Here is a 288,358-nt window from a genome sequence, read left to right as displayed (position 1 = left end):
TTCCCAACAGCGGGCCTAGACGAGCCATCCTTCCCGCGATCCTGGAAGGGTTGATGCGCCAGGCTCTACCGGCACCGGGGGTTCTTGTGCCCCCGGTGCCTTTGATGGAGGCGCCGGTGGGCTCTGGCCCGATGATGAGGCCACAGACGCCGCTTGCGGCACCGGTGTCGACTGCCACTCAGGTGGAGTCAACATCGATAGAGGGAGCTTCGTCCCCACCGGCGTGGGAGTCCACCGCTCGACCCCATCATCGAGGACGTGGTTCCTCGCAGTCGAGACGGGCCCAGTTGCAGTCTGAGCTGAGAGAACTCATGTCCAACACCGAGGAGGAGGCCTCGTGGGGGGAGGAGGAAGTGCTATCAGTGCAGGGGGCCCGGCACGGAGGGGGGAGGGAGCGGTGGCGAGGATGGGGGGGGGGGGAGGGTGGAGGTTGGTGCGCGCGATGTTCGTTTCCAGGCTCACAACAAGGTTCAAAAGATAAACCTTGAATTCTCTACCTCGCCACCTCTCCCCTCCACTAGTCCGTTCCCCTCTCTCTCCTTCCCCTCATTCCTTTTCCTCATTTCCTGAAGTTATTATAGAGGAAACTACACTTCTCCTTTCTTCCTCAAAATGTACCACCTGTTCCTCTGATCCCATTCCCACCCACCTTCTTAATGCCATCTCACCTGCTCTTATTCCTTTTATCTGTCACATTCTCAACCTCTCACTTTCCACTGCAATTGTTCCTACTGCCTTTAAACATGCTGTGGTCACACCTCTCCTTAAGAAGCCTTCAATCGACCCTACTTGTCCGTCTAATTACCAACCCATCTCCCTCCTCCCTTTTCTCTCCAAATTATTTGGGCGTGCTGTTCACCACGGCTGCCTTGATTTTCTCTCCTCACATGCTATTCTTGACCCACTACAATCTGGTTTTTGCTCTCTCCACTCAACCGAAACTGTGCTTACTAAAGTCTCCAATGACCTATTACTGGCTAAATCCAGAGGTCTCTATTCCATCCTCATTCTTCTTGATCTTTCCGCTGCTGACACTGTCGATCACAGCATACTCCTCGATACCCTGTCCTCACTTGGATTCCAGGGCTCTGTCCTTTCCTGGTTCTCTTCCTACCTCTCTCTCCGCACCTTCAGTGTTCACTCTGGTGGATCCTCTTCTACTTCTATCCCTCTGCCTGTCGGCGTACCTCAGGGTTCTGTTCTTGGTCCCTCCTCTTTTCTATCTACACTTCGTCCCTTGGTTCATTAATCTCATCCCATGGCTTTTTCTACCATCTCTATGCTGATGACTCCCAAATCTACCTTTCTACCCCTGATATCTCACCTTGCATCCAAACCAAAGTTTCAGCGTGCTTGTCTGACATTGCTGTCTGGATGTCTCAACGCCACCTGAAATTAAATATGACCAAAACCGAGCTTCTCATTTTCCCCCCCCAAACCCACCTCCCCGCTCCCCCCGTTTTCTATTTCTGTTGATGGCTCTCTCATTCTCCCTGTCTCCTCAGCTCGAAACCTTGGGGTCATCTTTGACTCTTCTTTCTCCTTCTCTGCTCATATCCAGCATTGCCAAGACCTGTCGTTTCTTTCTTTACAACATCCGTAAAATCCGCCCCTTTCTTTCCGAGCACTCTACCAAAACCCTCATCCACACCCTTGTCACCTCTCGTTTAGAATACTGCAATCTGCTTCTTGCTGGCCTCCCACTTAGTCACCTCTCCCCCCTCCAGTCGGTTCAAAACTCTGCTGCCCGTCTCGTCTTGCGCCAGGGTCGCTTTACTCATACTACCCCTCTCCTCAAGTCGCTTCACTGGCTCCCTATCCGTTTTCGCATCCTGTTCAAACTTCTTCTACTAACCTATAAATGTACTCACTCTGCTGCTCCCCAGTATCTCTCCACACTCATCCTTCCCTACACCCCTTCCCTTGCACTCCGCTCCATGGATAAATCCTTCTTATGTGTTCCCTTCTCCACTACTGCCAACTCCAGCCTTCGCGCCTTCTGTCTCGCTGCACCCTACGCCTGGAATAAACTTCCTGAGCCCCTATGTCTTGCCCCATCCTTGGCCACCTTTAAATCTAGACTGAAAGCCCACCTCTTTGACATTGCTTTTGACTCGTAACCACTTGTAACCACTCACCTCCATCTACCCGCCTCTCCTCCTTCCTGTACACATTAATTGAATTGGTTTGCTTACTTTATTTTTTGTCTATTAGATTGTAAGCTCTTTGAGCAGGGACTGTCTTTCTTCTATGCTTGTGCAGCGCTGCATACGCCTTGTAGCGCTATAGAAATGCTAAATAGTAGTAGTAGTAGTAGTAGAGGAGGGTAGCTGGACATGGGGGGAGGCCAGGGGGGAGAGGGCATGGTTGCTGTACTTGGGGTGAGAGCAGGGTAAAGAGGAGGGCTGCTGAACATGGGGGGGGGGAGGCAGGGGAGAGAGAGGATGGTTGCTGGACATGGATCGGGGGAGGGGAGGGCAGGGTTGGTGGATGGGGGAGGCCAAGGGAAAGAGAAGGGTTGCTGGATATGGGGGGTGGGGGAGGATCAGTGGACGGGGTGAGGCCAGTGGAGAGAGGAGGGCTGCTGGACATGGGGGGAGGGTAGGGGAGAGAGAGGATGGTTGCTGGATGGGGGGGGGGGGGAAGGCCAGGGGATACAGGACGCCTGCTGGACATGGGGGGAGGGCAGGGGAGAGAGCAGGGTTGCTGCACATGGATGGATGGAGGTGAGAATTATTACATTTTGCAAAACACAAATCTCACCTGTTTTAACGGGCTTAACGGCTAGTAATAAATAAATCTGCTTGTGTAGCTGGTTCTCATGCCACAGAGCATGCTTAGGATTACAAGATCATTCAAAGTTGTTTAATTACATGTGGACTGTGAGAAACTGCAGGAGGACCTTTGAAGACTAGGCACCCAAATGAGAGATGAAAATTTACTGCACACAAGTGATGCCCAAAGAGAGTAACAAATCAAATTATAGCTATATGATGCTAGGATCCACTTTAGGAGTCACCACTGAGGAAAACATGTTGAAATCTTCTGCTCAGTATGTGACAGTGGCAGCTGAGAAAGCAAACATTAGGAATTATTAGGAAAGAATTAGAGAAAATACCATTAATGCCTCTGTATTGCTCAATGGTGCAACCACACCTCCAATAATACTGTGATTTCAGAAAAGGAGGCAGGGGTTGGAGCGTTGAGAGAACGGACTAAGGGAAGGAGAGGTGGAGGTGACCTGGTTGAGAACTCGTTTAATCTTGTGAACCTTATCATGAAAGAACTCAGCCAGAGTCGGGGGGGGGGGGGGGGGGGGGGGGGTGAAGTGAAGGGGGGGTTGGAGGTGAAGGCATTTTGAGGAGAGAGTTCAGCGTGGCAAAGAGACGACGAGGGTTTGAGCCAAGAGAATTTGTCAACTGGATGTAATAGTCCTGTTTGGCAAGAAAAAGAGCAGACTGGAAGGAGGTCAGCAAGAATTTGAAATGTATGAAGTCAGCATGGGCACGGGATTTCAGCCAAAGGCATTCGGCAAAGCAGGCACAGGAACGTAGGTAGCGGATTCTAGAGGTCAGCCAAGGTTGGGGTTTGGTACGTTTTACAGAACGGGGAATGAGAGTAGCGAGAGTATCCAGAGCAGAGGAGAGAATAGTATTATAGGAAGAGACAGCCTCATTGACAGACTTGGATAATATAGTGGTTGAGAAGAGATTTGAAACATTGGAGGACAGAGTAGAAGGGTCAATAGCCTGAAGATTCCTAAATGTATTGGTTAAGATTGGAGGGACTGGGGAGGAGGGTGTTTAAGTGTGAAAGTTATCAGATGATGGTCAGAGAGGGGAAGAGTTGAGGCACAGAAACTGGAGAGTGAGCAGTTTGAGGACAGGATAAGATCAAGACAGTAGCCATTCTGGTGAGTGGGGGCAGTGGAGTACAGTTGAAGATTGAAAGAGGATGTTAAAGCAAGAAACTGCAAAGCATAAGAGTCAGAGGGATCATTAGCATGAATGTTAAAATCCCCAAGAATGAGCGAAGGAGATGAAGGTTCAAGAAAGAAGGAAAGCCAAGCATCAAAGTCAGTGAGAAAGGAAGAAAGGGACTTATCAGGGGGTCGATAAATGACTGCTACTCGGAGAGGCAGAGGAGCAAATAGACTGCCTTTAAAGTCATATCCTTCTCCGAAGCCCGCCGCAGCGGCTCAAAGGGCGAACCCTGCAGGGCCTTCAATACCAGCACTAGGTTCCAAGCTGGACAAGGTGCCTGCATGGGAGAATGGAGCTGAAGCACCCCTTTAAGAAACCGCTGCAATGTCGGAGCGCAGGGTTTCCATATGGAAATGCCGTACTTTGAGTGACTCTGACTTTCTTCAAGTCGAGAATGGGCCGAAAAGACCCGCCTTTTCGCAGCACCACAAAATAAATGGAGTAACGACCGCAGCCGTGTTCAGCGGGAGGCACGGGGATCACCGCTCCCAGGTGCAACAAGCCTGGCAAGGTCTCCTCTACCGCCACCCGTTTGACGGCAGTGCCGCATTGGGATTCCAAAAACATGTCTCTCACCGGGGCAGTAAATTCCAATCTGTAGCCGTCTCTGATCAGGTCCAAAACCCACTGATCTGAGGTAATCTTGACCCATTCCTTAAGAAAGAGGGAAAGACGTCCTTCAACTGCAGGAATCGAGGAGTGGGCCGGCGCACCATCATTGAGAGGGTCTCCCATGAACTCCAGGCCTTGAACCGGCCACTGCGGAGCGTTTGTCCGAGTGAAAGGAGCTCCTCTGCTGAAAACGGGCAGGCGAAGTAAACCCAGCAGAACACCCCGGGCGGTACCGTCTAGCTTCACGGAAGCGAGGTCTGGAAGAGGGAACTGCCTGACCCTTGGAAGAAGGCCGCGGCCTATCCTCGGGTAACCGCTGGGGTTTAGCATCCCCCAGGCCCTTGACAATTTTCTCCAACTCCTCACCAAATAGAAGAAGGCCCTGGAAGGGCAACTTCACCAACCTTAGCTTAGAGGCCATGTCAGCCGCTCAATGCCGTAGCCATAGAAGGCGGCAAGCGGCCACCGCCACAGCCATCTGTTTAGCCGAGGCTCTGACCAGATCATAAAGGGCGTCAGCCAAAAATGACAAGGCCGACTCCATCCGCGGTGCCACCTCCGCAAGGGGCTCCGCTCCATCCCCGGGCTGTTCCACTGCCTGTTGCAACCAAGCGAGGCAGGCTCGAGCAGCATAACAACTGCAAACGCCTGTAAGGCTAGGCCTGAAATTTCAAAGGACCGTTTCATTGCTGATTCCAGCCGTCGGTCCTGCATGTCCTTCAGGGCAACCTCTCCCTCTACTGGGAGGGTAGTCTTCTTCGTCACAGCTGTGACTAGGGCATCTACCTTAGGCACGGCCAAGCGTGCCAAGTGCCCCATTGCCCTGGCAACTTTCAAAGGCCCCTCGGGGTCAGCCCATTGAGCCGAAAAGCTCTTGGATGGAGTCATGCAAAGGAAAGGCTCGAGCAGGCTTCTTAGTACTTGCCATCCTCAGATTACCAGAGGAGGCCTCGCCAAGCGCAGGATCTTCAATAGAGAGAGCCTGCAAGACGTCAGAAACAAGCGCTGGCAGATCCTCACGGTGGAAAATCCTAACAGCGGTGGGATCATCTGGATCCAGTGGCAATCCGGCACCTTCCTCTGGCTCCTCAGACCACGAAGGCCTGCCAGACCCCTCAGAATCCTCACAGCCCGACCACGGGGGGGGGGGGGGGGGGGGGGGGGGGGGGGGAAGAGGAGTGCCACTCTCTGAAGGGGAATTTACCCTTCTATGCTTGTCATGCGGCCAACTGTCTGGGGAAAGAACGCCTGATGGCAATCCCGGGCCGGCCTCCACCGGAGGGAACCAGGTAACAACGCAGAGTCAAACACCTGCGGCAGAGCCCTCTTTAACATGAACGCTTTATGTAAAAGCAACACAAACTCAGGGGAGAAAGGCTCACCCTGGTCTCCCGGTTCCAATCTGGGGCAAACAGCTTCTTTGGTAGCCTCCCTCCGAGACTCCCCTCCGGCCTCAGACCCCTCTGCTCCTGCGGGGGTCGAGCCATGAGGCGCATCCAAGATGGTGCCCGCTGCCAGCTCCACCGAGCGGGAAGAAACATCGCTCGCCATGCTCGTGCCGGCCCTGACTTCTGAAGAGCACGATTTACAGAGCCCCGCTGCTGATCTGCGCTTGCCACAATGTGAACAGCGCTTAAGCTCCGCAGCCATCTCCAAAAACGGCGGAAAATTTCAAAATGGCAGATTCGTGCCAAAAACACCCCGATTGCGGGCCCTCCCCGGAGGAGCTACAAGACGCTTTTATCTCAACAGACCGAGTCCCAGAGCTACGGTCACGCTGCACAGACAGAAGATAGCCTCAGAATCGCAGCGCTAACAAGCGTTTTTTTTTTAAACGCTGTGAGGAAAGTTAGAGGCAACAGCTAAAGAGGCAATCCGGAGGTCCAGGAGAGTGGGAAAGGCAGGGAAAGGATGAACCAATGTGCCTGCATCCACATAGAAGAGAGTGGGAAAGGCAGGGAAAGGATGAACCAATGTGCCTGCATCCACATAGAAGAGAGTGGGAAAGGCAGAGATAGGGCAAACCTATATGCCTGCATCCATATAGTGGGAAGGGTAAGGCAGGGAAAGGGCTAACCTATGTGCCTTTAAAGTGGAGCTGCAATAGCCACAACACCCCTGCTACAACTGGCAAAAGCACAGGAGTCACCCCAGGCAGATTCTTGAAGGAGCTGAATAAGCTGCATCCAACCCTGCTGGGAGATAGAGAATACTGAGAGGCAGATGGAGCTAGCCGTCCAGGAGGCACTATGGTTTTCAGTGTTCTCTATCTCCCCCTGCTGGTAGGTGGACACAACCCATTTTTAATGGATTCATCTGCTGCTGATGACAAGGAATGCTAAGTTTACATAAGTATTGCCACACTGCAACAGACCAAAGATCTATCAAGCCCAGCATCCTGTTTCCAACAGCGGCCAATCCAGGTTACAAGTACCTGGCAAGATCCCAAAAAGTTCAATACATTTTATGCTGCTTATCCCAGAAATAAGCAGTGGATTTTCCCCAAGTCAATTTAATAATGGTCTTTGGACCTTTCCTTGAGGAAGCTGTCTAGACCTTTTTTAAACCGCCTTTACCACATTGTCTGGCAATAAATTCCAGAGTTTAATTACACGTTGAGTGAAGAAAATTTTTCTATGATTCGTATTAAATTTACTACTTTGTAGCTTCATTGCATGCCCGAGTCCTAGTATTTTTGGAAAGAGTAAACAAACGTTCCACTCCACACAATATTTTATAGACCTCTATCATATCTACTACTACTACTAAACATTTCTACAGCGCTACTAGGGTTACGCAGCGCTGTACAGTTTAACAAAGAGGGACAGTCCCTGCTCAAAGGAGCTTACAATCTAAAGGACGAAATGTCCAGTTGGGCAGTCTAGCTTTCCTGAATAGAGGTATAGTGTTTAGGTGCCGAAGGCGACATTGAAGAGGTGGGCTTTGAGCAAGGATTTGAAGATGGGCAGGGAGGGGGCCTGGCGTATGGGCTCAGGGAGTTTATTCCAGGCATAGGGTGAAGCGAGGCAGAATGGGCGGAGCCTGGAGTTGGCGGTGGTGGAGAAGGGTACTGAAAGGAGGGATTTGTCTTGAGAGCGGAGGTTATGGGTAGGAACGTAAGGGGAGATGAGGGTAGAGAGGTAAGGAGGGGCTGCAGATCGAGTGCCTTTGCAGGTTAGTAGGAGAAGCTTGAACTGTATGCGGTACTTGATCGGGAGCCAGTGAAGTGACTTGAGGAGAGGGGTGATATGAGTATATCGGTCCAGGCGGAAGATAAGACGTGCAGCAGACTTCTGAACGGACTGAAGGGGGGATAGATGGCTAAGTGGGAGGCCAGTGAGTAGGTTGCAGTAGTCAAGGCGAGAGATAATGAGAGAGTGGATGAGAGTTCGGGTGGTGTGCTCAGAGAGGAAAGGGTGAATTTTGCTAATGTTATAGAGAAAGAAGCGACAGATCTTGGTTATCTGCTGGATATGCGCAGAGAAGGAGAGGGAGGAGTCGAAGATGACTCCGAGGTTGCGGGCAGATGAGACGGGGACGATGAGGGTGCCATCAACTGAGACAGAGAGTGGAGGGAGAGGAGAAGTGGGTTTGGGTGGGAAGACAAAAAGCTCGGTCTTGGCCATGTTCAGTTTCAGGTGGTGGTTGGACATCCAGGCAGCAATGTCGGATACGCAGGCCGATACTCTGGCCTGGGTTTCCGCAGTGATGTCTGGTGTGGAGAGATAAAGCTGGGTGTCGTCAGCATAAAGATGATATTGGAAGCCATGAGATGAGATCAGGGAAGAGGTGTACATTGAAAAAAGAAGCGGTCCAAGGACAGATCCCTGAGGAACTCTAACAGAGAGCGGGATGGGGATGGAGGAAGAACCATGAGAATGTACTCTGAAGGTACGGTGGGAGAGATAAGAGGAGAACCAGGAGAGGACAGAGCCCTGGAATCCAAATGAGGACAGTGTGGCAAGAAGTAAATTGTGATTGACAGTGTCAAAAGAGGCGGATAGGTCGAGAAGGATGAGGATGGAGTAGTGGCCTTTGGATTTGGCAAGGAACAGGTCATTGCAGACTAGATAGCGCCGTTTCTGTCGAGTGTAAGGGGCAAAAGCCAGATTGAAGCGGATCGAGGATGGCATGAGAGGAGAGAAAATCAAGGCAATGGCTGTGAACGACGCGTTCAAGTATCTTGGAAAAGAAGGGTAGGAGGGAAATGGGGCGGTAGTTGGAGGGACAGGTAGGGTCAAGTGAAGGTTTTTTGAGGAGTGGTGTGACTACAGCATGCTTGAAGGTGTCAGGGACAGTTGCAGTGGAGAGAGGGAGGTTGAGGATATGACAGATGGGGGGGGGGGGGGGGTGACAGTAGGAGAGTTGTGTTAAGTAAGTTGGTGGAGATGGGGTCAGAGGAACAAGTGGTGCATTTCGAGGAGGAAAGAAGATGGGCGGTTTCCTCTTCGGTGATATCAGGAAACGAGGAGGCGGCCTGGGTTGGTTGGTTGAGGGAGTGGGTTTCTCCAAGCTGAAGAGCCCTTCCTCATAGGGAAGTCGTCCCATTCCCTTTATCATTTTCGTCACCCTTCTCTGTACCTTTTCTAATTCCACTATATGTTTTTTGAGATACTTATTTGCTGTTTGAAACTTACATAATAAATCTTTACTTGCATGGGAATGTTTCTTATCAGCATACTTATTTCCAGTAAACAGAGTGAGCGAGATCAGAGACTGATTTAACTAATTCCCTAGCTACTATTACACAGCCCTTCATAAGTGGGTTCTCACCCAGGGATAGCAATAATCCTGCCTATATAATTGGGGCCATGTCTGAGATAATGCACAACTCCCTATATTCCCTTAGCCAGCTACATTTGTGAGGGGGTTAACTTGTTAACAGAATTTATTCAGGTAAAAAAAAAAGGGGGGGGGGGGCTGGTAGGGGCATCTCCAGGGCAGGTTTTTAAATTTTAACCCAGTACTGTAATATTCAGTGCCACTTGGATATATTTGTGCATACAACTTCTGCATGATATCTCTCCTAGATCTACAGGCACCAGATTTGTGCAGGTAGATTCTGCTGTACATTCAGCTGAATTGTTTGATGGATAATGCTGTTAAACACCCATATTAAGGAAATCAGATACATTTGTTATTTTCTTACCCATTCAACAACTTTTTAATAATGGCCTCAGAATGATCTTCCTCATTTCTTTCTTTTGGGGTGAATAAAGTCTTAAAAGCATGCCTAGCATTCAATGAGAAACAACAGTGGACCCTTTGCCTCTAAAGGTTGCACACACCTGAAATGCAGTGCCAGGTGCCACAGTGGATGGGGACAAATAGGAAGACTGTTACAATGGAAAACATGTCAGCAGGAAATCATCTACCATAAGGTATTCAAAAACACTCATAAAAAGTACAAGAAAGGCTTTCAGAAGTATCTCAAATACAAGATAATAAAAACTGTCCATCTGTGTTTTCACTCTCTTAGGAAAGGCAATTTTCAAAGGCATGTCCGAGTAAATAGCATGTCTGAAATTTGCCTACCCTTTTTCCCCAGGTAAAGGTACAGAGGAATCAAAACCAACAGGAAATATAGACATCCTCAGCAACATTTTAAGAATTGTATGCTTTGTTTTTGAGGGAAAAACCATGTGCTAATTCTGTGGGAATTTTCACCTGGCAACTTTTTAAGGCTGACGTACATGTATACTTCATTCTGAGAACTGGTGCATACAGATAAAAATAACTGTGGATTTTGCAACTAACCACATAATTTGTCTGCCCTCTCACTGACCTAGAACAGGTTACCAATTACATTTGCCTGACAGTCCCTTGCTTAACTTAGCTCTCACTGCTGCTGGAAAAGTCAAAGAATAAAACAATTCCTAAAAACTGACATCTACAATTTATTAGAACTGACACATTAATTGCGTGCTACAACTTCTAATGCTCGAGTAAAAAAAAAAACAAAAAACACAAACAAAATAAACTTTAGAAACTGCCACTGGTTCATGGTAATGTAGCTTACAGAGGGCAAAGTTTATAAAGAGGCTATTGTGTTTTGGTCCTTTTAATGATATTTTCCTTACTGGCTTCTGCTGTTGGGAGGCACGGTCCTTTGTGCATTTTCCAGAGTTTTCAACATATTCTTTATGTGCCACAAACAGGCCAACTAATAATTCAATATGCAAAATAAATGTTTTAATGTAAAAAAAAAAATAAAGAAAACAACCCCCCCCTCACAAAGGTTGTATATGGCAACACAACTAGAGGACTGTGGTACAGCACATCACAGAAACAGACAACACTGGAGGAGGTGACAGAAGAACACTTGATGGGTAAAAAACCATGTGATCCTCTAAATTATATATAACACTAGCTAAGGATGTTGCTGAAGAAAGTCTTTAATGGGCCTCAAGGTTTCATTTGCCATTATCAAATATTCATTTATGCAAATTATTAACATTTTATACATCTCTATATATCTATATAGATATATAGATGTATAGATATATAGATATATGTATTTATATATGTAGATGGGGAGACGTATGTAAAAATGAAATACTGTGAAATCCCCAAAATACTATTTCATTTGAAACTGAAAAGTATAAGCTATGTCCAATGTGGAATGTACTTAAAGCATTTTTTAAAATCAGGACTCTACAAATTCTTCAATAATAATTAATAATAATAATGACAGTAATAATAATAATAATAAAAACCACCATTTGACCTGCCACACAAAATTGAAGTTGTATATTGCGCTTGCCAAGGACAAATCTGTAAGCCTCTTTGAGAAGCTATAGGTTTCACTATTTCAGTGAAAGCCTCAATCTGTCCCACTGCAAAATGCCAGTCTATTTGAAAAAAGGCAGAAAGGTAGCAGTGTCTGAAGAGCCCTAAATCCTTATGAAGGAAGGGAGTTAGCTGTTAAATTTCAAAGGGTACCCAATGGCTTTTTCCAGGCACTCAACTAAAGATCCAGCAGTGAGAAAATCCCTCTCTACTTCCACAAACTTTATGTAGATGGTCTTCGGTGACACTCCAGGCTCCACCAAGCAGTTCTCGGCTAGAAACCCATTGATACCCTCCCAGTCTTTGTTGTGAAATTTGAGAGTAGCTTGAAAGTGTAAAAACAGACACTGCTGGAGATTTCTACACTCTGCGATACCCAGATAAACATAGATAATCCTGGTGGACTCTACCTGAGTGGCTTGTCCTGATGGATGATCAGTGTCACCTTTACCCTCAGTCACAAGCTCCTGACTGCCACTCTCTGCAAGTGTCAAACAAGCTTTGTCATTGATATCTTCGTAACCAATGGCATAAAGTCCTGGACTTTTTGGAATACCTCCTGGTAATAAATACTGAACAATATTTCCTCCTGTCGGTTTGGAGTGAGCAATCGGTATCCAATCAACAGCCATGTGCAGTTCGAGGCATCTTGCCTCACTAATTGTTATCTCCAAATATTTGTAGTAAACATTTTTCCAGTTCATTTTTTGAACTCTGGTCATTACTATCCTTCCTTCTGGTTTCTCAGGATTGAAATATTCCCGAAGTCGTTTGCCAAGTGGTACCTGGGAGCTTATTTCTGCATAGTGGTAGCGAATGTCCTCCTTCCATCTGGTATTATATCCAATACCAAAAATGGCCAGTTTATTGGAGAGGTGAAGCCTGGAGAAATCTGTCCAACTTTGGAAGAGCTCCCACTTCAACTGTACTGACTCCAAAATGTGTGTAACAGTCTGCAGAAGCTCTTGTTTCCTGAAAAAAAAAAATTGGAAAATTTGGTAAACCAAATACTACTATACTATAAATCAAACGTGCATAAATTATATTCTTTCAGAAAACTGGAAGAAAATCCAGTTCTTCCCATCCTTATTTTCAGTATTTCTCAGACTGACAGAGATGGCAGTTCAAACTATTCCAAATGAGTCCAAGTGACAAAGACAGCCCAAGTGTCTTTTTTTTCCCCAACGTGCAAGTCAGGAGTGAGGGGGAGGTATTCAAAGCACTTATTCTGTTCCAATCAACTGACAATTATAACACAAACCTTTATTCTGTGACCTTCTTAACACAGGGTTTTGCTCATATAGAAGGCAATTACAATGCCACAACTTTAAAGTAACACGCTATATGGTTTGGGCTCTGAAACTACACATCTCACATTTATTTCTTTAAAACGTTCCTTCCTGACACTGCTACTTTACTCCTTCCCTGTTGGTGTACTGTTGCCTGGTGCTGATCACCACCTGTCACACAATTTCCATTCTGACACAGAAATAGCAAAAACAAGGGGCCCTTGTCAAGTATGCTTGGTGCACTGGTTAGAGATACCCCGGGACTTTGTGGAATCCTGAAGATAAGTTTGGTATTGATTTTGCGATGGATGGGATTTATAGTCCGCTTGCTTTTTTAAAACTTTGAACTACTTCATGATATCCATCTTGTCTACACTCATAGTCTGTGGCATCCTTTTTATGCCTTTCAGCTTTTTTCTCTCTATACATATAGTGCTTTGGGGGCGCTTATGATGGCTGTAGCTCTACACAGGAGCTGGATTTTCTGGGTTGAGGTGTTTACAGTAGCTGTGTGTTACCAGTCTGAGGCCCAGATGCACAAAACCTAACAAGCCAGCAATGGGAAAATTAGGTTCTTACCGTGATAATTTTCTTTCCTTTAGTCATAGCAGATGCAGCCATTACAGATGGGTTGTGTCCATCAACCAGCAGAGGGAGATAGAGAGCACACTTTTTTCAGTGCCTCATACCAGCTTGCTCCACTGCCTCTCTTCAGTATTTGAAGCTTCCAAAGCAGTATGGCAAACCGCAATGGGAATAACATGACCTTTCCTCACAGCGAACGATGGCCCTACAACAAAGGGCATTAACTCAGAATGGAAGGAATGAAACATCCTCCCGAAGGGCATAAACTCATCCTCCACTGAGATATAACTGGAGGGAATAAACTCATCCTCCCGGAGGGAATAAACTCATCCTCCAAAACATGATACTGGAGGGAATTAAGTCATCCTCCTTTAATTGAACAAGAATCCTGAAGACTGTTTTCCGACTTTCTCCCAAGGATGGAATCTCCAGGAAACATGAACAGAACCTGAAATAGATTTACAGCAGATAGCAATCAGACAGGGAGGGATCAAGGCTGCATCTGCTATGACTAAAGGAAAGAAAATTATCACGGTAAGAACCTAATTTTCCCTTCCTTGTCATCAAGCAGATGCAGCCATTACAGATGGGGTGTATCAAAGCAATCCCTAGATAGGGTGGGAACAAGCCACACCACGTGCCAGCACTTGCGCTCCAAAATGTGCGTCCCTCCTGGCAGCCACATCCAGCCTGTAATGTCGGGCAAAAGAGACCTTAGAAGCCCATGTTGCTGCACTACAAATCTCTTGAAGAGAGAGTACTCCAGTTTCAGCCCAAGAAGAGGAAATTCCTCTAGTGGAATGCGCCTTAAAGGCATCAGGCGGAGGCCGGCCGGCAAGCAAATAAGCTGAAAAGATAGATTCTTTAAGCCAGCGGGCAGTAGTGGCTTTAGACGCTGGAGACCCTCTGCGAGGACCTGATAGCAAAACAAACAGATGATCAGAGGTCCTGAAAGAGTAACTCGCAGATACTGCAGCAGAGTCCTGTGCACGTCCAACAGGTGCAATTGCCCGAAAGATTCTGGAAACTCCTCCTTGACAAAGGAGGGCAATAAAATAGGTTGGTTTAGGTGAAACGCTGAAACCACCTTAGGCAAGAAGGAAGGCACGGTCCGAACCGTGACCCCGGACTCTGAAAACTGCAGAAAAGGGTCTCTACAGGACAGCGCCTGGAGCGCTGACACCCGTCTCGCCGAAGTAATGGCCGCTAAAAAGACGGCCTTCAGTCTCAAATCTTTCTCTGAAGCACGCCGAAGCGGTTCAAAGGGAGCATCCTGAAGGGCCTTCAGCACTAGCCCCAGGTTCCAAGCTGGACAAGGTGCACGCACGGGAGGACAGAGCCGAAGCACCCCCTCTAAGAAACCGTGCCACATCCGGATGAGCAGCTAAAGACACGCCTTTAACCTTGCCACATAGGGAGGCCAACGCTGCCACTTTCACCTGCAGGGAATTATAGGCCAAGCCTTTTTGTACACCATCCTGCAAAAAGTCCAGAATCGGCGAGACAGGAGCCCGCAGGGGTGTGATCTCTTTGGAAGCACACCAGACTTCAAACTGGCGCCAAATCCTAGCATAAGCCACGGAAGTGGAACGCTTGCGGGCTTGCAGGAGAGTGGTAATTACTTTATTGGAATAGCCTCTGCCTCTCAATTGCGCCCTCTCAATCGCCAGGCCATAAGACCAAATCGGCCGGTGTCCTCCATGGTCACCGGACCCTGTGACAACAGGTTGGGAACCAGAGGTAACTGAAGGGGATCCTGTACGAGCATCTGTCGGAGGTCCGCATACCAAGGCCTCCTGGGCCAATCCGGGGCGACGAGAACCACTTCTCCTGGATGCAGCCGAATCCGCAGGAGCACTCGCCCTATCAAGGGCCACGGAGGGAACACATACAGTAGGCCCAGAGGCCAGGGTTGAGCCAAGGCATCCAACCCCGCCGCGCGAGGATCTCTCCGTCTGCTGAAGAAGCACGGGACTTTGGCATTGGTGCTTGTCGCCATTAGATCCATCACGGGCTTGCCCCACTTGGCACATATCTGCAGGAACACTTCGTCTGCAAGTTCCCACTCCGCTGGATCGATCTGATGCCTGCTTAGATAATCGGCTTGCACGTTGCTCTGACCTGCAATGTGAGCTGCCGACAGAAACTGTAGATGCAGCTCAGCCCAGTGGCAAATTTGTTCGGCCTGCGCGGCTAGAGCTCTGCACTGAGTGCCGCCTTGTCGATTTATGTAGGCCACTGCTGTCGTGTTGTCCGACAACACTCTGACAGCCAATCCTTCCAGGGTCACTTGAAAGGCCAGAAGCGCCCGAAACACCGCTTTCAACTCTAGGCGGTTGATGGACCACTCCGATCCTCGGGTGTCCATAGACCCTGGGCATGCTTCCCCTTGCAATGTGCGCCCCAGTCTTTCAGACTGGCATCTGTCACCACTAGGCACCAATCGGGGAGCGCCAGCGGCATTCCTCGCCGCAGCATGCTGTCTGAGAGCCACCACTCCATGCTGAGTCGGGCCGCAGGGAGCCAAGAGAGTCTGCATTGATAATCCTGAGATACTGGAGACCATCTTTGGAGTAGAGCATACTGTAAAGGTCTCAGGTGCGCTCTCGCCCAAGGCACCAGTTCCATGGTGGCCGTCATCGATCCAAGCAGCTGGACAATGTCCCAAGCTCGCGGGCGGGGCATCCTCAGGAGCAGACGGACCTGATTCTGAAGCTTGCACCGCCTTTGCTCAGGTAGGTACACATACCCCGAGGCTGTGTCGAACCTGGCCCCCAAATATGCTAGAGACTGCGAGGGGGTCAGGTGACTTTTGGCCAAATTGACGACCCAGCCCAGAGATTGAAGTACTGAGACCACTCTGGCTGTTACATGCTGACTTCTCTGCAGCAGAGTTTGCTCGAATGAGCCAGTCGTCCAGGTACGGGTGAACCCGAATACCCTCTCGCCTTAGAAAGGCAGCTATTACCACCATAACCTTCGAAAAGGTGTGGGGAGCTGTGGCGAGGCCAAAAGGCAAGGCCTAGAACTGGAAATGCTTTCCCATCACCGCAAACCTCAGAAACTTCTGGTGCGGGGGCCAAATTGGAATGTGCAAGTAAGCTTCTTTCAGGTCCAGAGACGTGAGAAACTCTCCTGGCTGTACCGCAGCAATGACGGAGCGCAGGGTTTCCATGTGAAAATGCCGCACTCTCAGGGCCTTGTTTAATTCTTTTAAGTCCAGAATAGGGCGAAAAGACCCTCCTTTTCGCGGTGCCACAAAGTAGATGGAGTAGCGGCCGCAGCCATGTTCGGCGGGAGGTACCGGGGACACGGCCCCTATCTGAATCAGACCTTGTAAAGTCTCCTCTACCGCCGCCCGTTTGGCGGCAGAACCACATCGGGACTCCACAAACACATCTCTTACAGGGGCGTCGAATTCTATTCTGTAACCGTCTCTGATCAGGTCCAAGACCCACTGATCTGAGGAAATGTTGGCCCACTCCTCGACAAAGACGTCCTCCAATAACAGGACTTGAGGAGAGGGCCGGCGCACCATCATTGAGAGGGTCGCCCCGGAACTCCAGGCCTTGAGCCAGTGGCTGTGGAACGTTTGTCCGAGTGAAAGGAGTTCCTCTGCTGAAAACGGGCACGAGAAGTGAACCCAGCAGAACGCCCCGGACGGTACCTTCGAGCTTCACGGAAGCGAGGTCTGTAAGAGGAGTGGACCGCCGCACCATTAGAGGAAGGCTGAGGCCTATCTTCGGGCAAGCGCTGGGGTTTAGCCTCACCCAGGCCCTTCACAATTTTCTCCAACTCCTCACCAAACAGGAGAAGGCCTTGAAAGGGCAACTTCACCAACCTTTGCTTAGAGGCCATGTCCGCCGCCCAATGCCGTAGCCAAAGAAGACGGCGAGCCACCACTGCTACTGCCATGTGTTTAGCCGAAGCTCTGACAATATATTTTTTTTGTTACATTTGTACCCCGCGCTTTCCCACTCAGGGCGTCAGCAAAAAAGGACAAGGCCGACCCCATCCGCGGAGCTACATCTGAAAAGGGCTCCACTCCATCACCGGGCTGTTCCACTGCCTGTTGCAACCAAGCCAGGCAGGCTCTAGCAGCATAACAACTGCATGCAGACGCCCGAATAGTGAGACCTGCAATTTCAAATGACCGTTTAAGTGCTGATTCCAGTCTACGGTCTTGAATATCCTTCAGGGCAACACCTCCTTCAACAGGGAGGGTAGTTCTCTTTGTCACAGCTGTGACTAGGGCATCCACTTTAGGCATAGCAAAGCGAGCCATATGCTCCTCACTCAGACGGTATAATTGCCCCATAGCCCTGGAAACTTTCAAAGGTCCCTCGGGGCCAGCTCATTGAGCCGAAATAAGCTCTTGGATGGAGTCATGCAAAGGAAAGGCTCGAGCAGGCTTTTTGGTACTAGCCATCCTAGGATTCACAGAGGAGGCTGTGCCACTGACAGGGTCCTCAATAGAGAGAGCCTGCAGGGCATCAGAAATAAGCGCTGGCAGCTCATCACGGTGGAAAATCCTCACCGCGGAGGGATCGTCCAGATCCTGAGTCACTTCTGCACCAGACTGGCTCCTCAGACCATGAAGGCCTGCCAGAGTCCTCCGAATCCTCGCAGCCCGACCACGGGGGGGGGGGGGGGGGGGGGGGGGGGAATGGAGGTGCAGCACTCTCTGAAGGTGAATGAGCCCTTCTGTGCTTCATATTCTGCCAATTATCAGGGAATAACGCCTCAGAGGGCATACCCAGGCTAGAATCCACCGGGGGGGGGGGGAGGGGGCATTAGAAGAGGCCCATGCCGGGCTTTGTGGGAGATCTCTTTTAAGCCTGTATGCTTTATGCATTAATAAGACAAAATCAGGGGAGAAAAACTCACCCTGGGCACCCGGATCTCTGCCGGGGGTAGTAGCTCCCATATCAGCCTCACTCCGAGGCCTCCCCCCGGGCTCAGGACTCTCCGTCTCAGCGGAGGTCGCGCCATGTGGTAAATTCAAAATGGCGTCCACTGCCAGCTCAGAGCGCGAAGAATCGCCATGCTCGGGCCGGCTCTAACGTCTATACAGCACGATTTACAGAGCCCCGCTGCTGATCTGCGCTTGTCACACTTGGAACAGCGCTTTACTGTCTCCACAGCCATCGCCGAAAACGGCGGTAAAATTCAAAATGGCGGTTTGCGCCAAAATCGCCCCAATCGCGGGCCCACCCCCGAGGAGTCAGAAAACACTCTTACCTCACTGGACTGAGTATCACAGCTCCGGTCCCATAGAAAAAGGCAAGGAAAAACATCTGTTCCAGCGACTAAGCGCCAAAGCGCGACACGACTTTTTTTTTTTTTTTTTTTTAACGCTGTGAGGAAAGCAGAGGTAAATAGAACTCCGGAGGCTCAGGTGAACGGGAAAGGCAGGGAAAGGGCGAACCTATGTGCCTGCATCCACTGTTGGTGGGGAAGGACAGGGAAAGCTAAGCAATGTGTCCACATCCACGGAAGTATGGGTATGTGCCTTTAAAGTGAAGCTGCTATAGCCTCCAACACCCCTGCTAACAACTGGCAAAAGAACAGGAGCAACCTCCAGGCAGATTTTAGATGGAGCTCGAAGAAGCTGCAGCCACTCTGCTAGGGGAGATAGAGAATACTGAAGAGAGGCAGTGGAGCAAGCTGGTATGAGGCACTGAAAAAAGTGTGCTCTCTATCTCCCTCTGCTGGTTGATGGACACAACCCATCTGTAATGGCTGCATCTGCTTGATGACAAGGAAGTGGGTTTTACACTGGTTCTAGTCCGTTTAGCGAGCATAGAGTTCAGCCAGAAATGCACAAAGGGGTTCTGCGAGCTCTTTTCCTATCAAGGTAGCAGCTAATGAAAACTGTATGCATTATGAGCTAATTACTTTACAAATGTGCATGCAAAGGGATGCACAGAAGCAGCCCCTACCTTTACCGTGGAAAATTTAACGGGAGGTCTTTAGCTGTCAGTCCTGATAGACCTTGGCTACAATAAAGAACAGCAATTCTAAGAAGGAAGACTCCATCAAACAACTTTTCCATCTGTCTGCTTTTAAATACGTGCAGTCCTCTCTCCCCACCACTACCTTCTGGGTAAATTAAAGCCAAAGCTCTTTAAATCCTGCTGCTTTAATGTTAAGCTTTAAAGTATGCATTTGAAAAAAAAAAAAATCTTGAAGCCTGACCCCCCCCCCCCCCCCCCCCCCGGAGGCAGATTCAAGCCCACTGTGGTGAGGAAAGCTTGCAGGGTCCATGCTACCTGCTCTCACCTAGGAGCTGCAGTTAGAAGCCGTTCATCAGCAGCCAGTGCAAGCCACCAACTCTAATGTGTGATCAACACCAATCACCATCGCCAGGCACGATCCATCACCAACTGCAGCAGCTCCAGGGCTCCAAAAGGGACAGGGTGCTAAACACATCAAGGGGGGGGGGCACCCAAGTTACAGTAGCACTGATCAGCCCCCCAATGGACCGGGCAAGCAGTTTCCTCCGATTTGTAAAAAAAAAAAAAAAAAACCCAAACAAAAACACAGCTAAGCCGGCTTTCATACATCGATTGGCTATACTGTGCATGCTCAGCTGGTCGACTGGCTTTCTCCCTATCACATGCAAATGAGTTAATTTTTACCAAGGTGGAATTACAGAGCGATTCTTTACCAGGGCCTTTGTGCATCTGGGTCTGAGTTTATTATGCTATAAGTGAGTTTTTTCTTAGCTTTTGTTTGTTTTGCACCCTCCGTGAAGATGTTTTCCTTAGGACATTCCTTTCTGATCCATCAAGCCAAACCACTCAACAATCTATCTTTTGGAGAGAGTGGGATAAGAGGAACAGGGAACATATATCCTCATTTATCCCAAACCAGCCAGGTCTTTATCTGTCAAGGCTTTCAAGCCGCATACAGCTGCAGGTTGAACTGAGTCCAGATATTCATTGCCAGGCCGTGTCCAGGCACCGGCACTAAATATCCAGGTTATAGAAGTCACCCAAAAATTAACCGAATACTAATCAATCCTGCTCAGAAGGAAGGGATCCCCAGAAGCTTAGCCGGTGGTGGGAGGTGGAGATAGTGCTGGGCAGACTTATACGGTCTGTGCCAGAACCGGTGGTGGGAGGCGGGGCTGGTGGTTGGGAGGCAGGGATAGTGCTGGGCAGACTTATACGATCTGTGCCCTGAAAAAGACAGGTACAAATCAAGGTAAGGTATACACAAAAAATGGCACATGTGAGTTTATCTTGTTGGGCAGACTGGGTGGACCGTGCAGGTCTTTTTCTGCCGTCATCTACTATGTTACTATGTAATCAGAGTGGTGCATAGTTAGCATGGCAGATAAAGTCAGGACAACTTTTTTGAAATGCTGCTGAAATATAAAACCAACAACAAAGTACCCAACTCAAATCCACACTATTTTAATTTGATAGAAATAGCATCTCAATACCATGCTTGGCTCAAAACCTGAACTGGAACAAATCCATAATATTTTTTGTATCAACATATACCTGTAATTGAGTAAAAACTACTTTTTCAAATCACTTTGGATAAAAAGGATAAAGAGGAAACTGGTCTATAATTATTAGGATTGCACGGATCAACATCTTTACCTTTTGAGACTGGTCACAAAGAAGCTAATTTGAGAATTCGGGGACATTGCTGGAAAATAGAGATTTATTATAACAGACACAAGTTTGGCAAGACCTTTATTTAAGGACTTCAAAATGGATGTATAACAACTAGTCAGCAGGCTAGTGGAGTTATTCAAGCTCACAATAACCAATTCTACATGGCTAGAAATAACCGAGGTAAAATGATCCCATTTAACCTCTGAAATAGTTGCACCCAGTAAAAAAGATACCTTAGATGAAAATATACATGTACATATATCTGAAACTTTTCTTTGAAAAGCATTAGCAAAGCAGTTAGGCTCTTTACTATGCTGAAGAGTGCTCCAGGTACTGAAATCCTTTAATCATTTTATCATATGTCTCCTTCACAGATAACACTTTAGTTCTACAGATCTGCAAAGCATTTTCATAAGATTCTTTGGTAAAGACATCAGATGTTTTTCACATTTTTGCTCTAAATTCTTAAGACCCCCCCCCCCCCCCCTTTGTGGCTTTCAATTCTGTGGATTTCAAGGGGCTGCATGCTGTCAGTTAGACTTTTCCTGTAAAGGTGCCAAAAACTCAAGACAGTCCTCTGAAGATGTCTCCCCGAGCTTAATTGCTCCATCTCTCTCCAGATCTGAAATACTGTAGTGTAGTAACCCAAAGTGCTTTTAATCATGCAAAGAATAAGGCTTCCTGCTTCCTAGAAAAATAATTACTCTGCGGTAACTTAGCATTTGCTAATTCCACTGACCACTGGACTTGTACATAGTAAATTCCACGAGTCTGTTTTACGCATGAAAATTTGTTAAAGAAAATGATCTAATGTATTGACCTGCCCAATGCATAGGGCCTGTTAATATTCAGCATAAACTAATAGAATTCATAACATCTAAAAATTCTCCATCATCAATCTGTTGAGATGTAGCTAAAATTGGTAAACCGAGGTCCCCTAATACAATCAGACTTTGTAAACGTCCCTTAATAGAGACAATGGCGTCTATCACTGGGGAAAAATCATGTGCAAGTACACCAGGTGGGCAATAAACCAGACAGTCGCCACAACCCATGTCAGTCACAAATAGTTAATACGGTAAAACTATCATGAAATCATCCGCCACAACCCTTGTCTGTCACAACATGAGATTATTTTTAAACAGAATCTGGTTTATTGTTGACAAGGTAATCATAAATTATTTCTGTTTTATTTCTTTGAACATTCAGCAGGCAACACAAGGAAAAAAATGTACTCCCCCTCTCAGAGATACAAGCAATGGGGGAAGAGAAGAGGTGGGTTTAGTACAAACTTCCCATTGCCTGGATGCTGCATAGAAGGGGGGAGGACTGGAGAGCTATAAAGGGCTAAACTCTGAAAAATATTCATATACCCTAGTTATCCTTCAAGCTTAGAGACAAGTACTTTACAAATCCTTAGAAGACTAAAAAAATCCAGACAGTTGGCAATCCTAAGCTCTGAGTCCTCTTGGGTCTTAGGTACATAACTAAGTTGCCTATGCCTTAATCTGGTTCTGAGAAGTAGGTATTTTTCTTTCCGAATATACTTCAATATTTGTGTTGCTTTGCAAAAATTTGGTACAGATTTCTTAAAACTGGGTCACAATGTGAAAGTACTTAGCAAGTTGAGGAGTAGACCAATGGTTAGTGTTACAGGCTTTGATCCTGGTGACCTGGGTTCGATTCTCACTGCAGCTCTTGGTGACTTTGGGTAAGTCCCTTAACCCTCCCACTGCCCCAGGTACAAAACCTTAAGATTGTGAATCCACTAGGGACAGAGAAAATACCTGCATATAATGTGTACAGTGCTACATACTTGTAGTAGTGCTGGTTTTTTGTTGTGTTCCCCTTTGACCTCTTATGCTGTGCTTCAATTTGATCCCTGTAGTATCAGTTTGTGCTTGTTCATATTAAATTTCATTTACCGTTTAGATGCTCAATTGACAGGTGTGGCAAGGTCCTTCTGCAGTGTCTCACAGTCTGTTTTCACTACTGTGGAACATTTTTGAAGCACCTGCAAACTGGAACAATTCACTCATTGCTTCCTTATCCAGACTATTAATGAATAATGTACACACTGGCCCCAGTACAGATCCTTGAAGCACTCTACTATTTATGTCGCTCCACTGAAAAAACTGACCATTTAGTCCTACTCTCTGCTTCCCAGTAAGACATGACTTTTACCATAACAATTTCCTGAGAGTTTTTCATGAAGGACTTTGTCAAATTTCTTAATTTAGGTACACTATTTCATATTTTTATCATACCTTCAAAGAATTCCAATACAGTAATAAGGCACAATCTCCTTTTGCTAGATCCATGCTAGCTCTTTCTCCTTTAAGCCAGGCTTATCCACATGCCTAGTAAGCAGTCCTTTTACTAAGATGCGCTGAAAAATGGCCTCTGGTAGTGCAGGCGTGGGTTTTGGGCACATGCAGAATCATTTTTCAGAGCACCTGTAAAAAAGGCCTTTGAAAATTGCCGCGCATCCATTTTGGGTCGGAGACCTTACCACCAGCCATTGACCTAGTGGTAAAGACTCACACGGTAACCAGGCGGTAATGACCTACGCGTGTCAAATGCCACTTGGCACACATAGTTGACCGTGCGCCAGAAAATAAAAAATATCTTGTGGACGCGCACCAAAAATGAAACTACCGCAAGGGCCACACGGTAGCTGGGCGGTAACTCGGAATTGGCATACGTTGGGCGCACGCAGGCACTTAACGCAGCTTAGTAAAAGGGCCCTTAATTTTGTTCCGTGCAACAGTATGACCTATTTTACCTGGAATAGATGTGAGGGACACCATTCTGTATGACAAACAGCTTTTACAATGGATATCCTTAGAATAATAAATTACAAGTACTAGGTTTTCAGTATTGTATTTGAGTTACTTAAGAATACTGAGGTGAATACCATCAAGCCCCAGTAATTTGTTACTTAGTTTGTCTCAATTTGCTCCTACTGAGCTGAAATTTAAAACAAATAAAAAGCATGAACTACACAGATTAAAAGAAGATCTCAGATTCATATAAAAACATTTTAACTGCCATCCTAGCTGAAAAAGGCTGCTCAAGGCAATGTAAACAGAGTTAGCATGTCACAAAACTCAGAGGAAAGGTATCACAGTCCAGAATATTCGCAGGAGATTCCTCAGGCTACTTACTGTATGTCTTCTGAAGATTCTGGTTTTGTCTTTGTTGGTTTCTTCAGAGCAGCTACTTCATCTAAAATAAATGTTTTAATTAAATACAATTAATATACATCAGAGAATTGGCCATGAATTTCCAGGAAAAATAGGAAATGCAAAAAGGGACCTTTTTTTTTTTTTTTTTAAGCTGTGGTCATCCTTTGTTCTGTCCTGTGAAAATTCTTTTCCCTCTGACTTGTTTTTTGCCTTTCAGTTTAAAAGCTAAACAAGAAAGTGGTAGCATAACAATACAGGATTTACAGTACCTAGCTACCAGGACTGACAGCGGTCATTCTCTGTTGCCTGCCTGAATCAGAATTATTTTATTTTTGTTACATTTGTACCCTGCGCTTTCCCACTCATGGCAGGCTCAATGCGGCTTACATGGGGCAATGGAGGATTAAGTGACTTGCCCAGAGTCACAAGGAGCTGCCTGTGCCTGAAGTGGTAATTGAACTCAGTTCCTCAGGACCAAAGTCCACCACCCTAACCACTAGGCCACTCCTCCAATCAGAATTTACTGCCAACAGGCAGGATGATGTTAGTTCTGCTGGGTGAGCTCAGAGCTAGGGAAGTTCAAGTTTATTAATTAGTTTTACTATCCCGCCCTATGGGGGACCTTCAGAGTGGCGAACAATCTAAAAGTATAAAAAGAAATGGTGGTGAAAAAGACTAAACGAAGATAACATGAGAGGCAAGGGTAGGAGGGGTGAAACTACAATCTCAGACAGGACAGTAGGTAAGGAAACACAAAAAGCATCAGTAAGTACATTATTCTTAAGATCCATCCCAGGAAGTTTGCAGACGAAGGTAGACCAGGAGAGAATTTAGGAACTCATTGAGGGCTGCTAGACTATTACAGCAAAAAGAAACATTTGTACAGACATAGCTTCTAAATTAAAGTAGACCACTGTAAAGGTTAATAAATAAAAACAAAATGGAAAATTAGGTGAAGACCTTTTTATTGAAACCAAAAGCTAAGTATCAGGAAACCAAAAATCAGAAGGTGACAAACAGAAGTTCATGATTTATAACAACTACCCAGTTATTTGTTAAGTCCTTTTTCATTAGTTGCAAAGTATCTTTTATCATTTTAGCATCAAACGTTTTACATTCCTGGATTGTTTTTTAAAATTTCCTCTTAGTATTCTGATCATAAGGTCATTGACACAGTGCTCTGGCCTAGAGGAGAACAGTTTTCAGGACCAGAGCACCGTATCAAAGACCTTATGGTCAGAATAGTAAGAGGAAATTTTTAATTGAACAGATTTGAAATTACAACTTATATGCCATAGGATTCCATCTAGTGGTTCAATGCGATTTACAAAAAAGATTAACCAAGTAAAAGATACTGGGAAGATTACAAATGCAAAGTGAAATTATTGTAATATTATTCTGGTAAATATTTGTGAAACAAATAAGTTTTTAGTTTTTTCCTGAATTTTTCATAGTTGATTTCCCATTTAATATCCATTGGTAATGGATTCCAGACCCACTTGATATGAAAATGAAATTGAAGGGAGCTGGCAGGATCTCTGTGAACCACCCAGCCCTTACCCTTTATTGCAGATTAATGATGGGGAAAAAGAGGGCGTCTCCTGACCTCCTCCATCCTACCATACAGCACTGGTGGCTGTGAGACCGTTGGTGAGGCTGCCACTGGGAGACCAACTGCTGAGAGGCGACGCCTCTCCAGGCTTCTGTGATACCTTTAACCCTCAAAGAATGCAGAGACCTGCTCCAGGAGAAGGGCATGGTACAAGTGGCGTTCTGCAGTATGAATCATATTAGGCGCCTGGAACTTCAATGGCATCTCCTTCCAGTTTGCTCCAGAAAGACCAACAACTATCTGATACGATGCCTGTTAAGTACTTTGGAAATATCTATTTTACATGAAAGTAGTCTCTCTATTACAATAGTCTTTGCTTTCTGTGCTTAAGCCCAAAGTGGTGACTCCTGAAACTTTTTGGCTGGAATGCCAGTTAAGTAATCCTTTTTCAGCGAAGTTGCTTTAAATATTAATTGCCTATTTGGTGCAAAAAGTTTCAAGAAAATGGTTGCTAAAAAAATTCAAAGAAAAAAATTTAAATACTTCAAATAAAAGAGTAGATGAGGTTTTGAGATGTATGAAGTCTTTTCCACCTGCCCGTAGAAAAATTTAGGACTCAATCTTTTATACATAAACTTGTATAGATATTAGTGTGATTTTTTTCAACCACAAGTTTACAGCCGGTAGTGTTATTAGTTTGGAACTTTTACTTATGTTCTAACAGATATACTCTGCTGGGCTCAACAAAGTTTCTTAGGATCTAGGAGCCAACCCATGAATCTAGGAGCCACACTTGTAACGACTAGAATTTTTATTCATTTATGCACATTTATAAATTGCAGATTCATAATGTGCTCAAGATGATGCACAGGGATAGAGCGAATGCTACATACCTGTAGAAGGTATTCTCCGAGGACAGCAGGCTGATTGTTCTCACTGATGGGTGACGTCCGCGGCAGCCCCTCCAATCGGAATCTTCACTAGCAAAAGCCTTTGCTAGCCCTCGCGCGCCGCGCATGCGCGGCCGTCTTCCCGCCCGAAACCGGCTTGAGCCGGCCAGTCTCATGTGTAGCAAGACAAAGACAAGGGAAGACACAACTCCAAAGGGGAGGTGGGCGGGTTTGTGAGAACAAGCAGCCTGCTGTCCTCGGACAATACCTTCTACAGGTATGTAGCATTCGCTTTCTCCGAGGACAAGCAGGCTGCTTGTTCTCACTGATGGGGTATCCCTAGCCCCCAGGCTCACTCAAAACAACAAACATGGTCAATTGGGCCTCGCAATGGCGAGGACATAACTGAGATTGACCTAAAAAATTTACCAACTAACTGAGAGTGGAGCCTGGAACAGAACAAACATGGCCCTCGGGGGGTGGAGTTGGATCCTAAAGCCCAAACAGGTTCTGAAGAACTGACTGCCCGAACCGACTGTCGCGTCGGGTATCCTGCTGCAGGCAGTAATGAGATGTGAATGTGTGGACAGATGACCACGTCGCAGCTTTGCAAATTTCTTCAATAGAGGCTGACTTCAAGTGGGCTACCGACGCAGCCATGGCTCTAACATTATGAGCCGTGACATGACCCTCAAGAGCCAGCCCAGCCTGGGCGAAAGTGAAGGAAATGCAATCTGCTAGCCAATTGGATATGGTGCGTTTCCCCACAGCCACTCCCCTCCTGTTGGGATCAAAAGAAACAAACAATTGGGCGGACTGTCTGTTGGGCTGTGTCCGCTCCAGATAGAAGGCCAATGCTCTCTTGCAGTCCAATGTGTGCAGCTGACGTTCAGCAGGGCAGGAATGAGGACGGGGAAAGAAAGTTGGCAAGACAATTGACTGGTTCAGATGGAACTCCGACACAACCTTTGGCAGGAACTTAGGGTGAGTGCGGAGGACTACTCTGTTATGATGAAATTTGGTGTAAGGGGCCTGGGCTACCAGGGCCTGAAGCTCACTGACTCTACGAGCTGAAGTAACTGCCACCAAGAAAATGACCTTCCAGGTCAAGTACTTCAGATGGCAGGAGTTCAGTGGCTCAAAAGGAGGTTTCATCAGCTGGGTGAGAACGACATTGAGATCCCATGACACTGTAGGAGGCTTGACAGGGGGCTTTGACAAAAGCAAACCTCTCATGAAGCGAACAACTAAAGGCTGTCCTGAGATCGGCTTACCTTCCACATGGTAATGGTATGCACTGATTGCACTAAGGTGAACCCTTACAGAGTTGGTCTTGAGACCAGACTCAGACAAGTGCAGAAGGTATTCAAGCAGGGTCTGTGTAGGACAAGAGCGAGGATCTAGGGCCTTGCTGTCACACCAGACGGCAAACCTCCTCCATAGAAAGAAATAACTCCTCTTAGTGGAATCTTTCCTGGAAGCAAGCAAGATGCGGGAGACACCCTCTGACAGACCCAAAGAGGCAAAGTCTACGCTCTCAACATCCAGGCCGTGAGAGCCAGGGACCGGAGGCTGGGATGCAGAAGCGCCCCTTCGTCCTGCGTGATGAGGGTCGGAAAACACTCCAATCTCCAGGGTTCTTCGGAGGACAACTCCAGAAGAAGAGGGAACCAGATCTGACGCGGCCAAAAAGGAGCAATCAGAATCATGGTGCCTCGGTCTTGCTTGAGTTTCAACAAAGTCTTCCCCACCAGAGGAATGGGAGGATAAGCATACAGCAGACCCTCCCCCCAATCCAGGAGGAAGGCATCCGATGCCAGTCTGCCGTGGGCCTGAAACCTGGAACAGAACTGAGGGACTTTGTGGTTGGCTCGAGATGCGAAAAGATCCACCAAGGGGGTGCCCCACGCTTGGAAGATCTGGCGCACCACTCGGGAGTTGAGCGACCACTCGTGAGGTTGCATAATCCTGCTCAGTCTGTCGGCCAGACTGTTTACGCCTGCCAGATATGTGGCTTGGAGCACCATGCCGTGCCGGCGAGCCCAGAGCCACATGCTGACGGCTTCCTGACACAGGGGGCGAGATCCGGTGCCCCCCTGCTTGTTGACGTAGTACATGGCAACCTGGTTGTCTGTCTGAATTTGGATAATTTGGTGGGACAGCCGATCTCTGAAAGCCTTCAGAGCGTTCCAGATCGCTCGTAACTCCAGAAGATTGATCTGTAGATCGCGTTCCTGGAGGGACCAGCTTCCTTGGGTGTGAAGCCCATCGACATGAGCTCCCCATTCCAGGAGAGACGCATCCGTGGTCAGCACTTTTTGTGGCTGAGGAATTTGGAAAGGACGTCCCAGAGTCAAATTGGACCAAATCGTCCACCAATACAGGGATTCGAGAAAACTCGTGGACAGGTGGATCACGTCTTCTAGATCCCCAGCAGCCTGAAACCACTGGGAAGCTAGGGTCCATTGAGCAGATCTCATGTGAAGGCGGGCCATGGGAGTCACATGAACTGTGGAGGCCATGTGGCCCAGCAATCTCAACATCTGCCGAGCTGTGATCTGCTGGGACGCTCGCACCCGCGAGACGAGGGACAACAAGTTGTTGGCTCTCGCCTCTGGGAGATAGGCGCGAGCCGTCCGAGAATCCAGCAGAGCTCCTATGAATTCGAGTCTCTGCGCCGGGAGAAGATGGGACTTTGGGTAATTTATCACAAACCCCAGTAGCTCCAGGAGGCGAATAGTCATCTGCATGGACTGCAGGGCTCCTGCCTCGGACGTGTTCTTCACCAGCCAATCGTCGAGATATGGGAACACGTGCACCCCCAGCCTGCGAAGTGCTGCTGCTACTACAGCCAAGCACTTTGTGAACACCCTGGGCGCAGAGGCGAGCCCAAAGGATAGCACACAGTACTGGAAGTGACGTGTGCCCAGCTAAAATCGCAGATACTGTCTGTGAGCTGGCAGTATCGGGATGTGTGTGTAGGCATCCTTCAAGTCCAGAGAGCATAGCCAATCGTTTTCCTGAATCATGGGAAGTAGGGTGCCCAGGGAAAGCATCCTGAACTTTTCTTTGACCAGATATTTGTTCAGGGCCCTTTAGGTCTAGGATGGGACGCATCCCCCCTGTTTTCTTTTCCACAAGGAAGTACCTGGAATAGAATCCCAGCCCTTCTTGCCCGGATGGCACGGGCTCGACCGCATTGGCGCTGAGAAGGGCGGAGAGTTCCTCTGCAAGTACCTGCTTGTGCTGGAAGCTGTAAGACTGAGCTCCCGGTGGACAATTTGGAGGTTTCGAGGTCAAATTGAGGGTGTATCCTTGCTGGACTATTTGAAGAACCCACTGATCGGAGGTTATGAGAGGCCACCTTTGGTGAAAAGCTTTCAACCTCCCTCCGACTGGCAGGTCGCCCGGCACTGACACTTGGATGTCGGCTATGCTCTGCTGGAGCCAGTCAAAAGCTCGCCCCTTGCTTTTGCTGGGGAGCCGAGGGGCCTTGCTGAGTCGCACGCTGCTGACGAGAGCGAGCGCGCTGGGGCTTAGCCTGGGCCGCAGGCTGTCGAGAAGGAGGATTGTACCTATGCTTGCCAGAAGAGTAGAGAACAGTCTTCCTTCCCCAAAAAAATCTTCTACCTGTGGAGGTAGAGGCTGAAGGCTGCCGGCGGGAGAACTTGTCGAATGCGGTGTCCCGCTGGTGGAGCTGCTCTACCACCTGTTCGACTTTCTCTCCAAAAATGTTATCCGCACGGCATGCAGCCATGAGAGCCTGCGCATCACCACACCTTGAGCAGCGGCCCTGGACGCAACATCAAAGGTGTCATACACCCCTCTGGCCAGGAATTTTCTGCACGCCTTCAGCTGCCTGACCACCTCCTGAAACGGCTTGGCTTGCTCAGGGGGGAGCGCATCAACCAAGCCCGCCAACTGCCGCACATTGTTCCGCATGTGTATGCTCGTGTAGAGCTGGTAAGACTGAATTTTGGCCACGAGCATAGACGAATGGTAGGCCTTCCTCCCAAAGGAGTCTAAGGTTCTAGAGTCCTTGCCCGGGGGCGCCGAAGCATGCTCCCTAGAACTCTTAGCCTTCTTTAGGGCCAGATCCACAACTCCAGAATCATGAGGCAACTGAGTGCGCATCAGATCTGGGTCCCCATGGATCCGGTACTGGGACTCGATCTTCTTGGGGATGTGGGGATTAGTTAAAGGTTTTGTCCAGTTCGCAAGCAATGTCTTTTTTAGGACATGGTGCAAGGGAACAGTGGACGCTTCCTTAGGTGGAGAAGGATAGTCCAGGAGCTCAAACATTTCAGCCCTGGGCTCGTCCTCCACAACCACCGGGAAGGGGATGGCCGTAGACATCTCCCGGACAAAGGAAGCGAAAGACAGACTCTCAGGAGGAGAAAGCTGTCTTTCAGGAGAGGGAGTGGGATCGGAAGAAAGACCCTCAGACTCCTCATCAGAGAAATATCTGGGGTCTTCTTCCTCTTCCCACGAGGCCTCACCCTCGGTGTCAGACACAAGTTCACGGACCTGTGTCTGCAACCGTGCCCGACTCGACTCCGTGGAGCCACGTCCATGATGGGGGCGTCGAGAGGTAGACTCCCTCGCCCGCATCGGCGAAGCTCCCTCCGCCGACGTAGTCGGGGAGCCTTCCTGGGAGGCGACGGCAGCCGGCACCGCACGCGGCACCGACGCCGGAGACCTCACCTCGGGCGATGGGCCAGCCGGCGCCACGCTCGACGGTACCGGTGGCGCAAGCACCACCGGTACCGGAGGGGTAGGGCGCAACAGCTCTCCCAGAATCTCTGGGAGGACGGCCCGGAGGCTCTCGTTCAGAGCGGCTGCAGAGAAAGGCATGGAGGTCGATGCAGGCGTCGACATCAGAACCTGTTCCGGGCGTGGAGGCTGTTCCGGGCTGTCCAGAGTGGAGCGCATCGACACCTCCTGAACAGAGGGTGAGCGGTCCTCTCGGCGCAGGTGCCTGCTGGGTGCCGACTCCTTCGGCGACCCAGAGCTCTCGGTACCGACATGGGAAGGGGACCGGTGACGATGCTTCTTCGACTTCTTGGGACGAAGCATGTCACCGGAGCTTCCCGGTACCGACGAGGAGGACGTAGAATCCAGCCGTCGCTTCCTCAGGGCCGAGACCGAAGAGGGTCGGTCTCGGGGGGGCTGTACCGCAGGAGCCCTCAGGGTAGGGGGAGACCCACCCGAAGGCTCACCGCCACCAGCAGGGGAATGGACAGCCCTCACCTGCACTCCAGACGAAGCACCACCGTCCGACGACATCAGCAGACGAGGTCCCGGTACCACCGACGTCGATGCAGCTATCCGATGTCTCGGCGCCGATGCAGAGGGCCGATGCCTCGATGCACTCGATGCACTGGCCGCCGAGGTTGAAGGTCTGGACGCTGAAGACGTCGATGCACTCGATACCCCCGGTGCCGATGCCGACGAAGAGCCCGAGAACAAAATGTTCCACTGGGCTAACCTCGCTACCTGAGTCCGCCTTTGCAAAAGGGAACACAGACTACAGGCCTGATGGCGGTGCCCAGCCCCCAGACACTGAAGACACGACGCGTGCCTGTCAGTGAGCGAGATTACCCGGGCGCACTGGGTGCACTTCTTGAAGCCGCTGGAAGGCTTCGATGTCATGGGCGGAAAAATCACGCCGGCGAAATCGAAAGACGAAATGGCGAAATTTGGCACAGAAAAAAGGGAAATTTCGACCGGGGCCTAAGTAAGGCCTACCCCGACGACGAAAGAAAACTTTCCGGGGCGAAAAAACTCGAAGTAAAGGAAGGAAAAACCGAAAGTGGCTAATCCAAATGATTTCTGGATTTCTCACAGAAAAATGTCGAAAACGACGCGCGAGGTCGACTTTCCGGGGCACGAACGGTATAACACAACTGTACCGAGCGCGGAGAAAAGAAGACTGGCCGGCTCAAGCCGGTTTCGGGCGGGAAGACGGCCGCGCATGCGCGGTGCGCATCGGCGCGCGAGGGCTAGCAAAGGCTTTTGCTAGTGAAGATTCCGATTGGAGGGGCTGCCGCGGACGTCACCCATCAGTGAGAACAAGCAGCCTGCTTGTCCTCGGAGAACAATAGTTCTCCCTACAGAATTCAGGCTATGTCCAATGAGTGCATTACACCCAGTGGTGTGCTGGAGCCGGCTCACACCCGCTCGCAAGAGCCGGTTGTTAAATTTTCTTCCGACTTGTGAGCCGGTTGTTAAAACGCAACGAGCCAGCTCTGGCTCTCGTCCCTCCCTCCGGATCCGGTCTCTCACCGACTCCTTAACTTCGAATTCTTCGGGGCAGGCAGTCTTGCCTGCCCGCTGCCAGCGCTGATTCTCCCCCGCTACCGGTTCGTGCTTTAAAAATGGTCACCGATACTTCCAGAGGTGGCTTCGCGAGATTGAAGCACGATCCGGCAGCGGGGGAGAGTCAGTGCTGGCAGCGGGCAGGCAAGACTGCCTGCCCCGAAGAATTCGAAGGACAAGGAGTCAGTGAGGGACCGGATCTGGAGGGAGGGAGAATTCGCTGAACAACTCGGGAGGGGGTGGCATGGGAAAGAAGGGAGTCGCTGGGCATGGATGGATGGAGGGGAGAGAAGGGTCGCTGGGTGCATGCAGGGCAGGGGGAGAGAAGGGTCGCTGGACATGGGTGGATGGAGGGCAGGGGGAGAGAAGGAGAGAGAGAAGAAATGCTGGACATGGATGGAGGGGATGGAAGAGTGAGGAAGGAGATGAGATGAGGGAAAAGGAAGAGAGGAGAAAAACTGCACATGGATGAAGAAAATAGGCAGAAGCTGAGGACCAGAAATGAAGAAGGAGGAAAGGAAAGAAATAAATGGAAAGGAAGCCCTGGAAACGGAGTTAAGAGGACAGATAGCAGCAGAATCGGATACTGGGCCAGCATGATCAGAAAAACAGTCACCAGACAACAAAGATAGAAAAAAAACATTTTATTTTCATTATAGTGTTTGGAATATGTTCACTTTGAGAATCAGGTGCTCAACATTAAAAGTTTATATTTATTTACTTATTTATGGCATTTTATCGCACATTAAACATGAATTAGATTGGAACCTGGGGGTCATTTAATTTTTTTCCCTGGAGTAATGCATTGCCACCCCCCCCAGGCTCTCTCCCCGGCTTTAGCCAGCTCTGCAATTTGGGGGGGGGGGGGGCGCAGAGGGGGACCGGGGAGACAGCCTGTTGTTAAACATTTACCAGCACACCACTGATTACACCCCACAACCTAAAGGGAAGACCCACCCTATGCAGGCAAGATACATCTCCTGCAAGAATTATGGGTTTAGAAAGAAGGAAGGTCCCCTCATTAAAGTCACCACAAGGGCCCCTACTCTGCCAGCAAAGCAGGACACTCCCACAGTTCTGATAACTGTTGCTGCTGAGGTCCATGCCACACGGGATACATATGGTCTTCCTCCAAATAGCTATTGCATACAGACTATGCGTGTGATGAGTAGTGCTGCTTCAACCAGCTCCAAAAAGGCACAGACTGGAAAAGACTCTCAGAAATTGATGGAGCTGTGTTTCCATTGCAAGTGAGACAAAAGGAGCTGGCCATGCTGTTAACACGCTAAGTCCCACAGGCTTCACAATTACAGTCATGATAGGGCATACGGTAGAAGCCTCTCTGCTCCCTCAATCAGGCAATCACTACAAAGGTTCCCCTTTTCTCCATCTGGAAAACCAAAGGTCCCTGAGATTCTATTTACTCCACTGCCCTTGACTGTTCACTGACTTTTTTTTTTAATTTAAATTTTTACCCCCAGAGAGGCATCACTGAACTCTTGGGAGGGGGGTGGGGGGAAGACCAGCCACTGAACTCCCTTCTCTACAAGGATCTAAGGGACCATTGTCAGGGAACACCATGTCTCACCAACACATAAAGCCCTGGGATTTTGTTTTTTGTTTTGGGGGGGGGGGGGGGGGGGGGGTAAAGGACTGCAGACTGATCCCTGATAGCTTCCACAGACCTTGCAGGACCTTGAGGCCACAGGCCGTAAACTACACCCTAGAAAGTCAGGCAAAGAAAACTAAATCCTGTTGCATCAGTATAAACTACAACCATCTACTGGAGGCACAGAATATGGCAAGTTCTGGGACTATACTATTCCTTATACTGCTGGTGATGTCAATGAAAAACCCAGGTTCTCTGCTGCTGTCTGCTAGTAGGGTGGCATAACCCATCAATAAAGACTAATCTTGCAGACTAAGGAAGTTAAATTTTTATCAAAAACTTGTCTTAATTGAAATTGTCATTATCTCTCAAGCCAGCATTTTAAACAGAACCATCTCTATGCAGACTGGATTATAAATGCAAATTTTCACTTTATTTCCTCCCCCCCTCCATAGCCCACAACTCTGAACACCCTATGAATTAGTCAATTCTGTCTTCCTTGTTCCCTTAACACACACTTATCAAGAAATCTCTATCTTCAAATCTTACTTTATGACTTTCAGGCTCCCACAACTACGTTTTACAATATTCAAATAAAGGCTATGAAGTCTTGATGTTAATAAACTCAAAAAGGGGGTCCCAAATATGGGAAACTTATTTCTCACCCTTTCCCCTGCTCGAAACACATGAAGTAACATTTTATAGCAAGCTTCCAAGTAACCTAATTTTTGGTCACATGCCCTTTATCAATGGAAGAGCATTATAACAGAAAGTCTGAGTAAAACAAGACTCACTCCTTACCCAACACTTGGTCGACCGCATGAGCACTCAGCAATTCCTGACTGTGGCTACCCCAGTCCTCCTGGGAGTAATCCTCCATGGTGCTACCATCTGACTCCATCTCCTGATACAGTCCACTGCTATTAATAAGCACAGGCTGGAACGGCTGGAAGGACTGGAAGGGTTGGTAGGACTTGAAGGGTTGAAAAGGCTGTGCGTCCCAGCCCCCCTGACCAAACACCTGCTCCAACTGTTCAAATGTGTAACTGCTCTTCCTCTTTCCAATACCGTGTTCTTTCACTCGACTATAGCACCTGCGAAGAGTCTAAAAAATAAAGAACATCACACATTTCTATAAATTTTAAATACACTTGTGTGCATACCTATAAATGCAATCATAGTTACAAGCAATTTCTGTGGATTTATGTTTCTACTGTTTGTTTACCCTCAGAATGATGATTATTGTCCAGCTATATTCTAAACACTCTCCAGAATATAGGGAACATTCTTCACTTGTCAATAACCAAGAGTTGTTTCCTTCCTAGTTCTCAGATTCACAATAAATAGCCATCACCAAAAACTGAAATTGCAACAATATTTGCTAGCTACCTTCCATTTCCTGAATTTATCCCGATATCAACATTTTCTCCAAAATAATATAAAGGGAACGATCACTCTGTTCTTTATTACATTTCATTCCTTGTCAGCTCTTTCTTGCATCCACCTATTGCCATACCACCGCTGCTACCTTCAGAACTCATCTGGTCTGAAAGCACAGCAAGAAAGAAGAAAATGGACATATCAGACGGCTACAGGTAAGGTAAACTGCACTACTGGCTATCCACATTAATCCTCTCCCATTTAGTAGCAGTACTGAAATGATAATCTGAACAGGAAGCACAAGGTAAAATTATGTATCATACCTGATAATTTTCTTTCCATTAATCATAGCTGATCAATCCATAGCCTGGTGGGTTGTGTCCATCTACCAGCAGGTGGAGATAGAGAGCAAACTCTTGCCTCCCTATATGTGGTCATGTGCTGCAGGAAACTCCTCAGTATGTCGATATCAAAGCTCCATCCGCAGGACTCAGCACTTAGAGAATTACACCCACAAAGGGACACTCTGCCCAGCTCACCACCGCCGAAACGGGGGAGGGGAATTAACCCAGCTCATCCCCAAACAAGTGGGGGAGGGGAATCCGTCCAGCTCATCCCCGCGGAGCGGGGGAGGGACACCACCCCGCCGATGCGGGGGGATCTGGCTTATCCTGCAACCGCAACAGGAGCTGACTGACCCTAACACCGCCGAAGCGGGAGGGGTACAAAGCTGCCCTACAGCCGCACGAAGCGGGAGGGAGTGCCGGCAGAATTTAAGTCTCAATCCAGCCCCGTAAAACGGAGGGGAGAGGAATGCAGCAGCTCACTGTAACACAAACTCGTCTCAACTCTTGAAGAATCCAAGTGAAAAAACTTGAACACGAAGTCCTTCTGAAGTAACTGAAGACTAAACTTGAACCTAAAATTCAACCAGAATATAAACAGTACAGATATCTGGGAGGGGCTATGGATTGATCAGCTATGATTAATGGAAAGAAAATAATCAGGTATGATACATAATTTTACCTTCCATATCATCAAGCTGATCAATCCATAGACTGGTGGGATGTACCGAAGCAGTACTCACCCAGGGCGGGACATTGAAATCCCTGACCTCAACACTGAAGCTCCAAACCGGGCCTCCGCCCGAGCAGCCAGAGTCAAGCGGTAATGCTTGGAGAATGTATGGACCGATGCCCAAGTTGCCGCCTTGCATATCTCTGCCAAGGAGACGGACCCGGCCTCTGCCATCGAGGCCGCCTGAGCTCTAGTGGAGTGAGCCTTCAGCTGGATAGGCGGCACCTTCCCCGCGGCCACATAAGCCGCTGCAATGGCTTCCTTGACCCATCTTGCCACTGTAGGCTTAGCAGCCTGCAGACCCTTACGAGGACCTGCAAACAGGACAAACAGATGATCCGATTTCCGGAAATCATTGGTCACTTCCAAGTATCTGATGATAACTCGTCTCACATCCAGATATTTGAGAGCAGAGAATTCCTCTGGGTAGTCCTCCCTACGAAAGGAAGGGAGACAGAGCTGCTGATTCACATGGAAGCGAGAAACAATCTTGGGCAGGAAGGAAGGCACTGTGCGAATAGTCACTCCTGCCTCAGTGAACTGCAGAAAAGGCTCTCGACATGAGAGTGCCTGGAGCTCGGAAACTCTTCTGGCTGAAGTGATAGCCACCAAAAAGACTGCTTTCAACGTCAGGTCTTTCAGAGATGCCCTCGACAAGGGTTCAAAAGGCGGCTTCTGCAATGCTCTTAGCACCAGGTTGAGATTCCACGCAGGCACCACTGAGTGCAGAGGAGGGCGCAGGTGATTAACTCCCTTGAGAAAGCGCACCACATCTGGCTGCGAAGCCAGGGAAACACCCTTCAGGCGGCCCCTGAAGCAAGCCAGAGCCGCTACCTGGACTTTAAGGGAACTGAGCGACAGGCCTCTCTCCAGACCTTCTTGCAGGAACGCCAACACTGAAGAAATTGGAGCAGTGAAGGGAGAAAGTGAGCCTGCTTCACACCACACTGCAAAGATACGCCAAACCCTGGCGTAAGCAGTAGAAGTAGAGCGCTTCCTCGCTCTCAGCATAGTGGCGATGACCTTGTCTGAGAAGCCCTTCTTTCTCAGACGCTGCCGCTCAATAGCCAGGCTGTAAGACCAAAGGGGGAGGGATCCTCCATCACCACGGGACCCTGGTGTAACAGGCCCTGCTCCACTGGCAGCCGCAGAGGATCGTCGACTGAGAGCCTGATCAAGTCCGCATACCAGGGACGTCTGGGCCAATCCGGACCCACCAGGATTATCCGGCCTGGATGCTTTGCCACCCGGTCTAGCACCCTGCCCAACATGGGCCAGGGCGGGAACACATAGAGAAGCTCTTGTGTCGGCCACTGTTGGAGAAGAGCATCTACTCCCAGGGATCGAGGGTCCCGTCCTCTGCTGAAAAAGCGCGGCACTTGGCAATTGGCCGATGACGCCATCAGATCTAGGCTCGGCTGGCCCCAGCGCTTCGTGATGTCCAAGAACGCCTGAGCAGATAGCTGCCACTCTCCGGGCTCCAAGGTATGGCGACTGAGAAAGTCCGCCTTGACATTCATGACTCCGGCAATGTGGGCCGCTGATAGCTGTTCCAGGTTCGCTTCCGCCCACTGGCATAGATTCATGGCCTCCTTGGCTAGAGGGGCGCTCTTGGTACCTCCCTGGCGGTTGACATAGGCCACAGCAGTGGCATTGTCCGACAGGACCCGTACTGGCTTCAACGCCAGTACCGGGATGAACTCCACAAGCGCCAACCGAATGGCTCTGAGTTCCAGGAGGTTGATAGACCACTTTGCCTCTGCAGGAGACCAGAGCCCCTGCGCTGTCCTTCCCAAGCAGTGGGCTCCCCAGCCCGACAAAGAAGCGTCCGTCGTGACAACAATCCACTCCGGGGTCACCAGAGGCATTCCTGCAGACAACTTGTCTGTCTGCGTCCACCAGCTCAGCGCCTTGCGCACTGCTGGGTCCAAGGGAAGGCGCACAGCATAATCCTCTGACATCGGAGTCCAGCGCTGCAGCAGAGAGTGTTGTAGTGGTCTCATATGAGCCCTGGCCCAGGGCACTACTTCCATCGTGGCCGTCATAGAGCCCAACAGCTGCACATAGTCCCAAGCCCGAAGAGGAGAGGCTAGTAGGAACTGGTCCACCTGAGCCTGAAGCTTGACAATCTGATTGTCTGGCAGGAACACTCTGCCCACTTGGGTGTCGAATCGAACTCGCAGATACTCCAGGGACTGAGTTGGGCGCAGCTGGCTTTTCTCCCAGTTGATGATCCACCCCAGGGAGCTCAAAAGAGCAACCACCCGGTTCACAGCTTTGCCGCACTCTGCATAAGAGGGGGCTCGGATCAACCAGTCGTCCAGATAAGGATGGACTTGTACTCCTTCCTTCCTCAGGAAGGCCGCGATGACCACCATTACTTTGGAGAAGGTCCGCGGAGCAGTAGCCAACCCGAACGGGAGGGCTCTGAACTGGAAGTGTCGGCCCAGGACTGCAAAACGCAGAAAGCGTTGATGAGGAGGCCAGATGGGAATATGCAAGTACACTTCCTTGATGTCCAAGGATGCCAGGTACTCCCCTGCCTTCACTGCCGCTATAACAGAGCGGAGAGTCTCCATGCGAAAGTGCCGAACTTTCAAGGCCCGATTGACCCCTTTGAGGTCGAGGATAGGCCGTACAGAACCTCCTTTCTTTGGTACCACAAAGTAAATGGAGTAACACCCCTTGCCAAGCTGATTTTCTGGCACCGGAACGACCACACCCAGGCGGATCAGATTGTCCAAGGTCTGCTGCACTGCCACAGCTTTGACCGGAGACTTGCAGGGAGAGAGTACAAACCCGTCTCTTAAGGGTCGGCAGAACTCTAGCTTGCAGCCGTCTCTGATGACTTCCAGCACCCAAGCGTCTGAAGTTATTGTGGTCCACTCGCCCAGAAACGAGGACAGCCGTCCTCCAATCTGCACTGGGGCGTGGACCAAGGCCCCGTCATTGGGTACGAGACCCTGGGGGAGGACCGGAGGGAGCACCTCCGGGACGGCGGTCTCTGCGAAAGGAATGCTGCTTGGGGGAGAAGTTCCTCTTGAAGGAAGAGGGGGCAGAGGAGCCCGACCTGCCCGGGCGGTACCGACGGGCTTCCTGAAACCGTCCTCTGGAGGTACCGGGGCGAGTACTAGCCCGAGCCCTGACCTCTGGTAACTTCTTGCCCTTAGACGTGCCGAGATCGGTCACGATTTTGTCCAGCTTGACCCCAAAGAGCAGCTTGCCTTTAAAAGGCAACCTAGCCAGGCGGGATTTAGAGGCGTGGTCAGCAGACCAATGCTTCAGCCAAAGCCACCGCCGCGCAGAGATTGTCTGAGCCATGCCTTTAGCTGAGGCCCTCAAGTCATCATACAGCAAGTCTGCCAAATAGGCTAAGCCCGATTCCAGGGCCGGCCAATCAGCCCTCAAGGAATGATCCGAGGGGGAAGCCCGCTGCACCATAGTCAGGCACGCCCTGGCCACATAGGAGCCGCAAACTGAGGCCTGCAAACTTAAAGCAGCCGCCTCAAAGGACGACCTTAAGGCCGCCTCCAATCTTCTGTCTTGGGCGTCCTTTAGGGCCGTGCCACCTTCCACCGGCAACGCCGTTTTCTTAGTCACCGCAGTGATTAAAGAATCCACGGTAGGCCACAGATAGGCCTCACGTTCACTTTCAGGCAAAGGATAGAGGCGGGACATAGCCCTAGCCACTTTAAGGCTCGCTTCCGGGACATCCCATTGAGCCGAAATTAAGGTGTGCATGGCATCATGCACGTGGAAGGTTCTAGGCGGGCGCTTCGTCCCCAGCATAATGGCAGAGCCAACAGGGGCTGAAGGAGAGACGTCCTCCGGAGAGGAAATCTTCAAAATGCCCATGGCCACTAACAGGTTGGGCAAATCCTCTGAGCTAAAGAGCCGCGCTGCAGAGGGGTCATCCGCTCCATCTGAGCGGGGATCCGTCTCCTCCAAGGAATCCGCAAAGGACCGTTGGGAGAACTCAGATACGCTGCCCTCATCTACATCGGAGGAGACAAAGTCCTCCAAGGCCTGGGAATCAACCCGAGGGCGTTTACCTCCAGGGGCCTCAACCTCTTTACCAGACGAGGGAGCAGGGGCAGCGTTTTGCATAAGGAAGGCCTGATGCAGCAGCAAAACAAACTCGGGGGAGAAACCCCCCAGACTGTGCACTTCCGCAGCCTGGGCTACAGCCCTAGACGCACCCTCAACCGGCGCTCGCAAGAGCGGGGGACAGACATGCTGTGCATCCAAGATGGCGTCCGGCGCGACACTCCGCGAAGGAGCCGCGCGGGAAGAACGGCGCTTAACTTTAGCCGCTTTTGTGCCGTCGCCCAAATTAAGGGCGTTCATGGCATTAATGTCTCCTACCTCAAGGGCGGCTCAAGAAGAAGCCGTCCGAGCCGCGTGGCAGGCCAAGATGGCGGAGGCGAGCAGCGGGGGATGGGCGTTTATGGCGGGAAAAACCGCCACACCGGAGGAAGGACCGGGACACTCATCGGTCACGAAACTGTCACCCAACAAGGGCGAATCAGACTTTAAGACCCCCGCATCCCCTCTAGAAGCGCCCAAGCGATCCGGGGAGCGACTCTTTGCGCCCTCGCCCTCCGACGCCATATGCCACGTGGAGATCAATCGGGGAACCCCCTGCCCGCTATAAAAAGGTAAAAATTACCTGCTTTCCGCTCCGAGCTGTAACGACCTGGTGTCCCAGTGAGTAGCTGCAATAAACGTTTAAATAAACGTCGAAATAAACGCCTTTAAGGACGTTCAAAATTTTTTTTTTTTTTTTAACGGAGCCAGCGGGAGGGGGGAGAAAAGGAGGGACCTGGCGCCACCAGGTTTGCACTTGCTCAAGAAGAGCCCTCAACCCCAGGCACTCAACAAAACCTAAAAATTAGGCTTGGAGGCCTAGCCAGAGCTGCTGCTGTGTGTGACCACCACCTGCTGAGATAGAGAACATACAGAGGAGTTTCCGGCAGCACATGACCACATATAGGGAGGCAAAAGTTTGCTCTCTATCTCCACCTGCTGGTAGATGGACACAACCCACCAGTCTATGGATTGATCAGCTTGATGATATGGAACATTCAGTTCTCTCAGCAGCTCTGGGATAAAGAGTCAAATTAAGGCATTAGAAAACTAGGCACATGACTAGGGCTCAAATGTTTAAAGAGGCGTTGTGAGATGTGCGCCGTTCAGGAGGTTGGGGTTGCCAACTGTCTTTTTATTTATTTTTTTTTTAACTGTACATGTTCACAGATTTTTGCACCAATATATTTAAGACAGAAGGATGGCTAAATAATCTGAACATGTTTCAGTTTAGACCTCTATAGCCCTCCAGTCTTCCCAACCTGTGTGAATAGGCTTGAGCTGCCTACTTCTAGTGTTACTAGCGGCAGAGACTAAGGTTAAGAACTATCCAGTAGGAAAGGGAGGAGATGATCCAAAGGGAAACTCCTGCACTGTACAACCAACTTGATATACCGCCCATCGCACCTTGGTGCTGCTAAGTGGTTTACAATAATAAAACTTATATAGAGAGGATAGATTAAAAAAAAAAAAAAAGGAGAGAGGTCTTTTAGACAAGATTAACCGGACAGTGGGTCAGAGGAAGTAGAAGGTATTGAGTGGTGACCAAGTTAAATAGCCAGGTCTTAATTCAATTTTTAAGTTTGCCAAAGGAGGGTTCTGTTTTACTGTCAAGTAGTAGAGCATTCCATAATTGAGGTCTTACATAATAGATGCCACATGCCAGACTGCATTCAAAGTGAAGCTGTATGTGGGAAGGAAGATATAAAATTATTTGCTGGGGAAAGCACAGGACTCGTAAAGGGGTATAAGGAATTATGAGATTTGAGAGATAGCTGGGGGCTGATCATGACAATCTGTTGAACACTAGGAGTTACAATTTTGAACTTAATACTTACAGAAATAGGAGGCCAATGTTCAAACACAAGGAGGTATAACAATCAAAACAGGAAGCACTGTGGAGGAGTTTAACTGCAGTAGATTGGAACAAGTTGCAGACACTTGAGAGTAGAGAGGCAGCTTACAGTACATAATTACAATAGTCAAGAATTGAGAAGACCAGATCTATGATAAATAAATGACGTGAAAGAGGCAGATAAGATCTGATTGGATAGATTTGGTATAGGATAGTGGCTCCCAAAACCTGGTCCTGGAGGTGCCCCAGCCAATCACGTTTTCGGGATATCCACAATGAATATTCATGAGAGAGGTCTGCATGCAGTGGAGGCAGTGCATAAAAATCTCTCTCATGAATATTCATTGTGGATATCCTGAAAACCAAACTGGCTGGAGTCCTCCAGGACCAGGTTTGGGAGCCACTGGTAGGGCAAAAAAAAAAAAAAAAAGGAGCGAATAATAGCATCTACCTGATTTTTGAAGGACAGCCTGGAGTCAAAGACCGCACCCAGAATTTCAATGAATCCTAAAAGACAATGATTTGACCTGAGATAGAGGTCAGATGAGTTTGGCAGAACAAAGATTTGGAAAATATATAGCTTTGCACTTTGACACGATGACAAATAATAGAAGCTGTTTTTGAAGCCAAATAGAGACTAATAGTGGGCAGATCTCTAGACATCAATGAATATATGAACCGGTACCGGAGGGGAAGGGCGCAACAGCTCTCCCAGGCTCTCTGGGAGAACGGCCCGGAGACTCTCGTGCAGGGCGGCTGTGGAGAAAGACATGGAAGCCGATGCAGGCATCAAAGTCAGAGTCTGTTCCGGGCGTGGAGGCTGTTCCGGGCTGTCCAAGGTGGAGCGCATCGACACCTCCTGAACAGAGGGTGAGCGGTCCTCCCGGTGCCGATGCCTACTGGGTGCCGACTCCCTCGGCGACCCAGAGCTCTCGGTACCGACGCGGGAAGGAGACCGGTGTCGATGCTTCTTTGACTTTTTCAAACTAAGCATGTCACCGGAACTTCCCGGTACCGACAAGGAGGACGTAGAATCCAACCGTCGCGTCCTCGGGGTCGAGGCCGAAGGTCGGTCTCGGGGGGGGGGGGGGGGGGGGCTGTACCGCAGGAGCCCTCAGGGTAGGGGGAGACCCACCCGAAGGCTCACCGCCACCAGCAGGGGAATGGACAGCCCTCACCTGCACTCCAGTCGAAGCACCACCGCCCGACGACATCAGCACTAGTGGACGTCCCGGTACCACTGACACCGCCTTCCGATGTCTCGGTACCAACGATGCAGAGGGTCGATGCCTCGATGCAATCGATACAGTCGCCGCCGAGGTCAGAGGTCTTGACGCTGTCGATGCACTCGATACTCCCGGTGCTGTTGCCGACGAAGAGCCCGAGAACAACACGTTCCACTGGGCCAATCTCGCTACCTGAGTCCTTTTTTGTAATAGGGAGCAAAGACTACAGGCCTGCGGGCGGTGCCCAGCCCCCAGACACTGAAGACATGACGCGTGCCTATCAGTGAGCGAGATTACCCGGGCGCACTGGGTGCACTTCTTGAAACCGCTGGGAGACTTCGATGACATGGGCGGAAAAATCACACCGGCGAAATCAAAACTCGTAATTGCGGTAAGGCACCAAAAAGAGGGGGAGAAAAAACTCGACCCGAGGCCTCAAAAGGGCTACCCCGAAAACGAAAGAAAACTTAATGGGGCAAAAAACTGGAAATACGGGAAGGGGAAAAAGACCAAAAGGCCTTTCTCCGAAATCCCTTTTTTTTTTTTTTCTTCTAAGAAGCGAAAAGTCAAAAAGACGCGCGAGGGTCAACTTAAGGGGCGCGAACAGCGCAAACACGACCATACCGAGCGCGGACAAAAGAAGACTGACGAACACGAGCCGGTTCGGGCGGGAAGACGGCTGCGCATGCGCGGTGCGCATGGGCGCGCGAAGACTAGCAAAGGCCTTTGCTAGTGAAGTTTCTGATTGGAGGGGCTGCCGTGGACGTCACCCATCAGTGAGAACAAGCAGCCTGCTTGTCCTCGGAGAAACAAGGATTGCGCGAATTATATTTAAAATGTATTTTAAATAGACGGAGCAAGTACCCACCTCCCGCTATGACGTAGCGTATATGAAACAGAAAAGCAAAATACAACAAAATCCTTGTTAGAAGGGGTGGAACAGGACGCTAAATTAAGAGCAAAGGAAAAAGAAATGGAAGGTGTAAAAATTGAAAAAACTAACCTGAAATGCCTGAAACACGATTTGGTCCGTGTGACGAACCGAACGTAAAGTGATTGGCTATATTACAAAAGTGGTCTGCAAAAAAAAAAAAAAAAAAAAAAAAAAATATATATATATATATATATATATATATATAAAAAGCAGCATTAATGAAAATTGGAGGGGAAAGAAAAGGAAAAGGGGCTAAAAAAACTCTTTAAATACAGCGAAGCATGAGAACCAAATGAATAACAAGGAAAACTATGAAATACCTTGAAAAAGAACTTTCGTGGTAAGTTTGTCCGTAGTGGGTCACTAGGAGCGCAGCATGGAACGTGAAAAAAATTTTCAGACTGATAGTGTGTTTTAAAAAGGAAAAAATGGCACCAAAAAGGAAATGACATCAGAAGTCAAAGGGCAAGAACGAAAAAGTTTGTAAACAATGCTTGAAACCTACACAAATAATATATAAACAAAAAGGAACCTGAGTCTCTACGCTCAAGAGAAACCTTATTGAAACACTAGATGAATAGGTGAAGTACTTCCTAGGTGAAATGTCAATCCCAGAGAAAAGGGCTGATAGTGGGGTTCCTCGGGGGTCTGTGCAGGGACCACTGCTTTTTAACATATCTATAAATGATTAAGAGATGGGAGTAACTAGTGAGGTAATTAAATTTGCTGACGACACAAAGTTATTCAAAGTTGTTAAATCGCGAGAGGATTGTGAAAAATTACAAGAGGACCTTACAAGACTGAGCGTCTAAATGGCAGATGACGTTTAATGTGAGCAAGTGCAAAGTGATGCATATGGGAAAGAGGAACCCAAACTATAGCTACATAATGCAAGGTTCCACTTTAGGAGTCACCGACCAAGAAAGGGATCTAGGTGTCGTTGTTGATGATACGCTGAAATGCTCTGCTCGGTGTGCTACGGCGGCTAAGAAAGCAAATAGAATGTTAGGTATTATTAGGAAAGTAATGGAAAACAAAAGTGAGGACGTTATAATGCCTTTGTATTGGTCCATGGTGTGACTGCACCTCGAATATTGTGTTCAATTCTAGTCGCCACATCTCAAAAAAAGAAATAGTGGAATTAGAATAGGTACAGAGAAGGGCAATGAAAATGATAAAGGGGATGGAACAACTTCCCTGTGAGGAAAGGCTGAAATGTCTAGGGCTCTTAAGCTTGGAGAAGAGACGGCTGAGGGGGGATATGATAGAGGTCTATAAAATAATGAGTGGAGTGGAACGGGTTAGACGTGAATCGTTTGTTTACTCTTTCCAAAAATACTAGGACACATGCGATGAAGCTGCAAAGTAGTAAATTTAATACGCATCGGAGAAATTTTTTCTTCACTCAACGTGTAATTAAACTCTGGAATTCAATGCCAGAGAATGTGGTAAAGACGGTTAACTTAGCGGGGTTTAAAAAGGGTCTGGACGGCTTCCTAAAGGAAAAGTCCATAGACCATTATTAAATTGATTTGGGAAAACCCACTGCTTATTTCTGGGATAAGCAGGATAAAAAGAGCTTGTCTGGGATCTTGCCAGGTATTTGTGACCTGGATTGGCCACTGTTGGAAACAGGATACTGGGCTTGATGCCCAGTGTGGCAATACTTATATGTACAAACTTATGAGACAGGGCTTTGTTGCTCCTCAAAATGGAGGGTGGAGGAAACTGAGGAGATGAGTTCTTATGAAAGATCCAGACCACCGACGGATTTTCTCCTGGAGGCAAGGGGTCTGCACCGGTCTCTGAAGGGTCTTGGTCCTCCCACGGTCTCTCTGCCAGTCCCTCCTCCTCCTCTTCCAGGGAGGGCATCTCCAACTCTGGTTCCAAAGCTAAGTCCTCTTCTGGATCCCAGCAGACTCGAGCCCTTTTTACAGGAGCTAAGGGTCTAGAGGAGGAATCTCCCACCGCCCCTGCTCCAACACCTGCCTTCTTCAGCAAGAAAGTCTGGTACATCTGGAGGACAAACTCAGAGGAAAAACCACCCTCCTGAGAACCTCCAAACTGTACAAGGGACACTGCCACCGCCTAACCTGAAGGCTGAGAGCAGACCTGATCTGCAGGACCTGCTGCTGCTGACAAGATGGCAGGCTTCCCACCAAAACCAAAGGGCCAGCCTCCTCCGTGGAACGGGAGGGTGCTGAGGAAGGGGAGGGCACTGAGGAAAGCGCGGCCACTGAAGTGACTGGAAGAGGTGCCGCTGTCATATCAAGCACCGTGCAGAATTTTCAGGTCCCGAGCACGCCCACTCCCCGACACAGGCAGACGCTATATTTTTTAAAAAACTTTTCAGCCATAGCATTGCGGAACCGCTCTCTCCGCGCCCTTTTTTTTTTTTAAACAGCCGCTCCAACGCGGGAGGAACCAGGGAAGGCAGAGAGAAAAAAAACCCACGACGGATCAGCTTGCTCATTCGTGCCCCAGGGAACTTTTTTTTTTTTTTTTAAATAGCTGCTCGGAGGCAGGAGGGACTGAGGAAGCCAGAAACAAACAACTAGACCACGACGGAGCTGCTTGCTCGTTCATGCCTCGGGGAGAGGTTTTTTATTTTTTAGAAATAGAACTAGAATGTGGCTGCCTCTACCAAAAGCTACACACCTTTCCTCCGAAAGGGTGAGCTCTTCCCTGCACAGCAAAGGGAGATGGGGAGGAAGGGGAGAGGGACCCGGGGACCCCCAAGTGTAGCACCCCAGAAGCTGGACAGTAAAGACTCCTACCTACTTTCGCCTCTAGAAATATAATCCCCGGGTACAAAAGGTTTTTTTTTTTTAACTAAAGAAATAGAGAGACAGGCTCACCTCCTTCCACCTGCTGGAGACTGAGAATACTGAGTCTAGGGTCACATGGCCAGGGCTCTTATTGGCTTTCTAGAGTCAGAAGTTCTCAGTCCACCTGCTGGAAGGAGTGCACAACCCATCAGTTCAATCCTGGGCCGGTCCAGAGGGATGCTAAGGAATCGCAAATGCTACTGTGAAAGGATGAAAAGGTCAAAAAGGATACATAATAGGCAGAGTGGATGATGGGGGCAGAGGCTGGAAGAGAAATAGACATACAGTGGGGGAAATAAGTATTTGATCCCTTGCTGATTTTGTAAGTTTGCCCACTGACAAAGACATGAGCAGCCCATAATTGAAGGGTAGGTTATTGGTAACAGTGAGAGATAGCACATCACAAATTAAATCCGGAAAATCACATTGTGGAAAGTATATGAATTTATTTGCATTCTGCAGAGGGAAATAAGTATTTGATCCCTCTGGCAAACAAGACCTAATACTTGGTGGCAAAACCCTTGTTGGCAAGCACAGCGGTCAGACGTCTTCTGTAGTTGATGATGAGGTTTGCACACATGTCAGGAGGAATTTTGGTCCACTCCTCTTTGCAGATCATCTCTAAATCATTAAGAGTTCTGGGCTGTCGCTTGGCAACTCGCAGCTTCAGCTCCCTCCATAAGTTTTCAATGGGATTAAGGTCTGGTGACTGGCTAGGCCACTCCATGACCCTAATGTGCTTCTTCCTGAGCCACTCCTTTGTTGCCTTGGCTGTATGTTTTGGGTCATTGTCATGCTGGAAGACCCAGCCACGACCCATTTTTAAGGCCCTGGCGGAGGGAAGGAGGTTGTCACTCAGAATTGTACGGTACATGGCCCCATCCATTCTCCCATTGATGCGGTGAAGTAGTCCTGTGCCCTTAGCAGAGAAACACCCCCAAAACATAACATTTCCACCTCCATGCTTGACAGTGGGGACGGTGTTCTTTGGGTCATAGGCAGCATTTCTCTTCCTCCAAACACGGCGAGTTGAGTTCATGCCAAAGAGCTCAATTTTTGTCTCATCTGACCACAGCACCTTCTCCCAATCACTCTCGGCATCATCCAGGTGTTCACTGGCAAACTTCAGACGGGCCGTCACATGTGCCTTCCGGAGCAGGGGGACCTTGCGGGCACTGCAGGATTGCAATCCGTTATGTCGTAATGTGTTACCAATGGTTTTCGTGGTGACAGTGGTCCCAGCTGCCTTGAGATCATTGACAAGTTCCCCCCTTGTAGTTGTAGGCTGATTTCTAACCTTCCTCATGATCAAGGATACCCCACGAGGTGAGATTTTGCGTGGAGCCCCAGATCTTTGTCGATTGACAGTCATTTTGTACTTCTTCCATTTTCTTACTATGGCACCAACAGTTGTCTCCTTCTCGCCCAGCGTCTTACTGATGGTTTTGTAGCCCATTCCAGCCTTGTGCAGGTGTATGATCTTGTCCCTGACATCCTTAGACAGCTCCTTGCTCTTGGCCATTTTATAGAGGTTAGAGTCTGACTGATTCACTGAGTCTGTGGACAGGTGTCTTTCATACAGGTGACCATTGCCGACAGCTGTCTGTCATGCAGGTAACGAGTTGATTTGGAGCATCTACCTGGTCTGTAGGGGCCAGATCTCTTACTGGTTGGTGGGGGATCAAATACTTATTTCCCTCTGCAGAATGCAAATAAATTCATATACTTTCCACAATGTGATTTTCCGGATTTAATTTGTGATGTGCTATCTCTCACTGTTACCAATAACCTACCCTTCAATTATGGGCTGCTCATGTCTTTGTCAGTGGGCAAACTTACAAAATCAGCAAGGGATCAAATACTTATTTCCCCCACTGTAGCCTATGAGGGTAAGAACAGCTGAAAGGTAACATGGGCTCTGATGGGGGGGAGGGGTGGAAGTTGCTAAGAAAGAGGGACATGATCTGAGAAAGAGAAAGAACAAGCTTCAGAGTGGAGAGGAGCTCTGCAAAACTAAGAAAGCAAGGCGCTGAGAAAAAGGTTATGAAAGAAAAAGAGTGCTGTAATGGACAGAAGAGCCCTGAAAGTGACAGAAAGAAGAGGCAGCAGAGGAGAGGAAGAGGCAAAAGAGGGTAAGAATAAAAGGTAAGAGAAGGGCCCCTCTATGGCAAGAAAAACACAAGGAAGGAAGAAAAGATCTTAAAAGAAGGAATGTGAAAGCAGAAAGCAAACTTAAGAAAAGATCAATAGCACGTAAAGACATAGGATTGAGGTTAAGCCTACATACACAATGGTTGGAGTAGCCTAATGGTTAGTGAAGTGGGCGTTCATTCTGGAAAACTGGGTTCGAGTCCCTCTACAGCTCCTTGTGACCTTGGGCAAGACACTTAACCCTCCATTGCCCAAGGGAGGAAAAACTAAGATTGTGGGCCCTCTAGAGACAGAAAAAGTATCTCCATATAATGTGTACAGTGCTGTGTATGTCTAGTAGCACTACAGAAATGATTAGTAATAGTAGTTTAATAAAGACTTCTGTGCTAACTGGGCTGGGTCAAGAGCAGGGGCAACTAGTATTCTGCCCTTCTGCTCCAGCCCTGCAATCACCAGGAAAAGTGAGGTTACTCAAATAAAAAGGGGATAAACTGAAGCCTGCACAAGCAAGGCCTGTAAACAAACAGAAATGAACATCAAAATGTTTTCTGGGTTTTTTTTTTTCTTTTTTGACAGCCTGAAAAAAACAAAACAAAAAAACAACAACAGACAAATGAGCTTAGAGAAATGGAGTCAGATTCTAAACCCTGAATAAATTCTGAAGGACTGTCTAACCAAACCAGCTGTTGTGTTGGGAATCTTACTCTAGGCCCCTGATGGCGAACCTATGACACGCGTGTCAGTACTGACACGCGTAGCCATTTTCAGTGACACGCGGCCGCATGTGGCCGCATACAGAGAAGCAGCGGAGTTCCTTGCTGACACCCGGGGCGGATCGCCGATGCGCCCCCCCTCCCCCCCGGTGCAGCGCGACCTCCCCCCCCCCCGGCGAAATCACCCGGTGCATGTTTACCCGCTGGGGGTGTGCCGTGTGCGCTCCTATTGGCTCCCTCCCTGCTGCTCCCTCTGCCCCGGCTCCTCACTTCCGGCCGGCGGAGCAGAGAGCAGCGGAATGCCGTGGGGGACGCATCTCTGAGGGCCCTGTGATCACCATTACCAGCAACCATCATCCAATCTACTGTTCTGGGGTGTCGTGGATTTGTAATTGACCACCATTACTGAGATAGGTGAGGGGGAGGCTGGGAGAGGCGAGGGCATGTGCTATGGGTGCCGTTTCCCGCCATTAGAAATAGCGGCAGCCATCTTAATTTACATAAGGTGGTCAGTTAGGCTAGTTAGGGCTAACAGGCTATCTATAATTCTATCTTCTGTCTCTGCCCCCCTGATGGAGAACTCAAAAAATAAAAAACCAAGGTTAAGTAAAGGAAGTGGTAGTAGCAGTAGCCGACCCTTTCAAGAGACATGGACCGAGATGTATGGCATTATAGAAAAAAATGGCAAATCATTTTGCGTTCTATGTACTGAAACGGTAGTAAGCAGAACGTGGAATATAAATAGACATTTTGAAACTAATCATTCCCAGCTCTTGAAAAAAAGTGAGGATGAACGGAAGGAATACATTTCCAGGCAGCTACACTTTTATAAGAGCCAATCTAAGTCCATCCTTAAATTTGTAAAAGGTTCTACAAATTTAACATCTGCAAGTTTGAGCATTGCTCACTCCATAGCTCAGCATGGAAAAGCACTCAGTGAGGGAGAATTTATTAAAGAAACTCTCCTAAGATGTGCACCAGTTCTATTTCACGATATGCAGAATAAAGATGCAATTATTAAGAGAATATCTGAGTTACCAGGAAATTTGGAGTGCCTGGATCCGATTACCAGACACTTTTAGCACCCTGAAAAATATAGCAATGGCTTTACTCACAATTTTTCCCTCTACGTACTTTTGTGAAACCTTATTCTCAGCGTTAAATAATATCAAAACCAACAAAAGAAACAGATTGACAGATGAAGTTAGTAGCGCTTGCTTGGGCTTGAAGTGTACAAAATACCAACCTTCAATTGAAGATTTAGCCAATGAAATTCAGCAACAAAAAAGTCACTAATAGGCAGATTAGTTAAAGAATTCCTCCTCCCCCTCACTTATCTTAGTTCATGGCACCCCACACAAGTTAAATAATATCAAGACCAACAAAAGAAACCGACTGACAGATGAACAAAGAAGTCACTAAGTAGGTAAGTTAAATAATTAGTTTTTGGTTTATTAAATACAGTTTTATATTACAATTATACATTTTTGTTATTTAAACTATAAATATCGCGAAATTATGGTTTTTTTCTCGAAGTGACACACCACCCGAGTTATGCTCGGTTTTTTGGCGAATTTTGACACACCAAGCTCAAAAGGTTGCCCATCACTGCTCTAGGCAGTAGTGAGATGTCCATGTATGGACTGACATCCATGATACAGCTTTGCAAATCACCTCTGTTGAGGCTGACCTCAGGTGGAATACTGATAGAGCCATGGCTCTGATATCGTGAGGACTGAGGAGTACAGAAGTTGACTGTATCAAGTCATGTTTGTAAACCTTTGAAACCTATGATCACATATTTAAAACCAATAGGATAGCGTCTTCCATCTTTAAGTGGCAGACAGATGACAATTTTGTTTGTTAAATTATTTGGTTTCACAGAACTCACACTTAAGATAACTTGAAAAAATACACACATTTATGATTTCTACACTATGGGGAGAGGATCGATTATGTTAACAGAGCAGGTATGAGTAGCCAGTTTAAAGTGGCACATTCGTGGACTGTTGCTCTTTGAACCTGGTTCTTTTGATTGAATATCTTCTCCCCTCATTAAAATTACTAATCCTGTGAACCCATGTTGGGCATGTGGCTTTGGAAAAAATGTTGGCAGAACTGACTGGTTAAGATGGAACTCTGACACAACCTGTCTGTTACAGAAAAACAATGTAAGATGGATCAGAAACCAAGGCCTGTAGCTTGCTGACTCTTCATGCTGAAATGACTGTCACCAAAAACAAGACCTTCCAGGCAAATAACTAAAGGTTGAGTAAACGATGGGATTACTCTCTACAGAAGATCCAACTGCATTGTGTAACCTTACAGTGACAGCTGCAGAAGTTATTCAAGCAGTTTTTGTGTAGGTTACGAAAAGAGATCTAGGGCACTGCCCTCACACCAGCCCACAAACTTCTACTTGAAACAGTACAATCTTCCAGTTGAAGATCTCTTGGAAGCAAGCAGAATCTGAGATACCACCTCCCACCGGCCCACTAAGTTCAAGAAGTCTGCCTCTAGCCTCTCAACATTCGAACTGTGAGGGCCACGGACTGGAGGTCACAATATGAGGTACCCCTTGTTCTGAGGGTCAGAAAGATTCCAGTCTCCATGGATCTTCAGGGGATAGCTCCAGAAGTAAAGGGAACCAGATCTACTGTGGCCAGTACGGAGAAAGAGAATCATGGCTACCTGGTTCTATTTGAGTTTCAGAACAGTTTTCGTATTCGAGAATAAATAGGATCGGGGGCCCACAGTAAACCGTGGTAAAAATCTGTAGCAATGACAATTTCAATAGAATCTGCGGGGATGTGGCGAGGATGGGGACAAACTTTGTCCTCATGTCATTCTCTAATGAGAAGTTTCTGGCTAAGTGATATTCCATAAGTATGTACCTAGAATAGGCTTCAAATAGGGGTTTTCCTAACACCTAACATACCCAAATGGAGAACTGGGCTGGCTGGCTGAGTATATATGGGACAGCTCTGTTCTGAGTTTTCTGCTGGTCGATGGACATAACTACCCATATGTCCTGGAATAGTGGGAAGAACTAAGGGAAAGAAAAATCAATGAAGTCCTAATTTATCCTTACCAAATGCTTCTGCCCACAGTAGCCTGCTATATCGGCACAACCATAGGCAAAAAATTAGAAAGAAAAGCCCTTATGAATAAGATCCTGTGATTGGTTTTTAGTAGAAATTGCACTTGACTGGCTGGGGTTCCCTCAGGACAGGAAAGCCCGGAGGCATCTGCAACTCCAGAGAGGAGACTGCCAAAGTCGCGAAGCTCCAGCAGGCATTCGCAACCCCTAAGGGAGGTGACTGCCACAGCTGCCGAGGTCCTCAAGAGAAGACCATCCCAGGGGTGCAACAGAGTCCACCCTGCAGAAAAGAAGTGGCTACAGCAGTGGAGACACACAAGAAAAGAATGTCCTCATAAAAGAGGCTGCAGTTTCCACCCCAAAGTGTAAGAGAGGTCTGCAATCCAAATGCTCAGAGACCACCATGGCCCTGAAGAAAAAAAAAAAAAAAAAAAAAGAGAAACCACTGGTGGCCAGAGACTCCCACAATGAAGAAAAAAAGGACCTCTGAAGCTCCCCACACACCAGAGCAGAGCCACGATCAAGAAGAAAACTGCAGCAGGGTCAAAGCCACAAACAGCCGAAGCCCAAGGGTGACTACCACAACTCAAGAAGGTAGCCGCATACACAGAACATGACAAGGCATCGGCAACCGCCAAGGCCCAAAGAGGGAAGCGTGGGGCTGACTGAGCCCCACAGCCTGAATCTCCAGGAATATCAATAGCCCTCCAAGGAACCCAGACCAAGCAACAAGAGCCAAGCAGCCCAGCACACACAGCCATCCTGTGGGGCTTATTCTATAATTTTTTTTTCTTTTTAAACCAGAAGAACTAGTGACATGCCAGTCCTCCAAGGTGCACTCAGGATCCACCTCTGGCCCAGATCAAAGAAAGGAGAGCAGGCGAATAGGGCAGGAACCCAGCACCACCGAGACTGATCCCAACATCCACCCAGCACCGCCAAAGACAGAGAAGCCGCAGTCAAAGGAAGGAGCAGCCACTCAACCATTGCTCCTTGCAAGATGGGAGCTGCACCCAGGCTCCATGGTTCCAGCCTAACAGGGGAATCCTCCCCACCACCGCTGGCGAATCCAGCACACGAGCTGCGGTGCCGTTTTTTTTTTTAAACGACCGAAAGGGAATGAAAGGACATTGCTGTGCTATCCAGCATCCCACAGGTGGGAAACCACTGACCCCAGCAGCGCCTGCCAGGTGGGCAAACACTGCATTTTTTTTTTAAATTGAAACCATCCATGAGCGCTCCTAACTGTGGTTCCAAGACAGGGGACCCCCAGCCTGTTCTCACCTCCCGAGACACCTCTCACCTCCCAGCCTCCTGACCGGGGACTGTCCTGGAGCTGCATATGAGTACAGTCCTGCACTGCCCGCTCCGTGTCGAAGGGAGCTGAAAAAACAGCCTGCCTTTTCTCTTTTGTTTACACAGCTTTAAAAGTTGTCAGGCACTAGTGAGCAGAGGGGAATGCAGAGAGCATAGGGATCTGGCACTACCAGATATGACTCTCAGTAGACCATCACCCACTAGGCTCGGCTGGGAGACCAGCTGACCAACTGGACCAGGAGGAAAGCCTCAGAACCAAGAGCAGAAAGGCATGTCCAGCCACCTGCTGGAGATAGAAAATACTGAAGAACTGGGCTGGCTGGCTGAGTATGTATGGGACAGCTCAGTTCCAAGTTTTCTATCTCCATCTGCTGGCCGATGGACATAACTACCCACACATCCTGGAATAGTGGAAAGTAACATAATGGAAATAAGAGTTCAACGAACACATTAGCAGGTGAACAATGAAGAAAGGTGTTCAGTGCCTGAACTAACTTGTGCAATAGATGGCCCACAGTATGGTAACAAGCCTATTACCTATTCTGCAGCAAGGCAGGAAAATCCACAGGATGTTCTAATAATATTGCACAATGTGAGAAATTTATCATCAGGTCTGAGGCAGCATAGAAGGGTTGGTTGCCCTGGTAGTCTAAGCAGCCCCCCTCCAAAAGAATGAAAATGGATGTTAACAGTTTTCTGAGCAACTTTTATGGAACAATGTCTCCTCTAACGGCTGTTTATGAATTGCAGAGACGCCAAGGGTAGCCCATCCCAAAACTGGAGACTTACCACCGCTATGCTAGAGATTGAAGGCCAATGGGTGAGGTTTTTCTCACGGACCCCACGCAGGTCTAACATCAGTTCTGGCATGTGTACATTACAAAAACTAATATAGTCAATAAAATAGAAAATAAAATTTGTTTTTTCTATCTTCTTGTTTGGTCATTTTATTTTTCTTATCGCGTTGGTCTCAGTCTCTGATTTCTGCCCGTCTCTGTCTTAAGACATTCTTCTCTGTTCATGTCCATCATTCAACTCTCATCTGTGTCCCTGCCCCTATCTTCCTGCCATGGTGAGCATCTCCTTTCTCTGTATCTTTATTCTTGTCCTGTCCAGCAGCACCTCTGTGTCCCTATCCTCTTTCATGTCCAGCATCGCATCTCTAGGTCCCTATCCCTCATGTTTAGCTTCTCATTCTTCCTTCTCGCGTTCTCCCCTTCCTCCTTCCATCCAGTCTCTGCCTTTTCTCTCTCCTACTTCCATCTACAGTGTGTCCTCTTTTTCTCCCCCCTTCCATCCAGCCTCTGCCCTCCTCCTCTCCCCCTTCCATCTGGCCTCTACGCTCCTTCTCTCCCCACTCCCATCCAGCCTCTGTCCCCTCTCTGTTGCCCTTTCTCACTCAGACACCCCTGCCACTGCAAAAGCAGCTACACTCACCATGGGGCAGACTCTTCCTGTTCCAGCTCAGCCGTGCCTATGGAAAGTCCAGCCCCATGAAGAGAGTGCAGCTTCTTTTGCCAACTATCCCTGAAAGCCTTTAGAGTGTTCCAGACAGCTCTTAGCTCTAGGAGATTGATCTGGTATTCTCTCGAGTGGACCACTGACCTTGGGTGTAGAGTCCATCCACATAAGCTCCCCACCCCAGGTTGGATTCATCTGTCATCAGGGTCTTGTGGGGTTGAGAAATTTGAAATGGAAATCCCTTGTCCAAATTGCTGCAAATTTGCCACCAAGGCAGATTCCTTCAGATAAGGTGTGATAGTAATGAAATCCCAAAAGCTCCCCAAGGATTGAGTCCCCTGGTCAAATAGGGTCCACTAAGCTGTCCTCATGCTAAGGTGCACTATGGGAGTGATATGTACAGTGAATGCCATGTGGCCTAGCAATATCATCATCTTCTGAGCAGACATTAAATGACTGGTGAACCTTCCAAAACACAGAGGTAAGAGCCTCTATTTACTGGGTTGGGCTTAAGTCATGGCTCGAGTCATGTCTAGCAGGGCTCCAATTGATGGGAGAGGCTGAGGTGGGACTTTCTAGGGTTCATGACGAACTACCCCAATACCTGAATGGTTCTGCACACTGATTCTTTTGTATCTTCCTCTTGATCAGGCAATCATTTTACGAGGGAAACACACGAACCCCCAGTCTCCATAGCAATGCTGCAACTATTACAAAACATTTTTATGAAGACCATGGCATGAGGCTGAATGGCAGTACTGGTATTTCCCTACTTGGAATCTCAAATACTTCCTGTGAGCAGGATGTATCTGTATGTGGGTACATGCATCCTTCAAGTCAATTTAGCACAGTCAATCCTTGTGCCCAAGAAAACCATCCTACTTTTGTTTCGTCAGATATTTGTTCTGGGCCCTTAGGTCTAGAATGGGATAAAATCGTCTTGTCTTCTTGGTAACCAGGTAGTACTTGGAATAAAATCCCTTCCCTGTCTACACTGGTGGTACAGGCTCAATTGCATTGGCCTGTAAAAGGGGAGAGTTTTCTTTTACAAGCAATTCCTGGTGCTGACAGTTTAATTCTGACACTCTCAGTAGGCCTTTCCAATTGAAGCATGTATCCTGTCTGGACTATTTTGAGAATCAGTCTGAAGTTACAAGGGGCCACCTTTCTGGGAAAAAAATTCAGCCTCTCTCCTACTGGAAGTCATCCGGGACAGCTAAAGGGGCCTGCAGTTATGCTCCCCTGGAGCCAGTCAAAAGGTCTAGCATTGACTGGGGAACCAGCTGGGACTTCTGGTCTCTCTGCTGCCATGGATAGGAGTAAGATCCCTGATTATTCTGGGAGAGTCTAGGAGGAGAGAAAAACTATGCCAAATAGTACCAAAATAATTTCTGGATGTGAAGGCCGATCTAGGTGCAGGCTGGAATAGTGACAAAGTGGTCTCAGAACACTTCTTGATGAGGTCTACAACCTTTTCCACATTGTCAACAGAAAGATTATATCCCTGGCAAGGAATGTCTACTAGTTTCTCCTGAACCGCTGGTTCCAGATCTAAGGCACGCAGCAATGTGAGTCTGTGCAATTCAGTAACTGTGGCACTGTGCTAATGTAGGTTACCTAGACCATGCATTTTCCACATTCTTGCTCCTTGGCTACTAAGCTGAAGGAGCTCCTTAGCCTTCTCCTGAGGGAGAGTGTCTCTGAACTCCACCACATTGTGCACAATGTTACGCAGCTGCATACTCATTAAGAGCCTGTACAAAGCTATACAGGAAGTGGAAGTGGGCATAGAAGTCTGGTAAAATTTCTTCACTAAATACTCCAAGGTCCAAACATCCCTCCCCGGAGGTCCCAAGGAGTGAGACTTGGAGGTCTTGGCTCTTTTGAGAGTGGATCTGACCACAGAATGTGAGGAAGCTGAAGCACCTCAAAGCCCAGAGCTTTCTGGACTCTATAGAGATGACCTTCTTATTGACTTGCTGCACAAAGAGTGAGGTCTCATCTTGCTTCATCTGCACATGCTTTCTTGGGTGGGGCATTAAACTTAAGGATGTGCAGTGTCTCAGCCCTGGGCTCATCCTCAGTCTCCAGATCAGATGGGAAGGACTTAGCCATCTCCCTGACAAAGTTGGAGGAGGAGAGCTCAGTGGGAAATATCATCCCCAATGGGTGTTTGAGCCAAGAGCTCTGTACCTCCCTCGAGTTGCAGCAGTAATAATTGGGTCTAACCAGCAAGATCTCACAAAGGAGGAGAGAGAGTTGCATAACTGGTTATCAGTGATAATGATGGGGGCATGGAAAAACATGTGGACCTTCACTGTACCTACCATCTGCATAGAGGAGAAAGGGAAGCAAGATGGTGGGCACTGACATCACTCAGCACAGGGTGGAGGAGAGCCTAGAAAATGAAATCAGCTCCAAATGTCAGTGGGGAACAACCACTACTATCCTCAGAGCTGAAAGAGCTTCTCTGTGGTTTAAAACAGGATACTGCAGCAACAAGGGAAGAAATGGCTGCATTAGCTGTTGACTGCTGCGCTGATATCCCTGACTTAGGCCGCCAACTTGAGGACATAAAAACCACCTTGGAAAATAAACATGGTGACCACAGTAAGCAGCATGCATAACTGATGGATAAACTTGATCTCAATAGCTATAGAAGATGCTGCAATTTAAGAATTAGCAGAGTACCTGAAAATGCAGACTATGTTGATATAACGGCTGCAATGGAAAAAAATAATCCAGTTTTTACTTGCTAATGAGAATCCCAGGGTCTATACAGTTATGGAAGCAGTGGTGGAGGACACTTTCTTCTTTACTATGTTTATTAAGACTTGTTATACCGCCAATTCCAAACATATGGATCTAAGTGGAGTATAGTACTAAATTCAAAACATAGTAACTAGCTTCTATAGCTTGGGCTCTGGGGAAGGTGAGAATGTTAGAAACAGTTTGCCCTGAAGTAGGGGCTCCGCAGACAGGAGGCTGTGTCTAAAGAAAGGAGGTCGAGCTGAAGATATGGAAGAAGGATGAGAATGGGTGTGAATCACCATTGGAGGAGGGAATATGCCTAAGGGGAGGAAGGCAAGCAAGAAGGGTGTGTGCCTGCTTGGTGGGGGGGGGGGGGGGGGGGGGGGTTGTGTCTAAGAGAAGGAGGGCAAACAGGATGGCCTTGATTTTCTCTCCTCTCATGCCATCCTCGATCCACTTCAATCCGGTTTTCGCCCTCTTCACTCGACAGAAACAGCACTCTCTAAAGTCTGTAATGACCTGTTCCTTGCCAAATCCAGAGGCCACTACTCCATCCTCATCCTCCTCGATCTATCCGCCGCTTTTGACACTGTCAATCATGACTTACTTCTTGCCACACTGTCCTCTTTTGGGTTCCAGGGCTCTGTCCTCTCCTGGTTCTCCTCCTCTCTCTCCCACCGCACCTTCAAAGTTCACTCTCATGGATTTTCCTCCACCCCCATCCCCTTATCTGTTGGTGTTCCCCAGGAATCTGTCCTTGGACTCCTTCTCTTCTCAATCTACACCTCTTTCCTGGGCTCCCTGATCTCATCTCATGGTTTCCAGTATCATCTCTATGCTGATGACACCCAACTGTATCTCTCCACACCAGACATCACCGCGGAGACCCAGGCAAAGGTATCGGCCTGCTTATCCGACATTGCTGCCTGGATGTCCAACCACCACCTGAAACTGAACATGGCCAAGACCGAGCTTATCGTCTTTCCACCAAAACCCACTTCTCCTCTTCCTCCACTTTCTATCTCAGTTGATAACACCCTCATCCTCCCCGTCTCATCTGCCCGCAACCTCGGAGTCATCTTTGACTCCTCTCTCTCCTTCTCTGCGCATATCCAGCAGATAGCCAAGACCTGTCGCTTCTTCCTCTTTAACATCAGCAAAATTCGCCCTTTCCTCTCTGAACACACCACCCAAACTCTCGTCCACGCTCTCATTACCTCTCGCCTGGACTACTGCAACTTACTCCTCACCGGCCTCCCACTTAGCCATCTATCCCCCCTTCAATCCGTTCAGAACTCTGCTGCACGTCTCATATTCCGCCAGAACCGATATACTCATATCACCCCTCTCCTCAGGTCACTTCACTGGCTTCCGATCAGATACCGCATTCAATTCAAGCTTCTCCTTCTTACCTACAAATGCAGTCTGCTGCCCCTCACTATCTTTCCACCCTCATCTCCCCTTACGTTCCCGCCCGTAACCTCCGTTCACAGGATAAATCCCTCCTCTCAGTACCCTTCTCCATCACCGCCAACTCCAGGCTCCGCTCATTCTGCCTCGCCTCACCCTATGCTTGGAATAACCTTCCTGAGCCCTTACGCCAAGCCCCCTCCCTGCCCATCTTCAAGTCTTTGCTTAAAGCCCACATCTTCAATGCTGCGTTCGGCACCTAACCCTTACCGTTCAGTGAATCCAGACTGCCCCAATTTGACTGCCCCTATCGGACCGACCGTTCACTTGTCTATTAGATTGTAAGCTCTTTGAGCAGGGACTGTCTCTCTTTGTTAAATTGTACAGCGCTGTGTAACCCTAGTAGCGCTCTAGAAATGTTAAGTAGTAGTAGTGGAAAGGAAAGCAGGAAGGATGTATGCTTTGGGGGGGGGGGGGCATATGCATAAGAGGAGGAAAGTGAGCAAGAGGGGTGTGTTTTGAGGGAGGGTGTGCCTGGAAGGGAAAGAGAGAGGGAGGGGTGCCAAACTCAGAGTAGGTGCCGGGGGGGGGGGGGGTAGAAAGGAGAGAGCTGGGGGAATGCCACAGCAGAATTCAGGAGCAAATGCTATGGGGGGTTACAGTGAGTTCATGGGGGACAGCTATAGTGTATTTGTGCAGGGAGTGCTGAAAAAGATGTGTGGGGGGGGGGGGCCTCTGAGAGACAGTTATGCTGGACTGAGTTCTTTGGGGGTTGTAAGAGAACTGTGAGGGCGGTGGGAATGTGCCTCATGGGATCTGAGACACACAATGGGTGTGGGAATTTGAGAAATTTAGGGAGGAAGTTTCAGAGACAGTCTGGTAGAAAAAGCTGTTGGCAGCAGTGCACCAAGTTGGTGTCTTGAGGAGAAGGACTGAGAAAGAACTGTGGAATGGGTCGAGAGAAAAAAAGTTGGGAGATTTCCACCTTGCAGAGGGGAGGGGGGGCAGAGAAAACTGAGGGTTAAACCTGTTGGAGGAGATATATCAAGCCTGAGGAAAGTTTCAAGAATGACATGGGAGCGGGTAAACGCGGTAAAACTGGGAATAGGAGAAAATTTTACCTCAGGTGCAAAACAGAGGTTATTTCCCCACCTTGCGGGAGCGGTAATAACCCCTGCACCTGCGGTAAAACGGGCACCTGCCTTTTTCCCTTCCGTTCTGCAATGCTCAAGTCGTTGACCCACTGGTACTTATCGGCTGCTTGCTCCGCCTCCTCAAGGCTGCTTTAGTGTGCAGGGAAGGCATACATGACTTGCAGCCACCAGTGTGACATCACTTGAGGATCCCTGATTGGCCTCTCGAGTCTTCCAATTTATTTTCAAATTCCCATTGGTGCAAGACTCAGGAGGAGTAACACAGTAGGGCAGCTCAAAGAATCATCACTGAAAGAACTACCTCTCCTTTGTCGGCCTTCAGCAGCGCTCGGCATGTGCAGGGAGGAAGGACAGTCAAGAAAGAGTTTTTTCCCTGCCTCGAAGAACCAGGCCAGCTTGCCTCTTCCTCCTCTGATCAAGCTCTGTCTGCGGTAAGCCTTATAATCAGGGACGTAGCTACCGGGGGCCTTGGGGGCTCAGGCCCCCACCAGTCAGGTGCACAGGCTTTGTGTTTTTAGCACGGTATCTCTATCCATCCCTCCCACTAGTCCAATATCTCTTTTTCTCTTCCCTTCTCTCCCCCCCTTCACGGTCCAGCTGCCTCAGAGCATTCCCGCCTAACCTAGCATCTGATCTGCCTTCCATTCTCTCCCCCCCCCCCCCCTCTCCACCCAGACCAGTGCGGCATCTCCTTTCCATCCCCCTGTCCCAGCATCTCCCTTCCACCCTCTTCCCTCCCGACTTGTCCGGCATCTCTTCTCCCCCTTTCCCCCCCCCCCCCCACCTTTATGTGCTGTCCTCTTTATAGATTGCCGGTGTACCCTGGGACTAAACATAGCCTGCTACAGCCCTGATTGGATGCTGCTCATGGGGTGAGTAGGAAGAAAGGTAGACATGGGGGGAAAATAATAAAACAATGGGGGATGCTGAACATCAGATGGCGATGGCGGCAGTGGTGTGCTGCAGCCAGCTTGCCAGAGCCGTTTTGTTATTTTTTAAAGAATTTTGGGAGGGAGGAAGCCGGCAGCGGAGCGTACAGGGCTATGGCCCCGAACACGGTTTCATGCTGTTTTGCCTGCCACCAGCGTGAGGATCGCAGCTCATGGTTCCGTTCATGCTGCCACAATACCAGCCCGGGAGAAGAAAGGAAGCTGGCAGAAGCAGGTGCAGGTTAGACTGAGAACGGGAGATGCATTAAGTTCATTCCACAAAGGTTAGTCTCTTTCCCCTACCCCGCGCAGCTGTCATCCCTGTACATTCAAAACAAAGCAAACAGTCCTTTGAGCTGCAGCATCCGTTGTCGTTCTTTAATGTTGGTAGCATTTTTATTTAATCTTACTTATATGGTCAAACATGCCAGCTTGTGCAGCTTACAGATGTACACTGAGGAAGTATAACAGTGGAATAACTTTTCATAGGTAGAGTAGTAATTTGTTATAAATCATAATTAGTGTGTCATTTGGAGGAGGGGCTGGTTATACAGCCACTCTAGCATGTGTTGCACTAATGCAGAGATTTATTTCTCCTGGTAAAGGGCAATTAAAAACAGGCATCATGTTATGAGAATCAGGTGCTCAACATCCAGAGGAGGAAGGGAAGATGTGGGATGTATCTTCTATTTTTGCTTTATTGACAGTTCAGAATATTGTTTGTTCATGTTTATACTGTAATATAAAGATTTAAATATAAAATGAACTGTTTGAGGCTTCTGTGGATAGGGCCAGAGTTCGTGGGCACGGGGCGGGGCCTAGCCTTTACAGCAAGAAATCTGGGAACGTGGCCTTTCAGACAGAGACATTCTACAACAGAAAATTATAAATTAAAAAGTTAGAATGTTCAAAAACCATCACCCATATCATCTGCACAGATTTTTTTTTTTTTGCATAGAATCCTTCAGGAGTAAAAGTCCAAATCTTCCCTCTGCAGTTGGAATCTCGTTAATACTGGAAGGCTCCTGCATACTGTTAGCGCGAAAGTAAAACGAACTTCCAGCCGAGCTCTGCTTTTGCTCCTCACTTATAAGTGAGTCACTTTCTGCCCCATTCTATGCCTAACTCTCCGTTAGCCTGAGTCAAAGCAGCTTACTCGCCCCCAAAGGCAGAAAATAAAGTTCCAAGTTTATGCTTTTTTTTTTTTTAAATACAGGAAATAATCACAGCTGCAGCTGTTAACGCAAAATTCCCTTCTCAAACACAAACACTTAGAAATACGAAGAAGTGCAGAGAGCAACCAGATGGTGAACAAGAAAGGGTTTCGGATTGCAAGTTTACTCACAGCAGAAAGCTCGTGATGGCGGCTGCCCTTGTGGCGCGGAGAGAGCAAGGCCCAGCTGGGAGAGAGGGAGCGAGCGACCGGGATGTCCCGAGGCCTGCAGCCGCACGAGGACGTGCCCGTTTCCTTCTCTGGCTGCCTTATTTTGCCTCGCTCTGGTTCTTTCAACTCCCCTTCCGTTTGCCTTTCTTTTTTTTTTTTTTTTTTTTTTAAACAACCTTTATTAATAACCTAAGCAAGAAAGCTTAGCTAGGTTATCTTGCCAGTTTCCTGCCTGGGAAACCCTGAGAAAGGGGAGGGACGAGGGAGGAACAGCAGCACTGTTGATGGACTTCCAGCCTTAACTCCACCCTAAAGGCCCAGGTCCTCAAACTGAAGAGTCAAAAGGAAGGGGGGAGGGGGAGAAAGGGAACTACAAAACTTGACTCGTACCAGCTTACATCACCTGTTGCTGGAGACACTGGTCAGCTCCCTTGCTGCACCAGCATTTAAACAGAGAAACCAGCAGAACTGCTGGCAGAACACTATTTCTGGCATCCTGTAGAGGAGTGTGGTAGCCGTGTTAGTCCACTCTTAAGGTTATTAATAGAAATCAAACAAAATAAAACATGGAAAAGAAAATAAGATGATACCTTTTTTATTGGACATAACTTAATACCTTCGAAAGCTAATCAAGAAATGTTTTAAGTTATGCCCAATAAAAAAGGTATCATCTTATTTTCTTTTCCATGTTTTATTTTGTTTGATTTCTATTGGCATCCTGTATAATGCTTTGCCAGGAGTCTGATACCAAAAACTGCAAAGCAAAAGCCCTCCTCACACACAGTGATAACCATATCCCACTTGTTTAGGCTAGTTTGGCATAGGGTTGCCAACTTTATGACAGAGAAAAACCAGTCAGCTGCCCTGCCCCAAGTTCCTTGCCTCACCTACTATTGCACCTTATCCCCAGAAGAGTCACCATCAAGAAGCTATGCATTAAGGGAGAGCTGTAAGGTTTGGGCTCTTCAGCTTTAAGAGACAGCCGAGGGGAGGAGGCACGACACAGGTTTATATAATAACTAGTAAAAAAAGGCCCGTTTCCGAAACCAATGAAACGGGCGCTAGCATGTGGTTTTTTTTGTGTGTATGTGTCACAGAGTTATTTTGTGTGTGTGTGTGTGTGTGTGTGTGTGTGTGTGAGGGTGCGGTGTGTGTGCAGGTTGTTGATGTGTGTCTTTTTTTGTTTTGTTTTTTGCTTGGGGGTTGGGGGATGTGCTGTGCTGGCAAAGTGGGTTGGATTGGTGTGTGGCTTTGAGAGTGTGTTTCTGTTGTATTGTGTGTGTGTGGTTTTGTCTGTCAAGGAGGTTTGTGGAGGGGGGTCTTTCTGTTGGTGAAATGTAAATATGGTTGTAGGGGGTGTCAGCCTTTGTTGAGTGTTGTTTTTTTTTTTCCATGGTTTTTTTTTTTTGTGTTGTGCTGAGGCAGCAGTGTTGTTTTAGGTGGGCGGAAGGTTGAGGAGCACGTTCTTTGTCTGTCGGTATTTTTTGGCTGTTTCAGGGCTGCTGTAGGGGAATGCTGGAAGAGAAATGTGCTGTTGGAAGCAGTGCCATCTTTTTCCATTGGGCTGGGGTTCTGGGCATCCTGGAGGTGGGTGACGGCTTGCCTGAGGACGGGGATGGTTGTTTTAAGTTGGCGGAAGGGAGAAGAGCACGGTCTCGGGCCGTCGGGGGGTGATCCGGTATGTTTGGTCCATTTCAGGCCGGCTGCAGGGGAATGCTGGAATATATATGCGCTGCAGGAATCAGCGCCGTCTTTTTCCGGGTGCTCGGGGAATCCCCGAGGTGGGAGACAGCTTGCCTGAGGCTGGGGATGGTTGGGCACGTCCTTGGCCGCTTCGGCAAAAGGGGAAGAGGAAGGGGGTGGGGAGTTACCTGCCTGAGAAACCATGTATTCTTTGTTTGTTTTGTATTATTAGTTTGCATTTCTGTTGAAGAAAGAGTGGATGCCTTTCTAATGATGGAGGTGGTGCGTCGGTGTGCGGTTGTTTCGTTAGTTTGGCAGCCAGTCTCCAGCGATTCCTAGGCAGGGAAGGAGTAGGGAAACACGCTCCGCGTGTTTCCCTACTCCTCCCCCTTCCTTGGTTGCTGTTTGCTGCTAGCTGGGCCGCAGCTTGTCCTTGTCCCAGATGGTGACGGGCATGTTGTTTTCCGGCTCCTCTGACTCCATGTCAAGCGATCCCAAATATAGTCTGTGCTATAGGCCCTCTGGCACTCTTCAGTACTGGCATTAGGCATTTAAAAATTTCCCTCCCCCCCCTCTCCCCTGGTCTATTTTTGCACATACCCATAGCAGGAATATTCTTCTCTCGTTCCAGCTGTGGTTCTGTGCTCTCCGTGCTGCACAGATAATGAGCCATTCTGCTGGGGAATGCTCCTCCCTTATTGTCACGTAGTTTCCTCTGATTGGTCCGTCTTACGTTGCCTAGTGTTGCCTGGGAACGGTGTTGTGATGGTCCTTTGTGTTTCAGAATGTTGAGGGTGTTTTTTCTGATTGGTCCGTCATGCGAGGGCGGGGCAGAGAGACATGGTCAGTGTTCTGGCTTCACCACCATGAATCCATGAACCCTTCAGTGAGTGACTGAGTGACTTCAGAAAGTTGTCTTCAGAATGTTGAGGGTGAGTTTTATTATAGTAGATTAGTGAAGTAAAATGGGTAGACATAAAACTTTTGTTTACTATTTCCAAAATTACAATGACCAAATGGCACACAATGAAGTTACTAAATAGCACATTTGGAACAAATCAGAGAAAATATTTCTTCACTCAATAAGTAATTAAGCACTGGAATTCACTGCCAGAGAATGAGGTAAAAGATATTAGTGTAGCAGGGTTTAAAAAGATTTTGACACGTTCCTTTAAAAAGTCCATACACCATTATTAAGGTGGACTTGGGAAAATCCACTGCTAATTCCTTGGATACGCAGTAGGAAATGTATTTTACTCTTTTGGTATCGCCAGGTACTCGTGACCTGGATTGGCCACTGGGCTTGATGGACTTTGATCTGTCCCAGTAAGGCAATACTTATGTAACCTCTTCTCCTCAAAAACTGCATTAGTCTCAAGAGCCAGTTTATAAACCAGAAGGGTCCAGGATCCTCTATCATCACCAGGGCTTGCCTGAGTTGCCCTCAGCCCTGTAGAAGGAGGAAGAGAGGCTCTGCCAGTAGGCATACCAGATCTGCACACCATGGCCAGCAAGGCCTTTCCAGTGATACAAGTGAGTAGAAATGGACAACTGGCTGCCCATCAAAGGACCCCTTCGAATAGAGGCTCCTGCTGGCATGCCATTCTCCCCCCTATAGCTGAAGAAACCGTGCACATTTTTCATTCTATGTCACCAAAAGATAGAAGCACAGCAGGTCCCACTGAAGAACTACATAGGCTGCTGAGAGATGAGGCTTGACCCAGTGGAAATTCTAGGCTTTCTCCAGTGCTATTGCTGTGCTTCAGGTCCCCCTTGTATGCTGATGCACACCACTGCCATGGCATTATCAGACATCACTCAGACTGCCTTCCCCTCCAACAGGGAAGGAACCTCTGCACCATCAAGTGAATGGCTCTAGACTTCAGGAGATTGTTGGGCCACACTAATGCCAGGTGAGACCGACCTAGCATAATTTGCCCCAGATAGTGAGCTCCCCAACCCTGGATGCTTGCATTGGTAGTCACCACTACCCACTTAGGCAGATCCAGAAGGTCCCTTTGAGATGGCAGAGATTGTCCAACCATGCCAGACTTCAGCACAGCATACCCAGGCGGGGACAGTGAATGTCAAACTCCTGGGGATTATGGTGCCCACCAGGAGAGCAATGCCCATAGGTGTGGACAGATATGGGCTCTTACCCATAGTACCACTTTCAGTGTTGTCACCATCAAGCCAAAAAACTGCTTTTGTCTTCCTCTTAGCCAACTGTCTAGGTAGGCAAGGACTTGGAGCCCAAGATGCAGAAGCGTAGGGAGTGCTTTTTAGGCTCCTGAATAGCAATATGCAGACACCTCCAAAAAATCCAGGGAGGTCAAAAACTTGTCTGGTCATACTAGAGCAATTGGCAAACAGAGTATCCATGTGAAAATGCGATACTTGGAAAGGCATTTACCCCGTTGACATCCAGTACGGGTATGAACAAGTCACCCTTCTTGAGCACCAAAAAAAAAAAAAAAAAGATTGAGAAATGCCCAGCCCCCCCCTCCTGTGGAAGAACAGGCTCCACCACTCCAAACTTTAACAGTCACTGGAGGATGACCTCCACTGCCTGCCTCTTTACAGACTCGCTATGATCATCCTTTTTCAGCTGGGACTCTTATCTTAGCCCCCTTTTACTGTAACCTTCCTTCTGGCAACTTAGCTCTGCCTACTCAACTGACATCATCAGGTGTCGACACTCTTAGACTATTAAAACGCAGCCTTAAGATAGGCCAACTCCTATGGGCCTATCTATACAAAGAATTCTTTGTTTGGTCCTTAATGTGGTATGGGAATTATTTCTTATTCAACTTATCAAGGCTTTAACATGAGATAGACTAGTTACTATTTTTAGTGGGAGGGGTATGGTTTAGCTCCTGTTCATCAATTATCATTTCTACCTCACAAATTCCTGTAAGAGTAGGTCATCTTAGCCCCAGAGTGTGCATTCTAATACTCATTATTTGGTTAATTGTAAAGATGCCATCCCTCATGATATTGACATTATCAGTGGAAATTGTAGGAACAATTCAATGAAAGCAACTGGTATCAACAACTGCTGGTGCAGGTAAAGGGAGCATGTTAAGAGATTCTTCTCAGCCAGTTCCTGCCTTTATTTTAATGAGAGATCAGTGTGCAATACAACAATACAATCCTTTGCTAACCCTTTTTTTTTTAAATCTTGTCACAACTGAACCACCACATCTGTATGGTTTTTCAAAATCTTTTTTCCCCACAAACACAGCCCCGTGTCAGGTCTACGTTTGGTGCAATAAAGGTGTTTTAACCGATACTTCCTAAGTTGGAGTTCATGACACACTTCCTACTTGTTCTGCTTGCCTTGGACTTTTCGTTGTGGTATCTTCCTTAATGATGTGGACTTTTTTTTTTTTTTAGCATTGTCATAATCTGAACAACCACATCTGTATGTTTCATTATTATTTGAGTTATCACATTTATTTGTTCTTTATGTGCGTGTATTGTGCACTCAAATGATCATTGAGACTGTTTCTTCAAATCTGATTTTAGGATATGATATAAGTTCCAAACAGCCGAATGAACTATGTATCAATATACCAAGATGTACAGCCACATGGACTAAATAGTGCTACAAGCTCTACTACTAAAGCTGAGAAGGAAAGCATGCAGGGTTGGCATTTGGGGGGGGGGGGGGGGTCAAATAGGACAGCATTCCTCCCAGGCTGAAACAGGAAGTTGAATCAGAAGGGGGAGGAACGTGGCAAAGAAACAGTGCCAGGACAGACGCTGGCAGTGTATAAGAATTGTTGCCGTACTAACGACCCCCCCACCAACAAAATGCAATGTTAAGACAGAAAAGGTGAGGGGAAGGGAGGGAGATCACGGATCAGGGTGGCCAGAACGGGAGGAGGTGGAAGACCGCGAGGGCCTATTGGAGGTGTAGGGAAGGGGTTTTAGAGACATGGGGACATGCCATATTTGGAGTTGGGGAAGAAAAAATGAAGGGCCCGGGGAGAGAGATGGCAGACAATGGGGTGGAGAGAAGAAGAGAGAGGGAAAGATGTTGGACCCAGGAGTGGTGGGGAGGGACGGAGGGAGGTAGAAATGCTAGATGGGAGGGCAGTTGGGAAGGAGAAAGATGTTGGACCCAGGTAAGCAAGGGAGGGAGAGGCAGGTGATGAAGAAATGAGGGCAGGAGGGAGAGATGTGATATGAGGTGAGCTGAGGTGGGGTAACAGCAGGAAAGAGGTGGGAGACAGCAGACAGGAGGACAGATAGGATTGGAAGATGAGACTGTGGAGGAAAAGGGACAGGGATAAGAGATATTGAGCTACAAGAATGGAGGGAGGGAGAGGAAACGGAAATAGTGGAAACAGCGGAACCATGTGAGAGAGGCCAAGAAGGGGTGGCAAAATAATCAGTGAGAGGTGGGTACTGAACACAGAGGTAGAAATGTAGTAATGGACAGTTGATGAAAGATGGAAGGGAATAGCAGGCTAGAGAAGGAGCAAGATGAGAAATAGAACAGCTAGGGAATAAGAAGAATATGAAAAGTTAATAGGTAGTGGAGGAGTGGCCTAGTGGTTAGGATGGTGGACTTTGGTCTTGGGGAACTGAGGAACTGAGTTCGATTCCAACTTCAGGCACAGGCAGCTCCTTGTGACTCTGGGCAAGTCACTTAACCCTCCATTGCCCCATGTAAGCGGCATTGAGCCTGCCATGAGTGGGAAAGCGCGGGGTACAAATGTAACAAAAATAAAATAGATACTGTTGGAGATTCTACATGGAATGTTGCTACTATTGGAGATTCTACGTGGAATGTTGCTACTATTGAGATTCTGTTGCTACTATTGGAGATTCTACATGGAATGTTGCTATTCCACTAGCAACATTCCATGTAGAAGGCTGCGCAGGCTTCTGTTTCTGTGAGTCTGACGTCCTGCACGTACGTGCAGGACGTCAGACTCACAGAAGCAGAAGCCTGCGCGGCCACATTGGTGATCTGCAAGGGCCGGTGGTGGACTTTGGTCCTGAGGAACTGAGTTCGATTCCTGGCACAGGCAGCTCCTTGTGACTCTGGGCAAGTCACTTAACCCTCCATTGCCCCATGTAAGCCGCATTGAGCCTGCCATGAGTGGGAAAGCGCGGGGTACAAATGTAACAAAAAAAAAAAGTGAGAAAGAAGGGGCAGCAGTGGCAACAGCAGCTTGAGGATACAGCCACCAGCTGCAAAGCTTGGAGAGCTCTGGCTGCCATACCGTAGGAGGTAGTCTTCAGCTGGTACAGCTTGGGAATCCCTGCCAGCTATGGCAAGGGTGATGGCTAATTTGGGGGGGGGGGGGGGGGGTCCTCCGTGGCTATGCCACAGAATGTGTTCAATAGAAAAGGAAGTCAATTTCTGTTTTCATTTCTTTTGTGCTGTAGTACTTGCCAAGTTTAACTACTTGGGGTTCCTACTTCAGTTTTGCTGTTCATATTTCTATTTCCTTGTTCTGTATTTGGTGAAGGTGTGTGTGTGTGTTTCGTCTGTGAAGAAATCATGTAAAGTTGCTTTTAGTGTGGCAATAATGGTGGGTGGGGAGATTAAGGAGAGGGCCCCCTCCCCCAATTTCTGCCCTGGGCCCCAGCATGTCGAAAACCAGCCCTGAAAGAAGGATCCTGCATGCAATTAAATACATGGAAGAATGGTTTCTAACTCATCACAGAAGCACTGAAAGGTGTACCACAGTTTCTGATACTTTCAATTGGTCAATGGGAACTGATCTGGAAAAATACAGTGTTAGTGAAATAACACTGGTACAACAAGTTCCAGAAACAACTTTCACCACCAAACATGTATAACGAATGTATACAAGCTGGCTAAAATGAGTGGTATTTATTTATTTGTAACATTTATATCCCACATTTTCCCACCCATTAGCAGGCTCAATGTGGCTTACATAATACCGTAAAGGCGATCGCCAATTCCGGTAGATGTTAAATACAATTTAAAATAGGGTTAGGTAAGGTTAGAGTAAGCAGGTACAAAAAAGGACAAGGAAATAGAGGTATTTAAGTAGGGCCGGTAGGGTAGGCCTTGCAAAACAGATAGGTCTTTAATGATCACCTGAAGTTTTGATGGTCGTGAATCGCTTTCATACTCTTTGGAAATGCATTCCACATTTGTGTACTTAAGTAAGAAAAATTGGATGCATAGGTTGATTTGTATCTGAGTCTAATGCAGCTTGGATAGTGGAGGTTTAAATAAGTATGTGACGCTCTGGTTCTATTTCTGGTCGGAAGATCTATCAAGTCAATCATATATCCTGGGGCATCACTGTAGACAATCTTGTGGACCAAAGAGCAGATTTTGAAGGTAATGCATTCCTTGATTGGGAGCCAGTGCAATTTTAATCGGAGAGGTTTAGCACTATTGAATCGTGTTTTATCGAATATCAGCCTGGCAGTTGTGTTTTGGGCTGTCTGGAGTTTCTTCATAAGCTGTATTTTACATCCCGCATATAATCCATTGCAGTAATCTGCGTGGCTCAGAACCATTGATTGTATCAACTTACGGAATATTTCCCTCGGGAAGTAAGGTCTTATATGTTTAAGTTTCCACATAGAATGAAACATCTACTTTATAATGGAGTTAACTTGGTTCTCAAGTGTAAGATGGCTATCAATAGTAACACCTAAGATTTTGAGGCTATCAGAAATAGGAAGAGACTAAACAGGAGTGCTTAGGGTTGTGGGTTTATAATTATTGTATGGGGATAAGAGGATAAGACAATGTGTTTTTTTGGTGTTTAGTTTCAGTTGAAATGAGTTAGCCCATGAATCCATGATATTCAGACAGCGCGTGATTTCATTGGAGATGTCAGAAAGGTCATGTCTGAAGGGGATATAAATTGTGACATCGTCTGCATAAATGAACAAGTGAGTCTTTGACTGGATAAGAAGTTGGCCAAAGAGGACATCATTATATTGAATAGTATTGGTGATAATGGGGAACCTTGAGGTACTCCACAATGTGCATTCCACGGTGATGAAATGTTTGTTTTTGATTTAACTTTGTATGTTCTGATGGTTAAGAAACCCTTGATCCAATTAAGTATATTACCTTCAATCCCAAGGTGTTCAAGTAAACCCAAAAGTATACTGTGGTTTATCATGTCGAATGCGCTCGACATGTCGACTTGGAGGAGGAATATACTTTTACCTATGGCAATTTCATGTTTGAATTTAGCTAGAAGGGTGACTAGTACAGTTTCCGTACTATGGGAGGGGCGGAATCCTGTGATTCATGAAATAATGAGAACTTATCCATATATTCCATTAGTTGTTTGGACACCATGCTCTCCATCAATTTTACTACTAGTGGGATGGATGCAACTGGGCGATAATTGGTAAGGTCGTTTGATTTTTTTTCTTTGTGTCTTTAGGTACTGGGGTTAGTAGGATGTTGCCATGTTCTTCAAAGTCCTTGAAAGGGGAAAAAATCTCAGTGAGCTGCTGAATTGTTTGTTAATAATGAAGGATTTCCTGTTTTAGGAAAATTGCTGTCCTCCTTGTGACTCTGGACAGGCCACTTAACATTCCAATTCCCCAGGTAAAAAGTAAGTGCCTGTATATAACATGTAAACCACTTTGAATGTAACCATAGGCGGTATATCAAGTCCCATTCCCTTAGCGTCTGTGCTACCTGTTTTCACTGTGTGATGTGAAAGAGGTTTCAGTTTAATTAATTTGGGGAAAAACAGATTCAGATCATCAATAGAAACAGAAAACTTAAAAGACTTGTTGTTTCAACATGAATGGCCCCTCATTATGTAATCTGATCCTTCAAAGCCTTTGGACCAGTGGTACTTCAGTTCAAAAATTACCAGATACCTGTATGGCCACAAGAGACCACATGAGAAATAGGTCTGAAAGCATAGGAACATTTTCCTAAATATCTTCTTTTATATATCATTTTTAAATCTATTTTTGGAAATTTTAAGAAATGATTTTATACATCTTTAAGAAGGAAGAAATGAGAAGACCAGGGAGGAAAATGAGAAACAGATGTAGAGACCTGTATGTTATAGATGTAATTGTAAAGTAAATTATTGTTGGCTGCATTCTGGGGATGTTTTTGCCTCCTCCTGATTTCTCCTATTATTGCATATATGTCACACTGAATGGTTTCTGATCTTTCGACAAAACATAATACTGTATTAGACAAATGGAACCTGAGTAAACTCAACAGTTTCTAAATTATTACAAATTACATCATTTAAGGAACAAAGTTATCCAATACCCATATCACCCATGTGAAAAAGTAACTACTCCCTTAATCAACCACATTTAATAATTAAATTCAGCTGATTGAACACAGCCCAGCATGATTGCAACCAGCCCTGTTGAATCCAAACCTCACTATAAATTAAACTTTAAATGGCCACAACAAAAATTCCACAAGAACACTACGCCACAATCAAAGCGAAATCCAGAACAGATGAGAAAAATAGTAGTTGAAAAATATCAGTTTGGAAAAGGTTACAAAGCCATTTCTAAAGCTCTAGGATTCCACTGAACCACAGTGAGAGCCATCATCTCCAAATGAAGAAGGCTTGCAACAGTGGTGAAATCTTCCCAGGAGTAACTGGCTTGCCAAAATTACTCCAAGGGTGCAGGGACAACTCAGCTGGAGTCGCACAACATCTCAGAGCATCCAAAGAACTGTAGGCCTCTCTAGCCTCAGCTAAAGGTCAGTGTTCATGACTCCACAATAAGACTGGGCAAAACAGCAAGAACCACTTCTATCCAATAACATCAATGCTTGCCTCACATTTGCAAAAACACATCTGGATAATCCTCAAAGCCTTTTGGGATAACGTTCTATAGACAGATGAGTCAAAGTGGAACTCTTTGGACAACATGGGTCCCATTATGTCTGGCATAAAACAAATACAGTATTCCACAGTAAGAACTTCATACCAACGGTCAAACAAGGTGATGGAAGTGCGATGGTGTGGGGATGCTTTGCTGCCTCAGGACCTGGAAAACTTGCAGATATTGAAGGAACCATGAATTCTGCACTGTAACAGAAAATTCTTAAGAAGAATGCCTGGTCATCTGTCCATGAGTTTATGCAGCAATACAATGATCCAAAACACAAAAGCAAGTCTACATTCAAATGGCTGAGGAGATTCAAAATTTAAATTTTGGATTGGCCTAGTTAAAAGTCCTGACTTGAACCCAACAAAGATGATGTGGAAGGACCTGAAACCTGCAGTTCATGCACAAAAACTTACAAATGTGTTGAAATTAAAGAAGTTTTGAAAAGAAGAGTGGGTTAAGTTTACTCAACAACAAATGTGAAAGACTGAAATCAAATTATACGAAGTGTTTTGTTGCGATTATTGCTGCTAAAGGTGCAGCAATCAGTTAAGTTTAGGGGCAGCTACTTTTTCACATGGGTATTGTGTGTATTGGATAAGATTGTTCCATAAATAAATGACATGATCACACAGGTTTTCAATTACCAGATGTTCAATTAACAAATGAAGCAAAGTGCTGGGACTTCTGGCTCTAAAAACAGAGTTATACAAGAAAAATAAGCAACTTGTTCTCTATTTAACATTACATAGTAACCCCGACTACTTTTGATAACACAGTAACAATTAACAAAACTTCAGTCGTAGTATTAATGTAATTGTTCAAATCTCATTAGGCTCATAAATAAAAACAGAATCAACAGCATTGCAGTTTCATCGGCAAAAGGGAAAAGTAGTGTAGGAACAGACACCTACTGGCAAAATTACAGTACCACAATCAGTTCAGTTTACCCCTTGTTCTCCTACTAGCTTAGGCCCGATAGTCAGAACACATGCACACAGTCAAATGAGGAATAGGATAAACATATCACTGAATGCTTCGAAAATTCTTAAGATGTCAAGGGAAGATATGCGTCTTATTGGGGATGAGAAAAGAACAGAACTTTTGGTAGTGAAAGCTTTAAAGATGGCAAGAAGGCAAGCAGAAACTCGGTGAGTCTCTTGACACCAAGAAAGAGAAACCAGCTGTAATACTGTTTCCCTTGTTGAGCACAGGAACTCACACAGATTTTTACCAATGTCTTTACTAGTAGTGTATCGGCACAAAATGTTTCTTCCGTTTCAGTGTTACATATTTACTCAGGTTCCCTTTGTCTAATCTTAAGTACATAAGTGTTGCCATACTGAGACAGAATGAAGGTCCATCAAGCCCAATTATCCTGTTTCCAACAGTGGCCAATCCAGGTCACAAGTACCTGGCAAGATTCCAAAAAACAGTACAATACATTTTATGCTGCTCATCCAAGAAATAAGCAGTGGATATTCCCCCAAGTCCATTTTAATAATGGCTTATGGACTTTTCGGACTTTTAGGAAGCTATTCAAACCTTTTTTTTTAAACCCTGCTAAGCTAACTGCTTTTACCACATTCTCTGGCAACGAATTCCAGAGTTTAATTACACATTGAGTGAAGAAATATTGTCTCCGATTCATTATAAATTTACTACTTTGTAGTTTCATTGCGTGCCCCCTAGTTCTAGTATTTTTGGAAAGAGTAAACAAGTGAGTCATGTCTACTCATTCCACTCCACTCAGTATTTTATATACCTCTATCATATATCCCCTCAGCCGTCTTTTCTCCAAGCTGAAGATCCCAAGCCTTTTCAGCCTTTCCTCATAAGTCATCCCTGTCCCTTTTATCACTTTTGTCGCCCTTCTCTGTACCTTTTCTAATTCCACTATATCTTTTTTGAGATGCAGTGACCAGAATTGTACACAGTATTCAAGGTACGGTCACACCATGGAGTGATACAAAGGCATTATAACATCCCTGTTTTTATTTTCCATTCCTTTCATAATAATACCTAACATTCTATTTGCTTTCTTTGCTGCCAAAGCACACTGAGCAGAGGGTTTCAAACTATCAACGAGGACTCCTAGATCCTTTTCCTGGTCAGTGACTCCTAACATGGAACCTTGCATCACGTAGCTATAGTTCGGGTTCCTCTTTCCCACATGCATCACTTTGCACTTGCTCACATTAAACGTCATCTGCCATTTGGATGACCAGTCTTCCAGTTCTCGTAAAGTCAACTTGCAATTTTTCACAATCCTCTTGCGATTTAACAACTTTGAACAACTTTGTGTCTTCAGAAAATTTTATTACCTCACTAGTTACTCCCATATCTAGATCAATTATAAATATGTTAAAACGCAGTGGTCCCAACACAGACCCCTGCAGAACCCCACTATTTACTCTTCTCCATTGAGAATACTGACCATTTAACCCTACTCTCTGTTTTCTTTTAACCAGTTTTTAATCCACAACCGAACACTACCTCTTATCCTGTGACTTTCCAATTTCCTCTGGAGTCTTTCATGAGCTACTTTGTCAAATGCCTTTCAAAAATCCAGATAAACAATAGAGACTGACACACCTTTATCCACATGTTTGTTCACCTCTTCAAAGAAATGCAGTAGATTGGTAGGCAAGATTTCCCTTCACTAAATCCATGTTGGCTTTGTCTCATTAATCCATGCTTTTGAATATGCTCTGTAATTTTGTTCTTTATAATAGTCTCTACCATTTTGCCTGGCACCAACGTCAGGCTCACCGGTCTGTAATTTCTCCGATCATCTCTGGAACCCTTTTTAAAAATCGGTGTTACATTGGCCACCCTCCAATCTTCGATACCATGCTTGACTTTAAAGATAAATTACATATTACTAATATTACTAACAATAGTTCATTTTTCAATTCTATCACTATCAATACTCTGGGATGTATACCACCCGGTCCTGTCGATTTACTACTCTTCAATTTGTCAAATTGCCCCATTACATCTTCCAGGTTTACAGAGATTTGATTCAGTTTCTCTGACTCGTCAGCACTGAATACCATTTCTGGCACTCCCACATCTTCCTTGGTGAAGACCGAAGCAACAAATTCATTTAATCTCTCCGCTATGGCTTTGTCTTCTCTGAATGCCCCCTTTACCCCTCAGTCATCTAGTGGTCCAACCGATTCTTTTGCTGGATTCTTGCTTTTAATATACCTAAAAAAAAGTTTTACTATGGGTTTTTGCCTCCAACACAATCTTTTCCTTCCTTATCAGCACTTTGCATTTGATTTGCCATTCTTTATGTTTCCTATTATTTTCAGTTGGATCCTTCTTCCATGTTCTGAAGGATTTTCTTTTAGCTCTAATAGCTTCCTTCACCTCACTTTTTAACCATGCTGGCTGTCGTTTGGTCTTTCTTCCTCCTTTTTTAATGCCTGATGTAAATTTTTGACCTTTGCAGCTGCTCCTTGTAAGTTTGTTTCCACCATTCTTCTCATTTTATCATAGTCTCCTTTTTGAAAGTTAAATGCTAACGTATTGGATTTCCTGTGTGTACTTACTACAGAGCTTATATCAAATCTGATCATGTGGAGGCCCTAGCACCATTACCTCCTGCACCAGATCATTCGCTCCACTAAAGGACTAGGTCTAGATTTGTTCCTCCTCTTGTTGGCTCCTTACATGTTAATTAAAGATCAGAAACAATTTGGTGCGATATATATGCAATAATAGGAGAACTTAAGAAGCAAAATCTTTTTTTTTAATTTGAAAATGAGGTTTTATTAAACATTTGCAAAATAAGCATAATACAGGTGAACTAGAATATACCAAAAACCACACATCCAAACATACAATGGCCAATTCACAAGAAAGAAAAAAAACCCATCAAGATAAATAAATACTTCAGGCAAAAAAAATTTTAATATCACTGTATTTACTACTGTTTCACAACTTAGTTGCATTTTTTTAATGTTTAAACTATTACTGTAACAAATAGTCTGTTGTGTATGACCTCGGGTGATCCATAAGTATGCATAAACAAACTCCAAGTGTTCCAAGTCTGGCTCCTAGATTCTTAGACTGGTTCCTAAGTCCTAAGAATATTTGTTAAGGCCTGACCTACCATATGAGGTATCTATTTGTCCATTACTGAAAGGCGTTAAGCTTGATGTGAATTTGTTATGTAATTGTTGTCCAATATCCTTTTTGATGTTTCTTTCCATAATAATTGAGAAGATGATTCTGAATCAATTATAAGATTCCTCTTGAATCCAATAATTTATTGGAGCCAACTCAATATGGTTTTAGACCAAAACATTCTATAGAAACATTACTGGTTTCAATGTTTGATCACTAAAAGCTGGATTTGACAGAGGTGAGGAGTATGTTATGGTTATTTTAGATATTAATGCCACATTTGATACTAGTCACCATAGTATATTTATTAGGAGACTTGAGAAATTGGTTTACATCTCCTTTTGTCCAACCGATGTTGTAGAGTTCAGATTGGTAATAAATGTTCTGACTGGGTTTCTATTAGTTCTGGGGTGCCACAAGGATCAGCATTATCTGCTACTTTTTAAAATATCAATCTTGTCCCACTGTGTCAGGTTTTGTCCTGTTTAGGTGTTCACTCCAGAATATATGTGGATGATATCCAGTTTTATTTTCCTCTGAAAAGATCAATAAAATATACTTTAGAGTTTCTGAACATGTGTTTGTGAATGATAGAAGTGTTGGATGAATGCAAATAAGTTTCAGCTAAATTTAGAAATAACACAGATTTTAGTATTATCTGGTAGACCAGTGCCCACAGTGTTTATATCACCTATTCAAGTAGATAATATTCACATTCCAATTGTTTCTAAATGTCATTATCTTGGGGTCATCATTGATTCATCATTGACTTTTAAGGCCCAGGTTACTAACATTGTTCAAAAAGTATTTTTTTTTAAATTGAAGTTGGTCAGGTGATTGAAAAGGCTCTTATCTAGTGATAACTTACAGGGCCTCATACTGCCTATGTTTGACTACTGCAATTCAATTCTGTTTGGCTTACCAAAAAATGTTTTACAGGCCTTGCAGACTGCAGTTGCAAGGGTGCTTGTTGGGTTGCCACGTTCATATCACATTACACCTGTGCTAAAAGACTTGCACTGGCTTCCAATTGGTTTCTGAATTTAAGAACTTACCTTGAATCACAAAGTATTGAACAATGAGGCAACCCTTTGCGATTGCAGCTGCTCTAAGAATCTATCACCTGAATCGCAATTGTGATCAACCAATAAATTGCTTTTACATGGCCCTACATTGAAACACATTAGACTTGACGTCTATCATGTTTCAGGCTTTGGGGCGAGGCTTTGGGGCGAGGCTTTGGAATTCTTTGCCAATACAGCTACAAAGTATTAAACACAATTCTCCAATTCAAAAAACAGCTAAAAACATTTCTTTTTAATCAGGTATACCACATATAGGTACAATACTTTATTTTATCTGGTGAAGGCATGACAATCTGATTTTGGACTGTGAGATGTTTATTATTGTTTAGTTTTAATTATATGTTGTGATTAATTATTGCATATATTTGTATTTTATTATGTACTAGTAAGAAATGCCCATTTCGGAAACAAATGAAACGGGCGCTAGCAAGGTATTACCCCCCCCCTCCCTCCTTCCCGACCCGCCCCCCGTCCCTCTCTCCCTCACTTTGTTGCGAGTTTCAGCTGCCGTCCGCGTACCTAATGCGAAGGGGAGCGTGTGAAACGGGCGGTAGCAAGGTTTTCATCGAGGGCGGCGGAACGGCGGGCGTATTTATGTACTCCTGCCCCTGCGTGGCTTTTGTTGAACTTGTGCCTCCCTTGTGCCTTCCCCGGGCTGCCCTCGACGTCATGGCGTTTTGACGCGAGGGCGGAGCTACACTGCAGGCCAGCCAAACCGGATATCTCTGGCGCCTCAAGTTTCCGGCTTGAGGCTTCATTGGAACGTTGAAGGTGCCTTTTATATATAGAGATGTCTTTTGTATACCGCCTAGAATTGTATGATAGTGTGGTGGTTAAGGAAAAATTAGTTCTCGCCTGATATAATTTTCTTTCCATTAGTCCCAACAGATCAATCCAGAGACTTGTGGGTTATGTCCCTCTACCAGCAGGTGGAAATAGAGAGAACTTCAGAGGTTTACTACATGTGGTCATGTGTAGCCATCTCAACCTCAGTGTGATCGATACCAAAGCAGTGGAAGAAAAGGAAATTCCCAGAATTAACACTCTCCTGCCTCTAGGAAACATCATGAGGAATCTCAATCGTCGCAGTGGAAGTAATAGCAATGCAGCGACTTCCATAATTTTCTTAATTTGAGGGTTTTTTTTTTTTTTAAATAAACCAAACGAAGGAACCTCTGCTGTACAGAAAACCTACCCTATAATAGAAACTCTACAAACAGCTGAAGTATCAAAGAAAGGGCCTCTGGATTGATCTATTGGGACTAATGAAAGAAAATTATCAGGTGAGAACTAATTTTTCCTTCCATGGAGTCCCACAGATCAATCCAGGGAATTGTGGGATGCACAAAAGCAGTTCTCAAGTAAGGTGGGACAACACCAATCCCACTGTGAGTACCGACACACAGAACACTGCATCCTGTCAAGCTGCTACATCCACTCTATAATGCTTAGCAAAGGTATAAACTGACGCACATGTGGTGGCCCTGCAAATGTCTTACAAAGACACCAGGCGTGATTCATAGTAACATAGTAGATGACGGTAGAAAAAGACCTGCACAGTCCATCCAGTCTGCCCAAGAAGATAAATTCATATGTGCTACTTTTTTATTTGTACTGTCCTCTTCAGGGCACAGACCATATAAGTCTGGCCAGCCCTATCCCCGTCTCCCAACCACCAACCCCGGCACAGACTGTATAAGTCTGCCCAGCACTATCCTCGCCTCCCAACTACCAGTCCCGCCTCCCACCACCAGCTCTGGCATAGACCGTATAAGTCTGCCCAGCACTATCCCTGCCTCCCACCACCGGCTCTGGCACAGACCGTATAAGTCTGCCCAGCACTAGTCCCGCCTCCCAACCACCAGCCCCGGCACAGACCGTATAAGTCTGCCCAGCACTAGTCCCGCCTCCCAACCACCAGCCCCGGCACAGACCGTATAAGTCTGCCCAGCACTAGTCCCGCCTCCTAACCACCAGCTCTGCCACCCATTCTACACTAAGCTCCTGAGGATCCCTTCCTTCTGCACAGGATTCCTTTATGTTTATCCCACGCATTTTTGAATTCCGTTACCTTTTTCATCTCTACCACCTCCCGCGGGAGGGCATTCCAAGCATCCACCACCCTCTCCGTGAAAAAATACTTCCTGACATTCTTCTTGAGTCTGCCCCCTTCATTCTCATTTCATGCCCTCTCGTTCTACCGCCTTCCCATCTCCGGAAAAGGTTTGTTTGCGGATTAATATCTTTCAAATATTTGAACGTCTGTATCACCCCTGTTCCTCCTTTCCTCCAGGGTATACATGTTCAGGTCCGCAAGTCTCTCCTCATACGTCTTGTAATGCAAATCTCATACCATCCTCGTAGCTTTTCTTTGCACCGCTTCAAATCTTTCTTACATCCTTAGCAACATACGGCCTCCAAAACTGAACACAATACTCCAGGTGGGGCCTCACCAACGACTTGTACAGGGGCATCAACACCTCTTTTCTTCTGCTGGTCACACCTCTCTCTATGCAGCCTAGTAACCTTCTAGCTATGGCCATCGCCTTGTCACACTGTTTCATCGCCTTCAGATCCTCAGATACTATCACCCCAAGATCCCTCTCCCCATCCACCTAACTTATATGCCTCTCTTGGATTTCTACTCCCTAAGTGCATCACTTTGCATTTCTTCGCATTGAATTTTAATTGCCAAACCTTAGACCATTCTTCTAGCTTTTTCAGATCCTTTTTCATGTTTTCTACTCCCTCCGGGGTGTCCACTGTGTTACAAATCTTAGTATCACCCGCAAATAGGCATTCAGCATACAAAGATGCCTGTGCTCTTGTAAAATGTGCCCGCACCTGTAATGGCGGAGATCTCCCCAAAGATACCTATGCCAAAACTATGGCCTCCCGAAGCCATCGGGCCAACGTGGCTTTCAAAGCCATATCGCCTGTCTTGCGACATGTGAAAAGCACAAAAATATGATCAGAGTGCTGGAATTCATTTGCAATCTCCAGATATCGTAGAAGTATGCATTTAACTTCCAGACAATGAAGCACCCTATAATTCTCAGGGTAGTCCTCCCGGCAAAAAGCCGGTAACATCAGCGACCGACCCAGGTGAAAACTCGAAAATATTTTGGGCAAAAACAAAGGAACCATTTGAATGGATATTCCTGCTTCCGTGAATTGGAGAAATGGGTCTCTGCAAGACAGCGCCTGCAACTCCGATATCCACCACTCTGAAGCAATAGCTACTAGGAAAACAGTTTTCTTTTTTTTTTTTTAATTTATTTAAATTTTCCAATATATCACCACATAAAGTGAATATGCAATCGGCATTATTTAACATTAGGAAACAAAATTGATAAGTATATATCTTTACAGCCCATTTGTCCACAAGTTAAAGAAATTTGATTCCAAGATTAAGGAAATTAAAAAAGAAAAAAAATACAAAAATTAATAATCAATAGATGCTTCCTCTGTTCAGACCCCAGCCTGCTAAATTAGGGAAGGTTTACTATATTCACATCAACTCTTGCATCAATAAACTCTTTCAACTGTTTTGGATCTACAAACTGAAAATGTTTACCCTCAAGGATCACATTACAAAAACAAGGAAATCGCAAAACAAAATTTGCTCCCAATGCCACCACCCTGGGGCGAAGTTCCAAAAAGGCCCTTCGTCTCATCTGTGTAGGCCGTGAGAGATCTGGAAAGATGTGGACCTTTGAGCCCAAAAACAGATTTTCTAAGTGTCTCAACGAAAGCCGTAGTACGGCATTCCTATCAGGCTCCAACGCGAAAGTGGCAAGCAGAGTTAACCTCCGAGTAACTATTTCTAATGAGCTTTCTAGGAATGAGGTAAGATTCATTCCCTCCCCTATTACGGGGGGGGTTTCCCACCACCACTCCAGTACTCCCGATGTAATAAGCCCGTGTAATGGGAGGGAGTGAGTCCTTGTCCATTCCCAGGATGTCCACCAAATATTTTTTAACCATCTCCAAAGGAGAAATTAACGGCGATTTGGGAAAATTAAGAAACCTAAGGTTAAGTCTTTTAGTCTGATTTTCAAGGTATTCAAGTCGTTTATGTAGGAAATTATTGTCTTTAACCAAAGCTGTTTCTATAGATCCCATTTCTTGAATTTTGATATCCACGCGTTCCAATTTCTGGGTTTGCTGTGCAGTCACTTGTGCTTGAAGCAGGGCAGCCTCAGAAAGAACTTCAATATCAGAAGAATTCTGCTTTAAAGTAGTTTGCATAGAGGTTTGGATATTGTAAACCATGTCCCATAGTGACTCCAGCGTCACAATTGCTGGTCTAATCACTCCACTAGCCACAGGAGGAGATTGAGATAGACTATCAGCACGAGCTAACTTGGACACAATAGCTTGAGGCAATACCTTTGAAGCCTGTTGTAGTAATGTTTCCCGAAGTTGAGAATCTATCTCTGTTGCTGCAGTCACACCCTCAGACAGGACCAGCTGAGCCACTTCGGTGTCTGTCTCTGTTTGAACAGCCAGCAACTCTCTTCCAAGCTGGGGAGGTGCAATTCGCTCCACAGGGCTCAAGGAAGCCCCGTTTCCACTCTCAATCGACTCCAAAGGGCCGAGAGCTGCAGTGGGGGTCGAAGTTCCCTGAGGACCCGGTTGCTGCCTGGGAAATTGCAGGGTTGTCTGTTTCATCGTCGAGGAGGTCACAGGAACCGAGGGAAATTCCTTTACCTTCCCCCTCCGCTTCCCCATGGTTAACGAGGCTACAGAGGCACCGAGAGAAACTCACAAACACAGCAGCCTCCAGGAGCAAACACAGGTGCGTCTATTCACAGCGCCATCTTGGAAATCTCAGGAAAACCGTTTTCAAGGTGTGATCCTTCAAAGAGAAACTTGCCAAGGGCTCAAAGGGAGGCCTTAGGAGGTTCACCCTCACCCTGTCAGGAAACGAAATACATCCAGGTGCACTGCGATGGAAATGTCCTGAAGACGATCCCTGAACTACTACTACTATTTAGCATGTCTATAGCGCTACAAGGCGTACGCAGCGCTGCACAAACATAGAAGAAAGACAGTCCCTGCTCAAAGAGCTTACAATCTAATAGACAAAAAATAAATAAAGTAAGCAAATCAAATCAATTAATGTGAACGGGAAGGAAGAGAGGAGGGTAGGTGGAGGCGAGTGGTTACACGTGGTTACGAGTCAAAAGCAATGTTAAAGAGGTGGGCTTTCAGTCTAGATTTAAAGGTGGCCAAGGATGGGGCAAGACATAGGGGCTCAGGAAGTTTATTCCAGGCGTAGGGTGCAGCGAGACAGAAGGCGCGAAGTCTGGAGTTGGCAGTAGTGGAGAAGGGAACAGATAAGAAGGATTTATCCATGGAGCGGAGTGCACGAGAAGGGGTGTAGGGAAGGACGAGTGTGGAGAGATACTGGGGAGCAGCAGAGTGAGTACATTTATAGGTTAGTAGAAGAAGTTTGAACAGGATGCGAAAACGGATAGGGAGCCAGTGAAGGGTCTTGAGGAGAGGGGTAGTATGAGTAAAGCGACCCTGGCGGAAGACGAGACGGGCAGCAGAGTTTTGAACCGACTGGAGGGAGGAGAGGTGACTAAGTGGGAGGCCAGCAAGAAGCAGATTGCAGTAGTCTAAACGAGAGGTGACAAGGGTGTGGATGAGGGTTTTGGTAGTGCTCGGAAAGAAAGGGGCGGATTTTACGGATGTTGTAAAGAAAGAAACGACAGGTCTTGGCAATCTGCTGGATATGAGCAGAGAAGGAGAGAGAAGAGTCAAAGATGACCCCAAGGTTTCGAGCTGAGGAGACAGGGAGAATGAGAGAACCATCAACAGAAATAGAAAACGGGGGGAGCGGGGAGGTGGGTTTGGGGGGGAAAATGAGAAACTCAGTTTTGGTCATATTTAATTTCAGGTGGCGTTGAGACATCCAGACAGCAATGTCAGACAAGCACGCTGAAACTTTGGTTTGGATGCAAGGTGAGATATCAGGGGTAGAAAGGTAGATTTGGGAGTCATCAGCATAGAGATGGTAGGAAAAGCCATGGAATGAGATTAATGAACCAAGGGAAGAAGTGTAGATAGAAAAGAGGAGGGGACCAAGAACAGAACCCTGAGGAACGCCGACAGGCAGAGGGACAGAAGTAGAAGAGGATCTACCAGAGTGAACACTAAAGGTGCGGAGGGAGAGGTAGGAAGAGAACCAGGAAAGGACAGAGCCCTGGAATCCAAGTGAGGACAGGGTATCGAGAAGTATGTTGTGATCGACAGTGTCAAAAGCAGCGGAAAGATCAAGAAGAATGAGGATGGAATATTGACCTCGGATTTAGCCAGTAATAGGTCATTGGAGACTTTAGTAAGCGCAGTTTCGGTTGAGTGGAGAGGGCGAAAACCAGATTTTAGTGGGTCAAGAATAGCATGTGAGGAGAGAAAATCAAGGCAGCGGCGGTGAACAGCACGCTCAAGTAATTTGGAGAGAAAAGGAAGGAGGGAGATGGGTCGGTAATTAGAGGGACAAGTAGGGTCGAGTGAAGGCTTCTTAAGGAGAGGTGTGACCACAGCATGTTTAAAGGCAGCAGGGACAGTCGCAGTGGAAAGTGAGAGGTTGAGAATGTGACAGATAAAAGGAATAAGAGCAGGAGAGATGGCATTAAGAAGGTGGGTGGGAATGGGATCAGAGGAACAGGTGGTACATTTTGAGGAAGAAAGGAGAAGTGTAGTTTCCTCAATAGTAACTTCAGGAAAGGAGGAAAGGGAATGAGGGGAAGGAGAGAGAGGGGAACGGACTAGTGGAGGGAGAGGTGGTGAGGTAGAGAAAGCAAGGTTTATCTTTTGAACCTTGTTGTGAAAGAATTCAGCAAGGGTCTGAGGAGATAATGAAGGGGGAGTTGGGGGAGGGGGCACCTTGAGGACAGAGTTCATTGTGGTGAAGAGAAGTCGAGGATTAGAGCCAAGAGAGTTGGTCAGTTGGATATAATAATCCTGTTTGGCACGTAAAAGAGCAGATTGGAAGGAGGTCAGCATGAACTTAAAGTGTAGGAAATCAGCAAGGGCCCGAGATTTCCGCCAGAGGCGTTCGGCGGAGCGGGTACAGGAATGTAGGTAGCGGATATTAGAAGTCAGCCAAGGTTGGGGTTTTGTACGCAAGCCAAAGCTGCCACCTGAACCTTCAATGAGCTCAAAGAGAAAGATTTCTCCAGCCCCTCTTGCAGAAAAGCGAGGATAACAGAAACTGAGGCAGACGATGCTGAAATCTCCGACCCAGAGCACCAAGACTCGAAGGTGCACCACACGTGAACGTATGACACAGAGGTTGAGCGCTTCCTCGCCTGGAGCATGGTGATAATTGACTGGGTCTGGATACCTTTTTCTCCTCAACCGCACCCTTTCAAGGGCCAGGCCATAAGACCAAAGGGGGAGGGCTCCTTCATAGTGACTGGACCCTGAACCAGAAGGCCGTCTGCTGCGACCAGCCAAAAGGGACAATCAAACAAAAGACGGATGAGGCCCGCAAACCAAGGACGCTGTGGCCAGTCTGGGGTGACCAGAATCACCCAGTCTGAATGGTTGGCTATGCGACCTATCACTCTTCCCACCATGGGCCACGATGGAAAGACATAGAGAAGACCCAGGGGCCAAAGTTGGAGAAGGACATCGATCCCTTTCAAGCCAAATTCCCTGGCCCTGATGAAAAGCGGTGAAATTTTGCATTGTTCCTGGCAGCCATAAGGTCCATTGTGGGAAGTCCCCAACGAGATGTTTTCTGCTGGAAGGCCTGAGGAGAGAGTTCCCAGTCCCCCGGATCTAGCTTGTGGCAACTGAGAAAATCCACCTGGATGTTCTGCGAACTTGCAATGTGGGACGCTGAAAGGAGACACAGATGTGTCTCCACCCAGTGATGGGGTCTGCAGTAGACTGCATAACTGGCTCTGTAGTTGAAGACTGTGAGCAGGTGGAAGGGACACCATCCCTGCCCGAGTGTTGAACGATACACCCAGATAGTCCAGGGACTGTGAAGGGTGCAGGTGACCCTTGGGAAAACTGATCACCCATCCAAGCTACTGTAAGAGGCTGAGCACCCAGTCTGTTGCCTGCAAGCTCTCCTTGTAAGAATATGCCCGAATGAGTCAATCGTCTAAGTAGGGGTGTACTTAAACCCCTTCCTTCCATAGGAAAGCTGCTACAACCACCAAGACCTTGGAGAAAGTCCGAGGTGCGATAGCGAGCCCAAATGGCATGGCCCAGAATTGGAAGTGTTGACTGAGCACCGCAAATTGAAGAATTCTCCTGGTTGCACTGCCGCAATTACTAAACATGAGGTCTCCATGTGAAAATGGCGAACCCTCAAGGCCTTGTTTATGTACTTGAGGTATAGAACAGAACGGAGTGAGACGCCCTTTTTGGGAACCACAAAGTAAATGGAGTAACGTCCTTGCCCTGCCTCCAACGATGGTACCGGGCAGACCGCCCCGAGGCATTGCAAAACTTGAAAGTGTTTGCTGAACTACCTTCACTTTGACAGGACACTTGCGAGGAGACACAAGAAAGGTTCACAAGGGGGCGTGCGAACTCTGGCTTGTAGCTGTTTCAGATTACTTCCAAGACCCATTCGTCAGAAGTTACCCTGGTCCATTCTTCCAGGAAGAGAGACAGCTGTCCCCCAATGACTGGCAGGGGATGGACCAAGGCCCCATCATTAGGAGGCCCCATCATTAGGAAGCTTTGGACACTGGTTGTGCTCTAGAGCCTGAAGTTGCAGCACGGCATTCACCGCGAAAAGGATGTGGCTTCTGGGCAAAGCGAGCCTTCTGGAAGGAACCGACAAGGCCAGGACAGTATCGCCTTGTGTCTCTGAACTGGGCACAGGGCAGTCCTGCCCTCAACGACAGAGGCTTATCTTCTGGGAGGCGCTGACCTTTGGAGTCACCCAGGGCTATAACAATCTTTTCAAGATCCTCATCAAAAAGTAATCTCCCCCGGAAAAGCAACCTCGCCAGCTGAGATTTGGAAGCTACATCCACCACCCAATGCCTTAACCAAATCCACTGGCATGCAGTGACTGCAAGGGAAACCCCTTTAGCAGAGGCTCGCAAAAGATCATAAAGAAGGTCCGCCAAGTAAGTGAGGCCGGATTCAAGCGCCGGCAAAAAGCTATAAGTTCCCTCTGCAGAGGCAGCTTTCTGAACCCACGACAGACACACTTATGCTGCATAGGAACTGCACACCGAGGCTTGAAGGCTAAGTGCCACCACCTCAAAAGAAAGCTTAAGAGAGGACTCCAGCTTCCTTAACCCATTAGTGCCCAATGTTCCCATAATAAGCCATATGGGAACAAATTGATTTGTTAACGTTGGGCACTAATGGGTTAAGTGCCGTGCCTCCCTCTACCGACAGTGGTCTTTTTAATAATTGCTGTAATCAAAGAATCAACCGTGGGGAGTCTGAGGGACTCCAAATCTGCCGCCAGAAGAGAATAAGGACATCCCATAGCCCGTGTCACCTTGAAATCACTGTCAAGCGTGTCCCATTGTGCTGAAATGAGGACTTTCATAGCCTCATGAACATGAAAGGATCTGGATGGGCAATTAGTGCCTGACATGATAGAGGGAGGAGGAGTTGGACCAGAAAAGGATTCTGGTGAAGAAATCTTCAAAATCTCCAGCACCCGCACAATAATGGTGGGAAATTCCTCCCTGTGGAACAGTCGTGCTGCCGTGGGGTCATCTCCTTCCTCAGGTGGCAGATCAGCCTCCTCCGTGAAGTCTGCAGACCCCGAGGGAGATCCCATCTAAAGCGTTTTCCAGCTCCAAAAAATCCACCCTGGGACACTTAGGCATAAGGGACTGAGAAGGAGAAGAAGGAACCGGCTGGGTAGATAAAAGATCCCCCCCCCAAGCGCTTTAACAGGAAAGCTTTGTGCATCAAAAGCAGAAATTCTGGCGAAAAGGGCACAGCCGCCAGTCCAGAGTCACCCACAGTGTCTTCTCCCCAGATAGGATCTGTCCATGCTGCAGACAGGTCCAAGGCCAGCTGTCCCGGCGCCATAAACAAAACATCTGCCTATCATCAGAGGTATACCTGCCCCCTCCCATCAGCTATCAGACAAATGGACGCCAGGACATCTGCAGAAAGGAAAGACTTATAATGTGATCATGTGAACAGACTACAATAACCATAATGCCTTGCAAGTTATCCAGTGCAAACCAGGAAACAGGTGCTGGGACTCTGTGATCATATCCTCCTGCAAGCTTGCAAGATATAAAAGATAGAAGCTGTTCCAGACACAGACAGATGCTTCTCTTCAACTGTAACTCAGATCTATCACTGCAGAAGCCATGCTCCTGTGACCACATGGCTCATCACTCTGCTGAACAATAGAACTTTTCCAAAAGACTTTCTCTCTCTCAGCTTCAACAATCCTACAACAAAGACTGTTCTGTAAGTTATAACTTTTGATCTAGATTTGCTACTTTACTTAAGCACAGATTATCTGTAAAGATCTCTTAAAAGAACTCTCTCTCGTTTATATGATTGCATTAACCATATTGTAACTCAATAAACCTTTTGAATCTAAATATATAGTGTTCTTGTCCTTTAAACCTGGTAATGCAGGTTAATGCAATCCAATAAATAAACTTAATTCCTTTTATTCTTGAATCGTTCTTACCTTATAGGTAAGTGGCAGAGAAACATTAGTGAGTGCTCTAGCTATCCCCAAGTATAAATTAATTCCTTGTAACAATCCCACCTTTGAAACACCCCTGACACGTCCCCTTATGATTTGGACAAACTGCAGACAAAATGCATAGACATCTGCAAAATAAGTTTTGAAAATACTGATTTTTTAGAAGAAATACGTTATGTCAGTTTTTGGACATTTTTCTTTTTCAAAAATGAGCCCCTTAGTCATTTGGAATAGTATAAACATTTCCTGAATACTTTTGAGTTTAATTCCTCTAAACAAAGTAATTCTCAGCATAAGATAAGTGCAAATACGTTAATGAGGTCAAACTGGAAAGACAATAACTCTCTAAAATTTCAAAGACAAACCAACATTTTAAAAATTACTCTTCTCATTGGAAGCCAATGCAATTCAATCAGCAAGCGAGATATATGATCATATCTGTCTTTGTGAAAAATTAGCCTGGCGGCTGTATTCTGGATCAGCTGCAATCGCTGCAAATTCCCAGTGGCCTGATGCCATTGAGAAGCTAGGGTCCACTGGGCTCTTCTAAAATGGAGACACAACAAGGGGGTGACATGCACTGTTGAGGCCATGTAGCCTACCAATCTTAACAGATGCTAAGCCGATACTTGCTGGCTGCCGTGAACCTGGTCGGTGACATTAGAGCAGTCGATCATCTACTATAATAAAACTCACCCTCAACGTTCTGAAGACAATGTTCTGAAGTCACTCAGTCACTCCCTGAAGGATTCATGGATTCATGGTGGTGAAGCCACAACACTGACCATGTCTCTCTGCCCCGCCCTCGCATGACGGACCAATCAGAAAAACACCCTCAACATTCTGAAACACAAAGGACCATCACAACACCGTTCCCAGGCAACACTAGGCAACGTAAGACGGACCAATCAGAGGAAACTACGTGACAATAATGGAGGAGCATTCCCCAGCAGAATGGCTCATTATCTGTGCAGCACGGAGAGCACAGAACCACCGCTGGAACGAGAGAAGAATATTCCTGCTGTGGGAATGTGCAAAAATAGACCGGGGGGGGGGGGGGGGGAATTTTTAAATGCATAATGCCAGTACTGAAGAGTGCCAAAGGGCCTATAGCACAGACTATATTTGGGATCGCTTGACATGGAGTCAGAGGAGCCGGAAAACAATGTGCCCGTCACCATCTGGGACATGGGCGAACAGGACAAGCTGCAGCCCAGCTGGAAGGATTACCCACAGCCCAGCCAGCAGCAAACAGCGACCAAGGACAGCACAGCACATCCCCCAACCCCCAAGCAAAAAACAAAACAAAAAAAACACACATCAACAACCTGCACACACACCGCACCCTCACACACACACAAAATAACTCTGTGACACATACACACACAAAAAAAGCCACATGCTAGCGCCCGTTTCATTGGTTTCGGAAACGGGCCTTTTTTACTAGTAAGAACATAAGAGTAGCCATACTGAGTCAGACCAATGGTCCATCTAGCCCAGTATCCTATTTTCCAAACAGTGGCCAAGCCAGGTCACAAGTACCTGGCAGAAACCCAAATCATGGCAACACTCCATACTACAAATCTCAGGGCAAGCAGTTGCTTCCCATTTCTGACTCAATAGCAAACTATGGGCTTTTCCTCCAGGAATTTTTCCAAATCTTTTTTAAACCTAGATATGCTGTTACCACATCCTCCGGCAAAGAGTTCCAGAGCTTAACCATTCGTTGAGTGAAAACATATTTCCTCCTATTTGTTCTAAATTCCATGTAACAGAGTGTCCCCTAATCTTTGTACTTTTGGAACGAGTGAGAAAAAAATTGATTTACTTCTACTCATTCTACACCACTCAGGATTTTGTAGACCTCAATCATATCTCCCCTCATCTGTTTCTTTTCCAAGCTGAAGAGCCCTAACCTCTTTAGCCTTTCCTCATACAAGAGAAGTTCCATCCCCTTTATCATTTTGGTTGTCCTTTGAACCTTTTCTAATTCTGCTATATCTTTTCTGAGATATGGCAACCAGAACCGAATGCAATACTCAAGGTGCGGACGCACCATGGTGCGATACTGAGAAAGGAAGGCCCAAGCTTGCACTGTGTTTAGCAGGGCCCCTATATGCTCCAATTGTTGAACAGGTTGGAGATGGGACTTTGGGTAGCTGATTACAAACCCTAGCAGCTCCAACACCCGGATAGTTCTCTGTATTGATTCTCGATTCCTGCGATGTGCTCTTAATCAGCTAATTTGTCCAGGTAGGAAAATACATGCACCCCCAGTTTGATGAAGACCCAGGGTGCAGATGCAAGGCCAAATAGCAAAACACAGTATTGAAAGTGGTGCTTCATTACTATAAATCTGAGTACTTCCGGTGACTGTAAAGTATTGGATGTGGGTATATGTATCCTTTAAGACCGGAAAGGTCATCAGGGAGGTTAATGGTAGGCCCCGAGAGGGGCTTCGGAAAGGCGGGAGGGGAGGGGGTGCTAGCTTGGTGGGAGCCGCTGTCCTCCAGGATCAGATGGCTTAGTCAGCCTAGGCTGGCCAAGTCTCTGCGGGGAGGGGATAGTGGAAACGGTGGGGGCCAGAGGCCGAAGGACAATATAAGAAAAACTGTCGATTGTTCTTTTAATATGCGACAAACTGAATGAAGATTAACGTCTTTTGCTGTAATACAGCCATGTACTTGACCACCATGTAACCCCAACCCTCCATAAACCAAATGTATATTCTTTTCTATTTCCAATATCCATGACGAATTGTAAGCCACATTGAGCCTGCAAAGAGGTGGGATAATGTGGGATACAAATGCAATAAATAAAAATAATAATAACCAAGTTTCTTTGGTTTGGTTTATGTGAATCAAATATTCCTCAATCAATGGTTCTGAAGGGAAATCATACTTTAGTGGAAAGACAGTCTAGAGTACTGGCTGTCTTACCAGATTCCTCAATATCAATGGAATCACAAGTTAATAACTGAATTTGGAAGGATTACTTCCACGTAACCTGAAAACGGTCCATGAACTGACCAACTTCCGTAAACTACTGAAAACTTATCTCTTCGACAAGATATATCACAAAGTTCAACACGTGTAACTGTACAATCTTTCATATATATAGGAATGTCTTATAATGTCTTTTGCTTTAATACAACCATGTATTTCACCACCATGTAACCCAAAACCCTCTGTAAAACCAAATGTATATTCTCTTCTATTTCCAGTATCCACGACGAATTGTAAGCCACATTGAGCCTGCAAAGAGGTGGGATAATGTGGGATACAAATGCAATAAATAAATAAATACTTTAAACTTAAGCAACTTTGATTTGCTCACTCATATTTTCAGCAACATCATTTCAGAGTAATAGTTCAATTGTCTATGCTGGATTACTATAACTCTTTATATTTAGGGGGTAGCAACTAAGCATGTTGCCAAAATGTAGCTGATCCAGAACTCTGCTGCTAGACTAATTTTTCACAAACTCAAGGTTTGATCATGTTTCTCCTTTGCTGTCTGAGCTGCACTGGTTCCCAGTTCAGGCAAGGATTATTTTTAAGGTGCTACGCTCAATATTTAAATCTTTGCATGGTGTCTGTGCTGAGGATCTCTCACAATCTTTCAAAGTTTTACAATCCAGCTTCAAGTCCAGGACTTGTAATTCCTTCATTCTAGCTTTTGCTTCTGCTAAACATATCAGATTTAAAGCAAATTTTTCTCACTCATGTAATACTACTGCTGTTTGTCTTTAGAACTGTCTTCCTGCCAATCTTCATCTTTCAAAAGATCTTTTTTTCTTTCATAGGGCTTTAAAAACATTTTTTTTTATTGATTTTTTCATTCTTGTTTTTTTATGCTATGTTGTTATTTCTGATGATTGTGTCAGTACCTATTCAGTTTGTTTCCCCCCTTGAATCCTAAATAGGAGAGTTGGAGGTGTATTTTCAAAGCACTTAGACTTACAAAGTTACATTAGGGCTCATTTTCAAAGAACTTAAATTTACAAAGTTGCATAGTAACCAAGTCTAAGTGCTATGAAAATGAGCCCCTTGGTGGGCTATAAGTCCCTTGTAACGTAACATAACTTGCTCTGGTGAGAGAGGGGAAAGGGAAATGGGACTTGATCTACCGCCTTTCTGAGGTTTTTGCAACTACATTCAAAGCGGTTTACATATATTCAGGTACTTATTTTGTACCAGGGGCAATGGAGGGTTAAGTGACTTGCCCAGAGTCACAAGGAGCTGCAGTGGGAATCAAACTCAGTTCCCCAGGATCAAAGTCCACTGTACTAACCACTAGGCTACTCCTCCACAGGAAGGAAAATTTCAGTTTCAGCCGAAATGCACTTGCATTTTCCACTGAACCAAACCCAAAATTCAGTCAGCCTCTACTTGGACTCAGCTTGCAAACCTTAAGGTGCCAGCTCAAATTTTTAGTCGCCATGGCGACCTGGCACCAGGGGTTTGTTGAGCCATGCTCTATGGAGGAGGGTTGGCAGAAGGGAACAGAGAGGTACAGGTTGCCACTTGGAAGTTATGAAGTTGCAGCAAATACTCAGTGTCAGCACCTGCACAGTTAAGTGACCAAAGTTAGGACAGCCTTTGGTGCAGTCATCTCTGGTCACTTAGCTATGTGGGCACCAGTACTGAATCTTGCTGGCATCCACAACTTCCAGCTTCTCCCTGACTCTGCCCCCAGAATGCTCCTCCAGTGCCCAATTTTGGACAGCCTACTCAGCATGGTTTAACTAAGCAGGAGAGGTGACAGAACAAATTGATAAAAAAAAGGAAAGTCACTGCTCACTCCAGATTTCTAAAAGAACTCTGTCGACCTGAAATTGGCAATCTACAACTTTATCACTCAAATCTACCTCTGTACCTGAAGATGAGAGGGTGGCCAAGGGTTACAGGGTAATCCAACTAACTACAGACTGGTGAGCCTGCCACGCAGTGCAAAGTAAAATAGTAAAAGCCATTGTTAAGACCAAAATTACTGTCCATACAAAAACATGGATTAATGGGGAAGAGCCAGCAGAGATTCAGAAAACGGAGATTATGCCTGATTAATCTAGTACAAGGTGTGGGTAAAGGAAAACCATTTGGTATAGTGTATTTGGATTTTCAAAACACATTTCATTCCTCATAAGAACATCCTTAGGAAGTTAAAAAGTCACAGGATAGGACACAATGAGGCTCATTTTCAAAGCACTTAGCCTCCCAAAGTTCCATAGAAACCTATGGAACTTAGCCTCCCAAAGTGCTTTGAAAATATGCCTCAATGGGTCCAGTATTAAAAAGCTGAGCTCCTAATTTTGTTGACCTATTTTCTACCAAAAATGTATTTTTAATTTAGGAGCTTAAAGTTATGCTTATAAATTTGCCTAGGTTTATGAGGCTAGTGCTAAAAACCAATGTTAAATTCGTAACTTACTTCCCCACCCTAAGTCTGCCTGCTGCCATCCATTTCTTATGTTCCTAAATTTAGTTTAGTGAAATTTTGAGTATAAATTTAGGCACTCAGCTCTACATTAAAAAAAAAAAAAAAAAAAGGACAATTTAGGAGCATAACTGTCAATGTGAGAAGCATAAATCGTTTCTGTATCATGACCAAAGTCTTCTTGGATTGGCTTTATTGATTTTATATACCATTCTTTTTACCACAGTTTTAAAGCGGTTAACAGAAAAAACAGACTAGTTACCAATGACAGTTTCATGAAACACAAACACACACAAAAATAATAAAATCAATAAAACATGTTATTAAAACATTATTGAAATAACCAGCTTACAAAAACCAAAATAAGAGCATTATGAAGTTCATCTGGTAAAGAGTTTCAAATTAAACATCCAGTGTATGACAACACTCTTTTCTTCACTGTCAAAAGCCTAATCACATCAAGACCTGGAAGCTGAAAAAAGATTTTGGGGGGGATGAATATAATGCCGCCGAGTACACCTTATCAACTTGTTTGAAAGATAAAACAGGAAGTCCCAACATGAATGATTTATATACTAGACACAGTGTCTTGAAAGTGATAATCAGCGACCACTGGAAGCCAATGCATATAAGAACATGAGCATTGACATTCTGGGGCAGACCGAAGGTGCATCAAGCCCTGTTTCCAACAGTGGCCAATCCAGGTCGCAAGTACCAGGCACAAACCCAAAGTGTAGCAACATTCCATGCTACTAATCCCAGGGTAACTGATGTAAAACAGGCATAATATGATTGAACTTTCTATTTCCAGTTATTAATCTGGCTGCAGTGTTTTGCGCTAATTGTAATCATGTAGGTTGGTTTATTCAATCCATTGGAAAGAGAATTACAATAGTCCAACCTACAAGTGACTAAGAGGCATATTTTCAAAGCACTTAGCCTTCCAAAGTTCCATAGAAACCAATGGAACTTTGGAAGGCTAAGTGCTTTGAAAATATGCTTCTAAGGCATATACTATTTTCACTAGGCATACAAAGTTCCATAGGTTACTATGGGGCTCATTTTCAAAGCACTTAGACTTACAAAGTTCCACAGGTTACTATAGAACTTTACAAGTCTAAGGTTACTATAGAACTTTACAATTCTAATTGCTTTGAAATACGCCTCTATATCGTGCAACAATGCAAGTGATTTACTGCATACCTCGGGTAATATTCATAGTACTCACTGTTTACATGATATCCACATAGCAGATTATTTATCAGCATTCAAAATTAAATTGTGCTTACACATCCAGTCTGTCAGAATTTGAAGTGTATTACTGAAACCAGAGATGACATCTTCTTGATCATCTTTCATTATGATGACAAGCTGGATGTCATCTGCAAAAAAGTAAAAACCAATTTCCCAGCTAATAATTTTGCTAAGAGAACCAGATACAAATTAAAGAGGGTAGTTGAGAGAAGCAATCTTTGAGGAACTCCTCGCACCAGTTCTCTCTTAGATGAAGTTTTTTTTTTATTCCAACAGACTTGATTGTGTATGATTGGAAAAATCTGAACCAAACCATTTCAATACCAGAGATTCAGATCCAATGTTTTCAAGATGTTGCATTAATCTTGGACGAGATACGGTGTCGAAGGCAGCAGTGAATCACCAACTAGTTAAAAGACAGGAAGCAAACAGAAGGACTAAATGGTCAGTTTTCCCAATAGGTGGAACAGGTAATAGGGAGCAGTTAATTATGCCTTCAAACTGTTCCACGCCTAGGGAACACTCCTTGAAACTAACAGGTAACAGATTTAAAACAAATTGGAAAACAGTTTTGTTTTTTAAATCAATGACCCATCAAGCTGTGGAATCTGTCGTCAAAGGATGTTTTCAAGACATCTAACAGTTGGTTTTAAGAGATGTTTGGGCAGATTCCTAAAAGTCCATAAACAATAATTAGCCAAAGAGACCTCAGAATCCTACCACTCATCCCTGAGAGAAAATTACAAGAAATGGATCTATTCTCTTTGACCTACCAGGTACTGCACTTCATAGGAACCTGGTTTGGCAAGACAGGAAGCTGGGCTTGATAGACCTTTGGTTATATTCCCACAACAAACAAGAGGAAAATTATGTGAAACTATTTGCATGCCATTAATTTTAGGTCAGGGAAAATAGAAAACTTTTTTTATTTTGTGGGGAGGGGGGGGATGCAAAACAAACTAATCTGTGGCCCCAATGAAAACCTCTCTAGATGCTGATGATGTGTTGAGCTATGGTCAACTAATATTTTCTCTCACTGGCCCACGAGTGCTTCTATTTACATTATTTACAGGTCCTCGTAACCTTGCTGGGCAGCACCATGGACACCACCAATCTGCTGGCAGTCATCCAGTTACCCATCTGGCTTCCTTAGGTCGTGTCTCTTTGATTTGTCTCTTTTTCCCCCCCTCTCTTTTTCACCTTGTTGCATGATACACTGCTTCTGCATTATCCCACTCTTCACAAAACATGAATGTCTGTTCAATAGTTAAAACGCTCCGTTCCCCGCTGCAAGATGAGACGTCTATAAATCATGCTTCACCAAATTTAAACCTCCATTCCCTGATCCACAAGAGAAAATGACAAGGGTTACTACCCTGGCTCTCACCTTCATCCTCTCACGGCACTGCGAGGGCGTCCTCTCGTAACCCAACTCGGCTAAGGCCCGGGAGACGCGCTCGTACATGGCAGGGCCGGGCGATCTGATGCCGAAGACAGTGCCGGCGCCTTCAAGTTGCTGGTAGCGCGCTTCCACGAGCCGCTCGTTGCCCCAGACGGCGATGAGCGCGTTGGTCTCGGCCGGCGTCCAAGACATACCCCGGCAGGCGGTGAAAGAGACGGACGGCGAGGAGGCGGCGCCCAGGACCTCGGCCGCCGAAACGCCCCCCAGGACTCCAGTCGCCGAGACGCCCCCGGAACCAGACATTTGCAGAGGGGAACTGTGGCCTGGCGTCGAGAGGTCCGAGACGGAGCGATTTCCATCGCTCAGGCCCGGCGACTCCGGCGACAGCACCTCCGTTTTCGGGATCTTCAGACACGACGAGGCCTCCGAGGAAAACTCCGAACTACAGGGCGCCGCCATCTTCCTCGGCTGATAAGACGGGAAGTGACGTAAATGCTGAGGGGAGGAGGGGGAGGGGGCTCGCGCTGTCGAGCAGCTGAGCTGAGAGCCAGGCCCGCCCGAAACGGCCAACTCCAGGATGCTGAGGACTAGAGACATGTCTTCCGCGGCCTCGCAGAAGAGGGAAAAGTGTGAGAGGTCTTTCTGCAAAGGTGCGGGATAAAGTGGATTTAGAGCGCCCCACTTTCTACTATAGCAGTAAAATGACCGACAGGGACCGTTTTTTTAAGATGCAGTAAGCACTACTTAGAGCAGGAAAAAATGGTGCACCAGAGTGTCCCACTGTAATTTTTGCATGTGCACTTGCTACCCACATATGAGGGGGGTGGAGAGTGAGCGTGTTCTGTATTAATTGCTTAGTGGGGCTACATTTCTGTACACTAACCGATTAGTGCAGTACAAGAACACCTAGGCTTAATAGACAGGAGATGAAGTGACGTCAGAATGTTGAAACCAATTAGGTCATCTAAGTTTCCCCTTCCCAGCGTAGCTGTCATCCCCGTTCACTCAAAGCAAAGAAATCTTTGAGCTGCTGCATCCACTTTATCGTTTTTTATTCCCTAGTAGCATTTTTATTTAATCTCACTTATGTTTTCACAGATGCCAGCTTGTGCACCATACGGATGTACACAGAGGAAGTATAATAACGGAATAACTTATCCTAGGTAGAATAGTAATTTGTTATAAATCTTAATCAGTGGTCAGTTGGAGGGGCTGGTTACAGGGACACCCTAGCACGTGTTATATTCGTGCAGAGGTTTTTTTTTTCTCCTGGTACTGGGCCACTAAAACAGACATCAGAATCAGGTGCTCAACATTCAGAGTTTATGATATTCATATACCACATTTAACATGTATTAGGTTGAAACCAGGGAGCATTTGAAAGCTTTTTTTCCCCTTTGCCTACATCAAAATAGTAAATAAAAATAAGAAAAAATAAAAAGATTCTCTTTCTGGAGGTTTTTAAGGCTGATGAATAAGCCCGCCCGGCAAACTGCAAAAGCAAAAAATTAGCCAAGCATCTGGAGTCTTTTCCTCCCAGAAATAAAGGGATTGATAAATGAAAAATCATAACAAGGTAAAGCTTGCAGCTTGTTTCTAGTAGATTTAGAAGTTTTTCATAAACAAGGTTGTAGCCAATTTATTTTAACAATTTAACTAGATCAAAAGAGAAAGATGGTTTGTGGGAACTTGCTCCTTCTGTTTTGAAGACTGCAGTGATATATTATAAAAATGCACTTAATATTGTTTATTACTATTATTTACTACTGGTTGATATACAGCAGAAGTTAACCAAGTCAACTTCATGCTTTGTAGTATAATTTTTAATAGCATTTTCTCAGTTATTACCCAAATACAGATATAATGTTAATTATATGACCCTGTCTGCCTCTTATGGTAGTTAGGGTAACCTGGTCCTGGAGTTACCCAAGGCAGTCAGGTTTGTCAGGAAATTGACAATGAATATTCATGAGAGAGATTTGCATACAGTTGAGGCAGTGCTTGTTATGAAATGTTTTGAGTCCTTCTGATCTGTACATCTGTTGTGTTATTTTGGCAGGTGGAAACAGTCAGGTGGGCTTATAGGGAGGGAGGGGAGTACGGGAGGGGAAGGGTTCTTGGGATATGTTCTCCGTAAAAGTTTTTATTGTGCCATATTGGATGGTTTACTGTTTTTTCTTGTTCTATGAAGCCTATCAACCAACATGTTTTGCTTTTAATAAAGATGATTAAAACGTACAAAAATAAGTTTTGGATGTTACTGAATTCTATTATTCTGTTTCACTGTATTTCCAGTTTTGACACAGTATAAGCCATCACAACAAAATATAAGAAAACCAATGGACTGCATTAGGGGCTTATAGCCCATTTAGTTATGTTTCAACAAATGAGAGATCTATTTGACAGAAAATATTTTTATTATTTTGACTCATAACCACTTGTCCCTGAAACATGCTCAAACAACAGAATAATCCATTTGTGTATCTAAAAGGTAAACGTCTACAAAACAGATGAAGATGTGATTCCATGTGCCCCAATGAAAGGAGAGTTTAATTCTACTTTCATTTAATTTCAATATATTCCAATATCTTTATAACACCAGGCTTCCCAAGGCAGATTACAACAACATTTAAGATGAATCCATCAGGAAACAGGATATCCTCACTGAAATTTGGCCATCTGTATTGTATACAGTGTATTTATTTAGTTTTTAGTGTAGAAAAATAAGCACAAAATACAGAATTTAAAATTGCTGTTTCTACCAGCTATAATAATTTTTTAAGCTGTTCTAGTGATATTCAATTGTTATTTCATAATATTTATATCTTCATATGGGAAGCTTTCATATAAATTAAAAAGCTGTCCAATAAGTAAAAAAGATAGTTTTTGTCCTCTACCTTGTAAGCCACTGCCTAGCCAATTGAAACAGCTTTAGACTTGTTACAGATGGACCAACAATTTAAAAAAAAAATGACAATGTGGAAACAGCAGCTCATAGCGTTGCTTGCTTTGTTTTGAGTGAATAGGGATGATGGCTGCGCTAGGAAGGGGAAACATAGACTGACCTAATTGGCTTCCTTGCTTACAGTGGACTAGATAGGCTCACTTCCATTCCTGTCTATTAAACCTCCTTGGTGCAATACTCCATACCGCCTATATAATGGGTGGGAGTAGGGGCTCACATGCTAAGCTGCTAATGGGAAAAGTAGTATGTGACCATTATTATGAAAAATAGAATAATTGGCCATTTTACCCCAGCAGCAAAAATGGTCTTAGTGTTTAGGATTGACCCATGCAAAGACATGCTAAGGCCACTTTCATGCGAAGGACGCCCATCTTTCGACACATCGCAAGATGGGCGTCCTTCTCACAGGGTGGCCCAAATCGGCATAATCAAAAGCTGATTTTGGGTGTCCTCAACTGCTTTTCGTCGCAGGGACGACCAAAGTTCACGGGGGCATGTCAGAGGTGTAGCGAAGGCGGGACTGGGGCGTGCCTATCTATTACTACTTATCATTTCTATAGCGCTACTAGACGTACGCAGTGCTGTACACTTGAACATGAAGAGACAGTCCCTGCTCGACAGAGCTTACAATCAAATTAGGACAGACAAACAGGACAAGCAAGAGGTAAGGGAATATTAAAGTGAGGATGATAAAATAAGGGTTCTGAACAAGTGAATAAGGGTTAGGAGTTAAAAGCAGCATCAAAAAGGTGGGCTTTTAGCTTAGATTTGAAGACGGCCAGAGATGGAGCTTGACGTTCCGGCTCAGGAAGTCTATTCCAGGCATATGGTGCAGCAAGATAAAAGGAACGGAGTCTGGAGTTAGCAGTGGAGGAGAAGGGTGCAGATAAGAGAGATTTACCCAGTGAACGAAGTTCCCGGGGAGGATTGTAGGGAGAGATGAGAGTGGAGAGGTACTGAGGAGCTGCGGAGTGAATGCACTTATAGGTCAATAAGAGAAGTTTGAACTGTATGCGGAAACAGATGGGAAGCCAGTGAAGTGAGTTGAGGAGAGGGCTAATATGAGCATAACGACACTGGTGGAATATTAGTTGTGCAGCAGAAGTTTGAACAGATTGAAGAGGAGAGAGATGGCTAAGTGGGAGACCTGTGAGAAGCAAGTTGCAATAGTCTAAGCGAGAGGTGATAAGAGTGTGGATGTGGGTTCTGGTAGTGTGCTCAGAAAGGAAAGGGTGAATTTTGGTGATATTATAGAGAACGAAACGACAGGTTTTAGCAGTCTGCTGAATATGTGCAGAGAAGGAGAGGTAGATGACCCCAAGGTTACGAGCTGATGAGACAGGATGGATGAGAGTGTTATCCACAGACATAGAGAATGTGGGAGGAGGAGAGGTTGGTTTAGGGGGAAAGATAAGAAGCTCAGTCTTGGTCACGTTTAGTTTCAGATGGCGCTGAGACATCCAGGCAGCAATGTCAGGCAGGCAGGCTGATACTTTGGCTGGATTTCGGCTGAGATTTCTGGTGTGGAGAGGTAGATCTGGGAGTCATCAGTGTAAAGATGATACTGAAAACCATGGGATGTGATCAGAGTACCAAAGGAAGAAGTATAGATGGAGAAAAGAAGAGGTCCCAGGACAGATCCCTGAGGTACACCAACTGACAGTGGGATAGAAGTAGAGGAGGATCCACTAGAGTATACACTAAAGGTACGCTGGGAGAGATAAGAAGAAAACCAGGAAAGAACAGAGCCCTGAAATCCAAGTGAGGACAGCGTATCAAGCAGTAGGCTGTGATCAACAGTGTCAAAAGCAGCAGATAGATCAAGAAGGATGAGGATAGAATAGAGACCTCTGGATCTGGCCAGGAACAGATCATTGGAGACTTTAGCAAGCGCTGTTTCAGTTGAATGAAGGGGGCGAAAGCCAGATTGAAGTGGATCAAGAATAGCTTGAGATGAAAGAAAGTCAAGGCAACGGCGGTGAACAGCGCTCAAGTATCTTGGATAGGAAAGGGAGATGGGGGCGATAGTTGGAAGGACAGGTAGGGTCCAATGAAGGTTTTTTAAGGAGTGGTGTGACTACGGCATGTTTGAAGGCATCAGGAACAGTCGCAGTGGAAAGTGAAAGATTGAGGATATGACAGATAAAAGTGATGACAGTAGGAGAGATAGTGTTAAGTAGATGGGTGGGAATTGGATCAGAGGAACAGGTAGTTAGTTTCAAGGAGGAGATAAGATGTGTAGTTTCCTCTTCAGTGATTTCAGAAAAGGAGGCAGGGTTGGAGGGTTGAGAGAATGGACTAAAGGAAGGAGAGGTGGAGGTGATCTGTTGAGAATTCAAGTTTAATCTTGTGAACCTTATCATGAAAGTACTCAGCCAGAGTTTGGGGGGGAAAGTGAAGGGGGAATTGGAGGTGAAGGCACTTTGAGGAGAGAGTTCAGTGTGGCAAAGAGACGTTGAGGGTTTGAGCCAAGAGAATTTGTCAACTGGATGTAATAGTCCTGTTTGGCAAGTAAAAGAACAGACTGGAAGGAGGTCAGCAAAAATGTAAAATGTATGAAGTCAGCATGGGCACGGGATTTCAGCCAAAGGCATTCGGCAGAACGGGCACATGAACGTAGGTAGTTGATTCTAGAGGTCAGCCAAGGCTGGGGTTTGGTATGTTTTACAGAACGGGGAATGGGAGGAGTGAGAATATCCAGAGCAGAGGAGAGAATAGTATTATAGAAAGAGACAGCCTCATTGACAGAATTGGATAACATAGTGGTAGAGAAGAGATTAGAAACACTGGAGGACAGAGTAGAAGGGTCAATAGCCTGAAGATTCCTAAATGTATTGGTTAAGATTGGACGGGACTGGGGAGGAGGGTGTTTAAGTGTGAAAGTTATCAGATGAGGGTCAGAGAGGGGAAGAGTTGAGGCACAGAAACTGGAGAGTGAGCAGTTTGAGAAAAGGATAAGATCAAGACAGTGGCCATTCTGGTGAGTGGGGGCAGTGGAGCACAGTTGAAGATTGAAAGAGGATGTTAAAGCAAGAAACTGAGAAGCATAAGAGTCAGAGGGATCATTAGCATGAATGTTAAAATCCCCAAGAATGAGGGAAGGAGATGAAGGTTCAAGAAAGAAGGAAAGCCAGGCATCAAAGTCAGTGAGAAAAGAAGAAAGGGACTTATCGGGGGGTTGATAAATGACTGCTACTCGGAGAGGCAGAGGAGCAAATAGGCGGATGGAGTGGACTTTGAAGGAAGAAAAACAGTGAGACTGAGGTGGAAGAAGAGGTTGAAATCTACAAGAGGGTGAAAGTAGTAGCCTGACACCACCTCTGTGGCCAACTGGGCGAGGAGTATGGGAGAAAAGATAACCTCCATGGCATAGGGCCGCGACTGAAGCAGAGTCTTCAGGGTTAAGCCAGGTTTCAGTTAGAGCAAGCAGATGGAGAGTACGAGAGATAAAGAGGTCATGGATGTAGGAAAGTTTGTTACAGACAGAGCGGGCATTCCACAGAGCGCAAGAGAAAGGAAAAATGGAAAAAAGAAGGGCGTCCCTGATGAACACTTGGATGACTTTACCTGGTCCTTTTTTTCTTACGACCAAGCCACAGAAATGTGCCCTAAATGACCAGATGACCACCCTCCCCTTATTCCCCTAGCGGTCACTAACCCCCTCCCACCCTAAAAAAAATTTTTTTTAAATATTTTTTCCAGCCTCTATGCCAGCCTCAAATATACCCAGCTCCATGACAGCAGTATGCACATCCCTAGAGCAGTTTTAGTGGGAGCAGTGCACTTCAGGCAGGCGGACCCAGGCCCATCCCCCCCCCCCCCCCCCCACCTGTGACACTTGTGGTGGTAAATGTGAGCCCCACTAATGCAAGATAAAGCTAAACAGGAATAAAATGCATTTCTTTTTTTGCTTGCTACAGTGATTGAACTTCATAAAGATTACCACGTGCAAATCTGATTTACTTACTTCTTTCATGTAGCAACTTTTTTCCCTTCTGAGTCGCTATTCAAAGCTGATAATCCAGATACTACAGAGTACTATGGGGCTATGATTGAGGAACAACAATTCTAGAGGAATTGTAAAATCAATTCTCCATGGACATCAAGGATTGCCACAGTCAGACAGTGACATCATCACATGGTTGCACCACATTAGGAACAGCTTCCAAAATTCAGAGAACCTTATAGAATTTCCTGAGCTTGCACAGCAGTTCCCACACAAATGCTAGTGACAGTTAACTTTAGTTTTTTCTTCTATGATAATGATCAACTGGGCTTAAGCTTCCATCTATCAATCATATCTGGTAAAGAGAAATAAACAGTGTTTTAAAACTCAACAGTGAATCAGAACTGCACAGATATTCAGTTTGATTTAGCAGAAAAGGTTTGTGTTTTTGTCATGCTTGTAGTAAAGCTGTGTAATGGAAGTGAATTTTAAAGATTGTTTTTCAACCCTGTCTTGAACGACCAGTGCACTTAGGGTCTGTATTGTTGATTAGAAGTAATTCTGTTTAAAAATGATTGTTTAAGTGTTACCTTAAAGGATTGCTTTTCAACCCTGCTTTTGTCCGATAATATACCCTGAAATCTTGTCTTTGACCGAAAGTAACTTTTCTTGTAAATATAAAAAACAAGTTGGGATGCAGAAGATAAGACACAGCTCTAACTAATTTGGTATGCAAAGGGGAGGATGGTTCTTGCTTTCCAGCTCTAGCCTGGCCACCTGGAGTTGGAAGGCATGTGACCACGTTCCCACAGTAAGCATTCTGTAATTTTCCTTAGCTGTAATATTCCATAGCTCTGAACATGAGCTCAGAGCCTAATAAAAAGGGAGGGCTTGTCACAGCAGAGTCGGGGTTCATCTGTGGGCAGATGTGTCGTGCAGAGGGTCTGTTCCTGGTCTGAAGCTCCTAGCTCTCGCTGTGAACCGGGGCCCCCAGCTGATGATAAGAGCCTGGATGATGGAGACCAGTGTGTATGTATATATATCTATATATATATATCTATATATCTATCTATATATAGATATATATATATATATATATATATATCTGTTTTATAGCTTTCTTTTAGTTAGATGGTTTAATTAGTGTGCCTATTTCCTAATTTTATTGTTACTATTATTATTATTATTGTTGTTACATTTGTATCCCACATTATCCCACCTCTTTGCAGGCTCAATGTGGCTTACAATTCATCTTGTATGCTGGAAATAGAAAAGAATATACATTTGGTTTTACAGCAAGATTTGAGTATATGATGGTGAAATACATAGTAATGGGAATAGAAAAGATTATGCATTTGATTTGCAGAGTTTGGTTACATGTTGGTGGGATACATGATGGTAATAAAGCCATTGATATAGGTACATGATAGTATAGAGGCAAAGGATATAAGGAACGTTCTTAGATATCTTAAAGAAAGTGGAGTTACACGTGTTGTTCCTTATGATATATTTTGTCGAAGAGATAAGTTTTCAGGAATTTTCGGAATTTAGTCATTTCATAGACCGATTTGACTCGGCGTATATATTTCTTAATCATTGTATAAACTGAAGCAATAATGATTTATACACTCTCCATTTGAATAAAGAGTTTCATTTACCTAATACGAATCCAAAAGAATCTGTAGTATTTTATTCTGTGAACAGTCTGTGGTGATCAAGTGAGCAGGCTGCAATACCAAAGCAATACAAGCTAGGATTAAAAAATGTCCCTCAGGTGGGAATGTCCGGTAATCCAGGTGTTTTGGGAAGAAGTAACTGGCTTCTTGACTAAAGTGGTGGGCTTAGCATTTCCCTGTGATCCCAAGTGGTGTCTACTGGGATGGGGGAACAAGGGGGGGGGGGGAAGAAGTGGCAGTGTCGAATTAAAAGAATGGGTCTTGCTGCAGCAAAAACTGTAATAGCTTTGAACTGGAAACAAACAAGGGGCCCTAAGGGGCAGGACTGGATAGAGAAACTTAAGGTGCTGGTAGCAATGGAGAAAATGACAGATAAACGTAGGGGACGATATCGTCCGGATGCTAAAGAATGGAAACTAGTGGAAGGTATTCTAGGAGGAGATTTTGGAGACCGGGCTGTGTAAAAAATATATATATATATTGGAGTAGGGGGGGAAGGGGGAGAAGGGGGGGATTGCTGGAGGGTAAAAGGAAAAAGGGTGAAAATGAGTGTGGTAAAAGTGTGGTTATTGTCTGATTTGTGGAAAATTGTTTGAGTTGTTAGACTCAGTCTGTTGTTATCTTGGTTCTTTAATAAAAATGTATAAATTAAAAAAAAATGTCCCTCGTTTGAAAGAAAGATGCCAGTAACAGACATCCATGAGCAGTGTGTCTTGTGTATGGTAGAAAGTCATGAGATGCTCAAAATGTACATGGATGTCACCAAGAGCCAGAAGCTGAGGTTTAAAAGGTGTCCCTCATTTAACAGAAATATGTCATTAACAGACACCCATGAAAATCATCAGGTGTGGAATCACTTGGACTCCTTGCTGAATTTGCACTTTGCTGAATGGTCTTTGTGATTGTATATTATTATGTTTTGGTTAATCCATTTTATGTATGTATTTTTGTAATCTGCCCTGGATAAGAGGGGATTGGGGAAAGGGGACTTGATATACCGCCTCTCTGTGGTATTTTGCAACTACATTCAAAGCAGCTTACATATATACAGGTACTTATTTTGTATCTGAGGCAATGGAGGGTTAAGTGACTTGCCCACAGTCACATGGAGCTGCAGTGGGAATCGAACCAAGTTCCCCAGGATCAAAGTCCACTGCTCTAACCACTAGGCTACTCTTCAAATTCAAATTCAGTGCGCATGGATGTCACTAAGAGCCAGAAAGATATGAGAGTTAAAACTAAGAGTATCTGAAAAAAAGGTGGGACTCTCCTGCAAAAAAGAAACAGTCAAATAACTGTTCCAAGAGTTCTAACCAAATTACAAAAAGGCATCATAAAGTCTCTTAATCAACCTCAGACGATAAAAGAAAAAGTCATGAGGCAAACCTTCTCAAATTTCAGAATGAATGGGAGCTGCTAAAGTTGAGAACTCGGAGCCCTGGAGGAAAGTCTCTCCAGTAGTGTTTTTGGCTCTGTTTACTGTGTTCCGAGAACATCACTGCCATCAAATTAGGGAAAGGTTGCCCTGATGCAGAGACACAGCATAGGGAAGCCTTCCCAGGTCAGTTCAGATAATGGTAGAATTGAGATGGCAGAGCTTGGCACTACTACTTAAGTTTCCTGGATGAAAAGGCACTGGTTGGAAGATTTCTGTTGAGCATAGTGCAGTAGACATTGTAGTTTTTCTTCAACAGAAATAAGCTCATCTTTATATCCATAGTTAACCCGATGCTAGGATCCACCTTAGGAGTCAGCACTCAAGAAAAAGATCTAGGTGTCATTGTAGACAATACGCTGAAATCTGCTCAGTGTGCATCGGCGGCAGCCAAAAAAGCAAACAGGATGCTAGAAATAATTAGTAAAGGATGCAAAATAAGACTAAGAATATTATAATGCCTCTGTATCGCTCCATGGATGACCTCAACTTGAGTATTGTATTCAGTTCTGGTCACCATATCTCAAAAAAGACATAGCGGAATTAGAAAAAAATTTTAAAAAGAGCAATCAAAATGATAAAGGGGATGGAGCTCCTCCCATATGAGGAAAGGCTAAAGTGGTTAGGGATCTTCAGCTTGGAAAAGAGACAGCTGAGGGGAGACATGATTGAGGTCTATAAAATCCTGAGTGGTCTAGAAGTGAATCAATTTTCACTCTCAAAAAGACCAGGGGACACGATGAAATTACATGGAAATACTTTTAAAACAAACAGGAGGAAATATTTTTTCACTCAAAGAATAGTTAAGCTCTGGTCTTTGAAAATGACCACACAGACCTCCCTCCAGAGCAGTGGGGTAGCCTAGTAGATAGTTCACTAGACTGTGAACCATTTTAACTCTTTTACTTTTGTAATTCTGAGCCCTCCAGGAACAGCATCATACCTACTGTATCTGTATATACACCACTTCTTTAGCCTTTAAGGTGGCTTATATATTTAGGTACAGTAGATATTTTTCTGTCTCTGGAGGGCTCATAATTACTATCTATCTATACATACATACATACAAACACACACACACTTGGGTCCCTTGGTTTACAGTTCACTGCACTAACCACTAGATTCTAGACTCCTCAGACTTGCTTGCTTGGTGGTTTGTTAAGAATGAACATAATACCTGAAGTTGTCATTGAGACTGGTTTCACTTTCAGGGGAGAGGGAGGGGAACAGCAGCCACTCAGGATAAGGAGGTATCATGCCTTAATCCCTCCAGTAGACAGCTGTTCAATCAGGGCACCGTTTTGTAGAGGAGTCCCAAAGCTACTACTCTTGTTGTCTCCTCTACTTTGTTTTATTGGCGCCGTACGATAAACATGAAGTCAGTTGTCTCTTAAATTTTAACTGAAATCACTGAGGGAAATCTCAGGACTACCTGACCCCGAACTAATTGTCTGTTTAAAAATGAGAAAAAAACAACCAAATATAACGGAAGATCCCCATACAATGCCCTGAAAACCATAACACACAGTTTAAATTGGGACCTTGCAACCACTGGTAACCAGTGAAGTTTTGCAAGGTAAGGGGTTATGTGATCTTCTTTATGTAATGAATATATAACTCTCTTAGATTCTGGACAATAGGGCAATAATCAGGACTAATCCAAAATTTCTTCCCAAAATAATTTCAGATTTTCAGCTGAGTTAACCAATAATATTACCAATGCTCTTTCCTCTACCTCATGCCAATGAACCGGAAGAGAGGCTTTACACCTTAGACCACAGATGAGTGCTCCAGCTATATCTGTAAAGAAGGCACTAGTTAAAAAAAGGCCATCATAACTTTTTCTCTGTTTTGATCCGAAAAGAAAGACTGTTCCAGTTAATTAAAAAACACACATACACCTTATTGTCATAGATTTCCAATTGCAGATCCAACAGGGAAAGTGATGGTTCATCACCTCAGAGCTGCAGCAACAGCAAAAGCACAGCTTCAAACATCTTTAACAGAATAGCCACATGATCCTCTATCTATACATTTATCAAACACTGCTCTTTATTCTTTATTAGACTAGATATAATTCAAAAAAAATGTCAAAGAGGTTTACAACACAATAAAAATCAGTTGGAGGGAGAGAAAAATGGGGGAAATAGAAACAGTGGACAAGGGTTACACAAGTCACTTCCCAGAATCCAACTCTGGAAGTAAAAGTAGGTTTTTGAGGCAGTCTTGAAACTCTGTAATGAAGATTCCAGATTTGGAATATTTGGAAAATGAATTCCATTAAAGGGAGATGAGCACAAAGGATGAAGATTTCCTGGTTGATACCCAGCAGTCCTTGGCAAGGGATGGAATGATTAGCCAGTTGTCAATGGATGAATGAAATTTTTGCATGGCAGCAAAAGGGATTCATGCATTGAATAAAGGGGCTGGGAATCTAATTTTCAAGGCTTTAAAAACAATGTTACTATTTTAATCTTGATCCAAAAACTTACTGGGAGTCAGTTGGACTGCGTCAATAAAAGATTCACATAATCACAGGGATGGGCGTGGTGCAACAGATGTACTGCAGTATTCTGGACCGGCTGTAAACAACAAAATGTCATTTTGGAAACTCCATTAAATAAAGAGTTATGGTAACAAGAACATGCAATAACATGTGTATGACGTCGTTAATGAACAATGGGCAAAGCAAATGAATTTCATGAAGTGCATAGAAAAGACAACTGCGCATGAATATTGAAGTCCTGAGGTGAGTTGTGAGTGGTATTACTTTGCCTATAAGAAAAAGAAGAAACCATTGATGTAAAGGAATACCCACTTCACCACGGAGCCTGGCACTTAGTAGGACTGAGCACCATCTGGTGCAAAAGTAACCAAGAGGATATCTCAGATAAACAGTGTAAGGACTGTCAAATCTGGTGAATCCTTGTTGATGAAATATCAATTTGAATGTAATCTGCAAAGAAATAAGGAGTTAGCCCAATCAATTGAATAACAGTGGCAAGAGTGCTCGGAAATATATTGAACAAGACGGACAAAAGAACAGAGCCTTGTGGAACTCCTATGGTTAAGGAGGCTGGTGTGGAGTGGGAGGAGTTAACAACTTGGAAGGAATGATTTGAAAGAAATTCAGTAAACCAAACACTGTACAACAACAATTCATAATTGACCAAGTCAAATGTAGCCAGTAAGTTGAGAGAAAGGAGAAGGGCATGTTTCCCTCCATCAAGATGATGCCAGATTTCATTAAGCATTCACAGAAGACAAGTTTCAGTGCTATGATGCTGGTACAAACTAATTTGATGTTGCTGAAGGGTGTGTGTTTTATCTATCAAGGTTTATATTTGGAAAAGAATTACTTTTTCTGTATACCTTAGACAAGAAAGAGAGGTTTGAAAAAGGATGATAGTTAACGGGATCATTCGGGTCAAGGCTTGGCTTCTTGAGTAGAAGATGAACTAAGGCCCATTTCCAACATGTAGTTATTCATAGAGTTTTTGAAGAGATAGATTGAAAAGGAAAAGGTAGTGGTAGCTTTTGTGTTCAGTTGTACAGTTTTGGTGATGTTTATTCAAATAGATTTTGAAGAGGTAGATTTGAAAGGAAGGTGGTGATATCTTTGTGATTAGCTGTAGAATTTTTTGAAGAGGTAGGTTTTCATATCTTTTCTGAATTGGAGGAGATTTGTGATGCTTCTTATGGTTTTTGGTATCGAATTCCACCATTTGGGACCCTGGTAGCTAAATCCTGCTCTGTAGATAGTTTTGTAGATGGAGTTTTTGCAGTTGGGTAGATGTAGGAATAGTCAGTTTCTGTTTACTGGTGTGGCATTTCTTGAGGATAGTTCAATCATGTTAAGCATATATTCGGTTGCCGTTCCAATTAGTATCTTGAAGATTAGGGTGCTCGCTTTGAAAAATATTTTTGCCTTGACTGGTAGCCAATGTAATGTCTCAAGTAGTAGGGTTGCTCTTTCGTATTTCGATTTCTTGAAAATCAGTCTTGCTGCCGTGTTTTGGACTGTTTGCAGCAATATTGGTGTGTTTTCTTGCATTCTACATATGCTGCATTGTAGTAGTCTAGCTGTGATAGTATCTCTGATTGGACCAGTATTCGGAAAGACTGTGTAGGGAAATACTCTTATTCTGCTCAGTTACCATAGTGTTCTGAAGCATTTTGATGTTACTGCTGATATTGATTGTCCAGTGTTAGATGTTTCTCGAGAATGATTCCTAGTATTTTAAGTTGTGTTTGATGTGGTAAGTTTGTTGGTTGAGTGTGAATTTTTGGTAGGATGTGTGGTTGTGTGGGCTGGATAGTACTAGGAATTTGGTTTTGTCTCTGTTCAGTTTGAGTTTGAAAGTTGTTGCCCATTCTTCCATTAAGTCCAATCCTTTTTTAAATTTTGTCCTGTATGTTTGTGATATTGTTTTGGAAAGATATGAAGATGGTGATATCGTTTGCATATATAAATGGGTTGAAACCCATTAATTCCAGTCTTTTTCTTAGTGCCATCATTACTTTGAAAAGTATTGGTGATATTGGCGATCCCTATGGTACCCCGCATTTGGAGATCCATGAGACTGATGTTTGGTTGGCCATCTTTACAATGTAGGATCTTGTCTTTAGGAAGCCGTTGAACCATGTTGCTACTGCACCGCTATTTCCTATGTTGTCGAGCAGTGTCATTAGAGTGGTGTGGTCTACTAGGTCGAAAGCAGTTGACAAATTGTAGTAGTAATACGTTTTGTCCTTGGCATATTATGCTTCTGAATTTTGTTATCAGGGTGGTTATGACCGTCTCAGTGTTGTGTTGTGGTCTGAAACCTGATTGGGATTTATGAAGAATTGAGAATTTTGTCAAGTACTCCATTAGTTGCTATGTTACTAGACTTTCCATCGTTTTGGTCAGTAGTGGTATTGAGGCTATTGGTCTATAATTTGTGATATCACTGATTTTGCTGGTAGTGGTTTTGGGGATAGGTGTGACATCGCCTTTCAGGCTTATTTTCAAAAGAGAAGGGCACCCATCTTTTGACACAAATCGGGAGATGGGCATCCTTCTCCCAGGGTCGCCCAAATCGGCATAATAAAAAGCCGATTTTGGGTGTCCTCAACTGCTTTCCGTCACGGGGACGACCAAAGTTCACGGGGGCATGTCGGAAGCATAGCGAAGGTGGGACTGGGGCATGCTTAACACATGGGCGTCCTCGACCAATAATGGAATAAAGAAGGGCGTCCCTGACTAGCACTTGGGCAACTTTACTTGGTCCATTTTTTTCTTACGACCAAGCCTCAAAAGGGTGCCTGAACTGACCAGATGACCACTGGAGGGAATTGGGGATGACCTCCCGTTACTCCCCCAGTGGTCACCAACCCCCTCCCACCCTAAAAAAAACTTTTTAAATATTTTTCCAGCCTCTTTGCCAGCCTCAAATGTCATACCCAGCTCCATGACAGCAGTATGCAGGTTCCTGGAGCAGTTTTAGTGGGTGCAGTGCACTTCAGGCATGTGGACCCAGGCCCATCCCTCCCTACCTGTTACACTTGTGGTGGTAAATGTGAGCCCTTCAAAACCCACCAGAAACCCACTGTAGGTGCCCCCTTCACCCCTTGGGCCTATGGTAGTGGTGTACAGTTGTGGGGTTTGGGGGGGGGGGGTTGGGGGGCTCAGCACCCAAGGTAAGGGAGCTACAGTGGTGGAAATAAGTATTTGATCCCTTGCTGATTTTGTAAGTTTGCCCACTGACAAAGACATGAGCAGCCCATAATTGAAGGGTAGGTTATTGGTAACAGTGAGAGATAGCACATCACAAATTAAATCCGGAAAATCACATTGTGGAAAGTATATGAATTTATTTGCATTCTGCAGAGGGAAATAAGTATTTGATCCCCCACCAACCAGTAAGAGATCTGGCCCCTACAGACCAGGTAGATGCTCCAAATCAACTCGTTACCTGCATGACAGACAGCTGTCGGCAATGGTCACCTGTATGAAAGACACCTGTCCACAGACTCAGTGAATCAGTCAGACTCTAACCTCTACAAAATGGCCAAGAGCAAGGAGCTGTCTAAGGATGTCAGGGACAAGATCATACACCTGCACAAGGCTGGAATGGGCTACAAAACCATCAGTAAGACGCTGGGCGAGAAGGAGACAACTGTTGGTGCCATAGTAAGAAAATGGAAGAAGTACAAAATGACTGTCAATCGACAAAGATCTGGGGCTCCACGCAAAATCTCACCTCGTGGGGTATCCTTGATCATGAGGAAGGTTAGAAATCAGCCTACAACTACAAGGGGGGAACTTGTCAATGATCTCAAGGCAGCTGGGACCACTGTCACCACGAAAACCATTGGTAACACATTACGACATAACGGATTGCAATCCTGCAGTGCCCGCAAGGTCCCCCTGCTCCGGAAGGCACATGTGACGGCCCGTCTGAAGTTTGCCAGTGAACACCTGGATGATGCCGAGAGTGATTGGGAGAAGGTGCTGTGGTCAGATGAGACAAAAATTGAGCTCTTTGGCATGAACTCAACTCGCCGTGTTTGGAGGAAGAGAAATGCTGCCTATGACCCAAAGAACACCGTCCCCACTGTCAAGCATGGAGGTGGAAATGTTATGTTTTGGGGGTGTTTCTCTGCTAAGGGCACAGGAACTACTTCCACCGCATCAATGGGAGAATGGATGGGGCCATGTACCGTACAATTCTGAGTGACAACCTCCTTCCCTCCGCCAGGGCCTTAAAAATGGGTCGTGGCTGGGTCTTCCAGCACGACAATGACCCAAAACATACAGCCAAGGCAACAAAGGAGTGGCTCAGGAAGAAGCACATTAGGGTCATGGAGTGGCCTAGCCAGTCACCAGACCTTAATCCCATTGAAAACTTATGGAGGGAGCTGAAGCTGCGAGTTGCCAAGCGACAGCCCAGAACTCTTAATGATTTAGAGATGATCTGCAAAGAGGAGTGGACCAAAATTCCTCCTGACATGTGTGCAAACCTCATCATCAACTACAGAAGACGTCTGACCGCTGTGCTTGCCAACAAGGGTTTTGCCACCAAGTATTAGGTCTTGTTTGCCAGAGGGATTAAATACTTATTTCCCTCTGCAGAATGCAAATAAATTCATATACTTTCCACAATGTGATTTTCCGGATTTAATTTGTGATGTGCTATCTCTCACTGTTACCAATAACCTACCCTTCAATTATGGGCTGCTCATGTCTTTGTCAGTGGGCAAACTTACAAAATCAGCAAGGGATCAAATACTTATTTCCACCACTGTATGCACCTGGGAGCAATTTCTGAAGTCCACTGCAGTGCCCCCTAGGGTGCCCGGTTGGTGTCCTGGCATGTCAGGGGGACCAGTCCACTACGAATGCTGGCTCCTCCCACAACCAAATGGCTTGGATTTGGTCATTTCTGAGATGGGTGTCCTCAGTTTCCATTATCGCCGAAAATCAGGGACGACCATCTCTAAGGACGACCATCTCTAAGGTCAACCTAAATGTTGAGATTTGGGCATCTCCGACTGTATCATCGAAATGAAAGATGGACGCCCATCTTGTTTCGATAATACGGGTTTCCCCGCCCCTTCGCCGGGACGTCCTGCGAGGACATTCTCAGGAAAACTTGGGTGCCCCTTTCGATTATGCCCCTTTTGTCTGTTGGAAATTGACCTCTTTCAAACATGTATTTGATGTGTTTGTTGAGGTACTCAAACCAGTCTGGTGAGTTTTTCATCATGTAGTTGGGGCATTTGTCCAGTACCAGTATGCATTCATGTATTTTGTCAATAGTGTCTTTATCTAGTTGGGGTGGTTTGAATGTGATCCATATTTTCTCTGCTGCTGTGTGGTTGTTATGTGAGAAAACTTCCTTGACACACTGGAGATCCTCTGTACCTCGACACCGTAGGCCCAGGCCTGACCAAGAGGACAGCCATTCAAGGTGGACAGAGATTCATATGTCTCCTACAGAGTCAGAATCAGAGCACTCTTGGTTATCTAAAGAAGAGCTGGTAGTCTTCTCGGAGGATGGATCCACTTGCCTTTTTTCATATCTCTCCCCACATGAGAGACGTAAATCTGTGGAGCTCTCACTTATAGATTCTATCAGCGTGATGGCTAAACCCATCCCATTTCCTTTGGAGACAGAGAAAAAACCCAGGGCAGAAACATTGGACCTTCTCCAGTTAAACGATACCCTTAAGGAAATTGTGACAGCGCCTGTTCACAGAATCCTAAAGTAAGTGCAAATGAAGACGTGGAAGACCCTCACCCCTCTCTGTACAGCAGGTTAACAAGAAGGTCGATTCTAGGTACAGAGTTCAAAAGCTCTGGGATTCAAAAAGCTACATCCTCCTCACCATGGTGGTTGAATCTGCTCTCAAGACAGCCAAAAGTTGGAAGACTTATTCCTCAGTGATCTTAGCTCTTTATGGGTATCCACTTGCAAAGCATTATGCTCAGTGTGACAGAGTTTGCCGACACTCTCCCCCAGGAGAAGGCATATGAATTCTGGTAACCAGAGGGAAAGGGTATAGAAAATACATGATTCGTGTGACTTATGACATTTTCGATACAGCATCCAGAGCCTTCACAATGGGGTTTGGTGTCTGCAGAACTGCATGGTTGCAAGCCTCAGTCCTGAAGCCAGAAGTACAGGAGACGCTGGTGGACATGTTGTGGCATACCATGGAGATAATCTCTTTGGAGAAAAGGTGCAGGAGGCTGCTACCCTCATCGAGCAGCATTCAGACACTCCTAAGACCCTCTTTAGGCCCAACCTGACTTTATCCAGGAGGTATTTTAGCAGAGGGCAGTGAAGGCCCTACTACTCTCATAGGCCTAGGTATCTCACGTCTCAGCTCAACCTAATTAAAAAATTGGAATATGGAGCCCAACTCTGGCATATGCATTTCTTCTGCAACAGCAGATTTTGACTCTCATTTTAGCAGTTCTAGAAGTTTACCGGAGTCATCAGGTATCAGCTGGTCAGATGTTGAGTATGTTAGGTCACATGGCCTCCACAGTTAATGTAACTCTCATGGCACACCTCAATTTGAGGCAAGTTCAATGGATCCTATCCACCCAGTGGACACAAGCCACGGGGAATCTTCAGGACATCACCTCCATCACCACTTCACTCAAGGACTAACTGTCCTGGTAAATCCAATCCGGCAAAAGATGCTCCCTTCCAAATTTCTCAGATTCAAAAAGTACTGACAACTGATGCATCCAACCCAGGATGGGGACTATACACACTCAAGGTCTGTGGTCTGCTCTGGAAAAACGTCCGTCAGATAAACTTCCTAGAGCTAAGAGTAATCTGGAATGTTTTTAAAGCTTTCAAAACTCAGTTATCAAACCAGGTAATTGTATCTCAGAAAGAGAACCAAGTTGCAATGTACTATATGAACAAGCAGGGAGGGGCAGGTTTGTGCATCCCGTGTCACGAAATGATCAGTTTGTGGAGGTGAGCCATCTCTCAGGAGTTGTCCCTCATTGCCACAAGTCTGGCAGGGAAAGACAACTGTCTGGTAGACTGAGTCAGATACTGCAACCTTATAAGTGGTCTCTGACAATGATGCAGCATGGAAGATTTTTCAAGAGTGGGGCACCCCCTCGATAGATCTTTTTGCCACTCATTACAACAGAGTCTCTCAGTTCTGCTCTGGACTAGAATCACCCAGCAGACTAGCCTTGGGTGCCTTACTCATTCAGTGGGAGAAATTTTTCTGTATTCATATCCTTCAATTCCTCTCATAGCAATAACTTTTCTGAAACTCAACAGGATCAAGGAACCATGATTCTGATTAGCCATTACTGGCTGAGACAGGTATGGCTCCTTCTTCTTCTGAAGCTTTCCTCCAGAGATCCACGAAGACTGGAATGTTTTCCATCACTAATAACTCAGGATCATGGATAGCTACTCATCCCAACCTCAAGTCCCTAGTCTTCATAACTTGGATGTTGAGATGGTAGTACTAGATTCCTTCAACCCTTTTGATAGTGTTTCTTAGATCCCGGTGGCTTCCAGTAGAAGATGCTTTTAAGAGATTTCTGTCTGGTTTGAGGACAAGGCCTTAGATCCTCTTTCCTGTCCTATACAAAAACTGCATGAATACCTTCTACACATCAAAGTCAGGTCTCAAGACCAACTCTATTATGGATCTCCTTAGTGCAATTGGCACATATCATCAGCAACCAGAAGATACACTCATCTCTACTCAGCTTTCAGTTCTCTGGTTTATGCAGGGCTTGCTTCTATTGAAATCTCCCATCAAGCGTTCTGCAGTGTCACTGCATTTCAATATTGTTTTAACCCAGCTAATGAATGCTCCTTTTTAGCCACCTGAACTACCTAATCTGGAAGGTCTTATATTTGGTGGCAGTTTCTTCAGCCCACAGGGTCCAGGTTCTGAGTACTCATCCAAATGTAGTGCCTGAATTCCACCTTAACCAGTCACTTGTTCTACTAACATTTTTTGCAAGACCTCATGCCCATAAAGTTTTACATGCACTGCAAACTTTGAACTGCAAGAAAGCCATGAATGGAGTGGACTAAAGCCCAAAATATCTGCTTAACATTTTGTTTCTTTTGACTCAAAACAAGATGGGGATTGCTGTCAGCAAACTCACTCTTTTGAATTGGCTAGCAGACTGCATCTTCTTCAGTTATGCCCAGGCTGGTCTGTCTCTTGAGGGTCGCATCACAGTCCATGAAGACACAGCCATAACTGCACTGATAGCCCACATGAGATTAGCCTCCATAGAGGAAATTTTCAGAGCTGCAATGTGGTCTTCAATGCACATATTCACATCTCATCACTGTGTGGAACATGACTCCCAATGTGTCAGTTTGACCGAACAGTCCTTTAGAGGAGAGGTTCCTTCTATTTGAGGCCTAAAATCTAACTCCATCATCCTAAGCCCATTTCTTCCAGTTTTAGGCTACCTTAAAAACAACAACAAAAAAAGAGTTATTTTCTATTAGTTGTTGTTTCAAAACTCTTGGCCCTTGCCTCTTATAAGTCCAATGCTATTATTACTTCTTTTTTTTTTAAATTAAAGGTAGCCTGTAGCTATGCAGTCTATATTATCCTGGTTGTCCTCAGAGAAACCCAAGTTACTTACCTGTAGCAGATGTTCTCTGAGAACACCAGACCACACATAAAGCCCAATATTCAGCCGTGACAGGCAGACTGTTTGCTCTCCGCCGCCGGCGTTGATCTCGGATATTAAATTCCGGGCCATATCTGCCATCTGGCATTGAATATCCATGTTTATTTTGGCCACTAAAAAATTAACTGGCTAGCCGATATTTAGCGTATTTTGACCGCTCAACATAGCCAGTTTGCCATTGAATATTTACGCCTAACCAACTATGTTACATGATATAACTGGTTATCTCCGGCTGAATACCAGCAGTTAGGCATTTAAATGCTATTTAACTGGTCAGGGACCATTCCTGGCCAGTTAAATAGTTTTGAATATCATGGGGGGGGGGGGGGATAGTCATATATACCCTCCCTCCTCCCCTTTGGAGTTGTATTCTATGAGCTGGAAACTCAACTGGCTAGGTCCCATGCAACAGCAGCAGGTTGGAAGATGCGTGTAGTGTACGTGTGGTGCAACATTTTAAGAAGTTGTTGTAAACAAGCTGGAGAGTGTTCCCACATGGGGCCCCGTTGGATGCTGTCACACACATGGAAGACTATGTATCCTACTGTCCTTGGAGAACACCTGCTACAGGTAAGTAACTTTGTTTTCTCTTACTAACTACAAACTTTCAGTTGTAGACTCATGTGAATTACTGTACATAGGGAGAAAGAACCTAGACAGATCTCATCAGAGGAGGGTCAGAGACTCTGCAGAGAGATTCTGGTAAGATTTCCTTGAGATTAGGTGAGTGTGTTACTGACTTATAATGCACAGTACAGTGACCTAACTCTACAAAGAAGACCTCCCAATAAGTAGGATATAGTAACTTATGTTTGAGGGGGAGTTTTTCATGCAGGTTTCAAATTTCTCTTTAACTTCAGACTTGTTACAAAGCTTGGCATTTTCAAACAGCAGCATGAGCATATTCCTCCTTCTTCTGTAGGATCTTCTTTATACTGTAATGATTCATGGGCTCTGCCCAGGAGTGACAGGGCAAACAGGGAAAGATCTACCCCGTATTACCCCCAGCCCCAACATACTATCTTGAAAGAGGTACTGGCCTTCCGACAGCCACCCAACTTAAAACACAAGCTAATCAGAAGCAAACTTCCATCACAGACTGAAAAGGAACAGAAGGGCACACTTCCCTGTAATTTATCCAGTTGCAAACTATGCCAAAATATTTCACAGGACCCCACAGTTATCCACAAAGGAAAGATATTCAACATAAAGGGATCTTTCACTTGCTCATCTTCCAATGTGGTATATATCATTCAGTGTAAAAAATGTAACGAAGGATGCTATATTGGAGAAACAGGCCAGATGCTTAAGACAAGATTCAATTTACATAGACATCACATGAACAATACTGGTGCCAGTAGGGTTCCCACCCCTGTTGGTCAGCATTTTACAGGACCAGGACACTGTACCAGTGACTTCATAGTGAGAATCCTGAAAGGTAACTTTAAAACCATACAAGAACGTAAGACCATTGAAGTCAGAATGATTGAATATTTTAACACCCAACAGAAAGGACTTAACAAGGATCTGGGGTTCCTAGCCCATTATAAACCATAAAGCTGTATGTCTCTGTTGATCACCCTCCCCTCACCTATCCACACCCATCCTGTTAGAATATCATTGATATGCTTTGATGTCCCCATGCATACCTCCTACCCACCCCCATCCTCCCACCCTGTCAGACTGTCATAGTAATGCTTGAATGTTTTCACTTATATACACTGTCAGCTAGCACATTTGCTTATTTCCGATCTGACGAAGAAGGGCAACCTTTGAAAGCTAATCAAGAAATGTATTAAGTTATGTCCAATAAAAAAGGTATCATCTTATTTTCTTTCCATGTTTTATTTTGTTTGATTTCTATTGATAACCTTAAGAGTGGACTAACACGGCTACCACACTCCTCTACTTGAAAGAGGTGGAAACCCGGCATGGCCAGAGAAGGGAAAGGGCCCAGACAGATAGATCTCTGGCAATTTCCAGAAGCAATCCCACAGACAGCCCAGGATCCCGAATTTGATTAGGCAATATAATATGGACATGGGCTGCAACTAGGAAGTGGAGGGGCCCCCATGGGCTAACAAGAAAGAGGAGATAGGAAGTGAAGAGACAAAGATGGAGTGGGCTGACCAGGTGATGTCTCAGACTGTCCCAGTGGTAAGGGTCCCTGAAGAGGAGGTTTGGCCAGAGTGAATGAAACCAGCTGCTGAGTGCTTCAGGGGCTGGAAGAACTCTGCTATTTTCACACAGTCCCTGAGGGAGGACCGGTGTTGGCTTATCACCAGTAAGAGGGTGGTGGGATGAGCCCAGCTAGAGATATGCTGAGGCTATCAGCGAAAGTGTGAAAAGCTGACTATTTGAAACTGTGAACTTTAAACTGGCAAACCCTGAATGTGCTTTGGTTGTTTTTTTGTGTTTTGTTTTGGAGACAAGACTGTGCTCAGGGGAGGGAGACAACTTCCCTCTTGAGTTTAAACTTTTAAACTCCCCTCTGAGTTTTCCAGCACTGCTGAAGGATAATGCTTAAAACCAACTATATACTCACAAACTGTTACACAACTGATTGGGCTTTACCTGGAGGGTGAAGTGTTCCTTCCTTTATTTCTTCAGAAGGTGAAAGAACAAACAGACAAGTACTGTGTATTACTGGAGAACTGTTTCTACCAAAGAATTATTGGTGTAAGGATATTGTCTGCTCCTAGGGTGTCACCTAAAGGTTAAATGGAACTGTGATTAACCCTGATTGCTTTATACTTTATTTGATTCTTTCTTTTACCCAGAGAGCTGCTCTGATACGCAAGACTAAAATCCTGCACCAGATTCGGGGATTGAGATTGCAGTAAATTTTTTTGTTGTTTTGTGTTTTCTGAGGCCCATTATTCAGCAGCCTCCCCCAAAGACAAGAAAAGATCTTAATCAGACTTCATATCAGCAGTACAACCAAGGGACGCATTACAATACATATTTGCTCAGATGCCCAAATACTGACAGATCCCCAAGAAGAACCTATTTAGAGGAAGAAGGTACAACCTCAATCGTAGATTATTTAAAAATAAACAAAATTTAAGAAGGTATTTTGAAAAGTTCCTCTTGAAAGTGGCATTGGTTCAAGACAGGATTCCATACGTCTGAGCTTCATCCTTTGGAAGCTTTCATCTCTTCTCCTGCAGAAAAAGAGCTGGAATTATTCATAGACAACACTATAATTATGTTACTGCTTCTACAGACAAAGCTTTCCATTTCTGGACCCATTATTCCACTATTCAGTTCTGTTCTGCGTAGCTCCTACTGGAAGATCTTAACGAAAGAAATATGAATAGCTTCTGAAAATGTAGTTGTTTGTAAGGCTTTTGGATAGATAGGTGATCTTTCATAAGTTTTGTTACCTCACTATGATGATGACTACGAGCCTGATATTTAACTACAATGGCCAGTGGTTAAGTAAACGCCAGCTGCTGTGGTTAACATGAAACTGGGGGCCCGATATTCAAAACAGTTTAAATGGCCAGGAGAGGCTCCTGGCTGTTTAAATTACCTGTCTAGGGCTAATCAGCCATTTTCAGTGGCACTTAACCAGACAGCGCCGGCCAAAATTGGCTTTCGATTATACTGATTTGGCCGGGATCAGGAGATCACCAGCCATCTCCCGATTTGTGTTGGAAGATGGCCGGCGATCTCCTTCGAAAATAAGCAGGCTAGTCAGTTAAGTACTGCTATTCAGCACAAGCTAAGATAACCACATAAATAGGTTCTTCATAGTCAGTTAAGTGTCAAATATCACACTTAACCGACTATGTTTTTGCTGGATCTGTATACGCAGAAATTCTATTCTGAAGCCTGGACAGGGCCTGGCATTGAATTTCTGGGTATAAGGCCGGCAGCAGTCAGCAAAATGTTGATCACTGCTGGCTGAATATCGGTCTCCAGTACTGGTACCTGGATACTAAATGATGCTGAATGTCCAGTTTCTACACTGATCCAAAAGTATTATCCAATTAGTTGTGATATTTATCTAATTAGTGATCTAAATATGGCTGCTAACTGGATAAATGTTGGCTGTGCCCAAGCTGTAGCCATGGACTACCATGGCCTTCCTTGGATAGTGCTGAGGGGATCAGATGGAATAGTCAGTGGCACGATCCCATTAATACCATCGAATGCCCCCCTCACTGGGAGTCACCTGGTAAGCAGTGCCGGTTTAAGGAAATTGTTGTACTGTGGAAGGACTTAAGGTTTTTACTTACTGAGGAGCTTCCTTTCCATTGAAAGAGACCCATGTCCTGTACATTTATGCCATGGAGATATATTGAGTTCATTAAGTCTGTTCCCATATGCTTCATAATGAGGACCACTGACCATTTTAGAAGCCACCTTCTTGACCGACGCCACTGAGTTGATATCCTTATGAAGGAACGATAACTAGAATTGTACACAGTATTCTAAACAAGGTCTGACTAGAAAGTTATACAGGAGCACTATCACCTCCTTTTTCCTGCAGACCATTCTTCTCCCTCTGTACTAAAGCATTCCCTGAGTACCAGGGAAACCTGCTTCAAATCCCACTGCAGCTCATTGTGATCTTGGGCAAATCACCAACTACCTCATTCTATAACTTACATTTACATGCCGATAGCCCATAAGTTATAGAATACCAGCACTTAAATGCATGACTGTTGCAGTTACCCACATAAGTACAAGTTGGGTGCTAAATGGTCATCTTTAGCACGCAACTCGTTAGCGCATAAATTCAAGGGGACGTGCACAAGGGAATGAGTATGTCCAACATTTACATGGCTAACTTATAGAATACTGCAAATTAAATGCTAAAGTGCTACATTTATATGTAAGTATTTACGTCTGGTATTGACATGGCGTAAGTGGGTTCACCTAAATGTAGGCATAGAGATGCCAACTTACACTGGTATTCTATGACGGAATATGGGTGCCCAGATAGTGCCAGTGCCTGCAAAGAGGTGGGAAAATGTGGGATACAAATGCAATAAATAAATATCTACAGATAGTTGTGTCTAAGGGAAATATCTGAATAATGGTGGCAGTTAGGATATTTCCCTTTGAATATCAACCCGTCATTCTATACATTATATCAGTCATTATATCAGAGTATGGGGATGCAACCATGGGTGTGGAAGGGTGCTGGAGCCTTTACATGCATACACTATACTGAGCAGATAATGAAAAATAGTGAGAGACAAACAGGAAGTGGATTTCAGGGAGAAAGGAACCAGAAAGAAGACTGGTGTATGGAGCAGTTCAGTAGGATGGAGAAGGAAGACTAAGAAGGAAAATGAAAGAGAATTAGGAAGGAGTGACATGGAGACATGGAAGGTGAAACAGGGGAAGGAGTGTGAAAGCTAGCTACGAGTGGAGAGAGCAGCAAAGAAAGAAGAAATGGAGAAAAATGAGAAAAAAAAGGGCAAAATCAATAGGGATGAGCAGTCGTTAGAAACAACAAAGGAAATGCCATAGAGGGGCATAATCGAACGGCGCCGGCCATTTATATGGCCAGCGCCACAAAGAGCGGTCCCGAACCATATTATCAAAAAAGATGGCCGACCATCTTTTGTTTCGATAATACGGTTGGGGCCAGCCAAATGTCAGAGATGGCCGGGTTTGAGATGGCCGGCATCAGTTTTCGCCGATAATGGAAACCGATACCGGCCATCTCAAACCCGGCCAAATCCAAGGCATTTGGTCGTGGGAGGAGCCAGCATTTGTAGTGCACTGGTCCCCCTAGCATGCCAGGACACCAACTAGGCACCCTAGGGGGCACTGCAGTGGACTTCAAAAATTGTTCCCAGGTGCATACCTCCCTTACCTTGTGTGCTGAGCCCCCCCAAATCCCACTACACACAACTGTACAACACTACCATAGCCTTAAGGGGTGAAGGGGGGCACCTACATGTGGGTACAGTGGGTTTTGTGGGTGGTGGAGGGATCCCATTTACCACCACAAGTGTAACAGGTAGGGGGGGTGGGCCTGGATCCTCCTGCCAGAAGTGCACTGCACCCACTAAAAACTGCTGCAGGGACCTGCATACTGCTGTCATGGAGCTGGGTATGACATTTGAGGCTAGCATAGAGGCTGGTAAAAAAATGATTTTCATTTTTATTTTGGGTGGGAGGGGGTTGGTGACCACTGGGGGAGTAAGGGGAGGTGATCCCCGATTCCCTCCTGTGGTCATCTGCTCAGTTGGGGCACTTTTTTGAAGCTTGGTCCTAAAAATAAATGGGCCATGTGAAGCCGGCCAAGTGCTTGTCAGAGCCGGCCTTCTTTTTTCCATTATCGGCCGGAGCCGGCCATCTCGTAACCACGCCCCCGTCCCGCCTTCCATACCCTGCCGAAACGCCCCCTTGAAGTTTGGCCGGCCCTGCAACGGAAAGCAGTTAAAGCCGGTGAAAATCGGCTTTCGATTATACTGATTTCGTCGGCTTCAGAAGATAGCTGGCCATCTCCCGATTTGTGTCGGAAGATCGCCGGCCTTCTCATTTGAAAATAAGCAGGATGGTCTCTGTCATTTCATGTCATTTTCATATTAAAATAACATGAAAGCATACGAAAATTCAACACTTTACCTTCTTCATAAAATAGTGTGCACTATTTTAGAAGAGTGAACACTATTTGAGAAGAGGGCCCAATATTGAAACTCCATGTATGCACACAGTATTTCTCAAATAGTGTGTGCTCTTCTTAAGCAGTGCACACTACAAGAACTGTGCAGTCAGTAGGAGGGCATTTTTCTTCCTTTCTGCCTCCCTGTTGGTTGGCTATTGAAACCTGTGGGGTCACGTATGTCACTTTTCTTCCTCTGCATTCCCATTGGTTAGCTATGGATCAGTGGTAGGATACTTACTTGTTTTCTTTGCAACCCCATTATTTGCCTAAAGTCTGTGGGAAGGTACTTTCCTTCTCTGCCTACAGCTGTGTGTTTGTTTATGCTTATATGGCTCATTTTCTGTTACATTCTCACAAAGGGGGTGAAGGTGGGGGTCCATCAAGCCCGGTATCCTATTTTCAACAGTGGCCAATCCAGGTCACAAGTACCTGGCAGGATCCTAAAACAGTAAAATAGATTTCATTATTCTTATCTCAGGTATAATCAATGGATTTCCCCAAGTCCAACTTAATAATTGGTAGTGGACTTTTACTCCTACCATTACTACTGTTTATATTTTCTATAGCGCTACTAGACATGTGCAGCGCTGTACACTAAACACATATGAGACAGTCCCTGCTCAACTTTTACTAATTTCTGTAGCACTACTAGATGTACACAGTGCTGTACTACATGTATATGAAACAGGGGGGGTGCACAGCGGCGATCCGCCCCGGGTGGCAGCCAATCTAGGATCGCCAGTTAACTTTTGGGTCAGCGGTCAAACCCAGATAATCAAAGCTGGGAATCACGCATGCCCTGGCATTGAATATCTGGGGTAAGTTCAGCTGGCGACTGGAAACGGCTTGCTAGCTGCTTACCGCCACTGACTGTATGTCAGGCCCTCTGTGTATTTGTCCTAAGCTTTCTTGAATTCAGATACTTCCCACCCCCAGCCCGTCATCATTTACGGCGCTCAAAAGGGTTAACGCGGGAGCACTTACCACCACCTCAATGGGTGGCAGTATGGGCTCCCTCCGAAATGGCCGCGTGGCAAGTGCTTTACTTGCTGCACGGCCATTTCCTGGAGGAAAGCAAGACTTCTCTTTTACCAGCTGCAATAAAAGGGAGCCTTGGCGAGCATGTAAAACATGCTCGGACACCAGCGCCAGCCCCTTTTTGCCATAGCTTGGTAAAAGGGGCCCTTAATCTCCACCAGGGAGGCCATTCCACACATCCACCCCCTTTTCCATGAAAAAGTGTTTTCTTAGATACACTCCTTGTCTGTCTGCTTTAATCTTCGTCCTATGTCCCCCTCATTCCAGAGGTTCCTTTCAGTTTAAAAAGACTCCATCCTGTTTATATCTTTTTGAAAGTGCGGTGTCCAGAATTGTATACAATATTCTAAATGAGGTCTCACCTAGGGTTACCATACGTCCGGATTTACCCGGACATGTCCTCTTTTTGAGGACATGTCCGGGCGTCCGGACGGATTTGGCCAGCCTGCCCGTTTGTCCGGATTTCTGGACAAACGGGCTGGCTGGCGGGCGTGGGACTCCTCTCCCCTACTCTACTCTACTATCCCTGGTGGTCTAGAGGTACCTCTTCGTCTTCGGGGCAGGAAAGAGCCCCCTCTTTCCTGCCCAGAGCGCTGCTGCTAGCTGCCCTGCATACTGTGAGTCCGGCCCTCGGCATTTCAAAATGGCCGCCGAGAGTTGAAGCAGCCTCGCGAGACTTCAACTCTCGGCAGCCATTTTGAAACACCGAGAGCCGGACTCACAGGATGCAGGGCAGCTGGCAGCAGTGCTCCGGGCAGGAAAGAGGGGGCTTTTTCCTGCCCCGAAGCGGTACCTCTAGACCACCAGGGATAGTAGAGTAAGAGGAGGGGAGGTGACGGGGGGGGAGTGGAGGTGACAGGGGAGGGAAGGTGATGGGGAGAGGAGGGGGTGACCGGGGGAGGGGAATATGTGTCAGGGGTGGGGCGAGTGCGTGAAAGGGGCAGGGCAGGGGACATGAAAGGGGCGGGGCAAGTGTCCTCTTTTTATGAGGACAAAAAATGGTAACCCTAGTCTCACCAGAATCTTATACTGGGGCATCATCGCCTCCTTTTTCTGCTGGCCATTCCTCTCACTGTGAACATCCTTCTGGCTTTTGCCATTGCTTTTTCTACCTGTTTGGTCACCTTAAGATCATCAGAAATAATCACTCCTAAGTCCCATTGTTCTTTCATGCAGAGAAGTACTTCACCCTTATCCTGTACCACTTTCCCTGCATTTTTCTAGCTTTAAATTTTAGCTGTCAAATTCTAGACCATTCTTCAAGCTTTCCTAGATCCCTACTGCAGATTTTGGTATCATCTGCAAAGAGGCAAATTTTATCACAAAAATAGTAAAAACAAGCTGTGATGAAACAGTGGGTTTCCAAGCCTGAAAACTGTATTATTTCATGAAGTGTATTTCTCTTAATTGGCCAGCAGATGGCGCTTGTTTTGAGTTTTAAAGCTGTTGCAGAAAAAGACTGGAAAGGCAATCTGCAGTACCATTGGGCAGCTACTTTCAAAATTGATGCCCTGGGCTCTGATTGACCCTGGATTCAAATCTAGCCTGAAGGTACTGGATTTTCCCCAGCCTCACCCAGGGAGCAGAGAAAGAAAGATCTCTTTACTGAGGCCCTGTGAGCAGCTACAGTTCCTGAACTCCTCAGGTACTACCCAGGTAGTAAACAAATGTTTAGTTTTATAATTGATCCATATTCAGTTACCTGTTATTGTCTGCTGATTTCACCTTTTTCTGTTCACTGTTCAAGTTCTGTGACAATAAACCTTTTTTAGTTTATTTACTCTACTGTCCTTGGCTGATTAAGAATCCTGATTTGTGTTTTGGGTCTGTGGGTGCTTTCTGGGACCTGTGGGGACCCCTTGAGTGTGGTCCCAGTGTCCTACAAATTACTGGGGAATAACCTGAGTGGGAGACTAGCCCAGAGGCAAGTGGGACCCTGGTGATGGGAGGAGGGTGCTAGTATAGAGCACATACCCAGATGCAGGTGGGCCTGCTGGGGACAGACCCTCCAGGTGGCCGCAGGGTTAACCCCAGACGGGTGCTAGGCGTTTCATGACACTCTCCTCCGGCAGTAACAGGTGAACTAGGAGGTCCACATCCTCCTTGGAGAAGTGGGGCTTCCTGGAATGATCATCATTCTTATTCCCATCTCCTTCCATCAAAAATAATAAATACATGGAGCCCCGATGAACATATATCCTTCCACCATCTGCTGAACACATCTAACTTCTTTCTTACAAATGAAAAATGATACAAATCACAGCATACATTGGATGTATTCTATAATTGAGTGTGCAACTTAATTGACAAGCAGTTAATTGGCACTAATTGGTAATTTGGATTTACATGCTCATCTTGCTAAGCGCTATTCTGTACAGATGCATGTGTAAATCTTTTGGTGCAGACGTGAAAAGAGGCATGGCCAAGGGAAGAGTATGGGAGAGTTGGGGTATTCTCTAAACATGCGGGCACCATGTCTAATTTACACGCTAGGATCTCCATTGTTTGACTATGCCATAGACATAAAAACATGACGGAGGATAAAGGCCATATGACCCATCCTGTCTGCCCATCCTCTGTAACCCCTAATTCTTCCTGTTCCTAAGCGATCCCACATGCTTATTCCATGCCTTTTAAAATTCTGGAACAGTCCTCGACTCCACCACCTCCACCGGGAGGCCATTCCAGACCTTCACCACCCTTTCTGAGAAATAATACTTCCTTAGGTTACTCCTAAGCCTGTTCCCTCTTAACTTTGTCATATGCCACCTCATTTCAGAGCTCTCCTCCATTTGAAAAAGGCTCTCTTCCTGTACATAAATGCCCTTGAGATATTACGTTACATTAACAACCACAGATTGGTTTTATCCAGTCCACGTGTGGCACATTATGAAACCACTCGTCACTGAGCCTTCTTTTTCATTGCTCCAGCGTTTTGGAATTTACTCCCTTTGATAGTATGGAGCAAACTCTCTATAAAAAATTTCAAAACTGCTTTTTCACCAGACCTATTTGATCTGACTGGTGGGGAGGGGAGTCCTAGGGGCTGCAGCCTACTAGGCTCTGTGAGGAATGTTTATTATCTGATTGCTATTGGTTGTTGTGATTGAACCCTTTCCTTTTATGAATTGTAGTTCTTTTTTCATATTTCTTTGTGTGATTTAGATTGTAAACTGCTTTGTCCTGCTCTGTCAGTAAAAAGCGGTTATAGGGACTGTCTCTCTGTGTCAGGTGTTCAGCGTTGCATGCGTCTGGTAGCACTATACAAATGTAATAATAATAATAGCAAGTCGGAAATAAATAAATAAATTACACCAGGTTTCGGTTGGTGTAAATCCATGCACCTAAAATTGGGCTCAATTCGTGGTGCTCAGCACTATTCTACAAACAGTGCCCAACTTATCAGTGCCGTTTATAGAATAGCGCTCAGCGCTTATTTTTTTTTGCCACCCAGATGTTGGTATCATTTATAGAATTTAGTCCTATCAGTCTTTCTCAGTTCAAGGTTAGGTATATTGATAAAGGGAAATGGGACTTGATATACCACCTTTCTGAGGTTTTTGCAACTACAGTCAAAGTGGTTTACATATATTCAGGTACTTATTTTGTACCTGGGGCAATGTAGGGTTAAGTGACTTGCCCAGAGTCACAAGGAGCTGCAGTGGGAATTGAACCCAGTTCCCCAGAATCAGAGTCCACTGCACTAACCACTAGGCTACTCCTCCACTAGCAACATTCCATGTAGAAGCCTGCCCTTGCAGATCAGCAATGCGGCTGCGCAGGCTTCTGGTTCTGTGAGTCTGACGTCCTGCACATACGTGCAGGACGTCAGACTCACAGAAACAGAAGCCTGCACGGCTGATCTGCAAGGACAGGCTTCTACATGGAATGTTGCTAGTGGAATAGCAACATTCCATGTAGAATCTCCAATAGTAGCAACATTCCATGTAGAATCTCAAATAGGGAAAGGGAAAAGGGACTTGATATACTGCCTTTCTGAGGTTTTTGCAACTACATTCAAAGCGGTTTACGTATATTCAGGTACTTATTTTGTACCAGGGGCAATGGAGGGTTAAGTGACTTGCCCAGAATCACAAGGAGCTGCAGTGGGAATTGAACTCAGTTCCCCAGGATCAAAGTCTGCTGCACTAACCACTAGGCTACTCCTCCACAGAAAAAAAAAAAAAAGGGCTCTGAATGGATTCAGATATTTTTTTTTTTTTTGCCGTGACAACTTGTAATCTGTTAGGTGTGCTGCCAAGTAATATGTGATTGTGTTTGAGCAGACGAGCAGACATAAATCATGAGATGAAACATTTCTCGAGGGACTATTATATGCAGATAGAAAAACACTATCAACCACTGTCAGTGCAGGGATGGCAGTGTGAGTAGGGGACTCCTGTGAGAACTGTTGACTTAAGAGAAAAAAACATTTTTAAAATCTAATTTCTGCAGTGCTGTAGTTGCAGCAGATTGGAAGGATTAGTAGTTAATCCAGCAGTTCCCAAACTATGCACTGTGACACCCTGGAGCACCACAGTAAACTCACAGGGTAGCTGCAGCATATTTTAAGACCTCCATGGAATGACTGGTCACAAGAGAGGACCAATTGTTTTGGCAACTGGGCATCGCCCAGCATTTCCCCCTGTTTCTTCCTTTCTCCTCCCTAGATGGACCATTGGTCTGAACCAATATGGCTATTCTTATGTTCTTATGTCCCCCTCTACCCCAATCTACCTTAAACTGTGTCTTCAAGGAGATTCCCTAGCAGTAGCGGCCTCTTTTCTGCCGCAACCCGCCCCCTTCTGTTGCAAATTCATTTTTACATAGGGACAGGTCACAGCAGAAGAGAGGCTCTGAGCCACAAGCAGCAGCGGTGAATTGCTGCTGCTGCTACTGGGGAACCTCCTTGAAGACACGGTTTAAGGTAGAATGGGGGGTGGGGAGGGTGTTAAGGAAGAGAGAGGGAGGGAGAGTGGAGAAAAGAAAAATACTGAATTGGGGGATGGAGAGAAAGAGAGTACTGATGGACCCAGGGAGTTAGGGAAGAAGGAAGAAAGAGAAAAGCGATGGAGGCGAGGGAGGGAAGAAATGATGGCCAGGAGGGAAGAAAGAGAGAGAAGTGATGGACCGACCCTGAGTGGGGTTGGAGGGAGGTAGGGAAAGGTAGGACTCCACGATGCCACCACCTACAATGCCGGGGGCGGAGGGGGTGTGAAGAAGAGAAGACCTGAGAGGAAATGTGTGCCTAGGGGTGTCATGAAAAAATTACATAGAAACTAAGGGCACCATGAACCATGAAAGTTTGGGAGCCACTGGGTTAAGGAGAGGTGAATTGGAACCTAAGGATGAGTGACTGATAATTGCAGTGGATTGCAGATGAGATGGTTCACAGAAAGAACAGAAAAAAAAAAGTAGCACAGACATCTATAGATTCTGTAAGAAAGAGCCGGAAATGGTTATTCATCTCTTTAACTGGCTGTGAATTTCTCATGGCAGAAAATGTCTATACTTTTTTGGGGTCCTGCCTGGTAGTTGGGACTTGGATTGACCACTGTAGGAAACAGGATGTCAAGCTTGATAGAGCTATGGTCTGTCCCAGTATGGCAATGCTTATGTTCTTATCATGCAGGCAGTAAAGCTTGAATGGCTGATGGCTTAAAGATAATCCAGTAAAACACTGGGGTACCAGTGTCCAATTCTTCTACAATACCGCAACTACCCTCACCGTATCTTAATTGCAGGACATGCCCAGTTACAGTTGTCCAATGGCTGTGCTTTGCTCCTTGTCTCCGTTTCACTGATAAGATAACACTGCTGTTCCTCTTCAAAGATTCAGTGCTGGAGTCCAGCCTGGGTCTGGCCACATGCTTTTCTGCTGGAGGGGGTTCTGGTGGAGGAGGGAGATCTGTAAGAGAAACACATTTATAAAACAAAATTTAAAAAAAAACAGGTAAGGTCAAGAAATACCCAGAATTCATCCATTTGAAGGACACAATAAAAATAGCGATCACATCACACCACTATCACATCATTTTGGACACATGGTGCTGCTGGTACAATGTAGGAATGAAAATGAGTGCTTTCATATAGGTTGTGTAGGCAAAAGAGTTGTCTTAAGAGTTCTGTTGGTGTTTTATTAACTGCATTTAAGAAGCACAAACAAACAGGTACTAATATAGCCCTCAAAAAAGTTTTCTGGAGGGAGTTATTGGGTCTGTAGACATTCAACAACATGTCATTTGTTCGCTCCACAATCAATTCTGGAGCAGGTGTGGCCTGACCATTAGGACACTGCCAAGAGGGCCCATGCCAGTTGGGGACCCACTCACCCTTAGCTTCTATCTAATTTCATCACTTTTGATAGGTGATTAGGGACCCATGACCCTTATTGCCTGGGGGCTCAGATCTGTGTCAGTCTGTCTCTGTTCTGGAGTAAGATAAATCTTTCACCAGAACTGGTAGTCTTCTTCAGACAGCTAAATATCATGGGAAAGGGGATGGAACTTGATATATCACCTTTCTGTGGCTACAATCAAAGTGGTTTACATGTTATATACAGGCACTTCTTTTGCATCTGGGGCAATGGAGGGTTAAGTGATTTGCCCAGAGTCACAAGGAGTTGAAGTGAGAACTGAACCCAGTTTCCTTGGTTCTCAGGCCACTACACTAACCACTAGGCCACTCTTTCACTCTGTGGGTTAATATTTGAATGTTGCAGTCTGTATAGAGAGTGGTGCTGAATATACCTAGAGATCGCTGAGTGGCACAGGCTCAATGAATAATGGTGACATTCAGCTGCTGTCTATAAAGCTATGTAGTTTGGTTTAGAATTAGCCTTTTTGCTGGCTGAATATCACTGGCTATCCTTAGAGTTACAAATATCAACAAATTTATGAGCACTAGTGAGTGATTCACCTTAGGGTGAACTGATAACAGTTGTGCCATTTGTATGAGACTCTATCCTGTTTAATTTAATTTGATTTATATAGCTAACTTGTTGAATACTTGGTCAGCTATTTGTTGATATTTGAAGATTAGTGGACCAAGAGAGGATGTGTGTGTTTGACAGTTATCCTTAGAGTTAGGCAGAGCCCTCGTGCTGCCCCTGCATTATGGGATGGTGCCTGGCCAGTCTCAGAATTTTCAGCAGCACAATTTGAAAACTCACAAATAGGGCAAATAGAAGCTTTTGAATATTGGACAGTAGGTTTGTACACGAAAGGACTGACACCCCTGGATATCCTTTTATTTCTCTTGCATATCCCATCTGGAACCTTACATAAGTACATAAGTATTGCCATACTGGGAAAGACCAAAGGTCCATCAAGCCCAGCATCCTGTTTCCAACAGTGTAAATCCAGGTCACAAATACCTGGCAAGATCCAAAAAAAGTACAAAACATATTATACTGCTTATCCCAGAAATAGTGGATTTTCCCCAAGTCCATTTAATAATGGTCTATGGACTTTTCCTTTAGGAAGCCGTCCAAACCTTTTTTAAACTCCGCTAAGCTAACCGCCTTTACTACATTCTCTGGCAGCAAATTCCAGAGTTTAATTACACGTTGAGTGAAGAAAATTTTTCTCCGATTCATTTTAAATTTACTACTTTGTAGTTTCATCGCATGCCCCCTAGTCCTAGTATTTTTGGTAATCGTAAACAGACGCTTCACGTCTACCCATTCAACTCCACTTATTATTTTATATACCTCTATCATATGTCCCCTCAGCCGCCTTTTCTCCAAGCTGAAGAGCCCTAGATGCTTTAGCCTTTCCTCATAGGGAAATCGCCCATGCCTTTTATCATTTTCGTCACGCTTCTCTGCACCTTTTCTAATTCCACTATATCTTTTTTGAGATGCGGCGACCAGAACTGAACACAATATTCGAGGTGCGGATGCATCATGGACCGATACAGAGCATTATAAAATATTCTCATTTTTGTTTTCCATTCCTTTCCTAATAATATTTGCTTTCTTAGCCGCAGCAGCACACTGAGCAGAAGGTTTCAACGTATCATCAACGACAACACCTAGATCCCTTTCTTGGTCTGTGACTCCTAACGTGGAACCTTGCATGACATAGCTATAATTTGGTTTCCTCTTTCCCACATGCATCACTTTGCACTTGCTCACATTAAACGTCATCTGCCATTTAGACGCCCAGTCTCCCAGTCTCATAAGGTCCTCTTGTAGTTTTTCACAATCCTCCCGCGATTTAACGACTTTGAATAACTTTGTGCCATCAGCAAATTTAATTACCTCACTAATTACTCCCATCTCTAGGTCATTTATAAATATGTTAAAAAGCAGCGGTCCCGGCACAGACCCCTGCGGAACCCCACTAACTACCCTTCTCCATTGAGAATACTGACCATTTAACCCTACTCTCTGTTTTCTATCTTTTAACCAGTTTTTAATCCACAATAGAACACTACCTCCTATCCCATGACTCTCCTTTGTAGTCTTTCATGAGGTACCTGATATTCTCTTTAATTTAATGCTTATTGCTTAATTAATTTGTCCTGTGAATCTGTATTGTGGTGCACTTCTCTGTCTTCTAGCCCTGCCCCCTTCCCAAAAAGACAAAAACAACAACAAAAAATAATACCCCCTTTCCTTTCCTGCCTAGCTCTGATAGAGGATAGGCTTTTCTAACTGCTTCTGGTCCTATAGCATTCTAACTTTGTGGAAAGGTTCTGCCAGTCATAGGCAAAACCAAAAACTTAGTCGCCCAACTGGTTATAAATTTGTATTTTACATTGATGAAACTGCTATAATTATTGGGAATATTTAGATTTATTTACTAAGGGAAAGTTTTATATTCTAGTGGAATTTGAAAGTTAAATCAACTGAAAATTCTTTGATCAGACTGTATCAGTTCTGGTCATACCTACAGAACTTTTTTTGATACAGCACTTGGCTGACTCACTGGGACTTATAGTCCCCCCCCCTCCCCCCCAGGGTTTTCCAGTCATATATAGACAATCCAATACTCATTTTCTCCTTCAGTCACACACAGGCAACCTTGCAGACTGTTAACCCCATCATAGTATACCTGTTCATACCCATTTCAATCAATCAGAATGGCTTTTATTCTCTGTAATAATTGTGGTGCTTTAGTTTCAAGGCCAATCATCTGGAGACTTAAGGCTTGTCCTATCTGTCTTCAGCTTGCTAATTTAAAACAGGAGCTCAGATGAAGTTCAATGTTGACAAGAGCACAGTGATGTATGTGGGTAAGAGGAACCCGAATTACAGCTATGTCATGCAAGGTTCCGCGTTAAGAGTCACAGACCTAGAAAGGGATCTGGGAGATATCATGGATAAGACGTTTAAAACTTCTGCTCAGTGTGCTGCGGCGGCTAAGAAAGCGCACAGAATGTTGGGTATTATTAGGAAAGGGATGGAAAACAAACACAAGGATGTTATAATGCCATTGTATCACTCCATGGTAACATAGTAACATAGTAGATGACGGCAGAAAAAGACCTGCACGGTCCATCCAGTCTGCCCAACAAGACAAAACTCATGTGTATACCTTACCTTGATTTGTACCTGTCTTTTTCAGGGCACAGACCGTATAAGTCTGCCCAGCACTATCCCCTCCTCCCAACCACCAGCCCCGCCTCCCATCACCGGCTCTGGCACAGACCGTATAAGCCTGCCCACCACTATCCTCGCCTCCCAACCACCAACCCCTCTTCCCCCCTCCGGCTCCGCCACCCAATTTCGGCTAAGCTTCTGAGGATCCATTCCTTCTGCACAGGATTCCTTTATGTATATCCCACGCATGTTTGAATTCCGTTACTGTTTTCATTTCCACCACCTCCCGCGGGAGAGCATTCCAAGCATCCACCACTCTGTCTGTGAAAAAATACTTCCTGACATCTTTTTTGAGTCTGCCCCCCTTCAATCTCATTTCATGTCCTCTTGTTCTACCGCCTTCCCGTCTCCGGAAAAGATTTGTTTGCGGATTAATTAAACCTCTGTCTTGGTCATCTTGAGGTGAACACACAGCGCTGGACTCTTAACACAGCTGCTGTAGGGGACGTGGAAGCCGGTCTATGGCAAAAACCGCAGCAGGGACTCCACCTGGTGTGCGCGCATGCCAAGAGTCAATGCTAAACAAATGCAGCAAGGCCATTGTCAATACCATCGAATGTAGCAATGTTGAATCCATACCGAAGCCAACATTAGTCAAACAATATGGAATATTGATATACATGTGACTAATTAATGTAGGTTTAACCCTTGTGTTAAAATTAGAGACCATTATTAAATATGCTGTATACTGAAAGGTGGATTATAAATTATAATAAATGAAAATTAAACTTGCTAATTTTGCTTTGAGCTGATTAAGGAAGTATAGTTTTGGAAAACCATTCCTCAGGGTCTTAGAAACAAGCTCACCGTACTAGATGAAAATCTCTTTCCCTTTTAGTAATTTGCTCTGAAGATGGGGGAGAATGGTGGGAGTACATGGTAAAAGCATTTATTCCTTGGTGAGTGCATTATCCCACCCCAACCCAACACAGGGAAGCCTCTCTCTCCTTCTCCATTCTTTCTTTCCCCCAGATACAATCCTCATTGTGCTCATCTGCAGCCCTCTCAATCTGACTTGTCCCTCCTCTCTTCCTCCTTCCTACCCCTTCAGTCATCTTCCATGCTCCGACTGGGGCCAAAGATGCCCCCCCTCTCCCCCCAAGACCCCGATCAGGAAATTCCACCATTTGCTGCTCATGATCAGAGTCTTGGGGGGAGAGGAATGGTGCAACTGCACCTTGAATATTGTGTCCAATTTTGGTCGCTGCATCTCAAAAAAGATATAAAGGAATTGGAGAAGGTGCAGAGAAGGGTGATGAAAATGATAAAAGGGATGGAACGACTTCTCTATGAGGAAAGGCTGAGAAGGTTAGGGCTCTTCAGCTTGGAGAAAAGGCGGCTGAGGGGTGATATGATCGAAGTCTACAAGATAATGAGCAGAATAGAGTGGACAGATGTGAAGCATTTGTTTACACTTTCAAACAACAATAGAACCAGGGGACACAAGATGAAGCTAGAATATGGTTGATTTAAAACAAACAGGAGAAAGGTTTTCTTTACTCAGCGTGTAGTTGGACTCTGGAACTCGTTGCCGGAAAATGTAGTGGCAGCAGCTGGCCTTACAGAATTTAAAGGGAGTTTGGACAGATTCCTGAGGGAAAAGTCCATTGAACATTATTAAAAATTAATTTGGGGGGGAGGGGTTGGGTTTTGCCGGGTTCTTGAAGCCTGGATTGGCCGCTGTCGGAGACAGGATGCTGGGCTTGATGGACCATTGGTCTTTTCCCAGTATGGCGGTGCTTATGTTCTTATGTAGTAATGTAGTAAAGTAAAGCAGGAATTGGATGCACTTAAAGCAGCTTCTATGACTGCACAGAATCATACCAACTTCTCACCACTGCCTCAAAGGATAAAACCACCTAAGAATAAATGGTTCACGGTAGGCTCAGGCAGACTACGTTATGTGGCACAGAAGCATCCGCTCTCACAAGTGTTGCTCCTACATAATTCTTTTGCTCCATTCCAGCATGGTGATGTCCCTGAAAATAAAACTGAGGTGGAAGAAAAAGCAATGAAGGTGGAACAAAAAGATATGATGGTGCCCAAAGAGAAAAGACAACCCCAAATCACTAATGTTGAAACTCATACCAGGAAACTGTTGCTACTAGGGGATTCCATTATCAGAGGCATTAACTTTGAAGCGCAGTTCAAGGGGCCATGCAAAGTGAAATGCCTTCCAGGCTCTTCAGCTACCAGGAGTAAGCAAATAATCTCTATAATCAGAGAAGAAACTAAGGAATCAAACACTGATGTTGTTATCCACCTGGGAACAAATTACTTGTCCAGTAATACCCCACTTGCTATGCAGGGAGCTTTTCAGGAGCTGGGAGAGGGGTCAAAACCTTTGATACAAACAATAGCTTTCTCTGAGGTACTACCTACCTTTGGAAAGGGAGAGAAAAGATTGCAAAGTATTGAGAATTTCAATAGCTGGCTGAAAGCATGGTGTCACCAAGAAGAATTTAGGTACATAGGAGGATGGGGCAATACATGGAAAAACAAAAGACTATACTGTAACGATGGGCTGCATCTCACTTTGGTAGGAAAAAAAATCCTTGGGGAGAAATTCAGACAATATATTTCTAGGCGTTTAAACTAGAAGATGGGGGTGGCATATGGAGGCAGGTCACTTCAAGTGGTCACCCCCAGCTAAAACTAAAGACAAGATGCAACAGTAGAAAAGAAAGCAACGAAAACAACAATGTTAGCAAATCACTTCTTACCAACACAGCAGGAAGCGAACTAAACAAAAAACTAAACAGAAGATAAAAATTCCACTGAAATGTAGATGGAAAGGGATGACCACAAATGCTCACAGTCTAAGCAATAAAGTTCAAGCCCTGATGTTGGAGGCAGACTTAGACGTTGTTGCAATCATGGAAACATGGCTCAATGGTTCCCATGAATGGGATGCAAACAAACCAGGCTATAATCTATTTAGGAAGGAAAGAGATGGTCGTAAAGGTGGACGAGTAGCTCTATATGTGAGAAATGATATCGCAGCAACTGAAATGACAGGGGCCTGGGGAAAGGAAGAAGCGATATGGATCACCTTAAAAAGAGATGATAGAACCTCTGTCCACGTGGGTGTTTTCTACAGACCTCTGACACAATTGGAGGAACTAGATAAAGAACTGATCACAGATATTCAAACGTTGAGAAAGAAGAGAGAGGTGCTGTTGCTGGGAGATTTCAATCTGCCAGATGTAGATTGGAAAGTTCCATCTGCGGAATCGGAAAGAAGTAGAGAGATCGTGGATGCTTTTCAAAGTGCTCTGCTCAAACAAATGGTGACAGAACCCACGAGGGAGGGAACGACACTGGATTTTGTGCTCACAAATGGGGATAGTGTGTCAAATGTCCAAGTGGGTGCCCACCTGGGCAGCAGTGACCATCAAACAGTTTGGTTTGATATGACAGCTGGAGGGTGGCCACTCAAAACTCAGTCCTGGATTTCAAGCATGCTGACTTTAGTAAAATGGAGGAATACCTGAGGAAGGAGCTGATGAGCTGGGAGGAAGAACGAGAAGTGGAAGGACAATGGTCCAGGCTAAAAGAAGCTATAAATATGGCCATAGACCTTTATGTAAGGAGTGTAAACAAAAGCAAGAGAAAAAGGAAACCGATATGGTTCTCCAAGCAAGTGGCTGAGAAAATAAAGGCTAAAGAGTTGGCGTTCATGAAATACAGAAAAACTCAAGAAGAGGAACACGGAGAGGAATACCGGATGAAACTGAAAGAAGCCAAGAGAGAGATATGTCTGGCGAAAGCGCAAGCGGAAGAACAAATGGCTAGAAATGTAAGGAGGGGTGACAAAAATTTCTTCAGGTATATTAGTGAAGGAGGAAGACTAAAAGGGGAATTGTGAGACTGAAAGTTGCTGTGAACTGTTATTTAGATAATGATGAAGAAAAAGTAAATTTGCTAAACAGATACTTTTGTTCTGTTTTCAAAGAAGAAAATCCTGGAGACGGACCACGATTGACTGGCAAAAGTACATATGAGAATGGAGTGGATATAGCACCGTTCACGGAAGAGAGTGTGTATGAACAACTTGAAAATCTAAAGGTGGACAAAGCCATGGGACCGGACGGGATCCATCCCAGGATATTGAGGGAGCTCAGAGAGGTTCTGGCGTGTCCTCTTAAAGATTTGTTTAATAAATCCTTGGAAACGAGAGAGGTTCCGTGGGATTGGAGAAGAGCAGATGTGGTTCCTCTTCACAAAAGTGGTGATAGGGAAGAAGCTGGAAACTACAGGCTGGTAAGCCTCATTTTGGTTATTGGAAAAGTAATGGAAGCGATGCTGAAGGAAAGGATAGTGAATTTCCTGGAAGCCAATAAGTTGCAAGATCCGAGACAACATGGTTTTACCAAAGGTGAATCGTGCCAAGCAAATCTCATTAAATTCTTTGACTGGGTGACCGGAGAATTGAATCATGGACATGCTATAGACATAATCTACTTAGATTTCAGCAAAGCTTTTGACACGGTTCCCCACAGGAGACTCTTGATTAAACTTGACAGGCTGAAGATAGGACCCGATGTGGTGAACTGGATTAGGAACTGGTTGACGGACAGACGCCAGAGGGTGGTGGTTAATGGAATTCGCTCGGATGAGGGAAAGGTGAGTAGTGGAGTGCCTCAGTGATCGGTGCTGGGGCTGATTCTGTTCAATATATTTGTGAGTGACATTGCCGAAGGGTTAGAAGGTAAAGTTTGCCTTTTTGCAGATGTTACCAAGATTTGTAACAGAGTGGACACCCAAGAAGGAGTGGAAAACATGAAAAAAGCTCTGCAGAAGCTAGAAGAATGATCTAAGGTTTGCCAATTAAAGTTCAATGCGAAGAAATGCAAAGTGATGCACTTAGGGAGTAGAAATCCATGCAAGACGTATGTGTTAGGCGGTGAGAGTCTGATATGTACAGACGGGGAGAGGGATCTTGGGGTGATAGTATCTGAGGATCTGAAGGCGACGAAATAGTGTGACAAGGCGGTGGCCGTAGCCAGAAGGTTGCTAGGCTGTATAGAGAGAGGTGTGACCAGCAGAAGAAAGGAGGTGTTGATGCCCCTGTATAAGTTGTTGGTGAGGCCCCACCTGGAGTATTGTATTCAGTTTTGGGGGCTGTATCTTGCTAAGGATGTAAAAAGAATTGAAGCGGTGCAAAGAAAAGCTACGAGAATGGTATGGGATTTGCGTTACAAGATGTATGAGGAGAGATTTGCTAACCTGAACATGTATACCCTGGAGGAAAGGAGAAACAGGGGTGATATGATACAGACGTTCAAATATTTGAAAGGTATTAATCTGCAAACGAACCTTTTCCAGAGATGGGAAGGCAGTAGAACTAGAGGACATGAAATGAGATTGAAGGGGGGCAGACTCAAGAAAATGTCAGGAAGTATTTTTTCACGAAGAGAGTGGTGGATACTTGGAATGCCCTCCCGCGGGAGGTGGTGGAGATGAAAACGGTAATGGAATTCAAAAATGCTTGGGATAAACATAAAGGAATCTTGTTCAGAAGGAATGGATCCTCAGAAGCTTAGCGGAGATTGGGTGGCAGCGCTGGTGGTGGGAGGCGGGGCTAGTGCTGGGCAGACTTCTACGATCTGTGCTCTGAAAATGTCAGATAGAAATTCAACAAAAGGAGTAAGTGCCTGGGTTTGAGGTTTTTCCTCCTATAAACATATGACTTGACACTACACTATTTATAGAGTAGAGGTCATTGGGTTTGATTTGAGATAGAAATCAAGGTCAGGTATACACATAAAGTAGCACGTATGAGTTTATCTTGTTGGGCAGACTAGATGGACCATACAGGTTCTTCTCTGCCATCATATACTATGTTACTATGAATATGTAATCTGGATATACCAGAATCAAGGCCTATTGGCAGCCCTCAAGGACCAGAGTTTGAGGTTTTTGCTCAATGGGTTTCCTTCTCACTACTCCCTAATGGAGAAGTTCTGAAGTTTTGTCATTCATTCTTCATGAGCCGCACACTCTTTTGTATTCCTTGCAAGCATGCATACTCACCTCCTTGTCTGACTTCTCGCCGGTAATGTCCAACTTTGCTCTTTTTTTTCACTCTGGATTTCTGCCCTGATGGGCTGTGTGGATATTCTCTTTCTACAGACCATGCCTGTCCTGAAGACCCAAGAGAGTTAGGCGAGCAAAACACAAGATAAATGAACTCAGCAGTCTTTAAGAGTAAGGTTATCACAACATATTTCATGAGGAGAAATATGGTACTTCTGTTTTCCCTTTGTATTAGCTCTCGCATGCTCAGGACTGAATTTGGGATAGGCAAGAAAGGCATGTGTCTAGGGAGCCAAATTTTGATAGAGATGGGCAGTAGAAGTTTCCTGTTGCTGGCAGACAAAAATGGTCAGCACAGTACTGTGAGTCTATGGAAAAAGGTCGAGGCAGCCATACTGGAGTCAGCCGCAGCCATAGGCAGGAGAAGATCAGCATCACTCGTGCCCTAATGGACTTCACTAGACCACCAGGGAGAGACTGGAGGGCTGTCTTGGGTCGTAGGGGAGGGGGGGCACGGGATGACACTTGGATTGGGCAAGTGGGGGTAGAGCCAGAAAATTATGACACATAACAAAAATTTTCTGGCTGCCCATCCCTAAATTTCGAATGCATTGAAAATGTAGGAATATCCCTGGTCCTTCCATATGGGTGCTGCAGTCTTAAATCTAGCCCTGAATGTGCTGCAGCCATAACAGAGCCCATCAGTGTTTACTATTTTTAAATAGCATTTTAGCAGTTAACAGTAGGAGAAAGTTTTTTAAGAAGAATCACAAGACCAAAAGTAGGCTAGCTTAGCTTATGCTTGATATACTGCCATTACTGCACATATATACAAATACACATCTGCCTGATATTCAGCACTGGCAACCATCAGGTGAAGTAAAGGGCTGGTGGCTCTCTCTCTTTAGTGCTGCTGAAGTATACGCTAAGGAGCTCATTTTCAAAGCAAATGGATGTCTCAAAATACCCCCCAAAAAGTCCATCTGCTAAAAATGTCCAAATTGCGATTTTCAAAAGGCAGAATTTGAATGTCCTACAGTTCATCTAAATAGCAAGGGTGTGTGTTGTGGTTGGGACTTAAACAAATAAGTCTTTAATTGGAACCAGAACAACAGCCTTTAATTGGAATTGGAACAATAAAAAGTCCTTGGCTTTCCCTCTACCTTATAAATAAATTATTAAAACAGTTTGCCTATGTTAACCTCTCCCTTAGCCTTGAAAGCCCTTATTTTCCTCAGGACTCCTTCCAAACTTACCCCACAAGCTTGAGGCTCTTTGGGGCAGGCACAATTCCCAATCTTCTTTCCTCAACAATGACAACTTTTAATATGATACCAGCTGGCCTACATCTTGCATTTGGGGTGGGGTTAGTGTAAGCCCCTTGCAGTACCTTTGAAGATTTCATTTTGAAATCTCTGTATGTACTTAGAACAAAGTACTATGGCAGCAGCCTGTTGCCAGATTTTGAAAGGACAATTCCATGGGAAATTTGCCTCAAAAAAATGGCTCACAGGACTATGGATATAAAGTCCTCAAAAGAACTGAAAATGCCCCTCTAATGGTGACAAAGGACAGTAGCTGATGTGATGATGGATAGTTTGTGGTGGCTCAACTGCTGTGGATGTGGTCTGTAGTGCAAGGTCAGCAATGAAGGTCAAGATGTAGGGGTGGACCAAGAAGTCTCGCCAGCCAAAGGTTGACTGAAGTGATTTTATTTGCACCAAATGTGTGTATGACCCGAAATGGGACTGTGTTTCGACGGCTTTACCATCTGCCTCAGGGGTCAAAATACTACATACAAAATAAAAACATAAGACAATGTTAAAAACAAAAATAAAACATGTAAATATAACATGTGGTAACCATAGTAATAAAGGTTACAAAAATTAATATTTACAGTAGTAAAACCAATGTAAAAATGTAAAAATATATATATAATGGCCAACAACAAAACGTGAACAATATAAAATAAACTCAGATAGCAACTGGTGAGCAATATAAGGATGAAAACGTAATAACAGAAGAAATATAAATGAATAATAGTAATCATGAATGAGTATAACAGAACTGACCTGACCTTCTAAGAAGTATCACAATGAATGGGTGCAAAAATAAAACAGAAATCAGAATATCTAAAGAAAAGGAACAAATGGTAAAATTACAAAAAAGGAAGAACATTGGAAAACATGAATGTAATAATAAAGATAAAAAATGCTCAGAAATGACATAATAGAAGAGAAATCAAGTAAAATCAACACTCAGAAGTACTCTTTGGTTATAAAACATAAATAACATTTAAGCGACTTATGAGACAGTAGATAATATATAACAAAACAGTCTAAACATAGATGGTCTAAAAAGAACCAAAATCACATGACAAACATCGAGGTTAAACTTGATATAAAAACGGACATCATGCAGTGTGCAACAAACGGTGTAAACAAAAAAGGGAGAAGAGAGGGAGAAAAAATTAAAAACTGATGTCATGTGTGAAAACCAATGGTGAGACAAAAAACAAAATCAAAGGATATGGAATAAATACAAAAGGGGTGTGGAATATATAAATTATGGGGAGTACATGTGGACTGAAAAAATGGAGCATGAAAACATATGTGGCAGAAGTCGAAGATGTGGTGGAATCAAAAAATGGTGAGGCTGATAAAATAAAAACTGCGGTGTAAGCATACAAAAAAAAAAATAAAAGTGAAAACTAAGAAGGAAGCTAAAAATGAAATTAAAGGTGGGAGCAAACTGGGGGCGCTGTAATCGTGGTGAACCACACAGACGCCGCTGTCATCAAATAAATAAATAAACCAAAATTAAGAAATGTACATAAAGGGAACCAAAGTAATAAATGGGAATTAAAACATGATGAAGAAAAGACCTGTGCAAAGTAATATAACCACAAAATAAAGTAGTGATAATCTGTTACTACAAGTAAAAAAGTAGGAACAAAAAAACAGAAATCAGAAGTGTATCTCTATGGCCGTAGTAGTAAAAGAGCCAAAGCAGTAAAAGTAGTAACTAAAAAAAACATATGTATTATAAAATAAAAAAAACAGCTTTAAGACAGCCATTTAGCGCTAAAAGTGGTAAAGTAACAAATTAAATAAACCTGAAATCTATGGTAAAAAGGGGTAATAATGCCTTACCCTGGTGGTGCAGAGTAATCACAATGGACGCTACAGAAAGCACGGCAAAAATGAAAAAGCGTGAGAGCACGCTAAACACATATAAATCAGAAAAAAATGAATATTCATCATAATTGCATACACATAACGCACTGAATGACAAAAAGTAGATGACAGTAAATGAAAGACAAACCACATCTAAAAATGGCAAAGAGAATGAAAAAGTGGACATAATTGGGCTCATTTTCGAAAGAGGACACCCATCTTTTGACATAAATTGGAAGATGGACGTCCTTCTCACAGGCTCGTCCAAATCAGTATAATCGAAAGTCGATTTTGGACGTCCCTAACTGCTTTCCATCACAGGGATGGCCAAAGTTTAAGGGGGCATGTCGGAGGCGTAGCAAAGGCGGGACTTGGGCGTGCCTAACACTAGGACGTCCTCAACCCATAATCGAAAGAAACAAGGAAGTCCCTGACGAACACTTGGACGACTTCACCTGGTTGTGTTTTTCTTACGACCAAGGCCCAAAAAGGTGCCCAAACTGACCAGATAACCACCAGAGAGAACCGAGGATGATCTCCCCTTACTCCCCAAGTTGTCACTAAGCCCCTCCCATCCTCAAAAACACATCTTTAAAAATATTGATTGCCAGCCTCAGATGTCATACTCAGGTCCATCACAGCAGTATGCAGGTACCTGGACCAGTTTTAGTGGGTGCAATACACTTCAGGCAGGCGGACCTAGGCCCATCCCCCCCTACCTGTTATGTTTGTGGAGGAAACAGGGAGCCCTCCAAAACCCACTGTACCCACATCTAGGTGCCCCCCTTCACCCATAAGGGCTATTGTAGTGGTGGTACCTAACTGCTTTCCATCGCAGGGACGGCCAAAGTTCAAGGGGGAATGTCGAGGCATAGCGAAGACAGGACTTGGGTGTGCCTAACACTAGGACGTCCTCGACCCATATTCGAAAGAAACAAGGACGTCCCTGACGAACACTTGGACGACTTTACCTGGTTGTGTTTTTCTTACGACCAAGGCACAAAAAGGTGCCCAAATTGACCAGATGATCACCGGAATCGGGGATGACCTCCCCTTACTCCCCCAGTGGTCACTAACCCCCTCTCACCCTCAAAAAACATCTTTAAAAATATTGATTGCTAGCCTCTGATGTCATACTCAGCTCTATCACAGCAGTATGCAGGTCCCTGGAGCAGTTTTAGTGGGTGCAGTGCACTTCAGGCAGGCGGACCCAGCCCCATCCGCCCCCCTACCTGTTACGTTTGAGGAGGAAACAGCGAGCCCTCCAACACCCACCAGAAACCTACTGTACCCACATCTATGTGCTCCCCTTCACCCATAAGGGCTATGGTAGTGGTGTACAGTTGTGGGTAGTGGGTTTGGGGGGGGGGCTCAGCACACACGATTAGGGAGCTATGTACCTGGGAGCAATTTATGAAGTCCACTGCAGTGCCCCCTAAGGTGCTCAGTTGGTGTCCTAGCATGTCAGGGGGACCAGCGCACTAGAAATGCTGGCTCCTCCCACGACCAAATGGCTTGCATTTAGTAGTTTCTGAGATGGATGACCTTGGTTTTGATTATCAACGAAAATCAGAAACGACCAAGTCTAGGGACGACCAAATTTAAGGATTTGGACGTCCCTGACCGAATTATCAAAACAAAAGAATGACATCCATCTTGTTTCGAAAATATAGGTTTCCCACCCCTAGATCGGGACATTCTGCGAGGACGTCCCTTTCGATTATGCCCCTCCACTTATCAGAAAACATGGCATAGAAACAAAAATCAAAAAAGTCAAAAAAATGTGTGAAATAAAATGTGGAAAAATGGTAATGCCTTACCATGGTAATATAATATGGTTGCAATGGGCGCTATAAAACGTTCGGCAAAAATGTTAAAGCGCAAAAGTATGCTAAGCATTGTAAATCAATTAGAAAAAATGAATATTAATCATAATTGCATATGCATGAAGGACTGAATAATAAAAAAGTGGATAACAGTAAAAAACAAACCGCGGTTTGAGGCTAATAAAATGAAAACTGCAGTGTAAACATATAAAAATAAATAAATAAATGAAAACTAAAAAGGAAGCTAAAAGTGAAAATAAAAGTGGGAGCAAAATGGGGGCGCTGTAGTGCAAGGTCTGCAGATTGTGGGAGTTCCTTAGGGATAATGTGAAGAAGAAGTATCTGCATGATGTGTAGGTGGGTTGATGTGATGTCAATCTGGAATTGATTTGTTCTGGGGTAGTGGATATACTCATAAAACAGTAACCAGTATGATTTTTTTTGATCAAGATTTGTATCTGTTAATTTTTTTTGGATGATTGTAGTGGATGTGGAGGAGCATTTTCAATATGATGGCTAAGTCCGACTTTGGACGTTTTACAAAAAAAAACATCCAAAATCTGAATAGCAAATAAGGTAATTTTTAAAAATGAAAAACATCTATCTTTTGTTTTCAAAAATAGTATGTTTTGTGATTTGAACGTTTTATTTTTTGGTCCATTTTCGAAAAAATAAAATGTCCAAGTGCAAAATGCACAACATCAAGTCATTGGGATGTAGGAGGACTCAGCATTTTTAGTAGACTGGTCTCCCTGACATCCCAGGAAAGCAATAGGGCACACTAGGGGGCATTGCAGTAGACTTCATAAAATGCTCCCAGGTACACATCTGACCATTGCTCCCTTACCTTGTCTCAGTGGCGTACCTTGGGTAGTTGACACCCGGGGCCGGTCATTTTTTAAACCCCCCCCCCCCCCCCCCCCCCCCCCCCAAATCCAGTACTAGGCATACCGAGAATACAAAACACTCAGGACCTATAGAGCAATTTTACCATACCATAAGCAGTAATTTGTACGAGTCACACAAGGAAAAGGAAAGCATCTTAAACACTACAGTGAGCACTAGAACATCAATTCACCTATTGTAAAACGAAAACAGACAGATTAGTACAGATCGTCGATCCTGCAGTCAATGCCAACCAAAAGCCATGTCTTTTTCACAAACACAGATACACCCTAATCCACTATAGAATAAGTAATCATAAACTTTCTATTTACACAAAAATTAAACTGAACCCCGATGCCAGATTCTGCATACAATGCAACACCACAGAAACAGAAAATGTCCCCTAGTACTGTGCAAAATATAAAGACGTATATAAAGATGTAAATTTGAAAAAACTAACAAATACCAATCACCACTTTACAAATTAACAAATAGAAATAAAACAAATACAGAAAATAAAATAATACCATTTTATTGGACTAATATATTTAAGCTTCCAGAGGCCAAAATCTCCTTCCTCAGGTCAGTACAGTATAGTGCTGTTACAGTATCCTATCCTGACCTGAGGAAGGGGGTTTTGTTCTCTGAAAATTAAGTCAAAATGTATTAAAATTAGTCCAATAAAAAGATTACCTTATTTACATGTTCTATTTATAAACAACAAAGCTACAATACTATATCCTAAAGCAAAATAATAAAAATATATATTTACAGTTTGTTGTCTCTGGTTTCTGCTTTCCTCATCTTCTTTTCACTGTCTTCCTTCCACCCAGGATCTGTCTTTGCTCTCTCTGCCATCCAGTGTCTGCCCTCTCTAATGTCCCTTCCATCCACTGTCTGCCCTCTCTCTCCCTTCCATCCACCATTTGCCCCAGTCTGCCCTCTTTCTCTCTCCCCCTTCCACCCACCATCTGCCCTTTCTCTCTGCCCCTTCAATCCGTCTGCCCTCCCTCTCCCATCCATCCAGGGTCTGCCCTCCCTCACGCTCCCCACTTCCATCCAGGGTCTGTCCCCTCTCTCTCTGCCCCCTCTTTTCAGCCCCCAGTTCCACCTGCCCCTAGTTCCAGCCCCAGCCCACATCTCTCACCTGCCCCCCCTTTTCAGCCCCACTATCCCACCAGTCCCTAGCCCTTTTCTCCCATCAGTCCTGAGCTTCAGCCCCCAGCCACTTCTCCCTGTCCCCTTTTCAGCCCCTAGTTTCAACCCCAGCCCTTTTCTCTCACCAGTCCTGAGCTTCAGCCCCAGCCAGTTCTCCCTGTCCCCTTTAAAGCCCCCAGTTTCAGCCCCTGCCCCATTTCAGCCCACAGTTCTAGCACTAGCCCCCTTATCCCAAATACCCTCCTTTTCAGCCCCCAGTTCCAGCCCCCTTCATCCACCACATGTTTGCATCCCCCCTTTTCAGCCCCAGACCCATTCTCCTACCTGCCCCAGGCATGGACCCATTCTCCCTCCTGCCCCCTTGTCAGACCCCAGTTCCAGCTTCAGACCCCTTCTCCCCTCTGAGCACCCCCACCCCTCCCCTCCCCTCCCTAATCCCCTTCTCCCCTGTGAGCACCCCTCTCAGCTCCCCCACCCCTCCCCAATTCTCTTCTCCCCTCTGAGAACCCCTCTGAGCTCCCCCATTCCTCCCCAGTTCCCTTCTCCCCTCTGAGAACCCCTCTGAGCTCCCCCACCCCTCCCCAATTCCCTTCTCCCCTCTGAGAACCCCTCTGAGCTCCCCCACCCCTCCCCAGTTCCCTTCTCCCCTCTGAGCTCCCCCACCCCTCCCCAGTTCCCTTCTCCCCTCTGAGCTCCCCCCACCCCTCCCCAATTCCCTTCTCCCCTCTGAGAACCCCTCTCAGCTCCCCCCACCCCTCCCCAATTCCCTTCTCCCCTCTGAGAACCCCTCTCAGCTCCCCCACCCCTCCCCAATTCCCTTCTCCCCTCTGAGAGATATGAGCACTCCCCTCCCCAGTCCCCTTCTCCCCTCTGAGCTCCCCCACCTCCTTCTACCATCTGAGCCCCCCCTCCGTGGAGAGCGACAGAGCCCTCTTCTCCTGCCATCACCCTGCCTTTTTTTTAAATCCATGCAGCGACGCAGGCAGCGCCTCGTGTCTGCCCTGCTGTGTGCTGTGAAAAAAGAAAATCGCTTCGCTGGCGTTGGGCCTTCTCTCGCTATGTCCCGCCCTTGAGGAAATAGGAAGTTACCTCAAAAGAGGGCGGGACATAGCGAGAGAAGGCCCGACACCAGCGAAGCGATTTTCTTTTTTCACAGCACACAGCAGGGCAGACACGAGGCACTGCGTCGCTTCATGGATTTAAAAAAAAAACGCAGGGTGGTGGCAGGAGACGACGGAGCACCCCCCCCACCTGCCAACACCCGGGGCGGACCGCCCCCACCCTTGGTACGCCACTGCCTTGTCTGCTGAGCCCTCCAAAACCTACTACCCCCCCTAACTACCATAACCCTTACAGGTGAAGGGGGCACCTATATGTGGGTACAGTGGGTTTCTGGTGAGTTTTGGAGGGCTCACAGTTTCCTCCACAAGTGTAACGGGTAGGGGGAGGTAGAAACCTGGGTTCATCTGTCTGCAGTGCACTGCACCCACCACTAGACTACTCCAGAGACCTACATGCTATTCTAATGGACCAGAGTATAACATTGGAGGCTGGCACAGAGGCTGGCAAGTAATGTTTTTCATCACATTTTTGGGGTGGGGTGGGGGTGGGAGGAGGTTAGTGACCACTGAGGGAATAAGGGGAGGTCATTCCTGATTCCCTCCAGTTGTCATCTGGTTATTTAGGGCACCTTTTTGTGCCTTATTTGTTATAAAAACAGGTCTAGCTCAAAACATCTTAGTTTTAGTCCTGGACAGTTTTGTTTTCTTCCATTATGGCTGAAAAACATCTAAGTCTCAGGAATGCCCAAGTCCCGCCCTGAACACGACACCCCCTTGAGATTTGGACGCACTTCTGATGGACTTCAAAGAAAAACATCTAAAAATAGGTTTTGAAAATACTGATTTGGATCTTTTTGTGACAAAAACATCCAAATGCTGCTTTATGCCACTTTTTAGACATTTTGAAAATGAGCCCATTACTCACCATTTGGAATAGGTATCTTGCTCAGACTGTATTTCTATGAGGTGGAGTTAGGTCCTGAAGGTAGCTAATGTTTTGAACACTCAGTGTAGGATCTGTTTCAGGTTGTGTTGTATGAATAGGTCCCAGGAGAGTTTATGTGTAATTTAATTAAATGTAGTTTCAGATAACCATTCAGGCTAGGTTTTGATTCAGATTGTGTCTGTATGATATGTAGCTGAATGTGTGCAAAGCTGATAACATACCTGTCCCAGAGGAGCTGATGTTCTCTGCATTCAGTGAAGGTGTTTGGCTCAGGTTGCTTCTGTACCCTAATCTGGGTGTGTGGCCTTCAGTTCCTTCCACAAGGACATTCAGATTAGGACTGGATTGTGTCAAAGGAGGACTTTCTGATCCAGTTAATAACACAGCTCCAGTTAGCAATTGCCTAAAAAATAAACAAACACAGTTTCATTGAACAACCACAAAGGAAAGCACTCCGACATCTGCTATTGATGAAGACAGCAGGGGCAGACTGACCATAAAGGCAAACAGGCACTGCCTGAGGGCCCAGGTTGTGGTAGGGGGCCCAGTACTTCCCTCCCACATGCCCGTTGTGTGATATCCTTCTCTCTCCTCTGGAACTGGGACGCCAGCGTCTCCTCCCCCTCCTGCGCTCCTGTCCCTGACCTCCCCCTCCCATTTGCAGGCGGGGGCACTGGCAGCTAAATTGCCCTTCTGCTGCTGATGCCGGAACTTTCCTCTGCCGCAGTCCGCCCCTTCTGATGTCACTTCCTTCTTCCACAAGCTTAGGCCGCAGCAGAGAAGTTCCAGTGTCAGTGGCAGACGGACGATTTAGCTGCCAGTGGCAGGGGAGAGGGAAGCAGGACCAGGGAGCCAATGGTCCTCATTGCCCGGGGGCCCAGACCACTCTCAGTCCACCCCTGCACTGCAGAGATCCTAGTGGGAGAGTGAGAAAAGGAGAAAGTGGTTTGGATGACATCACTAAAGTGATATTCCTGGTAGAGTGGAGTGAGGACTGACTCATGTGGATGAAGCTAGTGTAGTGAAAGTGATGGGAGGGTGATGAGAAACAGGACTAATGTGAATGGAGTCACTGTAGGTGATGCTGATAGAAGAGTGGGTGAAGAGGAACTAATGTGGAATGACATAATGTAATGAAACTGATCAGAGGGTATGAATTCAGTCACTGTAGAGATGCTAGTAGAAAGCAGAAGGACTGGTGTAAGTGGACTCAATATCATTTTTAAATCATCTTTTGGAGTGGAGGGACTAGCCTAATGGTTATCGCAGTGGCCTGAGAACCAGGAGAACTGCATCCAATTCCCACAGCAGTTCCTTGTGACTCTGGGCAAGTCGCTTAACCCTCCATTGCTCCATGTACAAACTAAGTACCTGTATATAATATGTAAACTGCTTTGATTGTAACTAGAAATGCAGTATATCAAATCCCATCCCCGTTCCCTTACCTTTTGAAGCACACAGAAGGAAAACAAGGGAAGACATTCTCCCAGTCCAATCTGGTGTCAGATCCTCCAAATGTTCCTTTATTTTTGGCACTATTTTCTGGGTTCCACTGGGACCCACTTGGTAATATTTTGGATTTTCTATGAATAGAATGGGTTCTTACAGAGCCACTATGGTACAAAGAGCTGTGACTTCTCTATTAATTTCCTATTGTCTCCTCTTCCCTAGTCCTGTATGACTTTTGCATAAAGGTGTTCTATCTCCTTATTTGCTTGGTTCCTTTCTTGAAGGATATTCTCAAGCATATATACTGTAACCTAGTTACTGACAGCAGACTAATCAGCCCATGCAGTCCTCTCAATTATTTCTGTCTTTTCCTCACACTATTGTTCAATAAGACCCTGTTTTAATACTTTTATACTGACCATTGTACTTAAGCAGGGGCGTAGCCAGACTTCGGCAGGGGGGGGTCCAGAGCCAGAGGTGAGGGGGCACATTTTAGCCCCCCCCCCGGTGCTGCCAACCCCCCCCCCCCACCACCAACAACTTCGACCCCCCCCCCCGCCGACGACCCTCTTGACCCCCCTCCCTCCACCAACCCTCCCCCATTGCCGTCGCCACAGTCGCCTACCTTTGCTGGTGGGGGACCCCAACCCCCGCCAGCCGAGGTCCTCTTCTTCCGGCGCAAGGTTTCGTTCTGTTTCTGTGGGTCTCACGTCCTGCATGTACAATGTGCAGGATGTCAGACTCACAGAAACAGAACGAAGCCTTGCACCTGAAGAAGAGGACCTCGGCTAGCGGGGGTTGGGGTCCCCCGCCAGCAAAGGTAGCTGATGGCGGCAGCGGGGGAGGGTTGGCGGCGGGAGGGGGGGTTGAGAGGGTCATCGGCAGGGGGGTCTAGGGCCAAATCTATGGGGGACCAGGCCCCCATGGCCCCACGTAGCTATGCCACTGTACTTAAGTATTATAACGAAGTAACTGTACTTCTTTACTACCCAATCCTGGTATTAGCTATGTGTGTATGTGCAACTGGAGATGGAGAAGAAAGGCAGCTTGAAATGAGCAACCAACGCTAGGTTTCAGTGTACTAATGTTTCTGTGCTGTAGTTTCTAAAACTGCCTTTCCCATAGAAATGTATTGGGTCATTTGGGGGTGGGGGGCACTTTTGTTATTTGGAACCTTCAGTCAGTCTGCCTTTGTCCAACCTGATGTCTTTTCCAAGGTTTTTGTTTTTCTTTACTCCGTGCAAAATTTGGTTCCATTCATTTCAGTTTTCAGAGAGTTTCTCCCCCCTCCCCCCACCACACAGATGAAAATTTTTTCCAACATTCCACTGATTGAAAAGAATAAAAGTATTAGATAAGCAGCTGTCACGGCCATAGCCATGCCCACTCCCGCCTCGCCCCGGCTTACCTTGTTGCTGACGGGAGGTGTCGGGCCAGCCTCTGCGGTCTCTTCGGTGTCTAGCTCCCAGAGATGGCGGGCCACTCGCACTGCAGCTCCCAGTATGCCAGAGCACTCCTGCTGCGCCTTTAGGTTGCTCCCTCCAGACCCCCTACTTTGGGTGCGCATCAAGGCCTGTTTTAAAGAACCAGCAGCAGGGAGACCTGGACGTCTGCAGAAAGCATCACTTCATGTTTGGGGGAGGGGGATATAAGGAAGCTCCTGCCTCCATACCAGTGCCTTTGAAACAGGTTGCCTAGTGGTTCCTATTGTGTGTTGCAGCTTGTACTGTTTCCTGCCTGGTTCCAGCCCTGACTCTTCTCCTAACTCCTGCTTGACTCTTGTCTTCAGCTCCAGCTGAGCCTTCAGTTCTAGCCTTGCCTCCAGTCCAGTCCTGCCTTGCCTCCGTCCTGACTCCAGCCTTGTCTCAAGTCCTGACCTGCTTTATCTCTCTCCAGACTCCAGCCTTGCTCCTCCTGGTCCTGACTCTTGCCGAGTCCCCAGTATTCCATTCCCGCCTTGTCTTCAGTTCTTGCCTTGTCATCGGGCTTCAGTTCCAGCCAAATCTTCAGTTCCCATCTTGTCTTCAGCTTCAAGATCCAGCCTTGCCTTCTGCTCCAGCTTGTTTTGACCCTGGTCAGCCAACAGTGCCCTGTTCTGTCTGTTCTGTGCCTAGCTCAGGTGACTTGTCTGCTGCCAGTTGGGGCCTAGCTAACCCTCGGGTTAGCTGGGTAGGGTCAACTTGGCTGCGTCCCAAGGGCCCTTCCTCCTGAGTCATGGCAGAAACACAATGATCTCTTGTAGCAAGAGCATGAATAACAAAAACATGGGGTAATCTGCACAGAGCAGCACTTAAACCCCAGTAATATCCCTCAACAGCAAGAAAGCTTTGATATACTTTGTATGTAATAATAGTTATAACAAAAAAAGGCAGGTACTACTTTGAAAGACTGTGTAAGGAGCATAGGGGAAGGAAGAGTGGGTCAGTTTCCATGTTAGAATTTTTGTATGCATCCAGCTAAAGCGAACAGATAGCAGCTGGGTAGACTAGATGGGCCATTATAGACCATCTGCATATTCCTCCCAGCATTCTCCAGGGTGACTCCCACTCAGGCCTCTGTTCTTGCTGTCACACATTCCTTCTATCTTGTTTTAAGACTTGGATTTTCACTAAAGATTCTGCTTTAGTTGCTGCCTTCTATCATGGACATTACCTTCTTGTAGGTTTCAACCTCTTCTTCCACCTCATTCTCACTCCTTTTCTTCCTTTAAAGTCCATGCCATCCATCTATTCACTACCTCTCCAGCTAGCTATCATTTATTGACCCCCTGATAAGTCTCTCCCTTCCTTTCTCACTGATTTTTGACTCCTGGCTTGCCTTTTTTCTTGAAACATCTTCCTATTCTCTCATTCTTGGGGACTTTAAACATTCATGCTGATGACCTCTCTGACCCTTATGCCTCAAAGTTTCTTCTTTTAACCTCCTCATTCAATCCAGGGGTGTAGCCAGACTTCAGCGGGAGGGGGGTGCAAAGCCCGAGATGAGGGGGCACATTTTAGCCCCCCACCACCATTGCCGACACCCCCCCCCCCCCGCTGCTGCCACCACCACCACCAACAACTTTGACCCCCCCTGCCGACGACCTTCTCGACCCCCTCTCCCGTTGCCACCCGCCACCGCCGTCACCTACCTTTGCTGGCAGGGGACCCCAACCCCCACCAGCCGAGGTCCTCTTCTTCCTTCGTTCTGTTTCTGTGAGTCTGACGAGGATGTCAGACTCAGAAACAGAACAAAGGAAGAAGAGGACCTCGGCTGGTGGGGGTTGGGGTTCCATGCCAGTAAAGGTAGGTGACGCCGACAGCGGGTTGGCAGCGGGGGGGGGGGGGCAAAAGGGTCATCGGCAGGGGGGTCCAGGGCCAAATCTACAGGGGCCCAGGCCCCCGTGGCCCCACATAGCTACGCCACTGATTCAGTCACCAGCTATGCTATACTATCCCTACTACCTAGCATGGCACCTGTCTCAATCTTGTCTTTTCCTCCAACTGCTCAGTACTTTCCCTCTCTGCCCTTTATCTGATAACTTTCATACTTCATCAATCTCCCCCTTAGTCTTGTCCAATCACTAGCAACACATTTAGGAATCTTTGGGCTATTGAACCTGCACTCTCTCCACCACTATTTCATCTCTCCTCTCATTCACTATGTTATCCAAATCTTTCAGAGGCAGTTTCTTCCTATAACATTATAGTCTCCTTTAATTTGGACACTCTCACTCTTCATTTTCCCTATTCTGTTAGGTGTATCAAACCTCAGCATTGGCTGACCTCTGCTACCTATGTTCCTGTGCCCACTCTGAAATACTCCTTTTTTCCAAAATCCTGTGTCCATACTATCATCATACATTTCCAAATTCTTGCTGACCTCCTTCCAGTCTGCTTTTCTCCATGCCAAACAAGAGTACTCTATCCATTTGACAAATTCTCCTGCCTTTAACCATTTCTTGGCCACATTGAACTCTCTCCTCAAAGTGCATCCATCTCCAACCTTCCCCCCTTCACTTTCTGGCCAGACTATGGCAAAGTACTTCAATGACAAGGTTCACAAGGTTAATCTTGAGTTCTCCACCAGGTCATCTCTATCTTCCCTTCCCGCATTTCACTCTCACATCCTTTCTTCAACCCCTACCACCATGTCTTCCTTTTGTGAAATCACAGAGGAGGAACCCACATATGTTCTCTCCTTCTCTAAACTCATTTCCTGTTCTTCTGATCCCATTCTCAACCATCTACTCAGCTCTACCTCCCCTACTGTCACTCATTCTCAACCATCTACTCAGCTCTACCTCCCCTACTGTCCCCCCTTCAATCTGTCATATTTTCATTCTATCAATTTCCACTGGAGCTGTTCCTGATTACTTCAAACATGCTGTGATTACACCATTCCTCAAAAAAATCTTCACTGGGCCCTACCTGCTTTTCCATGTATTGTCCCATCTCCCTCCTCCCTGTTGAATCAAAGATACTTCAACATGATGTTCACCACTGCTATCTTGACTTTATTTCATCTGAAGCTATTCTTGGTCCAGTACAATCTGGTTTTCACCCTCTATAATCTACAGAAACAGTCTTTGACAAAGTCTGCAATGACCTGTTCTGGCCAGATCCAAGAGCCTTTACTCAGTCCTCATCTTTCTCGACCTATCTGCTGCTAATGACACTGTTAATCACTATGTACTCCTTGATACACTGTCCTCACTTTGGTTTTGGGGCTCTGTGCTATTATATTTTTCTTCTTTTCTCTAGACAAAAAGAAGAGGAACACCTCTGCAAATATGTAAAGGAACAGCACCAGCAGGGATAGTCTAAGGAGTAAGGAACACCCAGAGAAATCATGCATCCAATTTTATTGAAGAAGAACCTGAGTTGGCCAAGTTTCAGCTACTGCCTGTATCAGAGGTCTAAAAACATATACATAAATTACATACAAAAGAATACAATTAGAAATTATAAAAACGTTTTGAAAAAAATCAGTTAACCATTAAAATCACAAATCAAGGGAGACAATGATCATGCAGTGCTAGGTAAGATACTCCTAAGAACAAACATAATACACCAATTAAAGACAATCCAAAAATACACAAGTACATATTGTAACAACCAGAGGAGTGACTTCCAGAGTAGGGAGTGCACTACTTCACCCCAAACACAGGACAAAAGGCAAGAAAGATCAGAATACTTGCCTTGCCCTCAGGTAAAGATTCTGGGGCAGCAAATCATAGCTGTCAGTCTTCTAGAAGGGGGTGGAGTTCAGATGAGTCCTAGTTTTTCTGGGTTACCAAGCAAAATGTTCTAGAACCAAAGTGAGCCTGAAAGGTGGAGGGACACCCATATGCACCTGGGGGAAAAGCCTTCACCCAGGGAAAGGAGGGCAGTCTGGAGACAGTTTCCCTGAACACTCTGAAGAAAGTATGGAAACAGCAATGCTTGAGGAACCTGGGGATCAGCCGTTGTTTGATTCTGAATATATGGACAGCACTGATGCCGGCCCTCTAGTGGATCCACAAGATATGGAAATTTGAAGGGACCAGACTGAATCCCAGCTGTAGATATGGACTTACTTGCTACTTTGTTTGTGACAGCTAAGTGGGTGAGGGATAGTGCCTAGTGGGTGAGGAAAACTATCCTAAGGAGAGATGCTGTCAGGGGTCTCAGGACTTCTCAAAGCGAGAAAGACCCCAAACCATGATAAGGACTGAGAAGAGTATAATGTGCCCCACCAGAGTGAATCAACAGTAAGCTCTTTATTTCTTTATGTTTAGATGAGAATGGCAGAGTTCTGGGAAGCCCAGGAATGAGATTGATTGCATTTGCCCTACTGCCTCATTTGCATATACTGTGTGTGTTACTCAAACCCTTAGATTATATGTATTTGTGAGAGTAATCCAGCCCAGAGTGGACATTATAGACTAATGCAAACTTCCCCCACAAATCCATAATGTGTCTGGTGCTCCAATTTATGTGCCTGATTGTACAGCCTGAGTTGGAAGGATACCAAGAATCAGGACCTTGCAGGGAAGAAAGTAGGTTTTCATCATAGGTCTAATAGGGCCACCTCTGGTTGAGGACTTTTTAGTTGTTCTAGAGAGCTGAAGCAACCCTGGGGACTACTGTATGGTAGTGATTCCTTCCTGTTGGTAAATGATTCCCAACCTGCTACAATAAACATACTGCATGATTAATAAAAATTAGTAAATAGCACATACTAAATAATGAAAACTAAACTAATACATTAGGATGGTCAGCAATATATATTTTACTGTTTTTCTGTTAAAAATGGTTGCAAAACACTAATATATATATAAGTATTTTTGCTTTATTAGTGTTTTGCAACCATATGTGTCATTATGCTACACTGTTATCCTCTTTAAAAATTTTCCTACATATATAATATAAATATATAGATAGATAGATATATATATATAGAGAGAGAGATATAGTATAAAACCTTCTTAACAGCATATGAAACATACTTTTCTTAAAACCATAAAAGGGAATTATAGTTACCCATAATATATTCTCATTACCAACTTAAATCCCCCAAAGTAAAAATTATCACATATGCCATGCATGAAAATTCAGTGATTCAATAGGAATTTGATTATGTTCTCAAAATCTATAAGACGGGGTGCCATCAGCCTTGCCGGAATTAGGTCAAACACAACTTCTATTGCCAATCCACTACTGCAACATAAATTTCAAGATGGCTATCAAGCTTCCAGAACTTTCCTCTCACATTTTCCTATGCCAATGGTACCCATATGTACCAAGATAGCTGGCTCTTCCCCAGGACTATCTAAAATCCTATCTAGATTATTCTTGAGGTCTGCCACCTTTGCTCCAGGCAGGCAAGTGGCCAGGCAATCCTCACGTCCACCAGCCACACAGTTATCTACATGCCTAATAATCAAATCACCAACTGCAATGGCTGTCCTAACCCTACCCTTCTGGGCAGAAGGTCCTGGAGACATATCCTTGATGTGAGAGAATATTGCATCCCCTGGTTCTGGCTACAGGACTACCATAGGCGGTCGGTGGCCCAACTGTTTGGGGAGGCTAAAGGGGGCGGGGTGGGGGTGGGGTGGAGCTTAACCCATAATTGTCTGATAACACCCAGCATCAAGCACCCCTCCCACCCACCCAGCCACCCAGCACCAGGCATCCCACCTAGCACCAGGCACCCCTCCCACCCAGGATCAGGCAGGCAAGCACCCCTCCCTCCCTCCCACCCAGCATCAAGCGCCAGGCACCCCACCCAGCATCAGGCCTTCCTTCCTTCCTTCCTCCCTTCCTTCCACCCAGCAGCATCAGGCCTTCCTCCTTCCCTCCCTCCCACTGAGCACCAGGTCGCACGTGCAAGTTCCCGCTCCCCCTCTGAAATTTAAAACTTCATACCTGCTCGGGGTTAAGGGAAGGCAGCGTTGGCAGTGACACAGCACGTAAGCACCAGTGAAAAGCGTGCTGGCTTGGTGCGCATTAGCTTCCTGGGCGGGACCAGCGCTTGAGAGACAGAACGAAGGGAAGATAATGCGCACCAAGCCAGCACGCTTTTCACTGGTGCTGACGTGCTGTGTCGCTGCCAACGCTGCCTTCCCTTAATCCCGAGCAGGTATGAAGTTTTAAATTTCGGAGGAGGGGCGAGAGGCAGGCGGGGAAGGTCACAACAAGCCTCTTATACGGGGCGCCTATGAGGACTACTTCCTATGATGATGCTTTCCTTTTTGGAGACCTCCCTCCTCCAAGGCAGCACAGGGGCTGCCAGATTGGAGGTGAGACTTCTCTACAATGTCCCTGTCCCCCTCAGATCCTCCAAGTCCGATACTCCAGCCTCAACAGAACAGACTGCATCTTAGTATTATTGAGTTCATCCCACACCCTTTTGAATTCCATCACTTTTTTGTCTCTACCACCTCCCTAGGGAGGGCATTCCAGGCATTGACCACCCTCTCTGTGAAAAAGAATTTCCTGGGTACACAACAGCGAAGGTGACGCAAGAATCAGCAGACAATGCTACAGATGGTTAAAATATTTATTGTGAAGCAAACAAGAACCAACACAGCTGTGTTTCGGCCAACAAGGCCTGCATTAGGGGTCTCTTCAATTGCAGTAAAATGTTCACTTTTTCAAACGAGCTTTTGCCTACAGACCAGTAATTTGAGAAAGAATTCCAGTTATTTTGGTGCACGGAACACCCAGTTCATTCCTTATTTTTCTCATTTTTAACCACAAATATTGCTGTAAGTGAACATTTTACTGCAATTGAAGAGACCCGATGCAGGCCTTGTTGGACGAAACACAGCTGTGTCGGGTCTTGTTTGCTTCACAATAAATATCTTAACCATCTGCAGCATCGTCAGCTGATTTTTGAGTCACCTTCGCTGTTGTGTCACCCAAAAAGAATTTCCTGACATTATTCCTAAATCTATCACCCCACAACCTCAATTCATGTCCTCTAGTTTTATTGTTTCCCCTTCTCTGGAAAAGATTTGCTTCTATATTAATACCTTTCAATGATTTAAAAATCTGTTTGTCTGTCTTGGATAGACTGTGAGCTCCAATGAGCAGGAAGGTAAAATTATGTATAATCATACCTGATAATTTTCTTTCCATTAATCATAGCTGATCAATCCATAGACTGGTGGGTTGTGTCCATCTACCAGCAGGTGGAGATAGAGAGCAAACTTTTGCCTCCCTATATGTGGTCATGTGCTGCCGGAAACTCCTCAGTATGTCGATATCAAAGCTCCATCCGCAGGACTCAGCACTTAGAGAATTACACCCACGAAGGGACACTCTGCCCAGCTCACCACCGCCGAAACGGGGGAGGGGAATTAACCCAGCTCATCCCCACACAAGTGGGGGAGGGGAATCCGTCCAGCTCATCCCCGCGGAGCGGGGGAGGGACACCACACCCGCCGATGCGGGGGGATCTGGCTTATCCTGCAACCGCAACCGCGGGAGGAGCTGACTGACCCTAACACCGCCGAAGCGGGAAGGGTACAAAACTGCCCTACAGCCGCACGAAGCGGGAGGGAGTGCCGGCAGAATTTATGTCTCAATCCAGCCCCGTAAAACGGGGGGAAGAGGAATGCAGCAGCTCACTGTAACACAAACTCGTCTCAACTCTTGAAGAATCCAAGTGAAAAAACTTGAACACGAAGTCTTTCTGAAGTAACTGAAGACTAAACTTGAACCTGAAATGCAACCAGAATAAAAACAGTACAGATATCTGGGAGGGGCTATGGATTGATCAGCTATGATTAATGGAAAGAAAATTATCAGGTATGATTATACATAATTTTACCTTCCATATCATCAAGCTGATCAATCCATAGACTGGTGGGATGTACCGAAGCAGTACTCACCCAGGGCGGGACATTGAAATCCCTGACCGCAACACTGAAGCTCCAAACCGGGCCTCCGCCCGTGCAGCCACAGTCAAACGGTAATGCTTGGAGAATGTATGAGCCGAAGCCCAAGTTGCCGCCTTGCATATCTCTTCCAAGGAGACGGATCCGGCCTCTGCCATCGAGGCCGCCTGAGCTCTAGTGGAGTGAGCCCTCAGCTGGATAGGCGGCACCTTCCCCGCGGCCACATAAGCCGCTGCAATGGCTTCCTTGACCCATCTTGCCACTGTAGGCTTAGCAGCCTGCAGACCCTTACGAGGACCTGCAAACAGGACAAACAGATGATCCGATTTCCGGAAATCATTGGTCACTTCCAAGTATCTGATGATGACTCGTCTCACATCCAGATATTCAAGAGCGGAGTACTCCTCTGGGTAGTCCTCCCTACGAAAGGAAGGGAGACAGAGCTGCTGATTCACATGGAAGCGAGAACCAATCTTGGGCAGGAAGGAAGGCACTGTGCGAATAGTCACTCCTGCCTCAGTGAACTGCAGAAAAGGCTCTCGACATGAGAGCGCCTGGAGCTCGGAAACTCTTCTGGCTGAAGTGATAGCCACCAAAAAGACTGCTTTCAACGTCAGGTCTTTCAGAGATGCCCTCGACAAGGGTTCCAAAGGCGGCTTCTGCAATGCTCTTAGCACCAGGTTGATATTCCACGCAGGCACCACTGAGTGCAGAGGAGGGCGCAGGTGATTAACTCCCTTGAGAAAGCGCACCACATCTGGCTGCGAAGCCAGGGAAACACCCTTCAGGCGGCCCCTGAAGCAAGCCAGAGCCGCTACCTGGACTTTAAGGGAACTGAGCGACAGGCCTTTCTCCAGACCTTCTTGCAGGAACGCCAACACTGAAGAAATTGGAGCAGTGAAGGGAGAAAGTGAGCCTGCTTCACACCACGCTGCAAACATACGCCAAACCCTGGCGTAAGCAGTAGAAGTAGAGCGCTTCCTCGCTCTTAGCATAGTGGCGATGACCTTGTCTGAGAAGCCCTTCTTCCTCAGACGCTGCCGCTCAATGGCCAGGCCGTAAGACCAAAGGGGGAGGGATCCTCCATCACCACGGGACCCTGATGCAACAGGCCCTGCTCCACTGACAGCCGCAGAGGATCGTCGACTGAGAGCCTGATCAAGTCCGCATACCAGGGACGTCTGGGCCAATCCGGACCCACCCGGATTACCCTGCCGGGATGCTTTGCCACCCGGTCTAGCACCCTGCCCAACATGGGCCAGGGCGGGAACACATAGAGGAACTCTTGTGTCGGCCACTGTTGGAGAAGAGCATCTACTCCCAGGGATCGAGGGTCCCGTCCTCTGCTGAAAAAGCGCGGCACTTGGCAATTGGCCGATGACGCCATCAGAACTAGGCTCGGCTGGCCCCAGCGCTTCGTGATGTCCAAGAACGCCTGAGCAGATAGTTGCCAGTCTCCGGGCTCCAAGGGATGGCGACTGAGAAAGACCGCCTTGACATTCATGACTCCGGCAATGTGGGCCGCTGAAAGCTGCTCCAGGTTCGCTTCCGCCCACTGGCAAAGACTCATAGCCTCCTTGGCTAGAGGGGCGCTCTTGGTACCTCCCTGGCGGTTGATATAGGCCACAGCCGTGGCATTGTCCGACCGGACCCGTACAGGCTTCAACACCAGTACCGGGATGAACTCCAATAACACCAACCGAATGGCTCTGAGTTCCAGGAGGTTGATAGACCACTTGCCTCTGCAGGAGACTAGAGCCCCTGCGCTGTCCTTCCCAAGCAGTGGGCTCCCCAGCCCATCAAAGAGGCGTCTGTCGTGACGACAATCCACTCCGGGGTCACCAGAGGCAATCCAGCAGACAATTTGTCTGTCTGCGTCCACCAGCTCAGCGCCTTGCGCACTGCTGGGTCCACGGGAAGGCGCACAGCATAATCCTCCGACATCGGAGTCCAACGCAGCAGCAGAGATAGCTGTAGTGGTCTCATATGAGCCCTGGCCCAGGGCACTACTTCCATCGTGGCCGGCATAGAGCCCAACAGCTGCACGTAGTCCCAAGCCCGAATAGGAGAGGCTACTAGAAACTAGTCCACCTGAGCCTGAAGCTTGACAATCCGATTGTCTGGCAGGAACACTCTGCCCACTTGGGTGTCGAATCGAACTCCCAGATACTCCAGGGACTGAGTCGGGCGCAGCTGGCTCTTCTTCCAGTTGATGATCCATCCCCGGTAGCTCAAAAGAGCAACTACCCGGTCCATAGCTTTGCCGCACTCTGCATAAGAGGGGGCTCGGATCAACCAGTCGTCCAGATAAGGATGGACTTGTACTCCTTCCTTCAGCAGGAAGGCCGCTATGACCCCCATTACTTTGGAAAAGGTCCGCGGAGCAGTAGCCAACCCGAAAGGGAGGGCTCTGAACTGGAAGTGTCGTCTCAGGACTGTAAAACGCAGAAAGCGTTGGAGAGGAGGCCAGATGGGAATATGCAGGTACGCTTCCTTGATGTCCAAGGAAGCCAAGAACTCTCCTGCCTTCCCTGCCGCTATAACAGAGCGGAGAGTCTCCATGCGAAAGTGCCTCACTTTCCAGGCCCGAATGACCCCTTTGAGGTCGAGGATAGGCCGGACAGAACCTCCTTTCTTTGGAACCACAAAGTAAATGGAGTAACGTCCCTTGCCAATCTGATTTTTTGGCACCGGAACGACCGCACCCAGGCAGATCAGGTTGTCCAAGGTCTGCTGCACTACCACAGCTTGACCGGAGACTTGCAGGGAGAGAGTACAAACCCGTCTCTTAAGGGTTGGCAGAACTCTAGCTTGTAGCCGTCTCTGATGACTTCCAGCACCCACGCATCTGAAGTTATAGTGGTCCACTCGCCCAGAAACGAGGACAGCCGTCCTCCAATCTGCACTGGGGCGTGGACCAAGGCCCCGTCATTGGGTACGAGACCCTGGGGGAGGACCGGAGGGAGCACCTCCGGGACGGCCGTCTCTGCGAAAGGAATGCTGCTTGGGGGAGAAATTCCTCTTGAAGGAAGAGGGGGCAGAGGAACCCGACTTGCCCGGGCGGTACCGATGGGCTTCCTGCAACCGTCCTCTGGAGGTACCGGGACGAGTACTAACCCGAGCCCTGACCTCTGGTAATTTCTTGCCCCTAGACGTGCCGAGATCGGTCACGATTTTGTCCAGCTCGACCCCAAAGAGCAGCTTGCCTTTAAAAGGCAATCTAGCCAGGCGGGATTTAGAGGCGTGGTCAGCAGACCAATGTTTCCGCCAAAGCCACCGCCGCGCAGAGACTGTCTGAGCCATGCCTTTAGCTGAGGCTCTCCAGACATCATACAGCAAGTCTGCCAAATAGGCTAAGCCCGATTCCAGGGCCGGCCAATCAGCCCTCAAGGAATGATCCGAGGGGGAAGCCCGCTGCACCATAGTCCGGCACGCCCTGGCCACATAGGAGCCGCAAACTGAGGCCTGCAAACTTAAAGCAGCTGCCTCAAAGGACGACCTTAAGGCCGCCTCCAATCTTCTGTCTTGGGCGTCCTTTAGGGCCGTGCCACCTTCCACCGGCAACGCCGCTTTCTTAGTCACCGCAGTGATTAAAGAATCCACGGTAGGCCACAGATAGGCCTCACGTTCACTCACAGGCAAAGGATAGAGGCGGGACATAGCCCTAGCCACTTTAAGGCTCGTTTCCGGGACATCCCATTGAGCCGCAATTAAGGTGTGCATGGCATCATGCACGTGGAAGGTTCTAGGCGGGCGCTTCGTCCCCAGCATAATGGCAGAGCCAACAGGGGCTGAGGGAGAGACGTCCTCCGGCGAGGAAATCTTCAAAGTGTCCATGGCCTGTAACAACAGGTTGGACAAATCCTCTGGGCTAAAAAGCCGCGCTGCAGAGGGGTCATCCGCTCCATCCGAGCGGGGATCTATCTCCTCCAAGGAATCCGCAAAGGATCGTTGGGAGACCTCAGACACGCTGCCCTCATCTACATCGGAGGAGACAAAAGTCCTCCAAGGCCTGGAAATCAACCCGAGGGCGTTTACCTCTGGGAACCTCAACCTCTTTATCAGAAGAGGGAGCAGGGGCAGCGTTTGCATGAGGAAAGCCTGATGCAGCAGCCAAACAAACTCGGGGGAAAAACCCCCCAGACTGTGCACTTCCGCAGCCTGGGCAACAGCCCTAGATGCACTCTCAACCGGCGCTCGCACTAGCGGGGGAGAGACATGCTGCGCATCCAAAATGGCGTCCGGCGCGAAACTCCGTGAAGGAGCCGCGCGGGAAGAACGGCGCTTAACTTTAGCCGCTTTGTGCCGTCGCCCAAATTAAGGGCGTTCATGGCATTAATGTCTCCAACCTCAAGGGCGGCCCACGAAGAAGCCGTCCGAGCGCGTGGCCGGCCAAGATGGCGGAGGCGAGGAGCGGGGGATGGGCGGTTATGGCGGGAAAAAACCGCCACGCCGGAGGAACGACCGGGACATTCATCGGTCACTAAACTATCACCCATCAAGGGCGAATCAGGTTGTAAAACCCCCGCATCCCCTCTAGAAGCGCTCCAGCGATCCGGGGAGCGACCCTTTGCGCCCTCGCCCTCCGACGCCATTGCCACGAGGAGAAGAATCGGGGAACCCCCTGCCCGCTATAAAAAGGTAAAATTACCTGCTTGCCGCTCCGAGCTGTAACGAACTGGTGTCCCAGTGAGTAGCTGCAATGAACGTTTAAAGAAACGTCGAATTAAACGCCTTTAAAGACGTTTAAAATTTTTTTTTTTTTAAACGGAGCCAGCGGGAGGGGGGAGAAAAGGAGGGACCTGGCACCACCAGGTTTGCACTTGCTCAAAAGAGCCCTCAACCCCAGGCCTCAACAAAACCTAAGGATTAGGCTTGGAGGCCTAGCCAGAGCTGCTGCTGTGTGTGACCACCACCTGCTGCGATAGAGAACATACTGAGGAGTTTCCGGCAGCACATGACCACATATAGGGAGGCAAAAGTTTGCTCTCTATCTCCACCTGCTGGTAGATGGACACAACCCACCAGTCTATGGATTGATCAGCTTGATGATATGGAACTGTCTCTTATGTGTTTGTATATAGTGCTGTGTACATCTAGCAACACTACAGAAATAGTAGTTGCAGTAGTCTTTATCCACCATCATTTACTATGTCACTATAAGGACTATAATGCTGACCTCAGCTGTCCAATTTACCACAGGATTGAGGCATATGACAAACCAAGAATGGTGTGGTGCTACAACATTTCTGTTGTTCTACTAAATAGACATGGTACTGTAGTCCCTGTTGTTTAGAGTTTAAAATCTAGGCATGACAAAGAAAACTGAAGACAAAGTTAGAAACAAATTATATTTTGCATTTAGCTTTTGAAATTTGCTATGTTGAAAATTATTCTGTATTACATGTACAATTTATTTGTGCTTTGATTATAGTTGTGGTTTAATAGTTATGTGCTATTTTATTCTTCACCCCACTTGCAAGCTGAGCAATGCAAATTTGAACTGTCTATGAAGAGGAGATGGAGGTGCACAAGATGGGAAGGACAGGTAGAAATGAAATGAGAAAAGAAAGTGCAGGAAGTAGACAGAGAAGCGGCAAGGGAGAAAAGGAAGTGGGGAGAAACATGAAATGCCTGAAAGAGGGAAGACAGCAGAAAAAGTGAGCTGAAAAGCTGAAAAGAGGCAAAAAGATTTAAAGACTCTATTAATTAATGGGTAACAGAGAAGGAGGGGATGAGAAACTGTAAAGCTTAGAGGACTGGAGGGAAGTGACATTCTGAACTTACTTGTTTTTCATCTCCTCCACTCCCTGCTTGAACTGCCTTAACCCTCTGGTAGAGGATGGGGGAAGGTGCAGCTCTGTCTTGTTCAGAGACGTGTCTTTCACTGTTTTCTCCATTGACTTCTGCTTACCAGTATTAGCAACTGTAAGAAAGGTGAATCAAAGAGCATTTCTAGGCAACCTATAAACCACTGTGCTTATCAAACTTTTTGTGGCCATTCCCCCATTTTAGCACCCACAAAGAGCAAGCAATTTTTGGGCCTACCTTTCAATTTGTGTCACTGCTCCCAGACCCCCTAAGGAACTGCTGTGACCCTGCCACCATCCGCTACCTCCTATGGAGCCCACGCAGGCATAGTTATAATGTAGGCTGAATAGGAGATGGGGGCCAATGACTTTCTTTTTTTGCCTGATTTCAGACTCAGATTGCACAATCCCATTTGGGGTGGCGATTCACAGTTTGAGAGGTGATAGTTGAATAAAAGAGAGCTAAGACAGGCAGGTGTTTTTTTTCTTCCTTAGTTTGCTTCAGGGCGGACCTTTAGTACTGTTATAATACTAATATGCGTCTGTTCATGCTTTCCAAAAATACTAGGACTAAGGGGCATGCGATGAAGCTACAAAATAGTAAATTTAAAATTAATCAGAGAAAATTTTTTTTTACTCAACGTGTAATTCAACTCTGGAATTTGTTGCCAGAGAATGTGCTAAAGGTGGTTAGCTTAGCAAAGTTTAAAAAAAAGGTTTGGACTGCTTCCTAAGGGAAAAGTCCATAGACCATTATTAAATTGGACTTGGGGAAAATCCACTATTTCTGGGATAAGCAGCATAAAATGTTTTGTACTTCTTTGGGATCTTGCCAGGTATTTGTGACCTGGATTGGCCACTGTTGGAAACAGGATACTGCGCTTGATGGACCTTTGGTCTATCCCAGTGTGCCAATTCTTATGTACTTATGACTATTATTATAATATACTCTTTAGACCCGCAGCCCCCGTCCAGTGTGAGAACACTCTTCAAAGACATTTATCAAGGTAAAAACCAGTTTACCTAGGCCATCGGCTTGTCTAAAAATGGTACTGAACATGACTAAAAAGAAAGCATCGCTGATGGGTTCTGCCACTATTTGTCTGAGCAACGCCCCTTATAAAGCAATTACAGTCCTTATACCTCTCTCCAGATTTGCAGATGGGATACTTCAATGCACATGTGCCAGATTATCACCTCTCCCTCCATTTTTTTGTGCCTACATAGTTTCTGTTTGAAAATGCGCTACAAGCTACACAAGTAAAAAGTACCTCCATATCTTGCCCTTGCTCCAACCATGGATTTATGTTTTTGTATTTAGCTGTCACCTAATACTACAGCAGATAACACACATAAAAACACATAAAAATGATTTAATCTCACCTCAACCCAATTTTAAAAACTAAAATCCTGAAAATCTGGTTATACTACTCATTGGGGACCCAATTAAAAAAAACCCAGTTCTTCCTATAAAAGAAGACAGTTATTGGCTTAAGCCTCCAATATAATTTATTTATTACATTTGTATCCCACATTTTCCCGCATAGCAGTAGGCTCAATGTGGTTTACAGGTTCTGGAGAGGACAGTACCAACTCCGGGAATATATACAGACTAGAAAATAGAGTAACAGTAGGTGCAAGGAAGCTGATAAGGTTCCAGAAAAGAGAATACGACTCTGGGACGAATATATAGTAGCATAAAGAGAAAAGTAATCCCAATGAGGCTGATAAGTCTCTGGGGATGGGACTACAGCTTCTAGTGAGCAATACAGAGTAGGATAAGGGTAGAAGTACACTTAATTATAACCGGAGTGGTAAAATTCGTACAGTTTGAAGTAATAGGATTATGTGGCAGGGGTATTGTTCATTTCTTAGATCGAAAGATGTGATGCATTGTTCATGAATTAGTTCGGGTCTGCTGGGTAGGCTTTCCGGAAGAGGTGAGTCTTGGTCTTTTCAAAATTTTAGATGGGTGTTCGCAGTTCTAATGTTTCTAGATAAAGCATTCCAGAGCTGGGTGCAAATGTAGGAAAAGCTGGATGCATTCGTTGATTTATATTTTAGTCCTTTACAGTTTGGGTAATGCAGGTTTTGAAACATTCTTGATGATTCAATGATGCTTCTAGTTGGTAAGTCGATAAGTTTGGTCATGTAGGTTGGGGCCAGACCATGGATTATTTTGCAGACCAGGGTGCAAATTTTAAAGGCTATTCATTCCTTGATTGGTAGTCAGTGCAGTATTTCGCGTAGGGGTTTAGCACTTTCAAATCTTATCTTTCCGAAAATGAGTCTAGCTGCCGTGTTCTGCGCAGTCTGGAATTTCCTTAAGATCTGTTCTTTGCATCCCGCATATATGGCGTTACAGTAGTCAACATGTGATAGTACCATTGTTTGAATTATGTTATGGAAAGTTTCCCTTGGGAAGAATTGTTTGATCCGTTTGAGTTTCCACATTGCATGGAACATTTTCTTCGTGGTGGCAGAGGCTTGGCTCTCCAGGGTTAGGTTGGTGTCAATAGTAATTCCAAGGATCTTCAGTTTGTCCGATACTGGGAGAGTATGTTCCGGGGTTTTTATGGATGAAGGGAGGTTTGTTTTGTGGTGAGAAGAGAGAATAAGACAGTGAGTTTTTTCCTTGTTGAGTTTGAGTGCCGATGCCCAGGCATCCATTAAGCTTAAACTAGTCTTTATTGCAACAGTGATTTCTGTTGGATTACAGTTGAATGGTATGTCAATGGTGACATTATCTGCATACAGAAAAGTATTAAGATTATGCTTATATAGGGCATGAGCAAGGGGGATCATCATCAGATTAAATAATACGGGTGAGAGAGGTAAACCCTGGGGTACTCCGCAATCAGTTCTCCATGTTGGTGATATGTTTGAGTTTGCTTTTACTTGATAAGATCTCGTGGTTAGGAAACCCTTGATCCATTTGAGTATTTTCCCTCCTATGCCTATTTTGTCGAGTATTCTTAATAGTATATAGTGGTCAACCATATCGAATGCGCTTGACAAGTCGAATTGCAAGAGGAGTATGTTTTTACCTAATGGAATTTCCTTTTTGAACTTGGCTAGGAGAGTTACCAGGACGGTTTCCGTACTGTGGAGAGATCTGAAGCCCAACTGTGATTCATGAAGGATTGAGAAATTGTCGATGTATTCAGTAAGTTGTTTAGCTACAATGTTTTCCATCAGTTTGGTTGTAAGTGGGATGGATGCCACAGGTCGGTAGTTGGTGATATCGTTAGTTTTCTTTTTGGTGTCTTTTGGTAATGGTGTGAGTAGTATATTACCTTTGTCTTTGGGGAATATGCCATGCGGGAACAAGAAGTTGAGGTGGGAGGTAAGTTCAGTGATGAATCGAGGGGGGGTCATTAGATAATTGGGGCAGGTGTCCAATTGACAGTAGGCTGTAGAGATCTTATTGGTTGCTAGTGCTATTGTTTCTTGTGTGATCTGGGCGAAATTTGTCCAAGTTCGGTCGGCTGGGTATTCTTCTGAGCGTGGGTCTAGCTCATTAAGGAAGGTATCAAGGTTGGTGTAGTCCTGTGACATATTTTTGCGTAGATTAATAATTTTGCCTTTGAAGTAGTTAGCAAGATCGTCTGCTGTTGGGATTCCTGATTTTGTGTCTAGTAATTTATCCAGTAGCTTGTATAACTTTTTCATGTCTTTGTAGTCAGAACATAGTTGTTCATTATAGTAGTTCCGTTTGGATTTTTTTAATTTCATATTTGTATTTTCTATGTGATTCTTTCCAAGTGTTTAGATTTTGATCGCTTTTGTTTTTTCTCCAGGCTCATTCGAGTTGTCTGATTCTAGATTTTAATTGTTTCACATTTTCATTGAACCATGGGGTCCTGTTTGGTTTGTGAATGGTTTTTGTTCGTAAAGGAGCTAATTGATTTAGAACGGTGATACATCTCGATTCCCAATCTGCAAGATAGTTGATAGAATCAGATGGAATAGACCAATTGTTGTTGTAAATTAATTGCCAGAATGCAGTTGTGTCCACTTTACCTCTGGTTTGGCAAGATTTTTTTTCATCAGCTTTGAGATGCCCATTCTTCAACCAATGTAGGGTCAGATTTAATTTGATCTGACCATGGAATTTCCGTCCATTTGTGGTCGATGACTTTAATGATTTGGTCTGATGCAAATTTTGGGGTTAGCAGGTCACGTGTGTGGCCTTTTCTGTGGGTGGCATTCAGAGGTGGCCATTCGAAATCCCATAGTTGGAAGAATTCCTTACAATCTTGGACACCAGTTGAGTTCGGGTCTTCTAAATGAAGGTTTATGTCCCCAATGACTAGTATGTTTGAGTTAGATGTACAAGTGGCCAATATGAAATCCATTAGGGTTATATATGCTTCGTTCCAAGTGCCTGGCGGTCTGTAGAATAGGATGCAATTTAGATTGCCGGCTACACTTTTATGTTGCAATCTGATTGAGGCAATTTCTAGTTGAGGTGTGATTGATTCAGCAGTGGTTTCTAAAGTGAGATGGGATCTGTAGATTATGGCAATACCTCCGCCTCTTTTACATATTCTGGTCCAGTGTGTAATGTTGTATCCCAGAGGGCAAAGGTCCAGTATTATGGAATCTTTTTGGTCATGGATCCAGGTTTCACACAAGAGCTCATTAATGTGAGTTTGACTCCACTCTTTCAAGCAAGAATCAGACCGTTCTCAGCTTTTATACTCTAATTTTGGCAGCAATGTGAACCTGGTAGTCTAGAGTATCAGGTATCTGTGACCTGTAATGCAGGCAAATGTGCTGAAACATGGCCATGTTGGATATATTTTAAAACTGCTTTATGGTGGGTTTTTTTTTTGTTTTTTTGTTACATTTGTACCCTGCGCTTTCCCACTCATGACAGGCTCAATGCGGCTTACATATTATATACAGGTACTTATTTGTACCTGGGGCAATGGAGGGTTAAGTGACTTAACATTCATTCATTCATTATTTATTTATTCAGATTTATTTACTGCCTTTTTGAAGGAATTCACTCAAGACGGTGTACAGTAAGAATAGATCAAACATGAGCAATAGGCAATTACAGCAGTGAAAATATTCAAACAACAATACAACGTATGGCATGGTATACTACTTGCAATGACAATACAATATGTACTAGAACATTATAATTGGTAGTGAAGGGTACGGCAAAGTTGTAATATGTAGATGAGTAAGAAAGTAGGAAGAATTAGAAAGTAAGGTGATTGATTTGAAGAAAGTTGCACGTGAGGTCAGAGAGATGGTTAAATATTATCTCAGCTAGGGTAGGAGTGGATAAACATGTCCCGCTGCAGTATGTGCAGCCCGAGTCAATCCTTGTGCTTGTGAGTGAGACTAACAAGTTAGTTACTTCTTCCATTAAAGGCTTGGTTGAAGAGCCAAGCCTTCACCTGCTTCCTGAAGCAGAGGTAGTCTTGTGTTAAGCGGAGCCTTTCAGGCAATGCATTGTTAATAGTCACTATTTTTCACTAGATTTCCTATAGTGTAAATATACTTCAAGTGTTTATGTTCTAAAACTTTACAAATAAGATAATAATTGAAAATCGTATTTGTATTAGCCCTCCTCTGATTTTATGAAGGTTGGGCTATTTTGGGGTTTGGGATCCCCATTCTCTAAATTCCTTGGGCTACTTTTGGGCAGCAAACCTCATTTAAAATCTGACAACACTGAGTGTACAAATATCTCCCAGAACTGGGACTGAGAAGGAAGTACATTCAGATATTTGGCATATACAGTAAATACTATGGGGGAAATTCTATAAAGTGAGGCTTAGAGGTAGGCACCATATAGATGCATCAAAGGCGCCATGAAAGTGACAGTTAGGCGTCTTTGTGCTCTAGGTGCTATTCTATAAGGTAGCACTTTTACGTGTCATAGTACCTAACTGCAAAGGGGCGTATACAGGGTGGAACATGATGGGTCATGGGTGTGTCTCCCAGTTACACAGATACCCCCGATATTTAAAAGCATTTAACTGTCCAGGAACAGCTCCTGGCTGGTTAAATGGCACTTGACAGGCTATGTGACAATATAGCTGGTTACCTCCCGCTGAATATTGCTGGTTAGTGCTTAGCGGACAACCGGTTTTATTGTGTGATATAACTGGCTATCCACCGATATTCAGCGCATTGCTGGCTACACTTAGAGGCCAAATTAGACTGCAGAAATACCAGGCCTAACTTTGGCTGGTTTCAACTTAACTGGCCAGCGCTGAATATTGACTTGGTTGGTTAAGTTGAAACCAGCCGAAAATAACCCGGATATTCAATACCGGTCACTGGAAATGGCCCAGCATTGAATATCCAGGTTCAACGCCGACCATGAGAGTTAGCCAGGCTAACTCCTGTAGTGTGAATATCAGGCCCATTCAATTCAATTCTGGAACTTGTTGCCAGAAAATGTGGTAAAGGCGGTTAGCTTAGCAGAGTTTAAAAAAGGTTTGGCCGGCTTCCTAAAGGAAAAGGCCATAGACCATTATTAAATTGGACTTAGGGAAAATATTTCTGAGATAAGAAACATAAAATGTTTTGTACTTTTTGGGGGTTCTTGCCAGGTATTTGTGACCTGGATTGGCCACTGTTTGAAACAGGATTCTGTGCTTGATGGACCTTTGGTCTGTCCCAATATGGCAATACTTATGTACTTATATATAGAATATTATAAATTATGGATGTCACATGGTACATTCTGACACAGCAGCTTATACTTGCCATTGATATGTCATAAGAAGGCCACTGCCAACCTTACACTACTAATTCTATAACAGAATCTTTGCACCACAGTACTGTTATATAGAACTGGCATTAACCCCATATTCTATGTACGTCACCAAAATTTGGGCAGATATGGTATCTCTCCCTCTTCACTGTGGATCTGGCATCTCCCCTTAGAATGAGGGAGGACTTTCTTCAGCTGTTCACAATATATTCAAAATTTGGTTTGAAACTCAAAGACTGGGTTTATCTGTCCTTTATCATATCAAATCAAGTGGTCACTCTGATTTACACTGGTACACACATCGTTGCTGTGGTTAAGGAAGAAAACAAGCAGTTATCATGCAACATCTCCTCAACAAATAACTTGCAAGTTCAAATTTGGGCATATACATACCATTGTCAATTCTGATCCGCTGCGGTTGGGCATACTGGATTCCTGAAGGTCTGTCTTGTGCACTCCATTGATTTCCCTCCAAGTCTGATGAGTGAAAGTTCTGACTTCCACAAGGCACCACAGGTGTGCCAGCATACAGCATGGTGTGCTGAGAGAGATACCCTTTGAATGTCTGCATTTCATCACCACTAGAATCAATGGTGCTATAAATGGGTCCATCTGAGATTCTTCTGCCAGACTCCTGCGTCTGGGAGATGTAATTAGAAATCCCAGTATCTGTCACAGTCAGCAGAAACAAAAGCAAGCTGATTCATGATACCAATGCAACTAGTAAGAATATTCTAGAACCGAGAAGAGGCAACACGTGAAAGCTTGAAAGAACCGATGCCCACTGGTTTCAGTCCTCTAACTGCACAACAGTTCTCCCTGTGTTGCAGTTCAGAGGAGGATGAAAAATGCAATGGCTGTATTCAGTTCTCAACAGTGGAAAAACTTTCTTCCCGAACAAAAATATGAAGATCAAGTCTCTGGAACAGCATTTTGCTTTGAGTCTAAACATATTGTCATACCCACCAATACATTTTTTCTCCAAACCAGATTCAAGTGAGAAATTACAGTGAGCTATGCAGCCTATAATGAGACACTGAATCTAATAGTGAGTGCAGCATTTCCTAGCGCTGTCTCTCCTCTCTGTATACGTTTTATTTTGCTTTCATATCCCCCCCCTTTTTTTTTACTTGGTTGTCCTTCCTTTACCCCGGTACTTTGAAGCCCCACTCAATGCTTGCATTATAGCAACAATTTCTGCTGCTAATGCTAGCATTTCATAGACAACTACCTTCTTTGTTAAGTGGTTTAGTTTTGACCAGTAAAAAGGCTGCCCTACATTAAACTGCTTAGCTCCATGGTAGAGGTTGAATACCACTGCTATATGTACAGCTGCCAGCGCTGGGGATTTACCACCTACTGCGGTAGTTCCGGATTGGCGCGTGGCAAGCATGTTGCCGTGTGCCAACCCTTTAGTAAAAGGGCCCCTTGATGTGTGAACCTTTCATGATAAATATTTCCTAATTAGAGTCCTAATACTAGATGTTTAGGCTTCGATGTTAGCTTCAGAACTTAGTACAAGAACAGTACTGGGCAGACTTCTACGGTCTGTACCCTGAGAAAGGCAAGGACAAATCAAACTCGGGTATACATATAAAGTATCGCATACCATGTAACTGGAGAGATTGGGACAGTTCTGTTATTAATCTCACATCCCAAAGCTATGTGGAATATGTGGTGTGTGTGACCCTGGCCATTGACAACCGAGCTGCAAGTGGCACAATGCATCAGGCTGTGTAGTTCATCATTCCTGCACTGTCAGACTGTAGAGGCCTGCATCTCTGCCACTTCCAGTCCCTGATGTGAGAACATATCAACTTCCACTGAACCCCTTACTACACAGACTGCTTGACTAAGACCTTAGAGTCGATACCATTCATTTACTCAGATTCTAACTAAACTGGACCCCCATAACCTGCATAATATTCTGTCCATTAATATGATTTACAATTTATGAGTTATTTTAAATTTGTTATACCACTAATAATAAGCTCTCCACTATGTGGCTGCAATCTAATACATTTAAAATTAATCCTGACAAATTGAAGACTATGATTTTCTCTAGGAAAGGCAATGTGGTAATCTCTGATCCACTTTATATTGCTAGTTCATAAATCCCCTTAGCTGACTCCATCAAGATTTGGGGCATACTTTTAGACAATGAATTAAACTTTCCATTACACCTATTGGACCTAGTACATTTTGAAAATAGTTCATTTGGTTCAGGAACTGTTAGAAAGGAAAGCACTTTGGATCCTAATTCATGCACTTGTGTTGAATTGACTAGACTACTGTAATGCTTTATTTTCCAGGGCTACAGACTGTCGTTATCAGACACAATTCATTCAAAATGTGGCAGTTAAAATCATCACAGTTCTCGTAAATTCAATCATGTAACCTCTCTACAGAAATATCAGCATTAGTTACTAATCTCTCCTTTCAAAATCTTGACTTTCGTGTGTAAAATATATGTCATTCTGGACTGCCATTGTTCTGACCTTCCCTATTAATCCCTTACATCTCCCAACAGAACCTGTTAGTGATCCTGTCATTCAGACATAAAAGGTAACACTATATAAGAAATTTCAGGGCCTGATGTTCAGCCAGCGGCGATCAGTGTTTTGTTCACCACCACTGGCATTAGCCTCGGAAACTTAATACCAGGCTACGTCCAGGCTCTGGCATTGAATTTCCAAGAATATAGAGCCGGTGAAACCATAGCATGCTAATATTTAGCTTGTGCTATATGATAAGACGCCCATAGGAATGTAATAGGCATCTTATTGTATAGCATATGATAATCATTAGTGTGTGCTAAATGCATTAGTGCACCTTAGTAAAAGGACCCCTAAGTGCAATATTCAGCACTTAACCACAATGGTGAACCGCATAAAAATAGGACTGACTTTTATGTGGTTACCTTGACTGGTTAAGTGTTGAATATCATCAGTTAACCAGCCAAGTGCTGACTCTGCTTCTGGAATGCCCCCAAAATAGCCAGTTTTGTGTTGGGTGCTATCCGAACATTTTCAGTGGCAATATCTGGTTACGTGCTGCTGAATATGCCTGGTTAGCCCTGGACAAGCAATTTAATCAGCCAGACTTCTTTTCTCTTTCCTTTGTTTCTTTTTATCTCTATTTTATTTAATATTTTTTCATTGACAGTCTAACAGGATGGGGGTGGATAGGTGAGAGACCAGGCGATATGCATGGGAACATCAAAGCATTTCAGTGACAGTCTTTGATGTCTCCATGCATATCTCTCTGTCTCTTACCTACCCACCCCCATCCTGTTAGACTGTCACCAAAATGCTTTGATGTTTCACTTATATATACTGTCATCTACCAACACTTGCTTATTTCCGATCTGACGAAGAAGGGCAACCTTCGAAAGCTAATCAAGAAATGTATTAAGTTATGTCCAATAAAAAAGATATCATCTTATTTTCTTTTCCATGTTTTATTTTGTTTGATTTCTATTGATAACCTTTAAAAGTGGACTGACACGGCTACCACACCTCTATTTAATATTTAAAAATTGTAAATTGCTTGCTGAGTTACAGCAAAAGCTACATACCTGTAGAAGGTATTCTCTGAGGACAGCAGGCTGATTGTTCTCACTGATGGGTGACATCGTCGGCTGCCCAAGAACCGGAATTCTCCCTAGCAACAAAGAGTTTGCTAGCCTCACGCTCCCGTGTGCATCCCGTATGCGCGACCGTCTTCCCGCCCGAATGCAAGCGTGCTCCTCAGTCCAGTAAAAAGCAAAGAAAGGGAAGACACAACTCCTAAGGGGAGGTGGGCAGGATTGTGAGAACAATCAGCCTGCTGTCCTCGGAGAATACCTTCTACAGGTATGTAGCTTTCACTTTCTCTGAGGACAAGCAAGCTGCTTGTTCTCACTGATGGGGTATCCCTAGCCCCCAGGCTCACTCAAAACAACAAACATTGGTCAATTGGGCCTCGCAACGGCGAGGACATAACTGAGATTGACCTAACTTATCCAACTAACTGAGAGTGCAGCCTTGGACAGAAGAAAAATGGGCCTGGGGGGAGGAGTTGGATTCTAAACCCCAAACAGATTCTGCAGTACCGACTGCCCAAACCGACTGTCGCGTCGGGTATCCTGCTAAAGGCAGTAATGAGATGTGAATGTGTGGACAGATGACCACGTCGCAGCTTTGCAAATCTCCTCAATAGTGGCTGACCTCAAGTGGGCCACTGACGCAGCCATGGCTCGAACATTATGAGCCGTGACATGACCCTCAAGAGTCAGACCAGCCTGGGCATAAGTGAAGGAAATGCAATCTGCTAGCCAATTGGATATGGTGCGTTTCCCTACAACCACTCCCCTCTTGTTGGGATCAAAAGAAACAAACATTTGGGCGGACTGTCTGTGGGGCTGTGTCCGCTCCAGATAGAAGGCCAATGCTCTCTTGCAGTCCAATGTGTGCAACTGACGTTCAGCAGGGCGGGTATGAGGATGGGGAAAGAATGTTGGCAAGACAATTGACTTGTTCAGATGGAACTCCGACACCACCTTTGGCAAGAACTTAGGGTGAGTGCGGAGGACTACTCTGTTATGATGAAACTTGGTATAAGGAGCATGAGCTACCAAGGCTTGAAGCTCACTGACTCTGCGAGCTGAAGTGAAAGCCACCAAGAAAATGATCTTCCAAGTCAAGTACTTCAGATGGCAGGAATTCAGTGGCTCGAAAGGAGGTTTCATCAGCTGGGTGAGAACGACATTGAGATCCCATGACACTGTGGGAGGTTTGATGGGGGGCTTTGACAAAAGTAAACCTCTCATGAAGCGAACTAAAGGTTGTCCCGAGATTGGCTTACCTTCCACACGGTAATGGTATGCACTAATTGCACTAAGATGAACCCTTACAAAGTTGGTCTTGAGACCAGACTCAGACAAGTGTAGAAGGTACTCAAGCAGAGTCTGTGTAGGACAAGAATGAGGATCTAGGGCTTTGCTGTCACACCAAACAGTAAACCTCCTCTATAAAAAGAAGTAACTCTTTTTAGTGGAATCTTTTCTGGAAGCAAGTAAGATTCGGGAGACACCCTCTGAAAGACCCAAGGAGGCAAAGTCTACGCTCTCAACATCCAGGCCGTGAGGGCCAGGGACTGGAGGTTGGGATGCAGAAGCACCCCCTCGTTCTGAGTGATGAGGGTTGGAAAACACTCCAATCTCCACGGTTCTTCGGAGGACAGCTCCAGAAGAAGAGGGAACCAAATCTGATGGGGCCAGAAAGGCGCAATCAAAATCATGGTTCCGCAATCTTGCTTGAGTTTCAGTAAAGTCTGCCCCACCAAAGGTATGGGAGGATACGCATACAGGAGGCCCTCCCCCCAATGAAGGAGGAAGGCATCCGACGCTAGTCTGCCGTGGGCCTGAAGCTTGGAACAGAATTGAGGGACCTTGTGATTGATCTGAGTGGCAAAAAGATCTATCAAGGGGGTGCCCCACGCTTGGAAGATCTTGCGTACAACTCTCGAGTTGAGCGACCACTCGTGAGGTTGCATTATCCTGCTCAACCTGTCAGCCAGACTGTTGTTTACGCCTGCCAGATACGTGGCTTGAAGAAACATGCCATTCCGGCGAGCCCAAAGCCACATTCTGACGGCTTCCTGACACAGACAGCGAGATCCTGTGCCCCCCTGCTTATTGATGTAATACATGGCAACCTGGTTGTCTGTCTGAATTTGGATAATTTGATAGGACAGCCGATCCCGGAAAGCCTTTAGAGCGTTCCAGACCGCTCGTAACTCCAGAAGATTGATCTGAAATTGTCTTTCCTGGAGGGACCAATATGTTTGGGTGTGAAGCCAATCGACATGAGCTCCCCACCCCAGGAGAGACGCATCTGTAGTCAGCACTTTTTGCGGCTGAGGAATTTGAAAAGGACGTCCCAGAGTCAAATTGGACCGAATTGTCCACCAATGTAGGGATTCGAGAAAACTCGTGGACAGGTCGATGACGTCCTCTAGATTCCCGGCAGCTTGGTACCACTGGGAAGCTAGGGTCCATTGAACTGATCTCATGTGAAGATGGGCCATGGGAGTCACATGAACTGCGGAGGCCATGTGGCCTAGCAATCTCAACATCTACCGAGCTGTGATCTGCTGAGACGCCCGCACCTGAGAGACGAGAGCCAGGAGATTGTCGGCTCTCGTCTCGGGAAGGTAGGCGTAAGCTGTCTTAGAATCCAGCAGAGCTCCTATGAATTCTAGTTTCTGAACTGGAAGAAGGTGGGACTTTGGATAATTTATCACAAACCCTAGTAGCTGCAGAGTTGAATAGTCATCCGCATTGACTGTAGGGCTCCTGCTTCTGAGGTGTTCTTCACCAGCCAATCGTCGAGATAGGGGAACACGTGCACTCCCAGTCTGCGTAGAGCCGCCGCTACGACAGCCAGACATTTTGTGAATACTCTGGGTGCAGAGGCGAGACCAAAGGGTAGCACACAGTACTGAAAATGCCGTGTTCCCAGACGGAATCGAAGATACTGTCTGTGAGCTGGCAGTATCGGAATGTGAGTATAAGCATCCTTTAAGTCCAGAGAGCATAGCCAATCGTTTTCCTGAATCATGGGAAGAAGGGTGCCCAGGTAAAGCATCCTGAACTTTTCTTGGACCAGGTATTTGTTCAGGGCCCTTAGGTCTAGGATGGGACGCATCCCCCCTGTTTTCTTTTCCACAAGGAAGTACCTGGAATAGAATCCCAGCCCTTCTTGCCCCAGTGGCTCGGGCTCAACCGCATTGGCGCTGAAAAGGGCGGAGAGTTCCTCTACAAGTACCTGCTTGTGTTGGAAGCTGAAGGATTGAGCTCCCGGTGGGCAATTTGGAGGTTTTGAGATCAAATTGAGGGCGTATCCTAGCTGGAATATTTGCAGAATCCACTGGTCGGAGGTTATGAGAGGCCACCTTTGGTGAAAAAATTTTAACCTCCCTCTGACCGGTAGATCGTCCGGCACGGACACTTTGATGTCGGCTATGCTCAACTGGAGCCAGTCAAAAGCCCGTCCCTTGCTTTTGCTGGGGAGCTGCAGGGGCCTGCTGAGGCGCACGCTGTTGACGAGAATGAGCACGCTGGGGTTTAGCCTGAGCCGGCTGTCGGGAAGGTGGATTGTACCTGCGCTTATTAAAAATGTAGGGAGCAGTCCTCCTACCCCCAAAAAATCGTCTACCAGTTGAGGTAGATGCTGAAGGTGCCCGGTGGGAGAGCTTGTCAAAAGCAGTATCCCGCTGGTGGAGCTGTTCTACCACCTGTTTGACCTTCTCGCCAAAAATATTATCCTCTCGGCAAGACGCATCCGCCACTCGCTTCTGGACTCTACTGTCTAGGTCATTGGCATGCAGCCATGAGAGCCTGCGCATCACTATACCCTGAGCAGCGACTCTGGATGCAACATCAAAAGTATCATAAGCACCCCTGGACAGGAATTTACGACACGCCTTCAGCTGCCTGACCACCTCCTGAAACGGCTTGGCTTGCTCAGAAGGGAGCTTGTCCACCAAGTCTGCCAACTGCCGCACATTATTCCACATGTGAATGCTCATATAGAGCTGGTAAGACTGAATTTTGGACATGAGCATAGCAGAATAGTAGGCCTTCCGCCCAAAAGAATCCATAGTTCTAGACTCACGCCCAGGGGGCACCGAGGCATAATCCCTAGAACTCTTGGCCTTCTTAAGGGCCAAATCCACCACCCCAGAGTCATGAGACAATTGGGTCTTCATTAACTCTGGGTCCCCGTGGATTCAGTACTGGGACTCAATTTTCTTGGGAATATGGGGAGTAGTTAATGGCTTCACCCTGTTCGTCAACAATGTCTGCCTAAGGACATTATGAAGAGGAACTGTGGTGGATTCCTTAGGTGGAGATGGATAGTCCAGGACCTCGAACATCTCAGCCCTGGGCTCATCCACCATCTCCACAGGGAAGGGAATGGCCGTAGACATTTCCCAGACAAATGAAGAGAAGGAAAGACTCTCCAGGGGAGAAAGCTTCCTCTCAGGTGAGGGAGTAGGATCGGAAGGCAGACCACAGGACTCCTCATCCAAGAAATACCTGGTGTCCGCCTCCACTTCCCATGAGTCCTCTCCATCGGTATCGGACATGAGTTGCTGAACCTCGGTCCGAAGCCGGGCCCGTCTCGACGCCGAGGAACAATGTCCTCCGTGGCGGTGTTGAAAGGAAGACCCCCGAGCCGCAGGCGACGAAGCTTCCTCCAGCGACATCGGCGGGGAGTCAACCTGGGTGGTGGCCGATACTGGTACTGGGGACGGAGACCTCACCACGGGCGATGAGCCAACCGCTGTCTCTCTCAACGGTACTGACGGCACAAGCACGTGCAGTACCGGAACAGACGGTACCGACGGCGCAAGCACCAAAGATATCGGAGATGGTCACAACAGCTCTCCCAGAATCTCTGGCAGTATGGCCCGGAGGCTTTCGTTCAGAGTAGCTGTAGAGAAAGGCAAAGGAGCCGGTAAAGGCAACGATGACAGAACCTGTCTGGGGCTCGGAGGCAGTACCGGGCTGTCCTGGGTATAGCGCACCGACACCTCTTGAATGGAGGGCGAGCGATCCTCCCGGCATTGGCGCTTTTCGGGTGCCGAATCCCTTGGCGTCCACGGAGCTCTTGGTACCATGGTGGGAAGGTGACCGATGGCGATGCTTCTTAGCCTTCGCCCGAAGCACGCCAACGGTACCCTCCGGTACCAAAGAGGAAGACGTGGAATCCACACGCTTCCTCAGTGCCGGGTCTGAAGAAGGTCGATCCCGGGGGGCCTGTAGAACAGGAGTCCTCGAGACAGGTGGAGACCCACTTGATGGCTCGCTGCCACCAGCATGGGACCTGTGGACAGCCCTCACCTGCACTTCGGATGTCGATGCAGTCTCCGGTACCGACATCGATACCGGCGATGACCTCAATACCACCAACTCCATCGATACCGAAGGACCGGACCTGGCACCGAACAAAATGTTCCACTGAGCCAATCTCGCCGCCTGAGTTCTCTTTTTCAATTGGAGGCACAAAGTACAAGTGTTGGGACGATAACCAGCTCCCAAACACTGAAGACACGAAACGTGTCTATCAGTGAGCGAGATTGTCCGGTTGCACGACGTGCACTTTTTAAAGCCGCTGGTAGGCTTCGCGGACATGGGCAGAAAAATCACGCCGGCGAGGTCGAACGCGATGGTGTCGGAAAAAAAGAACACCAAAGACGGAGAAAAAAAAGGGTCCCGCACGGGCGGCCCAAAATGGCCGCTGAAGAAAAAGAAAGAAAACTTATGGAAACTCTAGAAAAATAAAGGAGAAACTAAACTTACTTTTTTTTTTTTAAAGAAGAAGTTCGCGAAAAGCGAAACGGGGCCGAAAATCGGCGAAAAAACTCACGGGAGTCTGAAGAACTGCAGCGAGGGGTCTCTGGGGCAGAGAACAGCCGCGAAGCAGCGTCCCGAGCCGCAGAAAAAACAAGACTGAGGAGCACGTTCGCGTTCGGGCAGGAAGATGGTCGCGCATGCGCAATGCACACGGGAGCGTGAGGCTAGCAAACTCTTTGTTGCTAGGGAGAATTCCGGTTCTGGGGCTGCCAACGACGTCACCCATCAGTGAGAACAAGCAGCCTGCTTGTCCTCGGAGAATGAGCGCTATATCAAATATTAATTAAATCTGAAACCTGAATCACATCCAAATGTCCTGCATGTACATGGGTTTATAAGATGGCAGGTCTATGATGCACCAGTATGGGCGGAGCTGGTATTTAACTGGGATGCTAAAAGGGAGTAAAACCCTAGGGCAGTGATGCAGTGTGGTATGAAACATTACAGATTTGCTGCTCCCCATGGATTGCAGTGCACTGGGAAGCGACATGCCATTTCACTCACATGTGGTCTCCAGTACTGTCTGCTTTTAAAAGCTAGTAAAGAATGATGGAAGAGGTGTTTTGCAGACCATAGAATAGGATTCTATCCAAGTCCTTACCATTCTGGTATTGTTCAGTGGAATCATGATTTTCCACATAGCAGCCAACTGCCATCTCCTTCATCTTCCCATTGTGGATGAGGTTGGCCACTGGACAGGAGTCTGAGAACCATGGAGAGTTAGAGGCATCGGTGGCCAGCAAGCCCGGCCTGTGAGTTGGGAAAAGACATTTGGAAATTTACCCCAACACTAACCGCTGACACCAGCAAAAAGACTTTCTCAGTGCTAAACCAAGGTGCAGAAAGAGTGTATTAAACTGGGAGGACTCCAGTCTCTGTTCTAGCTCTGCTGCTGACTCTTTAGCTAGGTAAATACATATTTATTTACCCTATTAGAGGAGGTGATCTCTGGGGCATGTTATGGATAGGATTTTTAAACTAAATGCACACCTTCTATTTTCACATCTACATGCATTATTTTCCATGACATTGTATCTGCAGAAATATCAGGCATAAAGTCTGTTTCCCCAATATTCAAAAGCATTTAACTGGCCAGGATCGGCACCTGGCCAGTTAAATGCCCCATAACCGGCTAAAGGCATACCCTACCAATCCAACATATATGCCTGATCTCTGCAACACAACAAAACTAAAGAACGTAATGGACATGACACAACTCTTCCACTTTACGATTCCCTAATGTGACTATCCAGCTTATTTTCGAAAGAGAAAACGCCTATAGTGCGACCTAAATTGGGAGATAGACATTTGTCTCGCAAAGGCACCCAAATCGGTATAATCGAAAGCTGATTTTGGGCGTTTCCAACTGCACTCCGTCGCGGAAACGAATAAAGTTGACGGGGCGTGTCGGAGGCGGAACTGGGGCGTGGTTATCAGCCGAGGAGAGATGGGCGTCTTTAGCTGATAATCGAAAAAAAAGGCGTTTTTACCACGATTTTGGGTCACTTTTTTTGGACCCTTTTTTTTCACGAACAAGTCCCAAAAAAGTGCTCCAACTGCCCAGATGACCACTGGAGGGAATCGGGGATGACCTCCCCGGACTCCCCCAGTGGTCACTAACCCCCTCCCACCAAAAAAAGCCCACTTTAAAAACTTTTTTTCCAGCCTGTATGCCAGCCTCAAATGCCGTACCCACCTCCATGACAGCAGAATGTGTTCGATCCTGTCACAGACTTTCCCTGGGTCAGATGTGGCTCTCGAGTGCAGTACAGGGTCACATCAGCATTGCATTGTGGTGGGTGTAGGGTATTGGGCTCCGTGATTTCATTAGCTTGTGTTACAGTCTCACGATGTTGGTAGTTGGTAGGCTCTTCTCCCATGGTGCTTTTCCCCCTGCCTACTGGGTCAGAGTGTGCCCTTTTGTGTTTCCTGTTGTAGTCCATGCGGTAGTGGCCATTTTTGTAAGCCAGTTTTAGTTCCCTTTCCTGTGTTAGCCACGTTAGACAACTTAGTTCTTCCCTTGAATGTGGCTGAAAGAGGGCATTGTACAGCATTCTGCCAGCTCTGACCTACTGCTCATCTCAGTACCAGGGAGACTCGTTGCCAGTGGGGCACAACCTCTGATCTGCAGTTAACTGTGAGTAAAGGCGGTTATTCCAATAAAGGACGTTTTTGGAGAGATTAGTCTTCAGGTGTCAACTGGTGTGCCAATGTTATATAGCAGCAACCAGTCCTAACTTTGCTCAGGTGCTGACCTCTCTCTCTGTCTGTACCTGAAGCAAACTCCTCCAAAGTATAACAAATTTGGACCTTTTAAATTCCAAACTTCTCAACTTTCTGGCTATAGGGCAATTTTGGAAGTTAAATCATTTGAAAATTCTGGTCCCACCCAGAGAATTGCCTTAACAGTAGTTAGCTGGCACTTGGGACTTAATCATTACACAGCAGGAGGGCAATTTTGGAAGTTAAATCATTTGAAAAGTCTGGTCCCACCCAGAGAATTGCCTTAACAGTAGTTATCTGGCACTTGGGACTTAGGGGCAGATGCAGCAACCAAACGTAAAAAAATCAAAATCGTTAAAGTCCCTAACGATTTTTAAAAAACGAAGAATGCACCAAAAAAAAAAGTCACACATGCTCAGATCGGTATTCAAACGTACAATGTATCAAAGAATCACAATACACATCGGTAATCGGCCCCTAAATCATGCGCAGAGCAGCCAAGCGTTTTGCTGGCTGCTCTGCGCATGCTGCAAACGTAAAAACAAACAAAAAAAAAAAGCCACAACACATACACGTGGCTACCCGGTCAGCAAAATCCAAAAACAAAGGATCGGGAGGGGGCAAGGGCGCTCATCAGGAGCGTCCTGTATGGACGGCCTTGCCCCCGCCCCGCTGCTCCCCACTTTCCGCCGCTCCCCCCCCCCCCCCCGAAAAAGCAAAATGCTAGCTGGCTGCCCCGGTCCCCCTCCGTTCTTGTTCCTGTGTTCTGCAGAGCTAACTCCGCCTCCCGTCATTCTTTCGCACCGTGCCCCGCCCCCGCTGCCCCCCCTGAGGTCGACTACGCCGCTCCCCCCCTCCACCGAGACCCCCCTCCCTATTAACGACCCGAGCAGCGCCTCTCACCTCTTTCAGAAGCGCTGCACGGGCAGGAAGATCTATTGTGTTGGTTGTAGAGTCTCCATGACGTCTCTTCTAACCTGGCCCAGGCCCCGCCAGGTTAGAAGAGACGTCATGGAGACTCTACAACCAACACAATAGATCTTCCTGCCCGTGCAGCGCTTCTGAAAGAGGTGAGAGGCGCTGCTCGGGTCGTTAATAGGGAGGGGGGTCTCGGTGGAGGGGGGGCGCGGCGTAGTCGACCTCAGGGGGGGCAGCGGGGGCGGGGCACGGTGCGAAAGAATGACGGGAGGCGGAGTTAGCTCTGCAGAACACAGGAACAGGAAGGGAGGGGGACCGGGGCAGCTAGCATTTTGCTTTTTCGGGGGGGGGGGGGGATGAAGCGGCGGAAAGTGGGGAGCAGCGGGGGGGGGGGGCAAGGCCGTCCATACAGGACGCTCCTGATGAGCGCCCTTGCCCCCTCCCGATCCTTTTTTTATTTTTTTTATTTGATGTGTTTTCTGACGTCCTTTGGACCAATCACAGCGCTTTTAGCTCTGCTAATGCGCTGGGATTGGCTCAAAGTTTGTTTATTTTTTCACTTAATGATTTTTCCTGGCACAGAGCTGTCCTAAAGAGAGGTCCAGACCTCTCGTTAGATTTCCTGCCTTTTTCCTGCGTAAAGGCAATCGGAAAAGGTTAGTGCATGTCGTTTCAATGGGGTTTTCACACTAATTGCTCATCTCCATTCCGTTTTCGTTAGCTGCTGGCTTCCTCGGTAAAAGCCCTTTGATGCATGCAACGGATCAAATTTTCCTCGTTGGAGGGTCATTAAAGGCTCATTTAGCTTTAGTGCATCTGCCTCTTAATCATTACACAGCAGGAGGTAAGGGTTGAGCTCTGAATGGGGTCAAACCATTTCTAACTTTGCTCAGGTGCTGACCTCTCTCTCTCTCTGTCTGTACCTGAAGCAAACTCCTCCAAAGTATAACAAATTTGGACCTTCTAAATTCCAAACTTCTCAACTTTCTGGCTATAGGTGAGATTCCTGATATTCTCTTTATTTTAATGCTTAGTGCTTAATTAATTTTGCCCTGTGAAACCTCTTATTTTCTTTCTTTTTCTCTTCCTACCAAGCTCTGAGAGGGAGGCTGTATTGTATTGGGGCTCTAAAGTGCATTTTACATTGTTGAAACTGATATAATTATTGGGAATATCTGGATTTATATTACAACAAGGAAAGTTTATTTTTTATATTCTAGGGCAATTTTGGAAGTTAAATCACCCAGAGAATTGCCTTAACAGTAGTTAGCTGGCACTTGGGACTTAATAAAGTTGGAACAAAAAGACATGACGGTACCCAAAGTGAAAAGACACCCCCAAATCACAAAACACATACCAAGAAATATAGGTGGAAAGCAATGGCCACAAGTGCTCGTAGTCTAAGCAATAAAGTTCATGACCTTCAAGCCCTGATGTTGGAGGCAGACTTAGATGTTGTTGCGATCACAGAGACATGGCTCAACAGTTCCCACGAATGGGATGCAAGCATACCAGGCTATAATCTATTTAGGAAGGATAGAGAGGGTCGTCAAGGTGGAGGAGTAGCTCTGTATGTGAGGAATGATATCATGGCGACTGAAATGACAGGGACCTGGGGAAAAGAAGAAGCGATATGGATCACCTTAAAAAGAGAGGATAGAACTTCTGTCCACGTGGGTGTTGTCTACAGACCCCCCACACAATTAGAGGAACTAGATAAAGATCTGATTGCAGATATTCAAAAATTAGGAAAGAAAAAAGAGGTTCTGTTGATGGGAGATTTCAATCTGCCGGATGTAGATTGGAAGGTTCCGTCTGCCAAATCGGAAAGAAGTAGAGAGATCGTAGATGCTTTCCAAAGTGCTCTGCTCAGACAGATGGTGACGGAACCCATGAGGGAGGGAGCGATGCTGGATCTGGTGCTCACAAATGGGGATAGTGTGTCAAATGTGCGAGTGTGTGCACATCTGGGAAACAGTGACCATCAAACGGTTTGGTTTGATATAACAGCTGAAGTGGAGGGCGGCCACTCTAAACTCAAAGTCCTGGATTTCAAGCGTGCTGACTTTAGTAAAATGGGGGACTACCTGAGGAAGGAGATGATGGGCTGGGAGGACGAACAGGAAGTGGAAGGGCAGTGGTCCAGGCTGAAAGAAGCAATAAATAGGGCCACAGACCTTTATGTAAGGCGAGTAAATAAAAGCAAGAGGAAAAGGAAACCAATATGGTTCTCCAAGCAAATGGCTGAGAAAATAAAGGCTAAAGAGTTGGCGTTCCAGAAATATAGAAAATCTCAAGAAGAGGAACACAGGGAGGAATACCGGATGAAACTGAAAGAAGCCAAGAGAGAGGTACGTCTGGCGAAGGCGCAAGCGGAAGAACAAATGGCTAGAAATGTAAGGAGGGGCGACAAAAATTTCTTCAGGTATATTAGTGAAAGAAGAAGGACTAAAAAGGGAATTGTGAGACTAAAAGATACAGCGAACCGCTATGTAGATAATGATGAAGAAAAAGTCAATTTACTAAATAGATACTTTTGTTCGGTTTTCACTGAAGAAAATCCTGGAGAAGGACCGCGAGGGACTGGCAAAAGTACACCTGAGAATGGAATGGATATAGCACCGTTCACGGAAGAGAGTGTGTATCAACAACTTGGAAAGCTAAAGGTGGACAAAGCCATGGGACCGGACGGGATCCACCCCAGAATATTGAGGGAGCTCAGAGAGGTCCTGGCGGGTCCTCTTAAAGATTTGTTTAGTAAATCCTTGGAGACGGGAGAGGTTCCGAGGGACTGGAGAACGGCGGAGGTGGTACCTCTTCACAAAAGTGGTGATAGGGAAGAAGCTGGAAACTACAGGCCGGTAAGCCTCACTTCGGTTATTGGAAAAGTAATGGAAGCCATGCTGAAGGAAAGGATAGTGAATTTCCTAGAAGCCAACAAGCTGCAAGATCCGAGACAACATGGTTTTACCAGAGGGAAATCGTGCCAAACGAATCTCATTGAATTCTTTGATTGGGTAACTGGAGAATTGAATCATCGACGTGCTATAGACGTAATCTACTTAGATTTTAGCAAAGCTTTTGACACGGTTCCTCACAGGAGGCTCTTAAATAAACTAGATGGGCTGAAGATAGGTCCCGAAGTGGTGAACTGGATTAGGAACTGGTTGACGGACAGACGACAGAGGGTGATGGTAAATGGAGTTCGCTCGGAGGAGGGAAAGATGAGTAGCGGAGTGCCTCAGGGATCGGTGCTGGGGCTGATTCTGTTCAATATATTTGTGAGTGACATTGCCGAAGGGTTAGAAGGTAAAGTTTGCCTATTTGCGGATGATACTAAGATTTGCAACAGAGTGGATGCCCGGGAGGGAGTGGAAAGCATGAAAAGGGATTTGAGGAAGCTAGAAGAATGGTCTGAGGTTTGGCAATTAAAATTCAATGCGAAGAAATGCAAAGTGATGCATTTAGGGAGTAGAAACCCACGAGAGACGTATGTGTTAGGCGGGGAGAGTCTGATAGGTACTGAGGGGGAGAGGGATCTTGGGGTGATAGTATCCGAGGATCTGAAGGCGACGAAACAGTGTGACAAGGCGGTGGCCATAGCGAGAAGGTTGCTAGGCTGTATAGAGAGAGGTGTGATCAACAGAAGAAAGGAAGTGTGGATGCCCCTGTACAAGTCGTTGGTGAGGCCCCACCTGGAGTATTGTGTTCAGTTTTGGAGGCCGTACCTTGCGAAGGATGTTAAAAAAATGGAAGCGGTGCAAAGAAAAGCTACGAGAATGGTATGGGATTTGCGTTCCAAGACGAATGACCAAAGACTTGCTGACCTGAACATGTATACCCTGGAGGAAAGGAGGAACAGGGGTGATATGATACAGACGTTCAAATACTTGAAAGGTATTAATCCGCAAAAAAATCTTTTCCGGAGATGGGAAGGCGGTAGAACGAGAGGACATGAAATGAGATTGAAGGGGGGCAGACTCAAAAAAGATGTCAGGAAGTATTTTTTCACGGAGAGGGTGGTGGATGCTTGGAATGCCGTCCCGCGGGAGGTGGTGGAGATGAAAACGGTAACGGAATTCAAACATGCGTGGGATATGCATAAAGGAATCCTGTGCAGCAGGAATGGATCCTCAGAAGCTTAGCTGAAATTGGGTGGCGGAGCAGGTGGGGGGAAGAGGGGTTGGTGGTTGGGAGGCTAGGATAGGGGAGGGCAAACTTATACGGTCTGTACCAGAGCCGGTGATGGGAGACGGGACTGGTGGTTGGGAGGTGGGAAATACTGCTGGGCAGACTTATACGGTCTGTGCCCTGAAAAAGACAGGTACAAATTCAAGATATGAGTTTATCTTGGGCAGACTAGATGGACCATGCAGGTCTTTTTCTGCCGTCATCTACTATGTTACTAGAGGCCTGCGTGTATGCAGGTCCCTGGAGCACTTTTAGTGGGTACCGCAGTGCACTTCAGCCAGGTGGCCCCAGGCCCACCCCATCTGTAACACTTCTGCTGGTAAATGGGAGGCCTCCAAAACCCACTGTACCCACATGTAGGTGCCCCCTTCACCCCTAAGAGCTATGGTAGTGTTGTACATTTGTGGGTAGTGGGTTTTGGGGGAGGGGGTTGGGAGCTCAGCACCCGTGGTAAGGGAGCTATGCATGTGGGAGCTTTTTCTGAAGTCCACCACACTGACCTAGGGTGCCCAGTTGGTGTCCTGGCATATCAGGGGGGCCAGTGTACTACCAATCCTGGCCCCTTCCACAACCAAATGGCTAGGATTAGGACGTTTTTGAGCTGGGCGTTTTTAGTTTCCATTATCGCTAAAAAAAACAAACGTCCAGCTCAAAAAAATCCATTTTTTCAAAAATACGGTTCGGCCCGCCCCTTCACGGACCCGTTCTCGGAGATAAACGCCCATGGAGATAGGTGTTTCCGTTCGATTATGCCCCTCCACGCCACATGAACTTTATCTTACCACAATATCACTTTGTATTTGTTTACACCAGAGTCTGCAAACGTCTCTCCGGTACTATGTAAGCCACATTGCGCCTACAAATAGCTGGGAAAATGTGTGATACAAATGTAACAAATAAATAAATATTCAGCAGGGGATAGCTGGCTATCTTCAACTGAATATCACCAGTTAGCGGCTAGAAGTTATATTGGCCAACATAACTGGCTATCCGCCAATTTTCAGCCCCACTTTGGCAGCTGTTCAAAAAAAGCATACCCTCCCAATTCAACCTAAAGGACTGACCTTGGCTACACAAGAAAACCGAAGCATGTATGAACACATTGCTACTCTCCCACCTTACGACTATTACTGTGACTTTACCATTTAAATTACATCTTATCACAACATCACATTGTATTTGTTCACATTGGAAATGGCAATCGCCTTTCCGGTACTATGTAAGCCACATTGAGCCTGCAAATAGGTGGGAAAATGTGGGATACAAATGTAATAAATAAATAAGCTATATTTGGCCATGTGAATATGTGGGATATCTTTGGCTGGTTAGAGGATAACTGGTTAAGTCTGAATATCAACATCGCCAGTTATTGTCTAACCACCCAAAAATAAACTGGATATTCAATGCTGGTCACCGGAAACGGCCTGGCATTGAATATCTGAGTTTAGTGGTGATCGTGGGAATTAGCTGAATTAACTCCCGTGGCCTGAATATCAGCCCCTGTGTATTTAGGCAGTTCCCAGTACAAAGCAGGAAGATTTTTATTTATTTAAAAAATGTATAACCTTCTCCATCCTACAATTCTAGATGGTTTACAATAAAACCTTCATAATAAAATTACAAGCTCCATCTGGTCTGCTCAACAAAGTGGCTTGAGTTGTACTTACTTATAAGAAACATGTCTATGCACACTTTTATGGTGGTTCCCTTAGACTATAATTGTTTATTGTCCCCATAATTTTCAAGTTATTTAATTAAAGTATGTTTGTGGGTTTTCAGTTCTTTTAATTTTAAATTATGCATATGTTTATTTTTAATTATGTATTTGTTTCCAGTTATGTTAAAGAAATTTTAATTGTAATTTATAGTACGTTTTAATTTTCTATAATTGTAATTTATTTCAGTTTTACTCACTGACACCACCCAACCTTGGGTGAAATGTGGCTAAGTCAGGCAATTTTAAATAACACAGTTTTTGTCTTCTATCTCTGTAATCTACTTTCCTCTTTTGTTGACATAGACTGTGAATCCCATCTTCCTCTCCTGTACTGACACCTTCTGGTGAATTAAGGCATAATATCTTTTCCCCTTGGCATGGCATCCTTAGCTTCAATGAGGACGTCCTACAAAACATGCTACCTAAAAAAGCATTCTTTACAGAATCAGAGGGAGAAAATGACTACCTAGACCACTGGGAAGAGACAATCATATTAAGTAACAGAATGTTAAGGACTGAATTACACTTCTCTACGTACAAAAGAATTCCAAGAAGTCGGAGAATTACAAAGCCCCTAAACGTTTTACAGACGATGAAGACTTCATGAAAAAATGGGAAGCGATGTTAAATAAATGTTCTCTTGACTTAATGATTTTGCTCTTACAAACATCAAATAGAAAATTGGAATCAGTTAAAGAGAAGCTAGATAAGGAACTGATAATTCTGAAGAATCACAAAGATGACGATAAACAATTGGATTCCTTTAATGAGGACCTCAAACAGATAAAGTTCAATACATTCAAAAAAGATGAATTGGACTATAAAAATGGGTACTTATACCCATGGCATAAGAAGGGTACAATTAAGGACAACAGATATATTTAATTTAATAACAGTGGGTTCCTTTTACTAAGCTGCAGTAAGCACTAACGCTTGCTTGCCACAGGTTAAAAACCACTAGCACAGACATTCCATGGTAGTTTCAGGATCAGTGCACGCTTGCCCACGTGCTAAAAAAAAAGATTTATTTTTTAGTATTGGGGGGTGGAGAGTAGATATGTTCTGCACTAATCAGTTAGCGTAGCTACATTGCTGCACGCTAACCAATGAGTTCAGATTAGCGTATGAGCCCCTACTGCCTACAAAATAGGTATCTGTAAGTGCTCACATGCTAATGGCTATGGACTAATGGGAAAATTAGCGTGTGGCTATTAGTAGGGAAAACTGAAAGCCTTTTAGCACAGCTTAGTAAAAGGGCCCCAATATTAGAAATGTAGGCAATATAGAGAGAGAAATATCCAAGCCAAGAGAAAAGATCTACCTCTAGGCCCAAATTATGAAAACTTAAAACAAAATAGTGAATACAATGAAACTTGAAAAAATATCTTTTTTTAAATTATTTTTTCAAAAATAGGAGGAAAAGACCTCATAACACCAGCACAAAGCCTATTGGTTATGGAAAACCTGTATGAGTAAATCATTCTAGACTGCAGCTGGTTCAAAAAGTAATCATGGGTCAGAAAAACCTCCTCAAAAGTGTCAAAAAATTATCCAGACTTGACCTTGTATATTATAGGGTTAATAATGTCCTAAAAGTAAAAGGCACACTTAACTTATGGAAATCACTTGTAGCCAAGGTGATTTTCCTTCTGTGATAAACTTTAAAGTATCTAAGTGGTGCTGCAACTATCAACTCAGCACTGCGTTACCTCGAGCAGGATAGCAAGACGGTGGTGGTCCTGACGGGGACCCATTTCGCTAATGGCTTCTTCTGGAGACCACACTGCTAATACCTGCAAAAAAAAACTTAGATCAATGTATTGTTGTAAACATACACCCCTACAGAAATAAATCAATGAACATACTCCTGCTACTCTTGCTGGCTCTGTCTTTAGCGAATGCCATAAAATGGCGTTCAACAGATAAAGGATGCCAATCCATTGATTTATCAATCACAAACTTATGATGTCAGTGCAAATGAGTCAATCAGGGAGCGGCGACATTGGAAACAAAAAACAAGTGGGCTAACCGGAGGCTAAATGAAAAAACTGATCAAAAGGGTTGATCAAAAAAATGCCACCCATTGCATTCAAACCCCCTGGTTCGTAGGACTTTAGGCAGAAAATCCAGCGCTGTTCTTGCTGCAATAACTGCTTACCTGTCTCCACCCCTAGTAACTTGGTCAACTTGAACTGTAATCCAACATTTAAATGATGTAAAGTCATGTCGAAATTTCTTGCAATAAGCCACCAATGGCACCCTAGTTTTTCATTAGAAATACAAGATTTGTGTTCACTCAACCACACAGCAAAGCAGCAGGTGGTTTTCTCCACACAAAGTTTATTGCAGGGACATTTTAAAACTACAATTAGTTGTTGACTTGAGCTTGTATGTTTTTCCATCATCAGGGTTTATAAAATCTGTATACTCTATATTCATATCACAATAAATAAAATTGGTACATTTTACATGACCTACTGATAGAGTATGCTGGTCATAAATGGGTAATATTGCTAGACTCAGAATTTCCTTTAGAGTCTCTGGAATATGCAATCCTCAAATCATGGTTGGAAAAAACTGGATGAGACTGCATAATGTCCCAGTTTTTCTTAATCAAATTAGCCACCTTTTCCCCACCCATCTTATAATGTAACACAAAGGGCTCAGTACGATCAAATTGTACCAGAGGACCCAGTTGTTGTATTTAGCCTGTGTATAAGATTTATGCAGAACATGTGTGGGACAGCCCCGTTGGAGCAAGCTGGTAGCCAGATCTCTTGCTTGTTCTTTATAATCTACAACATCGCTACAAATTCTGTGTCTTAAAAATTGTGAATAAGGTAGGCTGTTCTTCAGGGACCAGGGATGAGAACTATGGTATTGTAATGGACCGTTCCTGTCAGTAGGTTTCCAGTATACTTTAATAAATAGCAGTAGTAGTAGAAGTAGAAAAAACAACTTCATCAGAAAGTGTGGCCATTACATCCAAAAAACGAATGGTAGAATCTGAAAACTTATATGTGAACTAGATCGCTGTGTCACAATAATTAATCCAGTCCATAAAATCCTGTAACTGGTGTGGTTCTCCAGTCTAAAGCATGAAAACGTCATCTATATATCGTTTCCAAACCAGGATATCATCTTTGTATGGAGAATCCAACAACCATTTATTCTCAAAATTGTTCATGAATACATTTTCAATAGCAGGAGCAAATGTAGCTCCCATCGCTACTTCTGAGACTTGATGATAAAACGTGTCCTGAAAAAGAAAATAATGCTTACAAAGGGCTAAGTTAATCAATTCAAACAAAAAAAATCAGAAGGGATTTCAACAAGTCTCGGATGATCCTCCAAAGCCTGCCAAAATACTTGCAAAACCTGTGGTTATGTAATGGATGTATATAAGGACTTAATATCCATCGTGACCAAAAAAGGTTTTTTGTCAGTCATCCAAAATGCATAAAAAACGTGATGTATCTTTCACATAAGATGAGGAGAGTTCAATAAATGGTTTCAAAAAAATAGTCCACAAAGATGGACAATGGTTTGAGTAAAGAGCCCCTAGATGATAAAATCAGGTGTTGTGGAGGTTTGTCCAAATGTTTGTGAATTTTGGGGAGCACATATAGCATTGGAGTCAAGGGATGTAAAGTGTTCATAAATTTCCATTCTTTCTTTGTTAGAAAACCAGTTTTCAGTGCTTCCTGTGTGAGAATTTTAATTTCCTCTTGTATTTCACCTGTAGGGTCAGTGTCCAATTTCTTATAGGTTTTCAAATCAATCAGTTGTGACTCAATTTCATTTATGTGATCATTCCTATTTTGGATGACTACTGCACCACCTTTGTCAGCTTTCTTGATCACGATGCAATTTCCATAAAGAGGATCTTTCATCTTAGGTTTCATGACAATTTAATCAATGTTGTTTAGAAAAAAGTTTTGATTCCCATAGAGCCTTGAATATCTTAATTACAGAGTCCAAAGGAACCGAGGGGTCCAGGTGGAATATATGTTTATCTGTGAATGATCTTCCACAATACTATTTGTAGAAAAATAAATTTTTAATTTTAACTGTCTAATGAAGTGATCCAAATCAATATGAAATTGGAACTCATCAAAACCAGAAGACGGTATGAACAACCACCCTCTGGAGAGAGTAAGGATACATGCATCTGCAGTGTCTAAAGTAGTAGAGAATAAATTTATAAACTGGGGTGGAGACAGAGGTAAGCAGTTACTGCAGCAAGAACAACGCTGGATTTTCCGCCTAAAGTCCTACGAACCAGGAGGTTTGAATACAATGTTGCAATGGGCGGCATTTTTTTGATCAGCCCTTTTGATCAGTTTTTTTTCATTTAGCCTCTGATTAGCTTGCTTATTTTTTGTTTCCAATATCCCAGCTCCCTGATTGACTCATTTACACTGACGTCATAAGTTTGTGATTGGTAAATCAACGGATTTGTGTCCTTTATCTATTGAATGTAATTTTTTGACATTTGCTAAAGACAGAGCCAGCAAGAGTGGCAGGAGTATGCTGTTCATTGATTTATTTCTGTAGGGGTGTAGGTTTACAACAACACATCGATCTAAGTTCTTTTGTAGGCATTAGTGGTGTGGTCTCCAGAAGAAGCCGTTATCGAAATGCAGTGCCGAGTTGATAGTTGCAGCACCACTTGGATACTTTGAAGTTTTTTTGCAGAAGAAAAATCACCTTGGCTGCAAATGACTTCCATAAGTTAAGTTTGCCTTTTATTTTTAGGACACTATTAACCCTATAATATAGAAGGTAAAGTCTGGATAATTTTTTGACACTTTTGAGGAGGTTTTTATGACCCATGATTACTTTTTGAATGAGCTGCAGTCTAGAATGATTTATTCATACAGGTTTTCCATAACCAATAGGCTTTGTGCTGGTGTTGTGAGGTCTTTTCCTCCTATTTTTGAAAAATATAATTTAAAAAAAGATATTTTTTTCAAGTTTCATTGCATTTACTATTTTGTTTTAAGGTGACACTTATGAATGCATTAGTGAATAAGATCCTGTGCATTTGAATTTAGTTGTTTGCCCAAATTATGAAAAACCAAGCAAACGTAGTAGAAATGACTTAGAGGCTATTCGACCCCTCTACCTCTCTCTATCAAACCCCACTCAGATACAATGTAGACCAATAGATTTTTCACTTAGGGAATATCTTAATTCTACTTTAGAGGAGACTCCACTCCCGGGCAGAAGAAAAGAAAAGAAAACAACTTCATATCCAATGCAAGGGGGAGAGGAAGTGATAATAGAAAGCAGAACTTTAATATTCCCTTATCTCCTGTTTGTCTGTCCTAATTAGATTGTAAGCTCTGTCGAGCAGGGACTGTCTCTTCATGTTCAAGTGTACAGCGCTGCTTACATCTAGTAGTGCTATAGAAATGATAAATAGTAGTAGTAGTCTTTGGGATTCCGGAATCTTGCTACTCTTTGTCCTTATCCCTTATTTATCCTGTTTGTCTATCCTAATTAGATTGTAAGCTCTGTCGAGCAGGGACTGTCTCTTCATGTTCAAGTGTACAGCGCTGCGTACGTCTAGTAGCGCTATAGAAATGATAAGTAGTAGTAGTAGAACATTCCACTACAGATACCTTCCACTAGCACAAGAGGAATAGATAAGATTTACAATGTATCAAAAAAGAGAGCTAAATGACAGTGAACTATTAGTTTTGAATAAAGGTCTATCGTTCACCCCTACACCATGTTATAACACCGTAAGGGGCCCTTTTACTAAAGCGCAGCAAGCCTACCATGGGCTTGCCATGCGGCAGTCTGGCACAACCGCTGGGCTACCACAGGATCCTGGTGGTAGTGCCTACCCTCACTGCACGCCATTTCTGGAATTTTTAGGGGGGGGGGAATAGCACTAGGTTAGCATGGGAGCCTTTACCGCCTCCTAAATAAGTGGCAGTAAGGGCTCCCCCAAGAAATGGCTGTGCAGCAAATGGTTCACTTACCACATGGCCATTTCCTTTTTAAAAAATAAAAAGCCTTTTACCCATTGTGGAAAAGGGGGGCCTCGGCACGTGGCAAACCCATGCGCTGACATCACCACAGGGGTCCTTTTAACAGAGCTTGGTAAAAGGACCCCTAAATACTAGAGTAGAACTATTTCAATTTACCCACAAATTGAAAAGTATTGACTATTTTGTTTCGGACAAACTACTAATTACACAGATCTTTCCATTATCAAACATGGCAGTAGATGAAATCCTCTAGGCAATCCTAACCCTCTTATAATGGAATGAGAGAAAATGCTTATGAAAGACAGAGAAAAGATGGAAGACGGTGAAAAGAAAATTTATTATAACCTTAGTAAAGAAGAAAAATTAGTACCATTAGATGCTTTGTCAACTTGTTAAGGTTTATTTGTGCTGGGAGCTCAGCTATTTGAGAATGATGTCCTGTGAGCTGGGGTTTGTATGTATTTGATTTTTTCAATAAAAATATTGAACTTTAAAAGAAGAGCAATTAATACCCTTGAAAATAATGGTAACATCATAGGAGCCAACTTTTCAAAATTATTGGGGGTGCTAAGCCCAATGAAAATAACCCCTCCTTAGACACATACAAGGAATTTTCTCAATATTGGGGGTGCTCAAGTACCCACAGCACCCACAGAGTCGGCTCCAATGGGTAACATTATCATAAAACTTGCTTACAAAGGTGGGGGTACAGTTGTTACAGATGTTAAAGAGGTCAATAGACAATTGAAAGATAGGGCTTTTTATGAGAAACTTAAGGATCCAACAACTGATTTAAAGAAGGAAACCAATTTGGTTTTAAAGATAGTGATGTGGTCAGCATCTAAGGCTAAGAAAGATTTTGAGGTTTTGAAAGATTTACAAGTCATGCACTACACCCCAAGTAGATCTATGCTCTCAGGCATCATTTCTCAAAGCACTCTGTTTTTACCCATAATAAAACTTACATAATAGGTTTATAGGTTTGTTATTTATATCCTACCTTTACTGATGGTGGGATACAATAAAACAGACATAATTTAAAAACAAAGTATAAACAAACAATATACAATCTGGTCCTTGGTGGCGTACAGGGCATAGTGCGAGAGGTGGCGGTGTTGGGTCCCCTGGGAAACAGTGATCAGAACATGATCAAGTTTGAGCTACTATCCGGGATGAACTCACAAAGGAAATCTACTGTAGCTGCATTTAATTTTTGAAAGGGTGACTATAATAAAATGAGGAAAATGGTTAAAAAGAAACTAAAAGAATTGGCTGCTAAAGTTAGGACACGAAATCAGGCATGGAAGTTATTCAAAAATACCATATTGGAAGCCCAGTCCAGATGCATTCCATTTTTTTCAAAGGTGGAAAGAAGAGAAAACGACAGCCAGCATGGTTAAAAGGTGAAGTAAAAGAAGCTATTACAGCCAAAAGATTGTCCTTCAGAGAATGGAAAAAGGACCCAAATGAAAAAAATAAAAAGCAACATAAACATTGGCAAGTCATTTGCAAAGCATTAATAAAGAAGGCTAAAAGAGAATATAAAGAGAAACTTGCCGCAGAGCCTAAAACTCACAATAACAACTTTTTCAGGTACATCAGAAGCAGAAAGCCTGCAAGGGAATCCGTGGGACCATTAGATTATGAAGAAGCAAAAGGGGCGCTCAGGGAGAACAAAGCCATAGCAGAGAAACTGAATGAATTCTTTGCTTCTGTCTTTACGGAAGAAGATGTAAGAGATCTGCCTGTACCAGAAATGGGTTTCAAGGGTGATGATGTGGAGTAACTGACAGAATTCTCGGTGAACCAGGAAGATGTACTGAGCCAAATTGACAAATTAAAGAGTAGTAAATCACCTGGACTGGATGGCATACATCTAAGGATACTCAAAAAACTCAAACATGAAATTGCTGATCTGCTGTTAGTATTATATAACCTGTTGTTAAAATCGTCCGTAGTACCTGAAGATTGGAGGATGACCAATGTGACATCAATTTTTAAAAAGGGTTCTAGGGGTGATCCGAGAAACTATAGACTGGTAAGCCTGACGTCAGGGCCGGGCGAAATAGTGGAAACTTTTATAAAGAATAAAATTGTAGAACACATAGACAAACATGGTTTAATGGAACAGAGTCAGAATGGGTTCAGCTGAGGGTAGTCTTGCCTCACCTATTTGCTTCATTTTTTGAAAGTGTGAATAAACATGTGAATAAAGGTGAGCTGGTTGATGCAGTGTATCTAGCTTTTCAGAAAGCTTTTGATAAAGTTCCTCATGAGAGACTCTTGAGAAAATTAAAGAATCATGGGATAGGAGGCAAGGTTCTGGTGTAGATTAGGAATTGGTTTTTGGACAGAAAAAAGAGAGGATAGGGTTAAATGGTCAGTTCTCTCAATGGAGGCAGGTGAACAGTGGAGTGCTGCAGGGATCGGTACTGGGACCGGTGCTATTTAACATATTTATAAATGATATGGAAATCGGAACGGTGAGTGAAGTGATTAAATTTGCAGATGATACAAAACTATTCAAGGTTGTTAAAACATGTGTGGACTGTGAAATATTGCAAGAAGACCTTAGGAAATTGGAAGACTGGGCAACCAAATGGCAGATGAAGTTTAATGTGGACAAATGCAAGGTGATGCTCATTGGAAAGAATAATCTGAATCATAGTTACCTGATGTTAGGGTCTACCTTGGGAGTCAGCACTCAAGAAAAAGATCTAAGTGTCGTTGTAGATAATACGCTGAAATCTTCTGCTTAGTGTGTGGCGGCAGCCAAAAAAGCAAACAGGATGCTAGGAATTATTAGGGAAGAGATGGTGAATAAGACTGAATATACTATTATGCCTCTATATCGCTCCATGGTGCATCCACACCTTGAGTATTGCATTCAGTTCTGGTCGCTGTATCTCAAAAAAGATAAAGCAGAAGTAGAAAAGGTTCAAAGAAGAGCGACTAAAATGATAAAGGGGATGAAACTCCTCTCGTATAAGGATATGCTAAAGAGGTTAGGGCTCTTCAACTTTTGAAAAGGGATGGATGAAGGGAGATATGATTGAGGTCTACAAAATTCTGAGTGGTGTAGAACAAGTAGAAGCAAATCGATTTTTTCTTGTTCCAAAAGTACACAGACTAGGGGACACTCAAAGAAGTTACATGGAAATACTTTTAAAACCAATAGGAGGAAATATTCTTTTATTCAACGAATAGTTAAGCACTGGAACTCTTTGCAGGAGGATGTGGTAACAGTGGTTAACATATCTGGGCTTTAAAAAAGGTTTGGACACGTTCCTGGAGGAAAAGTTCGTAGTTTGCTATTGAGACTGTTTTTCACTGAGTACAATTGCCAGCCTTTTTCCATATTTCTACAAGACAGACATGGGGAGGCAACTGCTTGCCCCAGGATTGGTAGCATGGAATGTTGTTAATAATTGTGTTTCTGCCAGGTACTTGTGACCTGGCTTGGCCACTGTTTGGAAACGGGATACTGGGATAGATGAACCAATGCTAAGAAGCCCATAGGAATAAAATAGGCTTCTTATAGTACGCACTAAGGGGTCCTTTTATCAAGCTGCGGGAAAAAGGGCCCTGCACTAGCGGTGAGAACCGTTTTCCCCACGCACCAGGGCCCTTTTTACTGCAGCAGGTAAAAAACCCCAGGCACACATGGCCATGCTGTAAGAGAACATTTACCCATGGCCATGCGACAGAGAGCCCTTGAGGTCCACCCATGACTATGCCAGTGGTATATATATATATATATATTTTTTTTTTTAAATAACTATTCCAGTAAACTACTTTTCTACTTTATCCTTATCCTAATCTGGCTCTTTGACTTTTAAGATTAAGACCTGCTTAGGGGAGAGATCTAGAAATCATTGTCATTGAGAAATGAATATTCTGTCAGGTAAAAGTTAGATGTATATTATGAAATTATCGTAGAAGAATTTTTTAAACTGTAGAAGAATTTTTTTAACTTTTTCTTCATGACTGAGAAATTTTGGTTTTTGTATCTTAGTTATGGACATCTGGGAGAGGTAAGGCTAATCACTAGAAACAGACATTTCCGGCTAAAACTCACCTTCTTATGTGTTCGGCATTTTCCGCATGTGAAAATGAAACTGAAAAGATAAACATGATAGCCCATGAGTCAATCCACTAATCCAATTCCGTTATCATTAACAAAATCTCAGATAGCACAAAGTTCTCTTACCTGCCGGAGTGTAGACAAAGGATGCTGGGAAAGAAGAGAAAAGAATGATTATTTTCAGCAAATGTGAGGAGAATATGTGATTATTGCTAGACTCAGGGCTAGCTTTACCATTGCACCAGATGATGCGCTGGCCGCCGGCAATTAAGGTAAAACACCCAGTCTCTGACCTCACCTGATCTACAGGTAAGCTTTTTCTTTCCCTCCACTCCCCCTCCCCCTCCAGTTCGGTCTCTCTCCTTCTCGCTTCTCTGTCGCTGCAGGTCTGGCACTGATCCTTACTTCTCTCACTCCCCTGTGGTCCTGTAAAGTTTACATCAGTTGCTGGCAACAGCAGCAGCAGTGTGAGAGGCTGCCTTCAGCCAGCCCCTTGGAGGGAAGGAGAAGTGCCAGATCCATGGGGAGGTGGGAGAGGGGGAAAGAGAGACTGAACCAGTGTGGGGAGGAGAGATGCCAGCCAGAGGGAGGGAAAGATGCTGAACATGTAGGGGAGGGAGGAAGGAAGGGCACCAAAAGCAATGCGATCCGGGGGGGGGGGGGGGGGGGGGAGGGTGCTGCCAAAGCAAGTTGGCTCAGGGCACCACTATCCCTTAAGCCAGCCCTAGCAAGTCAGTTTTGGTTTTCTTTCTTTTTAGATTTGGAGTAGCACTTCACCCTGGTTATGTAATTCTCTTCCTTTGGAACTTAGATTAGAAAGTGATTATTGGAGTTAAAAAAAAAATTAAAGACTTGACTGTTTAATTATTTTTCTTGATTATGCATGTTTTCTTTATCTTATAATTGTGTTTTATAAGGTAAACCGTTCTGAGGTTTTGGTAGAGGTGGTCTATAAAACTTAGATTATTACCATTTTATTATTAATAATCCATAGAGGCCGATCCTGTCCTGGTTTTGCTCTACTTTATGCATGGAGTTATAGTTCTATTTTCCCACAGGAAAGGTAAAATTTGGATGTACCTGTTAATTTCCTTTCCTTGATTCCTTCCAGACTTCTCCAAATTAATTGGTTATATCCTTCTACCAGCAGATGAAGCCAGAGGGGAAAAAAAGCAGCTCAGAACTGACTTCATTCCCCATACAGGGTCTTCAGCTTCTTAGGATTCTAAAGATAACTGAAGACAATTGTTATGTTTTTGGGTTTTCAATTAATTAGTTAAAACTGAACTAGGAATGAGATAATTCCATACACCAAAAGTATCTTCAAAGTGGTCTACAACATACTCACTGCTAACTTTCTGAATTTGTCGGATAGAGCCCTTGACAGCCATGGGCGAATTCTGGCCTCAAGGAAAGAAAATAAACAGGTAAGTCCAAATTTCTTCTTTCTTATTGTCCATACCAGACCAGTCTAGATGAGTGGGATGTACTCAAGGTCTACCTAAACTAGACGGGAGCAAGCCACAATAACTCACATGACTCCTACACCTAAGATGTAGACCCTCCAGATCTGCTAAGCTACTTAGAGGTGCAATAGAGGCAAGGGCACTGCTCTGTCAGTATTCTCTAGAATAACAGATTCTTATTCTGCTTTCAAGGGACTTCTTTGCTCTAGTTGAATAGGCTTTCCAGCCAAATCTTGCTGATGTGGTCCAAAGTCATCTTTTTCTTGACTCCTACTGATATTGATGCCTTAAATATCACTGTGCCTTATGTAGGACAGAAATTGGATCAAACATTTCTTCTGAACAATAATGGTGTCAGTCATGTGTGCTGCTGCTGCCAGGTCCTGCAGGAGTACTCCATTCCAGACCAAATCTGACACACTTACCAGTTTCCCTCAGTTTTTCCCATCAGTGAATAGTGTTGTCTTGCCTGATGCCATCATGGCCTCTAATTTGGACCAACCAGGACCAGCATTTGGGGAGAGGGATCCAGGGAGGGGCTTCCCATAAGTACTTACAGACAGCCTCTGAATTTTGGTCCCTTTCCAAGATTCCATACCTTAAGATTGCCATGTCCCGAGAAGTATGGCCATTGCACTGAACATTAGATCAAACAACAATATCCAACCATACCCAGAGAAGGTAATGTACAATTCTCCACCCAGCTCACTAGCCTCAAAGAGATCCTACCTAAATAAGAACAACTGGTAAGCACTCTCTATCTGGAAAAACAGAAGTAGTACCATGAAGTCCAAAGCAAAATCTTTAATTAAAACCACAGTTTTGAATAAACAATTTATTTTGGACTTCATGGACCTGTTCTTGTGTTTTCATTTGGACCTACAGTACCAGTCTCTTCTTGCTGGAGTGCTCTTTATCTGGCAAACAGCTCTAAATAACAATAATGGTCCTAACTTTATAGTGAAAGTTAACCGAGCACCGATCTGAATATCGGCTGGTGCCCTTTTTAAATTCCGGGTCTGAGCCTGAAGCGGTGCCAACCCCATCCCCCCTAGAACATGCCGATGCCCCACTCAAACCTCCCTCCCCCTCACCCGCCCCCAAAAGAAAATGAACCCCCCTCCCTCCCTTTCACCCCCGGAAGAAGATAAAGACATCCCTCCCACTCCCCAAAAAGACAATGATCCTCCTTTCAGCCCTCCCAGGTTCATATGCACTCCCAGGCCTACTAAAAGTCTCTGGAGGTTCAATGGGGGAGATGGGGGCAGAAATAAGGTGAGGCTGCCATGAGAGGTCAAGACAGCCATTTTCATGAGGCAGCTGTTAAGGGCAGGAGCAAATAGACCACTAGGAACTTTAGGTAGGCCCAGGGAGGCCTATTGTGAGTGGGAGTGGGGAGAAGTGCATATGGACCAGATGGGGCTTGAAGGGGGGGGGGGAATCATGTCTCATTGGGGGAGGGAGGGAAGAGTATTGGATGGGGGTCTTCATCTTCTTCCGAGAGAGTGGAAGGGAGGGAGGATCAGAATCAGGGGAGCAGAGGGCACCTGCATTCCTTATGTGTCTCCTGCATATAAAAAAATTAGTCCCGGATATTCAGTGGCCCGGCACTGAATATCTGGGGCTAATTCTACTTGTTGTAGTCAGCACTTTTAAAAATGCTGATCACTGCTACCTGTTAGTGTTTATTTAATGCACTTAGTTTAGTTTATTGAGGCTTAGTATACCGCCTTTCATATATCAAAGCGGTTTACAATCATTTCTATAAAAACAATAAAAAAGGAAAGGAACTCCAACATCATAACAAAAGAGAAATTGAAACAACGAGAAAATAGGGAGTAGAGCAAGCAAGGGGTACATGGCTACACCACTAGCCAGTCCTCCAGTACAACTCAAGGGTTAGTAGGGAAGGCTATGGAAAATAAGTGGGTTTTTTAAGTGGCCTTAAAGCATTAGTAAGACTGTTCAGCCTAAAACCCGAGAACGTCTCTGACCAGGATAAACTTATGTACATAAGTGCATATACCATTTTAAAATTATCTCCAGAGCTAACATAGCTTAGGTTAAGTTAGGGTGATCAGATGATTAGTTGATGTATGAGAAGCTGGATTTATAGTTCCTCAGTGCCAAGAAATTGGAAAAAGTTCATAGATGCAATGGAATAAAATTATAACTGGAATGCTAGAGTGTAAAATGAGTTGGTAAATATTTGTTGATATCTTCCCTTGGGACATCTTGTTTGTTTCCCTTCTCACCTGTGTAATGACTTGGTTCCTTCCTTTTCTTCCTGCGGTAGTAAATCCAGATGCTGAAACACATCAGGATTACCCAGCATGCACTACCAATGCCAGCGATGAAGGTGGGCTGCTTCACAATACCTGTAATCTGCTCGGCAAGACTGATGTTCTCACCGTGGTCAATGGTCACTGGGTCTTGTTCTATGAATGCATTGATAGGCAGGGGTCAGAAAACAGTGCATTAATATTTTCATACTAAGCTCATGACAGCATATTGCAGGCTGCCATGGGAGTAAATCTACTAAACAGAAACAGATGAACACTGTGAGTCTAAACTCAAAAAAGCAGGCCATAGGTCAGGCTCCCACTTTCACGTATGTTATAGGCCAGATTCAATAAACTGCGCTCAAAAATGGGTACTAGAAAAGATCAGCATTAACTGCAATTCTATAAAAGGTGTACACCCTTTATAGAATTGCGTTTAGTGCTGATTTCTGCATCTAAACTTTAAGCTCCAGACCTACCCCTGCTGAAACCAGATGCAAATACTAGCGGCCCAAGTTGGACGTGCTGAGCCGGTATTCTATAACTAAGTGCACAACGTTTTAGAATGCCCCTGATACGCCCATGACCATGCCCCCTCTTGAGATGTGCTCTACGGGAGTTAGGCGCACTTCTTTATAGAAAAGCAAGCACCCAGATGCATGCCCAAATTCTAATGGGTGCCAATTAATCTCAATAATTGGTTGTTAGCACCCATTTGATGATTCTGAGTTTGTTAGCCAATTAATTTGTGCACGCATCTTGGGAGTGCATCTTATATAGAATCCAGGGGTAAGTGCATAACTGCTGCATATAGGTACTAACATTTACGTCAGCAATAGACCCTTGGTGTAAATATTCTCACCTATATTTAGGAGCACGACTATCAACTCATGCTAGTTTTCTATCTCAGCATCTTGGCGCACAGATGTAGTTTTAGAATTGGAACCATTCAGACACCTAACGTGGTGCCAAGATATAGAGTCATTTCCTTCATAGGTGGTCGGTGACTCAAATTGGGAAGGCTAAAGTAGGTTGGAGTGGGGCTAGGTGGGATGGAGTGTGACAGGCCAAGTTACAAGTATCAGAAAAAATAAACAGGAGAAAATACCTCTACATCTGTAGCCAGTAGTCCAAATAGAAGTAGAGGGTAGCACAAATGACAATCAGCCATTGGAAATGAAGTCAAAGGGTCTTTATTGAAAGCACCAGCATTACAGACCCAATGCTGGTGCTTTCAATAAAGACCCTTTGACTGACATGGCCGTGCTTCGCCCTTTTACCTGCTCTCTATAATAAAGGCTTTTAATTCATCTTTCATCATGTCTGCTTCTTCATCTTCATGGGACTAGCAAACTGCTTGCTCATCTGTTTTTCAGCAGTAAAGGGACAGAGAGGCCACTTTTGAACACAACTGCCTTGCTCATCTAGTACCTCTCTTACGGATGGTAATATGCATACTGAACACACTCCAGGGAACTATGTACCAAAAAAATTCAAAATAATGCAACATACTAAACAGAACAATATTTGCAGCATTCTGGAAACTTTAATACTTGGCTCCTGGTCAGCCCTAGCTCCCCAGTCCAGCATCTTCCTGTTGGTCATGTGAACAGTGATATTCAACAGCACTGGAACAGAAATCTTGTGGTTACTGGCAGTCATAAAATGATTTGCCTATCAATGTTTTAGTAGGTTGCCAAATGGCCACCAGGTTTCAGATCTACTGCCCTTTATTGAGTTAATTGGATTATGTATTACAGTGAAACCCTGCTATAGCACATTCCTTGATAAAGCAAATTCATATATAACACGATCATGACATGGTTCCCCTTTATTTTTCATACCCTCTGTATTTGCTACAGCTCCTCTGGCAGCGCTCCACTTTGGGTAAGGTCTGACTATGTGGGGGAGGCCCCCCCCATGCATGCATGAAAACCACTTTGTGTGAGGTATGGCTATGTGGTTGAGGCTCGCCCCTTCCCCCGCACGAAAAACATTTTGGATGAGATCTAGCTACACGGCTAAAGGCCACTCCCCATGCACGCATGAAAACCACTTTGGGCAGCTGAAACAGGGAAAAGTCAGCATTAAGCATGGAGAAACCATCTCATAAGCGAAAGTCTTACTACTCAAGAAAAAAAGTTATTTGCCATCAATAGTTTATAGTTTATTAAAAATTTGCTAAACTGCTCTGACAAACAGAACTAAGCGGTGTACAGGCTATAAAAAGAAAGGAAAAGAACTCCATTTTTTCAAAAGAAAAGGAACAGATAAATTAAAACAAAAGATAAAAGATAAAAGAAAGTGTGTTAAAAAGATAACAAAAAAAGGGACATAAAAGAACAAAGCAAGCTGCTGCCTTGCCAACTCAGTCATTCAGAACTGCCATAGGCCTGTTGAACAGCCAAGTTTTCAACTCTGATTTAAAGTTCTTAAATTTGAGAATAATGCGAACATGTAATGGTAGACCATTCCAGATGTAAGGTGCCAGAAAGAAAAAAGCACAATGCCTAGTCAACTCGTAGTGTGCAAGTCTTGGTCCTAGAAGGATGAGACAGTGATCATTCAAGGTCTGTAAGATTCGAGTGGAAGTATAGGGGATTGTAAGATTGGCTAAGTATTCTGGGTAGCCAAAGTAGTGAGCTTTGAAGGTCAATATTGCTGTTTTGTATTTAATCCTTTGTTCTGGTAACCAACTGTATTGTTTCAATCAGCTGAAGTCTGGTAAACAACAAACTCAGCAACAACAAATCTACTCTCAGAGGGTGGAAGAAAGAAAGGAAAAAAGCTGAAGTTTACCCTGTTTTAGAAGAGGAAGTTGGTTTACAGAGGGGAAAAAAATTAAAAATTAAACTGGCTAACAATGAAAACTTATTCACCGCTATATCAATGGTTCATCCAGCTCAGTTCCAGGGAATCCCTATTTCTGGCCCCATTCTGAAAGCTCAGATGGAAAAATGCAACCGACAGCTCAATGGCCAGGAGTCTATGTTCAATGCTTTAACGGAAGGCTGAGGCTCAACACATTTAAGAGGCATGCCATTAGTCAAGTCCTTGTCTCAGGGGAGTTCCATTCAGCTGACAGGGAAGCAGCAAATTTTTACCTAAGTGAACTTTAAAAACTTCTGTAAGAAGAAGAGCATACAACTGTGATGAAACAGAACCATGTTTGAAAATGTTACCTAATCGTTTGCTAGCAGCCAAGGATGATATACACAAACAGGAAGGCTTTAAACAAAGAAAGGACAGAGTGACCATTCTTTTTTGTGTGAATAAATCGGACAGTCATAAAGTAAAGCCACTCATGATTGGGACGTCCAAATCACCCAGGTGTTTTCACCACGTAAACATGAAATCTTTGCATTTCGAATATACACGGAGGGGCTGGTGGTTGGGAGGTGGGGATAGTGCTGGGCAGACTTATACGGTCTGTGCCCTGAAGAGCACAGGTACAAATCAAAGTAGGGTATACACAAAAAGCAGCAAATATGAGTTAACTTGTTGGACAGACTGGATGGACCGTGCAGGTCTTTTTCTGCCGTCATCTACTATGTTACTATGTTACACACAGCAAAAATGCTTGGATGAACTCTTCAGTTTTTACAGACTGGTTTCATAAATCCTTTGTTCCGGCTGTTACAGCTCATTTGCATAAACTGAAACAGGAGAAAAAGGCATATTTCTTCTGAATAATTGCCCAATCCACCCCCCTGTGGAGAGCTCGAGAGATTGTGTTTTATATATTAAAGAATAGAACTTCGGAGATCCAGGGCATAATATCAGTCTCCAAAACAAACTACCAACGTGAACTGATTAGGAGGATGATGGTGGATAACGATGCCACAATTGATGCAGCACTGGCATCACTCAACCTGAAGGAAGTTCGTCACCTTGGTGGAAAGGCCTGGGATGCTATCTCAGCAACTTGCATTGAGCAATGCTGGATGGAGGGGTTTGGATCCGTACTCCCTTCATCAACAATTGATGAGGAAGATGCCCAAGAGGAGGCTTTTTTAGGCTTTTCTCCAGAGGACATGTGGATGGTTGGAGAGGCATTAAAAATATTTGAACATGTGCATAATGAACTGAGGTTTTAATTGATAGAGTGCCCTACTTACGAGCACGTGACAGATGAAGAAACTGTGGCAAATGTTCAGTGAAAGATCACAACCACACCGTCAGAAGCCTCCTTTTCTACTTTAGCTTTATTTTTATGTATTAATTTTTAATTTAATGAGTGGGAATGTGTCAATTTTTGAAATTTACATCTGCTATCTTTATATTTTGCACAGTACAGAACATGCATCACTGTTTCTATTTCTCTGGTGTTGCACTGTAGGCAGAGTCCAGCTTCTTGGGGTTTCAATTAAACTTTTTTTGTCTACATTCTTTAGTGGTTACTTATTCTATAGTTGGTGAGAGTCTACCTATGTTCATATGTTCTTTGGTGTTTCTGGGACATAGACCATAGAAGTCCGCCCGGCCCTATACTTATGTTCCAACTGCTGGAGTTACCGTTGAAGTTCACTCCAGCCTATTCGTCTTCTCATTTGTGAGACACAGACCGTAAAAGTCTGTCCAGCACTGTCCTCAAGTTCCAGCCACTAAAGTTGCTGTCTAAGCCCTTTCCAGCCTATCCTAAACCAGATTGCCATATATGAGATACAGACATTACAAGTCTGCCCGGTATCAGCTCTAGTTCATCACAGCTGGAGTAAACATCTAAGCGTCACCTGACACATCTACACACATGTAGGCATTTAAATTTAGGGTTTTTTTTTAACTTCCATTTTCTAATTAGAGATCCTCTGTTTCCATCCCATGCCTTTTTGAATTCTGTCACCATTTGTGTCTCTACCCAGGGGCGTAGCCACAGGTGGGCCTGGGCGGGCCCGGGCCCAGCCACTTTTCCTCCAGGCCCACCCATCCGTGATCCCACATCTCCACCTTCGTTCTGGAGCGCTGAAATTTGAAGCAGTGCTGCGCTCAGTTCGCCTCACTCAACGACGCCGGTCATAGTCGCGCCGCTCCTGAGCCGCGGCAGGAACAAAAACAGGTGCTTCACCGAGCTACCACTTCAGTTCAGCTTCAGCCGGCATAAGAAGAAAAACAAGCGCGGGGCCGCGCTGCTGCAGGCACGCACTGTCGGCTCTGCCTGTCCTCTGCCCTCGGAACGGGAAATTGACGTCAGCGGGGGCAGAGGATGGGAGAGCAGACAGCGCATGACTGAAGGCTGCTGCGGGCGGCCCCGCGCTTGTTTTTCTTCTTGTGTTGATGACGCTGCTGCTGCTCCTGTTTCAGAGGGCCAGAGAGTGAGAGAGGAAACGTGGTTGGTAGGGGAAGGGTGTCCGAGAGAGCAGAGGGGAGAGAAAAAAAGAAGATGACGCTGGAGAGTACAGAGAAAGATGGGGAGAGAGGGATCATGGAAAAGAGCAGGGGAGAGCCAGAGAGAGATGGGGAGAGAAAGGACATGGAGACAACAGGGGAGAGCCAGAGAAAGAGGGAACTTGGAAAAGAGCAGGGGAGAGCCAAAGAGAGATGGGGAGAGAAAGAGGGGACATGGAAAAGAGCAGGGGAGAGACAGGCTGCGGGGGGAAGGAAGGGGAACAAAGGGGATACCCTGACTGGTCAGATGGAGAGACAAATAGGAGAAATGCTGAATAAAAGGAGGGTGAAAGAGGAAATATGCTAGAAGAAGGGGCAGAAAGAGGAAGATGCTAGATGGAAGAGGGGTACAGAGAGAGAGAGAGACAGATGAGTAGCAAGATGGGGGAGAGAAGGAGGGGACATGGAAAATGGCAGGAGAAAGAGAGAGAAGCTGCTGGAGAGAAACTGGGGGAGACCTTAGCTGGTCAAATGGAGAAATGCTGGATGCAAGGAGGGAGAAAGAGGGAAAATGCTGGAAGGAGGGAGCAGAAAGAGGGAAGACCCTGGATGGAAGTGTAGGAAGAGAAAAAGGAAAGCCACTGGTAGGATGTGGGGGAGAGAGAGGGCATGCTGAATGGAAAAGGGTAGAGAGATAACTGTCTAGAAGGAAGGGGAGATAGAGGGAGACGGATGGAAGGATTGGGAGAGGGTAATAGGTGGAAGGATGGAGAGAGAAAGAGGGATGACACTGGATGGAAGGGTATGAGAGAAAGAGGGAAGGGCACCCGCTCAGCTGTCAGTCTAGGACTCCAGTCCAGCCCACCACCATCATGTGCATGCCATGCAGTGCACGTTTTACAGGAGGGTTGCGGAGCGGAGGTGAGGAGCACGAGCCTGGCCCTGGAAGGTTCTTCTTCATGATTCGACATTATTTTGAGGCGAGCCCAGCAGCAATAGGAGCCGGTAATAAAAATTTAAGTACTTTTTTTATCATAATTTTTAACATTGTGTGACATGTGCTGTGTAATTTTTTTTAAATTGAGCTAGCTGGGGCCTGCTGCCTGCCTGGGGCTGGTGGTCACTATTAAAATTTATTGCTGGGGAATTTCTGGGTGGGGATGGGCTCCTCATTGCCTTGGGTAATATGGGTGGGCACTATATATATATATATAGTGCCCACCCATATTAGCTCTGGGCCCAGCCAAAATATCAGGTCTGGCTACGCCACTGTCTCTACCTCCTCCTTATTGGAGACTTTCTGCATCTGTGCTGTTAAAGCAAGGAGGAGGAGGCAGCAGTCAAAGAGCTTGGTACTCTGTAGGTGAGAGGCTGGCAGAAATCCAGGGTACACTTCCACGGGAATCCCCCAAGAATTGTTTCCATACCCACAGGAACACCACAGTGTGAGAAATGTGTAAATATATTGCTTTTTCACTTAACGTAATTGCAAAGATAGAATATATAGCTTATGCCCTCGTAGAAAGGAACTCTTTGGGGATAAGGGTATAACTATGTTTGTGTAGGCCTTTCTAACAGAGATCACCATATTATAGCTTTCTAAATTACCAACAAAGAAACTGTGTTAGTCTAAAGAGACATGTGCAAATTGATTAAAACTGCTGAGACAGGAGGGGGGGGTGAGAGGCCCAGGCCGCTAAGATGCATAAAAGTATCAAGGACAGGCCTTAGAGCTGGAATAAAAATGTAGCCAGGCATGAGACCATGAAACTGTGAAGCTATTTATAACAAAAGGGAATAGAAGAAAGGGGGAGTTGGGGGGGGGGGGAGGGGGGGGGGGAGTGAAGCATGCCATGTGTGAAACTGCTAATGCAGAGCTCTCACATAAGGGTTTGAAGATAATAAAATAAAAAGAAAATATAAACCAAGCAGAAGAATTAACAATGGATAGAGGCTCAAGCTTAGTCGATGGAAAATTTTCAGAAGGGACTGTCATATGATAATCAGCACTGATGTAGTGTGTGTGTGTGTGTGGGGGGGGGGGGGTAAATGTGATCAATATCCAATGAGAAACATAGGGGCAGATACCTAATGTAACCAGAAAGAAAGAATATATAACCTGTAAACATTAAGGAAGGGTGTGCCTGCTTATTTCATAGACACCCATTCTTGCAAGAGTGTATTTCATTTTTTTAACAATGAACTAATTAAGACTTGTTTCACCAATCCAATTTTGTAAGTTCTTTTTGTATAGGTTCTCAGGTTATCTGGGAGCTATTTATGGAACCCCACAGGAACTGCTTCCGTCCCCACGGGATCCCCGCAGAACTGCTTCTATTCCCCCGCGAACCCCATTCCTGTGCAAGTCTCTACTCTCTTCCTCTTGTTGTGCAGCATCTCCTCTTTGTGTTTCTCTCTTCTCCCATCCATACAGCATCTCCTCTGTGTGTGTGTGTCACCCAGCCGTACAGCATCTCTTGTCTCTTTCTCTCATTCCCTCCATCCATACAGCCGTCTCCTCTCTGTATCATCCTCTCTCCGCATTTGTGTCTCTCTTCCCTCCCCTTAGCCATGCAACATATCTTCTCTCTCCCCCCTCCCAGCTATGCTGCATCTTCTCACTCTCTTTCCACAGCCATGCAGCATTTCCTCTGTGTGTGTGCTACTTCTCTCTGCCTGCCATGTAGCATCTCCTCTTTCTCTCCACCCCCCGAACCCCAGCCCCAGCTATAACTATGCAGGATCTCCTCTCTTTCTCTCCTCCCCTTTCCTCTGTCCCACCCCAGTCATCCAGGATCTCTCTCTCTCTCTATCCCTCTTACTCCCTCATCCAGTATTGCCCCACTGTCTCTCTCACTCCCTCATCCAACATTACCCATCTGTCTCTCTTACCCCCTATCATCCAACATTGTCCTTCTGACTCACCTTCCACCATCCAGCATTGCCCTATCTTTCTCCTCCTCCACCATCCAGCATCACCTGTCTTTTCCCCCTCTTATTGTCCTGTCTTTCTCTTTCCTCCCATCCCCACCTCCACCACCCAGCATTGCTTCATCTCTCTCTCTCTCTCTTCTCCCTCACACCCCCTTCCTGGTTACTCACTTGCTCGCTTGCTCATAGGCATCTCCACCGGGCTGTTGCCTTCCTGAGTCCATGATAACAAAGACAAATAGGAACTGCAAGTTTCTCTTCCCTGCCGCCCATTCATTTGTTCACCCACTGCCTCCCAGAGTTGCTGGCTGCAAACAAAATGAAACAATGTGTAGGGCCATGGCTCTGTGGATGCTGCTGCTGGTCTCTCCCTCTCCCTCCCCTTAGGGTTGCCAACTTCTTAACAGAGAAAAACCTGACACCTGCCCACACTATTTAAAGTATCTTTCATGATATGCATGCCAAACACAATTTTTTTTAACTTTGAATTTTTTATTGCGTTTTGTCATATGTTTACATTTGTAACCATCAATCCATGACTAAACATCAATTCTAGTGTCTGTCTCTTAACTTTATCTCAACCTACAGACTATTCGACTACTTCTAAGTACTTCTTTCCGTATATTTACATTTGTAACCAGCAATCCGTGCCAAACTCAATTTTTATCATATTTTCTATGGCATGTGTGTTATTATTATTTTTTATTTATTTAGATTTTGCTTACACCTTTTTCAATAGTACTCAAGGTGAGTTACATTCAGGTACACTGGGTATTTCCCTGTCTGTGGAGGGCTCACAATCTAAGTTTGTACCTGAGGCAATGGAGGGTTAAGTGACTTGCCCAAGATCACAAGGAGCAGTAGTGGGATTTGAACTGGCCACCTCTGAATATCCAGGCTGGTGCTCTAACCACTAGGCCACTCCTCCACTGTATCTCTGTACCTCTGTACAGGGCCGCCGAGAGGGGGGGACGGGGGGGGACAAAAGTCCCCGGGCCCGGCGCTGCCGCTGCAGTGTGGCCCGCCTTGCTCCGGAACTAACCTTAAGTCTCCTTCTTTCACTTCGCGCAAACAGCAGCAGGGCAGGCCACTCCTTCCTTCCGTGTCCCGCCTTCGCCTGACGTAACGTCCGCGAGGGCGGGGCACGGAAGGAAGGAGGAGAGGTCTGCCCTGCTGCTGTTTGTGCAAAGTGAAAGGAGGAGGCTTAAGGTTAGTTCTGGCCCAGTAGCGGGTGGAGGGGGGGCCGGGGGTGGCCTTGTCCCGGGCCCGGCCCCGGCGGCCCTGCCTCTGTATCTGTCCTTGGTGGTTTATCAACTCCAACAATTTTCTGATTCATGTTCTAAATAATAAGAACATATATATATAATTTCAGGTGCAGACTCCTGACACGGCCCGAGTCGGGTCATTGATGTACAAGATTGAGTCTTTGATATACAAGATTCATCAATGCTGTGAAATAAAAGGACTTGTCCCATTTTTAAAGGCTCTTGGTACTTTTTTTTGCTTTTGGGTGTGATGAGTGTCAGGCTGTGCTGTGGCTTCTGGCAATTATTGACTCTCACAGGCTGCCTCTGCTGCTGCGGCCCGCCTATGAAGAGGAAACAGGAAGTTACATAAGAGGCAGACAGGTGGGCCACAGCAGTAGCAGAGAGCCTAGAGGAGGAAGGGACTAGAGTGACCTTCAGTAAGTTAAAAAAAAAAAGAGTCAGATGCACACAGACCGTAGGGAGGGGGCATGAGGAGAAAGAGGGAGGAGGAAGGGTCAGGGTCTTTGACACGCCAGTCTGACTGTCTATTGGATGGAAATGGGGTTGGCAAGGTAGAGCAGGGCAGTGCAAGTTGGTTGGCAGGTTGGTTGCTGACCACAGAGACTGAAGAAAAAAATGTTTTTTCAATTGCCAGTTTGAAGGGTCTGCTGGCAGCCAGCCTGGCCTTTCAAAAACCGGTCAGGCCGGCGGAATACTGGCCAATTGGCAACCCTACCCTCCCTATTACTTCTTGTTTCGGGAAGAGGGAACCAGTAGCCACACACACAGGTCATGGACCTACGCATGGATTCATTTTGTCTGCAGCCAGCGAGTTGGGAGGCAGCAGCAGAGAAGGGTAACTCGCAGTTCTTTTTTGTCATTGCCGCCACAGATTCAGGAAGGCAGCAACCAGGCAGGCGAGCAAGTGGTGGCAGGGAGAGAAAGGTAGCGGTTGGGGCTGGGGTGGTGCCCATAGTCCCCCTTCATGGGTATTCTTTACTGTCTCCCGTAGCTCCTCCATGGATATTTTTTATTCCCTCTCCCTTCTTCCGCCCATGAATATCATTCACTATCTCTACTCCACTTTGTTTGATCTTCTCTGCCTTTCCCTCTGGCTGTCCTTTATGCTCCTTCCCTTCCCTAAGACTGTCCTTTACTTTTTCATTATGATCCCATTCTTTACCTTCTTCTGGGGTTTGGATGACAAACACCTCACTATCCATGCCCTGGAAGTTATCAAAGTAGGGTCGTATCTTGATCTCATACTCTGTGCCTTTCTTCAGCTGCACCAGGACAGTACCACGCTTGGAGGGTGACTTTACTTCCTGTACCAGCCAGTTGTCTGCTCTGCTCCGGTACATTAACTGGAATCCCTGGATGAACTCAGCCTGGACATCTACCTGAGACAGGAAAATCCAACATAATACAGTGAATATCACAATCCTGCAATAATGAGTCTGATGGAGCAGGAGGCGAACACTTTAGAAGGACAGCTAAGGAAAAGGCCCATACAGATCCAACTTACTTCTGTGCCAACAGTTCAATAATCATACATACAATAATGGAAAATCCTATGCAAGGGAAGAATTTTTTGTTGTGACACTGGTTCTGGAGAAACTTTCCAGTGAATATTCACCCTCCAGAGATCAGCATTTTTTTTAAACGGTGACTAACCCAAGCGGAATCAGCCTCCAGTATTCAATGCTGGGCCATTTTTGGACACTGGCAATGAATAACAAAAATAATAATAATAATAATAATAAAATGTATTTGTAACCCGCATTAAATTAGTTTTTTTTTAGAAGAGTCATTATAATGTTATTTTATATTTGGGTTGTAAAGGTATTTTATGGCTGTAACCTGCTCGAAACTTTTAGGTGCTGCTATTAAGTTAATTTTTTCTAAGATCTCAGGGGATGTAGCTGGTAAAAACATAATACAGAGCATAACATGGGGGAAACACAGTTATTTAAAACCTTAAAAACCAACAGCAAGATCTTAAATTCAATACACCATTTCATGGGAAGTCAACGCAGAGATCTCAGGACAGGGGACATGTGACTGAAACGAGATGTGCATTTGATCACCCTAGCTATAGAGTTTTAGGTTACCTGACGTGCCCTTAAAGAACTCTTCATAATGCCAATAAAAAGACCATTTCAGTAGTCCATTAGACTACAGTTTGAACTATCTTATGGAAGTTTTGATCTGTAATATAGGGTTTAATATGTCTGACTACTCTAAGTTTATAGAAAACTTTGTAAATCACATTCTGGACTTGCTTCTTCATCGTAAGGGAAGAGTCAAGCTGAACTTTGAGATCCCTAATCTCACTTACAAATGGAATTTCCACTGAGTTCATTTTAAACAAATTTAGAGCATCAACATCAAGAGAAGAGAACCAGACCTTATGCAGGCCTCAGCTGAATATCGTCCAGGACACACAGAAGGGAAGGGGAAGGGAAGGGAAATGGGACTTGATATATCGCCTTTCTGAGGTTTTTTGCAACTACATTCAAAGCGGTTTACATATATTCAGGTACTTATTTTGTACCAGGGGCAATGGAGGGTTAAGTGACTTGCTCAGAGTCCCAAGGAGCTGCAGTGGGAATCAAACTCAGTTCCCTAGGATCAAAGTCCACTGCACTAACCACTAGGCTACTCCTCCACTGAAAACAGGTACCCCACTCCCTCCATGTAGTCCTCTCCCTCTCCTCTGATCTCAACCCCCTCCTCCTCCTCTCCCCCACAGATGAGCCCCTGACCAGATCCCATCCCCACCACTCCTGCCTGCCACAGCTCCGGCCGCAAAATGGCCACTGAAACCTCTAGCAGCAGCCTCACAATACTAGCAATTACCACGAGACCACCGCTAGAGATCTCAGTAGCCATTTTGAGGGCAGAGTTGTGATGGGCAAGAGCAAGTGGGCATTGTTCTTTCCCTTAGGATCCCCTAGACTACCAGGGATATCAAAGTTTTGGCTGGGGGGGCCTATAAGGAGTGCTTTTCCAGGGATGGAGGGAGGGGGGATTGGGATTGAGGGGAGGTATGGAGCATTTGGAAACCCATCATGCCACTATCTGGAAGTTAACTGGGCACTGGCCAATATTCAGACTGGTGCACAGTTAGTTCCACAGCTAAAGATAAGGAAAGCATTCTTGCTGTCTTAGCTTTAGCCACTTACTTAACCAGTTAGTTGTCTGAATTTTGCTGCTAACCAAGCTCTACTCACAGACTGCCCTGGTACTAACTGGACTAATTGTCCACTTAAATGCCACTGAATATCAGCAGATAGGCAGGCACAAGTGATTTCACCTGGTAGGAGGCTCTCCTGCCTGGCTAAATCACTTTGACTATTGGGGCCCCAGAGCCTGTGTAGGTTGTGCCACTATTATTGGATCAATAATAAAAATGTTTGTACATGAGCTTTCAGTATCTGTCACAGGTTAGTAGTTTAAGTTACATACTTCCTGCCTTAAGCATGCTGCATGCCCCCCTCCACTCTCTATTCCTTTTGATCACTTCCAGCTTAAGCCACATGACAGGAAGTGATATTAGAAACATGGCTGCCTGTATGTGATGGGTTTTTCTAAACATTTAGGCAGTGAGAGCTTTTGTGCAGATGCACAAGAAACAAAATATAAGGGTCGATATTCAAAGTGATTTAATTGACCAGAATGGCTCCTGGCTAGTTAAATCACTTATTCGGGACTAACCAACCATTTTCAGTGGCACTTAACCAGTTAGTGCCGCTGAAAATGGCTGGTTAGCGCCTGAAGCAAAACTAGCTATTTTGGGGGTGTTCTAGGAGCAGAGTCAGCACTTAGCTGGTTAAGGTCCAATATTTAGCACTTAACTGGCCAAGGTTGCTGCATAAAAGGAACTGCATAAAAGTTAGTCCTATCTTTATAGGGTGCCCCATAGCCAGTTAAGAGCTGAATATTGCCCGGACATGATCTGGCATTGAATTTCTGAGTATAAAAGAGTCGGAAGGATTTTAAAATACCTACCTTTCATTACTGCTATAGATCCCTGTACAGGAACTCAGGGTCTCTTTTTCAAAGTAAGTGGGCTTTGTCGGCATTACCGCACCAGGAGCCGCTAGCACAGCTTGATAAAAGAGGCATTAAATAAGTAAATAGACCCTCACACAATGCAGAAAAAGGGAAGCCACAAATTAGAAAATGCAAAGATACAGAGAAAAACTGAACTGGAAACCTCCGAGAAGCCAGGCTGTGTGTGCAATACTGGAGAAATAGAAACACCTTGTTCTCACACACCATGCAAACTACCAAGATAGCAGAGATGCAAAACAACCCTCATCCACCCTATGCGTTCCTTACACCAGAGTCCACTATTCTCACCCTCTCCCAGTCCACTTTCTCCTTCTCAGCGCTTGAACAACCAGACTTGTAAGATTATCTCACATGTACAAGAATACGGCAAAAAGAAATAAATGAACACAGGTTTATAAAAAAAGAAGTAAATACACCCAAATATAGTTTAACTGTAATCCATATCATCTGATAAAATAGTTTGAAGGATTTTTGTAAAGACTAATTTATACTACTGTACAGATCTGTTAGAAAAATAAAGACTACATATGCTGCATTTATTAAGAAATTTCCTTAGGAAACGTATGTAGACTTGCACAAGCAGCATTTTTGGGCACAAGACCTAAATAAGGGCTTATTTTGTCTCTTCCGATACTCAAGCTACGTATTATTGTTTCCTGTTTCACTGTTTAAAACATTTTACAAGGAATAGTAAAGATTAGAATTTCTGTGTATAAGTTTTAATAATATTAATGCCTGCTTCTCCTGATCCACTTCTCAACTTGAGCACTGAAAAAAATATGTCAAGCAGATTTTACTTAGAACACAGGTTAAAAAAGTGAAAGAGTCATAAATAAGTACATAAGTATTGCCATATGGGGACAGACCGAAGGTCCATCAAGCCCAGTATCCTGTTTCCAACAGTGGCCAATCCAGGTCACAAATACCTGGCAAGATCCCAGAAAAGCTCAATACATTTTATGATGCTTATCCCAGAAATAAGCAGTGGATTTTCCCAAGTCCATTTTAATAATGGCTTATGGACTTTTCTTTTAGGAAGCTATCCAAACCTTTTTTAAACCCTGCTTAGTTAACTGCTTTTGCCACATTCTCTAGCAACAAATTCCAGAGTTTAATTACATGTTGAGTGAAGAAATATTTTCTCATTTTAAATGTACTACTTCGTAGCTTCATTGCATGCCCCCTAGTCCTAGTATTTTTGGAAAGAGTAAACAAGCGATTCTCGTCTACCCGTTCCACTCCACTCTGTATTTTATATACCTCTATCATATCTCCCCTCAGCCGTCTTTTCTCCAAGCTGAAGAGCCCTAGCTGTTTCAGCCTTTTCTCATAGGGAAGTTGTCCCATCCCCTTTATCATTTTTCTCACCCTTCTCTGTACCTTTTTAATTCCACTATATCTTTTTTGAGATGCAGCAATCAGAATTGCACACAGTATTCAAAGTGCGGTTGCACCATGGAGTGATAGAAAGGCATTATAACATCCTCATTTTTATTTTCCATTCCTTTCCTATTAATACCTAACATTCTATTTGCTTTCTTTGCTGCTACAGCATACTGAACAGAGGGTTTCAAAGTATCGTCAACGATGACTCCTAGATCCTTTTCTTTGTCGGCGACTCCTAATGTGGAAACTTGCATCACGTAGCTATAGTTCAGGTTTCTCTTTCCCACATGCATCACTTTGCACTTGCTCCCATTAAACATCATCTGCCTTTTGGATGCCCAAGTCTCCCAGTGTGGTCTTGCAATTTTTCACAATCTTTCGATTTAACAACTTTGAATAACTTTGTGTCGTCGGCAAATTGAATTACCTCACTAGTTATTCCAGTATCTAGCTCATTTATAAATATGTCCTTTTTATGAATGTACCCAGGAGATAAGGGTTTAGAAAATTATAATATGATGATCTATACAGGTCTTATCTTTGTCCTCCTTAAAAGACTTCAGTCAGTTTAGAATACCTCTATTCGACTTTTAACTAATACTGGTAGTTATGATTGTCACACCTCTCTTTCAATGGCATTGCGGACTCCTTATCCCTTATAGAATTCAATATAAATTGCTCACTCTGATACACAAAGCCTTTCAAGCATGGGTCCCCACCTTATCTGTCTTCCTTGATCTCTCCAAACATGCCAACAGGGATCCTGAATTCTACCTTTGGGCACCGCCTTGTGTCCCCTCTCTTTATCATAGCTGTTTTGCATAAACCAGAGAAAACACATTCTTTTATCTGGCTCCTGCTCTGTGGGACTCTTCCATGCCATCTCCGGGCTGAATTATTTTATCCCAAATTAAAATGCGGTTTAAAACCCCACCTTTTCTCCCAGGCCTTCCCAGGACGGCTGGCCTCATAGGGGTCTGCTCTGGCAGTGTGCAACCTTAACCTAACCTACCTTTCTCTTATCTAATTCTCTTTCCTTTCCATCTAGTTATTTTCCTTCCTCTTTTTAGATTTTATTTTTGTAAAACCGCTTTACTGGCTGCATTGAAAGGCCAATCTATGAGCAAAACAATTTGGAGTCCTGTCACGATCTCTGGCTTCTCTGACACTGGGATAAACGTGAGCCCTTGGGCTACTGCCGTAAAGCGGCAGCAGCAGGCAAAACCCCACCAACCAGAACTAGATTACCAAACAAATAAAGACATGAGCTGCAGATGCAGACAAACAAGGCAAGAACACACAGGACTAGAGACTGGAGTGGAACTAAGCTATAGGCAAGCAAAGCTGGAAAGACAGGACTGGACCAACTGGACTTCACCTGCCGAGGCTGCCATTCCCCAGAGGTTGAGCCCCTAGGTGCGGGCGGCCTGCAGGACTTCAGGATTCCACACAAGACATACGATACAGGAACAAGTTAGAATGAAGCAGAGTTAGGGTTCAGAGGGGAAAGGAATAAACATGAGAGGCAAAGCAGAATACTAGGCTAGGACTCACAGATAAATAGCACAACACTAGGCAGAAAACAGACAAGACTAAGGAACAGGGACTGAAAGCTGTCAAGTAGCCACTAGGAGAGATACAATCAAAATGCTAAAAGCTAAACTACACACAGACTGAACAGGAACCAGGCAAGACAAACAGACAAGAAACAAGATTAGTAAGTAATAAAACTAAGCTAACCAACACAGACTGAACAAGAACCAGACAAGGAATTCAAACAAGAAGCTAAACTAGGCAGAAGTGCAACAGAGCACACCAACTCACCCAGAGACCTCTGGCAATGCAAAGGCAAAGTAGCAAAGCCCACAGGTGCTTAATAAAGACCATCACCTGCTGAGGCTCAACTGCAGGAATCCCAAGACAAGTACAGGTGCTGCTTATGGACAAGCAAGGCAAGCAATTCTGGCAGACAGGAAGATCCGGACCGGACCGGCCTCTGACACAGGCTTGGGAAACAGCAACAGCTTGTCTATAGCAGTCACTGCTACTGGCCACCAGAGGGCAAGGGGAGCACAAACCAGGAAAACAGTCATAATCATGACAAGTCCTTTTACCAAGCTGCGGTAAAATGCGCCCTGCAGTAGTGGCGGAAGCCATTTTACCTGTGTGCCAGGGCTCTTTCTACTGCAGTGGGTAAAAAGCCCCTACAAAAAATGGCCATGCAATAAGATTACTCTTAGCATGTGGCCATGCGGCGGTGTAATACAAGTAAATGTTAAATATTGTTTTTCAACTCTGTCTTGACCGACCAGTGCACTCAGGGTCTGTATTGTTGAAGATGAGCAACCAAAATGACAAAGGGAATGGAACTACTCATATGAGGAATGGCTAAAGAGGTTAGGGCTCTTCAGCTTGAAAAAGAGATGGCTGAGGGGGGATATGATTGAGATCTATATCCTGAATGGTGCAGAACATGTAAAAGCAAATTGATTTTTCACCCTTTCAAAATGTACAAAACCAGGGGACACTCAATGAAATTACATAGAAATGCTTTTAAAACACATAGGAGAAAATATATTTTCACTTAAAGAATAGTTAAGCTCTGGAACTTGTTGCCAGAGGATGTGGTAACAGCAGTTATCGTATCTGGGTTTTAAAAAGGTTTGGACAAGTTCCTGGAGGAAAAGTACATAGTCGGCTATTGAGATAGACATAGGGGATGCCACTGCTTGCCCTGGGATTAAAGCATGGAATGTTGCTACTATATGAGATAGATTTGCATGCAAATCTCTTTCATGAATATTCATTGTGAGTAACCTGAAAACCTGACTGGCCGGGGTGCCTCCAGGACTAGGTTTGGGAACCACTGGTCTATGGTACTATTCAGGGTGGCAAGCATATTGTGTCTCCTCTGCTCTAGCCAGATGAGGTGCATTTCTTAGTGCAATTCTCCCAGCATAACAGCATTGACATCCTCTTGTTGGGCAAGCATGTCTGCTGTCAGTGAAGAGCGATTAATGGCACAACTGGCAACATTTGCACATTGGGTGCTGCTTCATGTTCTTGGCTATCCACAGTGCCACTTGTGGGTGGTGATGAGGCATCACCAGTGTCTGCTGTGCCAGGGTGCACCCAAGCGAGCATCAAGTCATTAGTTGGCTATGTTGTAGCAACCTGGATGCTTTTTGCATTCCACAGTGTGTGTTTCATCATCCACAGAAGCCACTTCTGCAAGGTCAACAAATAAGCCCTGTGCTACTGGCCCAGGTGCAGTCTCCTCTGCAGTGGTGTAGGCACAGTGGGCCTGGGTGGGCCAGAACCCACCCATTTAGGGCTCAGGCCCACCCAACAGTAGTACACGTTTAGCAGTAGCTGGTGAGGATCCCAAGCTCGGCCAGTTGAAGACTTCCCCCTGATGGTAACGAAAACACTACTCTCCCCACAATACTGGCACCTGAGCATGCTCATTTTTCAGCACATGCCTGCTGCAGACTGCCAAGGTGGAAAGAAGTGTTTTCCCACCAGCTAAGATATTTTTTGGCGGTGGTTGGGGGGGGGGGGGGGGGGGAGAACACTTGGTGCCCACCCACTTTTTGCCTAGGCTCACCCAAAATCTGTTGTCTGGCTACGCCCCTGGTGGACTCGAACCTGTGGCAAAGTCGGGGAGTTGGGAGCCCCGCCAGCTAGTGCTGCCTTTAACTTAGCCGTCTTGGCTGGCCCCGTCCTGTGTAGCTGGGGATATCCGGGCACTTATATAATATTCCTGCCCCAGACTCCAGGAGTGTGTCAGTAGCCTCTGTAGTGGCACTGATGTGAAGCCTATTCCCCTGTGGCCAATCTCCAGCACTGCACCTCCACGTGCACACTGATCAAGGTCAGTAGACTTCTCTGGAATTGCTGCACTGGAAACTTCACTGCACTGTGCTCAGGTGGAAACAAAAAGTTTTGTATTTAATGCTGGTGGGCTCTGCAATGTCCAGTTAAAAAAGAAAATGTTTTATATTTCATGCTGGTTGGCTTTTGGGTGGAGGTGGATGATTGGGAAGGGTAGGGGAGATGTCAGACTATGGTGGAGGGAGGGAGGGAAGGGTAGGCTGTTGCCAAAATATGAGGGGGAGGGGGAGGGAAGGGTTGATGCTGGGCTATGGGGGGTAGGAAGGGCAGGGCTGATGCCAGGCTACAGGAGGGGTGGGGGAGGGGTTGGGAAGGGCAAGGCTGATGCTGGGCTACAGGACAATTTCTAATTTTTGATCCTTTATTCTGAAATTGGTGAGGGTTTGTCTGTGTTCTGCAGGCAACCCAAGGTGAGAGATTCTGCTGGCATGTGGTTTGTGTGGGGATCTATATGAATCTGACTAGTCTGTCTTTTCCAGTGGGACAAGTATTACTGTTGTGTATATTCACAGTTATTGGTATTTGTGTGTTCAAATTTGGTGTTAAGGTTTGCTACATAGGCTCTGAAAAGCTTCTTCATAAGATTTAGTGTTACTTCACAAAGAATCTGACAATGAAGGGATTTTATGTTGCTATTACAGAGGTCCTACCAGAATTTTAGTACATATTTTCTATGGAAAACTGTAAGAGGAAACATCTTAGCTGTGGACTGTGACAGGTCTGCCGAGTAATTTTAGACTGATGTCCAATTTGCCATTTTTATCTAAAGTGTTAGAAAAGGTGGTTTTTTAACACAACTGCTTGATTTTGTTGAGAAGCAGGGGGTTCTTTCTGAGTTTCAATCTGGTTTTAGGAAGTTCCATAGAACGGAAACTGTTTTGTTGGACTTTGTTGATGATTGTTGGAAATGCCATATAGTTCTAATAGACCCCACGTGCCGCTTTTGATACATTTGGAGGGGCATTTTTGATATGATGTCTAAATCCGTCGTTGGATGTTTTGCTGAAAACATCCAAAACTCAATGGAACATAGAGATTTTCGAACCAGAAAAACTTTTTGATTTGGAGAATGGCCATTTCCTAGATGTTTTGTAGATCTTTTGTGCTCAGTCTACCCAGTATTTAAAACCATTTAACCAGCCAGGAATGGCTCCTGTCAGGTTAAATGGCGTTTAACCGGCTATCTGGCAATATTCAATGGGAGATCGCTAGTTATTTCCCACTGAATATTGGCTGTTAGTGCTTAGCAGATTACTTGGTTTTATTGCACGATACAACCAGCTATCTGCTAATGTTCAGTGCATTGGTGGCTAAGTTTTGTGGGCAAATTAGGCCACCAAAAAGCAGGAATATCTTTGGCCAGTTTAAACTTAACTGAATATCGGCATGGCCAGTTATGTTTAAAGTGGCCAAAAATAAACCAGATATTCAGTACCAGTCACCGGCAATGGCCTGACATTAACCCTTTAGTGTTCAATGTTCCCGTAATAAGCCATATGGGAACAGATTGATGGGAACATTGGACACTAAGGGTTAAATATCCAGCTCAGCTCTGATTGCGGGAGGCAGCTCAGCTAGCTCCTGCGGTCTGAATATTAGGCCATAGTGCCCACCCATATTAACTCTGGGCCCACCCAAAATTGTAGGTCTAGCTATGCCACTGAATTTTGTTTTAAAAGTATTTCCATGTAACTTCCTTGAGTGTCCCCTAGTCTTTGTACTTTTGGAACGAGTAAAAAACTGATTTACTTCTACTCGTTCTACACCACTCAGGATTTTGTAGACTTCAGCCATACCTCCCCTCATCCATCTCTTTTCCAAGCTGAAGAGCCCTAACCTTTTTAGCCTTTCCTCATACGAAAGGAGTTCCACCCCCTTTATCTTTGAACTTTTTTCTTATTCCACTTTATCTTTTGTGAAATACGGTGACCAGAACTGAATGCAATACTCAAGGTGAGGTCACACCACAGAGCGATACAGAGGCATTATAGCAGTGCTTCCCAAACCTGGCCCTGGAGGCACCCCAGCCAGTCAGGTTTTCAGCATATCCACAATGAATATTCATGAGATATATTAGCATACAGTGGAGGCAATGCATGTAAATCTGTCTCATGCATATTCATTGTGGTTATCCCGAAAACAGGGCCGGTCTTAGGCCGAGGCGACCGCATAGGGCCTCGCGCTTAAGGGGGCCCAACGCGGCGCGCCTAAGTCAGCCTGAGCCTCCTCCGCTCCATCCCCGGCGCTTTAAATTTACCTCGCTCTGCCTCCCCGACGTCTGCGCAGCATCAGTGAAAGCGCTGCCTGACGTCTCTCCACCAGCCTTTCGCTCGTTCGTTCCCTCTGTGTCCCGCCCTCGAGGAAATGACGTCAGAAGAAGGTGGGGCACTGAGGGAACGAATGAGCAAAGGGAAGGCTGGTGGAGAGACGTTAGACAGGCAGTGCTTTCATTGACGCTGCTCAGACGTCGGAGGCGGAGCGAGGTAAATTTAAATAGTTGAACTAGAAGAGAGAAGAGGGCGGGCAGGTGGACATGGGAGTGGGAGGGATGGGGAGAGAGGAGCATTGACAAGGATGGACATGGATGGGAGGACAGGGTCCAGGGAGAGAGGATTAATTGCTGGACATGGAGGGGAGGGAGGAGAATTGCTGGATATGGATAGATGGAGGGGGCAGGGGAGAGACGAGCATCGATGGACATGGATGGAGGGCAGGGCCCAGGGAGAGAGGAGAAATTGCTGGACATGGAGGGGAGGGCAGGGGAGAGAGGAGAATTGCTGGATATGGATGGATGGAGGAGGGAAGGGGAGAGAGGAACATCGATGGACAAGGATGGGAGGGCAGGGCCCAGGGAGAGAGGAGAAATTGCTGGACATGGAGGGGAGGGCAGGGGAGAGAGGAGAAATGTTGGGCAGGAATGGAGGGAAATAGAGACAAAGGAAGGAGATGCACATGGATGGAGGGGAAGGGATAGAGGAGAAATGCTGGACATGGATGTAGGGGAGGGGAGGAAAGTAGATGCACATGGATGGAGGGGAGTGAGGAGAAATGCTGGATATGGATGGAGGGAGAATTGCTGAATTTAAGGGATTGGAACACATTGAAGGTGGATGCTGAAACCGGAGAAAGGATAGGGACAGGGCTACAGATGGTAGACAGGACACATAAGGACACAGGAGGATGGTGGATAAGGTGAGAGAAAAAATATCAAATGGAAAGAAGACACTGCATAAAACAGAAGACACTGGGACCAAAGCGAATAGCAAAACTAAATGATCAGACAACAAAGGTGGAAAAAAGTATTTTATTCAGAATTTATTAATTGGAATATGTCCGCTTTTGGAAATGTGATATTTGCATTTACGTTTCAATTTTTCTAGTATTGCTGCATGCTGAGTCTGACTTCTTGAGGTAACATTCCAGTTCAGTATTTTGCCTTCTTATCTGTTGTGTCATGCGTTTTTCATGTGTGATCAAGGTGCAGTATCCTGCTAGCGTGTAGCATTTGCAGCCCTTTTTGTTTTGTTTTTTTTCACGAGGTAGTGTATTGGTGTTTTAGAGCCTGGTGTAACTACATTCTGCCTTTCCACGAATAAGGTTGTGCTCGTCCTGTCCTTGGAATTAGTGCTGTTATGGTTTGGTAAGGTTATGAGTGTGTTTCTGCACAAGTTTGTGTATAGTGTTTTGCAGTGGAGAGATTGTGTGTCCGCACCTCTGACCCCCCCGGGGTTATGAGAATTGGAACTACTAATTGTAGTTTAGCTTCATTTGTCTTTATTTGAAATTTCATGAATACAAAATTTTCTAAAAATTGAATAATATTATCAATGGGGTGGAGCTGGGGTTGGAGCAGGGCTAGGGCTGGGTGGGGCTAGGATGGGGCCCCACCAAATTGGTCTGCACAGGGCCCCGCACTTGCTAAGACCGGCCCTGCCTGAAAACCTAACTGGCTGGGGTGCCTCCAAGACCAGGTTTGAGAACCATTGCATTATAGTATTTTCGATCTTATTCACCATCTTTTTCCTAACAATTCCTAGCATTCTGTTTCCTTTTTTGGCCGCCGCCTCACACTGAGCAGAGCAGAAGATTTCAGAGTATTATCTACAATGACACCTAGAACTTTTTCTTGAGTGCTGACCCCCAAAGTGGACCCTAGCATCAGGTAATTATGATTTGGATTATTCTTTCCAATGTGCATCACCTTGCATTTGTCCACATTAAATTTCATCTGTCATTTGGATGCCCAGTCTTCCAATTTCCTAAGGTCTTACTGCAGATGCACGCCACCACCTTCTCTTACATAAGCACGCAATTGTGGAATGCATTGCCTACAGACCTGAGAACAATTGACGAAACAACTGTTTTCCGCAAATCTCTGAAGATTTCTCTCTTCAACAAGGCCTACAATGAGAACCGATAGCCACACTAGTCCACCTCACCAACCCACTCAGTTAAGATAACCCACCTCCTATAATTACCCTACTCACCCCCTTCCTTCTTCTCTCTCCCCTCACTTAATTTCTACACAACACTAAATGTATCTGCTATCCTGTAATGACAATGTTTACAAACTATGTAAGCCTCATTGAGCCTGCAAATAGGTGGGATAATGTGGGATACAAATGCAATAAATAAATAAAAACAGTCCACTCGTGTTTTAATAATCTTGAATAGTTTTGTAGCATCAGCAAATTTAATCACCTCACTTGTTCCAATTTCCATATCATTTATAAATATATTTAATAGCACGGTTCCAGTACTGATCCCTGTGGCACTCCACCATTCACCCTCATCCATTGAGAGAAATGATCATTTAATCCTACCCTCTGTTTTCTGTCCAATAAACAATTCCTAATCCATACCAGAACCTTGCCTGCTATCCCATGACTCTCCAATGTTCTCAGGAGTCTCTATTGAAGCACTTTATCAAAAGTTTCTGAAAATCTAGACACACTACATCAACTGGTTAACCTTTATCCACATGTTTATTCATGCCTTCAAAGAAATGAAGCAAATTGGCGAGGCAAGACTTCCCTTGGCTGAACCCATGCAGACTCTGTCCTATTAAACCATGTTTGTCTACGTGTTCCATAATTGTAATCTTTATAATGGTTTCCGCTATTTTGCTAAGCACTGATGTCAGGCTGAGGAGTAGCCTAGTGGTTAGTGCAGTGGACTTTGATCCTGGCAACCTGGGTTTGATTCCCACTGCAGCTCCTTGTCACTCTGGGCAAGTCACTTAACCCTCCATTGCCCCAGGTACAAATAAGTTCCTGTATATACTATGTAAACCGCTTTGAATGTAGTTACAAAAACCATAGAAAGGCGATATATCAAGTCCCATTCCCTTTCCTTACCAGTCTGTAATTTCTCAGATCACCCCTGGAACCCTTTTTTAAATATCAGAGGCTTTTCTTTTCTACTAAACATAGAAAGTTTTTTTTGTCTAATATAGTATGAACACTGAACACGGATTTAGTGAAGTTGAATTTGTGAGTATACTATCAGAAATATACACATTTAAGAGTACTGTAAAACAATCATATAACAGAAATGTACAGTTTATGATACTATAACAGGCAGCATGGAAGAACATTCATATAGCACAGATATACAATACAAATGAAACATTTTAGCTTAAATGGCTGGAAATGAGTAGTGACCATCTGTCAAAATATGCACATTAGGATTGACGAAACTTACACTACCCAGGTCCCTTCATAAGTTCAAACAAGTCCTAGGTGCCTAATATAGATGGCCTAGAGCTGAAGATATAAGCTCCTAAATGTTTTTCCCTTCCCTAAATCTACCCCATTGCCATCCGCTTATTTTACTAAAGTACATTAACTCCTGGATTCTATATAGTGCAAATTGAGTTGCGCGCACAAATCCGGTTGTATTCTGGGTTTGTGCGTGCAACTTAATTGGCTTAACAAGCCAATCAGTGCTGATAATTAACACTTAACAAGCAATTATTCACCCTTATTGGCTTTAATTAGAATTTACATGCACAAGTTGCTTAGCATATTCTATAAAGTGGTGCCCGCAAATTCTACCACTCAAATCTCAAAAGTGGGCATGGTCATGGGAGAAGCATGGGCGGGTCATGGGCATTTCTAAAATTTACACAAAGCGTTATAGCAGGGGCGTAGCCAGACCTCACAGTGGTAGGGGGCCAGAGCCCAAGGTTGGGGGCACATTTTGAGTGCCACCCTGCTGCCCCCACCGTCATGCCTTGTCTCGCCTCCTCCCCCCCCCCACTGCCTCGCCTCCTCGCTGCTTCTCCTCACCACCTCGTTGCTCCCCCCCCCCCCCCCCCGCAAAACAAATACCTTTGCTGGCGGGGGTCCTGGAGCAAGAAGAAAGAAGAGCAGGGCAACGAACGAGGCTGCGCCGGAGACAGACGCTGAAGAAGGCTTCGGCTGGTGGGGGTTGGGGACCTCTGCCAGCCAAACCAGTGGCCTGGATGAAATTTGCAGGGGCCCAGGCCCACGTGGCCCCCCCGTAGCTATGCCACTGCGTTATAGAATATGCCCACCCTGCGCCTAAATTAGGCATGGGAATTTACACCAAGTTTTACTTGGCGTAAATGGCCATGCCTACATTTAGAGGTCACTAGGTGTATTATATAAACTGAACTCAAATAAATATGCCTAGGAATATTCTATAAACTAGTTAGGCGCGGTTCATAGAATACGTCTAGGCATATTTTTTCAGTGCCAATCTTTTAGGTGTGATATATAGAATTTAGCCCTAAGCACAACATTCAGTTAGCATATGGACCATGTTAAGAGGTTTTGTGGTTGTCTGTTTCCACTCATTAAACTGTGCATTACTGAATTTTCTGTCAGGGGTGGAGAGTAGATGTGGAAGTGTTAACCAGTTGTGCGTCACATTTACTGCGCATTAACTGGCTAACACACAGTTAACACAGGAGCACTTCATGCCTCCTAAATAGGGGATGGGAAGTGCTTCTGCATTAACTGTTGCCATGTAATGCACCCTAATCATCATTTTCACATGGGACCAGCATTAGAAAATTCTGGTTCTTTCCCCACTGGGTGCTGCATAAAATTTGAAGCAACCACGCAGTGTATTCCTGTGTTAAGCTGCTGTTTAGTAAAAGGGCCCCTTACTAAGACTAGGAGCATAAAATTTAGGAACTCAGTCCGAGCACATTCTCAAAGGTACCAATTCAGGAGCCTAACTCTCCAATTTAGGAGTTTTAAACTCTTTGAATATCAGACCCTAAATTGTTAAAGTGGGTAACTACAAGGGAGAATTTAGGATGGGAGAAAAGAGTTAGCAGCATAGCACTGATTTTCAGCACTAGGCAAATAATCACTAGTACAACATTTGGGACCCTAGATTTGAGGTGTGCAGTATTTGAATATTCAGCCACTTTATAAACTAAAGTGAATATAGCATCTGTGTATCTATATGTCTGACCTGCACTTATGGCTACCACACATTATAACCAGTCAGCAAGGTAAAAAAAAAAAAATCTATGCTAGCTGCTTGACATGAGTAGGGGGCAGGGTATGGGCAGGACATAGGTGATAATATTAGTGTACCAGAACCCTCATCCACACTCTTATCACCTCTCACTTAGACTATTGCAACTTGCTTCTCACAGGTCTCCCACTTAGCCATCTTTCACCTCTTCAATCTGTTCAAAATTCTGCTGCACGACTAATATTCCGCCAGTGTCGTTATGCTCATATTAGCCCTCTCCTCAAGTCACTTTACTGGCTTCCTATCCGTTTCCACATACAGTTCAAACTCCTCTTATTGACCTATAAGTGCATTCACTCTGCAGCTCCTCAGTACCTCTCCACTCTCATCTCTCCCTACATTCCTCCCCGGGAACTCCGTTCACTGGGTAAATCTCTCTTATCTGCACCCTTCTCTTCCACTGCTAACTCCAGACTCCGTTCCTTTTATCTTGCTGCACCATATGCCTGGAATAGACTTCCTGAGCCGGTACGTCAAGCTCCACCTCTGGCCGTCTTCAAATCTAAGCTAAAAGCCCACCTTTTTGATGCTGCTTTTAACTCCTAACCCTTATTCACTTGTTCAGAGCCCTTATTTTATCATCCTCACTTTAATATTCCCTTATCTCTTGTTTGTCCTGTTTGTCTGTCCTAATTAGATTGTAAGCTCTGTCGAGCAGGGACTGTCTCTTCATGTTCAAGTGTACAGTGCTGCGTACATCTAGTAGCGCTTTAGAAATGATAAGTAGTAGTAGTAGTGATAACAGGGCATGGCTGGATGACCTCTAGAGGTAGTACCATGAAACTACCACTAGGAGTTATGCACACCATTATGAATACTATTGTATCACACCTAGAAGAAGATCCAGACCACTTTAGAAGTCTGAACTACCCAATTAAAAGTGATACAGAAGATGGCCTGGAGACCCCCCAAAACCTGCACATAGCTCACTATGCTGGCAGCTAGGATTATACCCTGGAGATACCTACAGTCCAGGTGACCAGGATGCTGGTTGAGTTGAGAACAATGGGAGCCTGAAGGTGAACCATGATCTCTTTAAGCTCATGCTGCTCTTGCCAGAGGTCCATTCCCTGCTTAGTTGGGCTGACATCTGCAAATTAGAAAGATTGTTAGAAAATAATTCTCCAGGCAGCATGCTCATAGCAATAAGACCAAAAATACCCATGATGGATACTCTCTTCAACTGAAGCCGCTTTCCCAGAGGCTACCTGCAGCTGTTTTGATCTTTTCTGTTTCAGTTTCCAGCTCTGTGAAGAGCCTATTTTTTTCAGAGTCCACTGCACTTACAACATGTATTAAAGGCCACCTTTCAGGTCTCAAGAAAAAAAAATCTGTCAACATAGTTATTACTGGAAGGGCACAAACTGCCATACCCAGTATTCAAGAGGCCCATCCCTCAAGCCAACTGATGATACTACCAGCAGCCACAATTCGATATTAAATCCAATGATACAGACAGTATGTGCTATCTGAGATGTATTGCCAAAGCAACATCCCAAAAGGGAGATACCTCTTTGTGCCCACATGGGATGCAGCTTAGGGCAAGATATAGACTTCCTAGACAGTGGTAGGAGAGTTAGGGGATGGTTATTGTGTTTGTTTTTACATTTATTGAAATGCCAGGATGACATTATCACAAGAGAAAAAAAATCTCAAAAGCGGCAGATAGATTTTTTTCTCACAAAAATATGTAAGTCATGATTTTCGAAACTCAGAATTGGGACATTTTACTCCGCAGTTCATCAGCATGCTGGAGGTGTGCTTTGGGTGGGACTTAAGCGGGCTTAAAATCTGGACATTTTTAAGCAATAAGGGAACAGAAAAAAAAATCCAGGGCAAAAAAGTATGTTTTTATCTAGACCTGGCATATTCTATAAAGCGCATGGAAATTTAGGCTTATTCTATAAAGTATGCCTAAATTTAGTCCTACTTTATAGAATACACCTTTGTCCAGCATCTCCTCCTTATATCCCTGTCCCTATGCTCCCTCAATGCCCATTTCTTCTACATGTCTCTGTCCTTTCCCACATCCAGCTTCTCACCTCCCTTCCTTCAGCACCCCCATTCCATGCCAGTATCTCTCACCCTTTCTCTTTTTCCACTACTGTCCCTCACCCTGGGGACAGCATCTCTCTCTCCCCTGCTGCTTCTGTTCCTCCTTACCCATAAAGTTTCTCTCTCCCTCCCTCCCTCCCTCCCTTCTTTCCTCTATTGTTCCAGCATCTCTCTGCTCCACTCCAGTCTGGTATCTCTCTCTCTGTCCCCTTCACTCTCCCCTGGTCAAGCACCTTTCCCCCTATCCCCACCCCCCCACGCTTCCTGGTCCAGTCTTTATCTTTTCCTCCCCCACAGTCTAGCATCTTTCCCTCCCTCCCCCCTACAGTCTGACATCTCTCTCTCCCTCCCTTGCTCCATTGGTTCAGCATTTCTCTCTCTCTAGCATCTTCTCCTCCACCACTGCAGGTCTGGCATCTCTTTTTCCCCTCCATCATGGGTCTGGCATAATTTCTCTCTCCCCTCAACAGGTCTGACAATGCTCCCTTCCCCTCTACCATTGGCTCGGCATTTCTTCCTCTCCCCCCCCCCCCCCCCCCCCCCAACAGGTCTGGCATTTCTCCCTGTGCTTCCCTAGCCTTCCAAACTCCTGCAACCCAAAGCTAGAGGGATAAACATTTCCGTTCTGCACTTTGTAGAACTGATTTCTAGTGTCTGTGGGGGCCGTGCTGCAGCAAGCATTACAGTGTGAGCATGTAGCAGTAATATAAGTTTCATTTCCCCAGCAGGGATGCTTCCTTTCAAACTGGATAGGTGCAAAGAAGTATCCTAATAGCACAGTGGGTTGAGAACTGGGGCAACTGGCTCCTTGTGACCTTGGGAAAAATCACTTAACTCTCCATTGCCCTAGGTATAAAACTTAGGTTTTGACCCCACTAGGGACAGAGAAAGTATTTGCATAGAATATGTAAACTGCTGTGGTTGCACCACAGAAAAGTGGTGTATGAAGAATTTAATAAGCATAAATATGCCATATATATAGGGATCAATGTTCAAAGTAATTTAAAGAGCCAGGAGAGGTTCCTGGCCATTTAAATCGCTTATCCATGGCTAACCATAGATATTCAGCAGCACGCAACTTGCTAGTGCCGCTAAATATCCGCAGTTAGTGCCAAAACTGCTATTTTGTGGGCAGTCTGGGGCGGAGTCGGCACAAATGTGGTTAAATGCTGATATTCAGTGCTTAACCATATATGGTAATCGCATAAATAGGCCCAAATAAAACACAATCCTATCTTTATGCAGTTCACCTTATATGGTTTAAGTGTTGAATATTGCCCGCATCTGCCCACACATGGACTGGCATTGAATATCCAGGGATAATGCTGACGGCAGCCAAAAAACGCTGACCACCACTGGCTGAATATTCACCCATGGTCTTTATCTGCCATCATTTTCATTTGGATCAATATTCAGCCCATGTTGAATATCTGGGGCTAATTCCTCAGATGCTAGCCTGTGGCACTTTTGTGGGTCCCAGCTGATAGCCAGCTGGGACCAACATAAGACATTTATGTGGACCCCAACTGAATTTAGGCTGGGACCCGCATAAGTAGTTCTGCTCCTTTCCTATGTTTCCTTGCTCCCTCCCCTCCTGGAAGCAAAGCAAGACACCTCCCAATGGATTCCCCCCCCCCCCCCCCCCACCCCTGGAACAGCAAAATCCCCTTCCCCATGGTTGCAGGCCTACCTGCCCCTCTTCCCTGGTGGTTCAATGAGGAAATGGGTAGAAGTGATGTCCACTTGCTCCTGCCTGCTGCAGCTGCCTCCCTAACACAACAACACTACAGTACGTAATGGACATTACACAACTCTCCCACTGTACGATTCCTTTATGTGGTCTTACCACATGAACCTTACCCTACCATAACATCACTTTGTATTTGTTTACCCCGGAGTCTACAAACACCTCTCCGGTACTATGTAAGCCACAATGAGCCTACAAATAGGTGGGAAAATGTGGGATACAAATATAACAAACAAATAAATAATATGAATATCAGCTGGGACCCACAAAAGGTTCCAGTGGCTAGGACAATCATAATTAGCCTGGGATATTCAGACAAGGCCCAGAAATGATTATCTGGGGCTAATTTAGCTGGTGACAGTCAGTGTTTAAAAAAACGCTGACTGCCACTGGCTGAATATCAACTGGTTAGATTGTAGACCCCCTAGGGACAGGGAAATACTTAATGTACCTGAATATAACTCATGCATTCAGAGGGCCCTAAGGGGGATGGAGTTTACTGTAAACCACTCCAATGGTTCTCCAATATGGGGTATATTAATTTATTAATAAACTTAACCAGAAAGTACCACTGAATATCCTCGAGCCCATACGCCAGGCCCCCTCCCTGCCCATCTTCAAATCTCTGCTCAAAGCCCACCTCTTCAATTTCGCCTTCGGCACCTAACCTCTACACCTCTACCCAGGAAATCTAGACTGCTCCAACTTGACATTTCGTTCTTTAGATTGTAAGCTCCTTTGAGCAGGGACCGTCCTTCTTTGTTTTATTTTGTACAGCGCTGCGTAAGCCTAGTAGCACTCTAGAAATGTTAAGTAGTAGTAGTAATATCCCTTCTGAGAGCCTATGTAGAAACCAAAATTAGGGAAGGGCAGAAACTTAGCTGGATAGCTGAAAGCTCACAGAATCAAAAGTGAAGCCATCTGGTTTAGCAGACCCTATGATTCATCCACCACTGCTCCTGCAATCCAATGAATTCCATTGGAACAAATAGCTGTAGCTGTTAGATCATCATTTCTCCCAATTTAAAAATTAATTCCTTAAAATCTTGGTTGATTATACAGGCTTTAAAAACTCTTGCACTTTCTTTAGCAATTTCAAAGTTAGATTACTGCAATGCTCTTTACAATGGTCTCACCCTAATAACTCTTAAATGACTATAGTTCATAATGGAAAGCTGGTTGCCAGTTACTTTTGGGTTCGTTTCAAGCTACTCATTTTGACACATCACACATTCCAACTCTGAGCAACTTCTTTATTTAGCAGTTCAGAGTCTGGATTCATTGCAAGATTCTCTTCGTTCCATGCCACCCTCTCTTGAGATTGAACTTAGAAATTTCATGGTGCTCCAATTTTACCTTTTTGGCACTATTATTATGGAATTCTATACCACTTTGAGGCAAAACACAATCTCACTGAAGGCATGCTTTCTTCCAGCTAGCCTTTGGGGCTGGAGGAATTGAAAGGATTTCTGGGACTTTTACAGATCTTGGTATGTTTATGTCATTGGGATTTTAGCAATCTGACATTTTAATCCCTTGTACAACTTGATACACTGTCACTAGATTCCTTCTCCTCTTTATCTCTTGAGGAACAGGCTGCCACATGGGACTGATTGCTTACTGTAGTATTTAATGAATTAGCCCCTCCCATACTGAAATCTCTTTGTTCTCACAAAAGAAGAGCATCCTGGTTCAATGATAAATTATCTTGGCTTAAAGGTCAACTTCATCACTAGGAGCACAAATGGCACTCAACACTATTGTACATATAAAAATCTGGCAACTACTTCTTTAAAAAAATGTATAGATTTCCTGTTCAATTATGACTGTGAGATGGACGTTTCTGCTCTGAAAACATCCAAAATGAACAGCCATTTTCCAAAGTGAAACATCCAACTTTTGAACAACAAAAAAACAAGGACATGAATATCTATCTGGCATTATTTTTAAAAATATGGCCACACTGGTGTCTCTGAAGAGCAGAGGAGTAGCCTAGTGGTTACTGCAGTGGATTGTAAACCAAGGGACAGAGGTTCAAACTCCACTATAACTTTTTTTGGTAAATTATACCTACTGTACCTGAATGCACAGCACATCAATAGCTTTCAGGCTTGCAGGTGGCTTATATATTTAGGTACAGTATATATTTTTCTGTTTCTAGAAGACTCAGAATTATTTTTAAAAATGTTGAAGTAGAACTTGAACTTGTGCCCTTTGGTTTACAGTCCATTGCACTAACCTCTAGGCTACTCCTCCGAAATGCTTCAGAATGGCAATAATAATACCTGAAGCTGACATACAGCCTGGTTCTCCTTTCTAGTTTTACTTTCAGGGGAGAGGGAAGGGGACAGCAACCAATGGGGAATTAAGGAGGGGTCATGCCTTAGTCCCTCCAATGGTCAGCTGCTCACTTAGAGTAACGTTTTGTAACTTGGATGCGACTGAAACAAGTCTAGATAAAAACATCCTTCTTTTTAGACATGAACATTTCTTCCCATTCAAAAATCCCTGTTGGACATCCTACTTTTGAGCCCTTCCTAGTCGCCTCCAACATCCTGCCCCCTTGCTATTTGGATGAACCGCAGAGTGAAATGTCCAAATTCTGACTTTCCAAAATCAAGATTCGGACGTTTTTAGCAGATGGGCATTTTTTAAGCTATTTTAAGATGTCCATCTGCTTTGGAAATGAGCACCATAATGTACTGACCATATAAAGCACCAGTTTCAACAGATGCGATAAACCTCTGTAACAGGAGCTGGCTCTTATTGCCAGCCCAGGACAGCCCTATCCAAGGGCATTAAAGTACATGTTTCATCCTCATACCAGGCACACTTCCGGTGGTAAGAAATCAGTACCTTGTACTTTTAGATATCCACTCCATGTAGTCTCTCCTGTTGAGCTGATGGCGATGCACATATACAGTCCTGAGTCTGTCAACTAAAGCACAAAGAGAGAAAGGATAACTCAGGGTCACTCAAAAAATGAGCTGTGGGACAATTCTATAACTTTGTGCCTCAATGATGCGCATTGAGCAACATTTCTATAATGGCATCTTGGTTCCAAGATGACATGATGGAATATTAGAACGCGCCAGCACCAATGCGTCTATACCTAGCCGTGACCATTTATGCCAGGTCTATGGCATGCTGAAGTGCTCCATGCAGTACATGCAACTCGTAGCATTCTATAAATTAGGCATGTACACTGGTACCACACCCAAGGCTCGCCCATGTGTACACCTCACTCGCACATACACACCACAGAACTTGTGAGCTAACTTGTGGAATTGTGCATAGTGCATTGGGGAACATAGGTGGTACTCATTAATGCATTTACACACAAGTGACATGTAATGGACCGCAACCAGTTATACAATTGTCTTTTATAATACTTATATATTTTATTTATACATTCTGATATCATATTTTGCTCATTTTGTTCATATTGTTCATGCCTTTGAAAGCTAGTCAAAAATGTTTTGTTAGTGTAATACAAAGTTATCTTTTTTTTTTTTTTTGCTTTATTTCTATTTATTACCTTTAAAGTGGACTAATACGTCAGCCTAACTATGTTATGTTAAGTCACAGACATTATTATTCATGCTTATACAGATTATTAAAACTATAAAGTTTTGAAACACTTGTACGATTTATTACATCTGTAGGCATATAACCAATTATACCTATAACATTGTGACACCTATATAGGTTATTAATATACAGAAAAATAAAATCTGAAGGCAGATAAACTCATTTAGGATGTAGTTTCTAAGATGCAGTAAAAGTTGGTCTTTTACCGCACCTTAATTTAGCATTGGAATCACTAACCTGTGGTAACTCAGTATGCAGATTAATGACTCTCAAGTTACATAAATAAAGTAATTTGTTATCAACCTTACAAGCTGTATTATTCATCCTTCCAGGGAGCATTAGGCCACCAACCCAAAGCCTGATGCTCCCAAGGAACATTCTTAAAGGGCCTGGAGCTGACCTGTGGTTCTCCCTTCCCTCCTGAATCTCCCTTTCTATCAAAACCCCATCAAAGAGCTCCACTAACACCTCCCAGTAGAGCCTCCAATGAAGATCTCCACCCTCCTGCATGACAAATTTTCAAACAGACCACATGTTTGTAAACAATGTCACAAGATGGTGAATTCACAATCATATCCCATGGAATCCAGAACACATGGAACCTTTTATCTCTTTTCACACAATAGCACTTATCTTTCATATATTGAACAACGTCCCAATGGAGGCCACTGTTTCACCCTCCAGCTTATTAAGGGGACATTACCAAATAAATTCATGCTCATTCAACACTTCACTTAGAGAATGACACGGGGACAAAGTTTATCCCCGTCTCCGTGGGTTGTGTCCCCATCCCTGCCCCGTCCACGCTCTGTCCCTATGGGCTCTGTCCTCATCTGCAGAAGCCTCGAACAATTATGATTTTATATTTAAATCTTTTTATTAAAGTATAAAAAGGAACAATGGACCTAACCAATTATCGCCCAGTAGCATCTATTCCGCTCATAACCAAAATTCATGGAGGGCATAGTGACAAAACAACTCACTGAATACCTAAACAAACACTCAATTCTGCACGAAGCTCAATCAGGATTTCGATCGAATCACAGCACTGAAACGGTTCTAGTGTCTGTAATGAACTCATTTAAACAAGCAATTGCAACAACATACTCCTCCTACAATTCGACATGTCCAGTGCCTTTGACATGGTCAATCATAGAATACTATTATATATACTAGAATACTTTGGAGTAGGAGGTACAGTTCTCAATTGGTTCAACGGATTCCTGACCACAAGATCATACCAAGTAACAACAAACGCAGACGTATCAGCCCCATGGACACCTGAATGTGGAGTCCCCCAAGGATCCCCCCTCTCACCAACCCTCTTCAACCTAATGATGATACCCTTAGCCAAATTACTAGCCAATAAAAATCTCAACCCTTACATATATGCAGACGATGTTACGATTTATATCCCGTTTAAATATGATCTAAATGAAATCACCAACGAGATCAACCAAAGCCTCAAAATCATGCATTCTTGGGCGGATGCATTCCAGTTAAAACTCAACGCAGAAAAAACACAATGTTTTGTACTCACCTCACAACATAACACAAGCAACTTCACCACCATACCCACACCAAACTGCTCTCTTCCCGTCTCAAATAACCTGAAAATTCTTGGAGTTACCATTGATCGAAACCTCACATTTGAAACCCACGTGAAGAATACAACGAAAAAGATGTTCCACTCCATGTAGAAACTCAAAAGAGTAAAACCTTTCTTCCCGAGATACATCTTCCGTACCCTGGTACAGTCAATGGTACTAAGTCACTTGGATTACTGCAACGCACTATACGCTGGCTGCAAAGAACAAACTATCAAGGAACTCCAAACAGCCCAGAATACCACCACCAGACTCATATTTGGAAAAACTAAATATGAAAGTGCAAAACCCTTAAGAGAGAAACTTCATTGGCTCCCACTTAAAGAACGCATTGCGTTCAAGATCTGCACGATTGTACATAAAATCATCCATGCAGATGCCCCGACCTACATGCTAAACTTCGTGGACCTGACGCCCAGAAATGCCACAAGATCATCCCGCAAATTTCTTAATCTACACTTCCCCAGCTGTAAAGGACTAAAATACAAGCTGATACATGCGGCTACCTTCTCTTACATAAGTACGCAGTTGTGGAATGTATTACCTTCTGCCTTGAGAACAATCGACGAAATATCTAACTTTCGTAAATCTCTGAAGACGTATCTCTTCAACAAGGCCTACTAAGAGAACCCATAACCTAACTAGATCACCTCACCAATCCACCCCAGTTATGAAAGTCTTCCTTCTAAATGTATATGCTCAAATCTTCTCTTTTTTTTCCTCCTTAATCTTTTTGCATCACTAATTGTATCTGATATCCTGGAATGACGATGCCATAACAGGACTCTGTAAGCCACATTGAGCCTGCAAATAGGTGGGAAAATGTGGGATACAAATGCAATAAATAAAATAAATAAATAAACAATATGCTGAGCAGCTATAATAACCCTCCTCATCACCACCCTCTACCCTTCCAACCCCAACAATTGCTGATTTCTATTACCCAAAGAATCCTAATCCACCCTGTTAAAATGTCCAGGGGTACAAAATGCAACCCATTGTGTATGCCCTAGAGGGGAGAAATATGCCCTATGAAGCACTGTTATGATTTTTTAAGCTGTGGATGAATAAGAAGTCAACAATCTCAGGATTCAGTCTAGCTCGCCTGTCTTCTACAGTCCTTCCTCCAATAGAAGATGTCTTCTTAGAAGATGTGCTGGTAGCAGGATGTACAGGATTCCCCCATGCAAATTTTGCTAGTTGTGGCCAGCATGTTTACTTGTTTTTCCAAAAAATCTAAATATTGTTGTCTGCATCACTCAAACATACATAACAGTCCAGTTCATTAACAGGCTTCAAAGTAGAAAATGACACAGGGCCAAAGTTTATCCCCATCTTCGTAGGTTCTGTCCCCATCCCCGCCCCGTCCCTGTGGGCTCTGTCCCTGCCCCCCGCAAGCTCAGTCTCCGTCAACATCCTACTGCGGGTCTCCGTCCCCAATGTCATTCTCTAACTTCACTAAAGTGGCACTTCCCAGCTGCAATAAGGCACCATTTTGAATTAGAAATGCAGCTGGGAAGTGCCGCTTTAGTGATTATGCAAAGGAATTATTATGCCCAGAATGGAGGGATATTAGGTGGTATGAATTGATGTTCACTGCATAGAGAGCTAAGACATGGAAGCTTTGAGAATAGTGGTATTAGTGATTGTGTTTGTGACATTAATTTGAGAATTTGACGTTATGCTTATTTTTGTTTCTACTTATAATTGTATTTTTATTATGTATATTACAGAAGTCCCACCTCTAGTCTGGAAGCCCCTTTGCTGTCTTGGAGGAGAAAAATCACTTATAGAGGTGCATCAGCCTGGTGGGCAGGAAGTGATCCTGCAGCTAAGACCTGTCCTCTAGGTTAGGCTATATCCTTTTAAGGAAAATTGTTGAGGGAAGGAACTTGATGATCAGACTCCCCTGGGTTGACCGAGCGAAAGAAGTCGACAACAGAAATAAGAATATGTTCTCCTGAAGATGCCAGTATGGTGAAACGTGGCACCGCGTAGAGAACAGCTGATATTGAAAAACATATTACAAGACATTTTTCTGCACTGATAGCATAAGCACACGAACAGCGCCAGCAGCACACAAACAGCGCCAGCAGCACTAACAGAGTATTTAAGCACCCAAGAACCTGCCATAAGATAAGTACTATAACGCCTCTATCATTAATCGACAATTAATTCTATCAAAGATCAGTATTATATAGAATTGGACTTTACCGATTTAGGTAATTGACACAGGGGCCAGAAGAAAGGAGGGTAGGCAGGGTCCAGTGCAATGATGGGAATAAACTTGTAGTGCTATATGCTGGTTCTGAGGAACATGATAGTTTGGCACTTCGTTACACACTGAGAACTGCAATTTTAAAAAACTAAAAGCTAAAACAATATGAATGGATAAACTGGTATAAAGTATAATAGAGACATTTAGCAATATACCAAAGAAAACCAGCTTTTGAATCCAAAAAGTAATTTTTGAATAAATTTTAACTGCCATTCTTCTACCGTTTGGAGATCCCTTCTCATTGTTTCTACTCCCTCCAGGGTATCCACTCTATTGGCTATTTTCGTGTCATCCACAAAAAGGCACACCTTTCCTTCCAACACTTCAGCAATATCTCCCACAAATATGTTAAACAGAATAGGCCCCAGCACCGACCCCTGAGGAACTCCACTGCGCACCTTCCTTTCCTCGAGCAGATTCCATTTACCACCACCCTCTGCCACCTGTCGACCAGTTTCCTATCCAGTTCACCACTTTCGGTCCTAAGTTCAACCCTTTCAGCTTGTTCACGAGTCTTCTGTGGGGGACCGTATCAAAAGCTTTACTGAAATCCAAGTAGATTACGTCTAGCGCACGTCCTTCATCCAGTTCTTTGGTCACCCAGTCAAAGAAGTCAATAAGATTCGTTTGGCAGGATTTTCCTTTGGTAAAGGAAAATCCTGCCAAATGAATGTAGTAAGGGTATCTTTCCCCTGCCGCAAATATTGACGTAAATTTTGATGCTCACTTTTAAAAATGAGATAGGGCAGCTAATAAAATACAACCTGGAGTCCATAGAGCACTGGTGGGCAACCTCGGTCATCAAGAGCCAAAACCCAGTCAGGTTTTCAGGATTTCCCCAATGAAAATGCATAAGATCTATTTGTATGCACTGCCTCCACTGTGTGCAAATAAATCTCTTGCATATTCATTGGGTAAATCCTGAAAACCCAACTGGGTTGTGGCCCTTGAGGACTAAGGTTGCCCACCCCTGCCATAGAGAATGGTTGATTTCCTTGATGTGGTCTACAGTTGGGTATATTTATTAGATATACTGGTTGTTAATTATTTTCAATTGTTTCTATTCATTATTTCAATGTGTACTGATATATGATCATAGAAAAATAAAAAATAAATGAAAACAAATTCTCATCCTTACTGCTATGCAGAACCTGGTGTAAGGGAAAATAGTGCTTTGTCTGCTAGGCAATAGTGTTAATGTGATCAGATCTGTCATCATTGGAAGATACTGTAGCACAAGGGAGATAAAACTATTAATCAGATAAAAATGAAATGAGCATTTGCCATGTTTGAATGAGGTGTGGAAATTATTTAAAAAGACTATTTTGGAAGCCCAAATAAAATATATTCCAGCCATCCAAAAAGGTCCAAAGAACACCAAAAAAGGAGGAGGTGCTTTCATGGTGATTTAAAGAGCCGGTATGGATTAATGGTGAGGTGTAAAAGGCAAACATTCACTATTGGGGGATGGGAAGGTTTTATTTTATTTATTTACAAAAATGTCTAGCCCACTCTATCTCAAAACTTCTAAGCGGGGTACAAATCTACCTGGAGTGTAGGTATTGGGGATGTGGAGGGAAGGGTGGCTTGTGCAGTTTTAGAGGGTGATAGAGGGGGTCTGTGCAATATTGGGGAGGGAACAGGAGGTAGGGGTTAACTTGATGCCTCCCCCGGCCTTTTTAACACTGCAGTCCTGAAATGGACAAATGTACTCTTGCACATTCTCCTTTTAGGTATTTTATAAAAAGTTCCACGTTTGGCAGAACATTTTGTAAAATACAGGAGGAACTGAGCACACCCAGACATGGACATCCCAATTCTCCTTTCCATAGCCTATATAAATTGTGCCTCAAAATAGCTACCTACTTGGTCTCCCAACCAAGGCAAACCTGTTATAAAAGTATTTTCTTTATATTCTTCTGTCTTTATCAGCTCTCAGTTCTAAGGGTTATTTTCAAAGTCATTTAATCAGTAAATAGGAAATTTACTCAAGTACATTGACTAGAGTGAAAATCGCCACTCTCTAATGCAGTAAAAATATGCACATTTTCTATAGTGTGTAATCTTGTAGACACAGGACAGACATAGTCTTTGTTTAAGGGAAAGAAAAATATTGCATATACATTTGATTTTGATTTGCTCATTTTTGAAAGAGAAACAAGACAGGTAGCTTCCTTTTGAAAATTCAGAGATAAGAGATGTGAGTGGAAGAGCCTGAATCCCCTTGTAGTGTCTAGAACCCTGGAAGAGAGAAAGAAAGGACTTCCTTTCATAGGTCACAACCCTGGTTTGCCTAGAATCACCATTCAAGTGAGCTGATTCCTCCAGCTTCCCTGACACAGCCCAAAAAGAAGCAAGTAGAAATAGATATGGATATGGGAAAGAGATTGTGCCAGGTCTCAGAGGAGGAGGTTGTCCTAGGCTTTGAAGCCACTGGCTACCAGAGACAATATGAGTTATAGTTTTCTTTTTCCCTTTTGGGGCTTATGTAAAAACCCTAAAGGAAGGTCAGAAGGATCCTGCTTCTTCTCTCACCACCTCAGGAAACATTTTAATTTTGAAATTCATAAAAAAAACTTCTTATGATTTCTAGGCCATCACCATCAAAGTTGCTAGAACAGCTTGCTCAGAATCTGACGGAGTGTGCAGAGATGCCAAGTTACCTAGATCCAGGCTGAAGATTTTTTGACAGTCCTGGATTTCTGGTATAATTTGGGACCTGCAGCACTAATTTCAATGGGCAGGATCAGGCACTACAAATCCCACATTGCTTTAGGATGTAAGTTCAAAACCAGGACCGGCAAAGACATCTCCAGCCCGGAACTGGGTAACATACATAGTAACATAGTAGATGACGGCAGAAAAAGACCTGCACGGTCCATCCAGTCTGCCCAACAAGAAAAACTCATATGTGCTACTTTTTGTGTATACCCTACCTTGATTTCTACCTGTCCTCTTCAGGGCACAGACCGTATAAGTCTGCCCAGCATTATCCCCGCCTCCCAATCTCGGCTAAGCTCCTAAGGATCCATTCCTTCTGAATGGGATTCCTTGGCATGTCTGAGTATGGTGACTGAACACTTATTAAGTTGCTTCTCCTGACACACACCAGTAGGGCCCTGCAGTATATCTTCTCTTCTCCCTGATGGGAAAAAAATGTCCTCCCCCCCCAAACTTCTTAACAACAAAGGTTAATACAACATTATATTACAGCTCTGAGTACAGAGAGCCTAAGTATGGAGGGCACCAATCTTTTTTTCCTCTATAGATTCTGTGCCTGTGTTATCTCCTATTAACAGCTTCCTTTTCCATAGCCATGCCACATTATACCTGTAAATTTGTGATCTGCAGAGATCCATCGCCCAATAATCCAACTCGGGGGTCATTACCCATAATACTTTGTCCATCTTTTAGCCAATGTATGCTTGGCGGGGGGTTTCCAGTCACATGACAGGGAAGCTGCGCTGATGTTTCAACAGGCAAAGTTTGATTGGTTGGGCCTTGATGGATAATTGGAGGGATGTAATCTGATGTCACTAAAAAGAGAAAAAAAGAAAACTGCATTATTAACTATGGCTTGCATATGCAAGGAAATCATTAAGATTATACGTTTGTCTTTCGTGTGTGAATAAAAACTGTATAAGGCTCATGATCCATGGCAATTTCAGAAGAAGGAATGCACATCACACAGAATATTTCACAGAACAGAGAGGTATTATCTTATTAAGCATCTACATCCATTAGTGGAATGATCTAGTACCACTAGAATTAGAGGCCAATCAAACAATCTAACTGCACATAAGTACATAAGTGCTGCCATACTGGGACAGACTGAAGGTCCATCAAGCCCAGTATCCTGCTTCCAACAGTGGCCAATCCAGGTCACAAGATCCCAAAAACGTTAAATACATTTTATGCTGCTTATCCTAGAAATAAGCAGTAGATTTTCCCGTCAATTTTAATAATGGCTTATGGACTTTTCTTTTAGGAAGCTATCCAAACCTTTGTTAAACCCAGCTAAGCTAACCGCTTTTACCACATTCTCTGGCAACAAATTCCAGAGTTTAATTACACATTGAGTGAAGAAATATTTTCTCTGATTCGTTTTAAATGTACTACTTTGTAGCTTCATTGCGTGCCCCCTAGTCTTAGTATTTTTGGAAAGAGTAAACAAACGATTCACATCTACCTGTTCCACTCCACTCATTATTTTATATGCCTTTATCATATCTCCCCCTCAGCTGTCTTTTCTCCAAGCTGAAGAGCCCTAGCCATTTCAGCCTTTCCTCATAGGGAAGTCGTCCCATTCCCTTTATCATTTTCGTCGCCCTTCTCTGTACCTTTTCTAATTCCACTGTATCTTTTTTTAGATGCAGTGACCAGAATTGCACACAGTATTCAAGGTGCAGTCACATCATGGAGCGATACAAAGGCATTATAACATCCATGTTTTTATTTTCCATTCCTCTCCTAATAATATGTAACATTCTATTTGCTTTCTTTGCCACTACAGCACACTGAGCAGAGGGTACATAAATACATAAGTATTGCCACACTGGGACAGACCAAAGGTCCATCAAGCCCAGCATCGTGTTTCCAACAGTGGCCAATCCAGGTCACAAATACCTGGCAAGATCCCAAAAAAGTTAAATACATTTTAAGCTGCTTATCCCAGAAATAGCAGTGGGTTGTCCCCAAGTCAATTTGATAATGGTCTATGGACTTTTCCTTTAGGAAACCGTTCAGACCTTTTTTAAACCCTCCTAAGCTAACCGCATTTACCACATTCTCTGGCAAAGAAAACCAGAGTTTAATTACATGTTGAGAGAAGAAAAATGTTCTCTGATTCGTATTAAATTTACTACTGTATAGCTTCATTGCATGCCCCCTAGTCCTAGTGTTTTTGGAAAGAGTAAACAAACGATTCACGTCTACCCATTCCACTCCACTCATTCTTTTATAGACCTCTATCATATCTCCCCTCAGCCGTCTTTTCTCCAAGTTGAAGAGCCTTAGATGCTTCAGCCTTTCCTCATAGGGAAGTCGTCCCATCTCCTTTATCATTTTTGTCGCCCTTCTCTGTACTTTTTCTAATTCCACTATATCTTTTTTGAGATGTGATGACCAGAATTGAACACAATATTTGAGGTGTGGTTGCACCATGGAGCGATTCAAAGGCATTATAACATCCTTGTTTTTATTTTCCATTCCTTTCCTAATAATACCTAACATTCTATTTGCTTTCTTAGCCGCCGCAGCACACTGAGCAGAGGGTTTCAACGTATCATCAACAATGACGCCTAGATACCTTTCTTGGTCGGAGGCTCCTAATGTGGAACCTTGCATTACATAGCTATAGTTTGGGTTCCTCTTTCCCACATTAAACGTCATCTGCCATTTGGACACCCAGTCTACCAGTCTTGTAAGGTCCTCTTGTAATTTTTCACAATCCTCCTGCGATTTAACAACTTTGAATAACTTTGTGTCATCAGCAAATTTAATTACCTCACTAGTTACTCACATCTCTAGGTCATATATAAATATGTTAAAAAGCAGCAGTCCCAACACAGACCCCTGGGGAACCCCACTAACTACCCTTCTCCATTGAGAATACTGACTATTTAACCCTACTCTTTGTTTTCTATCCTTTAACCAGTTTTTAATCCACAATAGGACATTACCTCCTATCCCATGATTCTCCAATTTCTTCTGGAGTCTTCCATGAGGTACTTTGTCAAACGCCTTTTGAAAATATAGATACACAATATCAACCGACTCTCCTTTATCTATATGTTTGCTCACCCCTTCAAAGAAATGTAATAGATTGAAGTATTGTCAACGATGACTCCTAGATCTTTTTCCTGGTCGGTGACTCCTAACGCGGAACCTTGCATCACGTAGCTATAGTTCGGGTTTCTCTTTCCCACATGCATCACTTTGCATTTGCTCACATTAAACATCATCTGCCATTTGGATGCCTAGTCTCCCAGTCTCATAAGGTCCTCTTGCAATTTTTCACAATCCACTTCCTTCCTTCTTTTTTAATACATAGAATATATTTGGCCTGAATGGTCCCCTCTCCTTCCACTTCCTAGTGCCTTTTAATATTAATATATGGTACAGGGTAACATAGTAAATGAGAGCAAACAAAGACCTGTATGGTCTTTCCAGTCTGCCCAACAAGGCACTCTGTGCTGGTTATACTTATTCACGATTGGCAATTCACCAACATATAGGCAGTTAAATCTGATGCAGTCTTAGAACGTAATACTACTATACCATCTCAGTATTATGAGCTTTCTTTTGTGCAGTCCCAATGCTCTGGAACTCCCGACCATCCTCTCTCAAGACAGATTGGCCCTAAAGATCCTACTTACGGTAAAGCCTAGACAAGTATTGAAGGCCTCCGAGCTGGACTGACACTTTCTGTATTGTTTTCTGTTCATCTCTTTACCTTTCCATCCTGACACTATTGACAGTGGCATTCCTTTTTCTTATTATATGTGTGTATTACTTTGATTCGTAAACCTTGTTGTCTGGAAAATGGTAACAGAATTAAAAAATGAGTGGGATAAACATACAGGAATCCTGTTCAGAAGGAAGGGATCCTCAGAAGTTTAGCGGAGATTGGGTGGCAGAGCAGGTGGGGCGGCGGGGCAGACTTCTACGATCTGTGCCATGAGGATGGCAGATACTAATCAAGGTCAGGTATGCACAAAAGGTAGCACATGAGTTTATCTTGTTGGGCAGACTGGATGGACCGTGCAGGTCTTCCTCTGCTGTCATCTACTATGGTGAGGAAAGGTGGTATATTAAATTTAATAAAACTATACCCCATATTATTATGGCTGCAGCCTAGTCACATATTTTCAATCAAAGAATCCAACAATATTGCTAACAACATTTTACCTGCTAATTTCAACCTTAAGATGTCTTCCCCTCCTCCACTGAGTTACACAACACCTGCACTCATAGCACAGGATATGAACATGATATAAGATATGAAGACTTGATCTTGATCTGTCTTTAAAATGTTTGGAACACAGGACATAGATGTCTGCCTGGCACTGGTCTTACTTCCCAGCTACTGAGATAGATTTGCATACCAAGGAGGTAATGTATGCAAATTGATCTCATAAATATTCATTGTGTATATCCTGAAAACCTGAATAACTGGGGTTCCCCAAGGACAGGTTTGAGAATCACTGTCCTAGAAGATCTTATGTGTTTGTCCCATGCTTTCTTGAATTCAGATTCAAAAGTCTTTGATTCCAGCAAGATGCTGCTCCACGCATCCACCACCCTTTCTGTAAAGAAGTTTTTCCTTACATTACTCCTGAGTTTATCCCCTTTTAATTTATGCCTCTTCATTCCAGTGTTGAAAGAGGTATTATCACCTCCTTTATCCTACTGGCCATTCCTCTCCCTATGCACTTAAGCATCCTTCTGGATTTTGCCTCGCCTTTTCTATCTGTTTGGTTATGTTAAGATCATCACATATAATTAATAATAATAATAATAATTATTATTATTATTATATTCCACTTATGCCAAAATTGGTTCAATGCAGATCACAACACATAAAAACCGGTACAGCCTGGAAATGCTATAACAGTTATATGATAATTGAAATTACATAGTGTTACTTATAAAAAGTAGCTTGTAACACTTACAATTAATGTCACATACAATTATTTCATAAGAAAACCAGTTTAAATATTCATGCATTAAACATGATTACAGAAAGTCTATATTATTTATTTATTTGTTACATTTGTACCCTGCACTTCCCCACTCGAGGAAGGTTCAGTGCGGCTTACATAGTAATGGGTTACAAGGTATTACAGAGAGAGTACAAGCTGTGGTATAACAGATTAGTGATGGAAATATGCAGATAGGTGGGATGGGCAAGTAAGAAGGGGGGAAGGAGAGGCAGGAGGGGGAAGGTTGAAATGAGCAAGGGATAAGGGGTGGGAGTGGCCGGAGGAGGGAATAGTTTGAGGGATAGCATAGGGGGAGTTGATGGAAGGCGAGGTTTAAGTCATAGTCGTTGTCGAGTGATTAGGTGTTGGGTAGAGGGTTCATAAGATTAGGTTAGATCATTTGGGTATGCTTGCTTGAATAGATGGGTTTTCAGCAATTTCCGGAAGGGTAGATAATCGTTGATTGAGCGAAGGGATCTGGGTAGGGCATTCCATAGTTGGCTACCCTTGAAGGAGAAGTTGGATGCATAAGAGGTTTTATACTTGAGACCTTTGCAATTAGGATAGTGTAGGTTGAGGTATGTTCGAGAAGATTCTGATAAGTTTCTCGTTGGAAGGTCTATCAGATCGATCATGTAGCCCGGAGATTCTCCATGAATAAGCCTGTGAATCAGTTTGTGGACCTTGAAGTTTATTCATTCTCTGATAGGGAGCCAATGAAGCTTTTCATAAAGAGGTGTTGCGCTTTCATATCCTGATTTACCAAAAAGGAGTCTTAGCTGCCGTGTTTTGGGAGTTCTGAAGTTTCTTCAGGATTTGGGCCTTGCAGCCTATAAAAATACTGTTGCAGTAGTCAGCGTGTGTAATTACCGTGGATTGAACCAAGTTACGGAATGTTTTCAAGGGAAGATAAGGTTTTACACGTTTTAGTATCCACATCATGTTGAACATTTTCTTCGTAGTGGATTTCGCGTGATTTTCTAGTGATAGATGCTTATCTAATGTCACCCCTAGAATTTTCAAGGTGTCGGATATGGGGATTGTGATGTCAGAGTTGTTGAGAATAGTTGGGTGGAGTGTAGAGTGTTGGGATGAGAGAATTAAGCATTGTGTTTTCTCTTTGTTCATTTTCATCATAAAAGCGTTGGCCCAAGAGGTCATGATGTTGATGCCTGTAGTAATTTTGACATCCAAGTCCAAGCAGTCATCACAGAAACCTTTAAAGCAAAGTGGAAACTAAAAAGAATCAGGCATCTCTTCCCTAATGATATGTTTAGAACCTTAGTACAAACATTAGTATTATCACACTTCGATTACTGCAATGCCATTTATGCTGGCTGTAAGGAATCTTCCTTGAAAGAACTGCAGACAGCTCAAAATACAGCAGCCAGATTAGTCTACGAGGCTATGAGATTCGAAAGTGCAGCTCTTTTACTTATAAAGTTACACTGGCTCCCAATCAAAGCCAGAATAACATTCAAACTATGTACATTTGTTTTCAAAACTCTATATGACTTAACCCCTGATTATATGCAACCTTTAATTGATCTCCCCCTTCGCAACACTCTCCCTGGTTAAAGAGGTTATCTAACCCTCCACTATCCCAGTTGCAAAAATGTGATCTACACATCAATCTACATGTCAGGATTCCCTTACCTCTGTACCAAACGGTTGAATTCCCGCCCGAAATTCATCAGATGGGAACCTTAATTATTCGATATTCTGGAAATCCTTAAAGCTTCTCTGTTTAAGCAATTTTTCACGGATGATCATAATTAATTTCAACCCTTAAATGTACAATTATTCAATTTCTCAGTTCCATTTAATTGTTATTATACATGTGCTTTGAACAACACTAGTAATTACTAATATTAGTATATCAAGAATTAATAAACTTGAATCTTCTTACGTTTTCCTGTACCACAAAATCTTATACATCATTCAATTACTTGTAATAATGCTTTTCTTCTGCCATTAATAACTATTTGTTGATGTCTTTTTCAAAGTTGTACACATTTATCTGTCTCAATATTGATCACGTGTACATTATTTAATTTCACAAACTTCAGAGTTCCAATGACATATCTCACTGCTGTCCCCGCAAAAGTAAAGATGGAAGGCAGTAGCTACATGGTGTCATCGGAGCCACACCAGTGGGGACCCCAAACCCCAGTGGAGCAGAGAAAGCCAGGAGAGCAGCAGCATTGGCATCTGGCCAGCACTTCTTCGCCATCCCCACAAACGTCTAATCTCATTTAGTAATTTAAATTAGCAGCTGTGGCACATCAGCTCCTTCCTCTTCCCTGCAGCCTGGCTCCAGAGGGTCATGCTTCTAACTGCACACTCTTATCTCCAGAGTTCAGGAGAAGAGAAAGCGGCTGCTGGTTTTAAATGAGAGAGAAGTACCAGTTGGACATATTGCCTGAAGATCAAAAGTCTGTGTGTGAGTGAGGGGGATGCAGAGTATAAGGAAACTGCAGCACATGTAGAGTGTATATGGGAGTAAATGAAGAAGAGGATAGTGAAGGGATGAGAGGGACTGAGAGGGATTCCCACTACAGTTGTGATTTTGAGCAAGTCACTTAATCCTCCACTGCCACAGGTACACAACAATTAACCGTATATAATATGTAAACCGCTTTGACTAACCACGGAAAGGCAGAATATCAAGACCATCCCCTTTCCCTTGACCAAGAGGACTGGCTGGGATATGAACAGTGAAAGAGAAGGTATGGTATGTATATCTCTGGGTGAGGGGCTGGGAATTTTATTTATTTGTTACAAGCGAATCTGTTATAACCAAATGTAGGATATCAAAAAATAAGTGGAAGGGGTGAAAAAGACCTCAGAAAGGTGATAATCAGCCAGATTGCTGAAATTACTCATAGAGAATCATCATACTTCAATCATCGGTCACAATCCAACCTCCTCCCTATAATGGCCACATATTTTTAAAGAAAATTTTTATAAAAAGAATGCTACACCCACTGTGCAAATCAAAACTTTCAAGACATCAAAATATGAAAACACTTAGCTTGAAGCAGCGTAAAGGATGGGCTACCCCGCCCAATGGACCCGTTTCGCCGATGGGGCTTCTTCAGGGGAAAGGACGCCCAATTAATGATCACTGCTCAAATAGCAATTAGTGATGTCTGCTTAACGGTCTGGCTGGAAGTTCACACCTTTTCCCACCTATTTGTAGGCTCAATGTGGCTTACTTAGTATCCGAGAGGCCTTTGCAGGCTCCCATGTGAACAAATACAGGGTGATGTTGTGGTAAGATCAAGTTCATGTGGCACAGCCACATTAGGGAATTGGAGAACGGAAGAGTTGTGTTATGTCCATTACGTGCTTTAGTTTGGTTGTGTTGCAGAGATTAGGCATTTAAGTTGGATCGGTAGGGTATGCCTTTTTAAACAGGTTGGTTTTTAGTGATTTCCGGAAGTTTAGGTGGTCGTACATCGTTTTCAAGGCTTTTGGTAATGCGTTCCACAGTTGTGTGCTTATGTAGGAAAAACTAGGTGCGCAAATTGTTTTGTATTTAAGTCCTTTGCAGCTTGGGTAGTGCAGATTTAGATAACATGCGGAAGTGTGTGTGAGGTGATCAGTGGCGTTCCTAGGGGGGCTGATACCCGGGGCGGATCGCCGATGCGCCCCACCCCCTGGGTGCAGTGTGGACCCCCCCCCCCCTTGAAGGAACCCCCCCTCCCCGGGTGCACGCCTGTCCTCCATTGTTCCATGCTTCTTCTTTGCCCCGGAACAAGAAGTAACCTGTTCCGGGGCAGAGAAGAAGCATGGAACAACGGAGGACAGGCACCCCCCCCACCCAGCGGCGTGCACCCGGGGCGGACCGCACCTACCGCCCCCCCCCCCTTAGGAACGCCACTGGAGGTGATCAGAGATTGTGTGGAATGTAACACAGTAACATAGTTTACACTTTATTATTAGTTTCTATACTGCCTGAATTGACGTGCAGAGCTAGGCAATGTACATATTTCTTTCATTGTATCCCTCCCCCTGCTCATTGACCCTTCCCCCGCAAGACCTTCCACCCGCTGCCTCCCCCAACAGTGAAGGTAAGCCCCCCCCCCCCCCCCCGGGATTACCTACATCCCTGGTGGTCCAGCAGGATCATTGGGGGCAGCAGAGCAGCTCCCTTGCTCCTGCCCCTTGCGGTGCCTCAGGAAAATGGCTGCCATGACCTCTTGTGGAAGGAAAGGGGGACAATGGGCCAGGAGGGGGCTCAGGAGAATTTTTCTTTTTTTACACTGAACAAAAAAATTATGTGGGTGCCGGCCTCATATTCAGAGCCGACACCTGTATAGGTAAGTGGCCTTATTTAGGACAGCTCTAGAGCTGTCCTAATTGAAGCCACTTAGCTATGCAGGTGCCGGCACTAAATATTGCCGGCACACACATAATCTGGGGCTCCTTCCCAGCGCTGCCTCTGACCAGCCCACTTTTTGTTTGGGCAGTCTCAGGGGAAATTCAGCGGCACTGTCCGATTAAGTGCCATTGAATATCCATGGTTAGGTGCCAGAATGCTATTTAAGCAGGCAGGAGAGGCTCCTACCTGCTTAAGTCACTTTGAATATCATCTTCCTAATTTCTTTTCCCTTCCCTAAATCCACTCCTGTCAGCACCCACTTTTTATGCCCCTAAACTTAAGAGTTTAGTAAAATTTTGAATAAAGATGTATGCACTCAGCCCTAGCAGGGCCGCCGAGAGGGGGGGGGGGGGGCAAGGGGGATAAAATTCCCCAGGCCTGGGCCTCCAAGGGGGGCCCAGCGCCAGTGGCGTGGCCCAGGCCCACCCAGTAGCAGCATACCTATGATGTGGCTGGCAAGGATCCCCAAGCCCCACCAGCCGAAAACTCCCAACAAGTGTCCCTCCTGCATACCTTGTAAGTAGCAGATCTTCGCCTGCAGTGAGCAGTGACATACATACTGCTCGCACCGGCCCCACAGCCTTCTCTCTGATGTATTTCTGCCTAGGCGGAAACAGGAAGCTGCATCAGAGGGAAGGGTGTGGGGCAGTGGCGTACCAAGGGTGGGGGCAGTCCGCCCCGGGTGCACGCCGGTCAGCGTCGTTCGTTTCCATGCTCCCTCTGCCCCGGAACAGGAAGTAACCCGCCAACAAAGGTTCCCTATGGCGACAGCGGCGGCGGGGGAGGGTTGGCGGCGGGGGGGGGGGGGGGGGCAGGGCCCATGCCCCTGTGGCCCCACGTAGCTAAGCCCTTGCTTTTTACTCAAATTTTCACTGAACTCCAAAATTTATGAGCATAAAAGGTGGGTGGCAACAGGAATAGATTTAGAGCAGGGAGAAAAGATTTTCAGCATTAGGCTCATAGATGGTGGGCCTGATATTCAAAACGAGTTACACAGCCAAGAGAGGCTCTTGGCCATTTAAATTGCTGGTCCAGGGCTAACCGGGCATTTTCAGCAACGCTTAGGCTCTTTTACTACAGCTTAGCTCGAGTTATCTGCAGCAGAGCCTAGTTTATTCCTATGGGCCCTGCTGCAGATAAGTCAAGCTAAGCTGTAGTAAAAGAGCCCCCTTAACCAACCGCTTAAGAGTGAATTCTATATATGGCGCTGAAAATGTTGGCACATAAGCCATACTTAAACTTACACACGGTTTATAGAATAGCACTAATGACAGGGACTCATATGTGGAGGGGCATAATCGAATGGGGATGCCCATCTCTAAGGACGTCCCGGCGAAGGAGTGGGAAAACTCGTATTATTAAAACAAGATGGGCATCTTTCATTTCGATAATACAGTCGGGGACGCCCAAATCTCAACATTTAGGTCGACTTTAGAGATAGTTGACCTAAATGTTGAGATGGTCGGCCTTAGAGATGGTCGCCCCCAGTTTTCGGCGATAATGGAAACCGAGGACGCCCATCTCAAAAACGACCAAATCCAAGCCATTTGGTCGTGGGAGGAGCCACCATTCGTAGTGCACTGGTCCCCCTCACATGCCAGGACATCAACCAGGCACCCTAGGGGGCACTGCAGTGGACTTCACAAATTGCTCCCAGGTGCATAGCTCCCTTACCTTCCGTGCTGAGCCCCCCCTAAAACCCCAAAACCCACTCCCCACAACTTTACACCACTACCATAGCCCTAAGGGGTGAAGGGGGGCACCTACATATGGGTACAGTGGGTTTTGGGTGGGTTTTGGAGGGCTCACATTTACCACCACAAGTGTAACAGGTAGGGGGGGGATGGGCCTGGGTCCGCCTGCCTGAAGTGCACTGCACCCACTAAAACTGCTCCAGGAACCTGCATACTGCTGTGATGGAGCTGGGTATGACATTTGAGGCTGGCATAGAGGCTGTCAAAAAAAATGTAAACATTTTTTTAGGGTGGGAGGGGGTTGGTGACCACTGGGGGAGTAAGGGGAGGTCATCCGCGATTCTCTCCGGTGGTCATCTGATCAGTTCAAGCACCTTTTTGTGGCTTGGTTGTAAGGAAAAAAGGACAAACTAAAATCGCCCAAGTGCTCATCTGGGACGCCCTTCTTTTTTCCATTATCGGCCGAGGACGCCCATCTCTTAAGCACGCCCCCGTCCCGCCTTCGCTACGCCGCCGACATGCCCCAGTGAACTTTGGTCATCCCCGCAACGGACTGCAGTTGAGGGTGCCCAAAATTGGCTTTCGATTATGCCAATTTGGGCGACCCTGAGAGAAAGACGCCCATCTCCCGATTTGTGTCGAAAGATGGGCACCATTCTCTTTCGAAAATGCCCAATAACTTTAGGCATGGCCATTTGCACCAAATGAAACGTGGTGTAAAGGTAAATGCCTAAACTGGCCACATATCCCCCATTATTCTATAACAATGTGCAAAAATGCTAGGAACGTCCCCGTTCTGCCTGTCAGCCTCCCATTTCTGTGCCCCTTTTTGGCAACTTTTATAGAATTAGGGGGTTAGGGCTCAAGCCAAAACTGGCTGTTTTGGGGGTGTTCAGGGGGCAAAGTAGGCACTTAACTGGTTAAAATAACCACATAATTAGGATCAGATAAAACACAGTCCTATCTTTATGTGGTTCTTCACAGCCAGATATTGCATTTAGCTGGCTATGTTTTAGCCGGCTCCCTATACCTGGAAATTCAATGCTGAGGCCTAAACAAGGCCCAGCATTGAATTTCAGGTTTAACGCTGGTGGCAGTCAGCAAAGTGCTGATCACCATCGGCTGAATATTGGCCCTGACAGCCCTAACTTTATAAGCAAACTTCTAAGCTCCTTAATTATAATGAATTTTCAGCTGAAATGTATGCTCATGTTTGGTTGAAAATAGGACACATATTTAGGGCCCCAGGTATATACAGCACTGACTTACTCCAACGGCTACCACCAGTCAATAATATTAATTCACTAAATCCACAATGATCAAACAACCAGTAGATGTCAGCAGTGAACTGTATTGCAGTGTTCATATTTTATTTATTTGGGTTCAGTTCATACCTTTTCAATAGTACCTCAAGGCAAGTAACAGGTACACTAGTTATTTCTTAAACTATTAGACCTGATGAAAACAGAGCTGCCAAGCTACCACGTTCCAGGAAGGAAACTTTTTATCCAGTCTGAACTTGTATCCCAAAACAGTTTATATTATACTGCTACAGGTCATACAATGCAACAGGATAAGAACATAAGAATAGCCAAACTGGGTCATTTAGCCCAGTATCCTGTTTCCAACAGTGGCCAATACAATTAGTAACAACACTCCATGCTACTAATCCAGGGCAAGCAGTGGCTTCCCCCATATCTATCTCAATAGCAGTCTCTGGACTTTTTCTCCAGGAACTTGTCTAAACCTTTTTTAAACCCAGATATGCTAACTAGCATCCACTAGCAATGAGTTCCAAAGATTAACTATTTGTTGAGTGAAAAAATATTTTCTCCTATTTGTTTTAAAAGTATTCCCATGTAACCTCAATGAGTGTCCCCTAGTCTTTGTACTTTTTGAAAGAGTAAAAGCAATTCATTTCTACACCACTCAGGATTTTGTAGACCTCAGTCATACCTCCCCTCAGCTATCTCTTTTCTAAGCTGAAGAGCCCTAACTCTTTAACCTTTCCTTTTATGAGAGGAGTTCCATCCCCTTTATCATTTTGGTCGATCTTCTTTGAACATTTTCTAATTCTGCTATATGTTTTTTGAGATATGGTGACTAGAACTGAACGCAATACTCGAGGTGAGGTCACACCATGGAATGAAACAGAGGTATTATAGGTCTTATCTTACAGAGGTATCTTGGTTTTATTTATCATCCTTTCCTAATAATTCCTAGTCTCCTGTTTGCTTTTTTTTACCGCTGCTGCACACTGGGCAGAAGACTACAGTGTATTGTCCACAATGACACCGAGATCTTTTTCTTGGGTGCTGACCCCCAAGGTGGACCCTAGCATCAGATAAATATAATTTGGATTATTCTTCCCAATGTGCATCACTTTGCATTTATCTACATTAAATTTCATCTGCTATTTGGATGCCCAGTCTTCCAATTTCCTAAGGTCTTCATGCAATTTTTCATAGTCCGCATGTGTTTTAACAACTTTGAATAGATTTGTGTCATTTACAGGTGTATTTTTGAAAGAGAAGGGCACCCATCTTCTGACACAAATCGGGAGATGGGCGTCCTTCTCGCAAGGTCACCCAAATCGGCATAATCGAAAGCCGATTTTGGGCGTCCTCAACTGCTTTCTGTCGCATGGACAACCAAAGTTCACGGGAGCATGTCGGCAGTGTAGCGAAGGCGGGACTGGGGCGTACTTAGGAGATGGGCGTCCTCAGCCGATAATGGAAAAAAGAAGGGTGTCTCTGAAGAACACTTGGGCAACTTGGTCCATTTTTTTTCACGACCAAGCATCAAAAAGGTGCCCGAACTGACTAGAAGACCACCGGAGGGAATCGGGGATCACCTCCCCTTACTACCCCAGTGGTCACTAACCCCCTCCCACCCTAAAAAAACTGTTTAAAAATACTTTTTTGCCAGCCTCTATGCCAACCTCAAATGTCATACTCAGCTCCATCACAGCAGTATGCAGGTCCCTGGAGCAGTTGTAGTGGGTGCAATGCACTTCGGGCAGGCGGACCCAGGCCCATTCCCCCCTACCTATTACACTTGTGGTGGTAAATGTGAGCCCTCCAAAACCCACCCGAAACCCATTGTACCCACATGTAGGTGCCCCCCCCCCTTCACCCCTTAGGGCTATGGTAGTGGTGTAAAGTTGTGGGGAGTGGGTTTTGGGTTTTAGGGGGGGCTCAACACTGAAGCTAAGGGAGCTATGCACCTGGGAGCAATTTGTGAAGTTCACTGCAGTGCCCCCTAGGGTGCCCGGTTGATGTCCTGGCATGTGAGGGGGACCAGTGCACTACGAATGGTGGCTCCTCCCACAACCAAATGGCTTGGATTTGGTCGTTTTTGAGAAGGGCGTCCTCAGTTTCCATTATCGCTGAAAACCAGGGACGACCATCTCTAAGGTTGACCTAAATTTCATGATTTGGGCGTCCCCAACTGTATTATCAAAACGAAAGATGGACGTCCATCTTGTTTCAATAATACAGGTTGCCCTGCCCCTTTACGGGGCCATCCTGCGAGGTCGCCCTCATGAAAACTTGGGCGCCCCGTTCGATTTTGCCCCTCTTAATCACCTCACTTCTGTTAGAAATCTGGGAATGGCCAAAAAGTATCCCTCCTAGAAATCGGGTAGCTTGGCAGATCTGTAAAAATCATTCTAAATGCCATTTAATTAATAAAATAGTGTGTTGTCATTTTATTATAATTAGTGCAGGCCATGTTTTGGAAATGAAATAATACATTTCTAGCTGAAATCCTTCACTTATTGTGCAGCTGTTTATTATGCCTGTTATTTTTAACCCTGTTGACAGTGAACTCCCATCACTGCCATCCCATACACTCCAAATCCCAAATAACAGCAGGGAACGTCCACAGAAAAGTTTTAATTTTACAGGTAAATAATGTGCTGTAGTTCATAAGAATTTACATATAGGTAAGTTCATGTGTTAGGTTAACTAGCTTATTTTCGAAAGGGAAGGACGCCCATCTTCCGACACAAACCGGGAGATGGGCTCCCCCCCCCCACCTGTTACACTTGTGGTGGTAAATGTGAGCCCTTCAAAACCCACCCGAAATCCACTGTACCCACATGTAGGTGCCCCCTTCATCCCTAAGGGCTATGGTAGTGGTGTAAAGTTGTGGGGAGTGGGTTTTAGGGGGGGTTGGGGGCTCAGCACCCAAGGTAAGGGAGCTATGCACCTGGGAGCAATTAGTGAAGTCCACTGCAGTGCCCCCTAGGGTGCCCGGTTGGTGTCCTGGCATGTGAGGAGGACCAGTGCACTATGAATGCTGGCTCCTCCCACAACCAAAGGGCTTGGATTTGGTCATTTTTGAGATGGGCGTCCTCTGTTGCCATTATGGCCGAAAACCGGGGACGACCATCTCAATATTTAGGTTGACCATCTCTAAGATTGACCTAAATGTTGAGATTTGGGCGTCCCCGACCGTATTATCGAAACAAAAGATGGATGTCCATCTTGTTTCGATAATACGGGTTTCCCTGCCCCTTCGCCGGAACATCCTTAGAGATGGACGCCCTTAGAGATGGTTGTCCCCGTTCGATTATGCCCCTCCACATGTAGTTCTCTCTTGCTTGAGGGCTGAGTAAATCTGAAGCCTATGTATCAACTGTGAACATTCTTATCATGACACCCTTTCCTACCTCCAGCTCTCAACAGCCCTGACAACTCCCTTCCACCTCTTCCTTCTCTTCCTCAGACAAATACAAACTCACGTTTGTATCATACCATATGCCTCATTGACATTTAACATTCCACTCCAGCTTATCATTAAGAGGAACAGCCTAATGGTTAGAGCAGGGGGGCTGAGAAAAAGCCCACTAACACTCCTTGTGGCAAGTCATAACCTTCCATTGCCTTAGGTTCCCATTTAGGGGAGGCAGTTATCTACACATTATTGTACTGTTACCCAGTCATTTGTAATTAGGTCTCATTGCATAAAATGGGACCTGTGCTAAAGAAGCATGAGTTAGTGGTAAAATAACCCATCTTAACAGTAGCCCATGTTGATAACTTCCCCCCCTTAGTGTAAAGAGTTTCAGTATCTCATATCCAGAACTGATATTGTGATGCTATAATGCCTTATTCCACCAATAAGAGCCAGCTTCATCAGTGATGTCACAATGGCTTGATTGTCCTATACTTGGCTCACTTATTTTCTAGATACTGATTTTGATTTCTAGATACATTTCTTTTACCTTTAGTTAAGGTGGAAGTTACAAACTTCAGCTACCGTTAAGACGTGTTATTTTACTGTTTAACCCCAGTTTTTAGTAACTAGATCTTATGGCATAAAATGGAACCTGTGGTAAAATAGCATGGCTTAACAGTAGCCCACATTGATAACTTCCTTCTTTCCAAGAACAGGGAAACACCTATTACACGTGAATATAGTGTGCTTCGAGCTAGTACTAAAAATATGTAAACTAACTGCAAATAATATCATTTATTGTATTTACTATACCACTTCACTTGTATTCAAATCAAAATGATTTACAATATATAAAATAACTATAAAAACAAAACAAAAGGAACGCTATAATATGGTATTGCAAACATTCATCTGGGTCAGGGGTAGGCAACTCTGGTCCTCGAGAGCCGCAGGCAGGTCAGGAGAAAGATTTGCATACCATGGAGGCAGTGCTTGCAAATCTAACTCCTGCATATTCATTGTGGATATCCTGAAAACCTGACCTGCCTGCAGCTCTCGAGGACCGGAGTTGCCTACCCCTGATCTGGGTCATTCACTTAATCACAAAAACCATTTATTTAAAACCTATGTGCATCTAGCATTCTCAATATGCGTTCTCCTTCTCCCACCAGAACTGTTATTGTTCAAAAGACAAGAAGAAGGATACTGTGCAACAATGCAGTAACATACCTGACTCACACACATCATTTTGGAATTCCAATATTAATAGGAAAATGTATTCACTAAGTAACATGAGCAAAGGCAAATTCTGATCAATGTAAAATGTTCTGCTTGCTCAAACTTTTGAGTGGATCCACAAAAAAAAAACTTTGAGGACTTGGGCAGGAAGCTTACTATTTTTGTCTTGGATATCATTGGATTGGTTACATTGGATTCAGTCTCTCTTAAGCACCAAGCGGTTCCGGAGATGTCTAGAAACACCAGGGAAAGAAGGTGGCAAAGCTTTTTATTGTGCAATCTGTCAGTAATCAAATAACCAGACCAAAGGCTGCAGTGAGAACGTTTTTGCAAAACTTCAGTGCCCTGTCTATAGCCACATTTCTAATACCTATCACTACTTGTTTTCTACATGCTCATTCTAACACGTCACTGAAAGGCACCACCAGGATGATCCATGCTACACTAGTATTCTATAAAGAGTGCCCCACTCCGAGTGCCCTTTATAAAATATTAGCTTAGCGTGCATTTCCTGCCAGATTCTATATATTGCACCTAGTGTTCCGTGTTCAAATCCAAGAGTATTCTATAACAATGTGCATAACATAATTGGCTTCACAAGCTAATCAGCATTGATAGCAGCACTTAAGCAATAATGAGCACTAACTGACAATTAGAATATATGTGCATAACTTGCTAAGTGTATTCTGTAATGAACTGTTCCTAAATTCTAGTTTGCGCAGTTCAAAAGGGGCATTACTATGGGCAGGGAAATGGGCATTTTGTGGGCATTCCAAAATTTATGCACGTAGTTATAGAATACTAGTGGAACCATGCCCGTTTCCTCAACAATGAAATGGGCCCTAGGAAGGCTGTCATGTAAGCTTTTTTTTCTCTCTCCCCTGCCCTCCCCTCCATGTCCATCAATTCTCCTCTATCCTGCGATTCTCTCCTCCCCTCGATGTCCTGCGATTCTCTCCTTCCCTCAATTTGTACCTGAACGTTCTCTGGCTGGCTGGCGCTGGCTTCCGTTCCATTCGCAACATCCCTCCTGACTTCAGCTCGCCTCCAGCGTTCCCTTCCCTCTCACTGTTCTGCCCTCTGATGTCATTATGCCTTGACGCGAGGGTGGGACAGTGAGGGGGAATGGAACGCTGGAGGCTGGCTGATGTCAGGAGATGTTACGAACCCAGGCAGCCAGACATGAAACATTGGAGGTGCAAATTATTATATAGGATGGTCCAGTGTGTATAAATCGACCAGCAGGGATTTATGCCACGTTATCGCTGGTGTAAATGGAGGCGTGTAGTTTTAGGCACTGGGGGATATCAGCTAAGCGTGTTATATATACAGCACCTAAATCTAGCCAGAAATGTTTACCGTGAGAAGGTGCCTTATATAGAATCTGGCCCTTTGCACTTAACTTTGGGCATCAGCATTTACGCCTGCCAAAACCTGATATAAACGCTGGCACCCAATTGGCAGATGGGAGCCCGATTTATAAAAGTCTATAACATTGCAACTGCACCTTGAATATTGTGTTCAATTCTAGTCACCGCATCTTAAATACCTGAACCCAGCAACACGACGAAACCAAAGAACGTAATGGACATAGCGTAACTTTCCTCTATATGATTCCCTAATAGGTTTGTTTGTTCCACATGAACCCTATTCTACCATAACATCACTGTGTAACTGTTTATACCGGAATTGGCGAACGTCCCTACGGTACTATTGGAAGCCACATTGAGCCTGCAAATAGGTGGGAAAATGTGGGATACAAATGTAACAAATAAATAAATATAGTGTAATTAGAAAAGGTACAGAGAAGGGCAACGAAAATGATAAAGGGGATGGGACGACTTCCCTATGAGGAAAGGATAAAGCGGCTAGGGCTCTTCACCTTGAAGAAAAGACGGCTGAGGGGAGGTCTATAAAATAAACAGTGGAGTGGAATGGGTAGGTGTGAATCACTTGTTTACTCATTCCAAAAATACTAAAACTATGGGGCACGCAATGAATTTACAAAGTACATAAGTAATGCCATACTGGGAAAAGACCAAGAGTCCATCGAGCCCAGCATCCTATCCACGACAGCGGCCAATCCAGGCCAAGGGCACCTGGCGAGCTTCCCAAACGTACAAACATTCTATACATGTTATTCCTGGAATTGTGGATTTTTCCCAAGTCCATTTAGTAGTGGTTTATGGACTTGTTCTTTAGGAAACCGTCTAACCCCTTTTTAAACTCTGCTAAGCTAACCGCCTTCACCACGTTCTTCGGCAACGAATTCCAGAGTTTAATTATGCGTTAGGAGAAGAAAACATTTCTCTGATTTGTTTTAAATTTACTACAATGTAGTTTCATCGCATGCCCCCTAGTCCTAGTATTTTTGGAAAGTGTGAACAGACGCTTCACATCCACCTGTTCCACTCCACTCATTATTTATATACCTCTATCATGTCTCCCCTCAGCCATCTCTTCACCAAGCTGAAAAGCCCTAGCCTCCTTAGTCTTTCTTCATAGGGAAGTCGTCCCATCCCTGCTATCATTTTAGTCGCCCTTCGCTGCACCTTTTCCAATTCTACTATATCTTTCTTGAGATGCGGCGACCAGAATTGAACACAATATTCAAGGTGCAGTTGCAATGTTATAGACTATTATAAATTGTGCTTCCATCTGCCAATTGGGTGCCAGCGTTTATATCAGATTTTGGCAGGCGTAAATGCTGATGCCCAAAGTCAGGTGCAAAGGGCCAGATTCTATATAAGGTACTTAAGAAATCATCACGGTAAACATTTCTGGAAAAAAAATCTTTCAATCAACGTGTAATTAAACTCTGGAATTCATTGACAGAGAATGTAGTAAAAGCAGTTAGCTTAGCGGGGTTTAAAAAAAAGGCTTGGGTGGCTTCCTAAAAGAAAAGTCCGTACACCATTATTAAAATGGACTTGGGGAAAATCCACTGCTTATTTCTAGGTTAAGCAGCATAAAATGTATTGTACTGCTTTGGGATCTTGTCGGGTACTTGTAACCTGGTTTGGTCACTGTTGGAAACAGGATGCTGGGCTTGATGGACCTTCGGTCAGTCCCAGTATGGAATACTTATGTACTTATTGCGCCTAAATTCTGGGAACGCCCTTAATCTGCCTATGCTCCTCCCATAGTCACACCCCTTTGGCATTCTGCACTTGAAATTTAGGCGCACACATTATAGAATGGGGGGCAGGGCAGATCCTTGCCTAAATCTCAATTAACGCCAATCAATGCTGATAATTATTATTGGCTGATTAAATAGTTTAGGCATGGCTGTAGCATCCACGTCCAAAATAGCGTGTCCAACTTTGGATGACATAATATAAAATTTGAGAGCAATTGCATGCATGAGATATTTAATGCTAGCAGTTACAGGTGTAAATGCCAGCCAGGAATTCAGCGAGACTCTATAGCATCTACATATGTGTTAAAGCAAGGGGGCATTCGGAGGGGGTGGGGCATGGGCACGTCTCCCTCTTACATGTGAAACTTACAGAATATTGTAAATTATGTCATAGACATAATAGCATAATGAGGATATCTAAATATCTTTTTTTTTATTTATGTCAGTGGTTCCCAAACCTGGTCCTGGAGGCACCCCAGCCAATCAGGGTTTTAGGATATCCACAAATGATTATTCATGAGAGAGATTTGCATGCACTGCCTTCACTGCATGCAATACTCTCTCCTGAATATTCATTGTGGATATGTTGAAAACCTGAATGGCTGGGGTGCCTCCAGGACCAGGTTTGGGAACCACTGATTTATGTTTTAAGGTCCAACACAAAGACAAACAACATCACATCTAGTTCTGAATTCCAACACTGCACAATCAAATACAAGTCTGTATTCAACCAGAACTTTAGTATATAAAACATAGTGAGTTTTCCCTTTTTAATCCCCCCTCCCAACCTCCCCTACAGTAAACATAAGCGATTGTCAGAGAGAGGTAGGGTTCCTTACAACTCTTTACTGAATAGTGAAATATTCTAGCAACAAAGTTTAACTCAACACACATAAAATATACGCTGACATTTAAGTGCGTAATGCTGACTTAAGTTACTGTTCTGTAATGAAATGTGGATGACCAGATGCCATTATGGAATTAGTGCTCAGCTCACTGATTTTAGACACTGATCTGGTGCTCAGTTATAGAATTTTGCCCATGGTATATCACGAGCCTAGTCATAGTCCTTGTAACCAATGAGATGTATTTATTTCAGAGAAACAGCATCTTTCAAAAAAAATGAAAGTTACATTTTCCCACTTGACTAATGCCTTCTAAGAATTACTATTCAAGTAGAAGAAGATTTTGGGACACCACATTACACAGGCTACTTACAACTGAAGTTTGTGTTATTAGCTTTAAGTTAATCCTAGTATACATATATCAACTGATTTTTCTCAAAACCCACATTTCTTATTATACCAAAGAAAGAAAATCAGCCACACATATGAAAACAAAACCAGGTAATACCTTATATATGACTATTTCTGAAAGTATGAAACTGGGTTTGGTATTTCCTTTTGCAGTGAACTGTGATTTAAACTATATATCTTGGTCACACAAGAAATTTATCAAAGTTTAACTCCACAGCAAATAACCTTCCAGTTTTGCTCCCATAGCAAATGTGCGCTATTGTAGTCATGACTCTGAAGTAAGTTTGGCACTGGAGAAAAACTGGAACAAAGGTTTCATAAATCTGCCCTTCAGTGGAGAGTGATAAGGTTGTGAGTTGGCTCCAGATTCACCCTAAAGGGTTGTTCCAGTTCTGGATTTACCCCATTGCATGCAGGGACTTGTAGTCTTGCTGGCCTTAGGGACTGCAATGGGGTAAATTCAGGACTGGATCAACTCAGTGAGACAAGTCTGAATCCAGTTGACAACCCTAAACATGATGATGAGAAGAACTCAGATTCAGCGTAAAACTATACATAGATATGAAGACATATATGGATAACTGTGTAGTACAAAACATTAATTAAATTATCTGTTTATGCAGAATCCAGGAAAGGTAGAAGCTAACAAATTGTTTCTTACCATTGAAGCTGGTGAGATTGCCAAAGCTGAGGAAACTTTCATTCAAAACAGGAAATGTAGTGTTCATCTGGAACAGCAGATTGATAGAGGTGGAGTTTTCTTCTGGAATGGAGTCTGCAAAAAGATTCATCTGCAAAAGAGTTTTCAGCAAGTAACGTAACATGGCAGCTCCCTCTGCACAGCTGTAGGACTCTGTCAAGGAGATATTCCAGCATTCACCAGAAATATGTCCTCAGTTTGTAGAGCTTTGGCAGCCAGTGCTGCTCACATCATGTACAAGCATTCACAGTTCTGAGCTCCTCGCTTACATAATGCACTTTTCCTTGGCCTTCCCTATCTCTCTCCTTTCCTTCCTGATGTGGGGTCTCCTAGGGCTGCAGTCAAGGAAGAAAGCAGGTGCAAGACCAATACATGTTTAATTATTGAATTAATAGGGTTCCCTGGAGGAGAAAGGCATGGAGAGACACATACACACACACTTTACATTTCTGGCTGCTCAAATATAGTCCTGCTGAGTCCTGGATAAATAACTTCTCTCTGTCTCAATCACAGCAGTGCACATTCTGATTTAATGAGAGGATAGTAAGCAGCACATGACAGCCAGTGCCTTGGAAAATTTGGCATGCAAATAGCATGAAGAGTAGCCTTGGTTCACTATTCATTGTATGGGGTTGCTATCCCTACTCCCTATTCCCAGAGAAGTGTGTTTCATACTGAGACATCTCCTTCCTAGTTAAGAGGAGAGAAGGAAGGCCATTAGCATGCTAACTGTCTTTCAAAGTCCACATACAGCGATTAACAAGCAGACATATTAGGACATGCGGATGGGCATTTTGGATATGACGTCTAAATTCAATTTTGGACATTTCGCGAAAAACTTCCAAAAATCCAGTAGTGAACTTGATCATTTTCAAACTAGAAAAATGTCCAACTTTTTGTTCTGAAAATGGCCATTTGCTAGATGTTTTTGGGCTCAGTATGTTTTTTTTAATTTTTTGTAACCATTTAAAAAAAAAAAAAAAAGTCAAAGGGAAAAATGCACAAAAACAAGCCGTTGGGACATATGGCAGTGGGGCACTCTAAGGGGCACTGCAGTGGACTTCAAAAGGTCCCATGTACACAGCTCACCCTTACCCCTTTATATTGTATAGTGAGCCCTCCAAAAACCTAATGTACACCACTACAATAGCCCTTATGGTTACAGGAGTCACCTATATGTAGATACATTAGGTTTTTGGTGAGTTTTACATGGCTCACACTTTCTACCACAAATGGGTTTTGGGCCTGGACCCCGTTTTCTACAGTGCTCTGCACCAGCCACTAGGCTACTCCAGAGACCTGCTTGTTGATCTAACAGGACTGGCCATAATATCTGAAGCTGTCACAGAGGCTGCTATGTACTGTTTCTTTCACAATTTTTTTTTTTGGGGTGTGTGTGAGGGTGTCAGTGACCAGTGGGGGAGTGAAGGAGGAGGTCATGCCTTAATCCCTCCAGTAGTCGTCTCATCATTTAAGGTACCTTTTTCTGACTTAGGCGTGATTGAAACAGGTCTAGATTAAAATGTCTAATTTTTAGCCCTGGAAGTTTCTGCTTTGTTCCAGTATGGAACAAAAATGTCCAAGTTTTGGGAACATTCAAATCCTGCCCCCAACACCCCCCCCCCCCCCCCCCCCTGTGATTTGAACGCATTGTGGAGAAAACCACCAAAATGACACCTTATGTCATTTTTTAAACATTTTTCTCTTTTGAAAGTGAACCCTTGTGACTCTGGGCAAGTCACTTAACCCTCCATTGCCCCAGGTACAAATAAGTACCTGTATATAATATGTAAGCCGCATTGAGCCTGCCATGAGTGGGAAAGCGCGGGGTACAAATGTAATATAAATGAAAAAAAAACCCTGAACGTAACAGCATTCAGAGGAGTAACAGCCAGTGGCATCCGTTGTCAAATGGTGGTCAGGTTTCTGTAAAACACTGGTGACAAGCAGGACAGAAAAAAATAGCCAATGTAAGTGCTGGTTTTATGCTGACGGATGAACTCAGGGACACCTCTATTAGCAAAACCTCTGATGACTATCATCCTTCCAGCCTTGGTCCCTTGCCAGCACCATTGCTGCTGCCTCCACCTGACATCCACCACCTCCCTTCCAAGTGCTCCAGTCCAGCATCACCCTTCCCCAGCCACTGCTGCCATATCACCTTGTGACCTGCAGCAGTGACAAAACGAAAAAGGAAGAATAGGGCCTACCTTGGTCCCATGCATGCCTCACCCTCACAAATACTGGATGTCTTCCTCAGAGGAGGCAGGACGTGGTAGACCCTTCAGCATAAATGGGCTCAAACAGACTCTGCACTTCCTTTTTCTTTTATTGCAGCAGTGACTGATTGGCGGGGAGAGGGGTGGGTTGGTTGAAGGTCTAGCCTCATTACGGAGGGGGTGGTTGGAGCACTTGGAAAGGAGATTCTGGTAGAGAGGCTAGAGGAGACATGCTGGACCACCAAGGAATGGATGACTATGGAGACAGTGGGATGATGATGAATTAAAGGGAGCATAGGGACAGACAGTCAGAGGGAATGTTGTATACAGGGATAAGAAGAGACAGAAAGAGGATGATGGACACAGAGGGGAATAAGAAGATAGATGGTGGAAACTGGAGAGGAGAGATGCAGGATGGATAGGAGAAATACAGGATAAGGAAGAGAGTGGGAGAGAAAGAAAAGGAGACACTGAATACAAGACTGGCTGTATGACTAGGTGGACTAGATGCACACCTAGGGCAGCAGAACATAGGGTTTCAAAGTATCATCAATGATGACTCCTAGATCCTTTTCCTGGTCAGTAACTCCCAACATAGAACCTTGCATCACGTAGCTACAGTTCGGGTTCCTCTTTCCCACATGCATCGCTTTGCACTTGCTCACATTAAACATCATCTGCCATTTGGATGCCTGGAGGGGCATAATCGAATGGGGATGACCATCTCTAAGGGCGTCCCAGGGAAGGGGCGGGGAAACCCGTATTATCAAAACAAGATGGGTGTCCATCTTTCATTTCGATAATACGGTCGGGGACGCCCAAATCTTGAAATTTAGGTCGTCCCTAGAGATGGTCGTCCTTAGACTTGGTCATTTCTGATTTTCGGCGATAATGGAAACTAAGGACGCCCATCTCAGAAATGACCAAATGCAAGCCCTTTGGTCATGGGAGGAGCCAGCATTCATAGTGCACTGGTCCCTCTGAAATGCCAGGACACCAACCGGGCACCCTAGGGGGCACTGCAGTGGACTAACTGATGCACTAACTGAACGGAAAAAGCCCTTCCCTTACCGATTCGGAAAGGAACGGGCATGAAGGAAATCGCATTCAAATGAGTTGCTCATTTGCACACGATAATGCTTGGCTGCTCTGCGCATGCCAAAGATGGCTTCATACATACATGCAGACAAGCTGTGTGTATAATAGCTGTCTACAACCTTAAATAAATTGCCATCTACAACCTTAGAAAAATACAAGTTCAGGTGAAAACGTAAAAGTGCTTGTCAGGGACGTCTTTTTTTTTTTTTTAGTATGGGTGAAGGACGTTGGCAGTTGAGGACATCCTTTGTCCCTGCAACGGCAGTTGAGGATGTCCAAAACGTGATGTTTATTTGGATTACAAGTAGCAGAACTGGGATTTGGCCACCTCTGGATTGCAAGACCAGTGCTCTAACCACTAGGCCACTCCTCCACTCCACTCCTTTGAAATTTGGCCGTCCCCGTGGGGGGGAGGCAGTTCAGGACGTCCAAAATGTTTGAATGAAGGACGTCCACGCCTTCGCTATGCCTTCGCTGACACACACATACCTCCCCTCCCAGGGACCTGCATACTGCTACATGGACCTGAGTATGACATTTCAGGCTGGCAAAAAAAAGTTTTTAGCGTTGTTTTATTCAGGGTGGGAGGGGGTTAGTCACCACTGGGGGAGTCAGGGGAGGTCATCCCCGATTCCCTCCGGTAGTCATCTGGTCAGTTCACGCACCTTTTTGAGGCTTGGTCATGAAAAAAATGGACCAAGTAAAGTCGGCCAAATGCTCATCAGGGACGCCCTTTTTTTTCCATTATCAGCCGAGGACGCCCATCTCTTAAGCACGCCCTCGTCCCTCCTTCGGTACGCTGCCGACACGCCCATGGGAACTTTGGTCGTCCCCGCAACGGAAAGCAGTTGAGGATGCCCAAAATCGGCTTTCGATTATGCCGATTTGGGCGACCCTGAGAGAACGCCCATCTCACGATTTGTGTCAGAAGATGGGCGCCCTTCTCTTTCAAAAATGCCCCTGCTAGTCTCCCAGTCTCGTAAGGTCATCTTGCAATATTTTACAATCCTCTTGTGATTTAACAACTTTGAATAACTGTGTTGTTGGCAAATTTAATTACCTCACTAATTATTCCTATATCTAGATGATTTATAAATATGTTAAAAAGCCGCTATCCTAGCACAGACCCCTGCGGAACCCCACTACCTACCCTTCTCCAATGAGAATACTGACCATCTAACCCTACTCTCTGTTTTCTATCCTTTAACCAGTTTTTAATCCACAACAGAACACTACCTCGTATCCTATGACTTTCCAATTTCCTACGGAGTTTTTTTATGAGGTGCTTTGTCAAATGCCTTTTGAAAATCCAGATACACAATAATATCGACCGGCTCACCTTTATCCAAAAATGTTTTTAGTTTCTGAAAAGTTTTGTAGCAGGTGTCGTGTCGTATGTCTTTGGTCAATGTATTCCACCATTTGGCTGTGTTATATAGAAAGCCGGTGATGGTAGCTCTACCAATGACATCATATAGCTCGGTGCAGTTCCAAAAACAACGTGGTGTATGAAAGTACAGACTTTGAAAACCACTTTCGCTCTTATGGGTAACTGGTGCAGGGATTGCAACAGTGGTGTAGCATGGTTGTATCTGGATATACGCAGGCATTTTGTACTGTTTGTAGCTTTTTGAAGATGTATTCCCTGCATCCCACATATACCGCATTACAGTAGTCTATCTGGGACAGAACAAAACTTTGGACCAGGATGCGAAAGGTGCTTTTTGAGAAGTAGGTTCTTAGTTGTCTCAGTTGTCAAAAACTCAGTTATTCAGTTGTCAAAAACTGAATATTTTTGACATTAGGGCTGCACTTGCAGTTCTAACATTAAGTGCTGGTCGAGTAGTATTCCTAGCACTTTGATGTTTGTGTCTAAAGAATATTCTGTTCGATCAATAGAAAATTTGTTACATACTATTGGTATTAGTGGGCTGGTTATTGTCATGAACTTCGTCTTTTCTCTGTTAAGTTTTAGCTTAAAAGCTATGGCCCAGGATTCCATCAGATCAAGCACTCATTTAATGTCTCCTATCACATCTTGGATGTCTTTAACAAAGGAGATGCATATGATTACATCACCTGTATAGATGTATGTATTAAAAACACTCTCTTCCAGTTTGTGGCCTGGGGGGGGGGGGGGGGCATCAGAATATTAAATAGAGATGGCAAGATGGGGCAACCTTGAGGCAACCCACATTCTAGGGTCCATTCTGAAGATAGAGATCTGGACATCTTCACCTTGTAGGATCAGTCACTCAGGAATCCCTCAAACCAGGATAGTACCATGCCCCCTATACCTAGGTTGTCTAGCATGTTAAGTAACAGACCACGTTTCACCAAGTCAAATGCTAAGGACATGTCGAACTGGAGGATCATGACCCTCCTGCCCTTGCTGACCTCCTTTCTCAGCTCTGTTACCAATGATGTTAGAACTATACTGTGGCTAGGGTGGAAGCTCGATTGAGAACTTCGCAATATTGAAAAATGTATCATATTGTCCGTGAGTTGTTTTGCAGCTATGCCTTCCATCACCTTGGTAAGTAAGGGGACAGAGGCAACAGGTCTATAATTGGATATTACATCCCGCGTGACCTTCCTGTTTTTAGGAATGGGGGTTAGGACAATACCTCCCTTCTCTTTTGGGAATTGGCCCCAGCAAAACAAAAAGGTGATGTACTTTGTTAGACTATGTATGAATGTATCCGAGGCCTTCTTCAGTAAGAAATAAGGACAAGCATCTAGTACACATTGGGATTTGGCATATCTATTCACAAAATTTCTGACCATGTCATTAGTGGGTAGTGTGAAAGATGACCATGATCTGTCTGTTGGCAGGAGATCCTCAGTGTGTCTTGTCACATCTAGGTATTCCCCTACATCACTCGTTGGAGTGGGCAGTCCTCTTCTGATAGTGGTACCTCAAGCCACTAGCTGAGCTGATTTGGTCAACGAACACTCAGTTCTACATCTATGTGGATGATGTGCAGCTACTCATAACCCATTGAACCTGACTTACCTACAGGCTTGAATAAACTGATTACCTAACATCAATTCAAGAATGAGCTAAACACAACAAATTTTGCCTGAACCCAAGTAAAACCGAGCTTCTCTGGGTCCCTGACACAAGTGGATACATACCTGACATCAAAATCCCTTTTGGGAATTATGAACTCTCTCTCAAATCACAAGTCAGGAACCTTGGAATACAGTCAGATTCAACAGTTACTCTGATTCCCCAAATCCAAGCAACCTTCAAGTTGTGCATGCCATGATAACATCTAGACTGGATTACTGCAATGCACTATACAATGGTCTGACTACAAAGGGCCTGCACCAGCTCCAGTTGATTCAGAATGCAGCAGCAAGACTCACAGAAGGTTGCAAGTGACGTGACCACATCACACCATTTTTGCAAAAACTTCATTGGCTACCAGTACAATACAGGGCTAAATTTAAATCTCTTATGTCTGATCTTCAAGGCTCTGAAAGGAAATGGCCCCGGGTACCTGAAGAATAGGATGATCCTCCACACACCACCAAGGACACTAAGGTCCTCTCAAGGAGTATCACTAACCACACCCCCTCCAAAAGGCATTACATTTGGAGAGGGTGTGGTTAGTGATACCTGCAAGAGAGCCTTCTCAGAGTAGCCCCCACACTCTGGAATGCACTGCCTGAAAGGCTCTGCTTAACACGAGACTATCTCTACTTCAGGAAGCAGGTGAAAGCTTGGCTCTTCAACCAGGCCTTTAACGGAAGAAGTAACTAACTTGTTAGTCTCACTTAAACACACAAGGAGTGACTCGGGCTGCACATACTGCAGCTGGACATGTTTATCCACTCCTACCCTAGCTGAGATAATATTTAACCATATCTCTGACCTCATGTGCAACTTTCTTTAAATCAGTCACCTTACTTTCTAACTCTTCTTACTCTCTTACAGTACCTGTCTATATGTTACATCTTTGCTTTACCCTTCACTATCAGTTAAAATGTTCTATTATGTATTGTGTTGACATTGTAAGTAGTATACTATCCTGCTTATAATCGAAAGAGAAAAACGCCTATATTGCGACCCAAATCGGGAGATGGGCATCTTTCTCCTGTGGGCGCCCAAATCCGTATAATCGAAAGCCAATTTTGGGCGTTTCCAACTGCAATCTGTCGCGGAAACTGGTAAAGTTGACGGGGGCATGTCGGAGGCGTGGTGAAGGCGGAATTGGGGCGTGGTTATCGGCCGAGGAGAGATGGGCGTCTTTAGCTGATAATCGAAAAAACAAAGGCGTTTTTACCGCGATTTTGGGTCACTTTTTTTGGACCCTTTTTTTTTCACGAACAAGTCCCAAAAAAGTGCCCCAACTGACCAGATGACCACTGGAGGGAATCGGGGATGACCTCCCTGGACTCCCCCAGTGGTCACTAACCCCCTCCCACCAAAAAAAAACCACTTTAAAAACTTTTTTTCCAGCCTGTATGCCAGCCTCAAATGCCGTACCCACCTCCATGACAGCAGAATGTGTTCTATCCTGTGACAGCCTTTCCCTGGTTCTGATGTGGCTCTCAGGTGAGTGTGACACCTTTTCTGATATGCGCACTGCAGAATCACATCAGCAATGCATTGTGGTGGGTGTAGGGTATTGGGCTCCGTGATTCAAGTAGCTTGTGGCAAATGCTCACGATGTTGGTAGTTGGTAGGCTCTACTCCCATGGTGCTTTTCCCCCTGCTAAATGGGTCAGAGTGTGTCCAGTTTTGTTTCCGGTAGTCCATGAGGTAGTGGCCATTTTTGTAAGCCAGTTTTAGCTCCCTTTCACATGTTAGCCACGTTACAGAACTTAGTTCTTACCTTGAATGTTGCTGAAAGAGGGCATTGTACAGCATTCTGTCAGCTCTGACCTACTGCTAATCTCAGTACCAGGGAGACTCTTTGCCAGTGGGGCACAACCTCTGATCTGCAGTTAACTGTGAGTAAATGTGCTTATTTCAATAAAGGACGTTTTCGGACAGATTAGTCTTCAGGTGTCAACTGGTGTGCCCAGGTTATACAGCAGCAACAAGTCCTAGAGGCCTGCGTGTATGCAGGTCCCTGGAGCACTTTTAGTGGGTACCGCAGTGCACTTCAGGCAGGCGGACCCAGGCCCATCCCCCCTACCTGTAACACTTGTGCTGGTAAATGGGAGGCCTCCAAACCCCACTGTACCCACATGTAGGTGCCTTCTTCACCCCTTAGAGCTATGGTAGTGTTGTACATTTGTGGGTAGTGGGGTTTGGGGGGGGGGGGTTGGGGGCTCGGCACCCATGGTAAGGGAGCTATGCATGTGGGAGCGTTGTCTGAAGTCCACCGCACTGACCTCTAGGGTGTCCAGTTGGTGTCCTGGCATGTCAGGGGGGCGAGTGTACTACGAATCCTGGCCCCTCCCACGACCAAATGGCTCGGATTAGGACGTTTTTGAGCTGGGCGTTTTTAGTTTCCATTATCGCTAAAAAAAAACAAACGCCCAGCTGAAAAACGTCCATTTTTACGAAAATATGGTCTGTCCTGCCTTTTCATGTACCCACTTTCGGACATAGACGCCCATGGAGATAGGCATTCGCGTTCGATTATGCCCCTCCACGTCAAACTTTATATTTGAATATTTTTACTGCTGTAATTGCCTATTGTTCATGTTTGATCTATTCTTAATGTACTACTACTACTACTACTATTTAGCATTTCTATAGCGCTACAAGGCATACGCAGCGCTGCACAAACATAGAAGAAAGACAGGGAAGGAAGAGAGGAGGGTAGGTGGAGGCGAGTGGTTACGAGTCAAAAGCAATGTTAAAGAGGTGGGCTTTCAGTCTAGATTTAAAGGTGGCCAAGGATGGGGCAAGACGTAGGGGCTCAGGAAGTTTATTCCAGGCGTAGGGTGCAGCGAGACAGAAGGCGCGAAGTCTGGAGTTGGCAGTAGTGGAGAAGGGAACAGATAAGAAGGATTTATCCATGGAGCGGAGTGCACGGGAAGGGGTGTAGGGAAGGACGAGTGTGGAGAAGATACTGGGGAGCAGCAGAGTGAGTACATTTATAGGTTAGTAGAAGAAGTTTGAACAGGATGCGAAAACGGATAGGGAGCCAGTGAAAGGTCTTGAAGAGAGGGGTAGTATGAGTAAAGCGACCCTGGCGGAAGATGAGACGGGCAGCAGAGTTTTGAACCGACTGGAGAGGGGAGAGGTGACTAAGTGGGAGACCAGCAAGAAGCAGATTGCAGTAGTCTAAACGAGAGGTGACAAGGGTGTGGATGAGGGTTTTGGTAGAGTGCTCGCCTTGAGTGAATTCCTTCAAAGAGGTGTAAATAAATCCTAATAAATAAATACAAATATTTATTTTTCTAGCGCCGGAATGTACCCAGCGGTAATCGGGTAGTGTTGTGCGCTGCCCAGTTACTGCCAGGTTAGCGCAGGAGCCTTACCGCCACCTCAATGGGTGGTAAGGGCTCCCCCCCTAAATGACCACATGGCAAGTGCTTTACTTACTGGCTAAACTCAAAGTGACGTCATAATGAGGAAATAGACTTCCGGTGGAGACCTACGTATAAAAGAGAGCGCCATTATAAGTTGCCTTCTAAACTACAGCACTGAAATGAGGTCGAGATAAGGACGGACGGAAGTCAGCAGCAGTACGATAACGCTGCCAGTTAATGCCTTCAAACTCGAGTCCCTTAAGAAATGTTTTTGAAACCCGCGGCGTCGGGCGTCTTTTTAGGGGGAGGCTATTGAACATTTTTTGACTCAACAAGATGGAGCATTCATGGATCACAAGATAAGTGCATGTGGATTTATTGACTACATTAGCAGCATTGGCTATTGGTTATATATATATATATATATATATATATATATATATATATATATCACATTTAATAGCACGTGAATTGAGGATTAATATCACCTGACCAGCACAAAAAAATATATAAAAAGAATTACCCGATGAACGAAGTGCTGAACCACCAGGCAGTGATATTATCACTTGCAGTAATGAGTGGAAATTCTGAGAGTTAGGAAGTACTTTTTCACGGAGAGAGTAGTGGATGCTTGGAATGCTCTCCCGCGGGAGGTGGTGGAAATGAAAACGGTAACGGAATTCAAACATGCGTGGGATAAGCATAAAGGAATCCTGTGCGGAAGGAATGGATCCTCAGGAGCTTAGTCAAGATTGGGAGGCAGGGCTGGTGGTTGGGAGGCAGGGATAGTGCTGGGCAGACTTATACGGTCTGTGCCAGAGCCGGTGGTGGGAAGCAGGACTGGTGGTTGGGAGGCAGGGATAGTGCTGGGCAGACTTATATTTTCTGTGCCAGAGCTGGTGGTGGGAGGCGGGGCTGGTGGTTGGGAGGTGGGGATAGTGCTGGGCAGACTTATACGGTCTGTGCCAGAGCCGGTGGTGGGAGGCAGGGATAGTGCTGGGCAGACTTATACGGTCTTAGCCAGAGCTGGTGGTTGGGAGGCGGGGATAGTGCTGGGCAGACTTATACGGTCTGTGCCAGAGCTGGTGGTGGGAGGCGGGGCTGGTGGTTGGGAGGTGGGGATAGTGCTGGGCAGACTTATACGGTCTGTGCCAGAGCCGGTGGTGGGAGGCAGGGATAGTGCTGGGCAGACTTATACGGTCTTAGCCAGAGCTGGTGGTTGGGAGGCGGGGATAGTGCTGGGCAGACTTATACGGTCTTAGCCAGAGCTGGTGGTTGGGAGGCGGGGATAGTGCTGGGCAGACTTATACGGTCTGTGCCCTGAAGAGCACAGGTACAAATCAAAGTAGGGTATACACAAAAAGTAGCACATGGGGCTCATTTTCAAAGCACTTAGCCTCCCAAAGTTCCATAGAAACCTATGGAACTTAGCCTCCCAAAGTGCTTTGAAAATATGCCTCCATATGAGTTATCTTGTTGGGCAGACTGGTTGGACCGTGCAGGTCTTTTTCTGCAGTCATCTACTATGTTACTATGAGTATTCATTAAAAAAATTGAAATATATACTAATACTCCTCTGGTAGCCCTTGTTGTGAATTTGTGTTTGAATAATTTTGAGTTTTGGTAACTTTGTGTTCTGGTTTGGATATTTATTATTATATATTATATACCAGAGACTGAAGGATTTTTGGTATTAGTTACGTACTGCACAGCCATTTCCTGCAGGAAAGAAAAAGTTCCCTTTTACCTGCTACGGTAAACAGGGGCCTCGGCGCAAGTGAAAAACACACACCGACGCCAGCGCAGTTTGGTAAAAGGGGCCCTAAGTTAGGTTACATTGGTTGTCCATCAGGCCAGACATCTTTAAACATGTTTGTTTTTGTTTAAAATATTACAGGGCTTGGTTCCAGATTATTTTCTGTCTCTTCTTTGTTTCGTTAGTTCTAGGGTTAGAAGGCTTGGTATTTTCACACGATTTGATTTTCCCCTTAGTTAAATACATATAAAGTATTGCATACCATGTAAAATGAGTTTATCTTGTTGGGCAGATTGGATGGACCATACAGGTCTTTATCTGCTATCATTTACTATGTTACTCATGCTACCGTGTTAAGGGAAAAAGCGTTTAAAGATCTTTGAAAAATTATTGGCTTTTCAAACAGCAAGGGTTTGGAAGAACTTTTCTGCTTTTTTCTCAGTCTCTCAGCAGTACTTGACATTTAGATGGAAGGTTAAAACTTCCATTATGTTTGTATTTATTTAGAGTTTATGTAATTCCCAGAGCTTGTTCTGGCCGCTTGATTTCTGTAACCCGCTTAGAACTGTGAGGTTAAAGCAGGTTATAAGTTTGAAATTTAATCTAATAACTATCAATAAGTGGCCTTAACAAGCATTAATTAGTAGTAAACGATCTGCATCCCTATTCTATAAACAGCCTAATTTTTATAACGCACAACTCCAAAAGGGGAAGGGGCATGGGTGGGTCTGGGGTGTGCCCAGTATTTAGGTGCAGTTTTACTTGCCTAAATGCCAGTAGTTAGGCGCCAGCACTTATGCCAGCTTTTGATACAAATGCTCACGCTTAAAGTTAGGCATGAAAATGCACTTTAGATGCCCTTTACTGAATCTACCCCTTAGATACGACTTAGGTGGTCTTTTATAAAGGTGCGCTAGCGTTTTTAGCATGCGTTAAACGCTAGAGACAGCCATAGGAGTACACGGGCATCTCTAATATTTAGCACATGCTAAAAATGTTAGCACACCTTTGTATTTTCTTTTCCTTAATTTTCTTCTCTGTCTTTTATCTTTCTCTGATTCCTTCATCTATATTTCTCTGGCTGTGGACAGTTTGCTCCAGGCTTGCTGTTAATGTGGTGTCCTGGGGTCCCAGATGAGAAGTCTTTTCATCCCAGCAGTAGCACATGGCTGTGTGGGCAGATCCCATGTCTGGTTACCTTAGCAGCATGCCAGCCTGCACAGCTTATGTCAATGAACCATTAATAGTTTCCGGCATAAATGTCACATCTTTTTGATCTGATGAGTGCACAGTCCCATGTGTTATTGGAAGAAATGATGAAAAAGGGTAAACCAGAATATTCCCTGTCACTGAATTTCCCCCTGCTCTTACACTTGTAAAAGAAAGATGTTTATAATGTAATGTTATAATATTTATGATGTAATAGCTCATTTGACGAGAATGATGCACTTGTACTTGTTATCATACCAGGTAATGTTTAAAATATCAGCCTCATTTCATTATGTAGTGGGGTTGCTGTGCTAGTCTACTTTAAAGGTAATCAAAAAAATAAAACAAAAGAAAAGGAAGGAAAATTAAATGATACTTAATACATTTTGTGGCAACATCTTCCTTATTCTCCTCTCTTTTATTTCTATGTATTATCATTTCATTAAACTATGTTTGCCATGAAAGACAAAGCAAAACATTATCTCCATACCAGCCATAGCATGGCCAAATTTTGCTTTACGAAAAAGTAAGGGGTAATATATGTGGAGGGGCATTTTCGATATGACGCCCAAATCGAATTTTGGAAATTTTGCAAACAACGTCAAAAAACCTAGAGCCGAACATGGTCATTTTCAAACCAGAAAAAGTCTATCTTTTTGGTTTGAAAATCACTCTATTTTAGATGTTTTTGTGCTCAGTGCGTCTTTCTTTAAGGGCCATTTTCGAACAAAAAATGTCCAAGGGAAAAACGCACAGAAACAAGCCATTAGGATGTCTAGGGGCCGGCAGTCTTACTAGACTGGCCACACAGACATCCCAACTGAGCAGAGGAGCAGCCTAGGGGGCACTAGAGTGAACTTCGCATAAAAGGTCCCAGGTGCACATCTCACCATTACCCCCTTATATTGTATGGGGAGCCCTCCAAAACCCACCAGAAATCTACTGTACCCAACAGTACACCACTACAAGAGCCCTTATGGCTGTAGGTGTCACCTATATGTGGGTACAGTAGGTATTTGGGGGGGTTTGGGGGTGTGCCAGTTAGAGCGGGATAAAGGGGCGTAGCCATACAGCAAATTTTGGTTGGGCTTAGACAAGAAGTGGATGGCCACCAACTGTTCTCCCCACCCCCCACCCACAACTTAAAAATCTCAGCTGGTGGGACAACGCTGCTCTCCACATTGGCAGACTGCAGCAGACTTGCACTGAAAACTGAGCATGTGCAGGTGCCGGTATCAGCAGCTTAGGAAGCTCAGACTGCTGATGCGGAGAGAAGCATTTCTGGCACCATCAGGGGGAGGTCTTCAGCTGGCAGAGCTTGGGATCTACACCAGCTACCGCTAAACGTGTGCTGCTGTTGGGTGGGCCTGAGCCCTAAGTGGGTGGGCCATAGCCCACCTAGGCCCACCTGTGGCTATACCACTGGTAAGATATGAGCCTGGGTCCCTTTCCCCACAGTACATTGCACCATCCACTAGGCTGCTCTAAGGACCTGCTTGCTGCTCTAAAAGGAATAGCCGTTATCCCCGAAATTTTATAAATGATGCTTAAAATTGTGTTTGCAAATTTGGGTGCACACCCAATTTGCAAGTGCAATTTAACTGAATAATGAGCCAATTGGCACTGATACCTGGGTGCTAATAATCAGTTATCAGCAATAATTGGCATTAATTGACATTTACACATGCAATTTTAGTAGTGGGAATTTGTGCAAATTTTAGGCGCAGCTCCAAAAAGGGGGTACGGCTATGGGAGGGTCAGGGACGGAGCAGGGGCGTTCCTACAATTTATGCATGCTGTTATAGAATAAAGGGGATCCACGCCTAATTTAAACATGAAGATTTACACCAGGATTTACTTCATGTAAATCCTCACATCTAGTTAGGCGCCGATTCTGGCATTGCCTAACTTTCAGCATCATTTATAGAATAATACTTAACGTGTTTTTTCTGCTCTATTTATATCTGCAGCTATCATAGAGCCTGGTTTGTACTGTCACTTTCACCTCTTATGGGGGGTGGGAGGGGGTCAGTGACCACTGGGGGATTAAGGGGGAGTCATGCCTTAATCCCTCCAGTGGTCATCTGGTCAGTTTGGCCACCTTTTTGGCACTTAGTAATTATTGAAACAGGTCTATCCAAACATGTCCTATTTTTTGCCCCTGGACGTTTTTACAGTGTTCCATTATTGCAGGAAAATGTCCAAATCGTAAACCTGCCCTAATCTTGTCCAAAACACGCCTCAAACATGCCCCCTTGAGATTTAGACGAACTGCATAGAAAAACATCTTTAAATAAGTTTTCAAAATAGCAATTTGGATGGTTTTGAGGAAAAAAAAACATCCATCTGCTGCTTTGTGCTGGTTTTTGGATGTTTTTCTGTTTCGAAAATGAGCCTCGTGTTATCCCAAACTAGTCAAATGTCCTAAAATATTCACTTCTAATGTCCTAATAACACTTCAAGAACTATACCAAAATTTAGATAAGGGAAAACATGTACTCAAAACTTTATTTTGCCACTACTGAATCTGAGGCAGAATTTCAAATCATCATCACACATGAAAAAAATTCCAAAAGTCAAAAACCCATTCAAAACTTCTTTTGCAAAACCGTGTAGCCAGAGTCACTGTATATCAAACTTGAATATCCTCACAACATCTTCAAGTCTTCTACTCAGTACTGGGTTTCACCATAGGGCATCTAAAAGCAAAATAATCTGTAAGATGAGAATCAGAAAACATAGCTTACTCACCACCTTAAAAACTTTTTTATTCCTCAAAACATTGTCACATAGAAACATGATGGCAGATAAAGGCCAAATGACCCATCCAGTCTGTCCATCCTCTGTAGCCCCCAATTCTACCTGTTCCTAAGCGATTCCACATGCTTATCCCATGCCTTTTTAAATTCTGGTACAGTCCTCGATTCCACCACCTCCACCAGGAGGCCATTCCACACCTCCACCACCCTTTCTGTGAAATAATACTTCCTTAGGTTACTCCTAAGCCTATTCCCTCTCATATGCCCCCTCATTACAGAGCTGTCCTTCATTTGAAAAAGACTTTCTTCCTGTGCATAAATGCCCTTAAGATATTTAAACATTTCTATCATGTCTCCTCTCTCCCTCCTCTCTTCCAGCGTATACATGTTGAGGTTCATAAGCCTGTCCCTATAATTTTTGCATTCAAGACCGTTTACTAATTTCGTAGCCGCCCTCTGGACCGACTCCATCCTGTTTATATCTTTCCGTAGGTGCGGTCTCCAGAACTGCACGCAGTACTCCAAATGGGGCCTCACCAGAGACTTATACAACAGCACCATCATCTCCTTTTCCTGCTGGTCATGCCTCTCTTTACGCACCCAAGCATCCTTCTGGCTTTCGCCGTCACTTTTTCTACCTGTTTGAAAGCTTTAAGGTCATCAGACACAATCACCCCCAGGCCCCGCTCTTCCTTCGCACACTGAAGCACTTCACCCCCTATAACTGTACCATTCCCTCAGATTTTTACGACCCAAGTGCATGACCCTGCATTTTTTGGGATTAAACCTTAGTTGCCAAATATCAGTCCATTTCTCTAGCTTCGCTAGTTCCTTCCTCATGTCATTCACATCCTCCAGGGTGTCCACCCTGTTGCAGAGTTTAGTATCATCCGCTAAGAGACAAACCTTATCAGACAGCCCCTCCGCAATATCGCTCAGAAAGACATTAAAAAGAGCTGGCCCTTGTACCGATCCCTGCGGTACTCCACTGACGACATCCTTTTCTTCAGAGCAAGCTCCATTTACCACTACCCTCTGTCTCCTAACAGTCAACCAATTTTTAACCCAATCCATTACTCTAGGTCCCATACCGAGGGCACTCAATTTATTTATCAGTCACCTGTGAGGAACCATGTTAAAGGCTTTGCTGAAATCCAAGTATACCACATCCAACTGTTTGGTCACCCAATCGAAATCTTACATAAAAATCTTACTAAAATATTACATGTTGAACAACTACTAATAGTAATAATGACTCCTTCATTTCAAAATGACACCATTTTGAATCTTCTTAGACAAAGATGCCATAGATTCTGTTTAAAAATTGCCTTTTAACAATGAGATCCCACAATGAGAACTCACATGCCCCTGGATTCTATATATGGAGATGCACGTGTAAATTAATTGAATAACAAGTTTTCAACTATCAGCAATTGAGTGGTAACCATTTACTGAAATTTTTTGGAACCCATTAGAATTTGTACTCACATCTGGCTGCGTGCTATTCCATAAGACAGTGCTCCTTTACCACCCACCCTCCTCCTTGGTTTCTGCAATCAATGAACTTGCGGCTTTTATCCCGGAATGTAGTGCCCTTTTATCTCCGCTCCTACTTTTGGATGAATTTAACATACCCTCTTCAGATTCTACTTCTTCCTTTTTTCCCTTGTTGTCACCATAAGCCTCACTCAGCAAATCACCTTCTCCATACATTCAGCAGGTAACACCTTGGACCTGGTGTTCACTTTGCCAGCTCTATCTCTCCTACCCTCCTCTCTCATCTCCCTTCCCTGGACTGATCACCTTTTCCTCTCCTTTTCTCTTTCTCTCATGGTCCCCTGCCCTGCCCTAGCTGCCCCCTGGTGGCTATCACATTCTCTCATTGACCCCTCTTTGGACCTTATCAACGAGGCCCTAATCTCATTATCACCTATCTCCCCTTCTTTGTACCTTTCTGCCCAAGTCTCATGCCTCCATTCTTTCCTTCGTCTGATCGGCATCCATGTCTTCCTCTCTACCCTCTCCCACACTCATCACCCTCACTCCCCTTGGTTCTCCCCAAAGCTCCATCTCCTCTGATTGCATTTCCACCACGCTGAAAGACTCTGGTGCATGTCATGCTCCTCAGCTTTCGTCAAGAACTTCCACAAACAGCTCCACTCTTTTTGTACTGAGGTCCACGCAGCCAAATGTGAGTACCTCAGCAAAGTGCGACTCAGCCTCTGCTAACTGTTTCCAGACTGCTTACCATATTCTTGAGCAACTATCTCCTTCTCACCCCTGCTTACGACCCTCCATTCTTCCACTTACTATGCTTGGTGATGCCTGGATTTCCAAGATTTCTTCCCTATGCCAAATCCTGTCCCAGAATCCCCTTCCTCCCTTGGATATCTCCTCCTCTTCCTCAAATATACTTCGGGCCCCCTTTCTGTGCCTTCCCCCTTCTCTGCTACCTGGCACTCATTCAATC

General features: G+C 44.8%; 2 protein-coding genes across 4 annotated transcripts in view; both read right to left on the bottom strand.

Moving 5' to 3' along the window:
- Nucleotides 1-99,183, bottom strand: part of MSANTD2 (Myb/SANT DNA binding domain containing 2) — a 101,073-nt gene extending 1,890 nt beyond the window's left edge. Inside the window, exons 1-4 of one of the 3 annotated variants that reach the window (XM_030221417.1) lie at nucleotides 98,704-99,183; nucleotides 35,248-35,551; nucleotides 24,057-24,117; nucleotides 9,745-12,356 (exon numbers count right to left, since the gene is read on the bottom strand). In XM_030221417.1, the coding sequence (XP_030077277.1) occupies nucleotides 11,513-12,356; nucleotides 24,057-24,117; nucleotides 35,248-35,551; nucleotides 98,704-99,177 (1,683 nt within the window). In that variant the 5' untranslated portion in view covers nucleotides 99,178-99,183 and the 3' untranslated portion in view covers nucleotides 9,745-11,512. Of the gene's footprint in view, nucleotides 1-9,744; nucleotides 12,357-24,056; nucleotides 24,118-35,247; nucleotides 35,552-78,661; nucleotides 79,400-97,640; nucleotides 97,723-98,703 lie in introns of those variants that run through there. The other 2 variants (XM_030221418.1, XM_030221419.1) reach the window with 2 other exon arrangements.
- Nucleotides 99,184-122,491: 23,308 nt separating this feature from the next.
- LOC115481707 (roundabout homolog 3-like) lies at nucleotides 122,492-285,786 on the bottom strand. Its single transcript, XM_030221044.1, has 16 exons — nucleotides 285,782-285,786; nucleotides 270,371-270,500; nucleotides 248,939-249,144; nucleotides 240,989-241,070; nucleotides 235,299-235,420; nucleotides 218,642-218,858; nucleotides 207,929-208,111; nucleotides 204,334-204,357; nucleotides 204,202-204,241; nucleotides 185,674-185,822; nucleotides 176,063-176,338; nucleotides 168,905-169,043; nucleotides 152,523-152,704; nucleotides 143,247-143,357; nucleotides 133,332-133,511; nucleotides 122,492-123,095 (listed from the first exon to the last, which is right to left on the bottom strand). The coding sequence occupies exons 2-16, from the start codon at nucleotides 270,498-270,500 to the stop codon at nucleotides 123,067-123,069; spliced, it is 2,070 nt and encodes a 689-aa protein (XP_030076904.1). The 5' UTR covers nucleotides 285,782-285,786; the 3' UTR covers nucleotides 122,492-123,066.
- Nucleotides 285,787-288,358: the final 2,572 nt, after the last annotated feature.

This window comes from Microcaecilia unicolor, chromosome 12 (assembly GCF_901765095.1).
Source record: "Microcaecilia unicolor chromosome 12, aMicUni1.1, whole genome shotgun sequence".
Taxonomy (NCBI): Eukaryota; Metazoa; Chordata; class Amphibia; order Gymnophiona; family Siphonopidae; genus Microcaecilia; species Microcaecilia unicolor.
The sequence above is the reverse complement of the archived record's forward strand: the minus strand, read 5'-3'. Positions and strand labels throughout refer to the sequence as shown.

Coding starts and splice junctions, on each gene's coding strand:
- LOC115481707 (XM_030221044.1), bottom strand. CDS start 270,500: ATGAATCTTTTTGCAGACTCCATTCCAGAAGAAAACTCCACCTCTATC. Junction 249,145..270,370: donor CAATCTCACCAGCTTCAATG/GTAAGAAACAAT, acceptor TTCTCTTTTTAG/TGACATCAGATTACATCCCT. Junction 169,044..176,062: donor GCGGATCAGAATTGACAATG/GTATGTATATGC, acceptor CCTTTCTTACAG/TTGCTAATACTGGTAAGCAG.